The sequence below is a fragment of the Filicampus tigris genome, chromosome 11, assembly GCF_054856515.1.
Source record: "Filicampus tigris isolate MCC_2025a chromosome 11, RoL_Ftig_1.0, whole genome shotgun sequence".
NCBI classification, from domain to species: domain Eukaryota; kingdom Metazoa; phylum Chordata; class Actinopteri; order Syngnathiformes; family Syngnathidae; genus Filicampus; species Filicampus tigris.
The window spans coordinates 18,306,766-18,530,339 of NC_141227.1; the positions used below are offsets into that span (position 1 = coordinate 18,306,766).

The 223,574-nt window shown below is 42.7% G+C and overlaps 6 protein-coding genes across 38 annotated transcripts; 5 read left to right on the forward strand and 1 right to left on the reverse strand.

Moving 5' to 3' along the window:
• Nucleotides 1-8,602: 8,602 nt before the first annotated feature.
• On the forward strand, nt 8,603-126,569 carry LOC147140016 (ankyrin-3-like). Of its 29 annotated transcripts, XM_086045306.1 has the most exons (52): nt 8,603-8,940; nt 9,054-9,679; nt 59,352-59,495; nt 66,327-66,428; nt 67,279-67,377; nt 69,610-69,708; nt 71,156-71,254; nt 73,342-73,527; nt 73,688-73,708; nt 76,241-76,339; nt 77,301-77,399; nt 77,719-77,817; nt 79,147-79,344; nt 80,277-80,375; nt 81,212-81,310; nt 81,405-81,503; nt 82,442-82,639; nt 83,282-83,380; nt 84,813-84,911; nt 85,763-85,960; nt 86,348-86,446; nt 87,830-87,928; nt 88,014-88,112; nt 88,205-88,300; nt 90,253-90,325; nt 90,464-90,520; nt 94,759-94,882; nt 95,995-96,006; nt 99,218-99,320; nt 100,518-100,627; nt 101,058-101,090; nt 102,328-102,552; nt 102,850-103,004; nt 103,377-103,588; nt 103,973-104,180; nt 104,261-104,357; nt 104,663-104,891; nt 105,049-105,174; nt 106,169-106,291; nt 106,769-106,795; nt 107,971-108,052; nt 109,266-116,450; nt 117,291-117,365; nt 117,470-117,601; nt 117,748-117,891; nt 119,890-121,117; nt 121,189-121,351; nt 121,764-121,844; nt 122,390-122,473; nt 122,574-122,678; nt 123,194-123,291; nt 124,614-126,569. In XM_086045306.1, the coding sequence occupies exons 3-51, from the start codon at nt 59,436-59,438 to the stop codon at nt 123,263-123,265; spliced, it is 13,710 nt and encodes a 4,569-aa protein (XP_085901432.1). In that variant the 5' UTR covers nt 8,603-8,940; nt 9,054-9,679; nt 59,352-59,435; the 3' UTR covers nt 123,266-123,291; nt 124,614-126,569. The 29 variants fall into 29 exon arrangements, with proteins under 29 accessions (XP_085901432.1, XP_085901435.1, XP_085901438.1 ...); XM_086045330.1 differs by lacking the exons at nt 8,603-8,940; nt 9,054-9,679; nt 59,352-59,495 and adding exons at nt 38,848-39,376; nt 99,865-99,915 and having other exon boundaries at nt 109,266-115,013; nt 121,036-121,117; XM_086045331.1 differs by lacking the exons at nt 8,603-8,940; nt 9,054-9,679; nt 59,352-59,495 and adding exons at nt 38,848-39,376; nt 99,865-99,915 and having other exon boundaries at nt 109,266-115,013; nt 117,748-117,828; nt 121,036-121,117.
• Nucleotides 126,570-127,809: 1,240 nt separating this feature from the next.
• LOC147140017 (coiled-coil domain-containing protein 6-like) lies at nt 127,810-138,855 on the forward strand. Its single transcript, XM_086045334.1, has 9 exons — nt 127,810-128,214; nt 130,115-130,264; nt 132,704-132,832; nt 133,279-133,382; nt 133,484-133,644; nt 134,072-134,228; nt 135,472-135,572; nt 136,419-136,540; nt 137,558-138,855. Exons 1-9 carry the CDS (start codon nt 127,966-127,968, stop codon nt 137,756-137,758), a joined length of 1,374 nt encoding a protein of 457 aa, XP_085901460.1. The 5' UTR covers nt 127,810-127,965; the 3' UTR covers nt 137,759-138,855.
• A 1,365-nt stretch (nt 138,856-140,220) lies between these two features.
• LOC147140018 (monocarboxylate transporter 9-like) lies at nt 140,221-153,849 on the forward strand. 3 transcript variants are annotated; one of them, XM_086045982.1, is made up of 7 exons: nt 140,221-140,270; nt 143,395-143,468; nt 144,849-145,083; nt 147,037-147,180; nt 148,902-148,997; nt 150,496-151,374; nt 152,454-153,849. In XM_086045982.1, the coding sequence occupies exons 3-7, from the start codon at nt 144,891-144,893 to the stop codon at nt 152,639-152,641; spliced, it is 1,500 nt and encodes a 499-aa protein (XP_085902108.1). In that variant the 5' UTR covers nt 140,221-140,270; nt 143,395-143,468; nt 144,849-144,890; the 3' UTR covers nt 152,642-153,849. The 3 variants fall into 3 exon arrangements, with proteins under 3 accessions (XP_085902108.1, XP_085902107.1, XP_085902110.1); XM_086045981.1 differs by lacking the exon at nt 140,221-140,270 and adding an exon at nt 141,977-142,324 and having other exon boundaries at nt 143,164-143,468; XM_086045984.1 differs by lacking the exons at nt 140,221-140,270; nt 143,395-143,468 and adding an exon at nt 143,547-143,840.
• Nucleotides 153,850-154,236: 387 nt separating this feature from the next.
• Nucleotides 154,237-163,948, forward strand: LOC147140019 (protein FAM13A-like). 3 transcript variants are annotated; one of them, XM_086045196.1, is made up of 6 exons: nt 154,237-154,902; nt 155,505-155,706; nt 155,795-156,001; nt 157,150-157,330; nt 158,589-158,731; nt 163,807-163,948. In XM_086045196.1, the coding sequence occupies exons 1-5, from the start codon at nt 154,876-154,878 to the stop codon at nt 158,728-158,730; spliced, it is 759 nt and encodes a 252-aa protein (XP_085901322.1). In that variant the 5' UTR covers nt 154,237-154,875; the 3' UTR covers nt 158,731; nt 163,807-163,948. The 3 variants fall into 3 exon arrangements, with proteins under 3 accessions (XP_085901322.1, XP_085901321.1, XP_085901324.1); XM_086045195.1 differs by lacking the exon at nt 163,807-163,948 and adding an exon at nt 163,347-163,433; XM_086045198.1 differs by lacking the exon at nt 163,807-163,948 and adding an exon at nt 163,347-163,433 and having other exon boundaries at nt 154,290-154,337.
• Nucleotides 163,949-164,348: 400 nt separating this feature from the next.
• On the forward strand, nt 164,349-174,481 carry fam13c (family with sequence similarity 13 member C). The gene is made up of 10 exons (XM_086045193.1): nt 164,349-164,587; nt 166,097-166,346; nt 167,203-167,332; nt 167,469-167,550; nt 168,566-168,783; nt 168,856-168,939; nt 169,801-169,905; nt 170,586-170,776; nt 171,177-171,278; nt 172,427-174,481. The coding sequence occupies exons 1-10, from the start codon at nt 164,362-164,364 to the stop codon at nt 172,551-172,553; spliced, it is 1,515 nt and encodes a 504-aa protein (XP_085901319.1). The 5' UTR covers nt 164,349-164,361; the 3' UTR covers nt 172,554-174,481.
• Nucleotides 172,643-220,274, reverse strand: phyhiplb (phytanoyl-CoA 2-hydroxylase interacting protein-like b). The gene is made up of 5 exons (XM_086045194.1): nt 219,784-220,274; nt 212,658-212,854; nt 178,138-178,312; nt 177,322-177,439; nt 172,643-175,932 (listed from the first exon to the last, which is right to left on the reverse strand). Exons 1-5 carry the CDS (start codon nt 220,166-220,168, stop codon nt 175,380-175,382), a joined length of 1,428 nt encoding a protein of 475 aa, XP_085901320.1. The 5' UTR covers nt 220,169-220,274; the 3' UTR covers nt 172,643-175,379.
• Between the last annotated feature and the right edge of the window lie 3,300 nt (nt 220,275-223,574).

Sequence of the window (223,574 nt, forward strand, 5' to 3'; positions counted from 1 at the left end):
TCTTTGTCATTCATGGACAGTTGCAGCTTCTGGCAAGCCGTGTGACTTGCATGTCGAACACTTTGAATGTTCTCGATCTTATTTTAAGCTTATTTCTTTTAAGCGTTTTTCTCACGGTCACGTCACATTTGGGAAGCACGATGGTCTAGCATGTCTGACAGTTTTGCGGTTCAGGGTTTGAATCTTGTTGTCCTGGTGCTTGCGTTGGTTTCGTTATTATTTCGTCCACATTCAAAAAAAACATTCATTTTAGGTCCGGGATTTGCACATGTATGTGTCCTGATATTAAATTTGATGAAAATTAGGGTTCTTTAACATGACTACTCCAAGCTCTCTCGTTCCCTTGGAAAGTAAGACAAAAATAGCTCGCGACATAAGTTTCACCATTCAAAACGAAATTGGGTTGACATGCCTGTCATAGTAGTACACATGAAAAAGACTCAAGTACCAATGCCTGAAATTGGAATGGAATGGAGTAAAAATTGTCATAGCACATCACAAGTACACAGCAATGAAATTCACTTGCAGCCTGTCCAAGAGACATTAAAAAAAAACAATGACCAGTACAGGAACGCAGAATGGGAAGCCTGACAGGTCGCAAGGCGGCGCTCCGATTTTCTTAGATGAAAAACATCAGGAAGGGAGAGGTGGAAAAAACAAGTCCCAAACTATGCTCCAAAAGGGAGGGGCAAAGTAGGGGTTTGAAAAAAAAAAAAAAAAGAAAAAACATCAAACAGCGTTTGCGAAGTCCTCCTCTGACTTGAGGGATGCTAAAAAGACTGCTTAGCGCTGCTAAAATGTCCTCTGCCACAAAGCTGCTGATGAGACACTTGAGCCCCAAAAAGATGTTATGGCGTTAAACAAAAGAAGGCCTCTTCCTTGTTATACCTCTTCTGAAACAAAAATGGCCTCTTGGTCTTGTGGTTGTTGACATTAATGGTTCAGTCTGGACGAGCGAATGTTGGCGTTTGAGTGGAGTTATGTCAAGCTGCAATGCGGAAGTTGCCCCATGCATCCAGATCAGGGTTGGGCAAAGGACGGCCCGTGGGCTGCATGTGGACCCTCCATTAATTTTCATGTATGTAAAAATGTCATATTTTTTCTTATATGACATTAAGGGAGTATTTTACTTATTTACATTTGTACAACTACTTTGCCGTCCGGAGTACCTGTCCACTCATCAAGTCACTCACTGCCATTGACGGCTGTAGATGTCAAAAATCAATATTAACTGGCATATTACGAATGAGTAAATTAAACGACAGTTTTTCTTTTTTCTGCCTATTAATGCAAATGTTGTCTGTGAGTGACCCTTTCTGCATTTCCGCTCCAACGTTATGTAGCAACGATTCTAGTTTACTTAATAACCGCCTTATACGTTTTTTCTCCATCCATGACGTGCCAAGACCCAGAGCCACTTTCAAGCAACAGCCTGACGACACTATACCAAACCCTATCATGCAGAAACACCTCCATCTCCAACAGGTGCAACACCCCTGCTATCATGTTAAAGGCCAAAGGTAAGCAGAGCTGCATTGTTTTTTGTTGCGTGGTGGTGGTGTTGGTGTAGTGCATAAATTGAAGCATCCATGAGCCAAAATGCTTTTGTTTTTCACTTTTTTTTCCCCACATCAGGCTACTCTAATCTCCGCCCCCGTTCGTCATGGTAACGAAAGCCAAACTCGCCATTGGCCGACAGTATCTGTTGGCGAGTTGCTTCATCAATTCTTGTTTCCAGTCAGCTTTCTCCACCTTTGCTTCCTCACTGTCACAACTTGTTCATCTTTGTGAGTTCATCTTTGTCCCCACTTGGGGTGATAGCCCGTCTGGCGTCCGAGTCTTGTCCGTGTTATGTCACCATGACTTATCACGTGAATGTAACGATCATGTCACGAAAAGGAGGACAGCTTTGCCGAGCGCTTTTACATTCACTTGAAAATCGTAAAAAAAGAAGCCCATTTAGCTTTTTCCAAGCGGGCTGATCATCACTCACTTCCCTACTTGTAGCCAGTGTCTCCTTTTCAGCTTCACAGTTTAGGATGTTGAAATGAAACGATGATTTTCACACTTTACCGTCTTACTTTGAGCAAGTCTAGTGGTAATTTCCTTTTAATTCTGCACACGCTCAAGCTTGTCGACCCCAAATGCCAGCATGGGGTTTTCTCTGTGCTTTACCTCTGTCATTATTTTGTTTAGGGAGTTGTCCCTTCACTTTAAAGTAGCAATTTGGGGAAATTAAAGTCATTATACATACTTACACTTATACCTTCAAGGTGAGGGAGATTTAAAATGCCCCTGAATCAGCATCGCTTTCTCAGTAAAACCCCCAATATGGCTCTCCTGGCAAAAATAGGGTGTGTATTTCTGTTAACGATGCAAATGGGTCCCTGGAATATTAGGGCCGAGGTAAAAATGGAGCCCCTTCGTCCCCATAGCTCTTTATCAGTCAGGGAGCACCTGTCTGGACTTGACCTGGTTGCAGCACAAAGTAGGGCTCAGTTGGAGCAACTGGAAGGATACTGCTCAATGTCACACTCTTCAAATGAAAGATTCTCACCCGCACACGGTGTGTACGAGCATCATATTTATAAATAGCGGTTTCTTAGTTTTTCTCGAGCAATATTGCTTTGAGGCTTGGTTACAATCACGATGAGGTAATTGCAATGTGGATACAGTGTCACGCTGTTCCATTCTTGTGGAATAATTCAGCTAAAAATACATTTGATTTTTTTCTAGTTTCTTATTGAAGAGTGCTGGAAAGGAATTTTGCTGTCTGAAACGTTTAACGGAACAACAGTCAATGGACAGTTTGCACCTTACCCACACATGAACATTTACTGTGTACTTTATTCTGTGAAATGTAGATTACCCACGATGTTTTAAACATGATGCATCAGCAGTTAGCTGTTTATGCTGCACGCAAAAGGAATGAGCTGCAAACAGAATTGAAATTAGCCTCAAGCGTAAATGCTTTTAATTCTAAATTAAAAATGATGCATTTTCCCATACTTATGAGTAAGGACTTTTAAAGAATTTCTATAATCAATTTTCCCAAATCATGTTCTTGCGCGGTATGTTCTTTTCGTAAATTTAGTCAAAACTAGTTTTTATTTCTCTACTTTGCTGAAATTTGTTTGCTTTAAATGTTGTTTTGTAACTATGTGAAACATATTGAGTTATCTTGTGTATGAAATGCGCTATATAAATATAGCTGCCTTGCCTTAAACAGCCAGAGAGCAAACTTGCATTCAGCATTGATTGCGATGATTTTTTTTTTAGATCTGCCCTGTAAAAAGCAGACAACGACCAAAGAAATATATAAATTTAAAAATTTACATTCAACAAAAATGATTCAGAAATACATTGAAGCAAATATTGGCTTGTGTGTTGGAAAATATCTAAACTCAATTGATTGAGTTTGTTCTATTAAGGTAATTTGTATCAGAGAGCATGTGTGTTGCACGTTCCATTTGTGGCAGTGAAGATTAAAAAATCGAATTAAGAACTAAATGTTGCAATACAAAGAAATAAAACGATGGTTTCATTTGTTCAACAAGTTAGAAGAAAGCAAATTTATGTATCGTTTATGTGTGTGGTATGTATTAATCCTGTGGGAATTCCGTTGACATAATTCTTTCTACATGCTTGACAAGTAACACGCAATTCAATTCCCACACCCCGCACGCATGCACGGACACATCCCACAGCGTGACATTCGACTTCAAACACTGGGATTACTACCGTATAGGAGCGGTTATACAGCCTACGGCACTTTGGAAACGTTTAGGCGCCTTGCTGGAGGGCACTTCAGCAACTCTCAGAGAGCACCCTGATCTTAAGCCTTACTCGCTGTTCTTTTTTCCATACACACATGGTTGGTTTCGGCTCTGTTTTGAGATGAACCCAACCTCTGCAAATATGGTGGGAACACAGACAGTTCACGGGACGGTTTCTAGTTTCCTCCTTAACACTGTCCAATTAACTCATTCACTGTCAGACATTTTCAGACCCTATTTTACTCTAACGTTTGAAAACATTTGAAAAAAAAATATATATATATATATAGATATATGTATATATGTATATATGTATATATATATATATATATATATATATGTATATAAATGAATGACTGGACTGTGAAAAAGACAAAATTCCTCAATGGCGGTGAATGAGTTAAATAGACACAACTATGGCATATACAGTTTCAAGATTCCAAAAATTCATTTTGGTAGACATTGGTCTGATTTGGCCTGTCTCATCTTAAAGTGGAAATCAACCCAAACACATTTTTTTCAAGAATATGTTCCCAGCAGGCCAACTTTTTGAAATAAAATACACACCTTTTAGCCCTCTTTGGGGCGGCCATTTTGTTACTTCTGTCAACTGAAAATGACATCACAACTGCCCAGGGCTCAGGTAACAACCAATCCTGGCTCAGCTTCAGAAAACAGATCAGCCGTGATTGGTCGTTACCTGAGCTCCGAGCAGCTGTGATGTCATTTTCAGTCGACAGAAGTGACAAAATGGCCGCCCCAAAAGATGGCTAAAAACGGGTGAATTAACTCTTATTCCACAAATGCAATATTTATCAGACTGCCTTGTTTCAACTAGTGGGCCTGAATAGAACATATTCTTGAAAAAAAAATGTTTGGGATGTCTTCCCTTTTAAGTGGACATAAATCTAATAAACGTAAACAACGGCTCCCTGGTGGCTTATGCCAACAGAGCAACATGTTGATCTTGATTTCATTTTGCACTGTTCCTTTACATCCCTGCAGATTGCTGGTCCCCAAATCTTATTGTGGTAATAATAACTTCCCTTGATATTGATCGCTGATGTATTGATCAAAGCTGCACCTGCTGTTATTTTGTGCGTTGCCTAGTCGGGTATGATTAATGGGAAGGTGCAGTGTTCATCATGCTGTATTGTGATGATTCATTTGTACTGAAGGGGGGGGTTGGGGCACTTGATTGGTAGCAGCCCAGAAGTGGAGGGAGACGCCACCCAACACTTGCTGAGCTTTACGTCAGGCCCTATCAGGCCTCGACACACTGCATTGATTGCAGGGCTTCGATCCGCTCGGTGATGGATGTGAGAAGACACTTGGAGGCCGGTGGCTTCTGTCACAGGCTGCTTGAAATGGACGTTTCTGTACAGCTGTGGCCGAGGTGCCTTCACATATCCCAGTATTTACTAAAAAAAACAACAACAAAAAAACACAAGAAAACAAGCAGGATATTTGAGGCTTATTGGTTGAATACTTTGACGAGGTGTTGATTTTTCCAAGATTTAAAAAAGAAATTGACTTCAGATTTATAGGTTGTAATGTGAATTTGGAGCAATGTCTGTAAAAAAAAAAAAAAAAAATCTTTTTTCCTCTAGCATTCGTCTCAGCAATGTACTCTCTAAAGGGGTCATATAATGGAAAATTGATTTTCCTAATTGCTTGTTTACAAACAATTGGGTCTCTGGAGGACCTGCCCACCCATCAAGTGTGAAATTAAACAACAAGTAAATCTTTTATCTGCCTAATTCTGAAAATGCCTGTAGTAAGCAAGTCCTTCTGAATTTTGCCAAATGGTGATGCCAAATTGTTTGCCAATTAAAACAACAATTGATTTCACTATGCCATCACAACGATAATGTACATTGTTCCGGGTGGCAAAATCTGAAGTGTTTGATGGCACCACAAGTAAACAAACGCCTCCATGTTTTTCGACCAAGGCAGGGCTGAAAAGTAGCTTTGACTAAAAGATTTTCTTCTCTTTGGATTGCTATTGGGAAGTCTTCTCTAGTTTAAATGTGTGAGGTTTCAGTTAAAAGGAAGATGCTACGTGAGGTGAATTTCTTGAAAGAGAAACTCAAGGTCGGCTTTAAGTTTTATATTTGAACGCGAAAGTTGAGACAAAAATAGACATGGCGCAAATCCAGACATAGTTATCACGATCATTGAGGGTAATTAATTCAGTGGCAATAAATAAAACATCTTAACCTTCACGGTAGCTAGCATAACAGCTAGCATTGTTAGCATAATTTGTAAATGAGCCTTGCCTACTATTGAGGTCATGTTGGCTGTTTGACTTACAATTGTGGCTGAGGTTGTTGATCTATTATCCAACCAAGAATTGGCTTACTAACCCCAACCCCTCTGTCGACAAATGTTTGCCAGTCCTCAAAAAATCGGTACTACCGTGTACCGGTAGCTGGTGGATAAAAATGGTTGGAGACCACTGCAATAGGAGAGTACATGCCAAAATTGGAACTAAACCTTGATTTAGACCAGTACTCATCTGCAAGTCTCAAGTGCATTAAATGTCTCTCCTTTAATGGTTTTGTGACCAAAAGAAAAGGTAAGGATACGATTTTGTACATTTTAAACTTCTTCTCAAAGCCAGCGAGTATGCAGTATTCATCAGTCATCCTCCACTCTCGCCGAACCTCCTTCATCTCTTTTGTATGGTGAATATTGAGAAAGTCACCAGCGCAAAATTAGGTTTCCGCGCATGACGCCACGTGTCTGCGTTTGGGATGATCAAAGTCACGTTTAATGGCAAACACGGAAGGGGCAGTGGGGGGTTGGTGGTGGTGGGGGGGAGAGATCATCGTCTGATCTCGTGACTTTGTCTGGTCCTCGCTGCAAGGACACCACTGAAATAATATAATAATTCCATTTCACTCCATGAATGGATCTGAATATTAGAAGCAGCTGTCCGTATGACGTATCGCAGTTCTAAAACAACATTCGCCAAATTGTTGATACGGCTCTTGTATTGCAGTTAACAAAGTGTCCACTGAGTGTGTCACACTTTGCCCCAAATAACAAAAATAAACTTGCTCGTGACTAATGAACGGAATGTGAGTCTACGAGAATGTGAGTCAATCGTGGCTTGTTGTGACTAAATAATGCCCATATTTATAATAGTGAGTACTTTAATCAGTACTTTGTTTTATTTTGTGCCACAAAAGTAAACGGAAGCATCTTTTTTTAAGTATCCTCCTTAATTTAACTACTGTAGATTTGGCAGCATGGGTGAGCAAGTGCTGTGTTTTTTTTTTTTTTGTTGCGCAAATGTAACATTCTCAACTAATAATGTGACTCATAAACATTAGGCAAAGGGCCACAGGCTTTAGATCAAATAACACGTTGTTATGAGAAGAAGCCAAAGACAAAATAGTAAATGATTCTCCTTTTCTGCTTGTTTTTTTGGTGTTGTTTTCCTCTGTGCGTGCGTGCGTGCGTGCGTGTGTGTGTGTGTTCCATAATAAACAGCTCGCTGATGGAGCTGCCACTAGGTCCCCGATCAATAACTTCTGGCACCGAGCTAAAGCGTCCACACCCTCCACATTCATTGTACGTGCGCCCATGAACTCTTGCGTCTACACACACACACACACACACACACGCGCACACACACGGAATGAAGCGTAGGCTGGGAGGTCTCGCCGTTGATGGAGTAAGGTGTCGCGCGGAGGGGATGATGGAGGAAGATGACAGCGTTGACCGGGGTGTCATGTGACACGTATCACTACATCTGGCCAGTTAGCCTTTCACTGAGGTTGAACGCTGTCAAGGTTGCACATCAATCACCTTTCAAAATGGTTCCTTCCTCATGTGAAAGGCGATTCCGTCGCTGTGATACATAACGTCATTGTTTTAAATGGCAATATAGTGGGATTTAGTTATTACTCATTTCAGTCGTGCGGTTACCATGTTACAATAAGTATACTCTTATAAAGGGTTTATCAATTGGATATTGGCAATTAGTTGAACATTCAACTTTATTGATAGCATACATAGTAGGCACCTTAAAAAAAGAATTCCGATTTTTTTTGGGGGGGATTGATTTGCTTTTATTCATTATATTTTCTAAATTAGAGGTGCAACGATGAATCGAAAACTAATCAGTTATCAAATTAATAATTATTTTTGATAATCAATTAATCATGTAGATATCGTTTTGAATTTAAAAATGTAGAAATACTTGGAATTTTAGCTTCTCATTATCCGATTTCTGTAGTCCTCCATGAAAGCGGTCTGATTATCTTTGTGTTGAATCAAAATGATTTTTTTTTTTTTTTTTTACAGTGGAAAACAATGATCAGTATTTTTCCCGACATGTTACGGACCAAACAAGGTACTGAATCATAATTAATTTACACCCCCAATCCCATTTAAGGTCGGGCGTTATGTAAAGCATAAATAAAACCAGAATCCAATCATTTGCAAATCATTTTCAAACTATATTTAATTGAAGACGCTACAAAGACAAGATATTTAATTTTCAATCTCCTAAACTTGAATGTTTTTAGCAAAAAATCATGAGCTGCAACACATTCCAAAAAATCTAGGATAAATGGCAAAAAAAGAGGAATGCTCATCAAACACCTGTTTGGAACATCCCACAGGTGAAGAGGCGGGTGCCATGATTGGGTATCCAGTAATAGGAGCTTCCCTGAATTGCATCCACAAGAAAATCTGGAGCTAGGTTCACCTCTTTGCGAACAATTGCGTGAGAAAATAGTCATTTTATAGTCATCAAAACCTGATAAAAGAAGTGTAGAAAAAACAACGAGGGCACAGTTGGAATCATTGACCAGTTGAGACCAGTTAACTATTCTATTCTAAATTAATGGACCGATTAATCGGTTATCAGAATTTTTATTCTGCCAAAGATCGGAATGGACATCGGCCTCAAAAAATGAGCCGGTGTTTTCAGCCGGCCTCCTTTTACAATGCCCCCCCCCCTCTATTATCACATTTGTTCTCTCCACCTTTTCCCCCTTTTCTCTCCCCTCTCTGATTTGTATCTTTTTTTGTTCCCATCCCCTGGCCGCTTTCTCCTCATTCCGAGCGCCTGCCTCATTAGCCGCAGTATTGGCTTGACTGCGACCCGCTGGCGAGGCGCGGTCCCCAGCCCACCTCCCTTGCCTGCCCCGTGAGTCGATTTTGTCGTTTTCCGTTCCAACCTTTGCCCCTTGCCAGTGTCTCAAACCCCTTCATCCACATCTCTCTCACTCTCTCTCTCTCTCTCTCTCTCTCTTTTTCCAGTAAGCCGATCCTGCGTGTTGGCAGAGCGTGGAGAGGAGTTCCTTTTCTGGAAGGACCTCCGCCGCCCCTCCACCCCTCCCACCTTGAACACACGCTCGCCTGCCAGAGAGGTGGAAAGCCTCACTTCATGTCACGCCTGCGAAAGATACACACGATAAAAAGGTGGGAGCGAGTAGATCTGTTTGTTTTTTTTTTTCCCCACACTTTCTCCACTTTCCTATTTTGGATCCCTCTCCTCTTTTACTGAGCTTTTCGGAGACTCTCAGGTAGCCTCAGGTGGACGGACTTCCTTCGACAAATCTCTCTCTCTCTCTCTCTCTCTCTCTCGTGCTCTCGGCGCGTACCCCACCCTTGCGAGAGCGCGCCGCTAATTGCGAAGGCAGCCGAGTGGGAGTGGACCTCGGTGGAGAAAGAGGAGGAGAGCATCATCTCCTCTCAATCACTGTGGCCATGGAGGAGCTCCGCTGACAACGCGCTCCCACATGCTGGATTAAACAAGGCACAACACAAAAAAAGAAGAAGAAGAAGTGACTCTCGACATGAGCGAGGAGGCAAAGGAGAAGACAGCGGCAGGAGGAGGAGGAGGAGGAGGGAAAGCGGCTCATCGCAAAAAGAAAGGCAAAAAGGTGAGTTTGTTTTGCTTTGAATGGGAAGTGGAATCAATGAATGGGAGATTTGGAAGCGCGCGGCAGGTGATGTTTCAGGAGCAGTCACCTGCGGTAATGCTTAAACCGCCACCGGTCGGGCGTGTTTGTCTTCTCGCCCCGGGTGATTGGACGCAGGAGCGTAGCTATGCAAAGTAGAGGGAAGGGGCTGAGGGGGTGGGGTCGGGGGGGGTGGTTTGGGGTGTCTGAGTGAACAGGCATCTGTTGTACTGTCAAACTCCTCCACAGTTGTGTGTATGTGCTTATGTAATACGCCGCCAGCCTGTTGTTTGGCTCGCGACTTGTTCTCAAGACGCTTAAAGGCAAGCCACACAAACATGTTTTGACTCATGACTTGGAATGTCGACGTGCGCGTCAGCCTGCGCTCACATGCATGTCTTTTTTTTTTTTTTTTTAACTGAACACAAACCCAGCGTGTCTTCTTTTAGTATAAACAAACCTAAAAAGCTGCGCTTATCTCCTTTCTTTTTATGCGCGGCTGGCTGTAAAATACGCAGCAGGACTATTTTTCCATCTGAGAAGGGATGGGGCTTAAAGCTTTATTTGGGGTTGGCCCTTGAGATGTTGGATTTATTAGACAGGAGGGAAAGACCAGAACGGAGCGCGCTGTTACACAAGATTGCCGCCATACGTTTTAACTATGGCGTGTTGTTGAGGAGCGGCGGATTCTTTTCTTTGGCTTCCTATTAAATTTATGGGCGCTCTGGTAGGTGTCACCCCTCATGTGGTGCGAAAACCTTGGATGTCAACGCTGGTGGCCCCAAATTCGACCAAAATAAGTGTGGAGGATCATTTGCACATGAAACCTGACAATCAAAAGTGCCAGTAGGCTTTGGAAAAGAAGAAGAAGAAAATTTATATATATATATATATATATATATATATATATATATATATATATATATATATATATATATATATATATATATATATATATATATATATATACATATATATATACATATACATATATATATACATATACATATATATATATATATATATATATATATATACATATACATATATATATATATATATATATATATATATATATATATACATATATATATATATATCCATATATATATATATACATATATATATACATATATATATACATATATATATATCCATATATATATATACATATATACATATACATATACGCATATATACGTATATATATATATATATATATATATATATATACATATACATATACACATATACGTATATACACACATATACATATACATATACATACACACACATACATATACATACACATATATATATATATATATATACATATACATATATATGTATATATATATATATGTTTTCACGTCCGTCCATCAGTTAAGTCCGTCAGTATTCCGTCAGTCTGTCACCCCACCCCAAAAAAATACATGTCAGCAAAACGGGCATCCGTCACTGACGGATTGAGATGTCCGTCACAGACACGGTTAGTGACAATTACACTGCCGGCCGGAAAAAAAAAAAAAAAAAAAAAAAAAAATATATATATATATATATATATATATATAAAACCGCAATGAACTTATGCAATGAAAGTTATATGGACAAGCGCTGCTGAAGTTGGATGCGACTGGTTTTCTCCTTTTTTTCCCCTCTACCAGTGTGGAAGCTATGCAAACTTAACGTCACTCTCTCATGTCATATCTTCTATCCCGCTATTTTAACCATTTTCCAGCATCGGCTTCATCTCCCATTGGGTAGTTGCAGTGCAGGTTGGTTGAAATGAACCAACAGAATTATCATCACGTCGGCCCAAGTTCCCCACAGACGTATCTTCTTCCTCAGCAGGGCCCGCGTTCTGTTATCTCCCCCACGCAGACTCCGCTTTGCCGCCACAAAGCACCCAACAGCTCTGAAAATCATGCATATTGATGATTTCTTTTCTTTTTTTTTTTTTTTCCCGGTTCGCTTCCGTTTGTCTGTTGTTTGTTGTCGGGTCACTGTGTGCGTATGTGCGTGTGCCACATCATAACTACGCCAGATGTGTTCATGATTGTAACCATGGCAACTCGGCTCTCTTTGGAGCGAAACATGTTGAGGGTGAACGAATGGAGGAGGGAGTGGAATTAAAGAGAGAGAAGAAGATGGGGAAGGGGAGGGTGGGATGCTTGAACTTGTTGGCCAGGAAAGAAATATTCAATTTTTCATGAAGCAGCCGCTCTGATGGACCCGATGGCGCTCATGTCCGATTAAATGTCTGTCTGTCCACGGTGGCGAGGGAAGGCTGTAGAATTAAAAAAGGGACAGATGCGGTTATTTACATTTTGAAGCAAGTTTTGGTGCTTCTACTTGGGATTCATTTGAGATTTCTCCTGACAACAAATCGTGGTCATACAGTCCCAGCTGACTGAACGCTTACCATGTATGCACAATGGATAATTCAGAGCATGTGTCAAACTCAAGAACTGGGGGTCAGATCTGGCCTCTCAATGTACATTGAGCAAATGCATGTGACAATTTGGTGGCAGAAAGTAGACTAGACTTTAGACCAGGTAAAACCCGGTCTAAGTTGTGGCGCAGGTGGTTTGGTGTGTTTTGGTGGATTTGATCGAAGCACGCACAGATTCTGCACTCCGCTGAAATGTCATCATATTTCATTCGCGAATACAACAACAGCATGGATTGAACCCTTTGAATTATTGTGGAAATGAATTAACGCATTATTATCATCATCTTTATCATATTAATTATGATATATATATATATATATATATATATATATATATATATATATATATATATATATATATATATATATATATATATATATATATATATATATATATTATGAATTCGTTATGAGACCGATTTGACGTTGCTGATGATTTGTTGTGTCTTTAAATTTTTATGAACTTAAATAATTTGGGCTCTGGAGAGCATTTGCATTTTGTTATCTTTTAAAACATGACGCAAGCTACAACTGCACGTCTTCTCCTTCAATAAATCTCTCGGAAGGAAATGCCGCGTTTAATTTCATTCATATTGTGAAGGATCTCATTGCATCATAATCGTATTGCACCCAATATATCGTCGCTGTCCTGTGAAAAACACTTATCTCCATTTTTTTTTTTAATTTTCTTATTTTTACACGAATGGTGTTTCCACGTTACATACATAGCATTAATGTGAAAATTAAAAACGTTTTCAAAATTGGAGATTTTGGACAACGACGATATGGAGATTCGTATGGAGCGGTCTTTGTATTTTTCACTGGGATGTGACCGTCTTGTGTCTAACAAGACGGTCGGGGCCATCCCGCATCCTGAAACGCACAGCTGCTGGAAAGAAGCCTTCAAAGCGGCATGACACACGACGTGCGCCCCAGACGGCCGCCAGGCCAACGTGCTGATGGAGGGTTCGCGCGCGCGCATGCCCGCGTGTGTGCGCGCTGCTTTTCAATACTCACATTAGGCTTAATGGACTTAGATCACATCCTTAAGAGGGGCTGATTGTGCATTATCGGCAATTGTAAGAGACTTTATGGCGATATTATGTTTGCCCGGTAGTCAAATACGGTAAATCCGCAGTTAGCTTTATGCCGTCGCTCCATCCCGTAGATGTTACACAAGCTGGAAAGTGAGACTAGATATTGCCAAATTGAACATCCGTGCGATTCCTTACATAAAGCCGCACATGTGCTCGATCAGGTGGCATGCGGAGGTGTGAGCGAGAGCACGTGTGGGCTTCCCCCTCATCCCGGCAGCTCTATAAATGAATGCATGCATGTGTAGGTGGGTTCTTCCTGCCCTTGCCTTATGGATCCCGGAGGCAGGCCTGGGGAGGCAACGCGGGGGTCAGCCTGGTGAAGCTCCATCTTTCTCTGAGGGATACGAGTGAGAATGTGGATAATAGGTGCGATGGATTGGGGAGAGGGTTGTGAAGAGCAAATGTTGAGAACTCTCCTGCGGAGCCTATTTTCATTGTGGCTGTAGATTTTCTACATAAGGGTGGAGTGTGTCAAATGGCTATTTCGCTAAGAGTGAACCCCCACCCGAAACAGGTGAAAATCCATGGTACCATGTCAAAAACTAAATAAATAAAAAATGTTTTATAGCTGTCCCACACACTTTAAACACATTTAAACTCATTAAAGCGGAAGTCAATGCAGACATTTTTTTTTTCAAGAATATGTTCTATGCAAGCCCACTAGTTGAAACAGGGCATTCTGATAAACATTGCGTTTGTGGAATAAGTGTTAATCCACTCGTTTTTAGCCATCTCCGGGGGCGGCCATTTTGTCTTCTGTCGACTGAAAATAACATCACAACTGCTCACAACGACCAATCACGGCTCATGTTCAGAAAACAGGTCAGCCGTGATTGGTTGTTGTGAGAAGATGTGATGTCTTTTTCAGTCGACAGTACACAAAATGGCCGCCGCCAGAGATGGCTAAAAACAAGTGCATTTTGCTGCGTAACTCATATTCCACAAACGCAAAATTCATCAGAATGCCCTGTTTCAACTAGTGGGCCTGCTGGGAACACATTCTTGAAAAAAATATATTTGGGTTGACACATAAAAACACATTTTAAAATATTTCTTAGCACCTCTGTACTCTCTGGCTTACATGGCTTTCCATTTAAAAATGATTGTAAAACTGGCCATATAACATAAGAGAATTGAACATTGCATATCTAAACATCAAAATGTTCAACCCGACTATCTAATTTTGTCGAACAAAAGTCTGCTAGCTTAGTGCTAATATATGCTGCCCAGAGTCTTAAAGACGCTAGCTGAAATTAGCAAAGCCGTTATGCTAACCCTGTTTTCAATGTTGACGTCTGGAGTGGCGACAGTAAGAGGGCGCAGACTTGGTTGATTGGGCTTTTGTAAGAAGTCTGCCTCGCTACACTCATCCCATTCGAGTCATTTTCTATCCGTTTTTTTCCCGCCACTCAATCATGTTTTCATACCGTATGTTCAATATGAGTAAACGTTGTACCTTATAAGGGACCGAAATGAAGCCCTTCTTTGTCACATAGGTTCAAGTGTAACAGATTCATTGACTAAGGCAGTTTGAGGCAACCGTTTACGTCCCAAGTGAAGTGCGCGCGCACACGAGGGTGAAGAGTGTCCAGCTAATCAACAAAAAGGCCAAAACGAGGGCTCGCCACTCTCCTCCACTCTTTCCACCCAGCACTCTGCAAATCTCGCCGCTCCGCCCGCCCTGCCATCAGCGAGCACACTTTTTTTTTTTTTTTTCATGTTCTCTTGGCAAGGATAAATCGATAACACAGAGAGCTCGGCACATTTGAAATGGCTTTCTCTCGCCGCCTATGAGATGAGGTTCGGCGCTGTATGCTTCTGTCCATGTGAAACCCCGTCGGGCCTCGGCCGGCGAGTGTGTAGCTTTCACAACGGTGACTACATATCCAAGTGCTCCGTTCTCAACACTCACCTCCTTTTTACTTCGTGTGCAACCGAAATCCCGCAAACTCTTCCCACAAAGTCAGGTGTATAGAATTGTCCTTGCTAAGAGGAAGAATTTAGACTTCGAGGCAATTAGGAAATGATGGATGTCCCAAGACTTTTGTCCGCATCTTGGAGGACTGCACAATTAATTAAATTCAATTGGACGTTGCAATGAAGTAGAGTGCAGTTTTCAAATCGCAATGACTGTAATTTTAGGAAGAAAAAAAAACTGCTACATTATGGTCGGTCAGCGGTCGTTATTTAAATAGCGTTCAAATGCAGTCAAGTGCTGTCCACACGTTTACGTTTTATCACTTCTAATTGAAGTTGTTAATGAAACTGCCTTACACATTAATTCAGGGTTCATTTGCCTTTATTTTAGCATAAGCCTAACCTAAAAGATCAAAACAATTACGTATAATGATTCTGATATTGTTTATTGTAACGCAGATGAATTATTGCTTGTGTTTGTTAAAAAATACATGGGGGAGAAAAGACCTTGAAAAATTAACAATCACAATATTGAGGAGGGAAAAAAACACACACAATTCGATTTTTTTTTTTTCCAAAGCGTTCAGCCTTAATATATTGAATTGCGGCAATGAGAGGAACATTGTCAAGTATTTTCCTGGACGCACTCGCCTGGTTATTTTCTGTGCAAGCATCTGCTACTGCCTCATTATGGCAACCACTTCCACTTCCCACTCTTCTCCTCTCGTTTTGTTGATTCCACTACACCCCCCCCCCCCGGCCCCGACCCCCCTAATTTCAAAGACTGCACAGTGTGAGGCAGAGAAACGGGAGGGGAGGGACAAGAACTAGAGTTGCACTGTTGGATTTGTTAAAAAAAAAAAAAAAAAATCTCAAGCATTTGGGATCCTCTTTGGGCTTCCTCTGGCTCGACGTTGCCATGGCAACTGCTAAACGCGGGCCAGCGGGACTACAATAGCTTTTTATTCGGCACCAAAAGAAAGCGCTTTATGGCCGACGTTTTGTCTGTCGACCCCGTTGTGACTGCAGCCGCTCTATTTATGGCAACCCTTAGGAAAAATTTATTTGGTGTTATACTTGCCTGACTTCAGTTCCCACTCTCTGATGGTGTGAATGTTTTTCTTTTTTCCATATTGGAATATACGGTTGCTTACAGCAATGTAAGGGAATAGAGTAAAAAAAAAAGGTCACGTTGTTTCATTTTTGTGCGCTTTCTTTTTTCTTTATTGATCACGCTCTAAAATGCCACAGAAAGACCCAAAAGTAGTCATTGGTGCCAAGGAGGTATGTTCAAGCGATATTTTACTTTGAGACGGACATTGTATGTCGGGTAGGAGCAAGGTTTCTTTTGTTATGAGCAGGAAAATGGCATCCAGCAAGGATAGCAACGCGCAGGTGAAACTCGCCGGGATGTTAAGCAAGCGCAACGAGGAAGGGATGAGATGGATGAAGACGAGATTGCGTGCAAGTGAAACATAAAAGAAGCTCCGCAGTCCCTCTCGTGGCTTTTCACAATGTTACGTAACGTCCTGAGTTAAAAGTCCTCCCTGCCGTGAGCAACTTGCCGCCTTATTTAAGCTTTCCAAGAACTAAAATGTTCACCTCATTTCAATCCCCCACCTCCCCTTTTTTTTTTTTTTTTTTTTTTTTTTTTTTCTTCCCTCTCAATGATGCGGAATGGAGACGGGTTGTAGTTTTTTCACAGTCCCGATACCGGTCTTGTGCTTTGGATGGCTTTCAAGTGGGTTTAATGGCAGCTGCTTTGTGTGACGGTGCCACGGTTGACCGTTCATTGCCAGACACCGCCCGCTCTCTTTTCTCCGTCGCCTCCATCCGTTCTCCACGCCATTGATTTTAACTAGCGGCCCAAGCTTTTCTTCGGGCTCAGACTTGCCCGGCGACACAAATCTTAAGATGTTATTGCCGTTCGACCGGACGCCTCCATTTATGACGGTCTCTGTGCAAACAGCTGATGTAATGAGCCAATAAATTAAAAAGTTGCAGGCCACCATCGGATAGGCTCGCGTTGTACTTTCCATGTGTCCAACGGGACCAACTCCAACACATCCCAACTAATATAGTTTTTTGAGGCTGATGTCGGTTCCGATATTTGGCAGAAAACTATTCAGACAACTGAGTAATCAATCAGCCTATCATTTAAGAAATATATATAATTAAAGCAGCACTGGGCAAGAATTCGTATCGTTTTTACTGGCACTAAGCAACTTTGAGGAGGATGGGAGCAACCCTGGCACACAAAAAAAAAATACAAATGTCCTGATTTGCTTTACGGCATACTCACTTCCTCCTTTCGCTATAAGGAACTCGAACGTCTACACGCTATTACTGGTAGAAGCCCCAAAACAAACAAGAAAAAACAAAAGTATTGTTTAAACAAAATTCGATTCATTACCTCATCGCTATTCATCTTTCATACAGCCACTGGAAATAGAAATGTAATTCATTCCAACTTGCTGGCCAGCGAGAGCTTAGGATTTCACGACACTACGCGCTGGGAAATGTGGTTGACTTTTGTCAAAACACTACCGTTTTTGTCCACATGGCGCCGCATAATCAACAAAAACTGACATGACACAGTGTTACTTTAATAAAAGAACTTCTTTTATGAGACTTCGACCGATAAAGGTATAAATTACCGACAGAGCGTTTGACTGTTTTAACTTGACAACCGAGAGGAATTTTGAATTACAAAAAAAAGCATGAACTGATAAATTTAGCTTTAGATTTATCCCATAAATGTATGCATCCATACGCAACATGATGAGTGAATGAGTGACTGGCAAAACGTGATTTATGCATGATGAGAATGCTGAAAACATACCAGGATATATGCGACATACAAATCATTCCAGTTTGAATACGCTGTTCTGTTTTGACTGTAGCAAGTATTTTTTTTTTTTTTGCCAAATATATATATTTTTTTAACTGTCATCAACTGCCTGACGTGCAAAAGTAGCGTGGCTCCCGGCTCCCGGGCGCGTCGTACGTGGCAGTGTATGCATGTGTGTGTTTATTCTGTACAATAGCCTGCGTGCGTGCGGGCAGCGGGTGCGGTTAGGTGATGCGATAACAGTGGCACAATGTGACAACCTCCAGCTGTGAGGGTGTGAGGCTGCTAATGAGATAGCCTCTGGATGGGGACGCGTGTTTGTGCGTGCGTGTATAGTTCAGCGGCTGGCATCCAAGAGCTCGCTCCTTCTTGCCTTCTCGAGCCTCGAACGGAGCTGCCATTAAATATGGAGGAATGATGAGCTGTGTGAAAAGGGTGAATATGACGAGGGAGAAATTGGGAGGAGTAAGAGTATAGTGGATGGAGGAGAAGGAGGTAAAGGTAAAGCCCAGTTGCATGCCACGTAGTGCTGAATGATATTCCCAGAAGATCGATTTTTCTGGGGTTTCAATTATTCATTTATTTAGTTTTATTTGGGTGGAAAATGCCTCATTTTGGATGAGGGAAAACCTCCAAATTATTTAAAAATATTGGAAAAATTTTGAAAAAAAAAACAAAACGTGACTGAATATCCTGAGAAATGTCGGATTATTATCGATGGCAACACAGAACGTCCCTGGAGTAAACGAGATTGTGTTTTTTGTCATGTTATTTTCATCCAATCAATAGCGAATCCAATCAAATTATGCCACTACAACCAATTTAGCATAAAATGCAAAATATCTGCCGATCCGATCCAGCCAATCGCATCTGCGTCGTCTGAAACGAAAACGTTAAAAGATTGAACTCTAAATGATGCTAAAGTGGCTGAGGGAGGCAGTCCTTCGTCAAGGTTTTTAAATTGATTCAATAAAGCAAGAAGGAGGAAAGGATGAACAGTATGGAAAGAAGTGGAAAGAAAGAATGGATGCATAAGGGAGTGAAGGATGAGTAGGAAGGAAAGATAAGTACGGAGGAAGGAAGGATGTGGGTATGATGGTGGGCTGCAGATGAGTGAATGCAGAGCTGAGGTGTCCAGGAAGTGGCTTCCCAGAGCCAAAGCGGAGTCTCCCCTCACTGGACTCATGAATAAATCACTGCCGACATCTCAAGCGGAATGTCGTCTTGTTTGCTGCGAGTCCCAGATGGCCCAGTTCACCCAGAAAAAGGACTTGCCAAGTCGTAATTCCCCAGCTGAGGACATTTTCCCGTTGGCCTCGTCCACCAGAAATTATCCAAACACAAGCAGGAAGTTTCGTAACACTCACACATGAAACGTATTTACAGTGCTGCCTTGACTTCGATGTTTACTTCTTTCCGCGAGCACCTTAAATCACTTGTGCTTTATCTCAACTCAACTTTCCCCATTCAAGTGAGTGGAAATGCCATTAATCCGTTCCGGCACACCGAAAAACTCCCAATAAATTTTCGAATCGTCTTTTTGATGAGAAAAATAGCACTATGTAGTATTAGTAGAACTGTATCAAAACATACTGTAACTCTGTAATTAAATAAAATGTGAAGAACGAAACCGTTTTAGCAAGATGTGTTGCTTTATTTCAGTGGATATTATGTTGCTCCTGTGCACCTTTACCAGCTGGGGGCAGTGCAACATACTTCATATCCATGATTCGGCATTTGCGGATTTTCCTTTAAAGAATCTTTGCCCAGTTTTTGCGGCTCACCCCCCTTTTTTTTACCCATCCCTTGCTTATTAGCGTTTATTTTGGTGCTTTATTTTTATTTGCAAAAACATAGCTCAATCATAATGGGCGGTAAAATTCACAAATTGCATCAATATTTGTGGTCGGACCCCGCTCCCTATCCCCCAGCAATAGCGGGGGGCCGTTATATATGGTACACAAAGCGATAGATTAGATTGGATTAGATATAATACACATAGATGTAATACACATAGATTTGATGATAGAACACAAAGCCTATCACAAGAAAGGATGAAGTAATATTTGTTGTTTTCCGCAGAGCAGAAACAATACTGTATCCTTAACCTTTTGCATAATTGCGAAATCCATTTTTTACTTACTGGCACAATAACTATAAAAAATACCAATGCGTTAAATATTTCGTTTTTTATTTGTCTGTGTAGATTCACGTCATGTAATCTGCTATTCTGTTTACTCCAGGCAACTGGACTTTTTTTTTTTCGTTTGTTTGTTGAAATTACAGTTTTTTTCTTGTTTTCTAAGAACCATTCCAAAATGCCTTTATTAGCATAATGCTCTTAGGCGAACGACACGTACCTTGTTACACAGTATGTTCTGATGCTCTGATGACTCACTGATTGTATGTTGCATGTATGTGAATCATTAAAAGCGTCCTCACACAGGAAGGTGTTATTTAAAAAGCGAGAGAGCGGATGAAGATGAGGGAAAATGTTGACAGACCGGCTTAAATGATCGCGTCGGGTCGACGAGCACCGGGGAGGGACGCTATTGGGGTTGCGCGATGACAACAGGGAAACCGTTTCCTCCCTGGGCGTCATGAAACAATGAAGACCTCGTCTTCATCGGCCTGGTGGAGACGCAGAGCGATTGAGTGCTTCTGATCCGCGACTCTGATTTATCGTTGGCCCGGGTGTCTCTCGATCACTCTTTTGCGGTTCTTCGATGAGAGATACATGTAAGCTCGTAATTAACAGCATGCTGGACTTAGAGGAGAAATAATGTCAACAAGTCACCCAGGACTAAGCCTCAGACCAGATCTGTGGCTCAGGAAGGCCGCGATACACTAAAAGCTCTTAACTCATTCATTGCCAGACATTTTCAGACCCTCTTTTACCCTAAAGTTCGAAAAAAAAATTGAAAAAATATAAATAAGTTCTTGGGATTGAATGGCTGGACTGCGAAATGACAAATAAATACGTCAATGGCAGTGAATGAGTTGAGTGGAAGGAGTGGCGTAAAACAAAGTCAAGTCACATGTGGGACTTCATGTTGCGCAAGACCTCAGTTCAGCATACAGTTAAAATGCTGCCAAAACCTTTTAAAGGTTTCTGGAATTATTTCCCCTATTTCTGATGGGTCTATTTTTCTCCAGAATCAGAAGATTTCGCAGATTGAACTAACTTTCTGAATTGTGTTTGATGTCAGAGGTTCCATTGTGCGTCATATCTGTCTCAAAGTGCTAAAACGTGCTCAAACAGACTCAGAAAAAGCATTTGTGCTTGACAATTTTAGTAAAAATCTTTCTTCTTCCTGTTATCTTTTTACATGTTCGAGAAAAAAAAAAAAAAAGAAATTCAGCTCCATTTTCTGGGAAAATATGCTTCTAAAGTTACACAAAAAGAATTCAAATTCATTCATTTTCTTGTGCAAGAACTCATCTTGGCGATCAGTGAGGTAGCAAAAAACACGAGTCATCACTGATTATTTCCCGTGAGATTCCACAAGAATCAAATGGTCTCGTCTCAACCAACCTGATGAATTACATTTGATGTAAAAAAAAAGTTCCACTGTACATTCCATCTATCTCAAAACCTGAGATGTGCCTAAAAGGTTCAAAGAAATAGCAACAGTAGTGCAGTGGTGACTTTAGTCGGGAAATATTAGAACAGGCTCAAAAAAAAAAAAAAGAACATTTTCAAGTCAATGTCCATTAATGTAGTTCAAGCCGAGAATCCCCGATTGACTTTTCGTAGAAATATTTTCATTTTTCATTAGTTGCCAGTGTCAAATATGACACATTTCAGTTTTAATTCGCCATGCTTGACGACATCAGTACAGAGAGTCTCCTCACCCTGTGTTGCCCTCATTCCTCCAGATGCACACCCCGCCCCCCCTTCATCATCATCATCATCATCATCATCATCAACATTTGATGATTCAAACTGCGTCAACATGCAAAAAGTGATCTGAAGCCTCCTCATAAAAGCACCGCACGAGGCTCTCCCAACCAGCCAAGGCGCATTTGGGTGACGTCGTCGTCTCCTAAGTGAAAGTGGCAGCTAATTGTCTGTTTATCCAGCTCGGTCACAGTCACAAGCGGATGAAAACAGTATTAGTATTGACCCCGAGCCGTCGGGTGGCCGCGTAATCCTGCGGGACTCGCGCCACAAGCGATGCGAGTGCACACGCGGGCCACCGAAGCCGACGTGACCAGTGACCCACCGGCGAAATTAACAGCTGATTGGAAAAGAGGAGGAAATCATAGCGAATGAGAGATTAAACATCCACGGGGCCAGGAAACGTCTCCAATTTTAATCTGAAGAAGTGCGGGATGAGAGATTTGGAGGGAATGAGATCGGAGGGCACGGATGATCCTTGTTCATCTTATTATTCTATCGTCAAGAGCGGCTAATTGGAGCTGTCAAGCTGCTGCTAATCTGCGCAAGTGGAACGTGCCAAAAGACGCCGTTACCACCTCAGTCAGAAGCGCGATTATCGGAGGATGAATGAATCGCGCTTGGATGGACAAAAAAATGGAGTAATGTTGATAGGGAAATTACCCATTGCATGTCTGTACCTTAATTCACGAGTAAACCCAATCCATTCGCGGTCCCGTTATTTTGCAGATTGTATTTTTTTTGTACAGTTAATAACTATTTTGGGCCAACTCTCGCCTATTTTTGGTGTAAGTCCAGTGTCAACCACTAGATGGAGTCACATTATTAAATTTGAGAGTAAGAGAAATTTGGAAGTAAGTCACTGTAATATTATACACAGTTGCATGAACATTGAATTCAGTGATTCATTCATGTGCCACCAGAGGGAGCATAAGTATCACTTTTAACTACAGAAAATGCAGGTAAACTAAAGAATTTTGCGGAACTTCAAAAGATTTTTTAATTTATATTTATTAGCTATACAGGCGATGTTTGAAAATTCATTTTAACATTCTTAACTATCATACAACTGTAAAAAATAGCTAAGAATCCTTTGTAATAAAATGTAAAGGCCCATAAGAACATAAAAGTACATGGCGCATATAATGTTCAATATTCAAATCGTACCAGTCCAAAAACAAGTTAGTCAGTCATTAAGTGTCATACAAATGAAAGAAAAGAGTTAACTACTCTAAAGCGTGAAAACCACAAAATGGTCTACATGAACTTTGATGAACCCTAGAACATTAACGTCGGGTGATTTTCACCCACACAATTGTTTGATGTGATATTTTGTATTGGGAAATTAAAGAAGACAACTTCCTAGTTGGCATACGTTGTTGTACTTTTACATAAAATGATGAAAACTGTATTTTATCCGGGATATTATATCGGGTTAAATGTACCTAATTTTACGTTAACTAATTTTAACGTTAGTGTTCTTGGGTTAAAAGTAATAACGTGTGTATGGTGACGGTGCGGTTTTACTGATTTTACTGATTTCAATGCAGGTTTGCATGCACCCTACCTACATAAATTATTTTCTTGTCAAATTTGTCTTCTCTTAAATGGACTTGTGGGGGGCTGGCATATCTGCTCCGCAAAAAAACAAAATCTTTTCTCTATCTCTGTGCAGCTCAGTATCAAATTCAAGAACGTGACACACAGACATTCTTTTCAGAAATAGGCAGATAAGTTTCCACACATCCATCAGCATCTCGATGAGCTCAGGGCGGAGCTCCAGCTGCCCCATTTCTGCACAAGTAAATCTTTATTTTGATAATTCGGCTTTTGAATAAAGCCAGCACCAACGCGGAGCAAATCTGGACATATTTTATTTAGCGATGGCAACTGCCTTTCCATTCTCACTTTTGGATGTGCCGAGTGAATAATAATTAAAAAATGATACATATCCGCCGTCTGACCTCCTTTTGTAACTCCTCCTGCTGCACCAGCCTCGCTCCCTCGCTTGGCTGTGAAAACCTGAAGGAGGGGGGGAATTTTCAACTAAGATGAAGCAAACGTGCACTTTGTCGCTGACGACTGTAGCGGAGGGGTGGGAATGATGTAATGCTGTCATCTCTTATGATTCACTTTTACCGATTAAAAAAAAAAATGTCACGGCACAGTACTGGAGAAAAACCTCACCAAAAATTGGATACGGAATTATAGTATCTATGTTGGTGCTGATACTTACAGTATTTGTTCTTGTAATGCACTGATACTATACATCGATACCACTTCACCAGCGTGACGTACACTTCCCGGGTCATCCTAGTGGGAGAAGACTTTTAGCTGACTGGAAAATATTCTCTGCCTGGGCTACGATACGTCAATTAAAGACAAGCGATAGCTTAATACCGTCACCGTATTATTTCATTTCAAGACAAAATAGCAGGGATGTCACAATATCGGCAATATCGTGATATTGCAATATTAAAATTGCCACAATATATCGTCGTCATCATGTCACGATATGAATGGCAGCAAATCTGTTTAAAAGCCCAAGTTGTTTTGTGAAGTTCCAGCACTTTCTGGTGGTTATTTTAGTAGTGCAGTTTAATTTGATACCGCCTATGTTTAAGACATAATCGCCAATCGGAGCCTGTGACTGGCCAAGCTTATTTCTTTGTGAATGCTGTTATTATGTACAAAAACAGAATATTGTGATGTTTTTTTTTTTTGTCGTTTTGTTTTTTTAAAATATCGTGAGCTTTTATACAGTATCGTGAGCTTTTTATATGTCGCCAACCTCCCCTCAATATCGTGATAATTATCGTATCGTGAGGTTCTCATCGTGATATTATCGTATCGTGAGGTTCTCATCGTGATATTATCGTATCGTGACGTTTGGATATCGGTGGAATTGCGGGATTGCATAATTTCCCGCCAACTGACGATCTTTCACGGCACAGTCGTTACGAATCACTTCCTGTGCAGAGTTCATAGAAATCTGCCTGCAGAAACACTAACAAGGCCCCCAGAGTATGTGAGTGTGTGTGTGTGTGTGTGTGTGTGTGTGTGTGTGTGTGCGCAATATTGCTAGAATGTGTCAGGATCTGTTCAACTACCAGACCTAGAAACCACATTTAATGAATGCAAAGTGTAGCCAATGAGCCGCCGGCGCAATTCTGCTTGTTGTTTTTGCACGTTCTGGACGAGGTACCGGTAATTGTTTTTCCCCCAAATTTATGACCGCAAAGTGAGCGTGCCATGCCAGGTGTCGAGGCCAAAATAAACGACACTAATAACTCAATGTCGCCAACGTTGAACTGTTTACAGGAGTGGAAAGAAATCCACTTTCCAGAGTTGTTTTGTACTAGTCTGTCCACTTCCTGGCTCATAGAGGAGAAGGGGACCATACCATTTAAGATTCCGGAAGGGGGCAAATGCGCTCCGGGAAACAAAAGTCGAAAAATTATGCTACGCTATATGTTAGACGTCTTCTTCCTGGTTCGTGTGTGGTGATGAAAGAAGACAGGACTCTACCATTTTTTTCTTAATTCTGGGGTTGAAAGGTCAGTTGGACTGCAGCATTTTCAATTGCGTGATGGGGAATTTGGATCCTTTCTCAGGTGGCAAACAGAGCAAATTTAGTCCCCCAAAAAAGTAGAAATTTGCGGTGTGCCATTTGTTTGTTGGTTCAGAGATAACGCAGGGACTGATTCAGAGGGGCCTGGGGGAACAGTTCCAACAGCTAAGCTAAATTCTGCTATTTAAAGTGCCATTCGCAAATCCACTGACACAAAACAGCCATGGGGACAGGCAAACAGGCGTCAAGAAACCGTTTGAAATCTCCAGCAAAATACGCCCAGTTGAATGGGCATTCACAGCATTCTGACTGATATTGCGTTTGTGGAATATGAGTTAAGCAGCAAAATCCACCCATTTTTAGCCATCGCAGGGGGCGGCCATTTTGTCATTTCTGTCGACTGAAAATGACATCACAACTGCTCAGGGCTCAGATAACGACCAATCATGGCTCGTTTTCAGAAAACAGCTGAGCTGTGATTGGTCGTTACCTGAGCCCTGAGCAACTTTTATGTCATTTTCAGTCGACAGAAGTGACAAAATGGCCACCCCAAGAGATGGCAAAAAAAACGGATGGCTAACTCTTATTCCACAAACGCAATATTAATCAGAATGTCTTGTTTCAACTAGTGGGCCTGCATAGAATATTTTCGTGAAAAAAAAAATATTTGGGTTGACATCCCTTTAATCCAAATTAAAACCCCAATTAGCAATTTTCACATCCCCTCCTGTTGTTCTGGCGCATAATGGCACCGGGCCCACTCCGTCGTCTGTGAGGTTGTGTCCTCCTTTTCAGCTCTTGAGAGGCTCGTTTGTTGATCCCCTAACCAGATTAGCACTTGTCTGATTAACAACCCGCAACCGCTGCTGTCATTCCGGGCCTGGGAGGAAAGCGCCTCGGCCTCGGCTTCATGCGAAGTCTCGGCGAGCCGTTGTTGTCATTGTCAGCTGGCTTTGTGTGCTCTCTGATGCGCTCTCGCTCTCTTGGAGTCTCGAGTGGTCACAGATGGCGGTGATGAAGTGAAGATGCAGAGAGTTGAAAAGGTGAGATTTGAAAGCCTTGCCACACGGACCTCTGATGTAACAAGATTGTGTTATTTTCCATTGAGAAGCTAAGAGTTGGTGAACGATACAGTTTTTTTTCCCCACGTCAAATTTATCACAATGAATCAAAATATCATAGAAACGTTCCTTTCTAAAAGTGAAACTCATATACAGATTGACTGCGCACAATGCTTTTCGAGATGCACTTTTATCCAAAAAATGTCCGCCATTTGTACATATATCATGAGAGAAGGTGGTCCAGTGTTGCCATGGAAACCTTAAATGTTATTTTTCTCCTTACAAGCCACTATCAATAAAATGTCCCTTCTGCATTCAAATGGGTCATTGGGCTTGTGCTAATTTCAAATCTCAAACCTGATATAAATTATGAACAACCCCCGAGGCTCTGGAGGCTTGCTTTTAACCCCTTGACCCCGTCCCCTTTTCAATGCGGCCCCTGCCTGAGTGGCCATGACAGGGCGAGCTCTGGGGACGGGAAGGTGAGGACACACTTTTGAGAGGGTTGACATGACCCGCAGTCGTAGATGGAGCCACGCATGGTTGGACAAATGTGCCCGCGGGTGCTGATAATCGGGGACTGGCACACCGGCAGGGGCGGAGCTACGTGGTCGTGGCCACCCCGCTGGCGTCCAGCAGTGGAGAAGATTTTGAGAAAATGTGATTCTGCGGCGCTGCCTTATTCAGATTGACTGTCTATCTATATAAGTGTTAATACTAAAAAAAAAAAAAAAAATCATAACATCTTTGATACGTGTAGTGTAGCCAAGGCAGACCTTATAACATCGGGGAGGATACGGGCGTGTGAATGCACGTACAGTATATGCGCACGTGTCAACCAGTTGTTCTAGTGAGCCATTGTGCCACGCAGCTCGAAAGTTTCTGCCTCCGCCCCTGGGCACCGGGGCGAGGACGGCGGCGGGGCGCAAGCACCGCGCATCTGTGGCCTCGGCTGCGACGCTCCCCCGACCGACTCCATCCAATCAGTGGCACCGTCAAGCCGAGTGACATATCGGCAAATGCGTACTGATGTGAGACCCGGGGTCCCCAGCTGTCAAGGCGGAGCGGCAAGGCATGGGTGTGTTTTGGCGGCGGGCGGGAGATGCGGCTGAGGGTAAAATGAGTGGGAGTGGAGAGAGCGAATAGCGCTTGCTTATCAAACTTGGCAAGATCTCCCGGCTTTTTACGGCTTACGGGGTTTTGATAAGTCGCCGCTTTCCTTCTGTCTCTGTGTTATTGCGTTCGGTGATGGAGCGCACGATTGCCTTTGTGTGAGACGCGGCCTTATCGGAGCTGACTGACGCCGGTGTTGATTTCTGAGCTGGCGGAAGATGACATGAAGCGCATAGCTGTCAAACCGCACCAAATGACGTTCTGGTCAAGAGGGTAGTGTTCTAGTTCCAGTGTAATAAGTGCTTGAAGCCACACTTGAGTGCTCGTTGTTTGTGTGTCATGCACGTTTAGTGACGGTCTGTCCTATTTTACAGTACAGTGGTGCCTTGACATTCAAATTCAATTTGTACCAGGATCGCACTTGTAACTTAAAACGCAATCATCTTTCGCCATTAAAAGGAATTAAAATGCCAGTATTTGTTACAAAAAAAACAATCATGATGGGTTTATTGGACACCTTCTCAATACGGCATTAATATTAGTCATCCTCATTATAAGATAAAGAATATATGTAAAGAGAATGGGAATAAGGATAAATAATATATTCCTGCTAGTATTGTTCTAAATTTTACATCTTGACTGAGAGACTACAATCGTTGTATGTCAGGGAGGGGCTAAGTTTAGCCTGGGTTGCTAGCAGTAGTTCCAGAGCATTCTCGCCACGAGCGAACATATGACGAAGGTGTTGAATTGCTGAAAGTCGCTACATAAATATAAGCTATTGTTATTATTATTATTATTACTATTATTATTATTATTATTATTATTATGTTGAAGCAGTTGCTGTGTGTTCGTGACTGCACAGTCTACCACCCAATCGGCTCATTTGCATCCAATTAAGAGCCCATTTGTAACCTTTAGGCGCTCGTTAATTTGCATATCAGGGGACGCTTAGCTGCCATTTAATCACTCTATCCTCTTAATCAATTCATCAATTGGATATTACTTTCCCGTCAGTCTTGAGTCTTCATCTCACCTTGACATTTTGGACAATTTGAGGCTTTGAGCGCACTGACATTGGCATTTAGCAGCAGAGGATATTAATGAGAATAGTCAGCGGTGATATTTGCATTTGGTGCAGATAGCACTACGATATGATTGTTGTTTTAATCTAATGTAATTATTATTATTGATATATGATTTTTTTTGGGGCGTAAGAGAGTACAATTTTGACTGTTCCTGTGACTCTTCCTCTCCTTTCTCTACTGTGTGGGGCAGTGCACCCTCTGCCCCAAATTGTCTAGCAAGTGGAAGACTGAGCCTATGCATTAAAACAAATAAGAGGCTATGAATTCTGCTTAGTTAAAAATCACATTCCGTTTGTTGATAAGCACTTTGGTTGAGTAATGTGAAACAAAGTGTGTTTTAACATAACATTTTTGTTATGACAGTTATTGCTATGAACAAACTGTTTGCTTTGGTAAATAAAAACGCCCCTGACGAGACCAAATATTTCCTTTTGAAAAATCATTTTCAAAGTATAACTCCCAACGTGCGTGTTACACCTTGTAGCAACAAATTTTACATGCTGGCTGAGTGTAGTGCGTTGTGAAATCAAGAGTGGCACGCAAGCCAAAAGGCCTCAAGTGCGTTGGCAGCACCATAATTTATTATTTTTTTTACAGTCACAAATAGTGGCGTCTGTTAATGAATACTTTCCATTGACAGCGGTGAATTATAGTTTGGTGTAAATGTATCCATGCATCTGGAATAATATACAAACTATAAATGCTGAGACGGAGCCTGACCTTTGCTCTGGAATAAATGTGGAAGTGTGTGACAGTGTGTAAGTGCAGCGCCTGTGTGTATGTGTGTGTACACGAATGGCGAGCCAGTGTAGTGGCCCAATGCGAGGTCTCCTCAGACGTAGCCATTCTTGGCACGTCTCTGCCATCCATCACGCCCGGGGAAACACGACACTGGGAGAGGATGTTCCACCAGCTCGCAGCTGCGGGCGAGGCTTCATAAAACTCACCGCTCTCATGCCGCCGTCAGAATCCGAACGTTGACACGCTCCCCGACACGTGTTGATGTGGCTTTTGTGTAGGATAGCGTAAGGCACCTATTTGCAAGTCATGAATCTCAAAAAACTCAAGTCATTTAACACGTCAAGTCTAAGTCAAGTTGAGTCTTTCATAAGTTTTAGCTAAGCAAGTCCCAAGTCCTAAAATTGGTGACTTAAGTCCCACGATGAATGAGTGGCCACCAAGGTTATGATAGTTAATGAAAACAAAGGAAATAACGAAAACTCAAATTGAAAAAATATTTTCGTTAATAAAATATAGTAAAAACAAAAACTCTATCTATCTATCTAGCTATCTAGCTAGCTAGCTAGCTATCTAGCTATATAGCTAGCTAGCTAGCTAGCTGTACTGTATTTATCATCTAATTTGACTATGACTCACAGACAAAAGCAAGTGGCTTGGATAGTATGCTGTGTATAATACTTCTCAACAAGAATTCAAGCCACACATCCACTTTAGAAGTTGGTAACTTCGCCAACAAAGGATGGAAAGCGAGACCATCCTAGCTTTACAGTTGTGATTCATCTTACTTTAGAAGCAGTATTGTGCGCTGCACTTATTGTACGTCAGACTGTGGACCATTATACCTGCACCTGTACTAGATTTATGGATGGTTGTTATGAAAAATATTTTTGTTGTTGGGAGTTTTTACTACACAGTACTTCCCTTGATGTTTTTCATAAAGAGGAAAACAAATAAAAAAACGAATCTAAAATATAGCATTTTTGAAAAAACTCTAACTATTAAAACCAAACAAACCCGCTCTGAAATCTAATTAAAACTAAATTTAAACTCAAATCAAAATGAAAAACAACCTCTAATGCAAATCCCCCAAATATTCTCACCCTGCTTTCCACTGATATGCTCAAACACCCCTGGACCGCACTAACGAAGGCTCCCGCGGACATGCAGATGACTGGCACAGAGAAAGCATGAGGCCAGCACATTCAGGCATATGGCATGCGCACCCACTGACGGGCACACGCATATGTCGCGGGTACCGTCCGCTGCGTCTCATGGGAGGAAAGCACCGCGCTCGCCGCACTTTGATCGGACTCCAAATCACAAAGCTCACTCGGACTACAGCCCCATTTGAAAATTTAAATAAAATACAACAACACTCTCCCCCCTTTTTATACGTGCTTGAGATTAATGTGACCAATGTGACAAAAGCAAATAGTTGTTGTGCTAAATTCGTGAGGAATGACCTGAAAGAAACAGTTTGGAAAAGGGCAGAAATGTTTGAAGGTGTTTAACTATTTCAGGTTGTTAAATGAAACAGCCTCGGTCTTATTTCTGCTATTTCTGCTTGTCTTCCCACACGGTTAGGCGCGGAGATGTTTTTTTTTGTTTTTAGCAGACACTTTGTCATGTTTTTGTCACTACATTTCAAGTTTTTCTATTCTGTCAATGTCTGTCTTATTCTAGCACATGCACTATATAAGTAAAATTCTATTGTAGTGTATATCTAAGGCGACTGGAAAATTATGACGTAGTTGATATTAACTGATTAGTGTAACTCAGAAAACGTGAATACGAGTCCGTCTACAAGTTTTTCCTTTTCAAGCCTCCTCATCTCGACCTGCAACATGGCTGACAAACAAATACCGATCACGTGGTGAAAACGTTCTATCTATAGATGATAGAATACCACAAACAAGAGTTGACATATTATTGTCTCTAAGCCTACAGATCAGATGTTTTACTTTTGTTTTTGTATTTTTACAAACCACAGAAATTCATCATTTTCCAAGAAAAATGGAGGAAAACTGCCAGAAAAAAATCCAAAATATGAAAAAATATTGGGAAAAAAAATTATATATGCAAATCCTTGAGTGGCTTACTGCAAATATGCAGGTGTTGACTGTCATTTAAAATATAATATCACCAATCACCACTAGATAGCAGACATGTCTTAGTTGCACTTACAGTGGGTGTGCCCTACATTACGTGATTAGGCATAATATTGTTTTTGTGGATTTTGAATGATATGCAAGACAAAGAGTAGCAGAATAATGATTGATGAATGCTTTTGTCATACATCTGGTTCAGAAGTGGCTCGTCTGATCTCGCATAGATAAAAAGTTGAGGCCCCCTACAGCATTGAAGTTGCTTATTCCTGCTCCAGATGTTGACCTGACTACAATGTGATATTAATAATTAAAAAAAATAATAAAAAAGATTTAAAAATCGTTCTCAGAATAACTCAGCACATCGCCCACGGAAGGTTTCTTCCGAGTCGGAATTAGCAGTGGACTCGCCCACACTGGTGCGGAGCCAGTTCCTCTTCATCTGTAGGCGACAAATGCAACATTTCCGCAAGTGATGTGACCACGACGTGACCACCGAATCACATTTTCTGCTCTGTGTCCTAATTTTGTTGTTAATTACCGCAAATGAATATGAAAGGACCTTCTTTCGAATCAACCTGAAGTCTCATTACGGCGTTTTTCTCCTCCATTTCAGCCGTGGAAGTAAAACGTATGCGCCGTTCACTATTTGCAATTAAAAACCACTCAGGCATCCTGGAAATGGTTTGAATCGGAAAAGGATGTTTTATTAATGCCCGAATTGATCTCCCCCCTCGGCCGCAGGTCGTCCATCATTTTGCCCGTAGCACATTTCTGGGAAACTCCTAATGTGATTGGACTTTCTGCGACTCCTTGGCAAAATGTTGTGCGTTGATGGATGTGTTTAATAGAAAGGGAGTTTCTCTAGTTTTTATTTTTATTTTATTTGACCAAGAAATGATGGAGCCATTTTCATCAGTGTATTAGTAGTGGCTACTTTTCAGCTGCCCTGCACTTTGCCGGGATGACTTATTGCAGCGCGCCCAAGCAGCTTGTGATTACAGCCAGACACTGGCCGTGATTGCGCGAGGCGTCCTCGTCTTCGCGCTCGCCAACAGACCGTGAAATTGTTGATTCGTCTTCAGCCTTTTTCCGTGGGAGGAAACCCACCATCAGCTTCGCATGCTTCTTATAGCTGAGAAATGACGTCCTGCCCTGATAAAATTCTTCATTAACATGCCGCGGTTTTGTTGTCGTTGTTTTGGTTATTGCATTCACGCCTTCGCCGTAGCCTGGAGGTATTGCAAGGAAAACCTATTAATATTGTTGTTGTTTTGTTTTTTTTTTCTGTAAGGCAATTTCATGAAGAAATGGTACATGATGCAAAAGGGATGTCTGCATTTTTTTCTGGTGCTTGTACATTGTTGTCGGTTTTAAACGGAGCCTTGCTTGCCACCTATGGGAGCTTTTGTTTTGCGAGTGGTTGTCGGGAATGTTTGTGAAAGAATTTTGAGGAAATGTTGAACCAGTGGTTAGACAGTGTACCTCACGGTCAAGAGGTTCGGGGTCTGTCACAGTCTGTCAGCTGCATCTCCATATTTAAAGGTATAAATAAGATATTGTGTTTGTGGAATAAGAGTTAATCCACTTGTTTTTAGCCATCTCTGGGGGCGGCCATTTTGTCACTTCTGTCGACTGAAGTTGACATCACAGACCCTCAAGGCTCAGATAACGACCAATCACGGCTCATCTGTTTTCTGAAGCTGAGCCGTGATTGGTCGTTACCTGAGCCCTGAGTAGTTGTGATGTCATTTTCAGTTGACAGAAATGACAAAATGGCCGCCCAATGAGATGGCTAAAAACGGGTGGATTTTGCTGCTTAACTCATATTTCACAAACGCAATATTAATCAGAATGCCGCGTTTCAACTATTGGGCCAGCATACAACATACTCTAGAAAAAAAATATGTTTGGGTTGATTTCCAAGGTTTTGTCGATGACTCGCTGACCGTCAAGTTGCTCGATGTTCATCCCGCCATTTGGCCATCTTGCTCAGACCACAAAGTCAGTCATATCACGTTTGCTCGTTCCTGTGGCTGCTTGCCCAGCCTTTTACTTCCCACCACAAATTCTCCATTAGCATGTTTGTTTGCCTGTCCCCGTGGCTGTGGGTGATTCTCACTACCCTGCTGTGTGTGAATTGTGGTTTAAGACTGGAGGGGTGTAGGTTCCCTGTCTAAATTGTGCTGTAAATGCTGTTGCTCGCTTATCACCTTTGAAAGAAAATCTTTACCTTTCACTTTGAAATGTTGTAAAAGCAGCTACGGTGCCGATGCTATTTCAAGAAAAGCAAATGACACTGAAGTGCAGTGTAAATGTCAGCTCCCTTCCGTCTATCCATCCTGACGTAACCTGCTGTCTTCACCTCCTCTCTTACTTTGTTTGAGATGAGACGGAACCAGAATGTGGCCAATGGGTGGGCCTGAATATTTCTCTCACTCAGCACAATCCCGACACATCGTACATTCAAATAAAATGACAAACTGAATAATATGAAGTTCAGATATTCCTTAGACAAACATAGTTCTGCCATTCTTAATATTCAATCAAATAAAAAACAACGAAACACAAATTAGAAAATAATTTACGAACATTTTTAAAGTAAACATTTTTGTCATGAATCTCACTGGGTGGGCAGTCTGTCAATCTGGGCTCCGCCCCTGGTCCAGCTGAGGCATGCTCGCTATACTCGCTTTGCATTGTGACGAACGCCGCACACCTGTAGTGCATTCAGGGCTTTTGTTTTGGAAAACACAGGTCGTACGAGGTGATAGTAAGCAGCAGTTTGTCCCCACTCCCAAATTCATTCATATCTGGCTTGGTGACCCACATTGTGCTTCTCATATCAGATGCATGAATGAGGACGCTGCTGGTGGACTCACTTTTGCATAAGGAAATGACAAAGACAAATCTGTTTACCATTTCCCCGCACACAGAATGACAAAAAAAATAAAAAAAAACACCCACAAAAACAAACCCTTTCCCCAGCGGCAAGTCCTTCGGCACCTTTGAGAGGCTTCATCACAGTCAGTGCTCTCCTCCTCCTCCTCTGCAAATGTCTGGCTGCCCCTCCGTGGGCAAAGTGTGCAAGGACACTTTGCTCTTGTTTTTTGCTGGTGACACACATTTTGCTAGGTTAGTGGGAGCAAAGTGGGTTACGTCTCATTGTACTTTTTCGCTATCCGAAGGGGAGAGGAAAGAATGAAATGATGGAATACAGACGAAGGGATCATATGGAGAAGTGGTGGGCAGCCTGCGGGCCGCAGAACTCGCGGACTTCTTGTGTATGTTCATGAGTGGGGATCATATATTGTAGGAGAAATACACAAAATCAGGCTGAAACTGGCTGTTTCTTTTCAATCTCATTTGCACTTTTCATAAAGGGGAAATCCGCCTTTGCAATAAGTGAAGTTATTTTCATCGCAAACCCTCCCCTCGGGGTATGTGTAGGCGTTCTGCTGGTGGATCCTATTATTATTCCGCAACCGTTAATATTGCCGTTTGCCCTTCCACCTTTCACTTTCACCCTGCCTACTATTTGATTTTGCTCGAGGCTTTTGCCAGCCCAGTCTGAGCTCCAGTCATCTACTGGGAATATTCCCACATTGTTAAAATGATCTTTTCGGCCTGTTGAATCGTAGTGGGGGTCAAAGGTGAAGTCAAATGAAGAAATGTTTAAGTGGCAATGTTTTAGAAATTGGTGTATCTTTTTCATCTCTTTCGTTTTCTTTCTTTTTGTTTTGGTGAGGCAAATCCACCTCAAGTACATTTTCAGTATTGTATTTGCAACACTAGAGGGCAGCACAGTGCAAAAAGTAGCCAAGTGAACTCACTATAAAGAGGACGCTGAACAAGGCAAATGCCTTTTTCCTTTCTTTATTTCTTGAAAGATAATCACAAAAGTGCTTTCTTCAAAATATTGCTTATTTAATTTTTGCTATTTTTCTTTTTACGTTGTTACAAATATATAATGTCCAAACTATTTTATGTTAATGTTAAAATATCACCTGAATTTGGTAAACACTGGTTAACCATCCATTTTCTGAAGCTGCCCATCCAAATATCACCAAATTTGATGAGGGTATGAATAATTTAAGCCGTGTATATGTGCTTCAGGGAACTAATGATGCTTCAAAGGCATCATGAAGCCAAGCTATAATATCATTAAAGCTATTAGCGTAATTACTTATTGTGCGCCCTCAGCGTGACCTGTCAAACTCAAACCCCCAAGCACACACATACATGCTGTCCCCCTGCAAGGGGCATCTCCCCCCCCAAACCGTTGTTTCCCCACACGGGATCTGCTGTTGTGGCTGTAAAGGTCAAAGGGTCAATGAGATTGTTGCACTCTGGGGAATGTTCCCATTGGAAAACGAAAGGCGCTCACCGGCTTTAAAATTAAACGGAGTGGTGAAGTGTGCCCCAATTCTTGCAGTAATCGATGAACAATAAATTTCACCGTTGATTTTTCGATGATTGTGCAACGAGGCTCAGTAATGACTAAAATACTCAAATCAATGTTTTTACCTAATGTTTCCTAATACGGACAGGTAAATGGATGAATGATAATTTTTAGTTTTTGTCCTACCTGTAAACAAACAAGTAACATAACAAACAGGAATTATTGTAAGCAGAGCAAGGCAGCGTCACATTCTCGTTTGGGCCAGAGTCTAGAGGACATATTTTGCCGGATTTTGTGCCAGTACATTTGTCATTTTGAGTCCCGTGGCTGTAATATTTTGGCATCTGGGACCATAAGCGGGTGGCCTTATGTCTGCCTGGCAATGCGCCTGGAAACAGCGGGTGGAAAAGTTCCAAAAGGCGTCAACTCCTTCGCGGCCACCTGCCAACTCTGGAGCTGAGATTTTTATTTATTTATTTTTTTTTGTTTCCGAGTAAATGTCGTGAAGTGACGTCCACCTTGGCAGTGCTTTTTACTCTCCACCTGCCAGCTGTTAGGCTCTGAATGGACTTTTATCAATGAAAGCCTTTACAACCGGCATCTTTTGAAATGCTATCACCCATTGTGAAATTCTAGAGCATTTTTGGTGCCACCACTTTCCATGTGCACCCCCCACCCCATCCTTTTTCTCACCTCCCAGCTCTCCTTATCCATCCATCCTGTCCTCCCGTCAGCCGCCCCCATTGGCCCTCACCTAGCAACGGCATGATCATTTGGCATAATGTGACACCCCCGATGCACGATGGGGGCTGCGAGTAAGCTTCCCCCTCACCGACATCACCGCTTTCCAACGCTGGTGGCTGCATTTGAAAAGAAAGAAAACAAGGGAAGGGGGTCTCCAATGGCAGTGCGTCCCTGGAGGCTTGTTACAAAATCCTACTAGACCCAACCGCCCACCCCCCGCCTTCAGCAATTTCCCCCCATATGGTCCCTAACACTCCATCTCTGGGTTAAAGACACGTGCATTCGTTGTGCTGCAAAAATGACAGGCACATGCTGAGGAAGCCTCACGGTGGCGTCAGGACCCGACCAGGCTCCCTGTGACGCCGCGCGTGCAGCCGCAAACACAAAGATGGCTGCCACACGCTCCGCCAATCTGCTGTGTCTGATGTGAGCACGGCGGCAGTGAAGCACATTTTTAAATAAGACACCTTTTATTTAGTTCTCTTTTCTTTTTTTTCTTTTTTTTTACTTTACTCTCAGGCGGAACAAATGCTCCCCTGGTGCTGGTTGATCACTCACGACGGCGAAGATGCTGAGCTGTCAAAATGAAAATACTGTATTTCTTTACACTGCATACACATCTCATTCCACGAAATTATATGGTTTGGTTGGACTCTTTGGTGTTTAAATAGCAACGTTTGATTCTCTTTTGTTGTCTGCGTCAATTATAGAATAAACACCAACCAAAAGTGACAGATAGCTTGAAGCAAATACACCATGCCGCTTATTTGGGGAACTGCTCGTGACAGCTTTTGTCTTTTAAGAAGTTTAGATACCAATCCCCCAAAAACTTTTATATCCATATGGGACTATTAAATGTGTTTAAATCACGTTGCAGTGGTAAAACAAAACAAAATTAAGCAAAATGATATGGTCTGTATATAGCATATTTTGCGGGCAGCTCTGGAATGTAACGTCACTATATTTCCTTTTGAATGAGGCACTTATTGACATACATACAGTACAAGTTCAATGAGATCAAGTACATAAAATGACTTTAAATAAGAGAATGTAAAAGTCACTGACGGCACATTGGCCTGACTTTGATGCAGGCAGCATGGGTTCAGTTGTGTGCACGACAGGTACAGCTCCCCTCAAGCGGTGTAGAATAATTTTGCAAAGACCTTGATTTGATTGCACGTGGATTGTATCTGCATAGAACATAAAGAGAGTGGTAGCTTTAAAAGTTTTTGCCCATCTTGTTCGTATTTGAGCTCATTCATGTTCGAATTGGCTGTTAGTAGATTATGAAATGTGGAAAATAAATGATAATGAAAAAAAACCCATTTGTGACACCCAATACATGGAAAAATCCAAGAGTATATATGCGATTGATGTGTAAATCTATTTGTGAATTTGCCCAATTTGCTGTTATTTTTTTTTTAGCTGAAAAACTCACCTACTCACTGCTTTTGTGCTCAGGCCAAAGACAAATATTAAGTAAGCAAAATATTCATCTTGCGGCCGAGAATGACGTGAAGGGAGGAGCTTCATTTAGTCAGGCCTTAGCCTTGTCCATTTAAAAAAATAAAAAAAAAAGAAAAAGTGATTTGCAAGTCTTTTCCGGTGAGATTCAATTACCAGTCCTCGCATATTTTCGCTATTCCTGGCACGGGTCTGTTCATGTACTGGTACGAATGATGAATGAATAATAACTATGATAACAGGACAACAAAAAACAACAATAAACAGGCAAAAAATAGTGACAATGAGCAACTAACTCCATTTAGTTTCTTTACAGTTTAACTTTTTTAAATTAATCAATTAATTCATTCATTTGTTTTGCTGTACATGTGTTTGATGGTCCCCACTGGCGACATTCAGAAATGTAGTACCCACAGAGCATGAAAACGTGTGTGTGTGTGTGTGTGTGTGTGTGTGTGTGTGTTTTTACCTCGGCCTTCATTTCATTCATTCTCTCTCTCTCTCTCACACACGCGCACACACTTTTTGGAGACACGTGTGTATGGTGGAGCAGCGAGGACCATTTAGGAGGATGGAGTGAAACCGAAGGTGGTTGCCATGGCAACCGCTCCCCTCACACCCGCCCTCCATTCCCTTTCTCTCTCTCTCACCCTCCCTCATTCCATCCACCTCTGTGCTGGCGATGCTGGCGCCGCTCTTCCCTCCAACTCGGTTTGTCCTCACCTCTCCACTCACGGGAAGAGGAAGAGGAAGAGGAGAAGACTCCTCTCCATCACTTTGAAGTGAAGAAGAGAGGGAGCGGACCTTAGCAGGACAGCGGCCACAAGGAAGGGCAAACAGGATACCGGCAGCAAACAGCCAAAAGCGAGAACCTGCGCTTCTCCATTGTCCTTTTCAAAGGAGGGCATTTTTCTTCCCTTTCCCCCCCTTTCCTTTTCTACCCCGATTTTTCCCTCTGGGATCCCGGATTTGTCCCCCCGCGGCCACCGTCGTCCAACTTCTCCGGGATCTCAGGTGAGGCGCGCGTGTTGCAAGCGCCGTCGGCCGTCATGGCTCACGCGGCCTCCCAGCTGAAGAAGAATCGGGGGGAAGTGGATGTGAATGCGTTGGAGGACGAGAAGGAGAAGCGGAGGAAGAGCAGGAGAGCCACGTCCCGGGAGCAGAAGAGAAAGGTAAAGGCGGGAGCGGGCCGCCGCCGCCGCCGCCGTCTGCCGCTCGCCTCCACCGGCATCGCTGGAGCGTGACTCTCTCGCTCCGCTGTGTGCGTGTGTGGTGGAGTCTTGATATCAGGTGCGCTTGGAGGTCACCTCGGCGCATACTTTTTCCATCCGAACACGTCTCTGCTAATCATATATTGTGGACGCTTCGCTTTAATGCCACACTGTCCATTTCATTTCATTGCTGACCTTGAGTGTATGCGTGTGTGGCGGCATGCTCTTCACTTCTGAATGTTGCTGTTCCGATGTGAAGGTTTCACAAACTTTCCCAAAATGGGTCGCGGGCCAATTTTTAGCTGCTTGCCAATAGCTAGAGGAAAATGTATAAACAGGCATGAAAAATTTTCAACGTTTTTTTTTTTCTGTGACGGGTGTCAGTGGTGGTACTTTTCAACCATGTACTTTTCTAGCTTGTTAAAAAAAAAAAAAAAACACCAAAAAAATTCTCTCATTTTATCTTAAATTTTAGGGCCATTAGGATTCACTTTAAGGGTGCTTGATCCGTCAAAGACGAGCTAGACAGGCTTATGGTGCAATTTTTCATTTTTGGTAAGTTTTGTCCGTGGGACGAATCAAATTATGGGGCTCTATTATCAAGACTAGCATTTTGGTATTTTTTGCAGGTGCAGCTCCGTGTAGTTTAAAGCATACATTTTGCGCCGTTGTGGGTGTGCACAAACCCGACTTGATTCGTCGCCAATCGAAGCGCCTCCTCATTCACGGTCAAATCGGCGTGCGAGTCCTTGATATGGTGGAAGAAGAAACTGATTTGCTCAAGTCCATGTCGAAAGTCAAAGCGGTAAAGTACATTTATAATACGTTTAAATTGAGTTTTATTATTGGAGAGATGCACATACCACTTATCAGGCTTGTATTCTGTCCTTTGTGATACTGTTGAACAGTTGTCATTTTAAAGCATTCTTGTACTTGTGTTACACTTGTCCTATTCTGAGGCTTGGACATGACTTCCTGGCTAGAAGGCTGTTCAATAATGGGGAGAAAAAAAGACTAGCACAGATGTAGTTGAATGAGATAATAGCATAAAAATCCTCTCCTGCTGTACTTGATTTTGTGAGCGAGAGTGCTGAGTGGATTTGTTTTTGCAGGTTCTTTCTGTTTTTATGTGTGTGCACGCTTGTGATGCACAGACAGCCATGTATAATGCATACACAGCTGATTTATTGATGAGCGCGCTTTTCATATGATGGAGAGGAAACACGTGGACCTCCTATCATATATGTCTAATCACCACACTGTATGGACAGCCGGGCCAGACTTTATTTGAAGTCAACGCAAACATTTGTTTTTTAATAATATGTTCCCAGCAGGCCCACTAGTTGAAACACGGCATTCTGATTACTTTTGTGTTTGTGGAATAAGTTTTAATCCACTCGTTTTTAGCCATCTCTGGGGGCGGCCATTTTTTCACTTCTTTCGACTAAAAATGACTTCACACACCCTCAGGGCTCAGGGAACGACCAATCACGGCTGACCTGTTTTCTGAAGCTGAGCCGCGATTGGTCGTTACCTGAGCCCTGAGCAGTTGTGATGTCATTTTCAGTCGACAGAAGTGACAAAATGGCCGCCCCCAGAGATGGCTAAAAACGAGTGCATTTTCCTGCTTAACTCATATTCCACAAACGCAATATTAATCAGAATGCCGTGTTTTAACTAGTGGGCTTGATAGGAACACATTCTTGAAAAAAATATGTTTCGGTTGATTTCCCCAAGACGGTTGACTTCATACTAGTTCAGACAAAGAGCGGACTCACACCTTGAAATCCATCTTAAGGTCCATAGTGCTAGTATGCTCTTTGTTCTCGCTAGTAGGACAACTTTTGCATCCTAATATTGTTCCTAGTCATTCTTCTCATGTGCTGACTTGTCTTACTCGTGATTACCAACACCATACTAGTACGAGGACCTTAACATGGATCTCAACTATATCCAATAAATGTTCAAACAACTTTCCAAACACAAAATGATTATGTTGTCAAGACATTACTGATGCTTACTGATGATCGGGAACCATCAGTTGACACAATAACTACTACTGATTCGAATGGAATTAGCCACTGCGTTGCATGCGCTGACCGTGAGGGAGCCTGTTGGCTAACGATGACATTTACTGTACTCTACAGTGCCCGGGGGGTGCCTCGGGTTTTAAATTATGCTGCTGGCAATGTTATTTGACCTCAGCATAAACAACAAGGGAACAAGTCATCGGGGCCCTGTCACTGGCCACAACATTAGGTACACCGGCACCATGATATAGCACTCGTATTAAGAAGTGAGCATTCTTATCTTAATTGCTGCATCAATTGGGCACAGCTCATTATAGTGATGCTGATGTTGCTTATCCCAACAGAGCATGAGAGAGAGGTCAAACTAAGCATACAACAAAGAGAAGTACACTTTGTGCATTTAGAACAACTGCATAGCTTAGGCTTTCGGTCCGCTATCTTAATGCTAACGCTAAATAGTGGCTTTGTTGAGGTACCTATAATCAAGCAACGGATTGAACGCAAACGATGTAGCAACATGTAATCAATACCCAGTCATATATTCTTTATCCTTTGCGAAGAACAACAATTTGTGTTGAGTTTTAGGCAAGGATGGAATCGATTAATGGCATTTTCATTCATTTCAGTGGGAAAAGATGATTTGAGATAAGAGTGTGGTGACCACAAGAATGAATTGTATTCACAAAATTCCCCAGTTTAACTTTCCAATGAAATTTACTGGAAGGTTTCTGGAAATTTTCAACACCTTTTTTAAGTCGGGTCCTTCTTTAAAGCACCTTGTCCATTATCTCACCTTGACTGGTCTTATTATTAGCTCTGAATGTTCTCCAGCTGTTTCTGCTACGCTGCAATGTCATCAGTCAGCCGAGAGTGAGTGAATTTATCAGTTGTTGTTTTAAAAAAAAAAAGGTTGTTGTTGTTTTTTTTGCTTCTTCTCCCCCAGCTTGATGGCCTTCCAACTCTTTCTGTGTCCTTAATGAAGGCTGCCAAAAATCGGAGAGAAACTTGCGTCGTTAAAGAAATGACAGATGTAGTTACGACAAGGCCACCATAAGGGAGTAAAGTGCATAATAAAACCTGAAAAACGTTGAGAGACAACATTTGAGCTCGACATCTAGTCCAGGTCAGGTAATGGCCAAAGAAACTCCCTTATATCACACTGCAGCTGCCGTGACTAATGTCTTTGCATCAACCTGCTATGAGTAAGTGTTCCTCAGCTCGCCACGCATAAATGTCCAGTATAGGGTATGTGGTTAATGTATGTTTGATTAGACGTGAGTGGAGTAATTGATATCTGCAGTCAGAATGTAGTGATGGATTTCTAAATGAGCCTGCGTGACGTACTTTGGATGAGTCCTGCTGCTTTTATCAGGCACCACTCACTCCACTGTGAGACTAATGGAGACCTAGATGGCAGAGGCCAAATATTGAGCACCTTGGTGTGTGTGTTGTTTGGATCGAGCTGCACTCGAGTATGGAGAGTTATTTGACAATGTATTCGATATACTCCAAATCCAGCTTGATGCATACAGATGCACAACAATTCACATCTAAGGACTGTTTACAGTCTTCATGCGTTTTTCGAATGTAGGACAAAGTAACTGAAGAAAACGGACACAAGCACGGGGAGAATTTGTCGATTAGCCAAGAATCAAACCGGCAACCTCTCGACTTGGGCTGGGCAATTATAGAAATAATGCTAATCACGATTATTTGGATTGATATTGAAATGGCTAGAGATGGGCATTTTACTATATTTTGCTGGTCCGTCATTCGTCATCCACCAGCGGCTTGGGTACCTGTCTCTCATTAGTCAGTCCATCAGTCCATTTGACCCCCCCTTCCAAAAAAAAAAAAAAAAAAAAAACTCAGGAAAACAGACGGACACAGTTAGTGACAATAACACTGAGGGGTGAAAATCCACTCCGTCAGTGCTTAGTCCGTCAATTTTAAAAGTGCTCTGTGATTCGTCAATCGTCTGCAAAATGGGGGGGGGGGGCCATTAGTGATGGAATTCCCACCTGTGTAAATGATGATTAATAAACGCGATTATTCATTGATTTCAAAGCATTGTATTTATTCAACTACCAAAATTTCAACTTTAAATATTCAGTAAAGAACCACAAAATAAATTACTGTCGTAACAAGTAAAATAAATAATAATGTATTTCAATGATATCAATAAAACAATAAAATCCTACTAAACACAAATTTTCCAAGTTGCCTTCTGGTTACTAGTCATTAGGCTGCATTTTGAACAAACTCTACTAAATCTCAATCAGAACAGGCTACAAACACCAATCTGACTCTCCAGTAATATCAGTGGAATTTTGTTTTGACGGCTAGCTTGTGAAAATGCTCATGAGAATGGGAAAGCCCTCGGACGCTGTTTTTTTTTTTTTTTTTTTTTTTTTTCCTTGTAATGACATTTAGTAGAGCCAGGAGTCCCAGAGAGCGCCATAAGCAGAAGGCTAAATGCGAAGCTTACTTCTCCTCCTGTCATGCCCCACTTTTACACAGAGAGAAAAAGACCTAGTGGGAAAATTACATTTTGGATCGACTTCAAAAGAAGTTTCTTTCATTTGTTACGGCTGGATTGATTTGGTCTGAAAATATGTTGAAGATTTAGTTAAAACCTTCAATTTTGATTTGATTCCAATCAATAGTTTTACTTTTCCTCAGTCAAAAATTCACAAGTAAAAGCAGAATTCATTATTTTGAGTTTCCTACAGTCCTTTTCTCTTTTTTACCGTCTGCCTTGATTCAAACTCAGAACAAAAAATTGTGAGGCGTAAGTGCAAAGCACTGGGCCGTTGTGCTGTCCCAGTTTCCTATTTTTTCCATTGTTGGTGCCTTTCTAATTTTCTTTTTCCTTCATTCCTTTCTTCCCTTTTGACATCTGGGACCTTATTGTCCTTGTTTTCCCATCCTTTCTTCTAGTAGAGCAGATAATGGCAAATAGAGCAAGAATCATTCCACTAGTCAAGGTTGAATTTTGATACATCTACTCCTGAAATCACACTCTCTTCAAAAATACCACTGGACACGCAAAATTCCAAGATGGCGGCGCCAAAAATGCTTTTTCCTTTATAATTCAAAATGTATTGGTTATAAGCTCTAAAAATGTACTAAAATTACATATAAAATTTGATTTGCGGATATTTTGATCTTGAGAGACAGCATATGTGTGCTTTCATGGACACAGGAGAGCACAAAAAGAAAGGGTTTAGGATCCATGATTTTGAAAATATTGATTTTCATACATATAAATATTACAGACTAATATAAATATGGCTACTGTGGACATTTTGGTACCAAAAGCGTGTCTGTGTCTATTACAGATCTTTAGATGCAGCATGTACATGAGCGATTCTTTCACGTACCAAACCCCACCATTTCTCGTTTCTTTCCTCTTTCCTTTCCTTATATCTTTTTTCATTTCCTTGTAAAATACAAAAGCAGTTTGTGAAATGAACATAAAATAGCTATCCAACCTTTTTTTTTTCCACTTGAAGTGCATATCCTCTGTGAGTAAAACTATTGCTCTTGAGTCAATATGAAGGAAGTGAAGTTTGCATGTAAGTTTGAATGGAAAGCCCAATTTTCAATTTAACTCATGTGAAAATGCACTTTAGATGAATTACACTCACGTTCACTTTATTCAGTGTGTCCCATTTGCAAATGTTTTCACCCTCAATGTCCCATCAAATAGTTCCACCTTCCCGGGATATTTGTCAGACGTTGTGTGTTTGCTAGACCTTGGAATAACTCCTAGTCGGAGAATGGCAATGTTTAAATTGGATGTCAGCCCTCAATCCCGTTGGCAAGAACGGCAATAAGAAGACTCTTCTTGGCCCGAGGAGGGAAAAATAAACAGACGTCAGACTTCCGGCAAGCCAGTGGGCGAAGAATGAGCCCATTGAATACATTTGTCTCCTATTTGTCGCTGGTGGCGTTGTCACTTCCATTCGTCCACTTAGCGCTGTGACCGAAACAAAGCCGCCACGCGTGTTGCATCTCATCCACTCCTCCTCCTCCTCCTCTTCCTTTTTCCCAAGTAGCACATAAAAGACAGAGGTTAATGAATTCGGTCCTCACGCCTGCTTCGGCTAATTGCGTTGGCTGTGGGTACTCCTCCCTATGTCACTGAGCGTTAGCATTAACATCGCCACCAACTAGACGGCCGCCTAGTGTGGTGACAGAAAAGCTTCTTCGACATTTATTTGGTTGTTATATGAGATGTGTTATGAACAGTGATGCCGGTAATGTCTAACTAACTAACTAACTAACTAACTAACTAACACCCGTTTTTTAGCCATCTCTGGGGGCGGCCATTTTGTCATTCCTGTCGACTGAAAATGACATCACAACTGCTCAGGGCTCAGATAACGACCAGTCATAGCTCAGCTTCAGAAAAGAAGTGAGCCGTGATGAGTAGAAATGATACGTTTTACCATGAAAGTATTAACAATTAAATATGGCAGGTCAAAGACTGCCTTTATTTTATGTATATATTAAAAATGTATTTATGTCAAGTAAAGTCTAGAAATACTTTTTTTTTAAATATAAAACCAAGTAGACCATTTATGTTCAGTCAAATCCAGAAAGAAATGTATTGAAAAGGGTTAATTTCATCATAAAGGAAGGATAATTCAATTCAAATCAGTTCATTTGTTGCTATTTTCTGTTGTATTGTACAGGACATTATTACTTCCTGTTTATATTCTTGTGGCCAGTAAGAAATAGAGCCACATCACATGGTTTGTTGTCACACGTTTTAGTTGTTTCGCTTGGATTTTTTACAATAATGGCATAAATATGCAGTGATCAACGGGGTCCATTTTGGCAATTTTTACTTGAGCAAGTTCTTCTTTACACCGCTGAAAAGCTGCTTTTTCTGTTGTTTTTTTTCCTCAAATCACTGCACACTGCCCTTGTTCCACATCCTACATGTTGTCTCAGGGCCAACCACATCTTGTGTTAAACTAAGGATTGTTCTAATTATTGATCCATGTCTTTTGGGGTACCCTGGGATTTGAGTGAGTGGGATAGGGGCCCTGTTCTAATTTTCCTCCGTGAGTAATGCGAACCAGCGCTGGCCATGTTGCCCATAGTTGCCGTCTGCCACATTTGACGTTATTCAGACATTTACTGCACTACTCAACATTAAATGTTGACATGTGCCTTCCAGTTGCAGTATACGAGAGTTCATTGGAAAGTCAGTCACAAGGAAAAGGACTGGAGAAGAAGAGAGTAGATAAGCACAAATATATATATATATATATAGAGAGAGAGAGAGAGGGAGAGAGAGAGAGGCCGAGCATTTGTGTGTGAGACAGAAAAAGAAAGATGGTAAGCCTAAAGGTCATTTGAAGGTGAGAGGTGTCTTTTCTTGCGTGTCCTCCACTCCACGTGAACGCTCAGTCCTCGTGCTCCCTCTGACGATGTGCTGCTCTGATTCGAAAGTGCGGGACGGGCCTTTATGCAATCACTGAATCATATATACAGGTTATATATATATATATATATATATATATATATATATATATATATATATATATATATATATATATACACACAAAATCACAAAGTTCACCTTGACATTATTAACACATGCTAATGAGGACAGTTGTACTTTGTAATGATGTCATTACGGCGGCGGGATGTGAAGGGGGAGGGGAGGCCCAAGATGGAGCCAAAAGAGCATATCAGGCAGTGCAGAGCCAATGAGGCATGCAGCAGACATTAGTCGGGTAGGCTTCGGAATACCGACGCTCGGATGAAACTCAATTGCTGTTTTTCCTGTACAGGTGCAGCTCAGTAAATTAGAATACGGTGGGACAGTACGTGTATATGTGTAGGTCAAATGCAAAAAGTGAAACTCATGGTGTATGGATTCAATAAAAACAGTGAAAATACCGTTTGGAAAGCCAATTCCTACATGGGTGCTACACTTAAAAATTATTTTGATTGTTTGTTTTGTAATACTCACATTTTTTGAGCCGTGGGATTTGTGTTAGTAGTAAGCTGTAACCATCAAAATAAGGAAAAATAAAATGATCAAATATGTCACAGTTTGTGTGGTGAATCTGTAGGTTCTATTTTTGTAGACGATCATTGTGAAACGTTGTTTGTGAGCTTCGATGTTCTGCGTCAACTCCAGTGCGCGCCTCTCCTGCGCCAAATTTGGCTGTGTTCCATCCCGCAACGGCGCAAGCGCCCCTTTCTAATGGCAAAGATCTACGAAAATACCAAAAGAAAGAAAAAATCCACCCCTGCGCAGTTAAACTCCACTTTGCTCCGGATGAAAATTGAGCCCTTTATGTTAGTTTCACCTTTGGAACTGAAATACACTAAATGACATTTTCCACAATGCAGTATTCTAATGTATTTTTGGAAAGTTCATTTACTCCAAAGGGCTACTTAACATATTAGAATTGCTTAATATCTATTTTCCAAGGTTAATGTATAGTACAATAATATGAACTTTTCTCCAGTTTTGCAGTATGTCACCGTGGTGTGTTTGCACATGTATAAATGGTCAGGTGACACGCGACGATAAAGCTCATCCTACACACGCGCGCGTGCACACACCGGGTCTGCCCTCTGGGACTCACGCCTGCTGGGCTTGATAATTACAATTTTTCTTTCCTTTTTGGTCCCCCGCCACCATGAAGCCGTGTCCCGGCCCCCCACTTAACCACCTGCCACTCTGATGTCACACGCACAGATAATAAGAATAATGTAGCCAGCCGCACTGGAACTCGTTTGCAAATTCATTCAACTGGCAGCACTCACATTCATGTTGTAACATCACTGCCAACTTTTTTTTTTTTTTTTTTTCAATTTTGCATTTCTGATTTTAGTGGCACATCAGGCTCCATCATCCACGATCCTGGGGAAGGGCCTGGTGGCGGCCCCCTCAAGTAGACTATGGAGCAAAGGAAATATGGCGCGTTAGGACAAGTCGATGGTAATCACACCTCTTCACAGTCAGTGCTCGCACGTGGCCGTGGTGTTGTTGCCTGCTTGGGGGAGGATGGCGAACAGGGGGCGTGGGTGCGGAGGCGTCCGCGGGGGGAGTGGGGGTGGTGGTTTGGGGCGCGTGCAAAGCAGAAAGACATCCAGATTCGTTTTGAGAGGAAGAAAATATTCAGCATCCTGCACCTTACTCTCTAATGAAATTCCAAACATAGACGCTCAAGCCCCAACCTGAATGGAAAGTACCTCATATGAACCCCCGCAGCGCCCTTTTTTTTTTTTTTTTGGTAATAAAACAAATATTATTACAGTTCTGTGAAGCATTGTAACCATCCTACAATGTCCAGTTGATAGTTTCATTTGTCAACAAAAAAAAAAAATCAATTGCTCCCTAAAGAGGGTAATTTACCATGAACAGATAGCCTTTATTTCTTTATATAATTATATTTCTTATACAAAGTATTTTCACCTTCACCGTGTGGCCATGGTGTTTTATGTGCGGCATTGCAAGAAGTACAAAGCTCTGTGAAATAATCTGATTTGTCATCTGCTGGCCAGTCCAGTACTATAGTTGCATGTCTTTCAAAGCATGCTTGGGCCCTGTGCAGCAGGGACTAATCCAGCAAAATGGCATCTGATGGGGAAAAGGTTGATTGTAGCTCTAAGGTGGGATTGGTATTCTTTATTTTGCACAAGATATGTGATTACTATAGGGATTTAAAAAAAAAAAAAAAAAGGCCTTTACACAGATCGTTTAGTTATATTTTTTGTGGGTGCGCTGAATAAATGTCGTGCGGTCTGTTTACAAGATGCTTGAATTATTCACAAAGCGCTTTGCCAAACATGTTGTCAGGGAACTTAACATACTGAAGGATGGAAGAGTATTTTATCTTCTCTATAAACACAGCGAGCATAGAACGTGTGCGCACACATAGCGATCATTTAGGTTTAGCCTGCGTAGCCTATTGCAGCATTTAAACACATCATCTGTTATATGCTGAAAACACAACTATTCTGTTTTTGGTGTTCTTATCAGTATGTGTGATTTAAACATTACATGACATTGTTAAAAATTACAAATACTCTTTCTCCCATATGTCAAATTTATGATTGTCGCTTCAAGAGAAATCAACCCCAAAATTTACAAGAATATGTTCTATGCAGTCCCATTAGTCGAAACACGGTATTCTGGTTAATATGGCGTTTTTGGAATATGAATTAAGCAATAAAATCCACCCGTTTTTGTACATGTCAGGGGGCTGAAAATGCCATCACAGTTGCTCAGGGCTCAGCTAACGACCGATCATGGCTCGGTTTCAGAAAACAGGTGAGCCGTGAATGGTTGTTACCTGAGCAACTGTGATTTTTAGTCGATAGAAAGTGACAAAATGGCCGCCCCCTGAGATGGCTAAAAATGGGTGGATTTTGCTGCTTGATTCGTATTCCACAAACACAGAATGCCATGTTTAGACCAGTTGAGGCGAATAGAATATATTTTTGCAAATAATTTGGGGCGGTTGACTTCCCTCTTTAAATAAATACACTATGACCAACTGTAATCTTTAACTTGACTAATGCATGTCATCGTCCAACCATTGGAAGGAAGCCTAGTTGTCGTTTAATGGCACTATGCTATGTGCTCTGCTTGTACACGTCAATGTTTACCCCTCAAGGCTAAAACATTAATTCAGGTCGGGCTAGCCCGTGTTTGACGCTATCGCAGATTAGCTCCGAGCTTGCTGACCTTGCCAGGAGTTGACTAAGATCATATGGGATGCATTTGATTTCATTTAAGGCAAGTCGTGCGAGGTAACACAGTACAAATACTCTGTTGCTGTGCTTGAGTAGGTTTTTCAGGTACCTGTTGCCACCTATGTTTACAGCTGGTCTCAACAAGTTTCACATTTCACATTCCAGATGGAGAAACTGCTGCGTGATAGCAGGTGGAATCCTATGCAAAGAAATGCTAACTTCTGTAGCATGTGTTAGCTTGGGTTTTAGCTCTTAATTGTTATGAATATGATTTGATTCTAACTAAATGTCCAGCATAGACTGAGACTTAGATGAAAGTTGTGCCTTAAGGCCTCGACACACCAATCCGACATCGGCCGTCGCGGCCAACTGTTGCGTCGGCTGGCACGTCGGACCGGATAATGATGGAAGAACACGCTGCAAAAGCCGACGGAAACGCCAACTACTCTGGACCTTCTGCACATGTGTGAGACGTAGTCCCCCCACCCCCCTCCATGCCATCTGAGTTAATATATTTGCCAAACAAGTACGAACGGTTTCTGTATGAAAATAAACTCAAGTATAAAAATAAACTCAACTTGGTATAATGGTATATAGCTGAATAGATTCCCATTCTTTGCCTTTAATCACACGATCGGCGGAGCTTTTGGGTGATGTTGAATGGCGGTCTTTTTTTTTTTCTTTTTTTTGTGTTCTTCTGTCTAGCCAGCCATTCTGTCCTTAGACGAGATGTGAAAAAATTTCCAAAGTTGACTTAGTTTTTGAGGAATAACTTCAATTTTCACCGCACGTCAGCATTCGTCACTTCCCGTCCAGCGCACTTGATTCGCTAGCATCTAGGCCCTATTAGCCAATCACAGTGATCGTTTGTGCCAACAGCCTGACCCAATTCTACATGTTGAATCGGCCGAACGCGCCCCCCCCAAAAGTCCCCGACAACGGTTCCGACTTTACGACGTTGCGCGACACACCAAACAGACGTCGGATCGGTCTGTTGAGGCCTTTAGGCGTTCACTTTTTGTCACTGGTCAGCATGTCGTTTGAATGTGATGCACTGAGACAAAACAATTTGAGTTTGACAAGTTGGCCGTGGCGTTGCTGCTGACAAGGTGGCTGTCATGGAGTGTGTGTTTGTAAAACAGTGTGTGTATTTGTGTAAGTGTGTGTCTTGCTGACCGGCCTGCTGTCAGCTGTGTTGACACTCATAGCGGACTAGTAACTTTTGGTGGGACCTTGCCTCCAGACAGCAAAAGCTTTAAATCCACCATTAGGGAAAACACCCACACACCCACACCCAAACACACGCGCACACACAGAAAGAAGAGCCACTTGCCTAATCGACCAATTGCGTACAAAGAAAGAACATTATTATTATTATTACTAGAAAATTATCTTTCTCTTGTTCTAGCTAACATACTATGTATTGTCTACCGTCTGTTCTATGGTTCGCTCTATTGTTTGTTTTAACGTCGGTTTAAACATACATCATCATTATGCTATTGTTTATTTGTTTTCTCGTTCATTTCGTTGTCTATTGCTCTATCCTTCTAGCTATCGTTTTATTGTGCCATTTTTGTTCTCTTCGGATCAAACGTTCCTACGGTCACTCGTTCTGTCATTGGTTCTCTTGCATTGTTTGTCTATTGTTTACTCGTGTTTGTTCTATCATTCTATCATGTAACAGGACACACAAACCTGACAACGTGTCCACTATATTGATGTATATTTTGGGGTTTTTTTCAATGTTTTTGTGTGTGAGTCTTCATTTTTTTCAAGAATATGTTCTATGCAGGCCCACTAGTTGAAACAAGGCAATATGATTAATGAAATATGAGTTAAGCAACAAAATCCACCCGTTTTTAGCTATCTCAGGGGGCGGCCATCTTGTCACTTCTGTCGACTGAAAATGACATCACACACCCTCAGAGCTCAGGTAATGACCAATCACGGCTCAGTTTCAGAAAACAGGTGAGCCGTGATTCGTCGTTCCCTGAGCCCTGAGGGTGTGTGATGTCATTTTTAGTCGAAAGAAGTGACAAAATGGCCGCCCTGGCGATGGCTAAAAACAGCTGAATTTTGTTGCTTAACTCATATTCCACAAACACAATATTAATCAGAATGCTGTGTTTCAACTAGTGAGCCTGCATTGAACATATTTTAAAAGAAATATGTTTGGATTGACTTCCACTTTAATGAATGTTTCCGCTAAAGCTACATGAGATGGATGGTTGGACACGTGGGGTCAGAGAAGGTCAGCCAACATGTCGTCGCGCAGGGTGGGCAGTGGTGTGGTGGGCTCACAACAATGTCACTCATAGATTTTACTGCCACGCGGCCATCGCTCTTTAAAGTAAAAGTGCTGCCGCGCACAATATAAATTGTCTGTCGTGCACGAACGAGACGTCCGATCTGCCACAAGCTATTAGCTTGACTTTTAACACCCAAAACGAAAGAGATCATCATGTTTACACTCACCGGCCACAACATTAGCTGTTTTCAAAATTACAGTTCACTGCAATGCTAATTTTTGACACTAACTGAGAGGTATTTATTTAAAATGAGCTGTTGTTGTATTTTCCAAGATATTGCTGTCATTGATCACGCCTTCATTTCTCATCAATGCCCTCATTCTGTCCTTGGCCTGGCGTCAGATGGATGAGATCACGTTCCCTAAATTTAACATGTTGACCAACACGTGAATGTTTGCTTTGCGCATAGGTGACCGTGTGTGTTTATTTTTAATGTGTGCGTGTTTGTCTGTGGTGGGTGGTCCAGGTAGGACAGATGGCCCCAGTCTGGTGCTCCATACCTGCCAAAGATTCATTGAAAGTGGTCACCGCGCTTCTTCTCTCAGTTCGCTTCGGCCCGAAGCTATTTTTGTGTTTCGAGATGATTTCACGAGACATTGCATTGCTACGACGTTTTGTTCGGTTTCACTGGCAGGAATTGTTTGGCGATTGATGCTTTTAGTTGGCCATCTTCCAATGTGGAGCATCTGTGCTGTTATTGGGCCCCATCGTTTCTTCCAAGCAAGAATGTAAACAATCATTAAACCTCAAATCATTTTAGAAGCTTTTTGCAATCATTTTATGTTTAATTTCCCCTAATAACATTATTGTTTAGAAATCAACACCATACATTGCAAAATATTATCATTATACTCTGGTAAGATTCAAATGTATCTGGTGTGTGTTTAAAATCTAATCTATTTCACGGATTCTCAAAGGTTACATTCACGCTGCTAGGGGATGATGCCCATTTCGGATTCGTTCACGTTACAAAAACGTGGAATATATCTTTGAGGCTACTTATCTGATTTATATCCACATACGAAAGATGCTCGGGTCAAATTAAAAAAAAAAAAAAAAAATCGGAGTTGTACTGTTCACACTGGCTGAAAAAAAATCAGATATCAAAAAAATCGGAATTGACATAGGGAACATAGCCAAAGTGTGATTCTAGTAGCGCTAGTGGTACCTGGGCTCCCTCTGGTGGTATGAGATAGAATCACAGCCAAGTACAGTTTAGTACTGAACTTTTTTATTTGAATAAATTTGCACTTACATTTGTTAATCTTTAAAAATCGCAATACATCTGCACACTTGGATTTTCTTCTTTGTGTCTGGAGAGGAAACTCCCGATTGTAGCGGCATCACACACACACACACACAGCTATAAATACCGACATAGATCACATAGAGTTACCCTTCCGTGCATCCACCAAACATGATTACATTGCAAATGACATTAGAAGATCATTGAGTGGTTTCATTCCCCCCTGTCTGAACACTAATAAAATTACGGGCAAAAAGGACGGTATTAATTTTAAGGGCATTAGAATGGCACTCAGCGGAGTGGTCAATTTGGCTTTGTGCAAGCGCCGTTCGTTTGCAGTCTGGAGGCAGTCTGGAGGCAGAGAGGTGAATCTTTCTGTGGAGGGTCTCTAGAAGTCTCCTTAAATGCCTCTAAATTGTTGTTGATGCCTTTTTTTTTCTAGTTGGAAAAATGCCTTGAAAGAGGGCTCACTAAGCAGTCAAAAAGGGAAGATTGCTGACCGTGGCCTTTTGTCTGCAAGCGACCTGTGGTGTCTGAAGTGACCACCAGAGTCCAGTGTTTGACTGTTGAATGGACTCAGAGGAGAGCTGAGGGCCACAAGGTTGACGTCGACATCACTTTGACTTGATGCCAGATAAACCTCATCTCGCCCAAAGCCTTTTTCTCCATCTCACTATTTTCTCTGAGCTCATTTTTTTCACTGCTACTTTCTCACCGTCGTCTTATATGCCTTCATTTATTCTTCTTCCAAATCCTCCTCGGTCTCTGTTCTTCTCTGGGAACTTTTTTTTTTTTTCCCCTCCACACACGCGGGACTTTTAGGGCGGGATGAGTATTAATCGAAGGGGCTTTCGCCTTTCCAGCCGACTTGTCTGCTGGAAGGAATCCAAGCAGACATTGCGGTTCAGTTCACACGAGTCCTTGATGCTGCAAAGTGGGAGAGCTCATAATTATGTTTGCATCGAAAGCAACTCCTCACTTCATTCATGATTGTTATTGGCATGATATACACTGTTAAAAAAATAGTTGTGTGAAGTCAAAATTTCAAGGCAACAAACTTCATTCACTCATTCACTGCCATTGACGAATTTACTTGTCTTTTCACAGTCCGGCCATTCAATCCCAAGAATTGATTTATATTGTTTGCAATTTTTTTCTAACGTTAGGGTAAAAGAGGGTCTGAAAATGTCTGGCAATGAATGAGTTCATATTTTAAGTTGGACAATGCAACAAAATATTTTCAGTTTTGCTGTTTGGCTTTCCCACATTTCACAGCAAAGAGTTTACAAAACTAATTGTCCCCCGAATTAAAGTTATAAATAAAAACAACTCTACACGTTGTTGTTTTGGAGCAAACAACTTGCTTGCTTTGTTTTGCTAACATTGTTGCCAGAAATGTCAATAATTTATATTTTAAAGTTGCTCCAACCAGCCCCAAAAAATTACAAGTTTTGTTTTTTTACAGTGTAGGTCAGAGGTGGCAACTTGCAAGTGTAATTATTGTGCGTACTGTAGTATCGGTGTGTTGGATGTTTGCCTTTGAAGGGCGTGGCCAAGTCGGTGACGTCAGGAACTGGAGTCGGTTGGCAGAAATCAGTGTGATGTGCTTGGGTTGGTTTCCTCGGGTACTCAAGTGTCCCGATCCTGCGTGTTTTAGATGTTTCCCTCCTCCAACCCACCTGTCAGCTGGGACACGCTCCGGCTCAACTGCTACAAAGCTAACAGGTCATGGAAATGTTCCCGACAATTGATTGACACCTTGTGGGCCACGCCTTCTGTCTCTGTTGGGTTGTTCTTCCTCGGGCATGGTGGTTTCTTCAGCAAATTGCAAACTCCCACTTGATAGTTCAATCGGGTCTTTTAATTTTGACTTAAATATGGTACTGTGTGAATGGTTCGTAGTCTTATAAGTCTCCTGTAGGAATTTGTTCAAATTTTAAGGAAACAAGCTGAGGTCAACCTGCGTCCCAGATTTTTTTTAAGGAGACACTGTACATCCCAGCATGCTTATCCTCGCCTTCCTTCTGGCATCTCCCTCAGTCGCTTCCTCTCCTCGTCCTCCCCTCGTCCCTCCCCGATGGTTTCAAGTCCCAGGTGACGGGAGGGAAGCCATGCCCTTGAGGGAGCAGCGTGCGGCAGAAGCAGTAAATCTCGTCCATGGTGCGCGCACATTCACATACCCCGCATGCAGAATGAGGGCGTCGAGATGTTTTACGGCTCTCCGAGATGGCCGAGCTTGTCTTTTGTGTCGTGAGAGCGAGCGGATTAGCACAGGCGGACACAGCCTTTGGATTTATAGGCAGGTTGTGACAAGCTGCAAAGAGTCCTGCAGCAAAGCGCTCATTCCAAGGAATATTTTTGTGCTATCTGATTGAATGGCGGCGATGGAATTCAGCGCGCGCGCATCACGTTTATTATCCATTTGCGATTTTTTTTTTTTTTTGCGTAACAAATTCTTGAGTTTAAATGTTTTTTATTCAAGAACTTCACCAAAATAATGCATTCTCATATCATTTCAAATACATGAAAAGAGGATCTTGAGGACATATAATTACATCTCAATCGCAGTATTGCGGACAAAAATGTATTTCCTAAATCGTTCAGCCCTACTAACCTAACCTCCGGCATAAATCCTACTAAATTCTCACAATAGCAGCCTCGGCAAGAATAAAAGGTCTAAGCGGGAGTGTACCAACATGGAGTCAAAACGCATCACTTTCCCATAAGTAGTCCTCTTCTGCTGTAGCCTCCCCCCATCGCCATGGCAACCCTGCATTCTTCTTTTCTTCCTTTTTTTTTTTTTTTTTTTTTTTTTTATAAATACAAGCAAGGCTGCTCACTGCGGCGCTACCGTGAACGAGGTGCCTGCGATCCACCAATCACGCGCCCAAGACGCCTCCTCGGGAGTCCGGAGCATCTGTCGCCCCCTCGGTCAGCTCGCGGTCTCCTTCCAAATGTCTCACACTCGCGCTGACTAAGAGCGCTGAAATGTACCCGTGATGCAAGTGGCGCCTTTCCACTTGGAACACTGACCCTCACATGGGAGTGTATGAATGATGTGCTGAACAGATAATACAGTACCTACTAGCAAAAAGCTCAATAGCCATTGAATTGCTTTACGACACTTTAGTTTCCCATGTTAGCAGTGGATTTCAAACAGATTGGGGTACTTTTACCCAAGGTTAGGTTCAAATATTTTTGACCCAGCAGATATGGTGGACGATTGGATTTGGGCGGGCTGAATGCTGCTCGCCATTGTGGACAGTTTTTGTCAGTACTGGAGTATCACTGGTTTAGTGGGTATCACAGATGATTTATTTTTATTTGTTTTTTGTTTTTGTTTTTTATTTTGAAATACAGCTAAACTGGTAACCTATTTCTTGGTAGTTTTAAACCATCAGTAGTTTTTACCCCTTGTTGGATAAAAATCTTGACCTAACATGCTGGGCGAAATCCTCAACCCAATGTGCTGGGTGTAAATAACCCATCATTGGTTTGTTTCCTTTTGGAGCCAGTTAGCTATTTTACCCAATTTGGGTTACTTTTGACCCTTCAGTTACATGGCAAGGCAGCTATATTTAGCTTTGATAGCACATTTCATACACAAGGTAATTCAATGAGCTTCACAGAGTTACAAAGGGTTACGGTTTGACCCACAACACAGCTTTTTCGGGGCCGATACCGATTATTAGTAGTCAAGGAGGCCTATAACCGATATTTGGAGCCGATATTCATTTTCAGTGCAAAGGAAAATATTGGCATCAAAATCTAAAGAAAAATTATCTCTTAACTTTGTTTTAACGTCTTTAAGCATTTTTATTGAACAATGTTTCAGATTTATTTTTTCTTAAAAAGGATGAAGGAAAACTTAAACAATAGTTCCATGTAGTTTTCTACAGTAAATGAACATTTCAAAATGACAGAAATGTTAAACTTTTAAACAAATATCTTTGTTTGGATTTCCACACTTTTAAATTAAGTTATTATCGGCCAGCAGAGTTTTAAAAAAAGCCGATGCCGATATTTGGCTTTTGGACGAATATCGGTGCCGATAATCAGCCCGGCCGATAATCGATCCATCCCTAACTTAAAGACACTTTGAATACACCATTCCATACTCAGCTAATGTTAGCAGCCATCTATTGCCATGCCATGCCTGGACCTGCGTAAAAACCAGACTTGCTACTTTTTCTGCAACTTTTTAAGTCATATTTTCACAAAAGGCATCAGGCATTAGACGGTATTCTGCAGTGGGTGGCCCTGCGTGATAAAACCCCGTCACCTACCACCCACCGGCATAATAGTCCACTTTTAAAACATATATGTTATCTACGCTACGTGTTCCGCTTGATCACGGCACAGTTTTCCCTTGCAACCAGATAGTGATCAGCTCCACCTTTTTTCAGTGTGCATTTTCCACATGAGTGTGTGTGTTATCTTCCTGTGTGGAGTTATGACAAGTCAATATGGTGCAGTGGTGGGAAGTGGAAAATAAATGCATTGCTGCTGGACTTAAATAGAGTTATCAGGTATCTGTATTTTTCTTTAGGTTTTTCTGACAACTTTTTTTACTGTTACCCACTACATTTAAAAACAGACCTACCTTCTTCTCCTCACTTTGTCAAAAGAGGCTTGTTATTTTTTTTTGCCAACTTCAGCGGAAAACGACCCAGCATGAAAAAAACGTCCCTAGCACATCAGGTTTTCCTAATAAACATGATAGTCATATGTAATATAGTAATATTTAGTTAGTTAGTTTCAGCAGCAGGTGTTTTTTTTTCCTGATACATCATCGCGATAAATTACAATGCAAGATAAAATCCGTATTGCGTAAGCTTTAATAGGTTAAACTTAAAAACAAAAACAAAAAAGGAAAATATCTCAAGAACCTGATGCGCTAGACAAAAAGTAGACTCATTTTTTTAATCAGCATCAAAAATATGTTCAGGGACACTTAAAGCCACATATGATTAAAAATTGTTGTTGACCAGTGTAATCGTTAGGATAATCGATTCTAAAAATATTTGATAATATCAGCCCAAAAAAGCTGTTTGATTTTTTTTTTTTTGCATTTTTTGTGAGTCTGGATACATTTTGGTAGAGGCTGAGCGGATCGTCGCTATCTCTGTGGGTTGACAGGTGCGAGCACAGTTTGCGGGGCGGGGGTGTGTGTCCCTAATACGAGAGAGCGAGCCCTCCTAATCCTCTGTTAAAGTGTCCCCATTGACTGCTTTTCGGGTGGGGAAAGGGGGAGGGTAGGCACCCCACGTGAAAGCGTCTGGTGTTATTGTCATCTTCCTATGAGACATCACACACATAAAAAAAAAAAAAAAGTAAATAAATAAAACACTCGGCTGGCTCCCACTTGCTGAGTCCAGGTAGCGCTAGTGTGCTGGACACACACATGCACGCATGGTCTTTGTTGGGGAGAAAAAAGGGCTGATCAGCGGGATGACAAAGAGGCGCATGCTGAGGGAGGCAGGGAGAGTGGGAGGGAACGAGGGATAGTGGGTGGGATAATAAAATCGCGGGTGGGAGGGATGGAGGTGGGCGGGTGGGCCGACACATCCCGGCGTAGTCATTTTGGCTTAAGGATTTGCACCGGCGTCTATTTCCAGCACGCTCGGCTCTTCTAACCTTGGATATCCGGGACCACAAAGACCCATCCTCTTCCTCCTCTTCGTCCTCCTGCTGCAGAGTCAATGAAGGTGAGGAAGAAAGGCAAGGAGGCGGAAAAGGAGGGAGAATCCGTCGCTGTCATGGTAAGTCATGGGGGGGGGGGAGGGAGGGTAGTTCCCTCCACGCTTGAAAGGTGCAGGGTTTAACCCGATTAGGGAAAAAGGGGGATTTTCCTTTTTTTTTTTTTCTCCATTTTTTATTTTTTTTATTTTAGTGCTTTGTTTACTCACCAGTGAGAGCCTCTCAGCATCCTCCTCGCGTGTACCACCTCCGCTCTCTCCGTTGCCTCAGCGAGCCGCGCCATGGGTGCAAAAAGCACCTTTTGTTGTCACCGTCTCCCTTTGTACTTTGTATTATTTTCCAATCTGACGGCACTCGTGGCCGCCGGAGTGGGATGGATGCCCACGAGGTTGGTGTTAGTGTCGGAACGGTGACGGGCTAGTGGGCCGGCTGGTACGCTCTTGGGTGGGTGTGTAGAGACGGGGAGGGGGGAGTGTGTGTGTGTGGGGGGGGGGGGGGGGGTCAGGTTTCACTCCTCTTCAGAGAGGAGAGAAAGCGACAGAGTGTAAACAGTGAGGGAAGATGGCTGTGGAGGAAGGTGCTGGCTTTCCAACGCGTGTGAGTAAATGTCGGTCATTTGTCTTTCCCCAACTTGCTACGACCGTGAAAATGCAACACGGCGAGGGATTTTTCCTCATCATTTCATACAGCTGCCTAATGTTGTGGCCCATACGTGTACTTTGTTGTGATATTTCGTTACATTCTTAAAACGGCTTGGTCAAAAACGACCCACGTTGGATGAAATAGCTAACCCAGTGCTCGGTCCAAAATGGACCGGGTCAATTCTGGGTTATTTATACGCAGAACATTGGGTTGAGGATTGACGATGGGTAAAAACTACCCTTACTGATGAAGCTACCAAGAAATTGGTTACAAGGTTATCAGTATAGCTGTGCTTCAAAATAGAACTCAAAAAAGCAACTTTTGTGTGTTCGGCACAGTTTTTACTGTGCTCTTCCTGACACAACTCACTCATTTTTATCTGGCAAGGACCAGAAGTGGCTCGGAATCATCCTATGGCGTAGGAGTCTTGCCAAGCCTTGACGGGATTTGAAACTCGATTTGAAACTCGATCTCTGTGCCAAAGATCTTAGAACCTCATCATGTACCGTTAAATGAATTTCAATTTCATTTCACAACAGGGCTGTCTAAAATGGTGACCAGTTTCAGTTCCTCAGCCCGCCCAAATCCAACCTTTAACCCAAGCTACTGGGTCAAAATAACTAACCCAACCTTGGGTGAATGTAACCCAATCTGCCCAAAATCCACTGCTACCCAACGAGTGGGTTAGGAAAACAACCCAGCATTTTTTTTTGTGTGTAGCCTAATAGCATAGTTGCATATGTCATATTTGAATGTTTTCAGTAAACAAGAAAAAAAAGCACAAGAAATTCAACAAACAAGAATCCAGTTGCCTCGATTTAACCTTGGCGGATTACCATGGCCTGGATGACTGAAAATTTGCACACACATTGAGGAAAAAACAATTTTTAATCCGTCTGTCTGTCGAATCAAAATATGTGTCTAGTCGTCACTGTCAGGCAGAAATTCAGTCAATTTCATATTTTTCGCCCACAAATCATTTTCATTTGTTTCAATTATTGAGCACTCTAAAGTGTTGAAAATGGCTTGCCGGCTTGGCTTGCTTGGCTTTGATGGCTCAATAAACAGTACGTAGTTTTGTTCCTGAGTTTTGGAGATGCCAGGATTCTGCCGGACGCCCGTGATGTCCTAAATGTATACAAGTCGAGTGTGTTGCTTACATGCCTTTGTGCTCAACTGGTACTTTTTACCTTTACCGTTGTCGCCAGTCTTAACGCTTAGCTTGACTCACCACGAGCTTGTTGAATGTGCCTCTGGTTCCTCGAAAATGGCATCAGGTCTTATTTGTACATTCTTGAATACGAAATTGGATGATGATTTTACAACCGCGTAACCATAAGTTAAAGTTAATAAAGTAATCGGAACGGAACTCCAATGTAAACCGAGGCCCCCCTGTACTTTGCATGATTTCTAAAATCTCCTTTCCTGTCTTTGGAGCACAGACATGTTTGGTGCCCAAAATAGCAGCCTCAGTAATTGACAGTTCTGAGAGCATTGTGCGCTGAAGGGTTTGGACATTTGAAACAAGAGAAGATTCTCGACCGTGTGTCAAACTCGAGGCCTGCCGGCTAGATCCGGCCCATAAGGTTCGGGTTCGGGTTTATTTTGACTTCACTTTTGTTTAAAATGAGTTATAAAAATGATCAATTGCAGGGAAATTTGTGGTAGTTCCCGGGCACGACATATAGCTCAGAAGAAAAAAAAAAAAAAAAAAAAGGGAACACTGCCAAATTATGAGCTCTTCAGTTGGAGCCAAAGCCATAACAAAATCCATTTTTAGTGTTTGCACTAAATAATAATTCACACAGTTGCACATCTGTCTGCATCATCCTAAAAAGAAGACAGACTATTGATGTTGTTGCACTTTCCTAAAAAGAAACAATTAAGCTGATGATTCTTCATTTGAAATACCATCTGGATAAGCAGTTTGTTTTGTTTTATTCCCTTACTCCCCAAGCATGTGAGCTGACCCGTGAACTTCAAAACAAATCTTTTGCTGAGTTCTTTCATCACTAGTTGTGATATGAGAAGTAACTGTGTGAGTGCAAAGGTGTTTGGCACCAGACACCTTTTGGGGCCTGCCGCTGGGTGCCCCGGGCTTTCTGTGGCTCTACTGTGTGTGTGTGTTTTTTTTTTTTTTTTTTGTTTAGTCAGGACAGTGAGGGATCAAGTGAAACAATACAAGCGCTGCGGCCGGTCCACTGCTTGTTCTAAACACTCTCAGCTCAGCCAGAATCATCAGCACATGACGTTCAGTTGGTGCGCTCATTGCTAGCAGACACTTTCACACCTTTGTTATGCTACATAGCAGCCTCAAAACAACAAGAGATGTATTTTAAAAAAAAAATGAATTTAAGAACAATGTTTATTGTATATTATTGGCTGTAGTGGTACAACTGGACTACATAAGGAAATCAAAATAGTGTTCTCCCCTCTATGTTATGTTCCAGACTACCGCCAAAATATGTGGTATAGAAATACTCTTTTAAATTTAAAACCAAGGCATGTTTTATAGCATTTAGGTTACATATTTTTTAAGGTCTGTAAATTTCATTTTAAAATAATACAAACACATTTAAATACTGTACTGACCCCTCTGCGTTCACTGTAAACAAATGTCTTTTTTTTTTTTTCCATCTCGCAGTACACATCAATCATCAAGTCCAAAGATTTACATGCTGAAATTAATTTACAGCCGTTGCTTTCTGTAGGCGTAAAAAGCAGGATTGAAGGGCATTGGCATTCAATAACCTTTAGCAAAAACTAAATTGAGCTGTTTTCAGTATTCTTCTTTAGTCAAACTTAGTGTCAAACTAAATAATGTGCTGCCACCATCTAGTGGTGGATAGTGCAATTACACCCAGAATAAACGGGAGGCAAAACAAAACAGTGAATTACAAAAATAAAAATTGCGAAATAACCAGACCACGAACCTGAAACACGATTACTGTACAGTGTTCTCCACTATAACAATAAATATATCACAAATGATATCACCATTAGAACATCTCAGAATATCCTTTTGTCATGACTTTCATCATACACTCACTGTATGTAGCCATAATATGGTAGAAATAGTGTAGATGTCAATGTATAATGTCTAATTTACATATTTTGCTCGTGCTTCTATTTTTTTTTTTTCAATATTCTTGTTTAAGGCAAAGAAATTGCAGTAATCTTATTAAAATTACATGGCCCGAGACTGCTGCTGTTTAATCAGACGTGGGGTGCTAAGTTCTCACATTTGCCGTCATTTTCCCACAAATGAGCGGCTTTTTTTTTTTTTTTTTTTTTCAACCTCGCCAAGTTCTATTAAAAATAAATCTCATCTCTTAACGCCATCCTCTTGTGTGTCATATTTCCCCAACGCCGCCATTTGAGGCTTAACCCCTATTCTCTCACGCCGCCATTTTCTTTCAATATCCGATACTGGTGGGGGGGGGGGGGTTGGGGGGGGGCTTAGCGATATTTCGCTTATAAATCTGCCGCCCCTCTCCTGTGTGATGCACCTTCATCTTGAACGGACAGATTTCCCGAGGGCGGAGCGTCCGACATGTTGGTCACGAAGCATTAAGGGATAAAGCGACGAGATCCACGATTTGCGACTTACACTATTTAATCTGCCACTTAAGCCGTTCGCATCAAGAAAAAGAGAATATAATATCATGTTGTAGGGGATCTGTCACATGACGTTCTCCCCGATGAGATAACTGGGCGACCGTAAGCGCAGCATTCTAAGTCCTTGACCTACATAATAGTAGTTGTCGGCATAAACGGCGACGCCACATTCTAACCTGCAAACGCACTTTTACGTCAGAGGCATGTTGCTGATCATGCGGGCAAGCTACAGTATAGCGCATGCTTTCAGGCTTCGGGACTGCTTATGTAAGAAAGAGGACAACTGTTTGGATTTGTACCAGCAGACACACGCACACACACGCACATGCTGCACAGATGTTATCCTGCATGGGAAACTTTGGCTTTAATAAGCAATGAATGAGGGCAGAATAGTGCGAGGTCACCAGACAGGCGAAATTCAGGTCCGCAAGTATTTGGACAATATTTTGATGATTTTGCCACACTTGATATGAAAATAAAGGTGTACATTTTCAATTTAAAATGTTTGCCAAATAGATGTTATCGACTATTAAGCAATTACAGCTGAATTTTATGCAGAGGGCTTCTATTTTCAGGGGCTCAGATTCATATTAATTTATGGTTGCCTTGTATGATCACATATACACAACAAATTGATGGATAGCTAGTTTTGAAATTCGAAGCCGGAAGTAATTGTTTGTTCAATTATTTTTCAATTTATTTTAGAGGGGAGGATTGCTAGCAAATAACACATTGCAGTTTCTCATATCTCAGTTGTTAAAAGTAAAAACAATTTGCAAGAAACTTGAAGTCGACGCACATGATTTGCCTTCGCGGGCCACATGAAATGAGATTGCGGGCCGCATCTGGCCCCTGGGCCTTGACTTTGACACGTTTGCTCTACTGGGTTGCAATCAGGTGTCTGGTTTGACAATTGAAGAATAATTGTTGTCCTGTTAGTAGATCTCTGACAGTTTAATAGATGCCTTCATTGAGACCGCCTTAATTGCAGAATTGTATGGCTTAAGTTTTGTCTTCCATATATGTGAAATGCATACTTTGACTTCAGGTGACTGACTTGGCCCTTGCTGTATATTCTTTGCCCTTTTAGGAGTCCTCTGACAATGTCAATTTTTCGGGTTTCAAAAGTCGCAGATGATTTGCTCGAACTTAATCACAGCCGCCTTGACTTGCCGCTTGTTTGTGTTGCTTCCCATATGTCTTCAGTAGGGATGTAACGGTTCACTCAAGCCCCGATTCGATTCGATTTTCAGTTCCCGATTTTCGATTCGATTTTTTAAAAATGGGTACCGTGCTTGTCTCTGTGCACTAGTGTGGTTCTGCAGCCATCCAGAGACGCAATACGCAATGGTGTTTGGCGCAAAAGCATAATTTGATCTACACATTCAAAATGAGCTATGCATCTGGAATGAAAAAAACGTTTCAATCATTTTCTAGATGAATCTAATCAACTCGATTTTCGATTAATCGGATCGATTAATCGGCCCGCATCGATTTCGGATCGATTTTCGATTAATCGTTAGATCCCTAGTCTTCAGTCAATGAAAATAATGCTCTATTGGGTTTAGACCAGACCGACATTCTCAGACCGACAGTCAATCAAAACAAAGCATTATTATCTTTGAACAAGCATTTTCCACAGCTGGCGTCTGGTGTTGCAGAGGCCATGAGAGCCTGAGATGTCCTCTCGGGGGGGGGGGGGGTCGAGTTTGTCAAGAAAGCAAGACAATGTTTCTAGATGCTGGCTGAGATATGAGCTTAAGTTGAAAGGTCTCAGTAATCAGGAAATGACTCAGTGACAAATATTTTCCATTCACAAACTTACACAGCGCCATGCTCTGTTTCTTTTGTTTACTCATTTTGTTTTTAGATCGGGCCCTTGCCGTCGGTTGTCGAGCAGGTTCTCGTGCTGAATAAGATTCTGGAATTAAGCCCTATTTGGTTCGCGGTCCTTCTATCATGAAGCCACACCTCTCTCGCTCCTGCTGTGCACAAAAGTCACACTGTTATGAAGCGGCAAATGGAAGCATGGTGGAAAAGCAGAGCATCGTCTTTTTCAGTTTTTCAGCTTTTCCTTTTGTCCGCTGCCCAACCCCCCCCTCCCCTCCTTCCCTTGCTCACATTTTCTTATGGGGGCAAAAATATGCTTGCCTCATCATTTTATTTTAGTATACAAAGCCCTGTTTTCGAGGGCAGCCCAGCACATTCGGGGAGGCTGCAGCCGAGAACTCTCCGTGTCAGGATCGTGCCTCTGGGAATCAAAACATGCTTTGGATTTGAAGGGAGCTCGGTGTCCTTTGGGACGTGACGGCTGACGCGCATGCTTGCGATGAAGCAGCGTGCCGGAGCTCCGCTGGCTTCCATATGGCTTTGGTCTACCGGATGTTTTGCTTTTTAAACCTTCATCTGGCCATGAGGAAATCGTAAACTTTAAAACACTGATGCCCTCGGATGATGGAGCACATGCGTGGAAACTAGCTTTACGCTTATTCGGATGTCGTTTTTTTTTGTATTGAGGAATGATGACTGAGTTCTACCTGGTACATGGAAATATATATTTTTCTGTCGGTTGTTCTACATGTTCTGTTTGAACTCATGATTTCCCTCTCTCTTTCTTGCTTGCCTCTCCGCAGTCTGACAGTAATGCCAGTTACTTGAGAGCTGCCCGGGCTGGAAACCTTGAAAAGGTCCTTGACTACCTCAAGTCTGGGGTCGAGATTAACATTTGCAATCAGGTGAGTTGAGCACACTGCGCTATGATCATATCTATATCTATATCGCCTTCCTGTCGATGGTATAACCAGGTGCCGAAAAAAAAAAAGGAGTAATAAGAATTTTTGCAATGTTTTTGCTTGTCCATTAATCGATGACGTCGTTGATATTTAGTTTTCGGCACAGTACAGTGTTCCTTTTTTGGGCCATGGACCAGTTTCACGTTAAGACAGATGAACCGGCATAGAAACAAATAAAAGCAAATGATTGAAAACACAACTCACCGTCACTCTGAATGCAGTTGTTGTAGTTTTCCATCGCATGGCATCTTTCAAGATGGCACGTTGTAGCCTTGCGCCAAACAATTAACTCACTCAATGCCAGACATTTTCAGACCCTCTTTTACTCTAATGTATGGAAAATATTTAAAAATATATAAATAAATTCCCGGGCTTGAATGGCTGGACTGTGAAAAGACAAATAAATATCTCCCTAGCAGTGATTAACTCATTCAATCCCAAAAACGTATAAATAATGAATATTTTAGGAATAGCGGCGATTGGAATACTCAAAGCTAGCGTGGCTAGCCGCTATTCTCATCCACAACTAGCTTAGTCTCTAACCTGCAAATGTATGAAGACTGTGCTATCTTGTTGGCCGGACATTTTGCTGCCGCACAGAGCGTCAAATGACCAAGTCCTGAGTCGTCTGTAAATTGGAAGATGAGATGCCAAAACCAGCGATTAGTCAACTTCAAGCTTTAAATGTCAATGCAGAGTAGTAACGTCGTCCCGGCCACTAGTCGACTAATTGCTTCAACCTCTTCCGTGTAGTCAGTTTCATGCCTCTAAGTGGATTGTTTTCCTTTCTCAGAATGGCCTGAATGCTCTCCATCTAGCCTCTAAAGAGGGGCATGCGGAGGTTGTGTCCGAGCTGCTGAAACTCGGCGCCGCTGTGGACGCAGCAACCAAGGTAAGCCGCGCTGCCCCGCTCACCTAATGCGGCTGTGATGATTTACCGAGCACCATTTGGATCAGCGCACGGGCTGCAGGGATTAAACAGCGCCGAGCAACTGCACCTGTGCAGCCTTTTGCTACTAGATAGGTGGGGATGAAGAGAGTTTATTTTGAATTATAAGTCATTTAACGGCCTCGGCGCTGCCGGGGGAATGGTAATAAATGTGCTTTAAGAATAAACGAGGCCACAGTGCATTCTTTTTTTTGGGGGGGGGGGAACAACAAATCCTAATGGTATGCGTTATGGGAGGGGTCTGCTCTTTTGAAGCCGCTTTCATCTGATGCTAATAAACACTTTTGAGGGGGGGAAATATGATCCCCATTAATGTCTGGCAGTCGTTTCCGTCGCTCCGCCCCTCTGCCACAGGCTACGAAGCTTCTGCTGACAAACACATAATGGGATGAAATATTCAAGAAGAAGGCGAGAGTCCCCCCCAATTAAGGCCTCGCAATTGTGACCCCCCCCCCCGAGCGGTCTGAGGGATTAGGGGATTCATTTTGTGCTGCTGCTGCTGTCAAGCCTTTTTACACACGTAGTTTCTTTAAGAAATTCCATGAGGAGGAGGTTGAAGCTATAGTTGTTTATAGTTGTCTTTTTTTTTTTTTTTTTTTCTCGGTTCTTTGTTCATGGTTATGTTCAAGCGCAACATCTGTGACGCCTACAATGGCAAATGCTCACTTTAAAGGGTGACGTATTTTTTTCCCACAATTTTAAAGAGTTGAAGAGGTGTCTGCGACTTTGGGAAAATACCCAAGGGATAAAGAAGTACACTTTGCAAGTGATTCAGCGCTCACTCCGCTCATCCTGCTGGGCCAATGGCGGGTATGGATTTCGTCCGTTACCTTGGCGACAAGGAGCAGAGCTATGGGTGGATGCACTTTGAGAAAAATAGATAATTTTTTAAATAAATTGACACATAAGATTAATAGGGATCTTCTTTACCACTTTAAGAGTACTCAACTCTTGAGTAGTCACCGATACGGATGCCAAGTACCGATACCACTAGTACTTTTGATATATAAAATTTCCCAAAAAAACATGATAGATAATTTGAAAGAAAGACCTATATATCCCATAATTGCATTTTTTAAATGCATGAAATTAATGTCAATTTTCTATTCTTCTAATTTCTCATTTCTCGTTCCTAATTGTAAAATGGCCAAATGAGTTTACTTTGTACTTTAGTACTAGTATCGAGTTTTGATACAGGTTGGATATCAGACCGATATTGATACCTTACATCGATACTCGCCCATCCCGAATTGATAGTAGGACTGCCACGTTGACTCGACTAATCACGACAACGTCGACAATCAAAATGTGTTGTTTATTTATATATTTATTCATTTGTTACATTATTTTTCTCTCGATACTGCCGCGTCTCGCTCTGGGGATGCCCGATCATTTAAAAAAGGGAAGCAAGTTTGTGTTTATGCCTGATTTCATATCTGATATAGGCACAGTTGTGTCTAGAAGCTAGCTGCAGTTAGCATACACACGTTAAGGTGTGTGTTTGATGTAACGCTGTAACACAATGTCCTATTTGGTACGCTAACACATCGTAGCATCTTCTATGGATCGATCTCTCGCTCTCGCTCTCTCGCTCTCTCTCTCTCGCTCTCTCTCATTCGCGAACGGCGTGAGGCGTTCATGAACTGGGAAATATCAGCTCTCAACACAAAAACGACATATGTACCTATGTAGATTGTCAGTAAACTAGAAAAGATGATAATGCTGCAACAAAAGAACAATTGGTTTATAAAATGGACGAATGCTTATATGTATGCAAGTTACATTGAGAACAAAACATTCCTTCGCAGTCACAATGATCTCATTTCACGGGTGAAGAACGTACATCACGTGGTTGGCGGGGCAATCCGCAGGGTCGTTTCTGCCATCATGGGGACGGCGCGGGTTCATAAAAGCCTCGCGCGAGCATATTTACGGCCGAGGCTCGGCGAGTGCTCATTTCTGAGCGGGTCGCGTGGCATCGGAAGTGACACATTGTTGGCAGTGCGAGCAGGCCGGCAGAGCTTGAACGCCTTTGGAACTTAAGTGTGATTGGTGTGTCGCTGGGATGCTTGGATACTGACATGGATATAAACAGACTTGGCCGAACACCACACATACGCAGAACAGGTGTGTGAGAGCTTAACAACATTCTTCTGGTTGTTCCGTTTAATCCAGAAAGGAAACACCGCCCTGCACATAGCCTCGCTGGCCGGCCAAACGGAAGTCGTCAAAGAGCTGGTCACGAACGGAGCCAACGTCAACGCACAATCTCAGGTGAGTTGTACACAGCACACAAATCACGGAAGCAAAAAAAAAAGCAGACGAGCAAAAAGCCCCAACGTGGCTTCCCTTTCGCCCGATGATATTTTATCATCAAGTCCCGGGAATCACTCAGCTGATGGCTCCTCGCTCAGTTTGGCTTTGTGCCCAGTGGGCTTCTGCTTTTCACAGAGCCGCCGGCGCCACGTTTTACGGCCTTCACGTCAAGGTGAAAATGAAGGTCTTTACACTTTTTTTTTTTTTTTTTTCCATCGTTATTTCTGCCATCATCAAAGCAGCGCAGATGTTCCCTATGTCATGTATGCATTTCATGACTGGTGAATCCAAAATGGGGCATTTTAATATGAGGTTAAAATTGAGGTGTCAACATTGATTGACAACTAATCGATTATTAAAATAATTGACAACTGTTTTAATCATCGAGTCATCATTTAGAGACGTTTAACTTCAAATTGTCCAAATCCCCTGTGTTCAGCCTCTCAACAATAATTATCCTCTGATTTCTGTAGTCCTTCATGATCATCTTTTGTGTTTACTCAAAATAAGATGTCTTCAGACATCTGCTTTTAAAGATGACTAAAACAATCACCGAACCAGTAACTGAATTTGTTTGCAAAATGTTGGTGACTTAAACATCAATCCCTCTCGTGTGATATTCCTTAATTGTTGTTTAGTTTAGTTTTATTTAATCACCAAACAATATCAAATAAACAGCAATTACTTGAACAGTAATTGGGGTAGTAAAAATAATCGATTCTTGAAATATTCAGTAGTAACAGCTATACAAAACACACATATTCAGCATTCCCAAATTTACTTATTCGCCAAATTTGAGCTCAAAGCCAAAGCCATGGAAAATAAAAGAATATGGCATTGGCGCCATTTTGTTAACTTGAAATAATTTTGAAGTGAGGTGAGGTGCGCCATTTAGTCATGCTATAGCCTTGCCTAATTGAAAAAACAAGTTGAAAGCTGGAGATCACCGATTAAAATGTGAACATTTTAACAGATTTTTTTTTCAACGTGAAACATCCCACAAACATTGGGGAAAAAAAAAAGCCAAGCGTTTTTCGATGGATCTTACTGTGCTCGAGATGCCCAACACAACGCATATCACACAATATCTCCACTGGTGTTGTTTGTGATCAAAAATATCGATACGCCATTTACGATTGTCAGCGTGGCCATTTTACGCGCAGATTGCGAAGGAGAAAATCTCTCTTAACAGTTAACACACCCCTTACCACTTCGCCCAGTATATCTTTTCGAGACAGAAAGAAAATGCTCCAGTTTGCCACGATTGTCGGTGTGTGTGTACCCAGCTTTTAGCCTGACTCTCTCCCTAGCGTGCGACGGTCGAGAGGTCTCTGGTTCCGATGGACTACAGGACATATTCCGAGGCGGTTTTCATTTCCGTGCATGTGTTTTGTTTGTGCCGCAGAATGGCTTCACTCCTCTGTACATGGCAGCCCAGGAGAATCACCTGGAGGTGGTACGCTTCCTTCTGGAGAACAGCGCCAGCCAGAGTATGGCCACTGAGGTACTGCGCACACTTGTGAAACAGTCCGCTGAGGCAAGCGTACAGAAAAATACAAAACACGCTAAAACCAGTCCATCAAGCAACCGTTTTCATTATTATTGTTGTTGACACGTTATAATCGTCCATTCAAACTGCTAGGTCACATATTTTCTGTTGAACGTAATCTGTCGTAGGATGACAATTTTTAAAGCTGTTACTTGAGTATCCTTAACGTTGCAGAAATGAGAGCAAGCCACTTTTTGCCTCTGAAACACAATTACTTTTGTCAACCATTATGGAGAAAAACGTTGCTAAAGCAGTTTCTTCGCATCTTTGCACATCTAAAAAATCGATATAAAACCAGTTCATCATTATCATTGTTTGTAGTTTTGGGGCCATGTCAAATGTTACTTTTAATATATGCCGCCGCCGCTAAAAACTGGACGACAAGCCATAAATGGCTCCTGGCCCGTAGTTTGGACACTGCTGCTCTACGCCGTACAACTCATCCGAGCTTATCTACTCCAACTTCCTTGTCTTCGTCCCTTCCATTTCACATTCTCTTCATGCACTAGTTTCATCGATTGCTAGTCGGGCAAAGGTAGAGTGACCTTGAGCGTATCGATGATGAGTTTCACCCCGCTCGCTGCCTCTCGGCTCCGATTTACGTTTTCCCGCTCGTGCAGACACACACCAATGCTACACACCTCCCAGTCAGAGTAGACCGATAGAGTTAATTGAATGACCAAAGGATCCCGTCTAATGTATACAAGATCTTGCAGAACAGAGTGCCTGTTTGCCTTGATGCGCCTTATGTAAAATATGCACGGGCGATACATTTTCCTTATGTAACATACATTAGCTTCTGACACAGAGGGAAAAATGCAATAACCTCTTCATTTGTTTGACATGTTGTAAGACTTATTCTCATACCCATGCGGAGATGTCGTTGGAAGTAATATGTCAAATGAAGCGCTTTATTTTATTCATAAGCAGGCTCATTTGACCAATGTTAGCATCACTGCACCTGTGCTAGCTCACTGCAACGCCCTCCAAAGTAATACACTCACACACAATGCGTGACAGTCAGCATATTTTTTTACATCAGGTTATCATCGCCGTTTTTCCCCTGACCTCAACCCTATTGAGAACCTTTGGAGCATCCCCAAGTAAAACATGGATGAAGGTGTGAGGACTTTTACATCCAAACAGGAGCCCTGTGAGACAACTCTCACATCCTGCAATGAAATCCTAGCAGAAGCGCTCCAAAACCTGAAAAAGTTCAACGTGACATTATCAATTAGGCTCGGGGGCCAAATCTGGCCCACCGCATCACCTCTTGTGACCTGCGAAAGCAAGTCTCTTGCTAAAATCCACCCAAATTTCAAATTGTCATTCGTCATAAATAAAAACCTGAAATATTGAAACATTTTTTGTTACCAAACGTCGTTTTAGAGTAACGTGAGCAACAATTGTTAAAATGAGTTATCCGTCCGTATGTTGTATATATTTAATAACGTGGTGAGGCAATTAAACAATTATACGGTTACGGTCATAACGGCCCTTTGAGGGAAACCGTAACTACGTTGTGGCCCACAACAAAAATGAGTTTGACACCCTTGAAATTGGAGGTCTTAAAATATTTAAATGTTTGACCTGTAAAGATGTTTTTTGTTTGAAAAAGCTTTTGATTGAAGTAATTTGGAAGGTATGTTGAAACACATAAAAAGTACTTACTATTACGCACTAATACTATTTACTCTATTATTTACTCTAACATGATTTAAAAATTATGCTGACGGCCATTAGTGTAAACTACAAAGGAACATTTTATAAATATCATTTGGAACACGGTGTATGTTTTCCTTTATCATGAATTAGATAAAACAACTTTATACTTTAAACATATGGTGCTATATACTTTTTTTTTTCAATACATAGACAGATGGATAGATGTTGAGCAGCTAGCTGTTAGCAATTAGCCAGTTGCTAGCTTTGACGACTGCTAATAGCGATTCAGATCTTCCTCGGCATCATCTTTCGAAGTTTACCACCTTGCTTGTGACGTCGCCCTTTGTCTAAGCGTCAGGTTTTGTCGCTGTGCGCAGGATGGCTTCACCCCTCTGGCGGTGGCACTCCAGCAGGGCCACGACCAGGTGGTCTCCTTGCTTCTGGAGAACGACACCAAGGGCAAAGTGCGTCTGCCCGCCCTGCACATCGCCGCCCGCAAGGACGACACCAAGGCCGCCGCCCTGCTCCTCCAGAACGATCACAACGCAGACGTGGAGTCCAAGGTGAGGCTCGTGCTCGGGCCGGACACTTTTTGAAAATACGTTGAATTACTTGCCGCAAACTTTGATGATCTCCTCAGCTCCTCCGCTCACAATGGACTCCCTTTAATTGTCGTTTTCCTCACTAACTCCACATTCTCTCCTCTCTTGGCTGACTTTGTAGATGATGAATAGAACAACAGAGGTACACCTTAACTCTGTACATTACTTAGTCTCTCCATCTCAACTCATAAACAGTCTGGGAAAAAAAGAACCCACCCCCCCAAAACGGTTCCCTTGACTTACTGTAGTTTTGAAGCCCCTTTGTCCCAACCCTATCCCTTGTTTCCATTTAACGCCATCCTTCTCCTTTTCCATGTCTTCACTCATGTAACAGATTTAACGATTTAATGGCGCATGTTTCGCTGCCTTTTGGCTGGACTCTGGGCTAGCCAAGCTCTCAGCGATTTTAATGGTTTCATGGTGCCTAAAATGTAAGCTCCGGCTGTTATTTTTGGCAAATGATCTGAGTCTCAAAATCAACTTCAGTGTCAGAATTGTGTGATCCATGAAACTGATTAATATGATAACCGGTATGTCGAGCATGTCGAGCGGTTATCAGCAGTGGCTTGCCCTCAAACCCGCATGGCAACAGATTCTCCATGATGCTAGTTGATGCTAGTTTACTGGGCTACGCTTTTATTTGGTGTGCGAATGCTGAGAGAAGAGCATTTACACCAAATGCCTTTAAGCGCCCTCTTGAAATGACCATGTTTATTCATATTTTAACGAATTAATCGCCTTTTGAGGGGGCTCAGTGTGACTGCAAACTCACCATTTTTTGCTAATCTGTACACTGGTAAAATCTGGTGTTTTATCAACACAAACACGACCCATCAAAACTCACTCAGTAGCGCCCACTGAAAAATAAAAAAAAAAGATCCCCTGACACCAGTTTGACTGATCGACACCGAATTGGTTGGACATGCATGAACGTCTCAAGGACCCATGCCAGGAAAAACAAAACGATACAATACAATACATTTTTTTTAATTTATGTAGCGCTTTCACAACAGCTGGGGCTGTAACAAAGCGCTTTAAGGAAACATTAATTCAACAAAACACAAAACAAAACATTGACAATAATACAATCATAACTATTCGAACACTAAGTTGACCATTTTAGTTTAAAGCAGCCATTTTGGGGCGAATTCCATTGCTCGAACTTTAACAAATTCCTATTAGGAAATTGGAAAATGAGCCCCAATAAGAAGCGGCTATCATAGACAGCTAACCTGCCAAGATTTTAGATTTCACTGTGTCACGGTTTTGAGGATTGGCCTTGAAAAAATGAGTGTGAAGGCTTGTTTGTTGCTGTTTATAGCTTTAATTTGATCTTTAATTTGCCCCCTTAATGTCAATGCTGTCGTTCAAGAGAATGTGCAGCAAAGGATCCTCAGCCCGCACACTGATCTGTTCCTAGTCACTGGAACAAGAGACCTTGTTCGCATGGGATCTGACAATTCCTTGGACAAGCTGCAAATTCATTTGTGTCTTTGGCATTTTTGGCTTTGGCAACCCTCAGCGCTCACACGCAACTTCCAAGGGAATTGTAAAGTGTTGTTGCTGAAGGCATTTTGCATGGTACCAGAGTAGTTTTGCTGCTATGATAACACCAGGCTTGTTAATTTGGTGCACTGATGTCTTAAGGACTAAATGTAACAAATAATAATGTTTTTATTTTTAGTATTTTTCCTTGCCTTGGTTGCAAACACCTCCTTTCCCCTGGATTAACAGTAATGTGGAATGATTACACAGCTTAATGTGGAACTGTTGTGTCATTTGGACAGCTGTCGCTCACTAAGCCAGGAAATGACTCTTATTCAGGATGTGTTCATTTGCAGGGTCATTTTCGTGACTTTAGCCAAACAACTAGATTTGGTCTAATTAATCATACATACGATGTCCATTACAGTGCAGTTGCAGTTTGGGTATTTTGGCTTTAAGACCACCACTATCAGGTCACAATTATTGCAGCTATCAATACTCTTTAAAAAACAAAACAAACAAACAAACAAAAAAAACAACTGTGCCATATACATAATCTGGAGCACTTCAGAATCAATATATATCTAATTGCATGCCAAAAATTTTTTCTTAATTAAAAAAAAAAACTAACTAAAGACGCTTTTTATTAAATGTATTAACGTGTGCTGGCCCCGTGAGGACTAATTTGAAATCCGATTGGTTAATTAAAGAAACAGTCTCTTTGTTAATATAGTTTATCAGACAGCACTTTTGATTCCGAAGGGCTTGGGCAGATTAGGTTGACATGGCAACACATAGATTCTGAAAACTGATTGGACAATAAAAAAGATGACATCCACGTACGCATACTGGAAGCAGTCCAGCCAAGAATGCTATGAAAGGAAGAGAATAGATGGCTGGGTTATAAATATAAGTCCGTGCTTTTGATAGTGTTTAGACGAGCGCCCACCACTGAATAAAGCACATCCATAACCAAATGGTATACTGAAATATGTTGTCTGGTTGTCAGCATATCACTGGGCCCACAATAATGTTTCAATCAAAATCTCTGTGGGGGAAAAAATAGTGGGGAAAAAGTCGAATGTGTCCTTGCCTGAGTGCACTTAAGTGCTGGCACGGATTTGTGTGTGTGTTTTTTATGATTTGCAATACAACGTGTTTTCACTATTTGTGTGTGTGTTCCAATCAGAGTGGCTTCACCCCCCTTCACATCGCAGCCCACTATGGCAACATTAACGTGGCCACGCTGCTTCTGAACCGAGGGGCTGCTGTGGACTTCATGGCCAGGGTGAGTTGAGTGCAAACTACACACACAAAGGGAGGTCAACTACTTTCTGCATTCAGGTTAGGGGCCACTCTTAAAAAAAGAAGTCTTTAGTCATAAATTGGTTGATTTTAAGTTCCAAAATATACTAAATAATTTGGTTGTAGGTAAAGATTGGTAGAACATTAAAGGAGGTAGCTAGGTAGGTAGGTAGTTAGCTAGCTAGCTAGCTAGCTGGCTAGCTAGCTAGATATTTGTTCAGTAGGTGCAAGGTGGAAAGTACAATAGTAGTGCCAGTGATCTTCAAAGATATAATGATGAGTTATAATACATTGAATATGTACTATGTATGAAAGCGAGGTGCAGCTCAATAATTTGGAATATCGTAGCAAATGTAATGTGTTTCAACAGTTCAATTTAAAAAGTGAAACATATCCTTACTATGCACAGTAAAATGTGTTGTGCTTCAAAAAATAATTTTGAGGATTATAATTTAAAAAATGACTAAAACCCCAGATTGCCCTCTCAACACATTAGAATATTACGTACAAAATGATTTTTATGTAGAAATTAGGTTGGACTTCTGAAAAGCGAACTACTAAAATAGATTAACTTTTGTATTTTATTTATTTAGATATAACTGTACTTACATGGTAATACAAACTTCCAATCAAAAGCTAGGACAAGATTTTGTTCCAGTGCTATTTGCTTGTGGTCTTTAAAGCCATTTCCACATTTTACTTAAGTGAACCAGATTCAGCAAAGGTCCATAAGTACATCAGCTAATGTCTGGAGGAGTGTTTGTGCTGTTCTCTGGCATTAATCACATGTTGGCTGTGTACAAGTAGGAGGCCTGCAAATGGGAAGAGCCACACATGCGCCGTTATCATAGTAATTAAGCGCCACACGATGTTTGTATTTGTGACTCGCAAATAATGAACCATCACATGTAGTAATTTGCCATTGTCTCTTTCCCCGCCTTCAGAATGACATCACGCCGCTCCACGTGGCCTCCAAAAGGGGCAACAGTAACATGGTCAAGCTGCTACTGGACCGAGGCTCCAAAATAGACGCCAAGACCAAGGTGATAACATGAATTTTTTCATATCGCGAGGCTTGTGATGTTTAATCAAGAAAAGGTTTACGTAGAATGACTAAAAACTATGGCCCAACCTATGGACGATACTTGCTCTTTTATATTTTCTTTTCTTTTTCTTTATTTATATATCTTTTTCTTTCTTTTTATATATATATATATATTTTTTTTTTTTTTTTAAATAAGTCGGTTGATTTTTCATCTGAATTTTATTTTATTTTTTTATTTTAATATAGTAATCAGCATCGGCCTTGAAAAAATCCATATTCGTTGGGCCCCACTAAAATCCTGACTGTTCTCCCTACAGGATGGTCTGACTCCCCTTCACTGCGGGGCGAGGAGTGGTCATGCACAGGTGGTCGAAATCCTGCTGGACAGAGGCGCTCCCATCCTTTCTAAGACCAAGGTAGCTACTAGGGAGTGGTGGTTCAAGAAAGGTTTTCAACCAGGGGTGTCAAACACTGGTCCGCGATGGCCGCTTACCTTCATGTTTTTCATCCCTGGTGCAACATACCTCATTCAAGGACCGGAGTTTGACACCCCTGTTTCAGACATTCTTAAGAATAGAGTTTGAGTTTCAGCTCATGGGCAGTGAAATATTAGAATACAGTGATACCTTGACTTGTGAGTTTTTCCAGTTGCTCGGTCAATTTCTTGCAAACAAAAATGTTGCTTACAAATGAGCTCCACAAAATTTGACCGCTAGATGGTGGCGGTGAACGTCAACAATATCCGGGCCATCATCAGTTCATGTTGACTAAATCTATGAAAGTCTTGTAGTTTGTGCTCATAAAATGCTTTTTGCTAGTATTTTGCCAATTTTCTTTTTCTAACCATGGGTGCTAAAACGGTGTGTTCTGACAAGAGGCAGATTATGTCTATTGATTTTAAGCAGGAAATAAATAAATAAAACATATCTGCAAGCATGCAGGTGAAAAGGCAAAAAAAAAAAAAAAAGATTAAGCTCAGCTAAAGTGATGTGATCTTTCTTTTTAACTCTAATTATGTGCATTCTATTGTATTATGTCATTACTGCAATAAGTGAAATCTTCAATATGGAAATAACTTATTTAAATACACCATAGCAATGTTTTTATAGCATTTACTGCATTTATTTTTAAAACTAATTAGTGTGCCGCCATCAAGTGGTCAGCAATGGAATTACACCCAATATAAAAGAGTTATTAATTGTACGAAAAATAATGTGAAATAGGGAGACCGCGAACCTGGAATCCACTGTTTACTTTAGTGTGAAAAAAACAGATAAAACGTTGGTGTGCGCGTGGTCTTGAAACTAAATCAACATATAATTCAAGGTACCACTGTATGTGAGTTTTCTCATTGCCAGTAACGCTCTGAACAACAGTCAGTACCGTTGAATGGATTAGCTCTCTTCACCATACTGTTCCAGTCACATAGCAGCGCTTTTGTTGTTGCCGTGGCGACGTGGTGCGGCACTGTTGCTGCAACCTCCGTGCGAGCCGAACAGAACGCGGCCGCTTTGACCTGGCGGGACCACCAATGTAACCACGTAGACATTGTTGTAATGCCCTCATTATAACAATGCTTCCGCAGTCTCCCCATCAACTTCCTTCACAGTCTTTCCCCGCGGCGCCTGATGTCCACCTGACTGACTTGTTATCCGTCTGTCTGTCCATCCGTCTACGTGTCCGTCTGCGTGTTTCTCTCTCTCTCTCTCTCTTCCCCCGCTGGCTTCCTCTCCATCCCACTTCAGAACGGCCTGTCGCCGCTGCACATGGCCACTCAGGGGGACCACCTGAACTGCGTGCAGCTGTTGCTGCAGCACGACGTGCCGGTGGACGACGTCACCAACGACTACCTGACGGCGCTGCACGTGGCGGCCCACTGCGGACACTACAAGGTGGCCAAGCTCATCGTGGACAAGAAGGCCAATCCCAACGCCAAGGCCCTGGTATGAGGGGAGGACAACTTGGAAGGTTAAAGGGGGAAATCAAGCCAAACATATTTTTTTCAAGAATATTTTCCCAGCAGGCCCACCGGTTGAAAGACGGCATTCTGATTAATATTGCATTTGTGGAATATGAGTTAAGCAGCAAAAATCCACCCGTTTTTAGCCATCTCAGAGGCCAGCCATTTTGTCATTTCTGTCGACTGAAAATGACATCACAACTACCCAGGGCTCAGCTAACGATCAATCACAGCTCGCCTGTTTTCTAAAGCTGAGCCGTGATTGGTCGTTACCTGAGGCCTGGGTAGTTGTGATGTCATTTTCAGTCGACAGAAGTGACAAAATGGCCGCCCCATGAGATGGCTAAAAACGGGTGGATTCATTCTGATTCCACAAACGCAATATTTATCAGAATGCTTTGTTTCAACTAGTGGGCTTGCATAGAACATATTCTTAAAAAAAATATGTTTGGGTTGACTCCCTCTTTCCCATGTAGAATTTATTATTGTGCTTTGGAAAAAAAACAAAAACATTCTGTACTCAAGTAAAAGTACAGATACTGTACATGTGTATCAGAGGACTGTGAAAAAGTACAGACTATTAAATGTACTCTAGGTACAAACACTTTGAATCTCTAAATCGTGACTACATTTATAAAAGCAGAATTCTTGATATCTCTTTATAGTGGGCAGGTCTATCTAATGTTAAGGCCCAATGAGGAAACTATATGAGTCAGCATACAGTATGCTATAAAGGGAATAATAACACAAATTGCAACATGAATCAGAAGGGTGCAGCTTATGGGAAAATTCCTCAGCGCTGTTCCGTTCCCTGGCAGCTCATTTGCCTCCACTATGGTCGGCAGTCACAGATGTTTTCACATTGTGGAAAGTCCCCTGGTTGCATAGCAGCTACGCCTTTTGATTCCTCCGCAGAATGGTTTCACCCCGCTTCACATCGCCTGCAAGAAGAACAGAGTGAAAGTGATGGAGCTGCTGCTGAAGCATGGAGCGTCCATCCAGGCTGTAACCGAGGTGCTCCTTGACATATTTATTCACTTCTACCAGACATCAAAGTTGAAGTGGTTCTATGCCAAGTTTTACATGTTTACTGCGAGGGGAACGTTTCAGACCCACAGTGAGAGGTGAAAAGAAAATGTAGGCAGTGTGTGCTTGCTTCAAGCTATTTAGCTGTCACGCCCAGTTGAAGTTTATTGTAAAAGTGACGCATAAAAACCAAATAGGAATAAACCAGACCCAAATGTCCAACCAAACCATATAATTTCATAACAAAACCATGCTGTCTTAATGCCAACATGTAATATGAAATATTAAGTAAGCTAACAGAAGTTAGCCTATAGGTTAGGCTAAACCTAAACTGTCAAACAGCTGCTAATTTAACACACACAGAGCAGCAACACATTCAAACAGAAGAACAAAAGAAAATGAAGCACTGTCAATTTAAATGTTCAACCAAACCATTTACAAAGTAATTTTATCGAAAGAAAGTGTGCTTAATTGAAAGATATATTTTGAAACGTCATAGAAAGGCTAATGGAAATTAGCATGGATACCATAGTGATTATAAAGCTTCAAACAACTGATACTTTGATCCATTCATTCAACAAAAATGAATCCAACCTTGTATATTTATTTACACACCATAATGTTCAACCAAAACATAGAACTTTGTTTTCTTCTTGCCCTTGAATTTATGGTGCATCTCTTCTAGTAAACCTGCACTGCTGCCCAGCATACATACACAACTCGAAACTCTGACTTCATTGTAAACTGTAAAAACCCATAAAAAAAAAGATATATTTATATAGTCATACTTTGCTGCACCGTCTAAATGAAGTGTTTCTTCGCAGTCTGGCCTGACGCCGATCCACGTGGCGGCCTTCATGGGCCACGAGAACATCGTCCATGCGCTCACACACCACGGAGCTTCACCCAACACCACAAATGTGGTGAGCGAATCATCACCGCATTGTTGCATGTTGAAAACGGGCGACTTTCCTGGTCGTGATCTCACTGTCGCTGGCGTGGCTGTGTGTCCTCCAGAGGGGCGAGACGGCCCTCCACATGGCAGCCAGGGCAGGCCAGGCCGACGTGGTTCGATACTTGCTCAAGAACGGAGCCAAAGTGGAGACCAAATCCAAGGTGTGCACTCTGACCGCCAGTCTGAATGTAGAATGCGTTTGAAAAGTCTACACACACCCTTTTCAAATGCCAGGTGTTTGTGATATAAATAAGTGGGACCAAGATAAATCATTTCAAAACTTTTTTCATTAATAATGTGAACTATAACCAGTACAGCTCAATCAAAAAAAAATAAAAAAGGAATAATGTGGTTGCACAAGTGTGCACACCCTTTATGACTGGGGTTCAAAACCATGTTAAATAGGAATCGGCACACATTTTGGGACATGTTTTGGGGAAATTTTGTTGTCGTCCGTTGAAACTGAGGTTGAGCTTTTTGGTCATAATTAGTAGGGATGGGCAAGTGCCTGTACCGGACATCGGTATCGGGCTTATCCCATCCTTATAAGGTATCGTACTCACGGAGGGAGCCGATACCAGCCATCGATTGGCGCTATACAGCAGCAGTTTGACGCAATTTTTTGTCATTCTGTAAAATGAAAATTCATACATCAAAATCTCTGCAGGTATCGGTACTTGAAAGAGTGAAATACTGGTACAGGTATCGGTCTGAAAAAAAGTGGTAAATCCCCAGAAAATTAGGCAAGCTTGCCTAAACACAACACTGCTTAATTCCATTCCAACAGTGAAGCCAGGTGGTGCCAGCATGACACTTTGGGACTGTTTTTCCTTTGTTGCAACTGGGGTCTTAGAAAAAGTGGGGTGAATTATGAACTGTTTGCGATAGCAATGTTAGTTGAAAACCTTCAGGCTTCTGCATAGAGAGCAGAAAAAGTGTTAGGAAAAGCCCGCTAGAACATCTCACATTCATTTGAGGTTAATCAGAGGCCTGATTTTTTTTTTTTTTTTTTTTTTTTCTTATCACAAAAAACTGCCATTTGAAAAGGAATGTGTAGTCTTGCTGTAAAATAGAGCAATCAAATAATATGACCTTTCAGGATGACCAGACGGCGCTGCACATCTCCAGTCGGCTGGGGAAGGTGGACATTGTGCAGCAGCTTCTGCAGTGCGGCGCCTCGGCCAACGCGGCCACCACCTCCGGCTACACGCCACTACACCTGGCGGCCCGCGAAGGTCACCAGGATGTCGCCACCATGCTCCTGGAGAACGGAGCCTCGCTGTCCTCCTCCACTAAGGTACCCCAAAGCATTTCAAGTTAAAAGAAAAACGAGTTTTTTTTTGTTGTTTTTTTGGGTGTACTCTGTTGTGGTCTTTCCATCCACACAGCTGTTGATGGGAGTCGCATAGTTTCCCAAATGACTAATTACATCAAAGGAAGTCATAAGCTGTGAAGGACATTTTATAATGGAAGTGGTTTACGCATGTGTGTGGCATGTTGCTTAGGGGGGCTTTTCCTGAAGGTGACCTCCGTCAGTGGAGCAGATTAATGGAGGGTAAACCCCTTGGTGTGCACACACTCAATTACACAGAAACACACACACACATACACACAGAATCTTTTGGGACATCGCCCGAGTCAGCTGTTCCAAGGAAATGATGTCACCGTCAAACTGCGCCGTTTGTATTATTCATGGAAAAATGGACTGATCATTTACAAAGATGGATACAATATTCATATGCAGGTGTATATAATGTAAAATTATTAGATACAGTACAAGTGGAAACTTTAAAAAAAATATATATATATAGGGTGAATCAAGCATGATTCTCAAGCGTATCCCCCCCGTTATTTTTTGATGACAGCACTGAAATAAAAAAAAATCCCTTTGCACACTTAAAGCTCAGTCTAAATTTTTTCGTGTTGTACGTTCCAACAGAAAGGCTTCAGTCCGCTGCACGTGGCTGCAAAGTACGGCAAGATGGAGGTGGCCAGTCTGCTCCTGCAGAAGAGGGCTGCGCCCGACGCTGCAGGCAAGGTGAGGAGTCCATTAAAAAATAAAAATTAAAAAGACTAGTTAGATATCACGAAGGGTCTCTTCGGGAAGTCTACTTCATGCCTGACATCTTACCGCGGTGAAGCCATTAGTGCAAAAAGCAAAACGTGAGATTGATGTCTTTTTTTTAATGCTATTAAATGTTAATATACTGTAAAACCTAAATGGCAGCAAGGCACTTCTTGCCTAAGTCATTTTTAAGTTACTTTTACTAAGTCAATAAAAAATACCAAAGGACTTACTTTGATTTTTCTTCTTGTTTTTCAAAAGTAAAATTCAGGCAAGTATGCTAAGGATCGAACGATATAGTTTCATAAAATAAACAAAAATAAGGCCGGCTGAAATGTTATCCAAAAGTGATATTTTCTGTTCAATTTGTCCTGCAATCTAACTGGAGGGTTGACACATTTTGTTTAAAACCAAATATCATGATGAATATTTTTATTTTCTGATTACAAATCACAACTTCCCCCTCATGTCAAGAGTGCAGGTTTCTAATATGAACGCCCGCTGTGTGGCTAGCAAATATGTTTTTATGGGATTATTTCTCTGAAAAGGGAGTGATCTGACATTGATGCAACGGGTCAGGCTGCAGATGATGCGCAAACAATGGCTAAACTATTGAACTCAACCGCTTTGACCTCAAATTCCATTTTTAATCCTCCAGTTCACTTTCATTATGGGACACCAAACATGTTTCGAATTCATATTGTCAATGTGATGACGACAGTGTTATTTACCAATATGTATGCACGATACCATCTGATAGCATTTATCGAAATTTAAGATTAGACAAGTATGATAATGATCCCTGGATCGGACCGTTTTCATGACTCAGCAACTTTTTGGGTTGATGAGACTCCCGCATTGAACTCTCGTAGACAATATCAGAGAATATTTTTCCACTCCTGTCATTGAAGTGTTTAGTACAGTATGGTGCAGTATTGCACATATGGTGAATCAGTCGTGCTCACTGTGGACTGTGTGGAATGTTGTGTGGGAGTTGTCCAAAAATGTGGGGGAGCCTCATTGCACTGTGGTGCATTGTTATGGGAAAATGATAAGTGACCCATTTAGAAACATTCAGACGTTTGAACCTCATTTGAATTGATGTTTATGCAGAGTTAACAATCGCTTTTTCTGTGCATTGTCATGTCTTCTTCAGTAAAACTTGGAAAGTTTTAACTCACGCATCCATCCGTCTTCATCATCTTCTGCTGAGTGCTCTTATTTCTTCTAAATGTCTGCATGAACACACACATCTATACAAAACTCTCTGGCGGATTTCAACTTTGGTGTCTTTCTGTCTCGCCCGAGTGTCATTTGTGCGTGTGTCCATTCAGTCAGTGACCTTCTAACCTGCTTGTGGTTGTGTTGCATGCGTGTGTGTGCGTGTCCGTGTGGGGTGTTTCAGAGCGGGCTAACGCCACTGCATGTAGCCGCTCACTACGATAATCAGAGAGTAGCCCTGCTGTTGCTGGATCAGGGAGCTTCCCCGCACGCCGCCGCCAAGGTACACACAACACGCAACTGTGACGGGCGAGACCATGGTGGTGTGTGTCCGGATTACATCAAACTTTGATTTTGTCGCACTCCGAATGTACATGAAGTAGCTCACGTTTGTGCTCTGTGGTGACGGTGATGTTTCGTGGAGTCATTTTACCTCACGGCTCTCTTTGTTTTCATCTCTATCCTTACTCATCCAAGTCGTTACATACAATTGAAAAAAAAACCCCACTTAGGTATAAAATCTGTTTGGATGTAAAACAGGTTATAGAAATGCTTGAAACATGCTTCAATGGGAAAAGTGATTTAGAACAGTTGGAAAATCTAAAATCCAGTGGTACCTCCGCTTGCAAGTTGAATTTGTTTCATAACCATGCTTACAACTCAAATCAATGATACACACTAAAAATGCTGGGTTGTTTTCCTAATCGACTTATTGGGTCACTGTGGATTTTGAGCAGATTGGGTTACTTTTACCCAAGGTTGGGTTAATTGTTTTGACTCAGCAGATTGGGTCAAAGATTGGATACCACTTAACACTCTAAAAACAGTTTGGTTAAAAAAAAAAAAAAAAATGGGGTCAAAAAGGGACTGATCCGCTACTTGGCTCAATTCGACCCAACTGAAAAGAATGGTGTCGTTTTGTATAAAACAACCGAGGAAATTGGGTAAATTTGACCCCAAGTAAAGGGTCGTCCCTTTTTTACCCAAATTGGGCTGTTTTCGATCCAACGTTTTTTAAGAGTGTATTGTACATCCCAATACGTAAAAGTTAAACACAGTGAATATAAAATGTTCCCACAGAGTCGAGTTCATCACGCAAACTCTCCGTCTTCTCTCTCTCTCTCTCTCTCTCAGAATGGCTACACGCCGCTGCACATCGCCGCCAAGAAGAACCAAATGGACATCGGCACGACGCTGCTGGAGTACGGCGCCGACACCAACGCGATGACGCGGCAGGGCATCAGCCCCATCCACCTGGCGGCGCAGGAGGGCAGCGTGGACCTGGTTTCACTGCTGCTGGCCAAGAGCGCCGCCGTGAACATTTGCAACAAGGTAACGTCGCTAAAGGAGGGCCCGCATTGGAATTACACTCCTTGGCCACAACAGTATACTCACTGTCATGTGCGCATGTGGGAAAGAGAGCCCCTGTAAGATTTGACATGTTTTATTCATATATTCTAAAAACAGTTGTGTCAAAAATAACACCAAAATAACCCAAATAGGCTCAAAAAGGGGCCGTTACAATTTTTTGGGTTATTATTTACAAAGCAAAATGGTTTTGTTTTGTGCTTTATTTAAGTGGCCCAAGTTTTGGGGTTCAATAAATGACCTCTAAAGTTGTGCCCTTTTTGACTCAAATTAGGTTATTTTTGACCCAGCTATTTTTAGAGTGTATTCCTATTGAATGTTTGTGTGTGTGTATCTTTGTTTCACGCTCAGAGCGGACTCACGCCACTCCACCTAGCGGCTCAGGAGGATAAGGTCAATGTTGCGGAAGTCCTTCTCAACCACGGCGCTGACGTCAACACGCAAACAAAGGTACGGACATTCTGTCAGCACGCACACGGCAGCTGCTTGAACCAAATCCTGGAGTTTAAGACGAGAAGAATATCACTGCCGTCGGGCACAGTCCTCGCATCGCTAAAACCTTCACTTTTCAGGAAAACAAAAAAAAACGTTACATCGTCAAAGACAGCAAGCCATTTTCAACACTCAAAAACACTAGTCAAGGAATATTTACAATTTTTTTTTTTAAATCAACGATGCAAGTCAACTTTTTCAGATGAATTTTTTTTCACTGATTCCAAATCCGTCCTCAGTTTTTCATAGTAATAATGTTAAAGGAATATATTTAGTAGGGCTGGGACGATACACTTTTGTCCCAATCCGATACGGATCCCGATACTTGAGTTGTGATCCGATACGTATTGCGATACTTAAATATTATAAAAAAATAAATATTAAAAAAAACTGAGGCATGTGTTTCCAAAGTTTTAACTTAAGTGCCATTTGACATTTATTCAAGTGTCACGATTGAAAAGTGCATAAACTGTTCCTAATACACAGGAGTGCAATAAATAAAACTCCATTCACAAAGCTCCACTTCAAGGACCTCAAATGTTCCAAAAGTATGTTACAGAACGTGCAAAACACAAGATAACATCACTTATCGAAAGTATCGATACTTTACCACCATATCGATACTTGGTCTCGGCATAAAAAGTATCACGATACATAGCGATACGATATTTTTTCCCAGCCCTTAATATTTAGTAATATTTATAAATTAAATGTTAGGTTCACACGCCCACGCAAAAAACACCACTTATACTTACACGCATGGATCTACACACACACACAGCTACAGTTTCACACCAACACACATCCGAACACACACCTACACGCTTAACACACCTATGTGCACACATCCACACACGCCCACACCTGCCACAAAAATCCATACGAGAGTGGGAAAGTGTCCTAGATACAGTGATGCACCTTGCATGCGCACGAGGATGTGTACGCTGTAATATTCAATTAGAATTGAACCTGTTCAATTCACTTACACACACACACACACACACACACACAAACGGCGCACAACCTAGTTCACACATACAGTATATAGAGCACAAAGTAGATCGCAGGCAGCTCACGTGCACCGAAACCTCACAAGCTGAAGGTTACTCTGGTATGTGTGTGTGTGTGTGTGTGTGTGTGTTAGTGCTGACAGTACAGTTGTCTACAGGGAAGAGGTTATTCATGCACTGATGCGCCCTTCACACGCGATACAAAGGCAACTTTGTTCCATTTTCAAAACGGGCTTTACAAAACGACCGGGTGATTACTCTTAAAGGCTTTTGAACGGACTCACCGAGACGTCTGACATGCGCAAGTCGGCTGTCTGTCACTTTCTCACAGATGGACTACACGCCGCTGCATGTGGCTTGTCACTATGGCAACGCAAAGATGGCAAACTTCCTGCTCCAGAATCAGGCCAAAGTCAACGGCAAAACCAAGGTGGAATAAATAATAAAGATCACAAAGTTGCGTATTGCCCGTGTAGTCATACCGTTGTCTCTCTTCTCGCCTTGCGGGTGTTCAGAATGGTTACACGCCTCTGCACCAGGCGGCTCAGCAGGGCCACACACACATCGTCAACCTCCTCCTCCAGCACGGCGCCGCGGCCAACGATCTCACCGCGGTCAGTCAAAGCGCCCGGCCGCCGGTCAAGCCGTTTGTTTTTGGTACGCATCCGTCACTGTGCGACTAACTTCCTGTGCGTCTCGCTCCCAGAATGGGAACACGGCGCTCGCCATCGCCCGCCGCCTCGGTTACATCTCGGTGGTGGACACGCTGAGGCCCGTGACGGATGAAAACCTGAATACTGTGGTGAGACGCATCACGAACATCACAAAATGATTGAAATTTGTTCAATGCTTTTTTTGTTTGAGCCAGACCAGGACTTTTAGATGACATCATTGTAGAGCGCTATTACTCTCTGTTATTATATTTTATGCATTTCATGCAGACACAGACCAAATTACCAAATGGGTGGGTTGTGTCAGCATCCGACATAAAAACTGTGGCAAACATATCATGCTCGTGACAAGCCCAAAGTCGCAACATGTTGATAATATACTTTGTTTTATATACGTATATCTATTAATTATTTTTTAATCTGTATTTCATGAATTTATCCATTTTCATTGTTACAATGAATTTATTTAAGTCAGTACATGGTGTATTGTTAATATAAGTATCATATATACTGTAAATAATATTTTTGTTTACATAAAAAAAATGAGTTTTTTAAAACCAAATATTGAAGTATTCATGTGTTGTTCAAATATGAAATATAAAATGATATATGAATTCATTAACATTTTTGAAAAATTGATTTTTAATATTGTTTAATATTGTTGTCTAAATGACAAAAAATGGATTATTTCAACAAAAATGTATTACATGTAAAGTATTAGTAATACAGTATACTGATTCAAATCAATTAAATGTCTACAACAATGTTCTGGGGTTACATTTAAAAAATATTTATATATATAATTTGGGAGTATTTAGTAACCCTTTCAATCAAAAGGGTTCTTGTTCTGAGAATCAGGAATGATCCTTTAAGTGTGATTGCTTGAAATTGTGACCTATAAAGAAATGCAAAGAAACTTATGAAATGCGCTATATGAATACAATTGTATTGTATTGTATCTTCACATTTGGACATTCATTTAAAATATAATGTATTATTTATTATTTCAAATACAATGTATTATTCAATAATCTCCTGCAAAAACAAGGCAGAGCTGAAATACTTCATTTTTTTGGTTCTTCTTTCAAAATCACAGTCAAACAAAATACTGTGCCTCCATCTAGTCAACAGTGTAATCACACCTAAAATAAAGCAGAACAAATTAGTGATAAAATGTACCCCCCCAAAAAATCCAGAAAATTTCAGCACCGTGCACCTGGAACTGGAAAGAGTACTGAGCAATGTGAGCAGCGTGTTGGCCGGTCACGCCGCCTCACGTGTGCCATCAGGAGGGCTTAGATTGGAGCTTATGTTTTCGCCTCAAGGAGCCTGGCGTTTGAACACTGATCTCATACACACACACACACACACACACACACACACACACACACACACACACACGTGTGACATAGGGAGGACTGGAACATGTTAAGACAAGACAGACTTGTGTTAGTGTGTGTCCAAATAAGTGTGTGTGTGTGTGTCTCCATCTGCTGTGATGTAACTTAATGATCAAGGTTGTTTCCTTGCCTCACCCTGGGATTTATCTATTATTCACTACGCACAGGCATCTGCTCATATTCTCATATGTCTCTACTGAACATGCAGCTGCAGTCTGTTTAATCTTAATGTGGTGAAGATGCCATTTTTATTGTTCAATTACCACATTCTCTCATACTGAATATTAGGTGAGGTATTTATTTGCTCAGCTATATAGAGCACCAAGCAGCAGGCCTTTATTTGTGCAACTGCATTTTTTATGATTTTTTTTTTTTTTTTTTTAACCCTTTATCGACTCACTCGACCAGTCAGTACAGCGCATTCATTTATATTCGTCAACTGGAATCCGACGAATATATTCATAACGTACGTTTTTCAAAGGGTAGGTGTGGAAGAGGCTCTCGCCCAGCTTGTTTGTGAAATTCAGCCGTAACGACTAACAGATCTCTGTAGATGGCGACGCTGCATCGCTTTGGTTTTCGGATCAACACAGCTTTTGAATAGAAGATAAAGATCAGGCACTGAATCTCTGTATTTTACTGTAACGATTACTCAGTGTCCCGTCTTCCTCTCGTTTTGATAGAGTGCAGCCGAAAAACACAAAATCAACATCCCAGAAACCATGAATGAGTTCCTGGACATGTCAGATGACGAAGGTAAGCTAACAACACTGTACATTGGCCTTTTTTATTTATTTATTTATTTTTTGCACTGCATGATTGTGGTGTACAGACTGTGCTTTGTGATGTCTTAACGTGTGCATGTGTCACGGCGTTTGCATTCAAATCACACAGTTTGGGCCAATGTGCCTGAAAGTCTGGAGGAGGAGTCTATGTCAGATGACGATGAAGGTATTGGCTCATTAGTTTGCCGTCAAAACCTCTCTGGTTGTGGGTTTGCTTTGTCGTGTGCAGTTCCACTCCTTCTAAACCTGACTTTTCTCTTCATGGTACTCACACCAAAGGAAATTAGACCGGACAAAAGTATCAGGACACATTACACATACAGAAGGTGATAGCAGAAGAAAATATTGTGGTACTCTGACTTTGATTTTGGAGTGTCTGGCTTGTTTAATGGGCTTCGTGTTGGGGTTCATGGGCTTCATCCAAGCATGTTTGTTTCGTTTATTCAGTCATTATAAAGTAATGCATTTAGCAGTACACACACTATAACAATAAACAGTCATACTGATTGGTGACAGAATGACTCTTAGAAACATGCCGTAACATATTTACTTCAGCTACTAGTTTACAAATGAAAGTTAAAAAAAATAATAATAATTTTAAACAAGCAAAACAAACAATTATTTACAACCTTCAAAATAGGATTGCGAACAAGTACTTTAAATTTTAAAAAAGAATCGCAAATGTTCAAAGTTGTATTTGCATCGTTAGAATATTTTGCTCCAACAACAGAAACACATCTCCTTGTAATTCCTTCAACATCATTTGGGAAGTGTTTGTAAGTTTAGTGCACAAAAAGCTGTTGAAGGACGAGACTGTTTTTGCTCCATACAATATTTGCATAGTTTTATAATAGCATAAGTCTTTTAACTTGATAACGTTTGATTTTAGAAAAAGTGGGTCGGTATGGGTGTAATAATTACATATTGCTCTTTTTTGCAAAACCACAATTGCATTTATTGTTGTTTTGTGAGTAGATCCCCACAACCCTACACAATAGGGCAAATAGGGACAAATCACGGAATGCAGTAATAAATGGTATCTTCTTTATATCTTCTTTTATGCACAGTCAAGCTGGGACAGAAAATGGCCTTGCTCAAATTGTTTCCACAAAGAAAACAAAACATCAACTGAAACGTGTAGTTTGATGAACTCAACTGCAAAGAAGTGCGTCTTTATACTTTTGTCCATATCGCGTGCTAACATCTTCCTCCCAGAAAACTGCAATATGCCTTTTCGATGCCAGTTCTGCTTCCGACGTGAGCCCCGGCGGGGTTATTTTGGAATTCCGTTCCTCTCCTTGCAGACTGATAACAGCTAAAAGCTCATTTGTTATTTTCAACTCCATCTCTCTCCATCCCCCACTTTGGCCTACACTCTCCGCGTATCTGTTGCATTTGAGAGGTTCAAAAGTGCCGCAAAGCTCTTCCCAAACATCAACGACGACGACGGCGAGCCGCTTGAGTCCGTGAGCTTTGTTTCCAACCACGCCACGCTTGTAAAATTGATGAGCTGTTTCAAAGACGTGTTGCCTAGACTACAGTTGTGTGCGTGGAGGGGCGCGTTGTACGTCAACTGATCGGGGACTCAACAGTTATGAGCCAGCACTGGATGGACGGAACATCTCTCGTGGAGGATTTGCAGGCACGATGCAAAGGTGGCGTGCTTGTGTAAAGGAGAGATTGGATGTAAAGAGTCTCTTTAATCCTATTGGGTTAGGTGGGCAATCTTGTTATGATGCAGGGTGGTCACGATGTGTATGTATAGGGACTTGGGGGGGGGGGGAGTCACACACAAGTAACTACGTCATGACAAGAACTACTTACAGTATATGAAAAGTACTTCTAATTCTAAATCAAACGGAAGAACAGTAATTATAGTGCTGAGCTTCTGGACAACGTATTCGTACGCCGCTGCTTAAACTGTTCCCCCACGATTAGTGAGATAGGGACAAGGCTAGGGAAAGGTTTATAATTGCCTATAGATGTCACGAGTTTTGTCAAAACGAAACTCCTCAATTCACCTTAACATAGTTTTTGGGTGTTCACTGTTCAGTGGTGTCTTGATTTATGAGTTTAATCCATTCTTCAGTGGTGTCTTGATTTATGAGTTTAATCCATTCTGTGACCGTGATCGCAACCCAAAAAACTTCAAATCGTCTTTCCCCATTAAAATCAATTGAAATTCCATTAATCCAGACCTGCAAACACCAACAAAAATTTTTGTGTTGTGTTTTTCAAAAATTAAGACTAGCACGCTACACTATTGAACTTTACCAAGAAAAAAAAACGTTAGTTTGTGCACCAAGAGTAATTAATTGCGTGGCTCTTTCTGGTATGTGCACCTTGCCCACCAGGCGGCATTATAATACAGGCATACAGATATACACGAAGAAGACTGTCACAATCACGGCTGTAATATTTTTACTCAGGATAAATAAATACCCACACATTGTCTGTGTACATGTGTTACTCCACCATTTCATGTAGAAAAACTTTCCTCAAAGGGTCATAACAGAGCAACAGTGATGTTATTTGTTAGCCCGGCAATGGTGTTTTCACCGTTTTGCATTGTCTTAGCATTAAGATAGCGGTTTCCTAAGACAAAGTTATGTGGTTGTTTTAAATACACCATGTGTAAATTTGTTTGTTTTATGTTTAGCTTGGCAGCAAAGTAAAACTGGGAGTGGTATCATAAACTGCTTGGAACCTCATTTTTGCAGAAGTGTATGCCAAACTGCTGTCTGTTGTCAAGTTGACTCGTTTCTCGGAAAACTTGTAAGTCGAGGTACCACTCTTAACTTGAAAAACACGTATAGGTCATGAATTTACAATAATGCAACGAAAAACTAAATCTGAGGTTATTTGTGCCACGTGACAACGTATGTCGGTGCCGTCGTAAACCGAGGACGAGCTGTAAGTGTGAGACGACACGCTCTCCATGCTTATAAATAGTTGATGTGCATCACACGTTGCACAATTGGACTCTTGTGCAGAGTTTGCAACAAGTTCACATCCTCACATCGCTTTCAATTGGTTTCCTGTTCTTCTTCCAAAACTTTGCATGTGTGGGCCGCTGGCCAGAACTACTTTGCCATCGAAGAAGAGATGACAGTTCGTGCCCCTTTATGGCGGACACTTTCTCCTCCTGGTACGTCAGAAAAGCGTTTGCTGAGAGGACTGTCGCCTCTTTAAAGCCAACGAGATGAGCTTCCTTAAGGGAATTAACTCTGAACTTTGCAGACGTCAGATGTCACCGGACTTTACGCTTTCTCCGCACTGGTAGTGCACCGTGAGACCAACCATTTTTGGTTGGAGGACTTCAGCGCGTAAAGGCAGTCTCCCTTGAGATGAAACATGACTCGGAAAATCTAAATAAAAATTAGTCATGGCTGCGTCAGAGAACGGTAAGTCAACTCGAAACTAAATGACGAATTCACTGTAACGTTTATTGAATGCGGCGTGTCAATTTGACATTTTATAAAATGACTAATGATGCGGGAAAACAATGTCTTCTGAAAGTCGTTTCTGTGGCGGCCAGTGACAACAGGAAGTGAAAGCCCCTAAAATAAAACCGTGACGTTCGTCTTGAATGCCGTATAATACGAACACTGGCACACACACAGCAAGAAATGTTCGCCTCGGGAACTATATTTCTCATGTGGCGACAACGGTGACTTAATTTTTCGGTGTGGCGTCCATAACTTGCCAACCATTTCATGTTTGTCGATTCAAACAACCTAAAATAACCCAATAGTAACGTACATTAACTTAATTTACGTTCCTATCTAAAGCGGCGGCGACTTGAGGGTCTGAACAAACGTTCATAAGAATAAATAAGTATAATTGGTTGGTTTTATTGTGAAACGCCAAACCGGACACGCAACGAGTGCTGCTTTTGTGGGACTTGAGTGCGATTGTAGTGCGGCACCGGCTCAGGCGAGAGGGGAGGGGCTGCGGTGAACGAGCGCAGTGTTTGCGGGGCTGCGCGGTGCACAACCACCTTCCAACCATGAGGGAGAAAGCCAAGCACGGCAGCCGCTCCGCCCGCTTCGTGGAGCGGCGTGTCATCGTCCACCGGTCCGCCGATCGAGGTGCGGTGTGGTGCTGCTTCACTTTTCTCTCCATTCTGTCATCTGTGCCTTCACGCTTTTGGGTGGCTCTGCTGTCAGGGAGAGTAGAAGAGAGTGACTGAATGTATTTCTGTATATATATTCTTAATGTTTACTGTCTATTGCATGGTCATATAGGTGCTTACAAGTCACAAGAAAAAAGTTGCGGTGTGCTCTGCAGGTGCATTCAGCGATAAATGGTGCAGATGGATGACCCAAGGCCTCCAGCACGATTCAAATCTTAAAAGGGACGACTTTCTGCTTTAAACATTTCATGATTCTATCCCTCCATCAGGTGAGGATGCCATGACCTGCGACACGGACAAGTACCTGCGGCCCCAGGACCTTAAAGAGCTGGGGGATGACTCTCTCCCCCAAGAGGGCTACATGGGCTTCAGCATCGGAGCCCGCTCGGCCAGGTAGGCAACTATCTGTCATTTGTTAAGAAGAAGATGCGTAAGAAAGAAAAAAAAAATATTATATCAATTATATCACTGTTTGGGAGGTACACACATCAGATGTAAGACACCAGGTTGAACAGTGTACACTGGTATGTTTTTGGAAAGTTGCCATCTAACGGTTGAAGCCGATAAAATGATTCAGCATTTTTTTTTTTTGCGTGGCCTCGTTCAAACGCAGAGTTATAAAGTTGCCCCAATTAGAGCAATAAATGAGCTGAATACTTGAGCTGGTGTATACCCTGTGGACTGCTACGCGGAGCGAAATCCAGGGGAAGCGCTGCAGTGAAAAACACTAGCGACTGTCAATACATTGACACGCTGTGGATGGTCAGAGTGATAAAAGCCATAAATAGTGACAGTAAGTGGATAACATTTTTGAGTTTGGAAAACACTTTTGTGGAGGGAAATAAAAGCCTTGTTCCATGAAGCAAGGTTTTAATCTCTTGGGGATACAACTGGAACTAGTTCTGAGACAGGCCACAGCATTAGGTACACCTGCACAATCTATTGAGATCCAGTGCATTGCCTCTATCTTCACTATTGTTGTTGTAGTCTGCTGCGGTGTATAACTGCACTGCATCATAACTGTGTTTGGCAACAGCCTCATTGGCTGTAATTCCATTTCACATCGGCTGAACTTGATGTGGACCACACACATAAGGACTTGCGATCGTAAATATTGAACCGTTTTAACATTTCCGATTGTCCCGAATGTTTTCTGAGCGGGATAATCGCTCAGGATAATTTTTTGGAGACATAATCGAGTCTTTGCTGACTGATTGGAAGAAAGGGAAAAAAATGATCAAAGTAGACCTAAATATAGCTATGTGTGTTCCAGGCTTTAAGGTAACCACTATTTTGGATACCAGTGTGATTTTGTCAGATGGTGCAGGCATACCTTAATTTCATTTTAGTAAAATGAACTAAGAACTTTTCATTTCTGTGCCTTTGTCTGTATGCCTTCCACATTGCAAACACACAAATTTGAGTTTCTCAAGACTTCTAAAAGCCAGACTTTGCTTGACGCTCTCCTGTCTTTTCTTTTCCCTGCACCTCAACTCTCACCCTAGCCCTAGAATCAGGTAAGACAAGAGTAGCGTTATAGGAGTCTTTGGTTCTGAATGACGTCCCGTGTCACCCTTCCCCAAACTCACACCCCACAAAACCCCTTAACGTCGACCGAGAGTTTCCCTCTGAGTTCTTTGTCACTTGGTGTTTGTTTGTGGCAGTTTTGTCCCCTGTGGTGCAGTGTTGTGATCGCCTTATTTCCCCTCACCTGTTTACTTGAGTCATCATTTGTGCCGGAAAAAGTTTAGCTCGGCTGCAAGAACTTTTTACCCAAGCCTTCTTCAGTTTGGAGTTTTGTTCACTAATCCCGTAACGTTGATGTCGCTTTCTTTTAAGCGGCAACTTCCAGGGATCAGGCACACAAGTTAAGGGCAGGAATTGTTCGTTTCTCATAAAAAGGAGCCATATTGTTCTTTTTTTTTTTTAGTTCCCAGGTATCTCAATAACATAATAATAAAATACAAAATCAAGGATAAAGAATTACAGTACACTTTATACCCTGGTTCTTGTCTGGTTGAAATTAGGCCATTTTAAGGAGCCGGCCATGTCCATGCGTGTAATTGGCTATATAACCCATCCCATATACTGCTAGGCCAATGGCTAGTCTGGCTTTTGTTACATTGATGATTGGTTCCCTGCAGCGCTGCTTACCTTTTGGTTTTGACATAATAGCAGAACCATTGCAACTGTGGGGGATGTGGGTATTAATAATGGTTATTATGGGAATTAGCACTATTGGTACCTAACGGTGGGGCAAAAGTGCAGAATGGCTCACTGGCAGACACATTTTCAGAAATTGGTAGATAAGACAAATATTACCAGGTTGTTTATTGTCATACTCGATAGCACTCCAGAGGCTTGATTGTTACATTTATTGGCAATTAAAAAGTCAGGTTTCTGTAATATGTCCCCTTTAAGCTACCATTGTGACGTCTGTCTATTATTCCGCGCCATATAAAGTATGTTGGAAGAAGTTGAATATCCCTTACAAGACCAAATGCTATCCACATCTCACTGAAAAATGCCCCAATGTGGTGCGCTTTGAAAAGAAGGTTCCTGTAATCTAATCTCCCAAATTTCAGAGTCCAGTCTTGGGAACTTTGATACTGACTAACGTTCAACTTGGTGCCTACATCTTCTTTTATGCTGATCTGATCGGACCAATCAGTTGTAAGTCGATTTCAGACGTTGTTTGACTGTAACTACCATCTGTTAGCAGCTTAGCGGCAGTGTAGCAGGCTACCTAAAGCCCTTTTCCAATCTCATTAACTTTCCTCTCGCCCCCGTAGAGCAGGATTACTATTATCATGGTGTCAGAATTGACGGCTTTCCTTTGCCCTTTCTTTTTTCGACTTTGACACTGGTAATGTTTCGCTAGACATACTGTAATATACTGTAAGGACTGGTGGAATAGCGTCTGTAAAAGAAACAGAGGGGACCTTGTGTAAGACAGCCAAGCTGTAAACAAAGTTGTAAGTTGCACAGGTCGTTAAATCAGTGGCGATGCCCCAGCAGTCGTCAAGAAGATTCCGGATGTTTGGTCAATATTCGGCAACGGTGTTAACGTAACTCATCCTGTGGCCATTGTTGTACACAAGTAGCTTCATAAAGAATTGCTTGTTATTTACAGATTGCTGGGGAGTCAAGTAATCGGGAAAATGTTCAGTGCAGCTTCAAGGGAGGAGGGCAGACAGACAGATTGATCTGCGGAAAGATGAATGGAGCAGTGGTGAAAAAGGACGGAAGGAGAGAAGGATGAACAGAGGACAGAAAAGTGTTGGGAAAGGCAGCTGAATGAAAGTACCATCATTCTGTGGAAAGAAAGCGATGGAAGAGAGAGCGAGAGAGAGAGGGACAGGTGATGTGACACTCTGGATACAGATTGAAACATTACATAACCAACACCAGGGAAGCCACTAGAAAGGAAGGACGACCCTTTGAACGGATGTTAGCTTGGGAGATGTCCAACTGGGAATTGCCACTGAGTCCATTTAGGCAGCTCCGAGTTGCCCGGTAACGCGACGGTGAATAAAAGCGCTTGTCTTTGTGCCCCACTGCGCCCCCGCTCGACATGCTGAGCTCTTCATTTTCCTCCCCACAGATCCCCGTCACAAACGCCCAGCTTAGTTGTTTGTCTTTTAGGACACATCAAACTCTCGATAGTCTTTGTGACTCATCTGAGCCAAAAAGCACAAATTAGTGCTACGGACTAAACCAAAAAGACTTTCAGTTTTAGTCTGAGATACTCCGCAAAATAGCTGGGCCAAAATATTATCTGGGGACTGCCGGTATAAGGATTTGAATTGTGTAAAGAAACCAAATCTGGCAAATACAGTCTTCCAAAAATGGGACATGTTTTGAAATATGTACCGGAATATCTGAATAAGTACATGTCCTAGAGTATACTGAAATTAAATAGACTTACTGTTGAAAAATTAAAGATTGGTTTATCAAAATTCCAACAGCATACTCAAAATAACAGACCGATGAGTGACAGAGGGGTACTCTGGCCGCTGACGGATGACGATTGGCGGGCCAGCAAAATGAAGTAAAATGCTCACCCCTGTGTACAAGGGCCGCTGGGACTAAACACCATAACTTCTGTTTTCTTTTTGTTGAAGTTCAAGAAGCCTTGTGCCATCCAGGCTTTGATTTCCTCCAGACAGGACAAAAGTGGCCTTAATGATAAAGTGTCCTTTTTGCTTGGTGGGACATACATCTGCCTGTCATCTGCATAGCAGTAAAAGGAAATACCATGCTACCTTAAGATGTAAGCCAGGGGTAGAAAATACAATGAAAACAGCAGGGCCCCCAAAATTGAACCCTGTGGAACACCCTACGTGTTCCACAGTGGGGTTTAGAGTGAGACTCAGACCAACCAAGGCTAACACAAAAGGTCCTGCCTGCCAAATAACAATACATTGAGGTTGCTTATTTTGCTGCATGAAATAAATAAATATTCATTTGATAAAAAAAGTAAGTAGTAGTAGTAGTGTAGTATTTCCATCCCTGAATAACGTGCCTCTCTAGAATCACATCCTCCTTTCCGTCTCCTTCTAATTTTCCACTCTGGACACTCTCCGTCCAGTTACATAAAACCAAAAACATGTTCCCTGGAGGTTGCATGAATTAACGTAATTCCTTGCTTTTTGTCCTGTGTTATGTTTCCCTGCCGCCTGTCGCTTGTCATTGCCCTGCGGCGCTGGCTTGCGTGGTAACATTTAGCCTCCGCTCCTTCAGTTCGGATAGGTCCAACACCCTCAACCGGAGCTCCTTCGCCCGCGACAGCATGATGATCGAGGAGATCTTGGCCCCCACCAAGGACACGGTAAAGCACAGCGCCGTCTTAAAGTCCTTCTTTCCCGCCCTCACACCTTAAAAGTGTCAATATTATGCTTGTTTTTGCCAGTTGTTCAGCTTACAAGTTGTACTGTTTGTAGCATCTGGAATTTGGAGTTTACTCCGAACTAATAGGAGTGCACCCCCTACTACTGTCTCTTGTTTTCTCATGGGAAATTTCAGGGCACACTGCAGGGCTCCCCGCCTGTCCTACTGTTGTTTTGGTGGTCAGGAGCTAAACCAGAAACTGTAACCTCTCATACTCTAAACAGCGGCTCCAATGCAGCCTGTTAGTTGAATGACGACATCGCCTAAAACCTCAACAGTACACACAGCCAAAATATGAACTCAACATGATTTACCACCAGCCAGAAGCCAGAAAGTCAAATGGACTCATTTACATGATATAACGCTTCTCCATTCACATCTGGTACATTTTGTGTGGTGTCATTGTAGCTATGTCTCATTTTCACCGTAAACCAAACATCGTCATGTGATTAAGTGCAACTCTTGACTCTTCCCTCTTCCCGAAGCTTCAGAGTGTCTGTAAAGACATTTCCTACCTGGTCGACCCGCTAAATAAGGTATAAAGTTAACGTCATTATTTCAGGTCACAGTGTTTTGACCAACATCTCTCGCATCAATTTTCACCTATGTTTGTGCCTGTGTCACACACATTATCATGTGTTTATGCATGTGAGTGAATCAGAAAATTGTTCAAGATATTTTTCAGGAGTTCAATTACAAAAAAGTGAAACATTATACATTCAGTGGATTCCTGGTTTTTTTTTTCTTTTTTCTTATTAAAATCAATCTTATGAAGAAAGTTGAAAACAGTATTTCATAAGAAACCATCAAAACGATATTTAACTCATTCACTGTCAGACCCTCTTTTACCCTAATGTTTGAAAAAATGGAAACAAATATAAATAAGTTCCTGGAATTGAATGACTGGACTATGAAAAGACAAATAAATACGTCAATGGCAGTGCATGAGTTAATGTACTAGAGGAATTGGCCTTCTTTGCCTATTTGTTGAATAAATATGATATATAACCTTCACTTTTTGAATTGTGCAACCGAAATCAATGAATTTTTTCAACGCTATTCATCACATATCCTTCACCTTCCACCTCTGTCCCCGTGGTCAGCTCTGCTCACGCGCCTCTTTCGCCTCTGTTTCCAGCACTTGGCCGTGACCCGGGAATACAACTCGGACTGTATGCGGCGCTACAGCTGGACGCCGGACACCGTGGACCACGGCCACAACATCGCGTCCAGCCCCATCCACTCTGGGTAAGAGCGTCGGTGAGCGCGTGGATGTTTATAAGTGCACGCAAAGATGTTCCGTGATTGTTTATGCAGGTGCACATACACACAAGACCGCATATTAGTCAGCAGAGCCTTCCATGCCGATGCGGGGTTTGGATGTTGTTCTACAATATACAGTAATTAACAAATCTAATGTCACAATCCAGATTTCACTTTTGTCCAATGATTTGGTTCTTTTGCGTGCAAAACAAACAACACATCATTTCTCTTAATGTGATCCTACATCATTTTGTGAGGACTCTTGTCAGTGTGTTCTGTTTTCCGTCCCGGCGCAGTGTGTGATGTTTGTGTTTCGTCGCCATAGATCCCGACAGCGGTTGTCAACTTTGATACTAAAACTAGGTTTCGGGGCTTTTGCCTCTCCCTGCATTGTCTCCATGTGTTTATTTTACAGCTTCTCCTCCCCGCTCCCTCAGTATGACTCCAGGTGACGACTGAGCTTGCTGCTCTGTAACCCGTGACTCCCCCCCCCCATCCCCTCAGTGATGTCACTCACTCATTCACCACTGCCTTTCCCGACATGCCCTTTTTTTCCTCCCACTCATCCGTGTGGTCTGGTGTTTCATTTGCATTGCTTAGAGTTAGCACAAGTGCGTCATCGTTGTGTTATTGATTTTCTCTTACAGAATACACGAACAACCTTATACTGCATTTACAGAAAAAAAAAACACAACACTCACAAGAAGAATATATACAGTGATCCCCTGTTCCCAGACCCATTTGGGAATGGTTAAAATCTGTGATATGTGAACACACCCCAAGAAATTCCAAGCATAAAATTTAAAGAAAATATAGTGAGTATGTAATAATAATGGGATTCAAAAAAAAAAAAAGATGCATTTATTTTCTAGTTTAATGTATTGTGTGTGTGAACACAAGAAAATTAAATCTACAATATAGCAGGTCGGGTTTAAGTGAACTATGATAAAGTGGGTGATTACTGTACTCACTTTTTCACATGTCAGTCATTTTGCTGACAGGACAGACTACTCACACACAAATTCGGGATGTTGGGCTTTCAGGTGAAAAATCTGGGTGAGTCTTCGAATGCACTACAACCGTTGCAGATGATCTTAACTTGACCTTATGTAATTGTTTGAATGCACATTTCAATACTTTTGCACAACGTGCTATTTTCAAACAAGGAGCTGAACAGTGCATTAAAAAAAAAAAAGGTTGAATTCAGTTCACGTCTAAGTGTAAAGGTTATGGTGCTTTTTCAGTTCATCCTGAAATGTCACCAGAAAGCTGAATATCCCCAACTTTTTGTGAGTAGCGTATCACCTTAAAACCACATTAACCCTGTTGGTGAAACATCTGTGCAGGTGTGTAATATTTGATCACTGACGGCTGCTTTCGAGGATCTGAAACGCTGGCATCAATCTCACTTTTTGCCTCCAAACGGAACTAAACGCCATGGCTGTTTAGTTCCCCCCTCAATTTGAGGCATTTCTTGTGAGCCAGCTCTCGGAACTCAAAGCACCTTTGTCCTGTCGCTGGCGCTTTCTCTATTATTTTCTTCTCTCTTTTCCGTTCCGTGTTTGGGTGTCCAGTGATCACAGCATGGGGATTGTCCTGCTCACTTTTTGTCCATGGCTTCTGTCCACCTTGGCCTCGGCCTCTGCTTCCTCACACTCTCACAGCTCTTTTCTGTTCTCACGCAGGTTTCTGGTCAGCTTCATGGTGGACGCCCGCGGCGGCTCTATGAGGGGCAGCCGCCATAACGGCATGCGCATCATCATCCCGCCCAGGAAGTGCACGGCGCCCACGCGCATCACCTGTCGCCTGGCCAAGAGGCATAAGCTCGCCTACCCGCCGCCCATGGTGGAAGGGGAGGGCCTGGTCAGCAGACTCGTGGAAGTCGGCCCAGCTGGAGCGCAGTTTCTTGGGTAGGTTTCGCCAATATTATTCCTTTTTCCTTTATTCACTCATTCACTGCCATTGACAAATGTACATGTCTTTTCACAGTCCAGCCATTCAATCCCAGGAACTTATTTATTTATTTTATTTTATTTTTTTTCAAATCTTTTCAAACGTCAATGAGGGTCTGATAATGTCTCGCGGTAAATGAGTTAAGTTATGACTAGAATCGTCTTAAAAAATGCAGTACAGTAGAGGGACAACGTCCATGGATGTTAAGTCCGGGCTCTGCTCAATGAAACCGTCGATCGCGTGCTCTCTTTCAGTCCCGTGATTGTGGAGATCCCACATTTCGGCTCCATGCGGGGGAAGGAGAGGGAGCTGATCGTGTTGAGGAGCGACAACGGCGACACGTGGCGGGAGCACCAGTTCGAGTCCAGCCCGGAGGAACTCACAGAGCTGCTTACCGGGATGGATGAAGGTAATGGAGGGTTGCATAATACTGTATGACTGTTCACAAAGTGCAGAAATAAAGTGCTGCGCTCATTCTGTGAATAACCAGAGACATTTCTGACAACTTGAAATACATCCAGGACATTTTCTCATACTTTCTTATATGCATGTGGATGAAAATTTGTTCAGCAGTTTTGTGCTGTCCTTTAAGGATAGTTTTAGAAATCTTTGCAATGGAGAAAACAAATACAGTTTGTTTGCTTCAAACCCTTTGTTGTTGCGTTCGGATAGTAGATCTTTTATACATGCTTTGAAAAATGTTTTATGTTGGACCTCTGTAAACCGAGGACACCCTGTAGTCGTTATTCTCTCATCTGCGCTCCTGATGGTCATGTTGCAGAGCTGGACAGCCCTGCGGAGTTGGAGAAAAAGCGCATTTGCCGCATCGTGAGCAGAGACTTCCCGCAGTATTTTGCTGTGGTGTCGAGGATCAAGCAGGAGTCCAACCACATGGGTCCTGACGGAGGCGTGCTATCCAGTAGCACCGTGCCCATGGTCCAGGCCTCCTTTCCGCAGGGGGCGCTAACCAAGAAGATTCGCGTCGGCCTGCAGGTTCATATGACATCAACTCACACATGGACACGTACGATTGGGTCTTCGCGGATCTGTGATCCCCCTTGCCGACTTTGTCTCATTGAGCTCTACTTGCAGTTCTATAAGAAGTAAAACATTACAACATGAGACAAAGATAATGACATTCAAACATCCTCCCGACCCCCAATAGAAATCGGTCATTTTTTGCAAATTTTTCTCTATTAAGTTAAATACTAAAGAACTTTATTTATGTCACCGTTAAGGGACCAAAAAATAAGTTATTTTATTTATTATATATATATTTTTTTTTTTATTAATCGGTTATCATAATTTTAGTCCGGCCCTACTCACAAGTCAAGGTGCCACTGTATATGACAATTTATTTCCCGCCCCCCCTTTTAGGCTCAGCCTGTTCCTGATGACATGGTGAGGGCAGTCCTGGGGAACCGAGCCACCTTCAGCCCCATCGTTACCGTGGAGCCCAGAAGGAGGAAGTTCCACAAGCCAATCACCATGACCATCCCTGTCCCGCCCCGCCAGGCGGAAGGCCACCCCACCGGCCACCGGGGTGACGCAGCACCTTGCCTGCGTTTGCTCTGCAGCATCACAGGCACGGGCACCTTGAAATGATCAGAGCGCGCAAGCCCTAATGGGAACAAACACTCACGTTTTGCCCTTTGCTTCGAACAGGAGGAACGTCCCCCGCCCAGTGGGAAGACATCACGGGGACCACGCCGCTTTCCTTTGTGACCGATTGCGTCTCCTTTACCACAAATGTGTCGGCCAGGTATGACACCGTTCATTTGAATATATTGTACCTAATAGTGAACACCTGCATATTCACTGTTGCGAAATCACATATTGGCAGATTTAAAAAAAAAAAAACTATTTGTGTGCCCAGGAAGTATGTTGAAGTGAGTTGAGGAGCTTCATTTAGACAAAAAGTAGTGCTTTGCTACCATCTTGTGGAAGCAATTATAAACCTTTATGAGGTGGCGTCAACTACTCAGGGATTTTCCCTATTTGTGGTAGGGCTCGTGAATGGGGGAAACGTTGATATTCTATAACAAAATCTCTCCCCCCTGTGGGCAGGTTCTGGCTCGCAGACTGTCACCAGATTCCTGAGACGGTGGGTCTGGCGTCTCAGTTATACCGGGAGCTGATCTGCGTGCCGTACCTGGCCAAGTTTGTGGTGTTCGCCAAGATGAACGACCCGGTGGAGGCGCGCCTCCGCTGCTTCTGCATGACGGATGACAAAGTGGACAAGACCCTCGAGCAGCAGGAGAACTTTGAGGAGGTGGCCCGGAGTAAAGACATCGAGGTGGGCTTGTGTGAGACCTGACCAAAGTGGACTTCCCCAAACCTTGCTCAACTTCAGTGGAATGATAGCCCAAACCCTGATTCATTTTTTCATTGATTAAGAGGTATCTCTACAATTTTGTCATTGTCATTTTTTTTTTGGCAACGGCCCCGTTTAGGTTCTGGAGGGCAAGCCAATCCATGTGGACTGCTATGGCAACTTGTCTCCGCTGACCAAAAGTGGACAACAGCTTGTATTTAATTTCTACTCCTTCAAGGAAAACAGACTTCCTTTCAACGTGAAGGTAGAGATTTTTTTATTTTTTATGATGCCGATTACATCATCTCCACTCCATAAATTTCCATCAAAACAGGGTTTACTTTCTACTGTGGACAAACCATTAACTTACGTGTGTGTGTGTGTGTGTGTGTGTTTTTTTATCTTACATTTCTGGCTAGACGTGACTGTCAATTGGAGCTAAATGGTGGGAAAAAAAAAATGCATTTACATTTTGGATGGGTGACGTAATTTCCTTGTTCGACCATGACGAAATTAAAAATGTATCGTTTTTTTTCAGGCACAATAGTTTCTCTGTATTAGTTTGGCTGCTCAGGGAAGTGTTTTTTTTCCCCCATGTAACTATTTATTTTAAGAATACTATTTATACAGGTGCATCTCAATAAATTAGAAGTTTATGCAAAACTTAGTCAGTAGTTGAGTCAAAAAAGTGAAACATAGATTCACTACACACACAGTCAAGTAGGTCATGATTTAAAAAAAATATATATTGACTGTAGTTTATGTCTAATCAAAAAATAAATAAAATTCGCCATTTGAAGAAAATTGGGATATTATTTTACTTTTAGTAAAGATATGTAAATGTTTTTAATATAGAAATTTGCTAAGAATTGGAATTACACATTTGTGTAATGATCATCTGTAACTGTACCAATGCTGGGCTTCCTTATGGGGGTGCTCTGCTGAAAGTTGAAGAAAATTATTTCAGATTTTGAGTTGAAAAATGTTCTGCCATCCAGCAAGTGATGTCAGTTTAACAGCTGTTTGGCTTTGAGGGTCCTCTGCAGCCAAGTAGTACACAGCATTTTGCCTATACCTTCTGACACGATTAATCAACAATCAGTTACCGGTACAGTCAATTGGTCAAGTAATCGGCAGTTGTACCCGTCACTTATGGCAAGAACGATATGTCCGGGGTAGGAAACGATGCAGACTATTTTACTATGTGATTTTGTTTTCTTTCCTCACCAATGCATTTTGTTGACTTTGTTTTTTCACAGACCAGAGATATGGGCCAAGAGCCCTGTGGCCGCCTTTCATTCCTGAAAGAACCAAAAACCTCTAAGGGTCTTCCGCAGACTGCCATATGCAATCTGAATATAACACTGCCGACACACAAGAAGGTAGGCGTCAAGTTATTAAGAGTCCTGCGTCCTTTTGGCCTCATGTCATATCACCTACATGGTATTCAAATAATGAAGAGCAGATACACATTGGGTTTAGGAGATGACTACCTACTGTATTTGTGTGATTTTTTTATTGCATATATTAAGCCAGTCATAAGACCCCACAATGTATATATATATATATATATATGCCGGTATTTTTTTTGTGCTTTGCTCCACTGCTGCCTGGCTCTAACTTAAGAGCAGCCGACATGCATTTGTTGCAAGACAATGGTGCTTTTGCTTGTTATATTTTGCTATTATTATTATTACGCTACTAGGTTTCTTTTCCCCCTGATGTTTTCTTTTCTTGTTTTTTGTTTTTGTTTTGCTGCTTCATTTTTCATCACCCCATCTCACAACAATGTCCCCGCTCTCCATTGTGTCATCTCTTTCCCCCCCCCCCTGCTGCAATGCATCTTGGGATTCCCACAGGATATGGAGTCTGATCCTGACGATGAGGTAAATAGTCTCATCATCACACAAACAGCTGCTTCTGTTTTTTTTTGTCCCTCTGTTGGCTTTTACTGGGTAAAAAATGCTTTGTGCATGAATTTAAATGGTACTTTCAATCAATCGAATAATTTTTTATTTACCGCCTTCATCTCAAAGTGACACGAAATGCTTCACATCTCTCCCCACTTGTCCCCCTTTGTATAAACACATTCAAGTGCTAATCAACAACTATAAGATGATCCTTTTTTTTTTGTCCCATAGTTCTATAATATTTGCAAGGTAGAATCCTTTCACCAATGCTGACAGATAATCGTACCTCTTGCAGATACATAGCAAATTTCTAGAAATACATTTCCTGTTGAACGCAGTGACTGCCTATGATACATCCTTAAAACACAAAGTAGCACAGAATGATTTGAATATGGCGCCATGTCACCTTAGCAAATTAACTTGGTAAAAACAATGGTACCTTGACTGACGCATACAGCAACTTCCAAGATTTAGAGTAACGAGCTATCATTTGGTCAATATTTTTGCTTTTTTGTGTTGAAACGAAATTTGAGTTCCAGACGAGCTTCAGGTCGAGTGAAATGAAAAGTTGCACTTTCAGCGTCTAACTCCAAAGTACAAAATGAAATCACTTACAAGGAACATGAATCATACGCTAGACTGAACTAACTAGTAAGCAGCTCCTGATGTCACTCACAAGGCTAAGTCACTTAAAGACATATATAAACACACAAATTTACGATAGTGTTTGTGTGCGCGCGATACTTTTGTCTTAAATAGACTTCTACAACCAGGTAATTTGTTTACATTTTCTTTTATTACTTTTTATACATTATTTGAATTTCACAATGCAGTGCTACTGTGCATCATAATATGTTTCTTTATTACAATCATGGAATAAAAAATATGTTGGTTTATGGGGTGTTGTAACCGATTCAACGGCATTTCAATTAATTTTAATAGGAAAATTGGATTTGATAAATACTGTCGTGAGCACTTGATATTAAGGTAGCAAAAACACAAAGTTCTTCGTCTGTGGCTGCAAGATATTATCTCACCCAAAAAAAGGGACTTTCCGACTAAATTACCAACATAACACTATCTTTTAGGTAAACATAACTATCTGACCATATTTTTATGTTTAAGCATCTTTTGTTTTTTGTTTGTTTCAGAATGAAAGGCCAGAACGACGCCATACCTTTGCCTCCTTAGCTTTGCGTAAGCGCTACAGCTATTTGACCGACCCTGCGGCGAGTGAGTTCCCCTTTTCTTTTATAAGATGCATGAAAAAAAATCAATAGAGATTTTCTGCAGAAATAACTAAATCAGTTCAACTGTCTGAAGGTCCCTTTATATAGTATTGATGTTGCTTACATCGTCCAGAAGACGTTTTTTTCAATCGCAAGTGCTCATTAATCATTTCTTCTCCCAGCCCAACAAAACATTGTCATGTGTCCTGCATGGTTTTACTGTGTGTCAAGCTTGGCTAAGCCTACTGCATTATGTGCCACTGTTTCAACTCCTGTGTTACAATTTTGAAAATATCAGCAGGTCAATATCATACATGTCATTTATTGATTTCTTTGGACCAAATGTTTTTTTATTTGCACTGTATGAAAATGTTGATTTCATTTTGTTCCTATTCATTCCGCGGCCATTGTTCTCTTATTGGCTTTGTGACTGTGTGTGGCTGACTATAGTTTTGTGCTTACAGGTTGCACTTTACAGCTTAACGTTGATATTATTTAGGGACAGTTTTAATTGTAAAACTCATAGGTGAATTCTTCTCCTTGTTATTTTTCATGCCTGGTCCATCTTAAAACATTTTGGATGCAATTTTAAGATTATAAAGGTCATTCAATCGGTGTGACAAAATAGCAGAAAACTGCACATTTCCTACAGTAAATCTTGGTGCTCATTTAACTTGATTTACATTTTTTTTTTTTTTTTTTTTTGTAAAGTGCAACCTCATTATTTATCCTAAGTTGTGGCCAAATACGTAAATAGCGTAATATGCTTTTCCAAATGCTATTAACTTGTGGGGTCATCTCTGGCATTGAAAAAGAACTAAATGTAAGGAATTGCATGTCAAGCAAACATGGACAGTAAAAGGCACTCAGGTCTCAAACAGTTAAACAAGCACATTAAGCACATCAAAAGTCACTGGGATTGTACTTTTCAGTGATCATGGTTTGTTACTTTGACCACATGTCATGCATTTTTGTTCCCCTCCCCCAACACACACACACGCTGTATTTTGTCATGTTTCTTTTACCTGTTTACTTCTCATGTCATCCTGTGTGTAAAAGGGACCTTCTGTAATCTACAAGTGTACATTTTTGTCTTGCTACTTGTATGTGATGCTGTTTCTGACTGAATTTCTCTTTCTTTTATGTTTTCTTTCATTTATTTTACCTTATACTTTCTGTTGCCTCCTTTTTTCTTTTTATTTGAATTACTGTCGAAGAAACATCCGATCGAAGTCCGCAAAGAACACAGCCTTCTGGCTACCCTCACAAACCTGTCTTTTCAACGAGATCTTATCAGGCGTGGCCGCCTGTTCCTGTCGCCGTCTCTGGCCAAGCCAAGTCTGGGTTTGGCTCCCTCTCCAGCTCATCGTCCAACACACCTTCTGCCTCTCCACTAAAGTCTGTGTGGTCCATCAACTCTGCCTCCCCCATTAAGACAAACATTCCCGGATCCCCTGCCTCTTCTGTTAAGTCAGTTAGTGACATGGTCTCTCCCATCCGATCGTACAGAACCATCTCCTCTCCTATCAAAACTGTAGTCCAACATGCTCAATACCCAGGACAGGTTGTCCACAGTCCCCTGGCATCACCTGCAAAAAGTGCTTCAGACAGTGCGCCTGGGAAAGGGCTTGCAGCATTGTCAACCAGGACCTCCTCTATAACTACTTCTTCAGGAGGAAGTCCTCTTCTCGAGAGGACATCAATAGCCATGACGCCTCCAACATCTCCCAAATCCTCCCTTAGTATGTTCAGTTCCCCTCTGTCATACAAGACTGTTGTGGGTGGTTCCGCTGGTACGGTATCATCTTCCTCCCCCATCAAAACTGTCCCCGGCCTCTCCTCTGTCCGTTCCTTTTCCTCAGATGTGTCAGGCCCTGGTAGGAACCTCTTCTCCTCACTGTCATCACCACTGAAATCCAACACCCCACAAAATGCTGCAGCGCTGATTAATGGAACAGTGTCACCAGCACAGTACCGCTCCTCCTCCCCAACCTCTCTCCTTGCCAGCAGTCTCCAAGAAAGAATACAAGCAACCACCAATGCTGCGACAACAAGTGTCAATGCAGCATTTGATGAGGTTGAAAAAACATTCAATTCTTGCTCTGCTGGATATGGCACCTTAAAGTCATTGTCCTCCTCTGCATCCTCATCATATCAGTCCATAAGGTCCTCAGCATCTAATTCCCTTTACAACTCTCTAAGGTCCCCACCTAATCCCGCCACTGCGGGAACATCCAGCACAATGACGGTCCCTGTGTATTCTGTTATCAATGTACTGCCAGAGCCGCAGTTTAAAAAGTTACCCGAGGTCTCCAGGTCAACTGCTGCTATTTTGTCCCCACGTAAGACTGTTCCCCCTGAAATGAATCCTCAATTACAGTCGTCCTTTGCCAGAAATCTTTCTCCTACCAAGCCCCCACTTCTGTCATCTGGGTTGAAGTCAAACACGACATCCCCATTGTCATCCAGCCAAGAAATACTGAAAGATGTCGCTGATATGAAAGAGGACTTAATACGAATGTCAGCCATTTTGCAGACTGATCCAAATTCTAATACAAGTAAAGGATTTCAGTCTGGTTCGGTAGTGAAGGTAGACGATGAAGAGCCGTACCGGATTGTGGAGAAAGTAAAACAAGATCTGGTAAAAGTGAGTGAAATCCTGACAAAAGACGCGGCCAAAGAGCCAATGGCAAGGGGGACCTTGGACGACATTCGCTTCTCAAAAGTACCTGTTGAACAGCCACCAAGCAACTGGAGTTATCCCCCAAGATATGAGACAGTGGTTCCTCAAGCAAAAACAATTCAAGATAGAGATTTCAATCTTTCTAAAGTTGTCGACTATTTAGCTAATGATGTTGGTAGCACTTCTTTCTCCAAAATGCAAGACACAAAGCATACAACAGATGAGGGCAAGAGAGAAGCAGATGGCAGGGAAAAGCAAAAACGTGTTCTGAAACCCACCATTGCAGTTCAAGAGCAAAAACTCAAAATGCCTCCAACGAGCATGCGTTCATCACCTTCAGACAGAGAGTTAGGTAAAGTGGCTGATGCTCTTTTTGGAGCAGACACTGTGCTGGAATCCCCTGATGATATATATCATGAACAGGATAAGAGTCCCCTCTCAGACAGTGGCTTTGAGACCAGAAGTGAAAGGACCCCCTCTGCCCCTCAGAGTGCTGAAGGCATGGGCCCAAAGGCCCCTTTCCAGGACATCCCCATTCCCCCAGTGATCACTGAGACTCGAACTGAAGTTGTTCACGTCATCAGGAGCTATGAGCCCCCCGAGGATAACAAACAACCTGCAATGGTGGAGGGAAATCCTATCAGATATATTGATACTGAGTCGAAAGGGCATGCCAATCAAGCTCCATCCACCTCTGAGCTAAATAAGACATATTCACTTAAAGTTGCCCCTGATGAGGATCAGATGGGTAAAGGTATACGGTTGAAGGAGGAAACTCACATCACTACTACCACCAGAATGGTATACCACAAACCATCTGGCAATGAAGCTGTATCAGAGCGGTGTGAGGAAACGATGTCAGTTCATGACATAATGAAGGCTTTTCAATCAGGGAAGGACCCTTCTAGGCAGCTTACTGGACTCTTTGAGCACAAATCTGAAGAACTATCACAGAGAGTCTCTGAAGATGTCAAACCAAAGGTTGAAAGAATAATTGAAGTGCACATTGAAAAGGGCAATAAAACAGAACCAACAGAGGTCATCATCAGAGAGACTAAAAACCATTCAGATAATGAAATGTATTACTACCCAGGAAACAGACAAGAGGACAGGGAAACTGAAGAACTTCCCATATATTTTGACTCCTCCAAATTTAACACCAACATGGCACATGAGGATAGTCGCCCTAGTTCAGCCCAACTAATGGCAGACGAATCTTATAAGACCTTGAAATTGCTTAGCCAGCAATCTGTGGAGTATCATGAGGATGAATCATCAGAGTTAAGGGGAGAATCTTATAATTTTGCTGAGAAAATGTTATTATCAGAGAATTTTGACCAATCCCATCCGGACACTGAGGAACATGTTAGAGAAAAGTCTCACTTCCACTCACCAGACAGAAGTCGAAATGAGAGTAGGTCAGTAGGGCCAAAAACAGAGTATATCTTTCGGTCATCACGAAATGTGTTTGATACGTCAGGGAGAATGGCCAATGCTGATGGTAACTATGACACAATGACACTTTTGCAGCATTCTTCTGAGCCTGTTAGTCCAAAGCAATCGATTTGGATGCGTGTCTCATCAGATGACACAGAGAGAAAGGAAAGAGAGCAATTAATGTATGAGGAGAGAGTGGATAGAACCGTAAAAGAGGCAGAGGAGAAACTCAGTGAGGTTTCTCAGTTCTTCAGGGATAAAACAGAGGAGCTCAATGACGAACTCTCCTCTCCAGAGAGAAAGTCTCGCAGACCAGACTTTAGGGAATCACGATCCGGACCTAGTTCCACACAAAGTAGTCCAGAGCGATCAGTGTATAGAAATGGTGCTAGTGGGGAAGAGTGGAGCAGAGAAAGACTAAGAGACAAGTTCAGCTCTAATGATAGGAAATGTGCCAGTTTACCCAGTAGTCCGGAGAGACGAGTACTGCTGCAGCATAATGATTCAGACTCTAGAAAGCAGAGAGACGGGAAAATTGAAGGCCCAAAACCTTTTCAGATGTCTTCTTCCAAAGTAAGCGCAGTGAGGCTTAAGTTTGAACAAGAGGCTCAAAAACAAGATAGGGGTCCTCAGGGTGGCCAAAATTCGAACCCTCCCATAAGGAAACTCCATGAAAGTAAGCTTCCTGTGTACCAGGTGTTTGGTGGTTCTAACATTCCAAAAACAACAGATAGTCCATTAAGGCAGAGAAGAGGTCAAGAAAGTGAGTCCAAGTTTTCCCCCGTGCATCAGTCCGGTGGGAAAAATCAGGACGATAAGAAGCTATTCAAAACATGGGAGAACCAAGGGTATGGTAACTACAAACCCCAATCCCCCAAACTATCTCAAGCAATAGTCCATGATTCTCTTAAAGATGACAATAATAGTGATTCACAAAGACAAGAAACTACCAAGAAAATTATTTACACAGAATTTGTTGTACGAGAGAGTCCAAAAAGCAATGACAGTCTAAAAAAAAACTCGGAAACTCAAATTCCTGTAAGAAAGTCATCTAATTTTTCGGAAAATGACAGATCCCCATCTTTAAAATTAGATGCGTCTGTTGAAACACATGAGAAGGAAGGCTCCCGCACGCCCGTCCTAGTTCGAAACCCGATACATAGTAGCTTTGAATCGAACAAATCTACTTGTGGATCGTCAGGGAAATCCACAGACTCAGATTGTAGCCAGTCAAATATCATTTGTAACGGTGTTGACAGTGACGAAATAGAGTATTTGGATCATGGAACTCCTGCAATTATCACAGAAGGTTTCAAAGATGTCAAACCCTTACCTGTGTATGTCAGCATTCAAGTAGGCAAGCAGTATGAGAAAGAAACAGCTACTGGGCAGCTTGGAACTTACAAAAAAATAGTAAGCCATGAGAGTAGGACAGTACATGAGACCAGAGGGGCATTTTACTCTGTCAAACAAAAGGAGTCTCCATCTCCTCAAGGTAGTCCAGAAGATGATACTCTCGAACAAGTGACATTCATAGACAGCTCTGGGAAGAGTCCTGTTACTCCCGAGACACCAAGCCCAGAGGATGTTAGCCTGACCTCACGAATGCCTGACTCTGTGATTGGCTCCATGGCTGGCATGCCAAGTCCAATCCCAGAGGAGTCAGAAGAGGAAGACGGTAAGACCTTCATCTACAAGGAGCCCACTAGGGAAAAATCTAAGCAAGCAGCTTCAGAGAATCACAGCAAGAAACAGCAAACTGAGAAACAGAAGTCAAAAGGAGAGAAGAGAGTTCCTTATATAGAGTTTCCACCACCGCCTCCTTTGGACACAGTGCAGTCAGACCCTGAGAAAAGAAAGTCTTGTGCATCCTCTGAAACAGAGACGGAAATGATGGAAGTAAACCTCCAAGAGGAGCATGACAAGCACTTCTTAACCGAGCCAATCATCAGGGTCCAGCCTCCATCTCCCATTCCCCCTGGAGCTGATAACAGTGACTCTAGTGACGACGAGTCTGTGTTTCATCCCATCCCTATCAAAAAGTACACCTTCAAAATGAAAGAGGAGGGGGAGAAACGCTCAAAACACCGAAAATCAGAAAAGAATGGAAATAAGGAGGCTGGGATCAATGGTGTTGTAAAGGGGGAGGAAGCTGACCTGGAACAAAATGGGAATGACCAATCAATCACTGACTGCTCCATAGCAACCACTGCTGAGTTTTCCCATGACACAGATGCCACTGAGATTGACTCATTAGATGGTTATGATTTTCAGGATGAGGACGATGGACTAAGTGAGGACCCAAAAACATCGAGTCTATCTAATGATGGAAAAACAGCTGATCGCTCCTTTGGTCAATCTAAGCTCGAAGTGATTGAGGAAGAGAAGTGTGAGGATGGGAAAACCAATCAGTCTTCTACAAAAAGCAGTGAGGAAGAAATAGATTACACCCTTGAAGGAAGACACCCAGAAAGGCAGAGCTTCACAGACCACTACTTTTGCTACCAACTTGAAGAGGAGCTAAACTCAACCTTTAAAACAGTGGCCACCAAAGGCCTCGACTTCGACCCCTGGTCCACCAAAGGGAGTGATCATGATGGAGTTTATGACTCTAAAACCAAAGATGAAGATCCCAAACCCTTTGGTTTATCTGTGGAGGACAAATCACAGGCTACAACACCTGACACAACCCCTGCTCGAACACCGACTGATGAGAGTACACCAACTAGTGAGCCTAACCCCTTCCCTTTCCACGAAGGGAAGATGTTTGAGATGACCCGCAGTGGTGCTATTGACATGAGCAAGCGGGACTTTGTTGAAGAGAGGCTTCAGTTTTTTCAGATTGGTGAGCATTCCTCTGACCCTCTAACAGGGGAAAGGGGGAGAGGGGGCAAGATCCTGGGTGTAATTTCCTCTCAATCAAAAACAGGGGAGAGGGCCACAGTAGAGGGGAAGGTGAAAGTTATAGATACAACCACAGGCAGCAGCACAACACCAGCAGCAGCAAATTGCAGCCCTTTGCACCCTGGCAGTGACACTGGCTATGCTGGTACTGAACTACCCACCTGTGAAGCCATAGCTGAAACCGCCTCCTCATGCACAATCACAGCCTCCAAGGTTGATCCCAAATTGCGTACCCCTATTAAGATGGGCATAGCTGCCTCTATAACTGTGAAAAAAGACTCAGGGGATCTTGCTGATTTTAAAGCTGAGATACCAGAGGGCCAGATGGTGCCCGAATATATCAGTATAGAGGGCCAGAGTACAGAAGACCAGTCTAGCAAAGACATAGAGGTCAAGTTAGAGAGAAGAGATTACCCCTCTGAAAACTGCAACAACAATAATAACCTCGAGTCCTCCAGTATTCAGGCCAACTACATTCAGTGTGGTAGTGTGGTGTTCAATCTGCAGTCCTCCTCTGAGCCCACACTTCAGAAAGCAAGTAGGATAGAAACATTGTGTTGTAGGGATTTAGAAGAAAAAGTAGAAATAGGTCATAGCAGTCAGGTGCAGCAGCAGCAAAGTGTACCAGTTAAAGACAGTGAAGTGAAGCTGCCCAGGTCCAGACTTCCAGTTAAAGCATCAGGGCGGCCAATTCACACCCAGGGAACAGCCATAGGCAAGCAGAAACCCAAACCAGCAGTGAAAATTGAGACCAGGAAAAGAGGAGAGCCAGCCATTGCCAAAGTAGAACCAAGGTCTAGAATACCAGTCAAGGATATTAAGAAGGGAAGCTCCACAACCGCAGCTAGCTCACCACATTCAGTTAGGGTTACCTCACGGCCAACAAGGCCATTGGGTAGTGAAAGAGCAGCCATAAAGTTGCCCTCGAGGTTACCCCTGAAGGACAGACATCAGGTCAGCAAGGTGTCAGGTGAAGGAAGCTCTAGGCAGGAGAGACGGGAGAACCCTAGTGAGGTTTGTAAACGCACCATTGAATACTTTAAAGATATTAGTGGAGAGACGATAAAGTTGGTGGACCGCCTGTCAGACGAGGAGAAAAAGAAGCAGACAGAGCAGTCGGAGGAAGACAGCACCTCCCGGAGCACCTCCCTGTCTGACACCTCGCAGCCTTCCCAACCTTCCCAGCCCTCCCACTCATCCAGGTCTGGTAGAGGTTCGAGGGCTGAGGCCGGGGCCCCGTCCGTAGGGGCAAAGGTGGCGACGACGGACAGGGCCTCTGGCAGTCAGAGGAGCAGGAGGAGTAGGCGGACTGGTGGGAAGGAGGGCAGTCAGGGACTCACAGGGTCTCGAACACCTCCCATCGCAGAGATCAAGCCTAGTTTGTAAAACTTTCACACTATCAAATACATTTATATATTGACCTATTTCACTTATAGTTGCATGACATGTTGTGGTTATTGAATTGATTGACTGGAATGCCTGTGGCGTGTTTATATATACTGTATATATACAGTACATGTATTCCCTTAGAACAGTAGCTGTCATTGACCCATCATCATTGATGTACTGTGTTCTGTATCGTCTCCGTTTCAAGATTCCTTTCCCTCTGTACCCCCCCTTTCTCCAACCTTGTGCGCCCTGTGCAGTAGAGTAGCAAGCCGATTGTAGCGACTGCTACACTGGCACAACCTGTTTGGCAATCCCTGTTTGTTTGTCTCTGTTCAGGGCAAAATTGTCGTAGTTATGGTTGTAGTCTCGTCAGAACTTTTCATACCTTCAACTGTCACGGTAGTTTTTTGCAAAGAACACCAAGTAGCGCATGTTGACCATTTTGATTCTAACCCAGAACTATCCACCCCTAGATTTTTAGAACTCAGAGTCTGCTTCTTAAGAGTTGTGGTGTGCTTTGTTTTGTGTGGTTCTCATGACACTTAATGCCTGCAAAAAGGTTACATAGCACAAATAGCCGCAGACCACCACATGTAGTGTGAAATGCCTTTTCTTGCCATCATGCAAAAGAACGATTCAACATATTTTATATAACCACTGAATTGTAGTTAAGAAAAATTGCAGTTGCAATCCCGTTATATTGAATTGTAAGATGGAAAAGTGGCCAGAAAAGGAAACTTGTTTTTTTTTTGTTTGTTTGTTTTTCTCTCAATGTACGAGGACAGGGATATGCATAATGTTAATTAGTCATTGTCCTCTGTCTCTTCAGGTCCCCAAAGTCCTTGTGAGCGGACAGATTTGCGTATGGCAATTGTAGCAGATCACCTGGGACTTAGCTGGACAGGTCAGGAAATGGTGGAGTGATTACCATCAAATATTGTGGCTAATTTGTGTACACTGCGACGGTTATGTACTGTACTACTTCTTAGAGTTTCTGTTTCGTCACAGAGCTGGCAAGGGAGATGAACTTCACGGTAGATGAGATCAACCACATTAGATTGGAGAACCCCAACTCACTGACAGCACAGAGCTTCATGCTATTAAAGAAGTGGGTCAGCCGGGAAGGGAAAAACGCCACAAGTAAGATTTCTTATATATGAAGTCATACGTTTGTCTGCATTAGCTCAATGTTTCAACAGACTTTCCACAACGTTCTACGTAATGGTACCATTTGGTTGGGTTCATGTTGACTTCAAATCGTTTTTATGTCCTATCATTTTCCACAGCGGATTCCTTGACTGCAGTGCTGACCAAAGTCAATCGGATGGATATTGTGACTTTACTGGAGGGCCCAATTTTTGACTATGGTAACATTTCCGGCACGAGATGTTTTGCCGATGATCATGCGGTTTTCCGGGATCAGGCTGATGGTAAAGTTTAGCTCTGATTAGCTGACCTATTACCTCTTCCTGCTACCATGGTGTTGTTATTTTTGTTTTTGCATGCACCACATTGCATGGATCATGTCTAGTTCCAATGCCTAAGTCTGTCTTTTTATAGAGATGTTGTTTTCGTGGCAGTTTAGAATTGTGTTTGGACAACTGGCTCATACAGTTCTCCAAAAACATTTTAATAACACTTGTCTGCTCACAAGACTATTTCTTGCCAAAAGTAAGATTGAATACATGGCCCCAGTGTGCCAGTTGTCACAAATGACCAATTTTTACAGGAGTGCATGCGTTTTGATACAAAGTACAATCCTATTTTTTCACCTCACCTGAGTTAAGTGTTGATTATGTGACTGTGTAGTAATTTAACTGTGCTATACAGTTTAATTCTCCTAGTGCTCCTCCAGTTCCTCTGAGCCTTCCTTGGATAGATGAGAGTACCGTTTCTTCTTTAGCTGTTCCTCCTGCCTGGCATCACCTCCCCCTCGGCAGCACCCACTGCTGATAACGGCACATAACAGCTCTTAACTGTTTAAGAGTCACATATTGCTGATAGCCATCCCTCTGCCCAAGTCACACTATTCATTTTCCTGTTTTATGTTTAACATCAGCACTGACATTCATTTTCTATTCTCTCCTGTTTTATTTTTTTGTGTGTCAATCCATGCCTGCCCTTTAGTGTGTGTGATTATTCCATTGATTCCAAGCAGTCCTGCCTACATCCTGCATACAAACCGATCCATCCCATCCTCTCCCCTCACTCCAAGAGCCTTGACCCCACGCCGCTCTCCTAGTTACGAATTCTCCATTTCGCTGAAAGATTTGGCACCCCCTTCGCGACCGGAAAAACATTTCAACTTTGTTCCCCCGCCTCTTAAATGCCTCTACCCTCAGTGCCCCCCTGCTGACCCACGCCAATCCCCATCCTTCCCTTTCTCACCACATCCATCCTCCCCGATCCCACTCATCACTTCACCAGCACCTTCATTTGTGCCATCTCCTTCTCCAACCTCCCCCACTCAAACAGAACCAGCAGTGGTGGAACTATCCCAAAGCAACTCTCAATTCACCTGTGACGCACCTACCCTCTCCGGACCTACAACCACACCCGCTGTCCTCACCCTTACACCGTCTCCTGCTACCAACAACCAATGGGAACATGCTACAACACCCATTTCTTCACCCTCTGTTGCCCCCTCGCCAAGTGATTTGGCCGCTTCTTCTCGCCCTGTCTCCCCTCTCTCTTTGCCCACGGTGTCCCCCTGTGGGTCCCGATGTGCAAGCCCAAATCCCCCATCCCCGCCTCTCCGCTCCCTGTCTCCTTGCCACGCATGCCCTTGTGCTTGTCCACCTTCCGCTCGCACTCGCATCGACCCTACCTCATTGGAAATGTTTATGTAGCTATGTATTAGTGGTTCTCAAACTGGGGTACCTGCACCCTCAAAGGTCCGTGAGCTGTTTTGACATAAATATCAGTATTATGACTTTATCTTGGGAAAATACAACTTCATGCCCACGAGATTTTGACTTTTTGAGCCGACAAAACACTTAATTCTTATAGATATTACTACATTTTTCTTGACATTTTTTTTTATTCCAGTGGCATTTAGATGTGGACGTTAATTTTAATTGACGTTGAAAAAAATTATTCACTGTGAGGGGTCCCTGGAACCAAAATGTTTGAGAACCCTTACTCTATATTTCACCTCTCATCTGTCAACTATTCCATGTGAGCATGTAGCATCTTCCATATTGCTCCTTAAAAAACTCCGAGTGGGATTAGATTCAGTAGGTTTACCGAAAACATATCCATTACAATTTATTTCATACATTGTATTGTGTAAGTCTGCTATGAAGCTACCTACTTCCCACTTAAATCCTCAGTGCCTTTGTCCTTGCCGTAGGATGTATGTGTGTGCTATGCTGTGTTTTCAGTTCTTAGCATGCTTTGGTGTACATTTATCATCATGTCACCCACAGATTATCAGAGCATTCTAGCCGAGTTGCATTCCCCCGCTGCACTGCGCTCCGACCCACATTTCCTGGTGCCCGAACTTCCCGTCACACCCAATCCTTCCCCTGTCCACCATTACCCACAACCCGACTCCCCTTGGCCAGGCGACTCCCAGCCTCAGACCCTGCTCTGGAGCCCAGAGATCAAGCCTGCAAACCCACTCGAGAGTCCCCTTCGACCCCGTCAGCTCGCCCTGTCCCTTTCGGCTTTTGACATCCCTGATCCCGTTCCGTCCAAGGTGCAAAAGCCCCATATCGCCCTGAATGACCAGCTGCTTTTGAGCGAGGAGGAGGACAGATCTTATCGAGAAATGGAGCCGAGCCGCAAGCCCAAGTCACGCGCTGCCCCCGCAATGTGTGAGTTAGACATCAGCATGGCTTACTCCACATCATCCTCTTCAGTCTCGTCTGCATCATCGGTAACCCCTTCGACACCTGACAGAGCACAAATGGGAACTGGAGATGTGGTACAAGTGGACATGTACATTAAAGGATGTAAGGAGGAAGTGTCAAAAGAAAAGGGCAAGGTTGGTGAGACGGTTGTAGGAGAGGGAAACCTATTTGTGGAAAGGTGGGTAGAGGAGGACTTGATCAAAAATGTGGAGAGAAATTGTGAGATAGTGACAAAAGATAGGCGTCAGCTGGAGACGGAAAAAAACATTTTCACGGGGCAAAAGGGAGTTGTGCAGATTGATGTGCTGGGAGATGGGTTTGCTGGAGATGAAATAGAGGCTGAGACTGACAAAGAGGGTATTGATGAAAAACCCAGAGTACAACAAGAAGGGAACAATGAAGAAACGGTCCACCGTGGGGACAGACCCGAAGTTACTGAGAAAGTACTGCGACGTGAAGGCAGAGGCACTTGCCTGGCAAGTGCCTTGACCCTTCAGGAATGGGCTGAGGCCCTTTGGGACTGTCAGCCCACTGAGTATGGATCTAATGAGGAGGAGGGTGGAGGAAGAAATAAAGAAAGCCAAGAGAAGGCAGAGGTGAAGACTGAAGAAGGCTCAGAGGAGAAGGAGGAGAACCAGGAGATGACTGCTGAGGCGGCCAGAGATCTGAAGATTGTCAGTCGCGTTGAACAGCCAGAAAAAGACATGTGCTCGCTTTCAGGTTGGCAGAGTGACTCATCCAGCGTCAACGTGGAGCCACCGACGCCGGGCCGTAGCTCGGATCTGCTGGACAGGCGGGAAAGGTGGGATTTATCCTGTGCTTGAAATTCTTGACACGCTCAAAAACATCAGTCCTAACTGCGTCTCTCTGCAGCCACGAGAACTCCAGCGATTCCGTCACTTCCTCGTCGAGAGGCGAATCAGGGAGGTCCCGGCAGAACGGCGACAACTCCAAAAACTCACCTCAGGGCGGCTCATCAGAGTCGATGAATGGCAGAAAAGAAGAAGGAACGCTGGTGTCTGAGAAGAAAGTCCAGGTAATTCTGACCAACCTATTTGAAGAACAGTTTCTTGGATGTGAGTTTTGGCCTGAATTTACACTGTAGGTCCCAAGTGCCCAATTACGATTGAATACCTGTAATGGCTGTCTGAAGTTATTGAAGGATGATAACATGCGATTTCATCTTTTTTTCTCTCTGTTGTGACACAAATTGGGATTTGTGATACTTGAACCAGGCTGTGTAAATCCAACACTTTCTCTTCGATTGTGTTACTCAAAGATCCATTGTGCTCAAGAATATTAACCAGGTCTTTGAGCGACGCCGCCGATGGAGCCAAATTGTACGAGTTACTAAGTCACACGGACACATGCCTAACTCGCCACTTTCTCTCCTCCAGGCTTCTGTCTTTTGAGTTTGTGTCATGATATTTGATTTATTCCTTCTCCAGCAGCGGGTTAGTGTAGATTCCGGTTCTGAGGAAGAACAGACCGTAACCACAAGAATCTTCCGACGCCGGCTCATTTTAAAGGTATCCTGTGAGCCTGGGAAAGTGGCTCGGTTTGGCTTGAGTCTGGAGTGTTTTTTTTTTTTGCTTGTGTGCTTCGAATAGGTGCCTCTTTGGATGTGGGTGCATTGCATAGTATAGGAAAGTATCTTCTTTGCATTCCTGAGCCTTTTCTGTTGTCTCTCTTTGTGTGGATGCCGTGAGAGTGTTAAACATTTGCACTGTTGCTTCAACAGCACGTTATAGTGTTGTCATTGCACAACTGATCCGATTCGATCAAACAAGAAATTGAGGGCGGGTGAGCTAATACTTTTCTCTGTAATGACATGGCTTATATGCACAAAGCTGATTGTGTGTTGAAGCCTCTCTAGGGTCAGATGTGCATGGCATCTGTAGATTGCTGTGAGTTTGCTGTCAGAACTTTTCAGAGGGAATTTCTACATGGTCACGCTTTTGCAGGACTCTCTCTCTTTCTCTCTCTCTCTCTCCATTTGGTGTGATGGTTTGTTTTCCATATTTAGGTGTGACCTGTGACCTATTTTATGGCGCTAACGACCAAACATTCGCAGGGCGAGGAAGCAAAAAACATATCCGGCGAGTCTGTGACCGAAGAACACTACTTGGACCAAGACGGTAACCTCGTCAGTAGAAAAGTAACGTATCAATCCACCTTCATGATCCATTCAGCTTCCTGGAGAGAAGCGGTTTGTGAAACCAGCAGTTCTTTTCTCTCTTGGTTGACACGTCGAGTAGGTCATCAGGAAGGTCGTCCGCCGGCTCTCTAGCTCCTCAACAGACAACCACGGGTGCCACAGGGGCCTTCAGAAAAATCCCATTCTGCAGGAGGACAGGCCTGAGGTTGGCTGATACCCGTCTTGGGTGCAAAGTCTTGGTGGCATGCGGATCTTTTGGGTCAAAGATTAGATTCTCCGTATGATGCAGTAATGTTGTGTCTGCTCTGTATTATTCAACAGCCAATCACAGGGCACATAGAGCTAGACAAACCTTTGAAGCAGTTAGGCTCAAACCATAATAATTTTTGAATTCCAGTCACATTTTCGGGCCCACCTAATGTTGTGACTGAGTGGTTTCAGTGGTGCAACCACCTTGATTGCATTTTCAGACAATATGTAACTAACGAGTGCCGTGACTATACGGTATTTCAACAATATGATATTTCCCTCTTCTCTCTCCATAACTACACATTTTTCTTCATCCAGGCGTGGTGTTGGTGTGACACTGTAGACTACTAACATTTTCTAGGTTCGGATTACAGTCACAGTGGTTGGCTTGGCGTTGCCTGTGACATGGTTTAATGATTTTTTAAAAATCCTTGACTCAACTTTATTTCGGGGTGTTCTTGGATTTTGCAGAAAGATGGAGCGTCGAGGAATGGCAGGCGAATGGACGAGAGGAGGCCCGGAGACAAAAAGTTTCACTCATAGGGATGGATGGTTTTTCTCTCTACCAGGTACAGTTGCTCCATGTCTGTCACTTTTAAGTTGGTTAGTAAGGCGTGTATTAGAAAAACCTCGCCTGATGATTAATTTAGTCACAGTTAGTGTATTTTGAGGTGAGGCATTTGTTGAAGTGGATGGCGCACTATGTAATTCATTGACGCAATTAATTTATTTGTGGTGAGGCATTTGTTCAAGTAAATTATGCACAGGGTGATAAATTGAGTCATGGTTAGCATTTATGTGGATAACACACTGGGGGATTATTTGAGTCATGGTTAATTTATTTGAAATGAGGTGTCTGTTCAAGTGGTTGACACAACATGTGAGTAACTGAAACACTTTTTACTAGAGTGGAGGCAAATATTTGAGGAAATACATTGTAAGCATGTTTTTCCCCAAATGGAAAAACATCCTGGCCCGCATATTTGCTCTTGTCTGTGTAAAAGGCTTAGCGATGTCTGAGCATGCTCATTCTATTGCAACATTTTTTTGTGAGTGCAAGTGTCAATGGGACATTGGTGACAAAGCGCTGATGAGCAATATTTAACTCTGACACCTGCGGCTCTTGTCTTTTTTTTGTCTACTAAATCCCTGACTCAGAGCAGTGTGTCAATTCCAAAAAGAGACTGTTAACCCAGCAGCATCGCTGTTCAGCCCCACTGCTGTTCGGCCGTATGCTACACCGTCGAGGCACGGCTCCTTCTTAAAATTTATTGGCAGTGTTGTCAAGTCAAGCGGCGCACCCAATGTGAATCACGTGTTACCATGATACTGTAAAAAAAAAAAATAAATAAATAAAAAATACATGTTACTTATTGTCTCTTTTACCCTAACGTTTAGATATGTCTTTGGGATTGAATGAGTTAAAATATTGATCAAAAATAAATCGTGCTTATCATTTTTCCCATAATCGTGCAGGCCTAATTCAGAGAATAAGCTTTCATCACAGTGATGACCGGGGAGCAGCTCGGGTGTTGCGATGAAGCGAGGACTCCTCATTGTTGTCAACTTACTGAAGTTAACACTATACTTTACCCACTTTCCCACCGCTCTGACAAAGATTTTTCATAAAAGAATCTAGCAACACATCTAAATCCTCGGCTCGCATTGCAAATGTCACGGCTCACCTGTTTTTTGGGGTTTGGTCACACGACGTTTGCAATGCGAGCCCGAGGGCACTCTGATGTCATTCAGTCGCCGGCAGAGGGCGGTAGAATGTCAAAATGGCTGCGCCCTTTGACGAAGGTTCAAACTTGACTTAGCCAATTATGCTATTAGGCTAATAATAGTTCAGCTTTAGACTGATTTGAATGTATTGTTTTGTTTCCCGCAGCCATACAGGATCATATTCCACGTTCCTGGGAACAGGGGTTACCTGAGGGCTGAGGTGTTCCAGTTTGAGGATTTGAGTCCAAGAGTCCAGCCAGCATCCACTTCCACCGAAGGGGCTTCACGTGATGAGAGGAGTCCAACGCCCCTCTCGACCCGACAACGCATGAGCATGAACAAATTCCTCAAACTCCCTGTCAATCAAAGGGCCTGTGAGGGCGAACGCTCGGTCCGCGGGACCCGCCGTCGAGGATTCTGCTTCCTGTTGGGGCTTTTGGGGGAAGGCCTCTCGGGGGGGCGGGGGCGGGGGGCCTGCTTCGCTCACATCCGCAAATGTAGGTGCAACCGTTGACCAAAGACGGCACAATGGGCGACGAGAGGAAATGCGAAGAAGACACAATACAACACGACAGCGATCTAATGGAACACGTCAGCCAACTTCAACACGTTCAACACTGGCCTTATCATTTTTCTTCTTGCACCCACTGTTGTCAGGATGTTAACTGTTTGGGGACTTTTTTCTTCTTTTTTAAAATAAAAAAAACAACAACACATATTTCTGTATATAGAGTCATAATGTGTATAATTCTTAATACGCTACTGGTAGAGTGGAGTTTGGTCACATTGGGGTGTGGGATCTTTACAAGTGCTTTAGTAATCCACTGAAGCAATTCCACTTTTCAAAGTTGTGCGTGTAACACAGGTTCTTGTTAAAAAAAATACAATTTAAAAAAAAAAAAAGGAAGAAAATAGAAGATCTAATAGAGCAGGTATAACGTTTGTACACGGACTGGTTTGATTTTAACTTGAGGACATTTCCAGAAAATCAGTGTTGGGTCATTCCCAAAAGTGGGATCTAATCTCACAGCCTTTCAAGAGTATTTTCAAGCATGCTGTTCACATTATTTTAAGTACGAATTTTTACAAGTTTGCAAAAGCACTGTATTAAGAAAAAGGCCCTTTTATCTGTGTGTACACGTACAGACCTAATGTTTGTCACTGGTTTTATATTTTAAAAACGGACAAGGATAGCATTGAGGCATTTTGCATTTTTTTGTTGGGGGGGGGTGTTTTGTTTGCGCGTGTGTGTGTAAAACCGGAGGGGCAGCTTGAGAGCGTAATAATAGCGAATGTAAGCGCTAGTAGGCTGGCTCGCTGTACAACACTGTAACCGTGTATCGTGCGTTATTGGCTATAAGGTGTTAAGAGTCTCCGTACACTGTTTGGACCGTGTCGTCTCACAAATGCTGTGTGGTATCAAATGACAAAAAAAGGCCATTTATTTTTCCATTATTAATCTTTTTGAGTGACATGTCACTACTTCATTTAAAATCCACTCACAAAGAGAGATTATTTTGACTGTAGCTCTTAATTGCATCTTTAGAGGAAAAAAAAAAACACTGGATGGTCAACAGAAGCCGTTGTTTATGCATCGAATAAATTGTGTTTTGACTCTTGACGCCGTGTGGTATTTAGGCAGGAGAGCCTGTATAAGCAGTGTCCATTAGAATCATTTTCATCACTTGTGTGTTGGTTTTCATTAGGCGGACCCATAGATCCAGTGTGTTCAGCATCAGTATGCTGATGCCAACGCTGTGGACATTAAAACTATGTGATTTTCTTTTTCTGGTGGGGCTGGGGGTGGTACACATCCCCTTTCTCCTCTCAAAATCGATCAGGGGCTCGATGATCTTTTGATATCGTTGAACTATCGATTTTGTTTCATATGTGTTTTCACCCGGGCAGACTTTTTGATGTACAATTCTTTACTAACAGAGTGAAGCCATTGAAATGTAATAATAATTCTAGCACTTTGGTTATCCGAGGTCTTTTAGAGGCGATAGCAGCAGCGAGGACACCGCAAATGTTTCAGATGTCTTTCAAGAAAATGAAAAAAAAAAAACAAGCTCAAAATCGACCTAAAAAAGACAAAAAATAAAAATGCATTGGTTTTGCAATACACTTTCTCTTGTGCTTTTTGTGTGTGTGTGCGTGTCTGCGTGTGATGGGATATTTACAAAGTGACCTCATAAAATGAGCAACAGCGTAGTTTCTTCTGGGATGTGGCAAACTTAGAACTTGACTATTAAGTCAACTTCTGAATGGCTTAAAAAAAATTAAGGTTTTGGGAGTGGTCTTTAGTCAAACTCTAGACTTGAATCTGATTGAAATGCTGTGGCATTACCTTGAAAAGGTCGTTCATGCTCGAAAACCCTCCAGTGTTGCTGAATTAGAACACTTATGCAAGGAAGCTTGGGCCATAACTTGCTAATTTGATAGTCTAGGGTTTTTTGTTTCTTTACAATGTTAGGAAAGGTACAGCAACACTCATATCTACCTAGATCTTGGTTTAGAAAAATACTTTTTTCCCCCGCTGTGGCAAGTTAGCAAAACAAATAGCCAACACTTGCATCTGCACAAACCCTAACCCAACCTACAAACTTGAAACCCGAACCGTGACTAGAAGTAGAAACCCTATTTTGAAACCCTACACCTGGCTTGAAGCCCTAATTTGAAACATTGCTATGGCTAAAAATACAACTTTTTTGAAACCCTACTGTGACACCCAAACCCCGACTATTAACCCTATTTTAAAGCCTACTGGGAACCTAATCCTTATTTGAAACCTTACTTTGTCCATCTCGTCCACTATTTGGAGATGGCTTTTCAAGTTTGACATAGATGTCTTCTTTTACACCTCTTCCAAACCAGTTTGTCTCCCTTTCCAGAATTTGTCTTCAAAAGTACGTCCGTTCTTTTTGAGAGGCGAATGAATTTTTGACTGGACCAGAAGAAGCTGCTCGCCGATGTTATACCATGTGCTTGTATCAAGGCGGCTTGCATGGTCTCTCCAATGTAGAGGTAATTGCACTCACTACATTGCTCTGCATAAACATTTGCTTCTGACGGGATGCCGTCCTTCGTATGACACACCCATCTGAGGGAATCCACACTTGAAAATTTGGAATTGAACGACTCTTGAAATTTGAAATAAATATTCAACCAACAAGAAACGCCCAGGTGCCTCAATTCAACCTTTGCGGATCCCCACGTCCTAGAGAATCTAAACAGACCTAGAGCATTTACGAGAGTCTATGGTGTTTAAGTGGGAATCGGGGAATGTAATATTTTTATTTTAGACCTACTTTCTTGGTCGCTCGCTTTTTGCCTTTATGACGTAGTAAATTGGAGCAGTTTGACGGAGGAGTCGCCGCGCTTCCGGAGACTTCCACACCGGGGCGCTGTCATCGCGGCGCCCCGGCAAGGTGACACGGCGCAGGGGCAGCGCTGAGTGGAAGCTCCGCTCGTCTTCTTCTGCGTCGAAGCTCTTCGCTCTCCTCCACCTCACAGTCGCCATGGCGGACAGCGAGAGCGACACCGACGGTGCGGGCAGCAGCTCGGCCACCCCGATGTCGACCTGCGCCTCCAACTCGGGCAAGCCGACCATCGTGATCTCGCAGTTCCGCCTGGAGGAGCTCACCAACCGGCTGGCCTCTCTGCAGCAGGAGAACAAAGTTCTGAAAATCGAGCTGGAGACGTTCAAACTCAAGTGCAAAGCGCTGCAGGAGGAGAATCGGGACCTGCGCAAAGCTAGCGTCACTATTGTGAGTAGCGTTAGCCACTTAGCTCGGGGGGGCTAACATACATGAGAACCTGATCGATACGTGGCCTTTTTGGGCATGTAGCGATCCATACACGGCGTCGTTTAATCGCATCTCAAGTCAACAATTTCCACACGTAATGCATGTCACGCGTGTGTTTGTTTCCCCAACACGCCCCTCTCGTGTTATGTTAGCGACTTGGCCATGTTGCAATGCTAACGTAGCGTGCGTGCTAACGTCTACGTTGGCCGGCCAGCGGTTAGCCAGACAGCTAGTTTGGCTTTGTTTTGTTTCTTTATTCCCCCTCAGCTAATCTCCGCTAACCTTAGCTCGGCGTCCAAAGTCGCGTTGACACCTCACGAAGTCATTAATTAAATCGTTGTGGGGGCTTAAGACCGAATTAAACGACTCACGCACGCACGCACACACACACACACACACACACGCGAAGCTTGTCGAAAAAGCGTCGACACGCAGCTGAAACATCAACTGTATTCAGCATTAGCCTTGACTAGGTGTGTAACTGATGCCGTGTTGAGATGGGAAGTATGTAGGCCAAACTTGGCCGAGCTCAGCCGCGAGCGTGGCTCGTGTGACGGCGCAGCACAAGGTTGCACTCTCCCCGGGTCGAGTTGAGGTTCATCCCGGGTGTCTCCTCCGCTTTGACCTCCTCACTGAGTCATTCCAGCTCGTATAAACGCATTGCCGGGATGATTAATTTGTGTGTGTGTTGCCCCCTGTTTCACTCCCTCCCCCCCTTTTGAGGCTCATATTACTGCAATAACTCAGGAGCCATTAGGGGAAATTCTGTTTCCGTTTTGGATGCCAGTGGAAAAACAATAGTGAATCACCAGCTTACCATTACATTTTTGGCCACCGTTCGGTTACACAACTCCACCCTGTAGAGGCAAACATCTTGGGCTGGTTTGGCACAGTTCAAGTGACTGCAGCATGGCGGTGCCCTTGTGGTTAACAAGTCTGCCTCACAGGTCTGAACATGGTTCGAATCGGCTTCAGACCTTTGTGTGGAGTTTGCAGTTCTCCCTGTGCTTGCGTTGGTTATATTTCAACTGCTTCCCAAATCCCAAAACCATCCATATTCATAGTTTGAACGCCAAATTTACCCCAAACAATGATCACCCAAAATTCTGATATCATTTCAAACTCATTGTACAACATAACCCAGTTCTCACACTGTGGCATAACGTTTTCCTTTCTTTGAGCGTATCCTGGAGGCTTACCTTCTCCTGGCGCGTCATTACCTTCTTTTGGCACCTATGTTGTTTGCCAGAAGCCTTAAGAAGAAGCTGATGGCATCTTTGGCGAGACAGAAAAAGAACAAAAATATTTGGATTGGCATGACTACACGCGTGTGTTCAGCTAATAGTTCTGGTTATGTAAAATTTGCAGGGAGGATTCACAAATCAACCGAAGGTGACTCTACACTAGGGGCGTTTGATGCCACTTTTTATTCAAACCGGGACAAGTATTTACCCTTGAGTACTCACTGATGCAGAGTACGGCTACCTCTAGCAGTTTTGATTCATAAAATTTCATTTAACAGAATGACAACAAATTGTGACCACAGACCTTTCTTTCTGAACTTGATGATTCACGAATGTGTCAAACTTCCGCATTATAGCGCCAACTACTGGCAAGGAGGATTTACTTGATTTCACTTTATCAGATTTATTTTATTTTTTGCCATAGGTATGGGTGCCTGGTATTGGCGGCCTCCTCAAGTACCCAATACTTTAAAATAGGTCAGGTATCGGCCCAATACCCGATATGGGGGTTGGAATGAGGCATTATATCTAAATTGGGAACAAGGACTAAATCCAGCCTTTGTGAAACTCACTTTTCCACTCAGCTCACTAACATTTGATGCGGTTGTGTCCCGCAGCAAGCGCGAGCGGAGCAGGAGGAAGAGTTCATTAGCAACACCTTGTTCAAGAAGATCCAAGCCCTTCAGAAGGAGAAGGAGACCCTCGCTGTCAACTATGAGAAAGAGGAGGAGTTTCTCACTAACGAGCTCTCCAGGAAGCTCATGCAAGTGAGTAGGTTTACAAGGACGGCCATTTTGCTTGCTTTCATTAATGTAAATGTCCAAATGGAACTGGTGATAGGGGAAAGTAAGATGAAGCAGCAGGCTGTTGAAATTTTATGAATTCTACTTCTGCGCTGAAATCATGCAATTTAGAATCATTACAATAATATCTCAAATGTTCCGGAGAAATATGCCACTAGAGTTGCGCCAAACCTCAAAAGTTGTTGGCTTTGTGTTATATGTCAATTGGTAATAAAAACAATGTACAAAGTTGAAGTTCGGCTGTTTAGTGGTAATGGTACATGCGCTAATCTCCACTGCACCCGCCGCGTGTCACCAGGTTAATGGTTAGTGTTGGCTTCAGGTTTCATTGTACAGCGGTTGACTTCCATTTATGCTGGTATGACAATTGGGTGTTAAATGCACGCTGAAATGCGACACGTTTGTCTTGTCAACAAACACCGACTAGTTTTGTTTTATTTTAGGTTAAGCATTGAACTTCTTTTTGCATTTGAATGACAGTTGAAAAATGCAATACGTAAAGTCGACAATCAATAGTTCCTCCCGCTATCCACTTGCGGAAATGCTTTATTTTAGTTTCGGTCTATTATCTAATAGAAATAGAGAAGGTGCAACCTGCAATTCGGAGTTTGATTCGTTTTCTCCAATGTCAAATTTTCCCCTTTGAAATGGACCTTGTGTTTGCACTGAATCCATTATTTATAAAACAACTCCACATGATAGTCGTCTTCAGTTTTGTTTTCTGTAGTGTTGACATTGGGCTTGGGCTTTTTGCCAGAACCTAGCGGCGGCTATCCTGAGCTCAACTGGCTCTGCCGCGCCATCCTCGGACTCACCTTGAGTCATTGCAGGTTGAAGCTGACTGCGTCAGGATACCGAATTTTCATGTCCTAGCAGCGTCTATAGCTGGAATTACACCGCACGTCCATGTGTCTAATTCTGAATGAATTCCCAAATACAAGACTTAATGACACAGAAGGAACACTTGAAACAACACGCAATGCATAAATAATATTCATATTTAACAGGAAAACTAGACCACTAAAAAATTACAAAATTCATTTTTTTTCAGTCAGTGTAAGCGGGTCAATGTGTCAAATGTATGCATCAAGTACCGTACTAGAGAAAGTCATACTACACAAATTGAGTTAGCAAATAGATGTATACATTTTGGTAGCAACATACTAATAATGCCCTAAGCAATAATGTAGAGAAAAACGCTTTGTCATCCATGCAAAAATGTAGTTAACAAGGAGGATTGACATGGATTCAGCTCACTTAAAAAAAAAAAAAAAAAAAAAGTTCTGTTGGTCATGCCTGCCATTTTCTTGCCGATAGTAATGCGCCCACAAGAGCACACCGGTAACTGGTATCGGTGACTGGTATCGGCAGCCTTTAGAAGTACTCGAGACCTAGAAATAAGGCTGGTATCGGTATTTTGTCAATTTTGTGACGTTGTCGTAGTGAGCGCTTAAAAGAATGTAATAAGTTAACAACTCTAGTTGAAATATATCAACTGTCTTTCATATTAATTCATGGTTCATTTGCCTTTATTTTAGCCTAAGCCTGCTCTATAAGACCAAAACATTGAAGTATAATAAATCTGATATTGGTTATTGTTATACAGTTTAATTTATTGTTAAAAAAAATAAGCAGGCTTTAAATCGCAATATTGAGGGAAAAGAACTTCCCAATTGGTGTATTTCAATGGCGTCGGCGTTGTTTTCCATGATGTGTATCTGATCCGTGCGTAGTGTGGATCCGATTTTTAGCCCCATTTGGAAGAGGCCAGATTGCCATTTGAAGAGATCAGATTCCCTGCATTTTCTATTTCCACTGCAGTGACGCATACTGTCCAAATTGTGTCACTTGAACCGTGCCGTGTAAATCCGGCCGATGTGGCCTGCGTTTGACATCATCCGTCCGTCTGGGTCATCCTCGTTTATACAAGCTCACAGCAGCCAGTGTATTCTCATCAGCTGTAGTTTTAACTCGCCCGGAGGCTCAAAGTGCTCACGATGACATCACCGTGGCTTCCGAACGACTCTCCAATGACTCTCCTCCCATGTGTCGGTTATTTGGTCGCTTCTGTGCCACTCGTTCCCGGTCGCTCTGGCCAGTCATTTCTCATAAATTAGTTTTCCGTTTTCCTAGTGATGAGTAATTGTTGCTTATGCAATCTATCGTTCTTGTTTTGTCTGGTTTATCTGCCAAATGTGGTTACCATGGTTGCCACGTTGGTCGTTTTTCCCATCTTGTTTTGCTAACCGCTCCATGGTTGAGCTAACGCAGTGATCTTTTACAGTCTCGTGTCTTCAAATAGTTGATGAGTGACTCATGGTCCGTCGCCCTTTTGTGCTTCTCTTTTCACCCGCCCCGCTCACTTTCTCCTTTTTTTTTTTTTTTTTTTTGCCCCCATTTTAGCTCCAGCATGAAAAGGCTGAACTGGAGCAGCACCTGGAGCAGGAGCAGGAGTTCCAGGTCAATAAGCTCATGAAGAAGATCAAGAAGATGGAGAACGAGACCATCTCCAAGCAGCTGACTTTGGAGCAGGTATGAACGTTTTTTCTCATTTATTTTTTCCACACACGATGCTTCCTGAGCAGGAAGTCTTTGAGTCGGAATTTATTTTCTCCGCCGATGGGGCCTTGACTCTCGATTTTGTGAGTCACAAATGGAGGCACAATTCTCAAATTCAGCCTTCTTATAAGTTTGTGTGTACCCCTCTGGGTGCGCTTCAATGTTTTAGTGCGAATTGACACATTGAGGAAGTGAGTAAAATGGTTACAATTTCCTGCAAATCCCCCTCCACCCAAACTTAATGGCTGAATCAACTAGCTGGCAAATGTTTTACATGCTCCCTCCAGTGTTCATTTTTTTTTTTTTTTGGCTCACTGCGTCCTCAAGCGAGCACACAGCAGAACCTATCTGTACCAAGACCATGAATGTGCCGTACATTTTCTCTGAATGTTTTCCTCCCCCTCCCATCACTCCTCTAGTTGAGGCGGGAAAAGATCGACCTCGAGAACACATTAGAGCAGGAACAAGAAGCCCTTGTCAACAGACTATGGAAGCGGATGGACAAGCTGGAGGCAGAGAAAAGGTACATACTGCTCATTTCTAATGACAAATGGTTGCATGACGTTGCCGCGATCTTTTCCTTTCTTTTTCTTTATGTGGTCTCATTGACTTTTCCTTCGCCAGGATCCTACAGGAGAAGTTGGACCAGCCCGTGTCGGCCCCTCCGTCCCCGCGGGACGTGTCCATGGAGATCGACTCCCCAGAGAACATGATGCGGCATATCCGCTTCCTGAAGAACGAGGTGGAGAGGCTTAAGAAAAGCCTGCGCACCACCGAGTTGCAGCGTAAGTGGGTTTTTCCGAACCGTCGCGCGTGGGCGCTTCCATTTGACACGTGCCGTCAAATAATACTTTGGCCATTTCAAGAAAAAAAAGTTTTACAAAGGGTTCTCTTTCGACCTAAATTAAGCTGTTGCAGCCACTTTCTCAATGTGTTGGTTTGGGGTAAACAAAACGTTTTTTTAAAAAAAATTTTGTTTCTGTTTAATGAAATTGCAAGAGGAGGTTAATTGGCCTCAACCGGAGCCTCTCCTGTGACTCTCATGTTTCATTTTGGCCACTAGGGGGAGTGCTTAGCTCAACCCTAAGTAGAAGGAAGTACTGAGAAGGACATTTTGTTTGCTTTATGGTACTGGAATCGGGCATTGACCCGCTGTTTTGTTTAATGGCGGTGAGCGTATCTTGCCTTCAACAGTGTTTGTCCCCCACGCAGACACGGAGAAACGTGCGCAGTACATCGAGGAGGAGCGACACATGAGGGAGGAGAACGTCAGGCTGCAGAGAAAGCTCCAGAGGGAGATGGAGCGTCGGGAGGCGCTGTGCAGACAGTTGTCGGAGAGCGAGTCCAGCCTGGAAATGGACGACGAGCGGTACGAGGCGCTGCAGTTCGGCCGAACAGATGGAAGTGTTTTGAAAGCAGCCGGCGGTACAAAGCAAAGGCGTCGGAAGTGCGCGGCAGCTGCTCCTCGCCAGACAAGCCATTTTAATGGGGCTTAAGTGGTTAAATTAAGCACCACTGTTGGCTACGTGGCACAAAAATGAAGAAGTGGATTTACGGTGCACTTCCAAGTAACTCATTTGAATTCAATGCCCGCGTGAGATTTGACCGCCTATTTTCACGTTCATTTCAAGTGACATGTATCTGATACGGCTGCACCGGTGGTAACATTATGAGCGGTCGCTAGTATGCCCACCCAAACTGCTCAATTTATGGAGGACTTGGGCAGAGCTCTTCGAACATTCCCAAAATGTAACCATTTTCACAAAATTCCCAAGTAGGTGTTTGACATATTTACCCCAGTGTTCCACACTTCTTCACATATTCAAACCATTCCAACTCCTAAGCTCACATACTACATTTTAGCCGTCCCATAAATTCCACCGCTTTTCAGCTCTGCTTCAGCCCTTAAAGTGGGAAATCAACTCAAACATATTTTTTTCAAGAATATGTTCCCAGCAGGCCCACTAGTTGAAACACAGCATTCTGATTAATATTGCGTTTGTGGAATATGAGTTAAGCAGCAAAATACACCCCTTTTTAGCCATCTCAGGGGATGGCCGTTTTGTCACTTCTGTCGACTGAAAATGACATCACAACTGCTCAGGGCTCAGATAACGACCAAATTGTGGCTCAGCTTCAGAAAACGGGTCAGCTGTGATTGGTCGTTTCCTGAGCGGTTGTGATGTCATTTTCAGTCGACAGAAGTGACAAAATGGCCTCCCCCAGAGATGGCTAAAAACGAGTGGATTAACTCTTATTCCATAATTGCAGTATTTATCAGAATGCTTTGTTTCAACTAGTGGGCTTGTATAAAAAATATGTTTGTGTTGATTTCCACTTTAAGCATTCACATTCAATTTCTACAGAAGTAATGCGTGTATGAATGGCATCAGTTGATAGCAAAAAGAATATCAGATCGTTAACCATGCGGCGCGAATCCAGTCTCAGTATGTTGTGATTGCTTTGTGGCCAAACTCTTGCATTATGTAACATAATGCCCCTAATAAAACACTGCGATCTGACCCGAGCACAGATAGCCATTATAGCAGTTATAACATCGCGTTAGCCACTGACATCATTTATTTTATTTTTATTCTGTCTTGCGTCAACAGGTACTTCAACGAGATGTCTGCGCAGGGCCTACGAGCGAGGACGGTGTCCAGCCCCATCCCGTACACGCCCTCCCCCAGCTCCAGCCGACCCATATCCCCCGGTAAGATGGCCGCCGTCCAAGCGGTCATAGAGCAGCCAATAAGTAACATGTTGTCAGAGAGAGAGACGACTGGCATGAATAAATTTTATTATAAGCTATCATAAGAATCCTGGCAGCAGCATATACTGTAAAAGTCAATATCGTAAAGTCTCTTTACATAACAGCCGTTTTTATGATTGTCATCTCTTCGTCAGCATTGTGTTGACCTGCAGTTTGATGTTTGAACTAATCTTTGTACCGGTAGAAAGAAACATAAATGTTTTATTTCTTGGCAATCAGGGTTGAATGAATGTGTCAGAGGTTTCCCAGCATCTAGAACGCACATAAACAACAGGCCCCGTTGAGCCTTTTGAAAACAAAGTACAACTTTCCCCACACTACATTGCGGCCCATTGTTCACTCTGTCAAAAAAAGTATCAGTTATTATAGCTTGTAATTAATGCCCATACGAAAAAAGCTTGAAAATTGTTCTATTAGGTGCCACAAGATGGTGGAAAATCCCTACATTAAGCTCCTCAACTCATTTTAACGTAGTTCTTTGGCGCCAAAACAATACTCCTATATTGTGTTTACATACACTCTCGACATGTACAGTATTTTCTATCCATTCAAAGACGTTTTATATACATATATTTAAAATACATTTAAGCATGTGGTGGGGCATATCTCTAGAATTATTTTTGGATGGTTTATGGCGGAATTTCACCTATTGCGAGGTGGTCTGGAACGTAAACTGGGGTTCACGGGGCAACTCATTTCGATCCATGTGCCAAAATGACCGACGTGCAAACGCGTCATCACAAGTGTGCGCCCTGTTCCGCAACTTTGAACTTCCCGTCCGCGCAGGTCTCTCGTATGGCAGCCACACGGTCGGCTTCACCCCACCGGCCACTCTGTCCAGAGCCGCCATCTCCCACTACAACACCCCCGCCCTGCACGTCCACGGAAGCTCCTCCCACTCTGTAGCGGTGAGTCACAGGCACCCACGCGCACACATCTGGGCAGCTGTGTACTGTTAAATTGAGTTTTTGAAGGAACTTGCTTTTGGTTCGTGGTTTTAACCATTTCATAAGGAGCTGTGTCAAAAATTGCCATTGTAATGATAATGCTAATTTTTACTGATAGTGCTTGCTTGCGAGGTATTATGTCAGCAATCTTTATTTAATGCATTGAGGCCTTTTAATTGAGTTACAATTATATTTTAAAAATACAAAATAATGCACTGTATCTTTTAAACTACAAATTATTGCATGGTTTGTAGGCAGGGCAGCTTTATATTGTTCAATGTGCTTCCCATGATTGAAAGTACAAGAATTTAACTCATTCACTGCCATTGGTGAATTTTTCACAGTCCTGCCATTCAATCCCAGGAACCTATTTATATATTTTTTCAAATGTTTTCAACGGTTAGGGTAAAAATTTCTGGCAGTGAATGAGTTGAAAATAATTCGAAGCAAAAGAGTTCAAGACACTGAACAGCAAAGTAAAGAAATAAAAGTAGCGTACTAAAATTATTAACAGAATGTACAGTGCAAGAACATGATTTTGGAGAAGACTTTTTAAAAAATGAAAGACGGTAATCAGATATGTGACACGGGGGGGGGCAGTTTTTAAACCTGGATTTAAAAGCGTTAACACTTGGGGGCTGGCGGCGTGACTTCTGTTGGCAGCTTAGTCGGTTTGTGTGCTGCACCGAAATGCTGCTTCACCAGGTTTTCTTTGAGCCTGCAGCCCTCAGAGCCCTACTGAGTTTATATTCCATTCATATTTCTTTAATGTAATCGTGACCTAAACAATTTGGCGACGTATGGACCAGTAGCCTAATTTTGAAATGTATTCTACAGCTGACTGCAAGCCAGCCAGTGTAAAGTCTTTACAACTGGAGTAATATGTTCTGTTCACAACCGGAGCGTCAACATTCTGTGGCGTGTCCTTAATGTTATGGTTCATGTCTGTGATTTGTTTTTGTCGTCCGTCTCACGCAGAGGCCCTCGCCAAGGAGAAGCACCAGCCCCGACAAATTCAAACGTCCGACCCCCCCGCCGTCCCCCAACACACACTCAGGGGCCCTGCAGCCTCAGCCTCCGCTGGCCCCGCCGGCCCAGCCCATGGTCCAGTCCATGTCCTCCCCGGCGGCCATGTCGCAGCACGCCGCCAGCGCGCAGCCGCCTCCCCCCCAGCCTTAACGCCACACGCTCGCTCGCACGCACACACACACACACACGTCTCCGTCTTGGGGCGCACGAAGGCGCCCGCCGGATGCCACGACGCCAAAACCGCAGCAGCTTCCATCATAAACAAGCTCTGGAAGAAGCGCTCAGAAGCAGCTTACAAAGTTTTTAAAGAGGGGAGAAGCGACGCAGCCGCGCGCCCGCGACGCCGACCGGCCAAAACGCACGCGTCGGCATTTTTCCTTAATTGCTCTTAAACGGAATGGATGTACCGAAGAATGATCGCTTTTGGGACTTGTAGGCCAATTATCCGTTCCGCCCTCCTGTCGTGTACGTATTTTTTTTTTTTTTTTTTCTTGGCTTCGTTTGGAACTTTAGCTGGTTGGAATTGTTGTTGTGGCGCTTTTCAGATAGCACAAACAGCACCGAGCTTCACGGCGGCTTTTTTGTCGTTTTGATTTTGCGATAGATGGATGTTTGGGTCAGCAGATGGATGTACGGCCGTCTCTGTGGATGTGATCGATTGTTTTTACGCCTTATAATGTGGCACTCGATTGCAGTAATATGTCCTCCGCCCCCTCCCCCGCCTCACACACACCACCACCCACCACTGCCCTTTCCATCCGTTCGACAATTTCATCGTACGCTCACGTTTAGCAAGTTTTGGCCGAGATGTGTCATGGAAGACCACCGGGCGGTCTCCGTCGCTGCGTGTTCAACACGGAGCCCCCGTGGCTGTTATTTCTTTTCCTGCGGGCATTTTCAAGGCTCGAAGTAAATTTGGGAGAGGGAAGGCTGGGGAAGGGGAGAGGAGGGGGGGGGGGGTCTTCTCTGAGGATGCACACTGGTACATAAACCACAGATAAATGTCGCCTTTAAGTTGTTAAATAACAATGTAGTCTGAGGTGTTACTTAGTCATGTACTCTTTGCTCTTCTCTCTCTCTCTGGTGTATTTCTCAATGCTTTATCATCATCAGATAATGGCAAAAAAAAAAAAAAAAAAAGAATAAACACATTGTGCTCTTTACACTAAATATACTGCTAAAACATTCTAAATGAATGGTACTGTCAAACTAAATTTCTATGTATGATTAAAATCTCTTGATGAAAACTTTTGGTTTTAGTTTGTGGGAAGCATCCAGCTGTTTTTGCAAACATGTCCTTGGCGGGCATGTAATGGACTGCTATCTTCTGCCCCGCAAGGTCCCCCTGCTCAAGAAGGTACATGATAGGCAGTGAATATCTCAACCGTGCGTTACCAATTGTTTGCCTGGTGGTTAAGGTCTCATTTGCGGTCAAATCGTTATTAAGTTTCCGCAGTGAAGGTTGAGGCCGCTCCTGCCTTTATAAGATCATCCTCACTACTGGACAAGCTTATTTTGTGTGACTTTCACTTCAGAATAATGGCGCCACTTGTCACCTCAGGAAACATTCAGTTGGTTGGTGTGTATCCCAACATTCAGTTTTGATATTTTTTTTTTTTTTTTTTTAGCCTCAAAAGTGGTGGAATCTCATTTGAACTTTGTTGCCTTTTTGAAGAAATCCAATAATGCATATCTCCAGTCTCTAACCACCTAATATCACAAATGTCACATCACTGTTATAGAAGCATCAATACAATACAAAAATGCAAGAAAGCAGCATGCATCTGTGCCGCGTGTACACGTAATTCATTTGGAGCAGTTCATATTAATCTAGTAACATGAAAAAATAACCAAAACCGGTTTTAGAAAGTCATATCCATAGTCATAAGATGGCTTTACCAAGTTTTGTTCAGAAAACGGAAAAATGCTGATCGAGGGCCAGCGCTCTGCCCCTGTGAGGATGAATTTTGAAATCTAATTGATTAAAGAAACTGCCAATAAATTGGAAGTTAACTGTTTTGAATGGGCAGATTGGATTAATTTGGCAACACAAAGGCTGAAATCTGATTGGACAAATAACATCTACATTTGCTAGAACCAGTGCATGGCAAGAGAAGCATGAAAATGAGAGGATAAACAAGTTCCATAGAGTCATACAGTTTCATGGAACAAGTGTTCAAATTAAGTTCGGAAATGTAGTTCTACTTTGATCAAGGTTTACAATCATGTTCAGTGTCTTGCTCTCCAGGTTACTTTAAATTCAGAAATATTGGCCCACAGCATCCCGCTTTCATTTCCAAGAACCTTTTGGTTCGACTCCCCTAAAGACAATTTTGTTCTCATGATCAATCCTCTGCAGTGCAGTAACCTTTTGCGGGGCGGGATACGCTCATCCGAGCCCTCCAATGCTCCATTGGCTGCTACAAAACCTCCTCATGGTGACTGTTTGCCTTTAGTAAGACACACGAGTCTCACTGTCTTATCTTTCGGTGTTTTTCTACTCGAGCGTGTGATCTCTGTGCTCTTCCAGTGACCATAACAGTTGGGGTCTCTCTGTTCCGGCGCCCCCTATGGGAGAGAACAGCAGGCTGCAGCGGCTCCTGTGTCACTGGCGAGAGAGGAGATGGTGAAGCTCATGTAACACCTGCAGGAGATCGCTGACGTACGTACACTAGATTTTAGTTGACCCACACCGTGAACTTGCAGCAGATTCAAGCGGAACAAGTGATTTCATTTCTGCTATCTTATGTCACACTTGCTTAAAAAAAATATATATATACATATTTTGGTTGAAGTCGAAGTGTTTCGAGACGTCAGACTAACAGCTATTTGCTTTGTCAACTGTAACACAAAGCTGCTTTTCATTCAATAGGACATGAACTCAGCTAAGGTCACAGTAAGCAGCACTTTGGCAAAGTGTGAACAAATCTTCCAAAATGGTGGCTTTAAGATGTTTATTGCCACTCCTACATGTTTATTGTCAAACTTGACATAAAACAGTTACACGTTAGGTATTTTAAAACAACCATAGTCTGCTAGCTTAATGCTAACGCAAAATAGCAAATGTTGGGTTCTATAATAAGCTTTTCACATTAAGTACCATGTCCTAAAAAATATTTGTCTCCCCAAGTACCACATAATAACCAACTAAAATGCAATTGCTAGTAGGCCCAAAGTGTTCATGTACAATATGACCTAAAAACTCCTGGCTGTACTGAAATACTCCCTATAGCACGGCTAGGAAACTCCGGTTCCTCGAGAACTATATCCTGCCAGTTCTGGATCCCTCCCTACTACAACAAACATGATCAAATGATCGTTTCAGACTTCTATCGAGCATGCTGATGAGCTTATCATTTGAATCAGGTGTGATTATCTCAATACTCTTAAATTTGTAGAATACTCCCTAAACGTTATACCTAAATACTTAAAATATATGAATTGATGTGTTTTTCCCAAAATGATTAGGGTTGAAACATTTTTTTTTAAATTCTGATGCATTTATAATGCTTATCAAGTTTTTATTTATTTTTTTTAATTTTTTTATTCCACGGTGAAAAACAGGGTTTATATACCAAAATAATCCACGACGTAGATTAGTGAACTCTACTTTTGAGCAAAGCGGACATACAACCGCTTTATTCTCAGTGAACAAAGTGTATGAAGTGCTGCCTCCATGAGTGAAAATTACAATATTCTCTTAACAGGGGCGCCCCCAACGAGATATGTCTGCCGCCTCAAAACGGGCTAATTTCAGCAGGAAAAAGTAGGGTGTGTAAAATGCGCTTAAAGTGTGCAAATGTTTCAAGCGAAAAAGTTTCATGGTCCAAGTTGTGGTGTGGTTTAAAAGAATTAACAAGTGCTGCCGTGTGACTTGACTCTTTGCCACAACCTCCACGAGGTCACAAATCGTGGGGGGCGTCGCATAGGAACTCAACCTGATGAAAGAAAGCCAACAAAGCCCCACTGGGGGTGGTGGTAGTGTGTGTGGTGTAGATAAAATTCCTCAGGACCTTTGCCGCTTCCACGCGCTTTGCTCTATTTTCCAGAAAAGAATTAGGCCCTGTAATCCCCTCCTGCCAGGAAAAGTGACGGGAGCAAGAGGCATTTGCGCAGTGCTCACACTGGCATTAAAGTGACGTGTTGCCTTAGACCAGTTCCAACCAGATAGAGAGCATGTGCATGGTGGTGTGGAGGGGACCGTCGGTCCAGGAACCTAAGGAGACACTTAAAACACTAGAAGCACCCATCAATCATCAACAAAACATCAAAGGTTTTGCTCTTATGACTTTATTCATAACAGCAGCACGGTTGGAAATACCTGTATGTCCAATAGAAAGGAAGGCAAAATATTACAGTATATAAAGATCTGGATGATATAACAATAAACATCGTCATCCCAAACAAGTCACCTCCAGTATCAAGATGGGATCTCATCTCAAGTCATCAATAGGCTCATTTCTTTGATAGAGATCATAAAGACGATAAGATGTTTTTTTGTTTTTTTTCTGTTCATTACGGCCTATATGAAAGTTGGCCTTTACAAGGAAACTGGCAGCTCATCCAAGCCTGTGACCATCATCGGGGTTACAGTTTAAACACAATTACACGCACCGCCCATTAAATTAAAGCAAGAAATCACGAAGCAAAAATGATCAGTTCAAAAAAAAATACCTCATCACACAGCCATTAAAATCTTAACTGCTGGCAACAAAAGTGAGTACACCCCTAAGTGAGAGCATCCAAATGTTTGCTGTAATTTAACGTTGTCGGTGTACACCGCATATATATCTCTGTAAATTTACTGTCTTACCTCAACACAGCGATTAATGTCAAAATTGCTGGCAACAAAAGTGAGTACACCCCTAAGCGTGAATGTCTATATTTTTACTGCACTGTAAAGTGGTCAGTGTAGTGCACAGCTTCCCGTGTAAAATGTAACATCTCCTTAATTTTTTGCTGTCATTTAAAGTACCGTTTTCCCATACATGTGTTTAAGGTCTTTGAAAGCATTTTTAAAATCATATTCTCAAAAATCCTGTTCTTGTACTGTATGTTCTGGTAGTAAATATACTATTTTTTTCTTTGCTTTTAGAAGTCTTTAACTCTTGTAAACGCTTTTAAATGTCGGTCTTTTAATTATGTGAAGCACCTTGCGATACCTTCTAAAGCTGCCTTGGCTTGCTTTGCCTTTCCATTAATATCTAAACCACTGGCAACAAAAGTGAGTACGCCCCTAAGTGAGAATGCACAAATTACCGTGTATAGCTGTGTATACATAAGTGTGTGAAGGGTTCTGCCCTCCACAATAACACAAACCTTTTTTATATTATATATGAACCCACATATTCGTCGGCTTGTGGAGCCCCCTTATAACTTCCCACCTTGCACATGTACAAGTGCACTTCATAATGTAAGAATAATATCGTTGCTGTTTGCTGTTTTTCCGCCTAACATTTTTGGGCACTTATCAGGTGAATATTCATATTTAATCATCATTAAAAGGTGTGTCGTGTCTGACTTTTTTTTTTTTTTTTTTTCCGGTTCATGAAAAGCATCCGTGTGCTTTACGGGTAGCCGCGCTCCTGCTGGCCGGCGAGAACAGCTTCGAACCGGTTTGCTCGTCGCGGCCACAAAAGCGGCCAGGAAACAAGAAGAAGAAGGCGGAGGCGCAGTGCGCTGATGCTCGCTGTCTAGTCGACACCTCCTTTACTAGACGTCACCAAAATAACGCCGAGGTTTTTTTTTTCTCGCCACTACAAAAGCGCTTGTCGTTTTCCATACAGGAAGCTCCATCCTTAGATGGAAAGTTGCCGCGCAGGAGCGCGCATCACCACCGCAAGCACCGGCTGCTGTTGAGGTGAGTGCCGCATGGATTCTTAAAAAAAAACAAACAACAACATACAAAAAAAACCCCCAAAAAACAGCTGTTTCAAAGATCTCTTTATCACCCTGCGAGTGCTCTACTGCGTTCTCTTTACCTGTGATTTGACGAACCGTGACATGACAGAGCGCCTGCACTGTTGTCATTGCGTTGTAAACAAAGCGTGCCTGACGGTGGAATGCTGCTGTTGCTGCAGTGGTTTGTTGATCACAAACAAACAGACGGGCACGAAAAGAAGGGAGACACTTCTTGCAGGCAACTTATAATGAAGGAAGGAAGAGCAGAAAGAAGGAAGCAAGGACATAAGAATGCGTGAAATGAAAGAAGATAACAGAAGGAAAGAAGGATGTAAGGATGTTGTGACCTCAAGCTCCTTACACTGGCTTTGAAACCTAAATTTAAAACTTTAACCCTTGAATAAAACCACCAAGCCTATTTTGAAACCAACCCTGGCTTGATTGAAACTGTAACCCTTCGATCAAACACTGGCCTTAAAGCCCTACATTGAAACTGTTAACTCTGGCTAAAAACATTATTTTGAAATCCTATCCGTTGTTTGAAACCATAATTTAATACCTACAAACCATAATTTAATACCTACAAAACCTGTCCTTGGACCCCAAACTCTAACCCTGGCTCGCAGCCCTATTTTTAGACTAGAAACACTAACCCTGCCTTGAAACTAGGGATGTCCAATACTACTATTTTCAAACCGATACCATCATGACAAGAAAAATGTGACCAAAGACCTTTGTTTTTTTACGCAGATGATGATTTGCCGATGTGTCAAACAGCCACAGTATAGCGCCAACTACTACGGAGAAGGACTTACTTGATTTACATTTTTTGGCCTCAAGTATCTGTGGCTGGTATCGGCAGCCTCCATGGTTACACCTTCAAATGTGTCCGGCATAGGCCCGATATCGATACCTAGTCTTACTCGCCCATCCTAACTTGAAACCCTAGTCCTGTCATGAAGCCCTAATACTTGCCTTGAAACCCTACTCTGGAAGGCTAACCCTCGCTTGACACGACTAACTGAAAGAGTTCATCTTGGAAGCTTGTAATTTGCTACAGATGGGAATTTGTGTGTGGCGGTTTTCTGGGACACTTTGAAGAATGGAATTTTGAAGGAGGACATTTTGAGAAATTAATGAATGAAACTATTTTGTAAATGTAATTGAGTAATTGTTCTGAGTCAAGGTAAAGATGCAGCAGGCCTTTTTTTTTTTTTTCTCCTCAACTTTCTCCTCCTCTAAGGTGTGGTTGTAAGCACAAAAATTGTGGCAGCCTCAGTATGTGCGCTTTGCACAAGATGACGACTAATTGATTTTCCCACTCCACACCCAAACACAGGAACATCTTCCTCACCCGGCGGGCAGCAGCGACATCGGCGAGATGACTACCAGGGCGCTGGACGGCGGCTGGGGATGGGCCATCGTGGTGGCCTCCTTCCTGGCCCAGCTGCTGGCCTACGGCTCCCCGCAGTCGGTGGGCGTCCTCTACCCCGAGTGGCTGCACGCCTTCCAGGAGGGCAAGGGCCTGACGGCCTGGGTGGGCTCGCTGGTGGCCGGAGTGGGCCTCATTGCTAGTGAGTACAACGCATTTGGACATCTTACGCAACAATCCAGTACAAAGACCATAATGCTCAATTTTCATTGACACTGGCAGAAATAGAGTGATACAACAATTTTGTGCTTGTGAGTGCTGTTTCCTATACTTTGGTTGCCTTATTTTGCAATGCAAGCATAAAAAAAAAAAAAATAAATGAATTAAAATACCCTTCAGTACACCACTATCACAAGGCTCGGAAAGTGAAAAAAAACACTTGTTAAGGGCAATCAAAGAATTTTCACTCATGGCAGCAGCGCGCACTTCATTCGCTTGTCACTGTAAGACAGGAGTCAGCAACCTTTTCCAAACTGAAAGCTACTTCCTTGCACTGATTGATTATAATATAACTAAGTAAAACTACATTGTGAAAGTCAGTAAAACTATATTTAATCATAGCGATAATGCCCTTTGTTTCCAACAGTCGTTTGGAAATTGTAGTTCAATTTATTGCACAATACTTGTGACTTTTTTTCCCATCTTGAACTCAACAAATACTGTATATATATTATATTATTATATTGTATTATATCATCACTGTCATGTGAAAAACACTTATCTCCATTTTTTTTTTCATTTTCTTATTTTTTTACCCGAATCATGTTTCCACGTTACAGACATCGCATTAAAGTGAAAATTTAAAAAGTTTCCAAAATTGGAGAAGTATTTTTCATAGGGCAGCGACGATATATTTATACTAAAACTAATAAAGCCTAAGTTAAAACGAAAGTATTTTCGAAAAAAAAACCGTAACAAACCCAAATTCCAGTTATAATTGACCATAGATCACAAAGGCGAGGCTGCTCCCTCAAAGAATAACAAATCGATGTTTTGGCATCGCCTTTTAAGTTTTGGCACCATCATCTGCTGACATGCGCAATTATGTCCCCAAGCTTCTAAAAAAAGTAGCTCACTAAAGCGTTACCTTTACACCTGACCTTGTTTCCATCCCCTTGTGATGCCGCTGATAAAGCATGCACGGACGCAGGGGGGAATTAAAATGATGGCGGTGAGCCACAAGTGTTTTCTGCAGCGTTTGCAACAGGGTGGAAGGGGAAACGAGACGTCGCTTTGATGAGCACTTAGTGGCTCCCTGAGCTGAGCTGAGCTGCTGTGATTGATTTGAGATGGAAAAGCAAACAAGCACAAGTGAGAAGATAACTTTCTAACCACACAAGAGTGAGGCAAAACAGTGGGTGAAATTCTAGGAGGAGAAGCACTGATGCAAACCCATTTTTGGAAACAAAATTTAACACAAGGAGAACCAGTAAGTTGCAGCCAATGATTAACCATGGAAGCAAAATGAATGCGAAACAAATACCATGATAATTTTTCTTTAAATTTGTTAGCTACCATGTTACATGAAATTAAAAAAAAAACCCACAATCTTTCTTCAGGGATTCTAATTCGTATAATGCAAAGTGGGCAAACTGTATCGTATTAGCATTGGATTGATATTTTCTTGATAAACGGTATATACAGTAAACATTTCATCAAGGTCAGATGTTCTGAAATGTTGTCATGTATTTTAATGAGCAAAAATAGCACTTTCTATTTTACTACTAATAGTCTATTTTACTACTAATAGTAGTCGCTCCATGCAGAGGATAAAGACTATATGACTGTGAGCACTGTTTTATTGTGCTAGTATATCTATAATCTATGTGTGTGTGTGTGTATATATATATATATATATATATATATATATATATACACACATATATATATATATACACATATATATATACCGATATAGCTATATATAGATATATAGATATATATAGAGATATACAGTTCTATATATGTATATAGTTAGATATACCTTATATATGTATATATACAGTGTATATATACAGTATATATTTAAAGTGTGTGTGGTTGCTTTTGCTCCAAAATTAAACAGCATAAATTTTCTCCCCGTCTCTTTTTGTAGGTCCCGTATGCAGTGCGTGCGTGGACAACTTCGGCGCTCGCCCCGTCACCATCTTCAGTGGCGTCATGGTGGCCGGCGGTCTGATGCTCAGTGCCTTCGCTCCCAACGTCCAGTTCCTCATCTTCTCCTACGGCATTGTCGTCGGTAAGGGGGAGGCCGGGAATGCGTTTGATGTCAAGGCGGTCATATGAGTCGCCTAAGCTTCTTATCCTTTCCAAACGCACAGGAATATGAACAAGTTGGATAATCACTGGAAACTGCTCCGATTATGTCACGCAGTAGCTGATTACAGCTAATGAATATGGGCGTCATGATAAAAGATAGGTGCTCTGGAAGCATTTGTTTGACATAACATCACTGAACTGGAGTGAAAAATAACATTAACGGCTTTATTGTTGGGTCCCCGGGTGACCTTTTATTACCCCTGGCCACCTGTTATCGCACATGAAATGTAGCATACATAATGCTGCAGTCAGCAGAGGAAGCAGTGGCCGAGAGCGGACGCCATGCATATTTCAAGACAGTCGTTTATTTATAGATTCCTTCTCATGCACGTGCGGCGTATTTACAGCTCACCGTTGTATAAGAGGTCCTGGACGCAGTGCCTTGTTTGGATTTCGCATAGCAAAGCCGTATGTTGTATGACCCAAACATGATCGCAAATTATCCTATAACATACGTACCATATACCGGGTATGTATGTTCTGTAGACGTATACTGTAGTACTGTACCCTTGTGTACGTTTACAGCCTTGCGGTACCTCAGTGAACTCGTTGGCACCTGATTCAGAAAAAAAATTCTCGTTGAAAATCATGATAATACAAATAAACAAAAAGAACCAACATTTGCAAGGTTCAACCTCAATTTTGTGTGACTTAAGGATGAGTTTTCAACTGCAGTGTTTTCTCTGTAGCCCCTTATAGCCATTTGACATTGTGTGAAGGTTGAAGGCCTCTAATTTTTTTACCCACCCACCTTTTTGATACGCATCTCCTCCCAAATAATTCAACCAATTCACATCATTCCAATTTCAACATATTTCAAACATTTTCATCAAGGGGGGCATTCATTTTCTCTATCTTTCCATCCATTATCTATACTGCTTATCCTCACATGGGTCACGGGCGTGATGGAGCCTATCCCAGCTGTCTTCGGGCAGTAGGCGGGGGACACCCTGAATCGGTTGCCAGCCAATCGCAGAGCACACAGAGACAAACAAACAACCGCACTCACAATCACACCTAAGGGCAATTTAGAGCGTCCAATCAACTTGCCATGCATGTTTTTGGAATGTGGGAGGAAACCGGAGTTCCCGCAGAAATCCCACACAGGCACGGGCAGAACATGCAAACTCCACACAGGGAGGCCGGAGCCGGGATCGAACTCACGACCTCTGAACTGTGAGGCGGACGTGTTAACCAGTCGATCACCCGGCGCCCGTTGTAAATTTCTCATTCCAAAAATTCATAGATTTCCTCAAGTTATACATTTTCAACCCCAAAAATTCCCCATTCATTTTCAATGGGGAAATTCCACTTAACAGATTCACATCATTCCCATTCTAAATTCCAATGTTCAACTCATTCAATTCACCTTTGGAATGATTTTCAACAGGTCAAAATTTCCACGCCCCACAACAAACTTTTGCATTCATTCCCAATGAGACCTTTAAAAAAAAAACCAAAAAAACCCATCAATTTCATTCAATACAATTTCACACCATTCTAAATCATTCTACTTTATTCAGCCTCCACATGCAATTTCTCCAGAAACTGCAAATGTGTAGTTAGCAATGAACATTCTTGTGGATTTTTCTTACTAACAAAAATTCCTCTCGTGTCTCTTCCTGTTTGCTTCTCACGTAGGTCTGGGTTGCGGTCTGGTCTACGCAGCCACCTTGACAATCACCTGTCAGTATTTTGATAAGAGGCGCGGCCTTGCCCTTGGCATCGTCACCACAGGTACAGCTATCTGCTCCTCCTGCTGCTCTGAGACTGCCATGCTTACTGCTTTCATATATGCGTCACTGCTTGGCAACCGTGAAAAACCTACCAGGTAAACATCTGCAGTGCAGCACAGCCAGAGTGTTCGGGGAAGTTTGTTTTTTTGGGGGGATGTGCCAGAAACAAGTAGTCCGGTTTGGCTGGCATTGCCAACTGCAGTGCTGATTTTTGAAAGGTTTGCAAAAATGCTACTTTGCCAATTTCAATTTCAAATCAGGGGGTGGAAGAAAAGGATTGCTTCACTTCTATGACCACAGTAAACATTTACCCAATGAGTTTCCTTTACACTACACTGTTTATTATGGTCCGCGTATCAGTTATCTCTAAATCCGGTCACTTTGTCCAGGCCAAACAACCAAAACGTGGACGGCTGCCAAAGGCGCCGCACCCACAGCTTCAAAATAGCCGATAATTGGTCGATGGGTGACACCACCTGAGCTCTGCTCACTTCCTGTATAAAGTCCACGTCCACACCCAGCAGACGCAGGATGTTACGGAGGCTGCTGTGCTATCACATTTGTTATTTTTAGTATTCATTATTCATTGTGATACAATATGCTCAATCTATTGGAATTAGGTAGAGGTGGATGGTCACAACATTGCGAGCTTCAGGAGATGCAAATTAGTTACGCCAAAGGATCCAAATTTAGACAATGCGTGCCATCGCTGCAGTGTTGTTTTTGGCAGGCATTTTAGATTTAGTCTTAGTCTTTTGGACGAAAATGCTTATTCGTTTTCGTCACATTTAGTCATTCCTATTAGTGATAGTTCACGTCTAGTTTTAGTCGACGAAAACTCAAAAAGGTTTTAGTCTAGTTTTGGTCGACAAAAACCCCCCAAAAATGTTTTTGGGCCTAGTTTTCGTAAATTTAGTTGACGAAAATGCAAAAAAATTTTGGTCCATTTTAGTTAAAAATAGGCATATAAGGAATTTTTTTTCCAACTCAAAATCATTGGTCAGACTTGACAAACGACTTAACCAGTCGACAGTACTGTATTGAAAATAGCTTGCTCCCTTGAGCAATAAAATAACTTTTCTTTTCCCTTTGAAAAATAATAGTTTTAAAGATGAAAGGATTCGGTCCGACAGCAACGATACGTCATTTTTACTTATGATAGAGGGCTATGTTAAATGTCACTCTTTCTTTCCAAGGAAATGTTTTTGAATCTTGGCAGCACGGGTGGGGTTGTGATTAGCAACCTCGGGTCAGTATCTTTCAGGTTTATAATATTTTGATTTTCCTTTGACTTTTTTTTAAAATTCAGTTTGTTTTAATTTGTTTTTAGAGCAACTTTGTTTTTATTTGTGGCAAATTCTTTGTTTTAGACTCATTTTTATTAGTTTTAGTATTAGTTTTTTTTTTTTTTTTAATTTATGGAGTATTGGTCAAGTGCAAGATATTTGATTTTTTTTAAAACAACAAAAGTCAACTTATATTTTGGGTCTCTCGTCCAGGCACCAGTGTCGGAGCCTTCATTTACGCCACAGCTCAGAACGAGCTCATCGTACTGTACGGCCTTGACGGCTGCCTCCTGATCATCGGCGCGCTGGCGCTAAACCTCATGGCCTGCGCCGGCTTCATGAGGCCCCTCAACATGCCGGGGTATTACCTCAAACAGAGGGCGGCCCTGGAACGCAACACGGAGCAGCAGCTCTTCGAAAAACCTCAGCTGGACGACCTGAAGACGGCGCCCGCTTCTACGCCGTCCGCTCAGGAGAAAACTCTGATGGTGAAGGAGCTTCTCATTACCGTCGACGGCATCGATGCCAGCATTCAGGTGGAGAAGAAGAGCGGCGGCTTCCTGGCTCGGCTGGGCATCATGAAAGTCATCAAGAAAAAGCGGCAAGCCTACTCCAAGTACATGGCCTCCATGTATGAGTTACTGCAGGACCAAGCCATGGTGGCCTTCTGCATTGGCGTCTTCCTGTTCAGCCTGGGAGCGTTCCCTCCCGTGCTCTTAATCGAGGACGTGGCACAGAGCCAGGGACTCATCGAAGAAGTCAGCGTCATTCCTCTGGTCTCCATCGGAGCCATCACAACGTGCGTGGGCAAACTGGTGCTCGGTATCCTGGTGGACATCAGGTGGATCAACAGCATCTACATGTACGCCTTCACCATGTTTGCGGGAGGCGTCGCGCTATTGCTCATCCCCGTCACTAAAAGCTACTTGGGACTGCAGATCCTCTCCGCTGTCCTGGGCTTCTTCTCGGGAAACTGGTCCATCACTTCGTACATTACCACTAAGATTGTCGGCTTGGACAGACTCACACAAGCCCATGGAATCGTCATGTTCTTTGGTGGATTTGGGATCATGCTGGGACCGCCTGTCGTTGGTAAGTAGCGTTTTCATTAAAAAGATGCAACACTTAAGTAGAGTGACAACTACCTAAGAACTGCCAAAGAATTATGACCTGCTTTGCGCAGTGACAGGACGACCTGAGAAATGAGGTGCTTTGTGATAAGTGTTCCAACCACTAAATATCTGGGCCACTTCGCACAAAGTCCCGGTCCTTTCTGCATTTAACAAAATTTTGCCAAGAACTGGTCCACCAACTCGGTTCGCTTTGTCCAAAGTTTCAAAACTACCCAAAAACCGGGTTTGCTTTGCATGTCACAGAACGAGCTAAGAACTTGGCGCCGCCTTGCTGAAAGTAGCGGAACTACCAAAGAACGAGGCCTGCTTTGGGCAAAGTGACACACATACCGAAGAACCAGTCCACTTTGCATGTGACGGAACCACCCAAAAAGTGGGTTTGCTTTACCTTACAGAATTGCCAAATAACTAGACCCGCTTCCTGCAAAGTGACAGAACTACCAAAGAACTGAAACCAATCTGCTTGTGACCAAAGTCCCCAAATCCACCTTGAGCAGTGCCAAAACTACCTCAGACCTTGGCCCAGCTTGCCGTGACAAATCTACATAAGTGGGCCTGTTTTGGGTAAATGTGTAAGAAATATCTACCCAAGAAATAAATGCTTACATCCTTGTCGTCAAATAACAACCTAAGAATTGGGTTTACTTTGCGCTGTGACAGAACTAACCGAAAACTGGCCTTTCACTATGAAAAGTAGACCCACTTCACACAAAATGACCGAACTGCCAAAGAACGGGTTCCGCCTTGCGCAGACACCGGCGAACCTAAAAACAGATCCAATTCACGTAGAAGACCTGCTTACTGCCGATGACATAATTACCCAGGAACTACATTCACTTTACTGAAAGTTACAGAACTATCCAAGCAATCGCCTCACTTCAACAATGTTGGCAGAACTAGACCCGCTTTGCACAAAGTAACACTCCGAAGAACTGCGCCTGCTTTTAGATAAAGTGATACAATATAACTTACCCAAAGACCAATTATTTGGTCGAATGTTCCAGGAATCTTCACTGACTGCCTTTCATCACCTTTTAGGGTGGTTCTTTGACTGGACACAGTCTTACGACCTGGCGTTCTACTTCAGCGGGAGCTGCGTGTTGCTGGGAGCGCTGCTTCTCTCCCTGCTCACGCTGCCTTGCTGGAACCGGAAAGCCACGTCCGGCGGCGACAGGCCAGACGTCCAGTACACCAGCAACTGCGACAAAGTGGCCTCTGTAGCATAAAGACGAGCACGTCGGGGGAAACGCGCCAACACTCGTGCGACGCTCACAGCAAGCTCCGAGTACAAACAGGTTTGGCCTGTTAACTGCTGCCAGGTTTTTCCGAGCACCAAAACAGTTGCCAGAGGAAATACAGGCCTTTCCTCCCAAACCCATGCCTGCGTTTCTCAGGTTGATGCTAAACACACATTGCACATAAGCTGAAGGTACAACCCTGCTGTAGGTGGTGGTCTTATTTTATAGCCTCATTTTACGAGGTGGGCCGAATCAATAATCTTGTCAAATGGCTGTGCGGAAACTTGAAACAACTGAAAATGCACAAACGGCCTTCAAGAATTGAGAGGACTGAGCTTCTCTAACGGTTTTAACTTAAGCAACAAGTTTTGTATTTGTATGTACATCCGAATGAATTACACCTTGTACATTACAAAGTATCAGTGATAGTTAATGCCTGTCAACACGTAATGCCTGTTTGAACAATACACAAGCCTTGCTTTGTAGTTACATGTATATCACGTTGTTTTTCTTTTCCTTTTCAAAACTGAATACCGCTTGAGCTACACTTGCACAATCCATTGAGCTCCAATACAAGAGTTGTGCCAAAAAAAATATTGATACAGTGTCGATTGACACTGTCAGAGGCATTCATTTTACAATGTTTATTTCTCTGTGCTGAACTTTTCTTTTTACTCTGGAGTGTGCAGGTGTACTTAAACATCCTTTTTAGGGGTGGGGGGGAAAATCAGGATTTCTTTGTCTTTAATCTCTTTGTGGCATAATTATTTTGACCGGGCTGGTCCTTTATCATGCATTTTCTTGGTATATGTTTTGTGTGTTTGCGTGTTGTTATGCTTTTGTATTAGCACTAGTTTGTTAAGTAGTCCTATGTACGTGACTTTTATATGCACCTGGCTGTAGATCTGTAAGTCATGTTTAAAGTTAGAACTGTGTACGTGCAATCACACATAGACTTTGAGAATCACTTGAATGTTGTTCAGGACACTACTGAAAATAGTTCCAGTAGCAGGTAAAAGTTAAATGTTTTTTGGGGAGATTTTGTGTCTGAACGCAGTACAGGGTGCAGGATGCAACTGACACTGACTTTGTCTAGAGATAGTCATGTCTGTTTTCTTACACTTATATCTATGTATTTTGTTTCAATTCACTTATTTTGTATGCATTGTGCCAATTAAAATATGTTTTGAAGACTTTGTGTGTGTGCTTCTTTTACGCAGTGCACGGATGGAGTCAGCAAGTATTTGATTATTGTACGAACATTTATGATGGATTTATTGTAAGCTTCCTCCCACATCCCCCGAAAACATGCATGTTAACTGACTACTAAATTGACAGCAGTTTCTGATATTTTGGTTACCTTATTATTTAGGTGCATGGGTCAAATTATTAGCGCAGATTGAATGCATGTGATTGTGTTAAAAAAACGTTGATTGTTTCTGTATAGTAGTTTGTTTTCCCCCCACAAAAACATAGTTTATTTACATGCCATTTAGGATATTGCTGTTGTGAGCGTGACAGGCGCTGTGGGCGTGGCTTGTGACGTTGACAGACACGGAAGTAAATGACCATGATAACGCGAGTGTTCGTTAAAGGAAAACGTCGGCATTACGTGATTTAGAATGATAAGCACATCACCGCAACGCCAATACGTGTATATGAACGGATTACACAAAACCTGTAGGTCGGTCAGTCGGTTATTATTTACGTTTCCATGTTAAACCTGGGAGTTGTAATTCAAATTTCAAAACGTCGCACATTTTCTTCGTCATACGTCCAGCAGTCCCGTGATACAAAGAAAGTATAACACAAACACTCTCTGTCCACACACAGTATGGTATTGTAGTATTTACTTTACTTTAAAACCAGCAATGCTCAAGCTTCTTTAGTTATTCGGGTTCTAAAATATAATTGACTTGGGGGGGAAAAAAACGCGCGCGCGGAGCGATCGCACCGTCAATCAGTATGTTGCTTCATTTCCCTCCGCAAGTCTTTTTTTTTTTTGGCCAGCCAAAGCTGACCTCATTAGTTAGTCCCTAGTCTAAATTAAATGGCTCTCTTGAGCTATTAATTGAAGACCACATTCAAACTCTAATACAAAAGTCTGGGGTTGTCTTTCACTAGGCAACCCTTTCTGAGAACAAATGGCAGCAAATGAAAGAAAGTAAGACAAAACACCAAGAGAGTCAAGTGCTTGCCGTGCAAGCCCATTTGGCTGCAACATGGGAGGAAAACATTCATTATTCTCCGTAAGTAAATCTTCAGTCACTTATTTCCACCTTTATTTTTATTAGGAGGTATCTAGAGGTTAAATAACCTTAAAATTATTAAGTGTAATTTTGATTTGAAGACAAATGTTTTTCTATTGTTCTAATTGTCATGGTGGAGTTGGTCTGAGGCACATCTCCCTCACAGTTCGGAGGTTTGGGATTTGAATATCGGAATTTCTGTGTCTTTGCCAGTAATGTATTTTGTGGTTTACAATAATATTTAGCGATATTTAAAATTTGATATTATATACATCTGCTTAGAAAGTAAAGCGTGGAGAGTCTCTGTAGCCAAACTGTATGAGTGCAGTAAGTGAATGGGGCGATCGATCCTAGCCCACAGCCTCTCAAAATACCAACGCTGTCTACTAATTACAGGTTGGCAGTTACAAGATAAATGGGCGGTGTTCAATCACTTGGTGTGTGGTGAAGAAACGCCAACTAGCTCTTTTCTGATGGTCCACTTCAGTCACTTTCGGCTGCATCGCTCGGTGTGCAGCGGGGATAGTGTCAAGTGTTTGCCAGTAAAGGTCAGGAAACCCTGACAGTAAGCCACTCACATTGTTGTACCTCTCCCCTTACAGCACGAAAGGTCTTCGGCAATAAGGATGTGGTTCAGTCTTCATTTCAACCCAAATCTAACTGCTCCTGTCCGGGTCCCAAAGTCTGGAGCGGCGCCCAAGTGTGTGTTTGGCGTTTCCCTACAGACACTGAGACAAAACGGGAAGATGATCAATGGGATACCGCTTGTTTTACGAGATATGGTGGAGTTCTTGGAGAAAAATGGTTAGTGATGCCCACGTCCTATGACACGATGTCTTATTCTGTGATTCATTCTGAAACCGTTTGTGACTCCATTTTCTTTCGTCATCAGCGATGGACTACAAGGATCTCTTTTGCGTGGGCGGCTCGGCGACGAAGATCCACCAATTGAGGTGGCGGCTGGATCATGGCGAGAAAGTCAAACTGGAGCTGGAACAAGTGTCCACTGTAGCTTCGCTCCTCAAGCTCTTCTTTCAACAGCTGCCCGACCCCATCATCCCAGAGTACCAACGCAGAAATCTCATCCAGACCTTCAGAGGTACGGTTCATCTTCTTGCATAATCTAGACTTGGTTGGGAAATGCAACTTGCCAGTTGCCAGTTACAGCCACTTGTTGCTTTTACAACCAGTGCAACTTTACGACTTAAGACGACGTCTACTAAAAAGGCCATAGATTTCAAGGTTACAATAAAATTAATCAGGATCTGTAGAGGAAATTAGAGCTAAGGTTAGCACAATCTGATGCCTCTCAAAGAGCAAATCAAACCAAACATATTTTTGTCAAGAATATGTTCCCAGCAGCTTCAGAAAACAGGTCAGCCGCGATTGGTCGTTATCTGAGCCCTGAGCAGTTGTGATGTCATTTTCAGTCGACAGAAATGACAAAATGGCCGCCCCCGGAGATGGCTAAAAACGGGGGATTAACTCTTATTCCACAAAGGCAATATTTATCAGAATGCCTTGTTTCAACTAGGGGGCTTGCATAGAACATATTCTTGAAAAAAATATGTTTAGGTTGACTTCCGCTCTAAGCAAAATCTAAGTGACTTCACACATTTGCCAATTGGGGTTGCTCTTGGTGTCCTCGAGATAACCAATGTATTAGATCATTTCGCCGGCATTTGATCATTCTCTCATATGTATGGCGGATAACTGGTTATGAACAAGGGGGAAATGCGGCAAGCTTTGGCCCTCGGGCCTTGAGTTTGACACCGGTGTAATGACTAGAAGAAGAGATGGAAGAAGCAAGGCTAACTGTTAGCTTATCTGGTAGCTACGTAGCAGCTACAAACTCTTGTCATTTATTATGCTGAATGATTTGTGAGACACAATCAGCCGCTCCACTATTTGTGTCCGGCAACACCGCCATCTTCAGGTTGCTTTGTTTTTGACTACCACTCCATTTCCCAGACCATTGATTGTTGGTATGTGTATCCTGCTTTAGCGTTCCTCTCAGACTTTTCCAAACTGCCAGTCGTATTTTCATTAGGAATGGGCTTAATAGTTGATTAACCGTGAATTGGCCGATTGTTGATTAAAATAAAGTGTTTGGAACATTCAAAAATCAAGTACTGGATTTCAATTCACATTCATATCATTTATCAAAAGCCCAGCCCGAGATGAAATCACAAGATTGTGAGACTTCATGAATGCAAATTCTTGTCCTTTATCATGTTCACTCCCTAGCCAGCACAGACGAGACCCAGTTGAACTTGTCCTTGAAAAAACATCTTAGCCGCATCCCGGACGACAACCTCACCATCCTGTTGTACTTCGCCAACTTCCTTTCCAGAGTGGCGGCTTGCAGCCAGTTGAATCACATGACGGTGGACACTCTCGCCACCATTTTTGGACCTTGCATCTTTCAGTAAGTTGTTGCCGGGGACATTTCACGCTTTCACTCTTGATCTATATGCATGCAGGAAAGGCGGTGGGAGTTATGAACTGCATAAGCTTCTGCGGGAAAGGAAAAAATAAAACACCAGGCAAAGCCTGCTACAACGTCTGAACTTTATTTGCGGTTGGTCAGTCACTTAAAATGGTGGATCCACTGCACGTAGCAATCAACTATCCTAAAATGTTACTTTAGATGCAAGCTGTACACGATTGAAACGTTTTAGACTGGCAAAAGTGTTTTTGAAGGATGTGTTTGTGTCCACTGTAATTCTAGAAACGTGTCACTTGTCACTGAAACGTGTGAAAGCGTGACGTGTGTTCTCAACGCGTGCGCTCGCCATGGTGCCCGCGACAGCTTGTTTGACAGCTCGACCTCTGTCACTCTTGCACATATTTGCCACCCGAGCCTCGAAACAACCCATACGTTCACCTTACGTAAGCCGTCCTGACTTGTCATTCCGACCAGCCTTGGTCGACATTCCCCCATGCTGGTGTGGTCTGTACCTTGTGTACTGATTGAAAAGGTTCATGTGAAGACGTTCTATATTTACACTCCGCATTTGAGATTGCGATGACTTCAAGCCGAACGCGTCGCCCCGAGTCATTTGAATTCGCATATTGGTGATGTTCAAGCAATTACAACGAAATAGCAGCCTCGAAGCCACTTTTGCACTTGGCTGGCTTGTTGCCATGGCGACCAGCTCATCACCCCATTTAATGGTCTATAATATTGGCGGCGGCAATAAAGGGAGCCCGGGAGCAATGGGGTAAAATCCCAATTGGTTCATACTGTTAATTTAATAGCATCACAATGATGTGGTGTTTAGAATGTCTGCCTCATAGTTCCGAGGTTAAATGAGGTATGAGTGTGTCGTCTTGAAGCTGCTAGCAAGATTCAAACAGTCTTTTTATATAACCTTTGTTTAACCAGTTAGGTCAATTGAGAAGCATTTCTCAATCGCGCCAACATTGCTAGCATGACTTCTTCATGATGGCGCATTGCCAAAAACGAAATGCTACCGGTTTGATCTTCTCACTCCTCATTGATCTTTTTACCGCGCTTAAATCCTTCCATGAGGAAGGACTTGAACAAGAACGATATCTCAAGGCGTCACTAATGATGTTTCTCCTATGCATGATTCCCTCCACTAGATGGGAGTGTTTTCCAATGTTTTGGCTGACATGCCACACGGGTGCTTATGTGTCTCACCATTTGTTTTCCTTTGTAGAGTTCCCGCAGGACCCGATATGCTGGAGGAGCAGAACGTGTGCAACACCGTGATGGTCCATCTCCTCAGGAAGCACAAGATCCTCCCTCTGCCCACCGCCATCTCCCGCCCACCTTCCCCGGCGTCCTCCAACCCCTTCTGAGGTGACTTTTGAAGTTCTTGGCAAAGTCAAAAAAGATGAGTCATGATAAAGGAAAAAATGAACAATGAACAATGTAAGTAGTATGCATAGACTTTAAGTTAGTGCAGGGGCGGAGCCAGAACATGGCCAATGGGTGGGTCTGGACAAATCAGGGTGGGCCTGAATATTTCTCACTTTGCACAATCCTCCTGTCCCGACACATCGTATATTCAAATAAAATGACAAACCGAATAATATGAAGTTTGGATCTTCCTTAGACAACCACAATTATGCCATTCTTAATATTCAATTAAAAAAAAAATACACAATTTCATAAAAATGTAAAAGTATATATTTTTTCATGAATCTCACTGGGTGGGCAGTCTGTAAATCTGGGTTCACACCCAGGCCCACCCATGGCTCTGCCCCTGAGTTAGTGTAAAAAAAAATACAAAAATAAAAAATGAATAAAAAGCAAGTTAAGTAGTCCAAGATGGAGACTGCACTTTTGTTAGCATTGGGGCTGAATAATTTTGAAAGATGATCTAATTACAATTTTTTTCCCCCTCAGTATTGCGATTGCGATTTAATAAACGATTATTTTTTAAGGTCTTCTTTTCAACATACACAAGCAATAAATTAATTTGTATTTACAATAAACCATATTCAATGTATTTATTTTTATGATACAAAAATGTTTTGTTCTTATTGGTTAGTCTTAAAAGCAAATGAAGCATGAATTAAAATGAAAGATTTGCACTTCAATTGCCGCTTTTAACTTACTGAACACTTTGACTTGACGTCTGTGAGGCATTCGCGATGTCATCTTCTCAAAATTCTACCAAAGAAGTGTGGCGTAAACATGTCAGCAAGTCATAAATCAGATTACAACAATAATGCAAACAAATCTGTGCCTTCATCACTTCAACTTGTCATTTTAGGCATGACGTAGCTACACATTGTATAAATAAATAAATAAATAAGTCAACTATTTGCAGGGCTTAGGGACTGGACCGACCCGTGAATACAGTAAATAATTGACACCCATTGAAATGCATTGGGGGGTAGAAAAAAAATCATTTCAACCCCCCAAATTCTTTGAAAAAAAAGAAAAGAAAATAATCTGCAGATATGCAAATCTACACGTGCCAAAACATGAGTATGCGGGGGTCCACTGTATATAAAAAATAAAGCCGACCGACCGAGTGAAATCAAGAATAGTTTAAGAAAAAAAAAGGATTCTACTACATTGCAATGTCAATATGAAAATCGCTTAATTGTTTCATGGGTGTCTGCCAGCAAGAAACTCAGCAGCAAAAAATGGCGTCGAGTGATTATGTTTGAATGCGAGTGCTGCAGTGTGCACGCTGTGGCCCACTTGGACCGACAACGACTGGCGACATGGTGCTGCGCGTACTGTTTACGTGCGTGTGTTTGGGCTCACGCTGTAATTGAAGGCAGAGGATGAGCCGGTCTGCCTCCAGGAAGTGGCTTGTTGACGATGGAGTGCTCATCATGCGTGCACTCTCCTTGCTAATGGAAGCCGCCCTCATGTCAGCTGTATGCTTGACTGCTGGCCATGTCCATGGAAAAGCATGTTGTTGTTTTCTGAAGTCTTACGTGATTCATCTGTTGCTACAGAGCCGACGCAGCGATAGAAAAAAATAAAAGATGCAATTTTGATATTCTTCACGATAAAGGGACGGATAGGGATTTAAAAAAAAAAAAGTTTTTAAGTCACAGTGTGATCTTCTCATCCTTCCGAGACGAAACATGGACAAAATCCCGCATTTGATTATTAAAAATCTTTTCAGCCCGATGAGCTAGTGGTTAGCACGTCTGCTTCACAGTTTGAAGGTTCTGATGAAGGAATTAATTGACACCTTCTGAGTCACGATAGATTTTGTAATTCACCGCAAACAGCCAGGGACAAACTTTTTTTTTTTTTTTTTTTTTTTCAGGACAGCATGGCGAGCTATTGGTTAGTCTGACTTTCTCACAAGTCTGAGTTTTGGCGTTCGAATGTCAACCCCAACATCCCCCAACATTCCAAATTGAAGTCTCCAAACTGTGAATAGTTGTTGGTTTATTTGTGCCCTACAATCGAGTGCTACCAGTCTTGGATGTACCCAACTTCCCGCCAAAAGTCAGCTGGTATGGGCTGCATCTCACCAATGGATTTACACTCCTCTTTAGCCTTGGCGGAGGCCTGCGCTCGACTTAGCGATACTACCGGTACAGGCCCGAAGTGACTAGTGTGGACGTTCTGGCGAATTACCAGTCCCCGGATCCGTTTGAAACACTTGAATCCGACTATCACCTTGTCGTACAAATGTATAAACAACATTTTAGGCAGGCCATTGCATTATATATGGTACAGACTGCCTACCCAAGTCACAATAACTTAATACCAAAAGAAGCAATCATTTAATAAATTATTAGAAACAACACTGTGACTATACTACACCCTGTCTGTACAATAAACACATTAAAGAGACATAACACAATCACAAGTGTTACTTTTAATGGCAACAAAGCATGATGGGAAAACCTCCGATTACTGTTGGTGTCGTAAAGTTAGCATCAGTCCGCTAAGTAGTGCACCAGAAGCGGTGTGAATGGGTTTCAAAATAAGAGCGCTAACAGGAAGTGCTGTCTTAACCATACCCTAACCTTGCAGGCTCAAATGTCATGTCATGTCATTTTCCAAACCGCTTATCCTATACAGGGTCGCGGGGAGTTGCTGGAGCCTATCCCAGCCGTCAACGGGCGAAGGCAGACTACACCCCGGACTGGTCGCCAGCCAGTCGCAGGGCACACATAGACACTGTCACTGAGCGGGAATCGATCCCACGCTGCCCGCACACAACTCGGGCGTGTGTACCACTACACTATCAGCGGACAGGCTCAAATGGTTCTTGTTAAGTGAAGTAAAATGTCTTATCCTATATTATGTATACTTCTCATACTTGTTCAAATAAACGGCGACGGTAATCTTGTAGGAACATTCAGTTCTAAATTAGGTTCCTAATGATTTTCAATGATGACAGTTTAAGTAGTCGGTGTCTGATTTGCGTGACAAAAGAAGTCATGTCACTTTTTAAAAGTTTGCTCCTACGTTGTCTGCTCATCTCAAAAAGGCCCTGGCTGACATTGTTGTTTCCATCTTCGCTGACGTGACGCGATTGCTCGGGACGCTGCGGTCGTTCCCTTTGCGCCAGCTTGACTCGCTTTGGCTCCGCTCGTCGTGCGCTCTGTGTGACAAGTGGGTTACTGGAGCAGCGCGGTGCCCACAGACACGCTTTTGATATGATTCCAGTCCAAATAACACGGACCCCCCGCGGGGGTCGGGGGTGGGGCGGGGATAGCGCACGTGCCCGCTAACTGGCTTCTTTGCACTGACCTAGTATGGTGGGTGGCACGCTGCTTCCAGAGAGCAGAGCTGCAGGACAGGTTGTCTCGCTTGTGCCTCACTGATGTCACACATGACTAAACCAGAACCTTAATGGACTTGCCAGATGGCCTCGGAGCAACACAAACACCAGCACACAAATACACACATTTTGGGACAGATTTGCAGGAATGATTAGAAATAGAGACGCCATTTGTGTCATGTCTCCAAACAGAGCCATTACATTTGACATTTTATTCATGACAAGACTCAACCATCATATGTTGTTGACATTACTGTCGCATTAGTTATAGTCATACAGTATGATTCTATTAGTCATAGTTGTGTATATGACCAGTTGGGTAGAGTAGCCACAGATTGTACTCAAAGACTGCTGTTTGTTTAAAATCATGTGACTTAAACTGAATTAAAAAAAAAAAAAACGCCTAAAAAAAGTGGAGCGATTCGGTTCTTTGGGATTACGAGTCGATTCGATACGGCTCATTGCAAGAGGGAACGGTCCAGTGCGCTTCTTGTTGTCATACAATATGAATGAACTTGTGCTGTAATTAGATGTTTGCATATCTAATAAAAGGTGATTCTATATATATATCTCGAGTTTTAAAGACTGCTACATTTTAAAGAGGAACGATTTGATTCTGGTGCACTACATCTTTGGGGCGGTGGTGTTATAGCAGTAAAGACCCTTCCAGCATTGTATCTTACAATTGAAAATATTTTGTACTTAATAAACTTTATTAAAGTAGGGGGAGGGCTGGGGAGAGTCTTTCGTTTACTGTGTTTGGTCCAAGGTTATTAGTGGTCACTTCAAAGGTGTTTTGTTTTTAGTTGGATATTCTTTGGCCAAATTCGTATCAAAATGAGAAAAAAATATATATAACAAATAAAATATACAATAAATAAAATTTTAAAAAATGAGTATCACTTTATAAAATAACTGATGTGATGAAAATTGTTTAAATCCAAACAAAACCAATTTGGGGATTCAAATCGTTTTTTTTTGTCACACCCGTAATGCAAATGTGTGCAAAAACGTGTTTTTTTGTGTGTGTGTATTTTTTTTTCTTTTACAGTACAGGACTGTTGATGATGCACTTTGTTTGCCATGTGTCTTATGTCACACTGTAAACTGCCACTGCCATGGAGCATTTTCCTTGTGTGTACGTGCCGCGCTCAATGGACTGCAGCACAATGACACATCATCGCTGTGTTTGTCCTCCTTTAGGCAAAAGGAGGAGGAGGAGGCGGCGGCGCTTCTCCTGACGCACGCACGCACGCAAACGCACGCACACACACACACACTGACAATTACCCAGGCTATGACGTACAATGGATCACTCCATCCTTGCTGCCATTTTTAGACTCCTAATCTGTGACAACAGGGCACCTTCGATGCTCGCGTAAGTCATTTTTTCGGACTTTTGTCTTGAAACATGCTCGCTTGTTTGCGGCTGCCTCATCTATCGATGAGTTGTCCCTCCCTCTCTCCCTCCCTCCCTCCCTGCCCTTGTGACGCACAATGCTGTGTTTTTTATGAATGAACAGTGTAGGAGCGTGAGAAAGCAGCGTTTGAAGCCATGATGATGATGAGGATGATGATGATGATGTCAGAGCGACTTACATGGCCAGCCCCCCCCCCCCCCTTTCCCCAAAACGCCTCAAAGCAAAACCGCTTCTCATTGCAGCCTCCACGTTCGTGCAGGAGAGCGACGTGACTCCCGCAGCGCCATCATCGCGTAGCCGCCCTGGCTGGCTTTGACAACGTTGCCGTGGTAACCCCCGCCCCGCTCGCATCCTCCTCATCTCCTCTCATCTCCCCGAGCACGCACACACCCACGCCGCACGCAACGACACGAGCGGTATTCCCGCCGCGCCCCTTCTTGCCGCGCCTGATGAATAATCCATGTGGAGGCAGTTGAGGCGGGGAACGCCGGGCGGCAAGCAATGCCATGTGCGTCGATCCTCCTTTTCTACTCGTCGTGTTTTCCTGCATAATGGACCTCTGTGCTGGATCGCGCGCTTGGACGCCGACATGTTTGGACAGCGGTCCTTCTGACTTTTTGGGGTTGAGCGCCGTCACGAGCAAGGCGATTATTTTCAAGACGTGAGGCACGCCAAGGCGGAGGCCAGCAGCATTTACTACTAAACGCGGCGTGACGCCTTTCCTGGGCAGGACTTTCTCCTCGTCCCTCTGGAGGACTTTTGAAGCTCAGGAAAGACACCCCTCTGCGCCCGTAGCCATGTTCTGCTTCTGCTTCCAGAGCCCCTCCCTCAAGCTCCAAGCACTGGAGTCTGATTTTAGCCCCCCCGACTTGGAGCAAGAAGACCCCCGAGAGCAAAAGAACCTGCCAGCCCACCAGCAGCCTCTTTTGAGCGGGCAGCCAAGCCCGCATTTAGACCACAAGCCGCTCCTCCACTCGCCTCCGACAACGCCAGCTCAAGACACGATCCAGTCATCACTGCGCAGTGAGTGCATCCGCACGCACGCACGCACTCAAATATCTGTGTTTTTAAGGTGCTTGTCATCTGTTGTATTGTTTTCTTATTTTTGGGGTTTGTTCCTTAATGCCAAGTTTCCGGACATTGATTGAGCCAAGGCAGGTACACTCAAATATCAGAAACATCTCACGGCACACCAAGGTTATTATAGTTAACGAAGACTAAGGAAATGACTAAAACTCAAATTTGAAAAAAAAATCCTTTTTTTTATGCACTCAGAAAAACAGAAAACAGAAAAAAAAAGTGAAACTGCATTTTTAAAACTAAAATTATAGCGAAAATGTCCTTCATTTTCATCTTTGTCGGTTAATATCATACATGAGCGTTCAGGGTTCAAAATTTGAACTCATTCATTGCCATTGACAAATGTATTTGTCTTTTCGCAATCCAACCATCCAATCCCAGGAACTTAATTATATAGATATATATTTTATTTTTTCAAACGTTAAGGTAAAAAAAGGGTCTGAAAAATGTCTGGCAGTGAATGAGTTAAATGTATTTATTTGAGCATTGCTCTACTTCACACAGAGGAAGGAAGCTCAAGCAGCTGTTTGAGAATTATTGTAGTTTACTCTATTACACAATACTTAGTGACCTTTTTTTATTTCACACTCAACAAACGCTCAGTATATAAAAAAAAAACCTAAAACAAATACTAAAACGAATAAAATAAAAAACAAAAAACTATAAGTAAATCCAAGCATTTTCCAAAAATAAAAACAAATGAAAATAACTAATAATCTTGCACTTAAAGCAAATTAAAATTAACTGAAGAAAAAAAAAGACAAAACAAAGTCAAAACAAACTAAAAACTAACTGTAGTGAAAAATCTAAAACTAATACGCACACTGATTGTAGCCAAGAAGCGGGGTACACCCTGGACTGGTTGCCAGCCCAATACATATTAAATATAGACAAACTGCCAATAAATAACTCCACACCAGAAGGCCAGCGGTGAGATTGAACCTCCGAATTGTCAGGCAAACTTGCTCACCACTAGTCCACAGTGACGTGCTCCAAAAAATGGAATCATTTGTGTGATTGTTTTTGGGGAATGTTGAAAACCATCGCGACTCAGAAGGTGTCAATGAATTCCTGTATCAGAACCTGACAACTGTTAGCAGGCATGCTAATCACTCGCGCTCCGTGCTACTCTGCCACAACACATTTGGTCAAAAATGATAGTTGGCCCAAAAAACGAATATAACCTCAAAGCAGTTCAGGATTTTATCGTATATTTTTTCATATTTGATAATTAGAAAAAACATATTTCGCAAGAATAAGGCCTAGTAACCTTTGCGATATACCTTGGTCCAAATATCGTAAGGATAGAAAAATATAGCACAATGTATACACAATACTTCATCCTAGGGCCGATATGGATTTTTCTGAGGCCGATTAATCGGCCTATTACATAATAAATGAAATCACTTCGATCTCCTTTCAACTTTCTCTGTGTTCTTCTCTATCCGGCAGTACCTGCCCCATGGCAGGATTCTTCATGCGCTCCTGCTCCGTCCAGCGCTTCTCCTCCTGAGGGAGCCCCAGGACACGCCGACCCCCCAGCCAGCTCGTCGGGCGGCCCCCCCCTGCTCTCGCTCTCCGCTTTCACCACCGGCGAGTGCCCCGTCCCGTCGCCTCGCTGCCCCAACCTGAGCGGCAGCCTACGCTACAACTCGGACCCCGACACCGCCCCGTCGCCGCCGTGCTCGCAGCATATACGCATGTAAGAGACACTCGCTACCCTTCAGACATTTTGTACATTTTTGTGTCTCTGACATGCTTTTGTCACAGTTCTGAGGCGTCGTTTGTCCTTTGGACTGCAAAGATTCAGAATATTCATTTTTATCATGGACTAAAAAGTGAATTTGGCCACCTCGGGATACCTTTTTAAAATATTGTTATTTACCAGGCTTGATAAAGTCCTTAAAATCAAATTAATTGCTGTTGTCGGTCACCATGAAAAAGGTTAAAGCCTGCGTTTTTGTTGTTGTTGTTGTTGTTGATAAAAACTGTTTGTTTTCCTTCTCGCCTTCTCGTTTGTAACTTTTTTTCGCTGAATCAATGAGATGATGGAATATTCCATCACGTTGAGAAGGAAGGGGAGCACTCGAAACGCTCCTGATAGATGAAGCATTTAGAGTTGTTTTTTTTTTTTTAACACGTGAATTAAGACTACAACAATACTAAGACCCAATAACTTGCATACAAATATACAAACAATCCAAAATTTGCCGTATTAGTAAATCAAGTCAAGTTTATTCATAGCGCTTAATCACACAATCTCAAAGGGCTTCACATGCCCACAGTTGACAAATATTAACAAGCTTTTTTTTTTTTTTTAATACTATCCAAAACACAAATAATATTTGTCATGGCTAGCAGAAAAAAATACTCAATTGAAATCCAAATCAACCTAAAAATGTAGGCTTCAAATTTTGCGACCTTTTTATAACCTTTTGGTGTTGTTTTACCTTTTAATGTTGACCACTGTTTAAAAGTCAATCCTGTTTTTTTTTTTTTTTAGAATTGTATATGTCCTTGTCATAGATTGACTTTTTTTCCCCCCCCTCCCTCTGCAGGGCGCGCTGCAGTGTCCGCGCAGAAGCAGACGACTGCTCCCTGTCCGTGTCGGTGCTGAAAAAACACGTTCAGACCTTGAGGAAGCGGATCAGACAGCTGGAGGAGCATTTTGAGCAGGAGAGGCTCAAGGTGAACATCAAAGTCGAAGCCACTGAGTCACGCTTGAGGCCTGCAAGCCCGGAAGGCCTCGTCTCACCACGCCATCACTATCGTCACATCACCAGTTTGGGAGGTGACTCATGTGGTCCTGTTGATGTTTTTTCAGCCTTCTTATTATGACAAGACCGCACATCCCGAGGTTGCCAAATTGATCAAGGAGCTTCTGAAGAGCCGCAAGCAGCTAAAAGGTACTTGGTTTACACTTTTGTTTTGATGCGAAACACGACAAAAAACATTTTTTGTTGTTAATCCCAAAAAAGTTGGAGTTATATCTTTTTTTTTTCTCTTTATCGTGAACTAGAAGTAACTCACAATGTTTTATAACGGCTATTTGGTAGTTTATATGCAAAACACAACAAAAACAAGTTTCTTTGTTATTAATCAAAAGAAACTCAAAAAGTTTTTTTTTTTAGAATGCGAAAAGAAACCATGAAACCAAAAAAAACAATGTAAGAATGAAATGAGTCACACAATTTTTAAATACATTTTTAGGTTGATTTGAACTGAGTATTTTTTTCTGCTAGACACACAAAAGAGAACATTTTCTTTATGTTTGGGATTTTAAAAAGTAGCTCAGAAAATTTGGTGCTACAGTGAATTTTTTAAATGTGCCGGTAGTTTTTCAGTTTTTTCTTCATCTTTTTGTTTTTTTTTAAATCTGAAACATAAGAAAAGAAATAACTTAAAATGTCCCTCCACTTAATTTGGAGGTGCACGTTTTTTATTTCTTGTTTGTATGTGAAATGTAACAAAGCACATTTTATTTGTGCTTTGACTAATAGATTTTTATAAAATAATTTTTATAATTTAAAGATACATGATTGTTATTGTATTTGTTGGTTTATATGCAAAACCCCCCAAAATATTTGTTGTTTGTCAAAAGAAATAATTATAATCATTAAAAAAAATATATATATACATATTTCTATTGTTCTTTAGACATAAATGTGTGTGTTTTTTTTTTAATGTAAAGCACAACTAGACACGTTTTCTTCATGTGTTTGATAGAAGTCAATCTTAGTATGATTCCGTGTATTTTGTCACCACTGCCAACTGCAATTGACAATAAGAACAAGATAGTCAAAGGAATCAAAAGTGACTTTTTTCTCTCTGATAATGTTGTGGAGACGTCCGTACCTAATGTTGAGCCGCATCGGCCTTCTCAGCCACGAGCTAAGTTTGTTCGTTTGTGTGCTCGTGCAGAGCTCAAGCTGTGTCACGCGGACGACGTCGTCCCCAAAAGCGATTTCCACCCTGCTCTGGAAAGGAGCAACCCGAGCGAGGCGGCCCTTTCGGGCCTGGATCTTCAGCAAGTGAACAACAACAGCAACGCCAAGCCCAGCGTGGAGGAAACGCTCCACGTCATCGGCAGGACGCTGACGGAGAGGCGGCGAGAGCTCAGCCTGCCGGACAGCATCAAGGTTGGCTTCTTTCAATCGAACGGGGCGAGTAAGACTTTTCCGACGTTGACCGTGGTGCGTCTCGACGTGCAGGAGATGAACCAGTCGCAGATGAGCATGGAGAAGTCCAGCCTGCAGAAGTGTTTGCTCTACTTTGAGAGTCTGCATGGACGCCCGGTAAGAGCACCTTTTGATTTGACCGTCTTATCTCTCGCCGGGTTTTACGTGATGTCATCAGACCTCTTCCGGTAACAATTTTCCAGCGATGGTCTTCAGGCTTTGAGGTATTCATGTCCTGGATGCGTTTGATGTATACATGATGCACAAATGTTACAAGACGTGCACTAATGTACTAAACTGATATTGAAACCTTTTTGGGATTTCAGGGCAAGAAGAACCAGATTGATTTGGAATAATATTGCAGGTCAAATCGGTCTTGTCATCTTTCTTGTTTTTTGGGTGGTTTTCTGTTGTTGTAATACAACAAAAATATACTTTCTGAAGTTTAGTTAAAAAGAACCGGTACATTATTTTTGTGTTTTAATCTTTTTGGTGGGTTCTGTCTATGGATACTTTTTTTTTTTTTTGCTTTTGTTTCTCCTATTTTGCTTTTTTGCTTTTCTGCAAAACACAAAAAAACAAATTTTCTTGTGTTTTGGGTACAACATAAAGAGTATCCAAAATTCTGATTTCATTTATTTGGGGAGTTTTTGTTTTTGTGCACAAAGAACCACACTCCCCCCCAAAAAATCTCCATTTTTATAAAAAAAAAAAAAAAAAATATTTGGAAATGCAGGATGTTTTTTTTTTTTTTTTAATTTAAAATATTTTTTGCGTGTGTTTTGGATTAAAAGAAATTAGTCACTATAGTCTGATTTTTTTTTTTTTTTTACGTACATTGTGTTTTAATGCAAAACACAAATCTTTTCAGCAGGGCTACTTGACTGAACTTTTCATTCCACATCTTTGGAAATACTCTAACGTGTGCCAATTGCATGGTGCTCTCAATAACAATGCGCTCTCCCTTTGTGTCTTTAGAGTAGTGCGAAGGAGCAGTCGCTGGTCAAACCTTTGTACGAGCGCTACCGCATCCTCAAGCAGCTGCTGCTTTCCTCTGCCACCTGCACACTCATCACCACCATTGTGAGTAGAAAGAGCTTCAAAGAGAGCTTCATCTCCCTTAGTCACTTACTCATAGTGAAATAACATTTAAGCCAAACGCACACACAAAAAATATGTTTCTTTGTGGTTTGTGTAAAAAGAAATACAGTGAAGCACATTTTATGGGGGGGTATGTTGTTTTTATGCAAAATTGTGTTTTCTGAGTTGTTAATCAAAAGAAATACCAACAAAATTTCGGGATGTAGGATTTTTTTTTTTTTAATGCGATGTGATTTTCTTTGTCGTTAATCTGAAGAAATAACTCACAAAATTTAGAGATACATGTTTTTGATTGCTTGTCTGTTTTTATGCAAATGAAAACAAAATCACATTTTCTTTGCCGTTAAGATGTGTTTTTTTGTTTTTTTTTCATTTATGCAAATCGAAACTAAATCACATTTTTGTTGCTGTTAAGCAAAATAAATGACTGAAAACATTTGGAGAAGATTTTTTTCAAAATGTGAAAAACCCCCAACCTGTTTTGGCTAGAATAGTGTACTCTGCTGCCTTCTTGTGACAATGTGGGCACATTACATAAACTCTGTCCCATGTGCATCAATGGAGCTCATTTTTTAAATGCATTTTGTAAATTATTGTTCAAACCAAGACGACGCGTGTGTGCGTGCGTGTGTGTGTGTGTGCGCGTGTGCGTGTGAGCATAGGAGGAAGAGGACGACTCCGACGACGACCACCCCAAAGAACAAAACCCAAGGCAGCAGTGCGTGTCACCAGGGGGCCCGCTCCCCCCTCCCACTTTGGAAATGTCCGACACGCCGCTGGTGTCGCCTCTGGTGGAAGTCAAGTCTCTCCAGCCGCAGATCGTCACCATGGCAACACTCCATGAGGCTTCCAGGTATAAATTGTGTGCAATCAATCTTTTTTTTTTTTTTTTTTTTTTGTCAGGACGGTAATTTTTTTGTTGGGCTTCTTGGAGCGGCTATTTGTCAGTATTCTCGCCACCTTTTTGTTGGCCTTAACATGCCTGAAAGCTCAAATTCTTGTGTGCATGTGTATGCCGGTGAACATGTAGTAATTGTAGGGCTCCATCTAGTGGAAGAGCATTGAATTGTTCTGCCTGTCACAATTTCACAATTTTTTTTTAGTAATACCATAATTAATTTTTGGAGCAATTAAGTCAACTTTTTTTTTTGTTTGTGCAGCATGGTCTCAAAAGTTTGACGATCATTTCAATTCTTGGCCAAGAAAAAGGGCTCACCAGGGCCCCTTCATTGTGACTTTTATTCATCAAGCAGATCGGAATTACTGGATCATCTTCGGATCACCCGCTTGGAAAAACGCAGGCTCCACCGAGCACTTCGGGAGTTTGAGGATCTTTTCTACACCCTGAGTGGCAGGTACACATCCACAAATACCGGTACATTGCTTTTCAGTTTTATTCTATCTTTAAAAAGGAGCATTTGGTTACAGCAAAAACAATGAACATAATTCAGTAAATGTAATGAAATACAGTGATTCCTCGACTTACGAGTGACCCGGCGCGAGTTTTTGGAGATGGGAGCCGAGTTGCGAGCAAAAACGTTCACAGTTTGACAGATAGTGAAACATTTTTTCAAAAAACTTTTCCTTGCACTTGCTTCAAGCCATTTATAGCCACTCCGAGTTGGAAGTTAATTGTACACTACAAAAAAATAAGGATTCGCTTAAGGCTAATATACAATACGGGCTAACGATACTAGCATCGATGTTGCAGTACTTCGAAACCTTGAAACAACTTATATTAGAATGGTCGCGACACTTGCAGACAAGAGTATACAACAATACTCGCGGGCATATATTCTTTTTCCTCTGCGCAAAATGACTAATACGCCCGCAGCTTCATTGCGACTGTCTTCTTTATGACCGCACACAAAATTCTCATTCTTTACATTCTATTTAATTATGTTACAACTGTATGTTTTTATGGAGTCAAGTACTGCATTTTTTCGTAATAAAAATCACAAGTTTTGGTTGTTTTTTTCTTGGGGCTCTGGAACCAAGTTATGGCATTTCCATTCGTATCAATAGGGAAAGATTGAATAATTTGCCATCCATTTGATGGGCGGGGCTTGCATTCTTCTGTTTGCGTCTTACATTTTTTGCAACATTTGGAGAAGGGTCTGTGGATGCCCAGGGCCACTGTCCCCTCGGCCCCCACCCCCTCCTTGATTATTGACGTCATCAAGGAAGGAATTAAACTCAAAGTCAAGGCACCACTGTGCAAGGGGGAAAAAAAAAAAACTTCCACAAAAGAAACTCCACTTTAGTACACCATGGAAAGCACAGGAAAAAAAGAACTGTACATACTTTTTCTGCTCTGTACACATTCTGCGGAAAGTCTTTTTTTTTTTTGTTAGTTGGATTACAATCGACACTGTACAATCCGAGTAAGGCAACATAGGGCGCGTCGAGCGGTTAAGGAAGCTGCTGCGAGCCCCAAAAACAACCCCCCCCCCCCCCCAAAAAAAAACGCTTGATGAGTAAACTGTGGCCTGTCCTCCCACAGGGTCTGTCAGAAGGAGGACCGCGGGCCCATGGCGGAGGAGTACTGCCAGTACAAGAACCTCAAAGCCAAACTGCGCCTGCTCGAGGCTTTGCTCAGCAAAAAACAGGACACAGCCAAGAGCAACTGAGCTTCACAGTGGAGCGTTTTGTCCAAACCCAACAGGACTTGGTCATGACGATGACGATGATGAAGGTGATGCACTTTACAGGAGGACAATGGCGTTGTAAGTTATTTATTTTTAGTCCAAAAAGCACACGATGAATGAAAGCAAGTGTATGTTGTCGAGCTTTCGGACTCTAAACTTGATGATGATGTTATTGTACATTGGGAGTTATGTAAATATTTGTGTAGGTGAATTATGGCACTGACTTTTTTTGTTTGTCATTATTGTGGAATATGCATTTCCTGAATATCTGGGGGGGAAAAAAAAGGCGTCAATTGCATGAGGGTGTAATAGGGCCATGCTGAACAGAGCAAAAAAAAAAAAGAAAGAAAAAAAAGGACAATTATGAGAGTCACAAAGCAATGAGGACAGTTGTATTTTTTTCAAGAAAAAAAAATCAACAAATGTGTTTTCATAATACCTGACCTTTTTTCTTGTAATGTGACTGTTTTGTTCACATATGACTTTTTTTTCGTGATGTTGAGGAAATCAAGTTTTCTCGACTCTTTGTTCTTTTAATTATTTTTTTTCTCGTAATATTGCGACTTTCTATTGTTATAGTTTTATATTATTACAACTTTTTTGTGATAGTGCCGCTTAAAATAAAGGACCTTTTCTCAACTTATTCATAAAATTTTCATAAAAACTTTTTTCTTGGCAAAATTTCCTAAATGCCTAAATTTACATGTAGTTGTCCCCCCCCAAAAAAAACAACTCAATTGTTTAACCGTAAACTAAATCACATTTTTAAAACAGTCACTTTACAAGAAAAAAAAAGTCATAAGGAAAGCGTACATTTCTCAAGAACAAATTTGAGGAAAAGAATTTCAACAATTTAGAAATTAAAACTTTCAAGAAAAAAAAGGTCGTAATATTACAAACTAAATGTTTCTCATAAAGTTGTTATACTGTACTCTGAATTTTTTTATTTTATCGACAAAAAATATGCGGAGAAAACGATTAAAGTTTATTATATTTTCAATAAAAATGTTAACGTTAGCGTGTACAGAAATGTAATGTTACGACCTTTTCTTTCTCATAAATACAACTTTAAAAACAAAACAAAACAAGAAAAAAAAAAGACAAATTCGGACTTTCTCCCTTGTTGTCAGTTTGACCCACTCCTTCGTATCAAATGCAATCATTGAAACAGTGTAAGGTTTTAAATCCTCCATTGTGCTATATGTGCATCTATATATATTTTTCATTTATTATGACTATTCCGTTTGAATCTTGACTTTGCAACCTTGTGAATGTTGTCATTTGCAGTGCATCACAATTCCACATTGTGTCTCGTCATCTTTGTATGCCGGCTGATGTCGCGCAGTTTGCTTGATGGATATTCCACTTAAATGCTATCAATGACATGAATCAGAGCTCTGTGCACTTCTGGTTTATATAACACTCTATAATAACCTCCCTATATGTACATATGAATGTATCAATAGAAAATAAATATTTTTTCACATTTATCCCACGGAACATTTTTTTGACATTTTTGGGGGGCCTTTCCACCAACCACTACACTAGGACAACAGAATGACTGTTGCAGAAAGGGTTGCCATGGCGACGACACTCACAGTACACCCGTGCTGCAAAAAGACTGCATCATGCTTTTTTTTTGTTCTTTTTTTTTTAAAGGTTATCACATTTGTCCATCACAGACGCTTTCAAGTTCTGTTGCACTAGTTACAGTCCGATTTCCACAGCTTTTTTTTTTTTAAGTCTTCGTTGTTTTTAAATCCTTTGGTTTAAAGAAATAACAGGATTGCTGCAGCCTCACTAAGTTGAAGTATCAGTCCATGCCATAGTTGGAGGTAGCGAGGTATCCCCCGCTGGATCAGTAAACAAAAAGGATGAAAATCAAGTTAGAAAGAATAACGATGCTTCTGCATAACAATAACAAAGCAAAAGAAAACAAAAGTGTTCGTTAGGAAAACAATAGAAAACGTAAATCAAGCAGAGAAGAAGTCGTGTTTGTTAGCGTTGGCGAAAAGGGAGCATTTTCATGGATGGAGATGTGTTGACAGTGCAGTGTGTGTGTTTGAGAACATTTAGGTGCAGTCATCCCACTTTTGTCTCAAGAAAATATCGATCCCCTCGTAATATTACACATTTTTCATAACACTGCAATGTTTTGATTTTTACCCCCCATAATATTACGAGAATAGTCGTTTTTTGATCATCTATAACAGCATGAGAAAAATAAAGTTGTATTTTTCGATTTAAAAAAGTCACCGTATTACGCAAATTTTATGAAAAAAAATTGTAGCGCGGGAACTAAGTTGTTTTTTGATCCTTTTCAAAAGGCGACAATATAGGCGAAAAAGCTGGACTATTTCGATGAAAAAAATCTTTATGGGAGAAAAGCTCGGTATATTAGACAAAGTTAGAATATTCATTTATTTATGTTATTATTCATCGCAAAAAAGACACAGTATTCCTGTATCGCAGATTTCACTTTTCGCAGTTATGTATTTACGTTACATTATGTGCAGGGGACCCACGACTGTATTACCAGAAATGTTTTTGTTTGTTCGTAAATAATCTGCATTTGTCACATTAGTCCAACAGAATGTGGATTCTGGGTGAAAAAAAAAGCCGTTAACAGTAGGCAACAAAAAGTTGTACTTGTTTGTGAGTGTTGATGTCTGACACTATGCACCGCGTACATTATGTGCGCGCGCGCGCGCGTGTGTGTGCGTGTTCTTAAACCCGCCGCTTCATGCAAGTGTTGCTCTGCTGCAGTGCACCGCCCCCAGAGTCCCTCCCCCGCCCCGCGCCAACCCGCTAACGTCCCACGCTGATGTTGCAGGTCTTGCAGCTGGGGTCCTTCTTGGCGTTGACGGTGGACAGACTCATGAGCTGGTGGCCGCTGATCTCGGCCACCGTGCCCAGCGCCAGGTCCACGGGCTCCGTGTAGATCACTTCCAGGATGACGTCCTGGGCGTGGCGGAAGACCAGGCCGTCGCCGTCGTCCCCGCCGCCTTCCTCCCGTTGGCACGTGAGGAATCGGTTGTCGGCGATGTCGAGGGCGGGCAGCCTCTGCTTGCAGAAGTCGTCCCCCCGCGAGCCCTTGGGCGCCAGGACCACGATGACGTAGTGGTAGGCCGTGTACATGCAGTAGAAGTCCCCGAAGTAGAGGTTGGTGTCGGGGTTGAAAAGGGCGTCGGCCCGCACCTCGAAGCGGTGGCGGCCGTACGGGGAGTCCTGCGGGGTCTTGCCCGTGTTGAACTCTGTGTTGCAGCTGAAGAAAAGACCCTCCAGCTTGCCGCTGATCGGAGAACCGTGGCTGCCGCTGTTGTCCTTCACCGAGGGGAGCATCCGGTTGCCGTGCTCCTCCCTGGAAAGGAGCAAAACAAATCAAATCAGCCCGCCTGAGTCACGATGAGCACATATAAATCAAAAGTATGGTGAAGTAGTGGTTAGCACATATTCCTCAAGAGGTTCTGGGTTCGAATCTTGTCTTAGGCCAGGGGAGGTCCACTCAGTGGCTCTTAATCCATTTTTTTAAATAAAACTATTTACTCATGCTGAGCAGTTTTTAATTTCAATAACTGTGTTCACCACGAGATGGCAGATGACCACCTCTCTGCCTAGTTTGCTTCGAATTCTATCATCCATGAAAGTTTTCAACCTAAGTCGCCATGACAACAGCAATCTCACTAGTACATCAATAACAGCAATTGTTTTCTTTCACAAGAACCGTGGACAGTTCGTTTGAAGTGCATGAGCGGTTAATACATTTTTCCTATCAACATTTTCCAGAGTTTGGAAGAACTAGTCCCAACACAGCTCAATGGACCACCATTTTTCGTCTTCTGGAAAGTTTTTGTTGGCCATTCAGGCAAATGACACAGGCCACAGTAGAGGTGTTGGGCTTCCCAAAATTGGAATGGACGGTGACTGTTTGGACATCTTCCCTGGAGGACCGAATCATTTTAAATAACACTAACAAAGAAAAAAGTGTGAGCTGTCAAAATCATCCAAACTGCCGGTTCCATAATGTTGGCTAGCAGTGGGTGCTAGCCTGCATATCCGCAACTAAAATAAGCAGCCTAAATGTTTCCACTATTCCATCACAAATCACCCACAGCATTACTATTCAGAAATTAGTTTTGCTATCCGCGGCAGGCATTTCTAAAACATGCATGTTAGGCTCCTGGACGTCACTGCTAAATTGTTTGCAGCATTCGATTAAGCACGCGCGCGTGTCCAGAGAGTCTTTGCCTGAGGGGCCGCATCTCTTTTGCCCTGAAAACGCTTTCCTAATTCCAGCAGTGTTTCAGAAATCAAGGCAAAGCTGATTACATTCGCAGAAGTGAATGAAATCAATGAAACGCGGCGCTTTGTGTAGCTTTTCTGCATTCTCAGCGCTGCTGTAATGACATTAGCGCAGTGAGGGGAAATTGAGAAAAAGAGATTTCATGATGACAAAGTGCTGAAAAACAAAAGCAGCGCATGGGGCAAGCTCGCCCTTCTTGCGTCGCTGCCGTTTCTCCCCTTCGAGCACACCGACGCGCCAATTAGAATATTGTGATGACACACCTCACGCCGTCGACGCCTGACTATACATGGTTTTTTTTTCCCCCCCAAAACCCCTTTCTATATATACATCGGGGACAGATTCGCGTACTGCGCCGATGTTGATTTTGCCGGAAGTATAGGCACACTAAATCCAGGGGTGTACAGTACAGTCAAACAATTTGTATTGTCATCACAAAGTGCCTACCTGGCGTGGTCGAAGTATTCCTTATTCTGGTTGCGGTAGAAGACGGAGAAGCGCAACATCCGGCCGGAGATCACCTCAGCCTTAGCCAGGAGCTGGTTGAGATGCACGGTGGAATAATCTGGATGGAAAGTACAAACGTCCTCACCATCTACCATCATTTGAAGGGACCATCATTTTGTGCTAGCGGCCAGCTGGTGCGTAGCGTATGAGCACCCCCACCTCCCCCCCATCATCACATGACCTCCTGCACACCCCTCCCCCAACGTCAACCTCTACGGCATTAAATGCCTGACCTCTGCATCGCGAGATAAACTGCATCCGCTCGCCTCGCCGATTTATTTAATCCCACCGTCCTTCCCTAATCGTAACACCCTCCATCTGTATGAATCTCGTTACTGTTCGCTCTCATACATCATGTGGACAAAAGCGCTTGGTCACGTCCGCCGTGATGATCGAGCATCTTTCAGAGCGCAGTGACTTCCTCAAGGATACCTCAAACGTATAGTCATGACAATGAAAGAGTCGTGCGTATGAAGACGGACTGCCTGGAAAACTCAGGGAGGCAATGCGGCGTGCTAGTGGTTAGCGCGTCTGCCTCACACTTTTCAAGTACCGGATTCGAATCTTGTCTCCGAAACAGTTTGTATCAAACAAAGGATTGAAACTCATTCACTGCCATTGGCATATTTATTTGTCTTTTCACAGTCCAGCCATTCAATCCCAAGAATTTAATGTTTTTTTTCCAGATTTTTTTGAAACGTTAGTGTAAAAGTGGAATGGATTCATTAACAGTGTTGCCTGCTTCCCCTGACTCACCGGCGGTGCAGAACTCGACGATTTCGCTCCACTCTGAGACGGCGTAATCCCCGTCGGTCTGTTTGGACGCTGTCTGGACTGCCACCGTGTACTCGGTGCGTGGGCTCAGGAACCAGTGGCCCCGCACTGTCATAGGCAGGGGCACTGCCTTGGCAACCAGCTTGGTTGGCACATCCTGAAGGAAAACGACATCAACCAGACTTCAATGCAATCGCATATACGGCGGTACCTGAAAAAATGTCATTGCTGTAGGTACTGTAGTGTTTGTGTGTAAAGTGGATGCTTTTAAGGCAGGGGTCCCCAACCACCGCTCCGCACAGATGAAAGAGAAAAAAAAAACGGACAGTACTTCCTGTTTATCGATACCGATGCCGATTATTAGTGATCATGGAGGCCGATAACCGATATTTGAAGCCGATATTCATTTGTAGAAAAAGGTTAAAATGGTGTCACATTTTTGAAGAATAAAAACTCCAGCACTTGATTAGGGTTTTCAACTAGGGTTTCAAACTAGGGTTTCAAACTCGGGTTAGGGTTTCAAACTAGGGTTAGGGTTACCAACGGGTTTCAAACTAGGGTTAGGGTTTCAAACTAGGGTTAGGGTTTCAAACTAGGGTTAGGGTTTCAAACTAGGGTTAGGGTTTCAAACTAGGGTTTCAAACTAGGGTTAGGGCTTCAAACTAGGGTTTCAAACTAGGGTTAAGGTTTCAGATCTAGGGATTCAAACTAGGGTTAGGGTTTCAAATTAGGGTTTCAAACTAGGGTTAGGGTTTCAAACTAGGTGGGGTTTCAAACTAGGGTTTCAAACAAGGGATAGGGTTTCAAACAAGGGATAGGGTTTCAAACTAGGGTTAGGGTTTTAAACTAGGGTTTCAAATTAGGGTTAGGGTTTCCAACTAGGGTTTCAAACTCGGGTTAGGTTACAAATTAAGGTTTCCAACTAGGGTTAGGGTTTCAAATTAGGGTTTCAAACTAGGGTTAGGGTTTCAAACTAGGGTTAGGGTTTCAAACTAGGGTTAGGGTTTCAAACTAGGGTTTCAAACTAGGGTTAGGGTTTCCAACTAGGGTTTCAGACTAGGGTTAGGGTTTTAAACTAGGGTTTCAAATTAGGGTTAGGGTTTCCAACTAGGGTTTCAAACTCGGGTTAGGTTACAAATTAAGGTTTCCAACTAGGGTTAGGGTTTCAAATTAGGGTTTCAAACTAGGGTTAGGGTTTCAAACTAGGGTTTCAAACTAGGGTTAGGGTTTCAAACTAGGGTTAGGGTTACAAACTAGGATTTCATACTAGGGTTAGGGTTTCAAACTAGGGTTTCAAACAAGGGATAGGGTTTCACCACTAGGGTTAGGGTTTCAAACTAGGGTTTCAAAATTAGGGTTAGGGTTTCCAACTAGGGTTTCAGACTAGGGTTAGTTTGAAACCCTAACCCTAATTTGAAACCCTAGTTTGAAACCCTAACCCTAGTTTGAAACACTAGTTTAAAACCCTAACCCTAGTTTGAACCCCTAGTTGAAACCCTAACCCTAGTTTGAAACCCTAACCCTAGTTTGAAACCCTAGTTTGAAACCCTAGTTTGAAACCCTAACCCTAGTTTGAAACCCTAGTTGGAAACCCTAACCCTAGTTTGAAACCCTAGTTGGAAAACCTAACCCTAGTTTGAAACCCTAGTTTGAAACCCTAACCCTAGTTTGAAACCCTATCCCTAGTTTGAAACCCTAGCCCTAGTTTGAAACCCTAGTTTGAAACCCTAACCCTAGTTTGAAACCCTAACCCTAGTTTGAAACCCAAGTTTGAAACCCTAACCCTAGTTTGAAACCCTAACCCTAGTTTGAAACCCAAGTTGGAAACCCTAACCCTAGTTTGAAACCCTAACCCTAGTTTGAAACCCAAGTTTGAAACCCTAACCCTAGTTTGAAACCCTAACCCTAGTTTGAAACCCTAGTTTGAAACCCTAACCCTAGTTTGAAACCCTATCCCTAACTTGAAACCCTAACCCTAGTTTGAAACCCTAACCCTAGTTTGAAACCCTAACCCTAGTTTGAAACCCTAACCCTAGTTTGAAATCCTAGATTGAAACCCAAACCCTAGTTTGAAACCCTAGTTTGAACCCTAGTTTGAAACCCTAACCCTAGTTTGAAACCCTAACCCTAGTTTGAAATCCTAGATTGAAACCCTAACCCTGGTTTGAAACCCTAGTTTGAAACCCTAACCCTAGGTTGAAACCTTAGTTGGAAACCCTAACTCTAATTTGAAACCCTAGTTTGAAACCCCAACCCTAGTTTGAAACCCTATCCTTAGTTTGAAACCCTAGTTCGAAACCCTAACCCTAGTTTGAAACCCTAACCCTAGTTTGAAACCCTAGTTTGAAACCCTAACCCTAGTTAAAAACTCTAGTTAGAAACCCTAACCCTAGTTTGAAACCCTAGTTTGAAACCCTAACCCTAGGTTGAAACCTTAGTTGGAAACCCTAACTCTAATTTGAAACCCTAGTTTGAAACCCTAACCCTAGTTTGAAACCCTAGTCTGAAACCCTAACCCTAGTTTGAAACCCTAAACCTAGATTGAAACCCTAGTTTGAAACCCTAACCCTAGTTTGAAACCCTAACCCTATTTCGAAACCCTAGTTTGAAACCCTAACCCTAGTTTGAAACCCTAGTTTGAAACCCTAACCCTAGATTGAAACCCTAGTTGGGAACCCCAACCCTTGTTTGAAACCCTATCCCTAGTTTGAAACCCTAGTTCGAAACCCTAACCCTAGTTTGAAACCACAACCCTAGTTTGAAACCCTAGTTTGAAACCCTAAAACCTAGTTTGAAACCCAAGTTTGAAACCCTAACCCTAGTTTGAAACCCTAACCCTAATTTGAAACCCTAGTTTGAAACCCTAACCCTAGTTTGAAACCCTATCCCTAGTTTGAAACCCTAACCCTAATTTGAAACCCTAACCCTAGTTTGAAACCCTAACCCTAGTTTGAAACCCTAACCCTAGTTTGAAACCCTATCCCTAGTTTGAAACCTTAGTTTGAAACCCTAACCCTAGTTTAATACCTAACCCGAGTTTGAAACCCTAGCCCTAGTTTGAAACCCTAACCCTAGTTTGAAACCCTAACCCTAGTTTGAAACCCTAGCCCTAATTTGAAACCCTAGTTTGAAACCCTAACCCTAGTTTGAAACCCAAGTTTGAAACCCTAACCCTAGTTTGAAACCCTAACCCTAGTATGAAACCCAAGTTTGAAACTCTAACCCTAGTTTGAAACTCTAACCCTAGTTTGAAACCCTAACCCTAGTTTGAAACCCTAGTTGGAAACCCTAACCCTAATTTGAAACCCTAGTTTGAAACCCTAACTCTAGTTTGAAACCCTATCCCTAGTTTGAAACCCTAACCCTAGTTTGAAACCCTAACCCTAGTTTGAGACCCTAGTTTGAAACCCTAACCCTAATTTGAAACCCTAGTTTGAAACCCTAACCCTAGTTTGAAACCCTATCCCTAGTTTGAAACCCTAACCCTAATTTGAAACCCTAACCCTAGTTTGAAACCCTAGTTTGAAACCCTAACCCTAGTTTGAAACCCTAACCCTAGTTTGAAACCCTAGTTTGAAACCCTAACCCTAGTTTGAAACCCTAGTTTGAAACCCTAACCCTAGATTGAAACCCTAGTTGGAAACCCCAACCCTTGTTTGAAACCCTATCCCTAGTTTGAAACCCTAGTTTGAAACCCTAACCCTAGTTTGAAACCCTAGCCCTAGTTTGAAACCCTAGTTTGAAACCCTAACCCTAGTTTGAAACCCTAGTTTGAAACCCTAACCCTAGATTGAAACCCTAGTTGGAAACCCCAACCCTTGTTTGAAACTCTATTCCTAGTTTGAAACCCTAGTTCGAAATTCTAACCCTAGTTTGAAACCCTAACCCTAGTTTGAAACCCTAGTTTGAAACCCTAACCCTAGTTTGAAACCCTAGTTTGAAACCCTAACCCTAGTTTGAAACCCTAACCCTAGATTGAAACCCTAACCCTAATTTGAAACCCTAGTTTGTAACCCTAACCCTAGTTTGAAACCCTACTTTGAAATCCTAACCGTGATTAGGGTTTCCAACTAGGGTTTCAAACTAGGGTCTCAAACTAGGGTTTCAAACTAGGGTTACGGTTTCAAACTAGGGTTAAGGTTTCAGACTAGGGTTTCAAACTAGGGTTAGGGTTTCAAACTAGGGTTTCAAACTAGGGTTTCGAATTAGGGTTAGGGTTTCAAACGAGGGTTAGGGTTTCAAACTAGGGTTTAAAACTAGGGTTAGGGTTTCAAACTAGGGTTAGGGTTTCAAACGAGGGTTAGGGTTTCAAACTAGGGTTTAAAACTAGGGTTAGGGTTTCAAACTAGGGTTTCAAACTAAGGTTAGGGTTTCAGACTAGGGTTTCAAACTAGGGCTAGGGTTTCAAACTAGGGTTAGGGTTTCCAGCTAGGGTTTTCAGTTAGGGTTTCAAACTAGGGTTAGGGTTTCCAGCTAGGGTTTCAAACTAGGGTTAGGGTTTCCAGCTAGGGTTTTCAGTTAGGGTTTCAAACTAGGGTTAGTGTTAGGGTTAGGGTTAGCTAGGGTTTTCAGTTAGGGTTTCAAACTAGGGTTAGGGTTTCCAGCTAGGGTTTTCAGTTAGGGTTTCAAACTAAGGTTAGGGTTTCCAGCTAGGGTTAGGGTTTCCAGCTAGGGTTTTCAGTTAGGGTTTCAAACTAGGGTTAGGGTTTCCAGCTAGGGTTAGGGTTTCCAGCTAGGGTTTTCAGTTAGGGTTTCAAACTAGGGTTAGGGTTTCAAACTAGGGTTAGGGTTTCCAGCTAGGGTTTTCAGTTAGGGTTTCAAACTAGGGTTAGGGTTTCAAACTAGGGTTAGGGTTTCCAGCTAGGGTTTTCAGTTAGGGTTTCAAACTAGGGTTAGGGTTTCCAGCTAGGGTTTCAAACTAGGGTTAGGGTTTCAAACTAGGGTTAGGGTTTCCAGCTAGGGTTTTCAGTTAGGGTTTCAAACTAGGGTTAGGGTTTCCAGCTAGGGTTTTCAGTTAGGGTTTCAAACTAGGGTTAGGGTTTCCAGCTAGGGTTTTCAGTTAGGGTTTCAAACTAGGGTTAGGGTTTCCAGCTAGGGTTTTCAGTTAGGGTTTCAAACTAGGGTTAGGTTTTCCAGCTAGGGTTTTCAGTTAGGGTTTCAAACTAGGGTTAGGGTTTCCAGCTAAGGTTTTCAGTTAGGGTTTCAAACTAGGGTTAGGGTTTCCAGCTAGGGTTTTCAGTTAGCGTTTCAAACTAGGGTTAGGGTTTCCAGCTAGGGTTTCAAACTAGGGTTAGGGTTTCCAGCTAGGGTTTTCAGTTAGGGTTTCAAACTAGGGTTAGGGTTTCCAGCTAGGGTTTTCAGTTAGGGTTTCAAACTAGGGTTAGTGTTAGGGTTAGGGTTAGCTAGGGTTTTCAGTTAGGGTTTCAAACTAGGGTTAGGGTTTCCAGCTAGGGTTTTCAGTTAGGGTTTCAAACTAAGGTTAGGGTTTCCAGCTAGGGTTAGGGTTTCCAGCTAGGGTTTTCAGTTAGGGTTTCAAACTAGGGTTAGGGTTTCCAGCTAGGGTTAGGGTTTCCAGCTAGGGTTTTCAGTTAGGGTTTAAAAACTAGCGTTAGGGTTTCCAGCTAGGGTTAGGGTTTCCAGCTAGGGTTTTCAGTTAGGGTTTCAAACTAGGGTTAGGGTTTTTCCAGCTAGGGTTTTCAGTTAGGGTTTCAAACTAGGGTTAGGGTTTCCAGCTAGGGTTAGGGTTTCCAGCTAGGGTTTTCAGTTAGGGTTTCAAACTAGGGTTAGGGTTAGGGTTAGCTAGGGTTTTCAGTTAGGGTTTCAAACTAGGGTTAGGGTTTCCAGCTAGGGTTTTCAGTTATGGTTAGGGTTTCCAGCTAGGGTTTCAAACTAGGGTTAGGGTTTCCAGCTAGGGTTTTCAGTTAGGGTTTCAAACTAGGGTTAGGGTTTCAAACTAGGGTTAGGGTTTCCAGCTAGGGTTTTCAGTTAGGGTTTCAAACTAGGGTTAGGGTTTCCAGCTAGGGTTTCAAACTAGGGTTAGGGTTTCAAACTAGGGTTAGGGTTTCCAGCTAGGGTTTTCAGTTAGGGTTTCAAACTAGGGTTAGGGTTTCCAGCTAGGGTTTCAAACTAGGTTTAGGGTTTCCAGCTAGGGTTTTCAGTTAGGGTTTCAAACTAGGGTTAGGGTTTCCAGCTAGGGTTTTCAGTTAGGGTTTCAAACTAGGGTTAGGGTTTCCAGCTAGGGTTAGGGTTTCCAGCTAGGGTTTTCAGTTAGGGTTTCAAACTAGGGTTAGGGTTTTTCCAGCTAGGGTTTTCAGTTAGGGTTTCAAACTAGGGTTAGGGTTTCCAGCTAGGGTTAGGGTTTCCAGCTAGGGTTTTCAGTTAGGGTTTCAAACTAGGGTTAGGGTTAGGGTTAGCTAGGGTTTTCAGTTAGGGTTTCAAACTAGGGTTAGGGTTTCCAGCTAGGGTTTTCAGTTATGGTTAGGGTTTCCAGCTAGGGTTTCAAACTAGGGTTAGGGTTTCCAGCTAGGGTTTTCAGTTAGGGTTTCAAACTAGGGTTAGGGTTTCCAGCTAGGGTTTTCAGTTAGGGTTTCAAACTAGGGTTAGGGTTTCCAGCTAGGGTTTTCAGTTAGGGTTTCAAACTAGGGTTAGGGTTTCCAGCTAGGGTTTCAAACTAGGGTTAGGGTTTCCAGCTAGGGTTTTCAGTTAGGGTTTCAAACTAGGGTTAGGGTTTCCAGCTAGGGTTTTCAGTTAGGGTTTCAAACTAGGGTTAGTGTTAGGTTAAGCTAGGGTTTTCAGTTAGGGTTTCAAACTAGGGTTAGGGTTTCCAGCTAGGGTTTTCAGTTAGGGTTTCAAACTAGGGTTAGGGTTTCAAACTAGGGTTAGGGTTTCCAGCTAGGGTTTTCAGTTAGGGTTTCAAACTAGGGTTAGTGTTAGGGTTAGCTAGGGTTTTCAGTTAGGGTTTCAAACTAGGGTTAGGGTTTCCAGCTAGGGTTTTCAGTTAGGGTTTCAAACTAGGGTTAGGGTTTCCAGCTAGGGTTTTCAGTTAGGGTTTCAAACTAGGGTTAGGGTTTCAAACTAGGGTTAGGGTTTCCAGCTAGGGTTTTCAGTTAGGGTTTCAAACTAGGGTTAGGGTTTCCAGCTAGGGTTTCAAACTAGGGTTAGGGTTTCCAGCTAGGGTTTTCAGTTAGGGTTTCAAACTAGGGTTAGGGTTTCCAGCTAGGGTTTTCAGTTAGGGTTTCAAACTAGGGTTAGGGTTTCCAGCTAGGGTTTTCAGTTAGGGTTTCAAACTAGGGTTAGGGTTTCCAGCTAGGGTTTCAAACTAGGGTTAGGGTTTCCAGCTAGGGTTTTCAGTTAGGGTTTCAAACTAGGGTCAGGGTTTCCAGCTAGGGTTTTCAGTTAGGGTTTCAAACTAGGGTTAGGGTTTCAAACTAGGGTTAGGGTTTCCAGCTAGGGCTTTCAGTTAGGGTTTCAAACTAGGGTTAGGGTTTCCAGCTAGGGTTTCAAACTAGGTTTAGGGTTTCCAGCTAGGGTTTTCAGTTAGGGTTTCAAACTAGGGTTAGGGTTTCCAGCTAGGGTTTTCAGTTAGGGTTTCAAACTAGGGTTAGGGTTTCCAGCTAGGGTTTTCAGTTAGGGTTTCAAACTAGGGTTAGGGTTTCCAGCTAGGGTTTCAAACTAGGGTTAGGGTTTCCAGCTAGGGTTTTCAGTTAGGGTTTCAAACTAGGGTTAGGGTTTCCAGCTAGGGTTTTCAGTTAGGGTTTCAAACTAGGGTTAGTGTTAGGGTTAGGGTTAGCTAGGGTTTTCAGTTAGGGTTTCAAACTAGGGTTAGGGTTTCCAGCTAGGGTTAGGGTTTCCAGCTAGGGTTTTCAGTTAGGGTTTCAAACTAGGGTTAGGGTTTCAAACTAGGGTTAGGGTTTCCAGCTAGGGTTTTCAGTTAGGGTTTCAAACTAGGGTTAGGGTTTCAAACTAGGGTTAGGGTTTCCAGCTAGGGTTTTCAGTTAGGGTTTCAAACTAGGGTTAGGGTTTCCAGCTAGGGTTTCAAACTAGGGTTAGGGTTTCAAACTAGGGTTAGGGTTTCCAGCTAGGGTTTTCAGTTAGGGTTTCAAACTAGGGTTAGGGTTTCCAGCTAGGGTTTTCAGTTAGGGTTTCAAACTAGGGTTAGGGTTTCCAGCTAGGGTTTTCAGTTAGGGTTTCAAACTAGGGTTAGGGTTTCCAGCTAGGGTTTTCAGTTAGGGTTTCAAACTAGGGTTAGGTTTTCCAGCTAGGGTTTTCAGTTAGGGTTTCAAACTAGGGTTAGGGTTTCCAGCTAAGGTTTTCAGTTAGGGTTTCAAACTAGGGTTAGGGTTTCTAGCTAGGGTTTTCAGTTAGCGTTTCAAACTAGGGTTAGGGTTTCCAGCTAGGGTTTCAAACTAGGGTTAGGGTTTCCAGCTAGGGTTTTCAGTTAGGGTTTCAAACTAGGGTTAGGGTTTCCAGCTAGGGTTTTCAGTTAGGGTTTCAAACTAGGGTTAGTGTTAGGGTTAGGGTTAGCTAGGGTTTTCAGTTAGGGTTTCAAACTAGGGTTAGGGTTTCCAGCTAGGGTTTTCAGTTAGGGTTTCAAACTAAGGTTAGGGTTTCCAGCTAGGGTTAGGGTTTCCAGCTAGGGTTTTCAGTTAGGGTTTCAAACTAGGGTTAGGGTTTCCAGCTAGGGTTAGGGTTTCCAGCTAGGGTTTTCAGTTAGGGTTTAAAAACTAGCGTTAGGGTTTCCAGCTAGGGTTTCAAACTAGGGTTAGGGTTTCAAACTAGGGTTAGGGTTTCCAGCTAGGGTTTTCAGTTAGGGTTTCAAACTAGGGTTAGGGTTTCCAGCTAGGGTTTCAAACTAGGTTTAGGGTTTCCAGCTAGGGTTTTCAGTTAGGGTTTCAAACTAGGGTTAGGGTTTCCAGCTAGGGTTTTCAGTTAGGGTTTCAAACTAGGGTTAGGGTTTCCAGCTAGGGTTAGGGTTTCCAGCTAGGGTTTTCAGTTAGGGTTTCAAACTAGGGTTAGGGTTTTTCCAGCTAGGGTTTTCAGTTAGGGTTTCAAACTAGGGTTAGGGTTTCCAGCTAGGGTTAGGGTTTCCAGCTAGGGTTTTCAGTTAGGGTTTCAAACTAGGGTTAGGGTTAGGGTTAGCTAGGGTTTTCAGTTAGGGTTTCAAACTAGGGTTAGGGTTTCCAGCTAGGGTTTTCAGTTATGGTTAGGGTTTCCAGCTAGGGTTTCAAACTAGGGTTAGGGTTTCCAGCTAGGGTTTTCAGTTAGGGTTTCAACCTAGGGTTAGGGTTTCCAGCTAGGGTTTTCAGTTAGGGTTTCAAACTAGGGTTAGGGTTTCCAGCTAGGGTTTTCAGTTAGGGTTTCAAACTAGGGTTAGGGTTTCCAGCTAGGGTTTCAAACTAGGGTTAGGGTTTCCAGCTAGGGTTTTCAGTTAGGGTTTCAAACTAGGGTTAGGGTTTCCAGCTAGGGTTTTCAGTTAGGGTTTCAAACTAGGGTTAGTGTTAGGGTTAGCTAGGGTTTTCAGTTAGGGTTTCAAACTAGGGTTAGGGTTTCCAGCTAGGGTTTTCAGTTAGGGTTTCAAACTAAGGTTAGGGTTTCCAACTAGGGTTAGGGTTTCCAGCTAGGGTTTTCAGTTAGGGTTTCAAACTAGGGTTAGGGTTTCCAGCTAGGGTTAGGGTTTCCAGCTAGGGTTTTCAGTTAGGGTTTAAAAACTAGCGTTAGGGTTTCCAGCTAGGGTTAGGGTTTCCAGCTAGGGTTTTCAGTTAGGGTTTCAAACTAGGGTTAGGGTTTCAAACTAGGGTTAGGGTTTCCAGCTAGGGTTTTCAGTTAGGGTTTCAAACTAGGGTTAGGGTTTCAAACTAGGGTTAGGGTTTCCAGCTAGGGTTTTCAGTTAGGGTTTCAAACTAGGGTTAGGGTTTCCAGCTAGGGTTTCAAACCAGGGTTAGGGTTTCAAACTAGGGTTAGGGTTTTACAGCTAGGGTTTTCAGTTAGGGTTTCAAACTAGGGTTAGGGTTTCCAGCTAGGGTTTTCAGTTAGGGTTTCAAACTAGGGTTAGGGTTTCCAGCTAGGGTTTTCAGTTAGGGTTTCAAACTAGGGTTAGGGTTTCCAGCTAGGGTTTTCAGTTAGGGTTTCAAACTAGGGTTAGGGTTTCCAGCTAGGGTTTTCAGTTAGGGTTTCAAACTAGGGTTAGGGTTTCCAGCTAGGGTTTTCAGTTAGGGTTTCAAACTAGGGTTAGGGTTTCCAGCTAGGGTTTTCAGTTAGGGTTTCAAACTTGGGTTAGGGTTTCAAACTAGGGTTAGGGTTTCCAGCTAGGGTTTCAAACTAGGGTTAGGGTTTCAAACTAGGGTTAGGGTTTTACAGCTAGGGTTTTCAGTTAGGGTTTCAAACTAGGGTTAGGGTTTCCAGCTAGGGTTTTCAGTTAGGGTTTCAAACTAGGGTTAGGGTTTCCAGCTAGGGTTTTCAGTTAGGGTTTCAAACTAGGGTTAGGGTTTCCAGCTAGGGTTTTCAGTTAGGGTTTCAAACTAGGGTTAGGGTTTCCAGCTAGGGTTTTCAGTTAGGGTTTCAAACTTGGGTTAGGGTTTCAAACTAGGGTTAGGGTTTCCAGCTAGGGTTTTCAGTTAGGGTTTCAAACTAGGGTTAGGGTTTCCAGCTAGGGTTTTCAGTTAGGGTTTCAAACTAGGGTTAGGGTTTCCAGCTAGGGTTTCAAACTAGGGTTAGGGTTTCAAACTAGGGTTAGGGTTTCCAGCTAGGGTTTTCAGTTAGGGTTTCAAACTAGGGTTAGGGTTTCCAGCTAGGGTTTTCAGTTAGGGTTTCAAACTAGGGTTAGGGTTTCCAGCTAGGGTTTTCAGTTAGGGTTTCAAACTAGGGTTAGGGTTTCCAGCTAGGGTTTTCAGTTAGGGTTTCAAACTAGGGTTAGGGTTTCCAGCTAGGGTTTTCAGTTAGCGTTTCAAACTAGGGTTAGGGTTTCAAACTAGGGTTAGGGTTTCCAGCTAGGGTTTTCAGTTAGGGTTTCAAACTAGGGTTAGGGTTTCCAGCTAGGGTTTTCAGTTAGGGTTTCAAACTAGGGTTAGGGTTTCCAGCTAGGGTTTTCAGTTAGGGTTTCAAACTAGGGTTAGGGTTTCCAGCTAGAGTTTTCAGTTAGGGTTTCAAACTAGGGTTAGGGTTTCCAGCTAGGGTTTTCAGTTAGGGTTTCAAACTAGGGTTAGGGTTTCAAACTAGGGTTTTCAGTTAGGGTTTCAAACTAGGGTTAGGGTTTCCAGCTAGGGTTTTCAGTTAGGGTTTCAAACTAGGGTTAGGGTTTCCAGCTAGGGTTTTCAGTTAGCGTTTCAAACTATGGTTAGGGTTTCAAACTAGGGTTAGGGTTTCCAGCTAGGGTTTTCAGTTAGGGTTTCAAACTAGGGTTAGGGTTTCCAGCTAGGGTTTTCAGTTAGGGTTTCAAACTAGGGTTAGGGTTTCCAGCTAGGGTTTTCAGTTAGGGTTTCAAACTAGGGTTAGGGTTTCCAGCTAGGGTTTTCAGTTAGGGTTTCAAACTAGGGTTGGGGTTTCCAGCTAGGGTTTTCAGTTAGCGTTTCAAACTATGGTTAGGGTTTCAAACTAGGGTTAGGGTTTCCAGCTAGGGTTTTCAGTTAGGGTTTCAAACTAGGGTTAGGGTTTCCAGCTAGGGTTTTCAGTTAGGGTTTCAAACTAGGGTTAGGGTTTCCAGCTAGGGTTTTCAGTTAGGGTTTCAAACTAGGGTTAGGGTTTCCAGCTAGGGTTTTCAGTTAGGGTTTCAAACTAGGGTTAGGGTTTCCAGCTAGGGTTTTCAGTTAGGGTTTCAAACTAGGGTTAGGGTTTCCAGCTAGGGTTTTCAGTTAGGGTTTCAAACTAGGGTTAGGGTTTCCAGCTAGGGTTTTCATTTAGGGTTTCAAACTAGGGTTAGGGTTTCCAGCTAGGGTTTTCAGTTAGGGTTTCAAACTAGGGTTAGGGTTTCCAGCTAGGGTTTTCAGTTAGGGTTTCAAACTAGGGTTAGGGTTTCCAGCTAGGGTTTTCAGTTAGGGTTTCAAACTAGGGTTAGGGTTTCCAGCTAGGGTTTTCAGTTAGGGTTTCAAACTAGGGTTAGGGTTTCAAGCTAGGGTTTTCAGTTAGGGTTTCAAACTAGGGTTAGGGTTTCCAGCTAGGGTTTTCAGTTAGGGTTTCAAACTAGGGTTAGGGTTTCCAGCTAGGGTTTTCAGTTAGGGTTTCAAACTAGGGTTAGGGTTTCCAGCTAGGGTTTTCAGTTAGGGTTTCAAACTAGGGTTAGGGTTTCCAGCTAGGGTTTTCAGTTAGGGTTTCAAACTAGGGTTAGGGTTTCCAGCTAGGGTTTTCAGTTAGGGTTTCAAACTAGGGTTAGGGTTTCCAGCTAGGGTTTTCAGTTAGGGTTTCAAACTAGGGTTAGGGTTTCAAACTAGGGTTAGGGTTTCCAGCTAGGGTTTTCAGTTAGGGTTTCAAACTAGGGTTAGGGTTTCCAGCTAGGGTTTTCAGTTAGGGTTTCAAACTAGGGTTAGGGTTTCCAGCTAGGGTTTTCAGTTAGGGTTTCAAACTAGGGTTAGGGTTTCCAGCTAGGGTTTTCAGTTAGGGTTTCAAACTAGGGTTAGGGTTTCAAACTAGGGTTAGGGTTTCCAGCTAGGGTTTTCAGTTAGGGTTTCAAACTAGGGTTAGGGTTTCCAGCTAGGGTTTTCAGTTAGGGTTTCAAACTAGGGTTAGGGTTTCCAGCTAGGGTTTTCAGTTAGGGTTTCAAACTAGGGTTAGGGTTTCCAGCTAGGGTTTTCAGTTAGGGTTTCAAACTAGGGTTAGGGTTTCCAGCTAGGGTTTTCAGTTAGGGTTTCAAACTAGGGTTAGGGTTTCAAACTAGGGTTAGGGTTTCCAGCTAGGGTTTTCAGTTAGGGTTTCAAACTAGGGTTAGGGTTTCCAGCTAGGGTTTTCAGTTAGGGTTTCAAACTAGGGTTAGGGTTTCCAGCTAGGGTTTTCAGTTAGGGTTTCAAACTAGGGTTAGGGTTTCCAGCTAGGGTTTTCAATTAGGGTTTCAAACTAGGGTTAGGGTTTCCAGCTAGGGTTTTCAGTTAGGGTTTCAAACTAGGGTTAGGGTTTCAAACTAGGGTTAGGGTTTCCCGCTAGGGTTTTCAGTTAGGGTTTCAAACTAGGGTTAGGGTTTCCAGCTAGGGTTTTCAGTTAGGGTTTCAAACTAGGGTTAGGGTTTCCAGCTAGGGTTTCAAACTAGGGTTAGGGTTTCCAGCTAGGGTTTTCAGTTAGGGTTTCAAACTAGGGTTAGGGTTTCCAGCTAGGGTTTTCAGTTAGGGTTTCAAACTAGGGTTAGGGTTTCCAGCTAGGGTTTTCAGTTAGGGTTTCAAACTAGGGTTAGGGTTTCCAGCTAGGGTTTTCAGTTAGGGTTTCAAACTAGGGTTAGGGTTTCAAACTAGGGTTAGGGTTTCCAGCTAGGGTTTTCAGTTAGGGTTTCAAACTAGGGTTAGGGTTTCCAGCTAGGGTTTCAAACTAGGGTTAGGGTTTCAAACTAGGGTTAGGGTTTCCAGCTAGGGTTTTCAGTTAGGGTTTCAAACTAGGGTTAGGGTTTCCAGCTAGGGTTTTCAGTTAGGGTTTCAAACTAGGGTTAGGGTTTCCAGCTAGGGTTTTCAGTTAGGGTTTCAAACTAGGGTTAGGGTTTCCAGCTAGGGTTTTCAGTTAGGGTTTCAAACTAGGATTAGGGTTTCAAACTAGGGTTTTCAGTTAGGGTTTCAAACTAGGGTTAGGGTTTCAAACTAGGGTTAGGGTTTCCAGCTAGGGTTTTCAGTTAGGGTTTCAAACTAGGGTTAGGGTTTCCAGCTAGGGTTTTCAGTTAGGGTTTCAAACTAGGGTTAGGGTTTCCAGCTAGGGTTTTCAGTTAGGGTTTCAAACAAGGGTTAGGGTTTCCAGCTAGGGTTTTCAGTTAGGGTTTCAAACTAGGGTTAGGGTTTCCAGCTAGGGTTAGGGTTTCCAGCTAGGGTTTTCAGTTAGGGTTTCAAACTAGGGTTAGGGTTTCAAACTAGGGTTAGGGTTTCCAGCTAGGGTTTTCAGTTAGGGTTTCAAACTAGGGTTAGGGTTTCAAACTAGGGTTAGGGTTTCCAGCTAGGGTTTTCAGTTAGGGTTTCAAACTAGGGTTAGGGTTTCCAGCTAGGGTTTCAAACTAGGGTTAGGGTTTCAAACTAGGGTTAGGGTTTCCAGCTAGGGTTTTCAGTTAGGGTTTCAAACTAGGGTTAGGGTTTCCAGCTAGGGTTTTCAGTTAGGGTTTCAAACTAGGGTTAGGGTTTCCAGCTAGGGTTTTCAGTTAGGGTTTCAAACTAGGGTTAGGGTTTCAAACTAGGGTTAGGGTTTCCAGCTAGGGTTTTCAGTTAGGGTTTCAAACTAGGGTTAGGGTTTCCAGCTAGGGTTTTCAGTTAGGGTTTCAAACTAGGGTTAGGGTTTCCAGCTAGGGTTTCAAACTAGGGTTAGGGTTTCCAGCTAGGGTTTTCAGTTAGGGTTTCAAACTAGGGTTAGGGTTTCCAGCTAGGGTTTTCAGTTAGGGTTTCAAACTAGGGTTAGGGTTTCCAGCTAGGGTTTTCAGTTAGGGTTTCAAACTAGGGTTAGGGTTTCCAGCTAGGGTTTTCAGTTAGGGTTTCAAACTAGGGTTAGGGTTTCAAACTAGGGTTAGGGTTTCCAGCTAGGGTTTTCAGTTAGGGTTTCAAACTAGGGTTAGGGTTTCCAGCTAGGGTTTCAAACTAGGGTTAGGGTTTCAAACTAGGGTTAGGGTTTCCAGCTAGGGTTTTCAGTTAGGGTTTCAAACTAGGGTTAGGGTTTCCAGCTAGGGTTTTCAGTTAGGGTTTCAAACTAGGGTTAGGGTTTCCAGCTAGGGTTTTCAGTTAGGGTTTCAAACTAGGGTTAGGGTTTCCAGCTAGGGTTTTCAGTTAGGGTTTCAAACTAGGATTAGGGTTTCAAACTAGGGTTTTCAGTTAGGGTTTCAAACTAGGGTTAGGGTTTCAAACTAGGGTTAGGGTTTCCAGCTAGGGTTTTCAGTTAGGGTTTCAAACTAGGGTTAGGGTTTCCAGCTAGGGTTTTCAGTTAGGGTTTCAAACTAGGGTTAGGGTTTCCAGCTAGGGTTTTCAGTTAGGGTTTCAAACTAGGGTTAGGGTTTCCAGCTAGGGTTTTCAGTTAGGGTTTCAAACTAGGGTTAGGGTTTCCAGCTAGGGTTAGGGTTTCCAGCTAGGGTTTTCAGTTAGGGTTTCAAACTAGGGTTAGGGTTTCCAGCTAGGGTTTTCAGTTAGCGTTTCAAACTAGGGTTAGGGTTTCCAGCTAGGGTTTCAAACTAGGGTTAGGGTTTCCAGCTAGGGTTTTCAGTTAGGGTTTCAAACTAGGGTTAGGGTTTCCAGCTAGGGTTTTCAGTTAGGGTTTCAAACTAGGGTTAGTGTTAGGGTTAGGGTTAGCTAGGGTTTTCAGTTAGGGTTTCAAACTAGGGTTAGGGTTTCCAGCTAGGGTTTTCAGTTAGGGTTTCAAACTAAGGTTAGGGTTTCCAGCTAGGGTTAGGGTTTCCAGCTAGGGTTTTCAGTTAGGGTTTCAAACTAGGGTTAGGGTTTCCAGCTAGGGTTAGGGTTTCCAGCTAGGGTTTTCAGTTAGGGTTTAAAAACTAGCGTTAGGGTTTCCAGCTAGGGTTAGGGTTTCCAGCTAGGGTTTTCAGTTAGGGTTTCAAACTAGGGTTAGGGTTTCAAACTAGGGTTAGGGTTTCCAGCTAGGGTTTTCAGTTAGGGTTTCAAACTAGGGTTAGGGTTTCAAACTAGGGTTAGGGTTTCCAGCTAGGGTTTTCGGTTAGGGTTTCAAACTAGGGTTAGGGTTTCCAGCTAGGGTTTCAAACTAGGGTTAGGGTTTCAAACTAGGGTTAGGGTTTCCAGCTAGGGTTTTCAGTTAGGGTTTCAAACTAGGGTTAGGGTTTCCAGCTAGGGTTTCAAACTAGGTTTAGGGTTTCCAGCTAGGGTTTTCAGTTAGGGTTTCAAACTCGGGTTAGGGTTTCCAGCTAGGGTTTTCAGTTAGGGTTTCAAACTAGGGTTAGGGTTTCCAGCTAGGGTTAGGGTTTCCAGCTAGGGTTTTCAGTTAGGGTTACAAACTAGGGTTAGGGTTTTTCCAGCTAGGGTTTTCAGTTAGGGTTTCAAACTAGGGTTAGGGTTTCCAGCTAGGGTTAGGGTTTCCAGCTAGGGTTTTCAGTTAGGGTTTCAAACTAGGGTTAGGGTTTCCAGCTAGGGTTTCAAACTAGGGTTAGGGTTTCAAACTAGGGTTAGGGTTTCCAGCTAGGGTTTTCAGTTAGGGTTTCAAACTAGGGTTAGGGTTTCCAGCTAGGGTTTTCAGTTAGGGTTTCAAACTAGGGTTAGGGTTTCCAGCTAGGGTTTTCAGTTAGGGTTTCAAACTAGGGTTAGGGTTTCCAGCTAGGGTTTTCAGTTAGGGTTTCAAACTAGGGTTAGGGTTTCAAACTAGGGTTAGGGTTTCCAGCTAGGGTTTCAAACTAGGGTTAGGGTTTCAAACTAGGGCTAGGGTTTCCAGCTAGGGTTTTCAGTTAGGGTTTCAAACTAGAGTTAGGGTTTCCAGCTAGGGTTTTCAGTTAGGGTTTCAAACTAGGGTTAGGGTTTCCAGCTAGGGTTTTCAGTTAGGGTTTCAAACTAGGGTTAGGGTTTCCAGCTAGGGTTTTCAGTTAGGGTTTCAAACTAGGGTTAGGGTTTCCAGCTAGGGTTTTCAGTTAGCGTTTCAAACTAGGGTTAGGGTTTCAAACTAGGGTTAGAGTTTCCAGCTAGGGTTTTCAGTTAGGGTTTCAAACTAGGGTTAGGGTTTCCAGCTAGGGTTTTCAGTTAGGGTTTCAAACTAGGGTTAGGGTTTCCAGCTAGGGTTTTCAGTTAGGGTTTCAAACTAGGGTTAGGGTTTCCAGCTAGGGTTTTCAGTTAGGGTTTCAAACTAGGGTTAGGGTTTCAAACTAGGGTTAGGGTTTCCAGCTAGGGTTTTCAGTTAGGGTTTCAAACTAGGGTTAGGGTTTCCAGCTAGGGTTTCAAACTAGGGTTATGGTTTCAAACTAGGGTTAGGGTTTCAAACTAGGGTTAGGGTTTCCAGCTAGGGTTTTCAGTTAGGGTTTCAAACTAGGGTTAGGGTTTCCAGCTAGGGTTTTCAGTTAGGGTTTCAAACTAGGGTTAGGGTTTCCAGCTAGGGTTTCAAACTAGGGTTAGGGTTTCAAACTAGGGCTAGGGTTTCCAGCTAGGGTTTTCAGTTAGGGTTTCAAACTAGGGTTAGGGTTTCCAGCTAGGGTTTTCAGTTAGGGTTTCAAACTAGGGTTAGGGTTTCCAGCTAGGGTTTTCAGTTAGGGTTTCAAACTAGGGTTAGGGTTTCCAGCTAGGGTTTTCAGTTAGGGTTTCAAACTAGGGTTAGGGTTTCCAGCTAGGGTTTTCAGTTAGCGTTTCAAACTAGGGTTAGGGTTTCAAACTAGGGTTAGAGTTTCCAGCTAGGGTTTTCAGTTAGGGTTTCAAACTAGGGTTAGGGTTTCCAGCTAGGGTTTTCAGTTAGGGTTTCAAACTAGGGTTAGGGTTTCCAGCTAGGGTTTTCAGTTAGGGTTTCAAACTAGGGTTAGGGTTTCCAGCTAGGGTTTTCAGTTAGGGTTTCAAACTAGGGTTAGGGTTTCCAGCTAGGGTTTTCAGTTAGGGTTTCAAACTAGGGTTAGGGTTTCAAACTAGGGTTAGGGTTTCCAGCTAGGGTTTTCAGTTAGGGTTTCAAACTAGGGTTAGGGTTTCCAGCTAGGGTTTCAAACTAGGGTTATGGTTTCAAACTAGGGTTAGGGTTTCCAGCTAGGGTTTTCAGTTAGGGTTTCAAACTAGGGTTAGGGTTTCCAGCTAGGGTTTTCAGTTAGGGTTTCAAACTAGGGTTAGGGTTTCCAGCTAGGGTTTTCAGTTAGGGTTTCAAACTAGGGTTAGGGTTTCAAACTAGGGTTAGGGTTTCCAGCTAGGGTTTTCAGTTAGGGTTTCAAACTAGGGTTAGGGTTTCCAGCTAGGGTTTTCAGTTAGGGTTTCAAACTAGGGTTAGGGTTTCCAGCTAGGGTTTCAAACTAGGGTTAGGGTTTCAAACTAGGGTTAGGGTTTCCAGCTAGGGTTTTCAGTTAGGGTTTCAAACTAGGGTTAGGGTTTCCAGCTAGGGTTTTCAGTTAGGGTTTCAAACTAGGGTTAGGGTTTCCAGCTAGGGTTTTCAGTTAGGGTTTCAAACTAGGGTTAGGGTTTCCAGCTAGGGTTTTCAATTAGGGTTTCAAACTAGGGTTTTCAGTTAGGGTTTCAAACTAGGGTTAGGGTTTCAAACTAGGGTTAGGGTTTCCAGCTAGGGTTTTCAGTTAGGGTTTCAAACTAGGGTTAGGGTTTCCAGCTAGGGTTTTCAGTTAGCGTTTCAAACTAGGGTTAGGGTTTCAAACTAGGGTTAGAGTTTCCAGCTAGGGTTTTCAGTTAGGGTTTCAACCTAGGGTTAGGGTTTCCAGCTAGGGTTTTCAGTTAGGGTTTCAAACTAGGGTTAGGGTTTCCAGCTAGGGTTTTCAGTTAGGGTTTCAAACTAGGGTTAGGGTTTCCAGCTAGGGTTTTCAGTTAGGGTTTCAAACTAGGGTTAGGGTTTCCATATAGGGTTTGAAACTAGGGTTAGGGTTTCCAGCTAGGGTTTTCAGTTAGGGTTTCAAACTAGGGTTAGGGTTTCCAGCTAGGGTTTTCAGTTAGGGTTTCAAACTAGGGTTAGGGTTTCCAGCTAGGGTTTTCAGTTAGGGTTTCAAACTAGGGTTAGGGTTTCCAGCTAGGGTTTTCAGTTAGGGTTTCAAACTAGGGTTAGGGTTTCCAGCTAGGGTTTTCAGTTAGGGTTTCAAACTAGGGTTAGGGTTTCAAACTAGGGTTAGGGTTTCCAGCTAGGGTTTTCAGTTAGGGTTTCAAACTAGGGTTAGGGTTTCCAGCTAGGGTTTTCAGTTAGGGTTTCAAACTAGGGTTAGGGTTTCCAGCTAGGGTTTCAAACTAGGGTTAGGGTTTCAAACTAGGGTTAGGGTTTCCAGCTAGGGTTTTCAGTTAGGGTTTCAAACTAGGGTTAGGGTTTCCAGCTAGGGTTTTCAGTTAGGGTTTCAAACTAGGGTTAGGGTTTCCAGCTAGGGTTTTCAGTTAGGGTTTCAAACTAGGGTTAGGGTTTCCAGCTAGGGTTTTCAGTTAGGGTTTCAAACTAGGGTTAGGGTTTCAAACTAGGGTTAGGGTTTCCAGCTAGGGTTTTCAGTTAGGGTTTCAAACTAGGGTTAGGGTTTCCAGCTAGGGTTTCAAACTAGGGTTAGGGTTTCAAACTAGGGTTAGGGTTTCCAGCTAGGGTTTTCAGTTAGGGTTTCAAACTAGGGTTAGGGTTTCCAGCTAGGGTTTTCAGTTAGGGTTTCAAACTAGGGTTAGGGTTTCCAGCTAGGGTTTTCAGTTAGGGTTTCAAACTAGGGTTAGGGTTTCCAGCTAGGGTTTTCAGTTAGGGTTTCAAACTAGGATTAGGGTTTCAAACTAGGGTTTTCAGTTAGGGTTTCAAACTAGGGTTAGGGTTTCAAACTAGGGTTAGGGTTTCCAGCTAGGGTTTTCAGTTAGGGTTTCAAACTAGGGTTAGGGTTTCCAGCTAGGGTTTTCAGTTAGGGTTTCAAACCAGGGTTAGGGTTTCCAGCTAGGGTTTTCAGTTAGGGTTTCAAACTAGGGTTAGGGTTTCCAGCTGGGGTTTTCAGTTAGGGTTTCAAACTAGGGTTAGGGTTTCCAGCTAGGGTTTTCAGTTAGGGTGTCAAACTAGGGTTAGGGTTTCCAGCTAGGGTTTTCAGTTAGGGTTTCAAACTAGGGTTAGGGTTTCCAGCTAGGGTTTTCAGTTAGGGTTTCAAACTAGGGTTAGGGTTTCAAACTAGGGTTAGGGTTTCCAGCTAGGGTTTTCAGTTAGGGTTTCAAACTAGGGTTAGGGTTTCCAGCTAGGGTTTTCAGTTAGGGTTTAAAACTAGGGTTAGGGTTTCCAGCTAGGGTTTCAAACTAGGGTTAGGGTTTCAAACTAGGGCTAGGGTTTCCAGCTAGGGTTTTCAGTTAGGGTTTCAAACTAGGGTTAGGGTTTCCAGCTAGGGTTTTCAGTTAGGGTTTCAAACTAGGGTTAGGGTTTCCAGCTAGGGTTTTCAGTTAGGGTTTCAAACTAGGGTTAGGGTTTCCAGCTAGGGTTTTCAGTTAGGGTTTCAAACTAGGGTTAGGGTTTCCAGCTAGGGTTTTCAGTTAGCGTTTCAAACTAGGGTTAGGGTTTCAAACTAGGGTTAGAGTTTCCAGCTAGGGTTTTCAGTTAGGGTTTCAAACTAGGGTTAGGGTTTCCAGCTAGGGTTTTCAGTTAGGGTTTCAAACTAGGGTTAGGGTTTCCAGCTAGGGTTTTCAGTTAGGGTTTCAAACTAGGGTTAGGGTTTCCAGCTAGGGTTAGGGTTTCCAGCTAGGGTTTTCAGTTAGGGTTTCAAACTAGGGTTAGGGTTTCCAGCTAGGGTTTCAAACTGGGGTTATGGTTTCAAACTAGGGTTAGGGTTTCCAGCTAGGGTTTTCAGTTAGGGTTTCAAACTAGGGTTAGGGTTTCCAGCTAGGGTTTTCAGTTAGGGTTTCAAACTAGGGTTAGGGTTTCCAGCTAGGGTTTTCAGTTAGGGTTTCAAACTAGGGTTAGGGTTTCAAACTAGGGTTAGGGTTTCCAGCTAGGGTTTTCAGTTAGGGTTTCAAACTAGGGTTAGGGTTTCCAGCTAGGGTTTTCAGTTAGGGTTTCAAACTAGGGTTAGGGTTTCCAGCTAGGGTTTCAAACTAGGGTTAGGGTTTCAAACTAGGGTTAGGGTTTCCAGCTAGGGTTTCAAACTAGGGTTTCAAACTAGGGTTAGGGTTTCCAGCTAGGGTTTTCAGTTAGGGTTTCAAACTAGGGTTAGGGTTTCCAGCTAGGGTTTTCAGTTAGGGTTTCAAACTAGGGTTAGGGTTTCCAGCTAGGGTTTTCAGTTAGGGTTTCAAACTAGGGTTTTCAGTTAGGGTTTCAAACTAGGGTTAGGGTTTCAAACTAGGGTTAGGGTTTCCAGCTAGGGTTTTCAGTTAGGGTTTCAAACTAGGGTTAGGGTTTCCAGCTAGGGTTTTCAGTTAGGGTTTCAAACTAGGGTTAGGGTTTCCAGCTAGGGTTGTCAGTTAGGGTTTCAAACTAGGGCTAGGGTTTCCAGCTAGGGTTTTCAGTTAGGGTTTCAAACTAGGGTTAGGGTTTCCAGCTAGGGTTTTCAGTTAGGGTTTCAAACTAGGGTTAGGGTTTCCAGCTAGGGTTTTCAGTTAGGGTTTCAAACTAGGTTTAGGGTTTCCAGCTAGGGTTTTCAGTTAGGGTTTCAAACTAGGGTTAGGGTTTCCAGCTAGGGTTTTCAGTTAGGGTTTCAAACTAGGGTTAGGGTTTCCAGCTAGGGTTTTCAGTTAGCGTTTCAAACTAGGGTTAGGGTTTCAAACTAGGGTTAGAGTTTCCAGCTAGGGTTTTCAGTTAGGGTTTCAAACTAGGGTTAGGGTTTCCAGCTAGGGTTTTCAGTTAGGGTTTCAAACTAGGGTTAGGGTTTCCAGCTAGGGTTTTCAGTTAGGGTTTCAAACTAGGGTTAGGGTTTCCAGCTAGGGTTTTCAGTTAGGGTTTCAAACTAGGGTTAGGGTTTCCAGCTAGGGTTTTCAGTTAGGGTTTCAAACTAGGGTTAGGGTTTCCAGCTAGGGTTTTCAGTTAGGGTTTCAAACTAGGGTTAGGGTTTCCAGCTAGGGTTTTCAGTTAGGGTTTCAAACTAGGGTTAGGGTTTCCAGCTAGGGTTTTCAGTTAGGATTTCAAACTAGGGTTAGGGTTTCAAACTAGGGTTAGGGTTTCCAGCTAGGGTTTTCAGTTAGGGTTTCAAACTAGGGTTAGGGTTTCCAGCTAGGGTTTTCAGTTAGGGTTTCAAACTAGGGCTAGGGTTTCCAGCTAGGGTTTTCAGTTAGGGTTTCAAACTAGGGTTAGGGTTTCCAGCTAGGGTTTTCAGTTAGGGTTTCAAACTAGGGTTAGGGTTTCCAGCTAGGGTTTTCAGTTAGGGTTTCAAACTAGGGTTAGGGTTTCCAGCTAGGGTTTTCAGTTAGGGTTTCAAACTAGGGTTAGGGTTTCCAGCTAGGGTTTTCAGTTAGCGTTTCAAACTAGGGTTAGGGTTTCAAACTAGGGTTAGAGTTTCCAGCTAGGGTTTTCAGTTAGGGTTTCAAACTAGGGTTAGGGTTTCCAGCTAGGGTTTTCAGTTAGGGTTTCAAACTAGGGTTAGGGTTTCCAGCTAGGGTTTTCAGTTAGGGTTTCAAACTAGGGTTAGGGTTTCCAGCTAGGGTTTTCAGTTAGGGTTTCAAACTAGGGTTAGGGTTTCCAGCTAGGGTTTTCAGTTAGGATTTCAAACTAGGGTTAGGGTTTCAAACTAGGGTTAGGGTTTCCAGCTAGGGTTTTCAGTTAGGGTTTCAAACTAGGGTTAGGGTTTCCAGCTAGGGTTTCAAACTAGGGTTATGGTTTCAAACTAGGGTTAGGGTTTCCAGCTAGGGTTTTCAGTTAGGGTTTCAAACTAGGGTTAGGGTTTCCAGCTAGGGTTTTCAGTTAGGGTTTCAAACTAGGGTTAGGGTTTCCAGCTAGGGTTTTCAGTTAGGGTTTCAAACTAGGGTTAGGGTTTCCAGCTAGGGTTTTCAGTTAGGGTTTCAAACTAGGGTTAGGGTTTCCAGCTAGGGTTTTCAGTTAGGGTTTCAAACTAGGGTTAGGGTTTCCAGCTAGGGTTTTCAGTTAGGGTTTCAAACTAGGGTTAGGGTTTCAAACTAGGGTTTTCAGTTAGGGTTTCAAACTAGGGTTAGGGTTTCAAACTAGGGTTAGGGTTTCCAGCTAGGGTTTTCAGTTAGGGTTTCAAACTAGGGTTAGGGTTTCCAGCTAGGGTTTTCGGTTAGGGTTTCAAACTAGGGTTAGGGTTTCCAGCTAGGGTTTTCAGTTAGGGTTTCAAACTAGGGTTAGGGTTTCCAGCTAGGGTTTCAAACTAGGGTTAGGGCTTCAAACTAGGGTTAGGGTTTCCAGCTAGGGTTTTCAGTTAGGGTTTCAAACTAGGGTTAGGGTTTCCAGCTAGGGTTTCAAACTAGGGTTAGGGTTTCAAACTAGGGTTAGGGTTTCCAGCTAGGGTTTTCAGTTAGGGTTTCAAACTAGGGTTAGGGTTTCCAGCTAGGGTTTTCAGTTAGGGTTTCAAACTAGGGTTAGGGTTTCCAGCTAGGGTTTTCAGTTAGGGTTTCAAACTAGGGTTAGGGTTTCCAGCTAGGGTTTTCAGTTAGGGTTTCAAACTAGGGTTAGGGTTTCCAGCTAGGGTTTTCAGTTAGGGTTTCAAAATAGGGTTAGGGTTTCCAGCTAGGGTTTTCAGTTAGGGTTTCAAACTAGGGTTAGGGTTTCCAGCTAGGGTTTTCAGTTAGGGTTTCAAACTAGGGTTAGGGTTTCCAGCTAGGGTTTTCAGTTAGGGTTTCAAACTAGGGTTAGGGTTTCCAGCTAGGGTTTTCAGTTAGGGTTTCAAACTAGGGTTAGGGTTTCCAGCTAGGGTTTTCAGTTAGGGTTTCAAACTAGGGTTAGGGTTTCCAGCTAGGGTTTCAAACTAGGGTTAGGGTTTCCAGCTAGGGTTTTCAGTTAGGGTTTCAAACTAGGGTTAGGGTTTCCAGCTAGGGTTTTCAGTTAGGGTTTCAAACTAGGGTTAGGGTTTCCAGCTAGGGTTTTCAGTTAGGGTTTCAAACTAGGGTTAGGGTTTCAAACTAGGGTTAGGGTTTCCAGCTAGGGTTTTCAGTTAGGGTTTTCAGTTAGGGTTTCAAACTAGGGTCAGGGTTTCCAGCTAGGGTTTTCAGTTAGGGTTTCAAACTAGGGTTAGGGTTTCAAACTAGGGTTAGGGTTTCCAGCTAGGGTTTTCAGTTAGGGTTTCAAACTAGGGTTAGGGTTTCCAGCTAGGGTTTCAAACTAGGGTTAGGGTTTCCAGCTAGGGTTTTCAGTTAGGGTTTCAAACTAGGGCTAGGGTTTCCAGCTAGGGTTTTCAGTTAGGGTTTCAAACTAGGGTTAGGGTTTCCAGCTAGGGTTTTCAGTTAGGGTTTCAAACTAGGGTTAGGGTTTCCAGCTAGGGTTTTCAGTTAGGGTTTCAAACTAGGGTTAGGGTTTCCAGCTAGGGTTTTCAGTTAGGGTTTCAAACTAGGGTTAGGGTTTCAAACTAGGGTTAGGGTTTCCAGCTAGGGTTTTCAGTTAGGGTTTCAAACTAGGGTTAGGGTTTCCAGCTAGGGTTTCAAACTAGGGTTAGGGTTTCAAACTAGGGTTAGGGTTTCCAGCTAGGGTTTTCAGTTAGGGTTTCAAACTAGGGTTAGGGTTTCCAGCTAGGGTTTTCAGTTAGGGTTTCAAACTAGGGTTAGGGTTTCCAGCTAGGGTTTTCAGTTAGGGTTTCAAACTAGGGTTAGGGTTTCCAGCTAGGGTTTTCAGTTAGGGTTTCAAACTAGGATTAGGGTTTCAAACTAGGGTTTTCAGTTAGGGTTTCAAACTAGGGTTAGGGTTTCAAACTAGGGTTAGGGTTTCCAGCTAGGGTTTTCAGTTAGGGTTTCAAACTAGGGTTAGGGTTTCCAGCTAGGGTTTTCAGTTAGGGTTTCAAACCAGGGTTAGGGTTTCCAGCTAGGGTTTTCAGTTAGGGTTTCAAACTAGGGTTAGGGTTTCCAGCTAGGGTTTTCAGTTAGGGTTTCAAACTAGGGTTAGGGTTTCCAGCTAGGGTCTTCAGTTAGGGTGTCAAACTAGGGTTAGGGTTTCCAGCTAGGGTTTTCAGTTAGGGTTTCAAACTAGGGTTAGGGTTTCCAGCTAGGGTTTTCAGTTAGGGTTTTAAACTAGGGTTAGGGTTTCAAACTAGGGTTAGGGTTTCCAGCTAGGGTTTTCAGTTAGGGTTTCAAACTAGGGTTAGGGTTTCCAGCTAGGGTTTTCAGTTAGGGTTTAAAACTAGGGTTAGGGTTTCCAGCTAGGGTTTCAAACTAGGGTTAGGGTTTCAAACTAGGGCTAGGGTTTCCAGCTAGGGTTTTCAGTTAGGGTTTCAAACTAGGGTTAGGGTTTCCAGCTAGGGTTTTCAGTTAGGGTTTCAAACTAGGGTTAGGGTTTCCAGCTAGGGTTTTCAGTTAGGGTTTCAAACTAGGGTTAGGGTTTCCAGCTAGGGTTTTCAGTTAGGGTTTCAAACTAGGGTTAGGGTTTCCAGCTAGGGTTTTCAGTTAGCGTTTCAAACTAGGGTTAGGGTTTCAAACTAGGGTTAGAGTTTCCAGCTAGGGTTTTCAGTTAGGGTTTCAAACTAGGGTTAGGGTTTCCAGCAAGGGTTTTCAGTTAGGGTTTCAAACTAGGGTTAGGGTTTCCAGCTAGGGTTTTCAGTTAGGGTTTCAAACTAGGGTTAGGGTTTCCAGCTAGGGTTAGGGTTTCCAGCTAGGGTTTTCAGTTAGGGTTTCAAACTAGGGTTAGGGTTTCCAGCTAGGGTTTCAAACTGGGGTTATGGTTTCAAACTAGGGTTAGGGTTTCCAGCTAGGGTTTTCAGTTAGGGTTTCAAACTAGGGTTAGGGTTTCCAGCTAGGGTTTTCAGTTAGGGTTTCAAACTAGGGTTAGGGTTTCCAGCTAGGGTTTTCAGTTAGGGTTTCAAACTAGGGTTAGGGTTTCAAACTAGGGTTAGGGTTTCCAGCTAGGGTTTTCAGTTAGGGTTTCAAACTAGGGTTAGGGTTTCCAGCTAGGGTTTTCAGTTAGGGTTTCAAACTAGGGTTAGGGTTTCCAGCTAGGGTTTCAAACTAGGGTTAGGGTTTCAAACTAGGGTTAGGGTTTCCAGCTAGGGTTTCAAACTAGGGTTTCAAACTAGGGTTAGGGTTTCCAGCTAGGGTTTTCAGTTAGGGTTTCAAACTAGGGTTAGGGTTTCCAGCTAGGGTTTTCAGTTAGGGTTTCAAACTAGGGTTAGGGTTTCCAGCTAGGGTTTTCAGTTAGGGTTTCAAACTAGGGTTTTCAGTTAGGGTTTCAAACTAGGGTTAGGGTTTCAAACTAGGGTTAGGGTTTCCAGCTAGGGTTTTCAGTTAGGGTTTCAAACTAGGGTTAGGGTTTCCAGCTAGGGTTTTCAGTTAGGGTTTCAAACTAGGGTTAGGGTTTCCAGCTAGGGTTGTCAGTTAGGGTTTCAAACTAGGGCTAGGGTTTCCAGCTAGGGTTTTCAGTTAGGGTTTCAAACTAGGGTTAGGGTTTCCAGCTAGGGTTTTCAGTTAGGGTTTCAAACTAGGGTTAGGGTTTCCAGCTAGGGTTTTCAGTTAGGGTTTCAAACTAGGTTTAGGGTTTCCAGCTAGGGTTTTCAGTTAGGGTTTCAAACTAGGGTTAGGGTTTCCAGCTAGGGTTTTCAGTTAGCGTTTCAAACTAGGGTTAGGGTTTCAAACTAGGGTTAGAGTTTCCAGCTAGGGTTTTCAGTTAGGGTTTCAAACTAGGGTTAGGGTTTCCAGCTAGGGTTTTCAGTTAGGGTTTCAAACTAGGGTTAGGGTTTCCAGCTAGGGTTTTCAGTTAGGGTTTCAAACTAGGGTTAGGGTTTCCAGCTAGGGTTTTCAGTTAGGGTTTCAAACTAGGGTTAGGGTTTCCAGCTAGGGTTTTCAGTTAGGATTTCAAACTAGGGTTAGGGTTTCAAACTAGGGTTAGGGTTTCCAGCTAGGGTTTTCAGTTAGGGTTTCAAACTAGGGTTAGGGTTTCCAGCTAGGGTTTCAAACTAGGGTTATGGTTTCAAACTAGGGTTAGGGTTTCCAGCTAGGGTTTTCAGTTAGGGTTTCAAACTAGGGTTAGGGTTTCCAGCTAGGGTTTTCAGTTGGGGTTTCAAACTAGGGTTAGGGTTTCCAGCTAGGGTTTTCAGTTAGGGTTTCAAACTAGGGTTAGGGTTTCCAGCTAGGGTTTTCAGTTATGGTTTCAAACTAGGGTTAGGGTTTCCAGCTAGGGTTTTCAGTTAGGGTTTCAAACTAGGGTTAGGGTTTCCAGCTAGGGTTTTCAGTTAGGATTTCAAACTAGGGTTAGGGTTTCAAACTAGGGTTAGGGTTTCCAGCTAGGGTTTTCAGTTAGGGTTTCAAACTAGGGTTAGGGTTTCCAGCTAGGGTTTTCAGTTAGGGTTTCAAACTAGGGTTAGGGTTTCCAGCTAGGGTTTTCAGTTAGGGTTTCAAACTAGGGTTAGGGTTTCCAGCTAGGGTTTTCAGTTAGGGTTTCAAACTAGGGTTAGGGTTTCCAGCTAGGGTTTTCAGTTAGCGTTTCAAACTAGGGTTAGGGTTTCAAACTAGGGTTAGAGTTTCCAGCTAGGGTTTTCAGTTAGGGTTTCAAACTAGGGTTAGGGTTTCCAGCTAGGGTTTTCAGTTAGGGTTTCAAACTAGGGTTAGGGTTTCCAGCTAGGGTTTTCAGTTAGGGTTTCAAACTAGGGTTAGGGTTTCCAGCTAGGGTTTTCAGTTAGGGTTTCAAACTAGGGTTAGGGTTTCCAGCTAGGGTTTTCAGTTAGGATTTCAAACTAGGGTTAGGGTTTCAAACTAGGGTTAGGGTTTCCAGCTAGGGTTTTCAGTTAGGGTTTCAAACTAGGGTTAGGGTTTCCAGCTAGGGTTTCAAACTAGGGTTATGGTTTCAAACTAGGGTTAGGGTTTCCAGCTAGGGTTTTCAGTTAGGGTTTCAAACTAGGGTTAGGGTTTCCAGCTAGGGTTTTCAGTTAGGGTTTCAAACTAGGGTTAGGGTTTCCAGCTAGGGTTTTCAGTTAGGGTTTCAAACTAGGGTTAGGGTTTCCAGCTAGGGTTTTCAGTTAGGGTTTCAAACTAGGGTTAGGGTTTCCAGCTAGGGTTTTCAGTTAGGGTTTCAAACTAGGGTTAGGGTTTCCAGCTAGGGTTTTCAGTTAGGGTTTCAAACTAGGGTTAGGGTTTCAAACTAGGGTTTTCAGTTAGGGTTTCAAACTAGGGTTAGGGTTTCAAACTAGGGTTAGGGTTTCCAGCTAGGGTTTTCAGTTAGGGTTTCAAACTAGGGTTAGGGTTTCCAGCTAGGGTTTTCGGTTAGGGTTTCAAACTAGGGTTAGGGTTTCCAGCTAGGGTTTTCAGTTAGGGTTTCAAACTAGGGTTAGGGTTTCCAGCTAGGGTTTCAAACTAGGGTTAGGGCTTCAAACTAGGGTTAGGGTTTCCAGCTAGGGTTTTCAGTTAGGGTTTCAAACTAGGGTTAGGGTTTCCAGCTAGGGTTTCAAACTAGGGTTAGGGTTTCAAACTAGGGTTAGGGTTTCCAGCTAGGGTTTTCAGTTAGGGTTTCAAACTAGGGTTAGGGTTTCCAGCTAGGGTTTTCAGTTAGGGTTTCAAACTAGGGTTAGGGTTTCCAGCTAGGGTTTTCAGTTAGGGTTTCAAACTAGGGTTAGGGTTTCCAGCTAGGGTTTTCAGTTAGGGTTTCAAACTAGGGTTAGGGTTTCCAGCTAGGGTTTTCAGTTAGGGTTTCAAACTAGGGTTAGGGTTTCCAGCTAGGGTTTTCAGTTAGGGTTTCAAACTAGGGTTAGGGTTTCCAGCTAGGGTTTCAAACTAGGGTTAGGGTTTCCAGCTAGGGTTTTCAGTTAGGGTTTCAAACTAGGGTTAGGGTTTCCAGCTAGGGTTTTCAGTTAGGGTTTCAAACTAGGGTTAGTGTTAGGGTTAGGGTTAGCTAGGGTTTTCAGTTAGGGTTTCAAACTAGGGTTAGGGTTTCCAGCTAGGGTTTTCAGTTAGGGTTTCAAACTAGGGTTAGGGTTTCCAGCTAGGGTTAGGGTTTCCAGCTAGGGTTTTCAGTTAGGGTTTCAAACTAGGGTTAGGGTTAGCTAGGGTTTTCAGTTAGGGTTTCAAACTAGGGTTAGGGTTTCCAGCTAGGGTTTTCAGTTATGGTTAGGGTTTCCAGCTAGGGTTTCAAACTAGGGTTAGGGTTTCAAACTAGGGTTAGTGTTAGGGTTAGGGTTAGCTAGGGTTTTCAGTTAGGGTTTCAAACTAGGGTTAGGGTTTCCAGCTAGGGTTTCAAACTAGGGTTAGGGTTTCAAACTAGGGTTAAGGTTTCCAGCTAGGGTTAGGGTTTCCAGCTAGGGTTTTCAGTTAGGGTTTAAAAACTAGGGTTAGGGTTTCCAGCTAGGGTTAGGGTTTCCAGCTAGGGTTTTCAGTTAGGGTTTCAAACTAGGGTTAGGGTTTCCAGCTAGGGTTTTCAGTTAGGGTTTCAAACTAGGGTTAGGGTTTCCAGCTAGGGTTTTCAGTTAGGGTTTCAAACTAGGGTTAGGGTTTCCAGCTAGGGTTTTCAGTTAGGGTTTCAAACTAGGGTTAGGGTTTCCAGCTAGGGTTTTCAGTTAGGGTTTCAAACTAGGGTTAGGGTTTCAAACTAGGGTTTTCAGTTCGGGTTTCAAACTAGGGTTAGGGTTTCAAACTAGGGTTAGGGTTTCCAGCTAGGGTTTTCAGTTAGGGTTTCAAACTAGGGTTAGGGTTTCCAGCTAGGGTTTTCAGTTAGGGTTTCAAACTAGGGTTAGGGTTTCCAGCTAGGGTTTTCAGTTAGGGTTTCAAACTAGGGTTAGGGTTTCCAGCTAGGGTGTTCAGTTAGCGTTTCAAACTAGGGTTAGGGTTTCAAACTAGGGTTAGGGTTTCCAGCTAGGGTTTTCAGTTAGGGTTTCAAACTAGGGTTAGGGTTTCCAGCTAGGGTTTTCAGTTAGGGTTTCAAACTAGGGTTAGGGTTTCCAGCTAGGGTTTTCAGTTAGGGTTTCAAACTAGGGTTAGGGTTTCCAGCTAGGGTTTTCAGTTAGGGTTTCAAACTAGGGTTAGGGTTTCCAGCTAGGGTTTTCAGTTAGGGTTTCAAACTAGGGTTAGGGTTTCCAGCTAGGGTTTTCAGTTAGGGTTTCAAACTAGGGTTAGGGTTTCCAGCTAGGGTTTTCAGTTAGGGTTTCAAACTAGGGTTAGGGTTTCCAGCTAGGGTTTTCAGTTAGGGTTTCAAACTAGGGTTAGGGTTTCAAACTAGGGTTAGGGTTTCCAGCTAGGGTTTTCAGTTAGGGTTTCAAACTAGGGTTAGGGTTTCCAGCTAGGGTTTTCAGTTAGGGTTTCAAACTAGGGTTAGGGTTTCCAGCTAGGGTTTCAAACTAGGGTTAGGGTTTCCAGCTAGGGTTTTTAGTTAGGGTTAGGGTTTCCAGCTAGGGTTTTCAGTTAGGGTTAGGGTTTACAGTTAGGGTTTTAAACTAGGGTTAGGGTTTCCAGCTAGGGTTTTCTGTTAGGGTTTCAAACTAGGGTTAGGGTTTCCAGCTAGGGTTTTCAGTTAGGGTTTCAAACTAGGGTTAGGGTTTCCAGCTAGGGTTTTCAGTTAGGGTTAGGGTTTACAGCTAGGGTTTCAAACTAGGGTTAGGGTTTCCAGCTAGGGTTTTCAGTTAGGGTTTCAAACTAGGGTTAGGGTTTCCAGCTAGGATTTAAACTAGGGTTAGGGTTTCCAGCTAGGGTTTTTAGTTAGGGTTAGGGTTTTCAGCTAGGGTTTTCAGTTAGGGTTAGGGTTTACAGCTAGGGTTTCAAACTAGGGTTAGGGTTTCCAGCTAGGGTTTTCAGTTAGGGTTTCAAACTAGGGTTAGGGTTTCCAGTTAGGGTTTCAAACTAGGGTTAGGGTTTCCAGCTAGGGTTTCAAACTAGGGTTAGGGTTTCCAGCTAGGGTTTTTAGTTAGGGTTAGGGTTTCCAGCTAGGGTTTTCAGTTAGGGTTAGGGTTTACAGCTAGGGTTTCAAACTAGGGTTAGGGTTTCCAGCTAGGGTTTTCAGTTAGGGTTTCAAACTAGGGTTAGGGTTTCCAGCTAGGGTTTTCAGTTAGGGTTAGGGTTTACAGCTAGGGTTTCAAACTAGGGTTAGGGTTTCCAGCTAGGGTTTTCAGTTAGGGTTTCAAATTAGGGATAAGGTTTCCAGCTAGGGTTTTCAGTTAGGGTTAGGGTTTACAGCTAGGGTTTCAAACTAGGGTTAGGATTTCCAGCTATGGTTTTCAGTTAGGGTTTCAAACTAGGGTTAGGGTTTCCAGCTAGGGTTTCAAACTAGGGTTAGGGTTTCCAGTTAGGGTTTCAAACTAGGGTTAGGGTTTCCAGCTAGGGTTTCAAACTAGGGTTAGGGTTTCCAGCTAGGGTTTTCAGTTAGGGTTTCAAACTAGGGTTAGGGTTTCCAGTTAGGGTTTCAAACTAGGGTTAGGGTTTCCAGCTAGGGTTTTTAGTTAGGGTTAGGGTTTCCAGCTAGGGTTTTCAGTTAGGGTTAGGGTTTACAGCTAGGGTTTCAAACTAGGGTTAGGGTTTCCAGCTAGGGTTTTCAGTTAGGGTTTCAAACTAGGGTTAGAGTTTCCAGTTAGGGTTTCAAACTAGGGTTAGGGTTTCCAGCTAGGGTTTCAAACTAGGGTTAGGGTTTCCAGCTAGGGTTTTCAGTTAGGGTTTCAAACTAGGGTTAGGGTTTCCAGCTAGGGTTTCAAACTAGGGTTAGGGTTTCCAGTTAGGGTTTCAAACTAGGGTTAGGGTTTCCAGCTAGGGTTTCAAACTAGGGTTAGGGTTTCCAGCTAGGGTTTTCAGTTAGGGTTTCAAACTAGGGTTAGGGTTTCCAGCTAGGGTTTTTAGTTAGGGTTAGGGTTTACAGCTAGGGTTTCAAACTAGGGTTAGGGTTTCCAGCTAGGGTTTTCAGTTAGGGTTTCAAATTAGGGTTAAGGTTTCCAGCTAGGGTTTTCAGTTAGGGTTAGGGTTTACAGCTAGGGTTTCAAACTAGGGTTAGGATTTCCAGCTATGGTTTTCAGTTAGGGTTTCAAACTAGGGTTAGGGTTTCCAGCTAGGGTTTCAAACTAGGGTTAGGGTTTCCAGGTAGGGCTTTCAGCTAGGGTTTCAAACTAGGGTTAGGGTTTCCAGCTAGGGTTTTCAGTTAGGGTTTCAAACTAGGGTTAGGGTTTCCAGCTAGGGTTTTCAGTTAGGGTTTCAAACTAGGGTTAGGGTTTCCAGCTAGGGTTTCCAGCTAGGGTTTCAAACTAGGGTTAGGGTTTACAGCTAGGGTTTCAAACTAGGGTTAGGGTTTCCATATAGGGTTTCAAACTAGGGTTAGGGTTTCCAGCTAGGGTTTCAAACTAGGGTTAGGGTTTCCAGCTAGGGTTTTCAGTTAGGGTTTCAAACTAGGGTTAGGGTTTCCAACTAGGGTTTTTAGTTAGGGTTAGGGTTTCCAGCTAGGGTTTCAAACTAGGGTTAGGGTTTCCAGCTAGGGTTTTCAGTTAGGGTTTCAAACTAGGGTTAGGGTTTCCAGCTAGAGTTTCAAACTAGGGTTAGGGTTTCCAGCTAGGGTTTTCAGTTAGGGTTTCAAACTAGGGTTAGGGTTTCCAGCTAGGGTTTTTAGTTAGGGTTAGGGTTTACAGCTAGGGTTTCAAACTAGGGTTAGGGTTTCCAGCTAGGGTTTTCAGTTAGGGTTTCAAACTAGGGTTAGGGTTTCCAGCTAGGGTTTTCAGTTAGGGTTTCAAACTAGGGTTAGGGTTTCCAGCTATGGTTTTCAGTTAGGGTTTCAAACTAGGGTTAGGGTTTCCAGCTAGGGTTTCAAACTAGGGTTAGGGTTTCCAGCTAGGGTTTTCAGTTAGGGTTTCAAACTAGGGTTAGGGTTTCCAGCTAGGGTTTTTAGTTAGGGTTAGGGTTTACAGCTAGGGTTTCAAACTAGGGTTAGGGTTTCCAGCTAGGGTTTTCAGTTAGGGTTTCAAACTAGGGTTAGGGTTTCCAGCTAGGGTTTTCAGTTAGGGTTTCAAACTAGGGTTAGGGTTTCCAGCTAGGGTTTTTAGTTAGGGTTAGGGTTTCCAGCTAGGGTTTCAAACTAGGGTTAGGGTTTCCAGCTAGGGTTTTTAGTTAGGGTTAGGGTTTACAGCTAGGGTTTCAAACTAGGGTTAGGGTTTCCAGCTAGGGTTTTCAGTTAGGGTTTCAAACTAGGGTTAGGTTTTCCAGCTAGGGTTTTCAGTTAGGGTTAGGGTTTACAGCTAGGGTTTCAAACTAGGGTTAGGGTTTCCAGCTAGGGTTTTCAGTTAGGGTTTCAAACTAGGGTTAGGGTTTCCAGCTAGGTTTTTCAGTTAGGGTTTCAAACTAGGGTTAGGGTTTCCAGCTAGGGTTTTTAGTTAGGGTTTACAGCTAGGGTTTCAAACTAGGGTTAGGGTTTCCAGCTAGGGTTTTCAGTTAGGGTTTCAAACTAGGGTTAGGGTTTCCAGCTAGGGTTTTCAGTTAGGGTTTCAAACTAGGGTTAGGGTTTCCAGCTAGGGTTTTTAGTTAGGGTTAGGGTTTCCAGCTAGGGTTTCAAACTAGGGTTAGGGTTTCCAGCTAGGGTTTTCAGTTAGGGTTTCAAACTAGGGTTAGGGTTTCCAGCTAGGGTTTTCAGTTAGGGTTTCAAACTAGGGATAGGGTTTCAAACTAGGGTTAGGGGTTCAAACTAGGGTTAGGGTTTCAAACTAGGGCTAGGGTTTCAAACTAGGGTTAGGGTTTCAAACTAGGGTTAGGGTTTGAAACTAGGGTTTCAAACTAGGGATAGGGTTTCCAACTAGGGTTTCAAACTAGGGTTAGGGTTTCAAACTAGGGTTTCAAACTAGGGTTAGGGTTTCAAACTAGGGTTTCAAACTAGGGTTAGGGTTTCAAACTAGGGTTAGGGTTTCAAACTAGCGTTTCAAACTAGGGATAGGGTTTCAAACTAGGGTTAGGGTTTCAAACTAGGGTTTCAAATTAGGGTTAGGGTTTCCAACTAGGGTTTCAAACTAGGGTTAGGGTTTCAAACTAGGGTTTCAAACTAGGGTTAGGGTTTCAAACTAGGGTTTCAAACTAGGATTAGGTTTTCAAACTAGGGTTAGGGTTTCAAACTAGGGTTAGGGTTTCAAACTAGGGTTTCAAACTAGGGTTAGGGTTTCAAACTAGGGTCAGAGTTTCAAACTAGGGTTTCAAACTAGGGTTAGTTTTTCAAAGTAGGGTTTCAAACTAGAGTTAGGGTTTACTTGCCCAGTTTAAATGCCTTTAAGCACATTTACAGCGATTTACAACATTTTAAAAAAATTTTTAGATTAACATAAGGCCAACAAGGGACGACCTGCTTAGTGAATGCCTCAGGCAACAGACGCCCAGTAAGGGGAAGGAGCCAAATGGACTGTTATTGAATGACAAGCCCCTACATGGCATGTACCACTGACAAATTGCATTGAAAAAGTGGCTGACATTGAGAAAACATTCCATTGTTTGGAAAAGGCTGGACTAGAAGACAGCATAGAGGCCAGGGTCTACCACTTCAGACAGAAGAAGAAGAAGTAGAGAAAACGTGGAGGATATAGGAAACAGTGGTGCTAGTAGACTGGGGGCAGTAACCCCCAAGCTGGGAGGATGGCTCCGGCGTCCGACATCTCCTGACAGAAAAGCTAACAACTAAGATCGTGTGCATAACTCTCAAGCTCCCAGTGCGCACGCACAACAAAAGCAAAAAAAAACAAAAGACTTTCCCTGGTCCGTTACCTTGTGTTTGAACTTGTTGGAGTTTTTGTTCTCCTTCTTGTTCAGGTCAATGAAGTAGTGCGTGATGCGCTCCTTGCCGCGCTGCTCCATGTCCCAGCAGATCTTGAAGGAGTCGCAGGTGATGTTGCTGATCTTGATGCTCTGCGGGACCGGCAGCTCCTCCATGTCGGAGATGGCGCCATCCTGGGATTTACTTCCTGCGCAGAAAGGAAGTCACGGTTGGTCAAGAATGTTGACATTTGGCCTTTAAATCCTGCTAGTGTATTCATTATGCTCAAAGCTCTCATTCTTTTATCTGCTTCGTCGCTGCTCGCGATTATTGGCCCTCCCTGTTGGCCACTTACAGTCTAACCAGCGCAGGTTGCTATGGAAACACATCATTCCCCTTACAATACATACCTACGTGCTTTTCCGGGCAGAAGCCGCATTGAAAATTTTAAAACGCTGCTGATTGAATGTGTGCTCTCCGCAGAGGAGGATTCATCTCTAATCAGCAATGGGGACTGCAAAAATGACATTTGGTGGTCCATTTGGTCCAAACCATCCCGTATTTATTCCTCAGTTGTGATCGCACATGTACGTGCGACCCACAGTGCAAAGCGAGGTCAAAGAAAATGTCAAAACACGGCTCAACGGCTCCTTTGTACAATCAGGGACGAATATAGACTTTTGCGTCACACTCGGGCGACAAAGCAACAAAGCGACGTGTGTGTGTATATGTGTGTGTGTGTGTACAATGCAAAGAATGCACGTCTAAACAATGGCGGAAGCAGCCGAGCGTGGCACAGCCATCTCCATTCATGCGCCGAGAGGGGCTGAGATTAAAAGAGCAATTCCATAATTGGACTATCTCGCAACCGTACACACAAACACACATTTACACACATGCACATTCATTTTGAAAAACAAGAATGCAGAACGCGTAGATTCCTGTTTAGAAATAGCCAATCAGAAGGCCGCTTGATGAGCATCTTTCCGTGCAGAACTGGGCATCACTGCTAGATCTAAATTAACACACAACTAAATGTATGAAGTGGAAAAGTTAAGGTTCATGTCTGCTTTGTTTGTATTTGTTTGTATTTAAAGCACCTTTCAGTTAAACAAACACTCCCATTTGCTCATATAGTTTAATTTACATGAGCCAGAACAACCAATTTTGAAGGCCCTGGGCCAGATTATCTTGACATAGCAACACAGAGGGGCTGAAATCTGATTGGACAAAAATAATTTCACATCCGCATGTAGTGGAAACAGCCAAGAGAAACACTATGAAATGAAGAGAGCAGACTGTTTGTGAATACAATTTCACGTGACAAATATTCAAATTTAGGTTGTACAGAAAGCTTCATATGACAGGAACTCCTAACAATAAGACATCAGAGGCAGAGTACAGACAATCCCCTTTCATTATCTGCATGCAGTCCATCTGAAAAGTACATTTTGGACTGCCGGGATCGTGCTGTCCCACCTTTTGTTGCTGACCTTTGATTCAGGCAAGGCCCGCTGTCGCCCAGAATAAATGGAAATATAACACTTGAGAGACTCACTACATCACAAAAGTAATCTCGGCACACAGCGGGTTTAGACTGGGCTTTCATATTTGAATTTAGTGAGATCCAACAGTGAGCGAGCATGGGCACTCAAGGTTTATAATGACTCTGACAGCAGATAGTGCTACGATATTTCAAATGAGGTGATTATTTCTTTTGTGGCCTATCGGTTCTCTGCACAGTCATTTATCACAATCCACGAGGGGTCGTAACATTAGGCCAGCTATATCATCTGTCTTATTATTAACACTGTCCGTCACCATAGCGATGAAGCATTGCAAATTCTCCCCCTAAAATGCAAATGTAAAGGAGGCAAGACTGCCACTCGCGGCATATCAACAAAGGAGTACACATTATCTATGTTCATTGACAACAAGGTGGGCAGAGAATAGACGGGTTGATGGCTTTTGCTTCTTTGTGAAACTTAGATATATTTGATTGATGGCTAGAGAGAGAGAGAAAATGATAGAGCATGGGAAACGTGGCTAGCGACCTAGCTAGTTGATAAATAGCTAGCTGATGGATAGATAGATAGATAGATAGATAGATAGATAGATAGATAGATAGATAGATAGATAGATAGATAGATAGATAGATAGATAGATACACAGACAGACAGTGAGGTCAATCGCCAATTGGAGCAAGAGAGAGCAGGAGAAATGTGTATAGCTAGCTAGCTAGCAAGATAGCTAGATATTCAAGAAGATTGATATGTACAGTATATTACAAACAGTGATATACAGTGTGACGATGTGATGATGAATTATTAAACACCCGATATGTCAAGTGTATGAAACTGTTGATATGCATAATATGTATGCATAATAGTTCCATTGCACGTTGAATATGAAAAAAATTATAGAGATTGAAAGGCTACACTATGTATGTTACGCTGCACAATGTGGATTGTATAAACTGTACGTAAACAAACTCTCTACTCGATTGCGTTCCTAATATTGTGGCCGACATTTTCTCTCCCTTATGCAGGTGCAGTGAGTGCGTTCAAGCCTGCGCCGCTAACCTGTGACCAATCCTCCGGGGATGGCGCGAATGAAAGATGGAGGAGGACGAAGGTCAGACAGAGGAAGTACAAATGAACCCTCGTACTGCTCGCCAGGGACAACTCAAGTGTTGCCGTGACTCACAATTGTCGGCAGGTAGAGCATATATTCATTGTGCTGCATCACCATTTTCACCCTAAAAGCCGCTGAATGACAACTACTGCCATTTGAGCACCTTTACTATTTCACTACGAGAGCATGATTCAGGAGTTCCCTTTTTATTTAGTGCCTTCAAATAGCACCACAGTGCCCAGCAATGCAGAGGGATCAATGAAAATCTTGTTAACATGCAAACACATCACCCTCCTAACGGATCTACTTGCTCGGATCTGCTGTAGTCTTACCTGTCTTGAAGTACTGATTTACTTGGTAGTGCTTTATTAGTGAAATAATTGTACCAAGGTTAGGATATCTAAAATGATAAAAGCATCCTGTGTTTGGCATCATAATGCCCTTTACACCATCACTAGTCAATCCTATTACTTATGGAGTCAATAGTGTACTTTCAATCGCTTAACAGACTAAACAGTAACAAAATGAAGACGTAACAAGCCCATTCAGGCACGAGCTCGCGACCACAGCTGATGGCCGGAGCCAATCAGCATGCAGACGGAGGTCAGTCAAGAATTGGGTGGTCACGTAATATAAACAAAATGACATGCTGTCTTGGACAAGCCTCCCAATTTTTATGGGTTAGCAGTGCCGCAGCGGCCACGCATGTTGCCTGGCCTTTTGAATAGCACATCCTTGTTGGTTTCGCTACACGGACTGCTAGACTGACACGGACGTCATGCTGAGCGTGCGCCGAGCGCCCAGAAACAAGAGCATCTTTCTCTATACCGAGCGACACAAACAATGTGCCCCTTCATTGCCGTCTTTGCACATCAGCAAGCTTCTCATCCGCAAATACAGACACAGTAAAAGCATATCATAATAACTATAACACTAAATAAACCTTTAATGAGTTGTTGAATGCCATCCATCCAGAGTTATTGAACTCTGGTTATTAACAAAAGTTCAAAAGAAGGAATTGGAAAGCTCTTTACTTTTGTGTCAAGGAATAGAATGTTGTTGTTTTAAACACAGATGGCTACAAATGGCTGCAACCAACGACGCCAAGGTGCCTTTGGTTTTAATTGATTGTATTCGAAAATAATACGACATCAAACCGGTAACATTTCATTTTTGGCAATACTCCATCGTGAATAAGTCATGCTAGCAATGTAGCTGCCTTAGCGTGTGGCACGGTGCACCACGTTAGTGAGACGAAGGCGTTTCTTTGGGCGGAGCCATGAGGGGGTGGGGGCAGGTGGTTAAGTGAAGCTGCGTTCAAATCTTGCAAGCAGCTTCAAGTTCATAAAGTTTTAAACAAGTCAGTAAGCCAATCACGTGATATTTTTTATGACTGTGGGGTGATGAATGGATGCACACGGATGACAATCTGGCCTGCACAGTTATGTTGTCAACATTCTGCCTGCTCAAAAATGTCAGCTGAGTCACACCAACAACTGCAATTTACGGTACTCCAAATTACCCATCGAGCGTTCGCACCGCAAGCCGACCTAACGCTGACGCTAATTTGCTCGTCTGCGTCGTTAGCACTAAGCGCACGTCTGAGGCCGACATCATTAATTTGCATTTGATTAAAACTCACTCTTCAGAGAACAACGCAGGCTAATTTATGTACTGGTTGACCTTCCATGATGGATCAAAACAATCTACTTGTGATGCTGAGAATGATGCTCAGCGAACATCACTGAAACATGTTTTTTTTTTGTTTTTTTTTTTTAACAAACAGACCCCTGGGCATCCAATGTACGTTTTCTACCTTTTTATGATAAAAAAAATTATCTGTAATAATAATGTAGTTCTTCTGAGGGTGTATAAGTGACACACCGTCCATTTTGAGGAACAAAACCTGCATTTAGACTGCCGAACTTTGTTATTCACCACCACACACTAACACAACTGTCCCGCCACGTGTTTAGCGCATTGAAATGCACTGAGAGTGCTCTGCGTGTGTGTGTCTGTGTGTGAGTTCCGTTCCCACAGACAGGAAGAGGCCCAGTGATGCTGCATGCACTCCCATTTGCTGGCTCAGCATGGCCACATGCAGCCTCTCATGCTGCCAATTAAATATTGATGGCTGTGAGAGGTAAATTTAGAAAGCAACAAAGTACGGAACTGAATACGATGCTGAGAAAGGAGGAAAAAAAAGTTTTCCAGATCAGGACACTGGCTATTTCCAGGAAAATCAATGCGAGTACTTTACATGTGGATGCTGTGTCTGCCTTCTATTTTTCACACCGCTTGTCATGTTCAGGGTCAAGGTCGCAATGTCACGGTTCCAAACAGTCTATTCTCTTCATTTTGTAGTGTTTCCCTTGGCTGAACTGCTTCCAGTACATGGGTGTAGATGTTAAGATTCTCTTGTCCAATCAGATTTCAGCCTCTATGTGTTGCCATGTCAGTCTAATCTGCCCAGCGCTTTCAGAATCACAAGTGATTGCTGATGCAATTTAATATATATTTGAAATGGGGATTTTCCTTTAACCAACTCGATTTCAAATTTATCTCGCTGGCCAGCAATATCGTCAGCAGTCCTGTGGTTGGTTGGTAAGAGCAAAACTGTTCAACTAACAAAACATGCATATCTTCAATGTAACTTAAAACTATCTACTATCTAGCAACAGGGCTGTTTCTTGAACCACTCAGATTTTAATTCACATCACAAGGCTAGCTGGTCGACAATAATGTTAGCGGTCCTGTGATTGGCTGGTCAGAGAAAAAATGTTCAACAAGCAAAATTGTTTGACTAGCAAAACATGTCTAGCTAAAATGTGACCTAAATATGTTAACTTAAACTACTGTCTTAGCAATTGGGCTGTTCTTTTAGCCAGTTCAAACTAGCGTCGCTTGGCTAGCTAGTCGACGTTAGCGGTCCTGTGATTGGTTGGTCAGAGTAAAACTGTTAGACAAGCAAAATTGTTCAACTAACAAAACACATATAAATTATACTATCTTAGCAACTGGACAGTTTCTTTAACCAATCAGATTTTGAATTCACATCACAGGGCTAGCTTGTCAACAATAATGTTAGCTGTGATTGGCTGGCCAGAGCAAAACTGTTTGGCTAGCAAAACACGTCTAAGATGTAACTTAAACAATGGAGTTAAACTATAATCGTGATGAGACTGTTTTGTCAAACAATCAATTTCACCGGTTTCTGATTCATCCACAGAGGCAATTAGTCAGCAATTATTTTCTCCTGATTGGTTGGTCAGAGCTAAAGTTGTCACAGCCAACTTCGACTAGCAAAAGACATGAACATTTTATAATCAGCATCTCTAGATTGATGTATTTTATTTCAATGTGGTGTTTTTTTTCATGTTGGTAAATAAATATTGATTCTGAACTGCTTCAGATGACATACATAGCACTGTTGATTTTCTTTCATCACGAGATGATGGTGATGATACTAAAAGGTGGATTAAGTCGGGTAAGCCCCCACTGCAGTGCCAGCCTCTACACCACTACATTACTCACACGGTCCTACAACTAAACCGGTCTCCCCGTTGCTTCTCCGACAAGCGTCGTCGTTGGGCAACCGAGTGGCGAGAAGGTGTGTTTGTTGCTCCATAAACAAACACCATGTGGGTGTCTCAAGGACACACGGGCTATATTTACTTGGACTACTCAACCAGAAGTGGCTGCAAATGTTACGAAAACGACTCCCCGGTTGCACCTGCAGCCTACGAGAGACCCCCAAAAAGCTGGCGGCCAGTCCACTCCTGACCATTAGGAAAATGGAAGCTTTTGAATCAAGCCAGCAAAACACTACGAGGATAGGAAGTGCACCGCGGTGATGTGTCTCGCATGCTGGGGAGCGGCTCCGAATGCACAATGACCACAGATTTGCTGTAAATGTGCGTGCGGGTGTTTTTTTTACACAAATGAGAATTGATCTTTTTGTGGCTTGAAGGCTGTTGCAGAGGCTGTGCGCTCACTCACATGTGGCTGCAGCCATGTTGGAGTCTCTCCTGATGATGACTTGCTTTTTTTTTTTTTTTTTTTTGCACCACACATTTGAGGGTTCAACACCTCTGATCTCCTACGGTGTGGACTCATTATGGGATGGTGAAAGACACCCGAGGCCAGGTTATTTGGCAAGTCCACTGACTATTTATTTAATGAGACTATTTTCAGTTACAAATGATGCATCTTTAAGGAGAAAGCAGTTAGGTGTGGTGGTGCCTGCAGGGCTGAGATAAGAGCTTTTTTTTTTGTTTTTTATAAACATGCTTAGTTACACAAAAAAGGCTTTGTTACCACGCAATTCCACACACGCACCAGCCATTCAAAGGACCCCCTATGAGTCCCTTAAAAAGGCAATCAAAGGCTGACTCCGCACGTCACGGGATTGGGGGGGGGGGGGGGGGGTTGAAAGTCGCCTTTAATGCACAGACGCACTCCGATAAAATACGATAGATACGAATAAGTTGCTATCGAGCTCACCGTCTCGCTCACACAGCTGAATGGCGTCCAGGCTCAGGTCCTTGATCATCCCTTCGCAAGGGCTCAGCGGGCTGCTGATGTTGCGCGCCAAGCCTGGTACCTCCATCTCGGCCCGTGCGGATGTCACAGACGATGATGCTGCGCTGCCCTGTGGTCTGAATGGCCGGCTGAGAGCTCCACTAGCTGCTCCACTGGTGGTGGTGGTGGAGGATGAGGAGGAGGAAGAAATAGAGTTTGCGGTCTCTCTCTCTGACGCGTCACGTGCTGGGGGGGGGGGGGGGGGGTGTTGAGGAAACGCCCCGTTGCACACTATTGCACGGAGGCAAATGCGATTTGAAATTGCTTCATTGGGTGCTCGTATTTGCTCGGTGTTCTCGCGGTGCATCCACGCAGAGCTACAAGTGTGCCGCGCATGCGCGTGTGCGCGCGTGTCGCATGAGCGTGGAGCGTTCGGCGGATTAAGCGCGCGAGAGACCGTTCGGTCAATTGAATGAGTCTTTACGTAAAGAGATTATCCCGTGGGTTCTCCTCCTCCGGGTTGCGTAAAAAAAAAAAAAAAACACCAAAGCGCGCTCAACGTCAGCCACGACAGACAGTTTGTCTGTCTGTCCGTCTGTCCGTCCGTCCGTCCGGAGCTCAGCTGTGAGTGGACTAATGAAATGCGGGGGGTGGAAAAAAAAAGGGCGCTCCTGGAAGGGGACCCCCTTGACATATTGCACGGCATAATGAGTGCACATCTGCACCCTTTAAGCTTGATTGATGCCTAATTAAAGCCTTTTCTGGACAAATTAGCAAATCATCAAGGAGGCCAGAAATCAGTATTTCCTACAATGAATGGTAACAATTACATCTGCGCATTAAAAGGAGACATGTGCTTTCAAACCAAGGTGTCTTAATAACGTCTACTTTTGTCAAACCACATCAAGATCTCACTCAAGCTTGTTTTAAGGGCACGTCCATGCAGTCAACACTTCTAATGTGGGGCCAGTGCCAAAGCTTTCATTAAAAAGGGCTAACGACAGCCGCTACAAGAGTGTGTACCTAAATAAGTAAATACACACACACGCACACGTGCAAAAAATGATCAAAATAATTTGACCAACCAACTAATATTATATAACCTCAATAATGGTGATTATGCTTTGTATAATTCCATCTGAATCCCCTTTGATTGTGAAATTGTACCTAATGAAGTGTTAGGTTTAGTGACAAAAGGTGCACAGCCTGCTGCGTGTGTGTTGTGTGTGTGTGACGCTGTATTACACACAGGAACGAGGTCTCCCAGAGGTCAAGAGTATGATAAATGGAAGGCAAAGCGATGATTTGCTCGCCTTAGGCGCCTCCTAACACCATTTGCCCATATTTGAGTCAGGAGTCATTTCCATGAGCGAGGCTCCCAAAGCATTTGCTGTCACTTTGGATTTGTTTTTGTCCTCCTCTCTTTAACACAAAACACCCCCGAGGAGAGGCGACGGGGTGCTTCTCTAGTCAGTGGTCGGACGAGTCTGTAAATGCTCCCCATGAGACCCCTGAGTCATGCTGTTTAATATGGCGAGGGGAGGGGGAGAGGGGAGAAGACTGTGTTCAAAATTTCAGATTGTATTGTATTATTATTTCTAGTGCCGTCTCCATGAGTGAAAATGCTGATGTCGGACTTGCCGTTCACTAATACTATATGTGGTGAGGTATGCAATCAGTCACGTGACGCATCAAAAAACAAGTTCAGCTGGATAAGAACTGGGTTAAGTATAATTCTGGACCCTTGGGAGTATTTTGAGAGACGGTATTAATACACCTGGAGAACAGCTAAAACGGCGCTGGAAACAAATAAAAATAAGTCTTATTCAAAGACAATTTTAGTCGTTTAATTAAGATTGTTTCCATTGGTATACTTCTCAAAATCATTCAGTTTTCAATTACTAGCATCCAAATAAGCTTCGCACACTTCAACACACTGCAGTGATTGTCTGATAAAGAGCTGCTTTAAATCACTAAAAGATGAAATCAACTCAAATATATATTTTTTCAAGAATATGTTTGATGCAGGCCCACTAGTAGAAACAAGGCAATTTGATTAATATGAAATATGAGTTAGCAGCAAAATCCACCCGTTTTTAGCCATCTCTGGAGGCGGCCATTTTGTCATTTCTGTGGACTGAAGATGACCGTTATCTGAACCCTGAGCAGTTGTGATGTTATTTTCAGTTGACAGAAGTAACAAAATGGCTCCCTGCGGAGATGGCTAAAAACAGGTGGATTAACTCTTATCCACAAACTCAATATTTATCACAATGCTGTTTTTCAACTAATGGGTCTGCATAGAACATATTCTAAAAAAATATATATGTTTGGGTTGATTTTAAGGGAAGATTGTAATCCAGATTTATTATTGGCTGTCATTACCAGTGTGTCGTCGAGTTCCTGCAAGGCCAGTGCTGGTCATTAGCAAAATACAAAATTACTGTATTTAAGATTGTTTCAGGTTGCGGAATGATATGGTTTACGAACGAGAAAGAAAGAAAAATCACAACCGGGTTACACACTATTTTCAGTTTACGAGAAGCTCCTTCTCGTGCCGCTTCACAGTAACGCGGGTAGCCTAAAATGGCTGCCGCATCCCACGATGCAAGGCAAAAGCAGGCCAATATTGGCTGTGGCAAGTGTCACTTTGAAGTAGTTACAAAAGCGCTCCGCTTGACCTACATGTGGACTCTCGGCTTGATTGCGGGGAAAACAAGCTGCATTTCCACGCACGTTGCGGGATTAGCACCCAAAAGCTTACGGAGGCCAGCGGGATCTAACTCCATGCTAAGCTCATAATCACGCTGGAAGCGTTTCTGATGAGACCACCAAGGCCTCGGTTCACCTTTTTTTTTTTTTTTTTTTTTTAACATTCAAGTCGAGTAAATCTTGCGAATCCCCGTCCTGAAGGTCACGCACGCTCCTGCTGCGGCTGCAGTGAACACAATGAACATGGAGAGAAGTTTGCTCCACGCGTGATGCTCTTGCGCGCACTTAATAGGACGCAGCTTGCGAGCATGACTTAGCAGCTGCTCCCCTGTTGCGTTTAAATGCCTTCATCGCGAAAAGAGCTTAGCCCCCCGATAGCCGCAGATTAGCACAGAAGCAGTCGTTGAAAGGAATTTTTAACTTCATAAAAAAAAAATATTAAAAAAAATAAGAACAAGCGTTACATCATCAAAAGAACTCAAAGGAGCTCAGACAGCGAGCAATGATGAATAATTTAAAAAAAAAACAAAGCCATTGTTATGCATCGTCAAGTTCTCTTTTTCGCTCTGCTTTTGCTTGCTGTAGAAGATGAAGAAGAAGAGAAGGAAGCGGCCGGCTGGCGGATTCTGGAGGTTTCCTCTCTCAGTCCATCAGCCGAGCTCATTCCCTCCAGCCACAGTCATTTTGTGTTAAGATCAGTCCTGGTAGGTGGTGGGCGGGGGATGTGGTGCGGCAGGCACTGACACAGCATCCCATGCAACCCCGCCAATCACACACACGAGGGCTGACCGGTTTTGAAAAATAATCAAATTGTGCGATTTGATATGTGGTTATTTTTTCTCTTCCCATGTATATTTGATCAAAAACAAGCAATAAATTAATCTGTATTACTATAAACACTATCACATTTACAATCATGTCTCAGTCTTTTAAGACAGGCTAACGCTAAAGCGTTCAGATCACAAAATTCTACCATACAAGTACAGTACTTGTTTGGTAGAATTTTGATAGAATTTTGGTAGAATTTTTTAATTTGACGTGTGGCGTAAAATATATGTCAG

What these genes read in the sequence shown, in the direction of transcription:
- LOC147140016 (XM_086045303.1), top strand. Translation starts at nt 39,254, where the DNA reads ATGGCTCACGCGGCCTCCCAGCTGAAGAAGAATCGGGGGGAAGTGGAT. An exon ending in TGGTCGACCCGCTAAATAAG is followed by an intron (nt 99,916 to 100,517) that starts GTATAAAGTTAA and finishes CTCTGTTTCCAG; the next exon opens with CACTTGGCCGTGACCCGGGA. An exon ending in GGAAGGGAAAAACGCCACAA is followed by an intron (nt 117,602 to 117,747) that starts GTAAGATTTCTT and finishes CATTTTCCACAG; the next exon opens with CGGATTCCTTGACTGCAGTG.
- LOC147140017 (XM_086045334.1), top strand. Translation starts at nt 127,966, where the DNA reads ATGGCGGACAGCGAGAGCGACACCGACGGTGCGGGCAGCAGCTCGGCC. An exon ending in TCTCCAGGAAGCTCATGCAA is followed by an intron (nt 130,265 to 132,703) that starts GTGAGTAGGTTT and finishes CCCCCATTTTAG; the next exon opens with CTCCAGCATGAAAAGGCTGA. An exon ending in GCTCCTCCCACTCTGTAGCG is followed by an intron (nt 136,541 to 137,557) that starts GTGAGTCACAGG and finishes CGTCTCACGCAG; the next exon opens with AGGCCCTCGCCAAGGAGAAG.
- LOC147140018 (XM_086045982.1), top strand. Translation starts at nt 144,891, where the DNA reads ATGACTACCAGGGCGCTGGACGGCGGCTGGGGATGGGCCATCGTGGTG. An exon ending in CTCCTACGGCATTGTCGTCG is followed by an intron (nt 147,181 to 148,901) that starts GTAAGGGGGAGG and finishes CTTCTCACGTAG; the next exon opens with GTCTGGGTTGCGGTCTGGTC. An exon ending in CCTTGGCATCGTCACCACAG is followed by an intron (nt 148,998 to 150,495) that starts GTACAGCTATCT and finishes TCTCTCGTCCAG; the next exon opens with GCACCAGTGTCGGAGCCTTC.
- LOC147140019 (XM_086045196.1), top strand. Translation starts at nt 154,876, where the DNA reads ATGGGAGGAAAACATTCATTATTCTCC. An exon ending in GAAAACATTCATTATTCTCC is followed by an intron (nt 154,903 to 155,504) that starts GTAAGTAAATCT and finishes CTCCCCTTACAG; the next exon opens with CACGAAAGGTCTTCGGCAAT. An exon ending in GGAGTTCTTGGAGAAAAATG is followed by an intron (nt 155,707 to 155,794) that starts GTTAGTGATGCC and finishes TTTCGTCATCAG; the next exon opens with CGATGGACTACAAGGATCTC.
- fam13c (XM_086045193.1), top strand. Translation starts at nt 164,362, where the DNA reads ATGTTCTGCTTCTGCTTCCAGAGCCCCTCCCTCAAGCTCCAAGCACTG. An exon ending in GAGCCGCAAGCAGCTAAAAG is followed by an intron (nt 167,551 to 168,565) that starts GTACTTGGTTTA and finishes GTGCTCGTGCAG; the next exon opens with AGCTCAAGCTGTGTCACGCG. An exon ending in GCACACTCATCACCACCATT is followed by an intron (nt 169,906 to 170,585) that starts GTGAGTAGAAAG and finishes GTGTGAGCATAG; the next exon opens with GAGGAAGAGGACGACTCCGA.
- phyhiplb (XM_086045194.1), bottom strand. Translation starts at nt 220,168, where the DNA reads ATGCACCGCGAGAACACCGAGCAAATACGAGCACCCAATGAAGCAATT. An exon ending in TCAGCTGTGTGAGCGAGACG is followed by an intron (nt 212,855 to 219,783) that starts GTGAGCTCGATA and finishes CTTTCTGCGCAG; the next exon opens with GAAGTAAATCCCAGGATGGC. An exon ending in CGTCGAGTTCTGCACCGCCG is followed by an intron (nt 177,440 to 178,137) that starts GTGAGTCAGGGG and finishes CTTTCCATCCAG; the next exon opens with ATTATTCCACCGTGCATCTC.